Raw genomic sequence first — 288358 nt, 5'->3', positions numbered from 1 at the left:
TGCCCTCTGATTGCTAGTCCAACACACAATGCACACAGCAATCAATATATCATGTGGCACAGTCAAAACTAGGGAGGAAAAAAAAAATTAAATCCAACTTTGCAGTTATTTTCTTAGCTGAAAGCCATCCAGTTCTTTCTGGCATTGTCCTTTTCAGACCTACCGCTGTGGCAGTGGAAATCAAGAACTGCTGTGAGATTTTAACATGGGATGCAGTGCTCCTCTGGCAAAAGCAGTATGAAAGGCACAAATCTGATGGCTGCACAACTTTAAGCAAGTTACTCATCAGGCTGAGCTCTGCTGATTATTTTCCCAGCAGCAGGAAAAATTCAACTATTTGAAAAAAAAAAATTAAAAAATCTGAAGATTCAGTTGTTCCAAGTGCAGTCATTGTCTGGGCTGCAGAATAAATCCTCTTTTCATTTTGTCCCTTAGGAGTTTATTTCAAAACACCCTCTTTTTTGTATTCTACTCACCACCCCTTTAATAAAATGGCATTGATGCTCTGACCCTGCACTTCAGCTTGTGGGCAACCCAAACGCATGCAGCCTTGCCTACAGGCTCACTGTAGGCACCAAAATAGCAACATTGTCATCTGCAGCATGAGCCCACCCCGATGCACAGCTGAGCAAAACTACCAGCCTTGCTCACCAGTAAGCCAGCAAAACCTACCTTTGTAGGGCATCTGAGCACGGGTCTTCAGGTACATTTTGGTGTTTCTCTTTGTTCTCACTCTGTTGACCTTGTAACCCAAGTTGTTGCAGCGGTTCTTGCGGCAGCTGAGGCAGAGCCCCTTCTCAAAGGCCTCCTTCGTGTTGCAGCGGTAGGCCATGCTGGGCTTTTCTTCGTAGAGGAGGGAGTCGATGAAGAGGTGGATGGATCGTTCGTGAGAGCATTTCACCAGCTGATCCACATCTTCAAAGAAAAATATATATGAAATATGTATACACACATACAAAATGGTGTAAAATCCACTAAGCCATGGCTGGGTTTTTGAGGGACAATATTAAAAGAACCTAAAGGACAAATTCCTGTATCCAGATCTCTGCTTTGGATGATGATCTTCCTTTGGATACAACACTTTGTTTTCAGAGCATCCTCACCTGCAAAGCCTTTTTCAGCAATCAGGCGTAGAGCTTCTCCCAAGTTGCAGCCCGGCTGGAAGCCTCCCCCGTTAGGGTAAATATCGATGTGTCCTACGGGCTTCTGAATGCCGATGCTGCGATCCGGAGAGCCGCGGGTGTAGGTGTGTAGGACATCCACGAAGTCAGCGTCATCCGGGGAGAGGCGTGTGAGGGCATCAGCATACTCAAAGGTGGGACCAGCAGGATCCAGCCCTTTATGGTGCAAACCACAAAGAATAACTGAGATGGTTGTCTGCCGAAACACTGACAGCGATGCAAGTGCCAAGCTCTGGTGCCACACTGGGCTGGAGTATTGCCTATGGCATCACTACAGACATTAAAGTGGGATCATTTAAGTAACATTCATGTATGCAGGAGAATCAAATACACTACTTTGACGTGCTGACACTATCTGACAAATAAGGTGTATGTAAATGTATGTAAAGAAGCACAGATAACTTCCCCACAGCTGTAGTGTTTCCAGTGGATGGGAGAAACAAGTTGTAAATATTTTCTCAATGTTTCCCCTCTTGTCAAGGAACAGAAGAATTGTAAAATTTCTATTTGAAGTGTTTGAAGTGTGGAAAATGTCTTGCTGCTAACTCTTTACTAGGGAAACAAGTGGAAAACATAAATAAGAGCATTGCAGCCTGCATGCCTAAGGGGAGAGGGGTTATTACAGTAAACTGTCAAGCTGCAGCAACATTGACACCACAAACAGCCAGAACCATTCTGCCAGTGAGCAGGAACTCCTGTTCATAAGGCATGCACAAACAGCTCCAGGAGGAAGGGAGCCAGGCTACAGGTTGAATGAGGCTCCCAGGCTCTCTCAGCACCGAAGATGCCACAGATGAGTGATTTTCTTAGCCTTGTTTGCTGATGTTGGCATTTCCTTTGTCATTGAGATCAGTGCTGGGGCAAAGCAGAGCTCAGCTGTCCAGGTGCTGGGCTGTAAACCAGACCAAATGGCCGTGCTACAGTGCACCACCTTATCCAGCACACTCTTCAACCTCCCAAAAAATATCACCCTAAGCAGACACCTAAGTATGCATAGGTACAGGGCAAACAAATGTGTATTTCTTTCCTCTTCCCATAACTGTTTAGTTTTACTTTTTTACTTTTACTTTACTTTACTTTTTGTTTAGTATTACTTTCAGCCTAGAAAATTACTGGAGCCTGTTATGATTTAATTTTTAGTAACCCACAGTGGATTTCTTCAGATTACTTGTCCAATCTCCCCTTGAACCTGTACAGACTTCTTGCATCCAAAGCATACCATGGCAAAGAGCTCTCTCTGCAGGTACTACACCCATGGCAGGAGGATCCACATCCCACTCCTCTTGGAAATGCTCCCAGCAGCTGCAAGGGATGTCCACCCAGATGGAGACAACTCCCTGCAGCTGTTGTGCTGCAAGAGACACAGAGACCTTCCCCAGGCCATAGATTTGGCCATTTACAATCCCATTCCCCCAAACCAATCTCTTCATGGCTGATAAATCCCTGCCTATTTACTCATCTCTTGTGCAGAAAAATACTGAGGCTTCTCACTCACCACCTTGATTGATCTTTTCTGAACCTTTTCCAGTTCTACTATATAAATACCAGAACCACTGATTTAATGTAGAATGAACACAGCCTAAATACAGCCAACAAGCAACAATTATTCTGGTGATTCTCCAGAGGACAGTAATATTTCAGTATGGAGGAGACAGAACTCTCCACTCTCTACAACTACAGGTTTCCTTACCAGTAATTCTGTTCACCTTCTTCTTGGTCAGGCTCCCAGCAATCCCAGCAGCGTGAGCACCCAGACTGTACCCCAGCAAGTGGACATTGTTGAGAGGGTAGTTGAACTGCTCCTGGAGAAGAGAGCTTCATTTAAAATCTGACATTAAGTGGGACGACATCAGATGACACAGGGGAAGTTATTTTATAAAAAGCAGAATTTCTGCTTGAGCCATGAGTAACAGCAAAAAAATAAATAAATAAATATAATCAGTATAACCTTGCTCCATACAAGCTTGCTTGAGTTAACTTGAGTTTTTTGCTTAACGCAAAAACCAAAGTAGAGGGAAATAAAGAATTAGGGACAAAACACACTCCTGTGTACCATAGATTTTCAGCCATCTTCTGCCCCAGTTTCTGGATCCCCTAAATAAATTCCAAAGGCAAGGCAGACTTCCAACCATTTGCGCCAAAGTGCGACTGCTATATAATATATAGGAACCTGTCTTTCATATCTATCTTTCACAGAACCTTCAGAAATACTCTGTGGACACAGGAGATTAAATATGTGAGAAATGTGACTTACCTCCATCCAGTCAATAAATGTAGCGACATCCTTTCCCACCAGCTTAGTGTACGCAGCAGACACTGGGTAGTGCTGCTGAGCTCGAACTAGCCAGTCCACCACGATGACGTTTGAATCAGGTTCCCTCTTGTACAGAGCATCCACCAGCTTTGGGACCCAACTTTCATACATGCCTGTCACCTGTTTTGTTGTGGTTTAAAAACAAACAAAACAAACAAACAAAGAGATCAAAGATCTTAATATCATCTGTGGCACAGATCCATGAGCCGAAGCATCTAGCACTATCCACAAGGAGCGCAACCAAAGGGGACATGCCACCCTTCTCATCTTACCGTCCATCCATGGATGACCACAAAGGTTTTACTGGTGTGGTTGAAGTTGCACTGTGCCAGGCTGTCCACCTGCCCGGGAACCAGGTAGCAGACATCCTCATCGGGCTCTGCAGGCGTCCGTAAGGAAAACTTGCTCTCGATTCCCTCAAAATTCATCTCAGCTTCTGCTATACAAGATCACAGAAAACAAAGCTGCCTTTTAGAAGTATTAGAGCAAACAGTTCAGAAGTCACTGGTTATGATGTTGGAGAGAGGTCAAGAACAGTCAAGAAATGGAGAACACTTTTCATTTCCCCCAGTGAGCATGTGGGAGGGAAACCAAAGGTTCATGAAAACTGCTCCCTGTCCATGATACTGCTGAAACAGTGAGAATCTGACCAGCTGTCAGGCAGGTATGAGACACTTTTAGGAGTCATGGTGCATGCAGGAAAGCGGCAAATTCCTATCATAGTACTACATATTTTGGAGGTGCATCTTCCACTTCATCACAAACACGTTACTTGTTTATCAAGGCTCTTCTTAGGATACAGTAACCACAGCCCATTAAAAATATGAGCCATAAAGTCCAAGTTTTATAAGAATGTGGGTATTTTACTTTTTACCAGCAGAGAAAAGCAGTAGGTGAGAATATCAGATACCCACTAAGGAAACCAAGCCAGCAAAGTAGCAGCCTGCATTTTGAAGACAGTATTTTTTTCCACATCATCTAATAAACAACATTTGAGGAAAAAAAAGAAGTCTTCCTCTGCCTGAAGTTATTTTGAAGCTATTTGAAGGAAGAAAAATAAATAGATAAATCATGTACTGGTAGTCAGACAGCATGTGATGGCCCGGAAGGATCACATCTCAGAACTCCCTCCAGCTTCTAGGTTCAAAACATAAGTTTTCTTTTTGTTCCTGTCAAAGCAGAGAAGCTACTTTAATCTTCAAGTCCACTTCTTTTGTCTAGGAGGAAGCTTGCCTCATCCTCCTAGGTCTGATTCAACACGTAAACACCTCTATATCCAAAAGATCCTGTAATTAACCATGGACATAAACGCCAATGCTTTCCTGAAACCAGGTCGTATTTTGTCAACTTGCTTTTAGCAAATATTGACTGCCTGTTTTCCAAGTGCAGCTGAACTCAGGCCAACTCCATCCTGCTCAGCGCTGTGTTTCCTGGCATCGCGAGCACCAAGCTTTCACAGACTCCTACACACGCATTAATGAATAGCTCCAAGCCACCACAGGGAACGCACAGGGCTGCGGTCAGGTCCTCATGCTAGGCACAACAGCTTTCCAGCACCCTTCTTTTCCCCTTTGCATGAGTCTTCTATACCTGGCATATATATGTCTCCACAAAGTTGTGCTGCATTATACAGAGGCAAGAATCATTCACTGTTTCTAAAACTTATTTTTCTGGTCTCCCCATTCAAGCCGCATCCTTAGCTGTATTTGACCTTGGTTGCACTTGCCTGGCTAGCTAATCCAGGCTAATTATACTGCGAGCCCCCTTCCTGCCCCCTTCCCCGTCAAGAACAGGTGTTTTTCCTGTGCATCCTTCCCCAAACAAGCAGAAGGATTCACATAACACTGAATATAGAACTTTACCTACTGAAAATGAACAAAATCTACCAAACTAACCACATGCAAGTTTTCTCAGAAGTTTCCCCCCTCTAGTATTTTTTGCACATTCAAAACTTAATTTTCTCACAACCAAGGGAGTGCAAAACCCCTCTCTGAAACAAACCTTTAATCTTATTCTTTTTATTTTTTAGCCAGAAAAAGAAGATACCCAAAGTCTGATTGGTTAAATATCAACTATAACTTCTCATTCAGCAGTGAATCAGTAAAACTTGGAAAGAACCAAGAACAGTTTTCAAGTCTAAGGCACACAGTGCAAAGACTTTCAATTATGTGTATTCTTGTTCCACACAGGAAGGCGAACAAGAATAGTCCACCTGCTCACTAGTTAATAGTGCTTCCTTTCATATTTAGAAATCATTTCCCTTCTGAATCAAACCTATCTGATAATCAACCAAAATGTAAATTAAATTGAAATCCTGCCTTCTGGTGTGTTCTGAATTACAAACACATGCTAGAATTTGCACTTACTGTGACTCTTTTGGAAACAAGCTTTTCAGAAACCAAATTTGCAGTCCCACGTGTAACTCACTCATGAAGAGAGTTTAGAGTACAGGGGCATCTGCCACTGGAGAGGTGGAAAAAGCTTGACAAATATTAGTGTTTCAGCCTCAAAATCTTTGGGTGGTATTTAGGGTATAAGGGCTGTGTCACCCCCAGGAAAGCACCGGCTGCAAAGCCCATGGGTTAGGGAAATAGCTTAATGAGCAGAGTGGCCTTCTGCTATGTTGTGTGAGGAATTAGAGAGTCAGAAATTATCATTAGCATCCTTCATGCTCAAAAAAAAAAAAAGCATCTTGGTGTCTAATGTCCACACATGTTCATTTCCCAGGAGCAAGACACCCTCTGCGTGAGGGAAATGTGTGTGGTGGCATTTGTTGCTGACTGCTTAATGACATGCTAATCAGAAGCTATCCTCAAGAGCTGCCTGAGTTTGGCTTTGCAAATGCTGTCTGGGTCACAGCACAAGATCAATTTGTACCTCGTGTTGTGCTCCACACATGTTGCAGCACCACCTACTCTCCCACCTTCTGCATATTAAATTTCAGGAAAAAATACAGGGGTATATAACAGCATACATACAAACTCATTTCACATACTGATCTCAATACATACCATGTTTTAGAACTGCAGCTACCGAGCAGCTTGCTTCAGAAAGCAAGTATTTGCCACTTTGACTTTTGTATGTCAAAGTATCTTGGTCTCATTAAAAAAAAAAAAAAGGTGACTGAGAACTAAACCTTGTCATACATAGACTTTTGTCACGGACCTTTTCCTCATAGATGTAAAGTAAGAAGTCTCCTTGAATCATGTCCGATCTGAGCTGGTCAGACTTTGTGACAGTGGGTTTCATTCCTATAGCCTGACACGATGCCAGAGAAATGCAAAGAAGGTCAATGCACACACACTACCAGTTAGCTAATGATGTGTTTCAACTCGGGTTAGTCAAACCAGGGCAAACCCAGAAATGGGGAGCCTTCAGCATGTTTCTGGAAGGTGGATAGGAATTTAACTGAAGTTGCCATAAGCTTTACATAACGTAGATGGATAGAAATCAGATAAAGAAGTTTATGTGCACCCTGAGACATTGAAATAGTTTTTGGGATAAGACTGCAATTCTATTTCTAAACAAGGCCTTGAAGAAAAACAGACCTGAAGGTTTAAATTTGTAGACAAAACAAATCCATGCTTCTGCTAAAAAAAAATCACACTTTCCCAGGCTTAGTAAAGCAGAGGTATAAAGGCACGTTCTCTGTGTTGCAAGAACTTCCAGGTGCACCATGGCAAATATAAGTCCCCATTACAAAATAAAGCTGCATAGGTCACCTCACTAAACTGTAAGCACACAGCAGTGCCCAGAAAGGGATATTTACCTATTTAGAGAACTGGAAAAGGGAGCAGAATTAAGCCATCAATTTCAGACTGGAGCTGTCTCTTCTCACAGCCTACAGGCTGCACTGCCAAACTCCATTTTATCATGCTCCACAAAATTTCTGCCGCCTTTCTGAAACTTTCACTAACATAGTCTCAGTTTTCATCTTCTAAAAAAGCTGTCGTGTACATCACGGTAGAGGGAATATCCTAGAACTTGGACAAGGTGCAGAAAAGTATCTAGTAACTAGGAAAAGTCAGTAATTTCATTTTCCTGTTTAAACCTCGTTACACTGACTTTGACTTGCAGTTTGTGAAATTCCATTCAGTCCATTACTGCTAACAATTTTGAAAGCATCGCACTGACTTTAAGCATTCTGACTCAATATAAATGCACGGTTACACACTAATCAAGAGAATTCATCCTCAAATTTCCTCCGTGAGAAGCCTACAGCAACCTGTCAACTGTTTTGGATGAAGGAAAGTACCATTGGTAAGCTGGGTTGAAAATGTGAGTTTGAAGATATATCAGCATCTGGAATGTGAATCATAAAATAAACTGCCAGCATCAGATGCAGGATGCAAAATATGGTAACAATACACGTGCAAGAATCAGTGCATCTGAACTACATTTTGAACAGGAATCTTTGGTAAACAACAATTTCCTGGTGTTATGTACACAGAAGTGGGACTACTAGCTGGGTGCAAAGATCACTAGAAGGGGTACTGCCAGCCTGAGTAAACTTAAGTCCACGCACACATACAGAGGCAAACATCTGCACACAACAAACATTTACACAACCTGCTGGAGTTAACTGGAACTCATCCTCCACCTGATAACCAGCATCGGGATAGGGCATCCATCAGTCACACCGAGTCCCTAAAAGCGCTCTGAAGCACACTGATGGTCAGCTGTGCTACATCATCAAGTATGATTGTTTAATTGCAGCTACACTATAAACTGAAAGCAGACTACTGCATGTTGCAATCTGACAAAGCCTACCCCGTAAGTCAGGTTACTGTTTAACTTTGCTGTGAAAGAAATTCCATCTCCCATTCTGCAAGTTTCCTCATGGCAGAGCCCTGAGGTTAAGTCCTCCCTCACTTCTCAATGGAAAGAGTGACACCTCTGAAGCCCATCTTGGCCAGAGAGCAGATGCTGAGCATGGCCCTGGCCTGCTCAAGCCCTGCAGCTGGCGGGGTGAGGGCACACTGAGGCTCCCACACTGTGCACACGGGTGCTCACCCCTCTCCGAGGCGCTCCCTGTCAAAGAGGTGCTTACTCAGCTGCAGCTGGCAGGCCTGTAACTCAATCCAGCAGCAGAGATCTTGCCATCCATTAGTCCCTCTGCAACATCTGCAATTAGCCCAAGACAATAAAATGCAATCACCGCCAAGCTTTACAGTAATACAGAGGAAAAGGTGCATAAGAAAGCCACACCATGCAAGTGCTTCCTGCACAGAAGAGGTCCCAGCAGACTTTCTTAGGAGTGCCAGTGCCCATGCTATTCTACAGCACACTTGTGATGTCCAGCAGCCTCCTCCCCAGAAAGGCATTGTTTCTGGAAAGGCCATACCACAGCTGCCCTGGCAGGTCTGTCCAAACACAGCCACAGCAAACACCAGCAGGTCACATCACACAGTGGTGTAAATCTGGTGTAACCCCTGACTCTGGATTTACACTGGTAAAAATAGAGATCAGCATGCATTCCTAGTAGTGTATTATCTTTTCCTGGAACACCAATGTTATCTCCACCTACAATATCTTTTTCTATGTTGTTTATTAAATACTCTGGATTCCTGGAGGGATGGATCATGTATTTTCCATGGCTCCAAAACATCTTTTTACTGTGGTGTGGAAGAAATAGTGCAAGGCTCAAGACTTGGATAATTTTAGGATGATCACACAACCTGTTTACATATAACCTGTTCCTATGGAGAAATAATGCAATCAGTAAGTCTAAGGCAAATCAATTCCTAGAGGGATGAAAGCTCTCTCTGGGAAGATAGTTATTTTACTGTATGAAATTTGGGTACTGTGATGGAAACTGCTTTTGATTGCCTCTGATGGCACAAGATTGGATTCAAAATGAGAATACATTCCTCTGGCTATGCTCTAGCACCCCATGCTCTTAGTTTCGAATACTTCCCTCCAGCTTCCTTACACACAAAGGAAATAACAAACGCATCTGCAGTGGAAGAAAAAAAAAAAAGATGTAGCATTATACATTTTAGCTTCACCTAGCAGCTGTAGGAGATTCATCTACATTTTCTTCTAAGGATATAGACTTTTAAACAATACGCTAAACTCTCACACAATGTCTGAAAAGTAATGCCATGACAGGGCACCACTAAAAAGTTTAAAGAGTAGTGGTCTATTAAAACCAGTCTCTTTGCTTGTCAAAGCTGCGATCATGTTGTGGCTTAAACAGGAGCACTAGGGAACATCGAGTAGTCAACACACACACGTGTCCTACTTTCCCTACCCTGGAGAGTGCCCACGCACAAATGTAAGTACAATAGGTGTGGTGTAAGTACAATTGTATGTGTATATATAGACACTGTGGGGGTACACTCCTCTGTTAATATTTTTCCTAACAGATTCTGTTACATTAACTGCAGCCCAAATGCATTATTATGACAGTGATGAAATTCCGCCTTGCCTTGGACGAAAGGGACCAAGAACCACATCCAGCTGGGATGCGGGACTCCCACGGGACAGGTGAATGCCCTCAGAAAAGAGGGTCCTCGTCCTGCACGGAGCTGAGGACCCTACCATGATGCTACGGCAGTGCCAACCTGCCTCCAGAAAGGGACTCTTAAGAGACACCTTGCTCCTGGGGGGAAAAAACCCAAGCACATCCCAAGCCTCCGCAGGGCATGCCACCCCTGAGCTGAGACCCTGCCTGAGCTCCGAGCAAGGGAACCGTGCCCGGATCTGTCCTGGCAGGACGCAGGTCCTCCAGCAGCCCTCTCCAGCCCCCATTTCCCCCCGTGCAGCAGCAGTGCCCCCCGCAGCCCCCTCCCCACCGCAGCGGGCATGCCCCGGGGCTCTCCCAGCCCGCCCCGTCCACGCTCCGGGCTCGGTCTAAGGCTCTCCCGCCCCGTGCCCCGCCCAGAGCCCCCTCCCCATGTCGGGACCGGTCGGGACTTACCGGGGTCATCGCCGACAGCGGCGGCCCATGGCAGGCAGAGGCAGAGCGCGGCCAGCAGCGCCTTCCTCCCCATCTCCCCTCCTCTCTGCGTGCGCGCTGCCGCGGCGGAAAAGTTTCTTTCGGCGAGGGAGCAAAACAAAAACAACCGGACGAATAGGAAAAAGAGTTAAGTTTTGCTTTTTTTTTTTTTTTAAAAAAAAAGGGGGGGGAAGAAAGAAAAAAAGCTAAAAGCACGAAGTGTTGATGGGTCACTTGGGGAGAAGCCCGCCGCAGGCACAGCTGCCCCCCTCTGCCGGCGCCGCTCCCTCCCGGCCCCTTATGTCCCCGCCAATATGCAAATATGCAAATGAGGCCCCACGCCCATTGGCGCACGCCGCGGGGCGGGGCCGATGCTGCCGGCCGGGGACGGGCGGCGGGGGGGGGGTGCAGAGCCGCTCCCGCGGGGCCCCGCGACCCCCGCTGCCCCGGTACGGCCCGGTACGGCACGGCATGGCACGGTACAGCTCGGTACAGCACGGCACGGCACGGCACGGCCCCCCCGCCCCAGCTCCGTCCCCTCCCCGAGGTCCCGCTCCGCTGTGCCGGCACGCCGGGATGCCCTCGGTTTTCCCTGCCTCCCCCGTCCCTGCTCCCCGTTCCAAAGGGGATGAGGTCTTCCTTCTTACCCGTGCTCCTGCACCGAGAGCCGACTCAACTGCTAATTGTGTTTTCGGTTCGGTGCCTGCAAGGCACCTTTCGCAGTTCCCTTGAAAGACCTCTGCCAAAACCTTGTTTTGCCAGCGCTCAAGGGGATGCAAGCTTGGAGCGTAAATTAATTTGCTGGAGATTGCACCCGTACTCTGGAGAAATGCAAAGTTGCCTTTTCGAGCTTTTCAAGTCTCTCTGCCCTTCTCTCAGCAATGGGGTTTGCAAGCAGTTAGGTTGTCGTCGCCGGCCAAAGATCAGTTATGTGAGGACATTTAACAGAAATATTAAATTAATAACAAGACCTGTTTTTATTTCGCAGCATGTTGTCAAAGGCCCAGCTTCATAAAGGGCTTCTGACGCTTACAGGGAATGAGGACTCCCTGTTTTTTGCGATGTGAAGCAAATGTCATTCTCTTTGAGGGCAGCAGCTTCTTCTCAGACCAGGCACTTTAGGAGACTAAAATATACCTGGTTCATATTAGCGAGGCTATTCAGTAAGCGGTCGCTCAAGTGTAGCAGAACTGGGTCGCCTTTGCAGACGTAGATTTCATATAAAGTCCAGTGAGATCTAAATGTGAGAGCACATCTTCCCCGGGGCACAACTTGAAGTTCCTTCGCTCCCAGCCCCTATTTATACCCAAAAGGCATCTCAGAAGAATCTAACGAGGGTGCAACTGATTGTGCTGGGACTTTCTTTCCAGTTGAGACAACTGAGGCGGTGGGGTCAGGGGGGTGAAGCAGTATGTAAGCCGGTGGGAGTCAGAGGCATGGCACAGGAGGTAGGGAGGCTGAGGGTAAGGAGAGAGACAGGAGAGACACTGGAGGACGGAAGTGGTGTGAGCAGGGAAAAACATGGCTTGCACTCACTGCAGCTTGCTCTTGATAAGTATCAAGCATATCCTCTGTGTCCCTCTCATCAAAACAATAGCAAGAATTTTCTCATGTCTTTTTTTTTCTTTTTTTTTTTTTCAAGTGTGGACTAAACAATACGTTTTCTCTGGATCTAATTTAGTTGAACCTCAATAGTGTAATTTCCCCCCTACAAACTAACCTGACTCTGTCTAGGTGCAGACATCCTTCCTAGAAAATTCCAGTCCCTGTAGCCAACATATGGCAAACTAAAAGAACAAACAATTTAAAGCAAGCTGCCGTAACAGGGACTGTCAGGCTACCTTACTCACAGGTGATGCTACTGACCCAGTCAGAGCAAAAGAGGGCATGAAGGGTGTCTCTCTCCTGTTTTGCACAGCTACATCCATGGCTACTGCACCAAAAACTTATGTTAGAATATGACTGTTGGAAGACGACTAATGTAATTTTAGCATCTGGTGGATCAAGTACAAAAGAGCAGTCGCAATGCCTGGCAGGCTAGCCCTGGGCAGACTGCTGGCCCCACTAACCTCTGCTAATCCACAGGCTGTAATCAGAATTTCAGTTCATTCCCAGTACAGATCGTGGAACCTGTGAACAGCAAGGGCTGGCAGCGGATTTGAAGTCTATTTGGAATAAGATCTACTTTGCTACACTGAAAATGCTCGTTTGCATAATTTTTGGTGCCTTCTCATGCCCATGCAGCACTTGAAGACATAATCTGAGAGAGTTGTGCAAAGTTTCCACCTAAAAAAAAAAAAAAAAAAAAAAAGGAAAAATTGCAAACAAAGCACTAAAAGAAAACTTTCATGTGATCAAAGAGAAGTTGTGGGGCAAGGGGAGGGGGGGAAGGCAAGTAATTCTGTTTTCTCAGATCTTGAACAAGTTGCCTCAGTCTGTGATCTGTGTATACCCAGCTGCAAAATAGTCTGAAATACATGGCCCTTCCTGAAGGCAGAACGTGTCCCTGACCACTAAGCAATGTGCAGTTCCACTACCCTGACACAGAACATCTTCTAGCACTTAAAATTGCTCTTCCCCTTGCAGGTAATCATGATCAGGCTGCGAAGAAGCTTCACGGCATCAACTCAACATGCTTCAGCGCAGTCATTAACCAGATTTAAGTTTCGCTTCCTCCGTAAAATACATAATCCTATAGGGGAAAGCAAAACTCCATCTGCAAAATGGAGCCTGATTTAATGTAGTCAGGGGTTCCAAACTGGGTGGAAGGTAACAGAGTGAGAGCTAAAACTCATTATTTCCAACAGGGAAGGGTGGGGAGTCTGGAGGAACGGAGACAGGGGTTGCGTAACTGGGCTGGTACTTGCACCCACAGACCATGTGCAAGGTTAAAGTCAAAGCAAGCCCACGAGTGTCCCCAGCACAACGTGGGCAGTGCTGGTCTGTGTGGTGCAGCTGTGTTAAACCCCGAGCAGATTCATTGGCCTCACACAACGGCAGGCAAGAGGAAGTCAACCCCAACATTTTATTTCCACTGCAATACTCCAAAGGGAGCTTGAAACACAGCACAGAAATGTGTTTGTGTGTGTGCGTAAGAGAGAAAGAGCTAACCCTGTAACTTTGAAAATTCCTGTGCTGCTTTCATTCTCCTCATACAGGACGTTAGATAGCTGAAGACAAGAGGGCTTCCACCAAAAAAAAATGTATATATTCTTAGATACAAGAAAAAAAAAACTGTTCTGCTTTCCTCCTGGCTAGAAGATGCAAATAAGCAAGAAGTCTTTGTTTTTGCCCTATGGATATTTAAATTTTTGTTGGAAGAGAAAAGGGGAAATTAAATTTAAAAAGTCAGAGTGAGCTTCCACGTGATTTCTCCTCTATTAAATCCAAACAAACAAACAAATAGAATACTTTTCTCCTGCGTTAAGTTTGTTCAAAGGTTGCAAAAGAGGTATTTTTGAAAACTGGCTGGCAGCAGGGACAGCCCGGTGACAGGCAGGCACGTGCTGCAGGTGGGAGCAAGGGGGAAGCCTGAACGTTGTGGCTCTCCCAAACCCCCTAAGTGTGCAGCAGTGGGAAAGGTGATGGCAGGAACTACGGGAGTGTCTGTTTGGCGACGCAGTCCTGGTGGCTGGAAGAGCTCATCTGTAGGCACAGAGCTACAGGGAGCTGTGCAGTGTTTGCAGCTCTGGCTGCAACAGACAGGGCACCTGTTCTTCCTGCGACTCTCTGTCCTGCAGGGAGGTTCCTTCAGTCCCCAGCACCGCACATGCGACAGGAGATGGGAGTCCTCCCTGTGCGAGACACCCTTTAGTAGCCTTCACTTGCTTACCCTCTCTGCTACTGTGGTACAACTTGCTGCTCCATTCCCAGGTTGCCTTATCTTGCAGACGAGGTCCTTGCTCACTGATTAGTGCAAGGATCCGTTCCTCTCCATCCCGCTCTCTTATTTTCGGAGCAAAATGCAGGCTGCCCACCCCCTCACACGAAGAGGTGTGGGCCCCAGCAAGATGCCACGCTCTGCCACAGAGCTGCGGGCCTGGCTGCGGGGTAAGCTTGCGCTGCGATTTTCTCAACTGTGCTTTAATTAATTACCACGCTGCCGGCGGTGCCTGCCAAAGTCAGCTTGCTGTCTCGCCAGACACATCTTTCAAAATGCAATGCCAGGGGAGAGACATTCCTGCAGCCCTTTCGGGGTGGCGGGCAGGGGAGTGTAGGCCAGCTCCCCACTCATTGGCCGTGGGGCTGGTGTGCTGACCACGTGCAGCCCCCCTCGCTGCCCCTCACGTGGCTCCCGAGCCCTGCCTGCAGTAGGTTAAAGATGACGTTGTCTGAAACTTTTGCAAGGTTACGAAAATGTGCAAGGGCAGGGGGGAGAAGGAGAGGGAAGAGATCTTGTCTGGGGGTAGTGCTCAGTCCCAGTGGTGCTTGGGTGCCCGTAGGGACATGAGCAAGCCCACAGGTCTTGCCAGCAAGGTGCCTGTTGTTCCTCTCACGCTATTTCCTAAACCAGTCTCTTTAACCATGAGAACAGAGCCCTCTTGCTCAGGTGCCAGCACAGCAGTCTGCATCCCTGGCTCGCCACAGGGAGAGTGAGTAGGATGAAAGGGAATGCACGGCGTGGCTAGTGGGGGTAAATGCGTGTGTCATGTCTGTCTCAAGAAGTGTAGCAGGGAAGAGAAGCCACTTCTCTGGCCTCTGGGCTCCCCAGCAAGGGAGAGGATAATTGCACACTTTCTGCTCTTCCTTTAGTTTGCTCTGCAACGCTGACAGATGGTGTGTGGTGCAGCCAAGGCTGGATTCCAGCTTGTATCTCCTTCGGTCGCTTGCAACTTACTCAGAACATATTCCTCCTTGGGCTGACATTTCCATCTCATCCCAAAGGGGATTTGTTTTAAATTTTCATTTCAAGTTTAGGCTGAGCTAGCATTGCTGCTCTGGGATTTCGCAAGCGGTAAGTAAAAACTCCCTCCTGGCCCAACACCCCTGATGTGGACATCCAGCCCAAGCGCTTGTGGAGAGACGGGTGTGCTCCCACGGGACAGGTCAGCCTGCCTGTGGTCACAGCACACTTGTGCAGTGCCTCTGGGGACTACAGAGGGATCTTTCAGTGTTTTTCTGCTCCCAGGTTTTATTTGCCTCAGTTCCAAGCCCAAAGTTACAGGGTTTTATTCCTCCTTGCGTGCACGTGTGGACACTTATGTTCATGCATGTGCTCTCCCCATTTTTCTGTGCCTGCAGGGTTTGCATATAACTAGCTCTAACTTGGTGTGGGCTTAGGGCTCTGATGTTGGCTCCCAGTTCCTCTGCTCAGTATCAGACTGTCAACAACAATATGCCAAATGAAGAGGGGGAGTTAAACATGAAAACTTTTGAAAATCTCCTCGGGATTGTAGTGCAAAGCAGAGGAGAAAAGTGGCTGAGCACGTAGTTCTCCAGCTCCCCTCCAATTAGGTGAAATCAGGATTTAGCTCAGGGAAGCTTGGAGCTAAAACAGATACTGAGACAAATTTTTAGGCCTTATGGAAATTTAAATGATTGCAAGCAAAGCTTAAACTCGGTGGGCTGTCTTCAAACTATTAGCAGGAAGCAAGCCAAGTTTGTATACGCAAAATTCCCTTGTCAGGTCTATTCTGTTTGTCACATGTAAGTAGCCAATAAATAGTATTTATTGCCACCCACTTCTTTATTCGCATTACTTCACTGTCGCAAGCATGCTGACACTCTGTAGGAACGCATACCAATCCCCGTACCAGAGGTATTCCTGCCAAAAGCCAGACATGGGAACAAAGAGGAGATACAAACAAGCCAGGGAAGGGGAGAGGAAGGGCAGGGGCTGCGATATCAAGATCCCACCACACTTCAGGTGACCCCAGACTCCACGCAGACTATGGGAGGAACATGAGAAACAGCAAACCTGGTTCCATTATCATGGAGGGTTTCAGACCCTGCAGACAGGTTCTCCAAGCTGGAAAGGGATATTTTCCCTAGGGACACTTCATTACGCGAGAACCTGTGAGAGAAGTATATCATCGTTGCCTTCAGGGCACCAGATGATGCCAGCATTACCGTGTGCTGAAGGCAGCCACTAATCCAGGGGACCTCTGTCTGTTTTTAAAGCCCCAAGGGGCTCAGTCTGTCACTTTTTATGTGGAAGTCCTGTGCGTGTCACTGAAGGCACTGCCAGCTGGCACGCCAGAGAGGAGGCATGTTCCAGCTCCTGCTAGGGCCTGGGTCCTGAGGGCAGCCCCCAGAGCGGAAAACACAGCCAGGCCTCATCAAGGTGCTCTTCACCAGCCAGGTGAAGGACTCCTCACCAGCCAGCCACACAAAGCAGATGGAAATTTGGCTCTTTGAGGGTCTCCAACACTGTCTCCCTCCTGACTCAATCCTTTTGCATCCCAGTGCTGAGGCTTGTAGGAGACACCAGTGAGACCCAGTTGCTGCTGCAGTGGAAACCACTGTCAGTGACCCCACCATCTGGGCAACCCTTGTCCTCTGCAGCTCCTGAGGCCATGTGTGGCCTCACATCTCCCAGGGCATCCGTGAGGTCTGTGGGGGGATTTCTGTTTTCAAGATCCAGTGTTAAAGAAAGTAGCCTTGTGTGTGTGTTTATACACAAGTTTGCAGTTGGGAGGCTGGAAGGATGCCAAAAAAAAATGGCTATTCTTACAAACCTTCCTGTTTACTTAGTATGGCAGCTACCTCAGTAAATGTCCCTGTGTTTAAAGCTATAAAGAGGCCATTCAAAGAACCACTAAAAGGCTTGGAAATCTCTGAGGATCAGTCTCCAGGCATGAATGAGGTAATAGTGGTATTAGCATAGCCTGTTTCTCCAGGCAGCTGATAACATTGTAACTAACCAAACTATGACATAAATTTGCCCCAGGAAACAGGCAAAATAGCTTTGTGGGTTGTTTCAAATTACTTATCCTGCAGGAATCTTAAGAATTCCTGTTAAATAATTAGGGACATGTGAATTTGATTTCCAATAGTCCTGATGCTATGAGAACTCTGGGGGAAGGTGGCTTTTTTAAGGAATATCGGCTTCTTTGTTGTTAGGTGAACTTCTTCCTCAAATTTTCTGGGGTTGTGATGTTTAAACTCATTTACATCCTTAAGGATTATTTTGTGTTACAGTAAGAACTAAGGGCTACAGGCCTTCCTGTGTAGGAACATAACTAGAAGGCTTTTGACCAAAAATCTTGGGAAAATAAAATCAGCCAGAGAAGTTCCTAGCACATAAACCGTTCTCAACTCACACAGACAAGGCAGGGATACGGATACAGTGAAAATTCCTTCTGGCAAGAGTAAAGGTCCCAGGAAGGTGTTTCCCTGGCTGGCAGCAGTGGGTCCCCATGCCAGCCAGCCATCCGACTGTCCCCTGGCCATGGGACAGGCTGAGCTTCCTCTGGGCAGAGCTCACCATCAGCACGTCCATGCTGCACCAGGGCTCCAGGGAAAACAAATTATTAACGCTCCACAGCTGTTCTATATTTTCCTCAAGCACTGAGACTTTCCACAGGCCATTTTGATGACAAAAGCTGTTTTGGACAGCTGTTTTTTCCCACGCAGCACGGAAGGGCCTCAGTCTTGCCACCCAGCTCCTCCTGGCTGCACTGCCTGCCTCCAGCTCAGGACCAAACAGCACTTTTCCACCAAGCAGCTGTAGCACAGGCATGCAAAAGGCAGTTTCCATCTCTTCTGCATGCTCAGACTACTGGCAGAGATGCCTTTTCCCAAGGACATCTGCATTTACCAGTCATGGGCTGCTTCTGGACATGCTTGGCTGCATGGTGCTTAGGCACTCTGGAGGACAAAATGCAGGACTGTCTGTGGCAGCAGCCTTGAGCTTGGTGTGATCTTGGATTTAGATCTTAGAAAAGGCACCTAAACCTGTTGTAAGTGCCACTGTAGAAAGTATGAGGAGATGCTGTTGCTGCAGAGCCCGGTCATCCAATTGCATAGATATTTTTTAACCTTGTGGTTTTCTACAAACGATGTGGTTGAGGTACAGGGCTGAGGAGACAGCAGAAGCTGAGAAAGTACATGCAGCAGAAAAATGAACGCTGCTCAGCCTAGCTTAAAAAAATGCTCGGCTTTCTTTGTTTTGTTTCAAAAGACAAATGGTGAGGTATTTTTTATTTGCCTTCTGGTTTTTGAGGTTTAACATTCTCGTCCTCAAACTCTTCTCCGTGGCCATGAAGGCTAAACATTTACTCTTCTGTAATGCAAGCTGTGAGTCCTAGGCAATTGCAGGACTGGAGGGGGATCTTACATAAACTACCTGCTTCCACAAGGCTTGCCATCACTCCTGAGAGCTTCCAACCCTTTTGGGATTAGTTAACAAACTGTCCCTGGTTTTCTCTTGCTTGTTAATCTATAATCAGATTTACTGAATAATTCTTTTATCATTATTTATTTATCTTTGTCAACAAACTGATGAAAAGGCACTCTCCCATCTCCTTCAACAGCTCATATCTGAATGTTGAGGTTTGTCATCTCAGCCAAGCAAGGGTTTTGTTGTTGTTGTTTTGGCCTGTGTATTTCTTTTCCTTAATATCCTGAAGAGAAGAAAACTTTGTAAAGGAGAGAATCAGGCTCAAAGGAAGTTCTACCTGTGGACATGGAAAAAACAGCTCCTACTTAAAAATTTCCCTCACAGAGGGGAGAGCTAAACAGATTTTTCCCTTGTGTTTTCAGGACTCTGATCAGAGGGGAGAACCACCCTGTGAGCTGCTTTGCAGGCAATCGAAGAGGACAGTCTCTGCCCTGTTTGGTGCTAGGCTGTCACCTTTACTCTCTCCCAAGATAAAGCAGAGACAGACAACAGAGCAAACAAAGCTAATGGGATAAGGCAAATTTGGGGCTGATTAGGCATGCTAAAGGAAGGAGTCAGTGCTCCATGGATAATTCACTAGGAAACAGCTGCAGGCTTCTCTTTCGAGGCAGAAGTAGAGCTCAGCAAAGTATTTCCAACCTAAGTAATTCTTGGCTTTGAAAACTTATGTTATGACTCAGTCACAATATTTTGCAGCTTTGTGCTGAATTAAACAAATTGCTGAAGATTAAAAAATAATGTCACCCAAACTTTCTGTTTTGACATTTTTAAAGCAAAACACTGCCTTTTAAAACTTTTGGGGTTGACACCTTTCAAATTTGTTTTAAAAATTAAAAAAGGAAAACAACCACCCATCTCTTGAAAACAAATTTGAATATTGATCCTGGTTTCAGTGAGCAGTTGTGTTTGCCTCGGACAGGTATTTCATCTGCAAGTTTTTTGGTTTCTCTGTCTCCTCCTGCATGCCGCTACTTTCCTTCCAAATATCCCATGTAAATCCGCAAGGACAGACTCAGCTGTTTTGTACCCACTTGAGTGCCAGTTTCAGAGGTGCTAAGCAGCTATAAACTGTCCAGCTGGCAGGGCCAGAAATATAACATCTCTTTTGCTTCTGCTGGAACTACACTAGCCAGAGGAGTACACTACACACATGCCAGCTCGACTGACCCTGGCAGAAAAGTATAACTCAGTGACAACCCACTTCCATATTTCTTGGTCTGTGTTTTGGGGATCTCTGCAAAAGCTCAGTTGTGCTTGTGCAGGGAAGCTCAGAATCACAACCATCATAAATCAGACATGATACCTGGGACCTGCTGCAGGCAGGACATGGCAGAGCTGCTGCTGTTGGACTTGCCCCCACTGGCAGGTCTGGGTACAGATCTGTGCGTGTAGGTGTGTGATTCGTACTCTGAACAAACGCAGGACCAACCCTCCTGATTTGTCTTGCAATACACTAGAACAAAAAGTAGTCAGTTGTCCACTTTCCTATCAAGTGAGGCTAGAATGGATCTGTAAGAATATGATATATTTAGTCTTAAATTTACCCAGACATATTAAATATCTGCTTCTGAGCTTACAATTTCCTTTCCATTTCCAATTTCAATTTTTTTTCTGGAGGAAAAAGACTTAACATTTTAAAATGATATTTTTTGTTCTAAATGAAACAATTCCACCCCCCAAAAAAAAGTAATTTTCAAAGCTTTGTAATTACAGCATAAATCTAAAAATCTGGAAACCGAATCTGAAAACATATGAAAAATACAGATGACTTTTTTGTAATTTGACATCTGTATAATTGTTGGATTTGCTCTGGCTGGAAAGGTATTTTCTTCTGGAATAGCAGACTAGATGCTGTAAATAATCTCAAAGCAGCTACTAGAAACTTTGCAATAGCTGGCTGTCAAGTGTAAGGTTTCCTTATAGTGAAACAAGACCTATTAGATGGCCAGATGACCCTCCTGTGATGCAGGGTTTATGTATGTGGGAACAAAACCTGGTACCTCTTCAAGGAGCAGAGCCACTGTGTATCCCAGCGGGGTTTGGGAAGGAACTGGCTCATTCTTGCCAGCACAACCCTGCTGGCAGATCTCGGTCCCATTGAGGCACAGGGCTGGGAGCACTGATTGACTTGAGCAGGGGACAGTATTATTTTCCTTCCAGGGAGCAGCTGAAGTATGTCGGCGTGTGTATCTGTGCTTAGTTACTCCTGCTGCTGTGCTCCCTGTCGCTCGGTGAGAAATCCCCTTCCCCAAGCTTTTTGCCATGGTTGGACGCCAGCATGGAGAGAGAGCTTTACAGCGAATATATATTACCTTGCCACCTGTCATCTGATGATTGCGGTGTGCATTGCAAAAGAGTTTCCAAACCCTCTGCAGGCTGGCTCACCCCAGGCAGGGGGGCAAGGGAACAAGTTAGTAGGTTGGAGGAAGAGGAGTCTTGTAACCCAAAACTGCATATGAAGTTTGCATGGACAGACCTTGAGGAAGCCAAAGCATCAGGGAACAGTGTGCAGTGCCTAGCAGCTGATGAGTGCAGTAGGCAATGGCTGGATGCAGGTATTTCTCAGTGTCAGCTGGCTAACTGGCTTTAGTCATATGGACTGGTGTATCTGTCAGCCTTCCCTTAAGCACCTATTGCTGAGGCAAAATCTGGAGCCAGAAGGACAGTGGTCTGGCCTGGTGCAGCCACTGGTGCACAATGCCTGTAGCACGGCTGTAAGATCCAACAAAAATTTCATCTAAAGGATGAAAGCCCTTATGAAAAGAGCTCTGAAAAGAGACTCTGAAGTTCCAGTAACTCTAGAGCCCCAGCAACTCAGCAAAAATGCTCCAGGTTCATACACAAGTTTGCTATTTTCCATGTCAGGTAATACTTGCAGCTTCTGGATAGCATGAAGGAGGCCTCCCATTTACCTGATGTTAATTCAAGCAAAATCAGTCGACTAGCTTCTTGTGTGACTGCTTCTGGCCTTTCAAAACATTTAAGATCCATGGTAAAGCAACAAGATGGAGTGTTTTCATGAAAATAAACTCTTTCTTACTGAAATCCAAAATCCTGCTGAGAATAAAAGCCTGTAAAATGCAATTTTCAGCTATTAATTTCTTTTTCTGACCAGTTCTTATTTTTATTCCTGCTCTTTGTTCTCGCACCACTACCCACCTACCAAACACATTGGCAAACTGTAGAGCTGAAGTAGATTCAGCTAGTGCTTTTCTACTGGTAAGGTTTCATGTGACAATTCCCTTCTTTCAGCTCCCCTCATACAGCTCTGCATTGCATGAATACACCCTTTTTCTAAATATTTTTCCTGTGTTGATCAGTTGTCTGTCTTGTTCTCACTTGAGGACGTAGCTTTCTCTTTCACTGCACCAAAATCGAACCTGAGCCCAAGGGTCCTTCTTGCACTTGGGTAAACCATCTCAATAAATCAATACCTAACAACCCAAGAGGAGAACCAGGCCTATTCCCCTCTAGCCTCAAACTTGCTTAAACCCCAGCCTGATGTTTTGTTCCAAGACCTTACACCATCCTTTCTCTCTCTACACCCACACGAACCCATTGGAAAATTAACCTCTTCCCCAAGGATAGAGAAGGGCAATCTAAGTCCCATGAGAGTCCAGCCATGACCTTTTTAAAACTTAGAGGCCCTTCCTGTCTGACACAATCCCCTGGAGGGAGTACACAGCTGAAATTGCATGAACTGAGCTTGCTTTCAAACTGCCCTAGCCAAGTGATTGCTAAATGCAACTCAACATCCACGGCTGATGGCTATCTACAACCTGCAAACACCATCTCTTTGCAGTGAATCTAGGGGTTCGTGCAGCTTTAGGGATAGTGCTTGATGCAAGGCTGCTGTGCACTGAGAACTGGAAACCCTCCTTGAATGCCAAATGTGTGGTGTCTTCACCTTCTAGACTTCACATTCATTACTTGGGTTTGTGTGTTTTGGTTTGCATCAGGTCCACATATCTCGCTACCCATATGAAAATATAAATGAAAGAGGGTGTTATGGTGAAAACTAATTTGATTGAGGGCGATGAAGATGGTGAAGGGCCTAGAGGGGAAGACGTATGAGGAGCGGCTGAGGTCACTGGGCCTGTTCGGCCTGGAAAAGAGGAGGCTGAGGGGGGACCTCATCACAGTCTACAACTTCCTCACGAGGGGTAGTGGAAAGGCAGGTGACCTATTCTCCGTAATCACCAGTGATAGGACCCATGGGAATGGTGTCAAGCTGAGGCAGGGGAGGTTTAGGCTGGACATCAGGAAGAGGTTCTTCACTGAGAGGGTGGTCACACACTGGAACGGGCTCCCCAGGGAAGTAGTCACTGCACCAAGCCTGTCTGAATTTAAGAAGCGATTGGACTGTGCACTTAGTCACATGGTCTAAACTTTTGGGTAGACCTGTGTGGTGCCAGGGGTTGGACTTGATGATCCTTATGGGTCCCTTCCAACTCGGAATATTCTATGATTCTATGATTCCATGGTTATCTGATACCTTCACTGTGAAACCTTATCATGGATTTCAAGCAGGGCCTCCAAGGTGCATTAAGCTCTTACATGGAAATGCCCTGATGCAGCATACAGTTCTCACAGTGAAGCATTTAGCTGCATGCCAACTGCAAACTCGTCACACTTGTAAGTAAGACTTCAGTTGACTAAAAACCCAGCACATAGTGAGGTCTGAGAGAAACAAGAAGGAAAAGAGAGTCTGAGGATCGCATCTTGTGTGGTTGCATGGTTCATTGTCCCCCTGGTAAAGGAGCAGTACTCACCACTTTAATTCCCCTCAGGCCCCAGAGAGTGCCATGGCAGACAGCCAGCTTTCCAGCCCTTCCCACTCACATGTTTAGCACTGTAAACCCCAAGGGAGTCAAATGGAACAACTCTCTGGGACAAAGATGATACTGTTGCTATTCCTCCACCCACTCAAGTCCATACCACCAACTTGTGGCCATCACTTATTACATTTCCCTTGCTCCTTATCCCTTGAGAATACAATTCAGCCTCCAGAAAGACAAACACAGGCTCTAAGAACTGTTCAGTTAATTCTGTCAGAGGAAAGTTCCAGTTATTTCTCTTGGATGACACATGACATTCAATGAACAAGAAAACAAAGCAATTTCAGGGCCCAATCCAACTCAGAGAGTGCTCCTGCTGCATGAACAAGGGTGTCAAGACACAGATCTCATGCCATGGCCAAGAGATTTCAATTTTTCTTAGAGAGTCTGAACACTTAACATCCATTTATTGCAAAACTGTCCACCTAAATATGGTAACCATTCTGGAAGAACTCAGCGTTAGTAGACAATATCAGAAGCAGGCAACTACTCATTAAAGAAGGGAACTGTCAGCAGAAAAAGTATTCGAGTCCCTTCACGTTTCAGGTTGGGTCTAAAGACATATGAGTTAAAAATACACACAGCTCTGGGGGATCTATTACTGATTTTCCACGCCCTCAACAAAGAGCCCAAGGATATTTCTGGTACATCAGGTGAAGTTGGGGGAAATGCTTAAAAAGGAAAAAGAATCTGCAGCTCCAACACACATAACATTTGATATGAAAGATAAAGGAGCAAGCCTCTTGGTTGCTACTGACAGGAAAGAGAAAGTCAAAATTAAGGAACTGGTGTTATTCCTGTAAGTCCCTATCGCAAGCAGTGATGTGCAAAAAAGGAAGAAAAATCTCCAAGCAGAAGACCATCATTGTTCTGCAGAAGTCTCCAAACTCATGAAAAATCAGGAAAGAACAGCATGAATTGGTTAATTATGCAATAGAACATAAATTTCTACCATTCATCCCTAGTGTACAGTTAGGAAAAAGACAATATTACGCAAATTATGAAACATATTGCTATTCCTGAGCTATTTTAAATTTTCTTCATTATTTGCTGAAATTAATGCAAGCTAAGAAGTTCTGAAATATTTCTTAATATGCTTTTGCCTCAGAAAAGGTCACTTGCTGCAGGAGAGTTTATTCCAATGGGGACAATCAATACTTTTAACCTGTACCTCTCCCTCAGCCACCAAGATCTCATCATCAGCAAACTAACTACAGACAGCTTATTACACTGGAGACAAAACACAGCTTAAGTCTTAAAAATACCTGAAGAAAGAAATCCCTGTCTTAAAACGAGTAACCCCCATTCCTACCTTTAGCTCAGACACCACATTCAATATTGAGATTGCAAACCTATCTGGAATAACTTTGTTTTATTTCTTTTCTCGGACACTTGCCATGCAGGCCTCAGGAATGGGCACATCAGGTCTGCAGGTCTGTGAGTTAATAGCTATTTGTGGTGAGCTGTTAAAGAAATGGTCACCCCCAAATCTGAAATACAATTATGCAGTCCTAAATCGGTGCTATAAGGGTTATACGATGTGACCCCTGGAAGAAGAAAGGAAAGCAGGGGACAGACCCCAATTTCAAACTTCATCCAGAAGACGTCAGTCACTCAAAACTCTGGTGCACTGAGGTCAGCTAGTATTTGTTATGGACAAAATATCGTGTAAGAGTTTCTCCTGTTCTGGTACTCTAAACACCCTTTTAAAAGCCTAAACAATTTGCTATGCTTCAGTTTCATCCCTTGGGTCTTTCATCTGCCAAACACTGTAGAAGACACATTTTGGTCTGCAGCACTGCACAGCTGAGGCTCTTGGACAATTGTTTTTTCTAGGAGAGCTATCTCAGGGATATAATATGTGCACTCTCACACACCCCTGAAAGCACTCAGCTCCTTGAAAAAGAGTGATGGCTACCCCTAACCAGTAACTAACATGGTCTTGGAAAGACTCGCTCCTGAATTGAAGGAGAAAGCCCTGAAGCCCAATTTAAACTCATTCAAGGAATGGTTTGATAGGAAGCTGGGTGGCTGGTTTTGTGCCCAGGGAACACTGGGCTTCGTGCAGGCTGCAGAAGCCCTTCACTACGTGCTGGGAACGTACCTAGAAAGCAGGACCCCAGCCTCAGACGGCGCCTCCAGGTTCCAGCCCCACACAGCGAGCAGCATCCGGCACACCTCAGGCTGACGCCAGTGCTCGCTCACAAGATATAAATAGGAGAGCTCTGGGATTCATTGACTAGACCTGCAAGGAAACACACGGCCACTCTCTCTGTGGCGTGTTCCGACCAGCTTATTACTCTGTCTCCTCGTTAATGAAGAGATATCCGCTGGCTGCTAATCCAATTGTCGCACAGCGTTTCAGGGATGTGTGCAGAACATCTCAGAACAATTTGTCATTTTATGCCCTCTTGTGCTCCTGGGTTGATTTTTTTTTTTTTTTCACTGTCAGGTACCAAGCACAGTCCTAAGGTCCTGTATATCCTCAGTTCTTCCTCCTGCTCCTGGTGGTGCTTTGCAGGCAGCACAGACAGTTGGAAACAAATAAAGAGCCTGAAACTTGCTTACACGCCTTCTCTCTCCTCATGGCAGGAAAGATGCTCAAGCCACAGCAAAGCACCAACAAGCCTCTCCAGCACTGCCATCCTTCAGAGGCTTTGCATTGCCAGTTCTTCCTCTGTGGCCTTCTTTTTCATGAAAGTAACATGCTACAACCACATCTGAGACACAATCCAAAATCTCCCAAAGCTTGTGGACAGGTGACTGGGTTCTCCGCATGCAGCAGCAGCTCAGCACTACGGCACCTGAACTCTTCTCAGCTCCTCACTACTTCAGGGCTAATATTGTCCCAGCAAGTGTACATCACACCAGCAAAGACATACCCTGCAAGACTAAAAGCTGAGTTGAGAAAGGGCTGCCAACAGCAGAGCAGGGCCCTAGACATGTCCAAGAAGGAGGCGCCATGTGTTTTGTGCCTCCACAGCTGGTCTGTGCTCCCTGGAGGATGCTCTCAGTCAGAGGAACTGGCCAGCCAGGGTCAGTCTGACCTGTGAAATTTGCAGCCAAAGCCATCATGGCCACAGGTGGAGGAGTGGAATTTCTTAATTGCAGGGGAGGGAGGGAGAAGGGGGGGAGGAAGGGATGGAGGGGAGAAAGGAGAGGCAGAAAAGGAGAGAGGGAAGAATGCAGAGGTATCTTTTGGAAAAAAAAAAAAAAAAGTTCTGCTGAAGCATGGTCTGCCATTTACTTGGCTGTCAGCTCCTTGATTGCACAAGTGAAACAGAGGTTTATGTTATTTCTTATTGTCAAAGCAGGCAACATGTACATTCATTGATTTATTTAAACCTTTTTTTTTTTTTTTTTTTTTTTACCATACAAGCCTTTCTTGTTCTCCGTTCTTCTTCTTATGCAAGTCCATCCTGGCTGAGATGCTGTTGGCATGACATTGAGTAAGCAAGTGATGAGCTGACAATTAGCCCAAGGGACTAATTTCCACTAAGCTCTTCCAGTATTAGAGAACAACCCTGACACATGAATATGCAAGAAATAATCTGTATTGCATTGCAGAGGAGCCAGCTACTAAAGCCATGCCTTGCAGTCAATAACTCATGAACCCTGTGGACCTACAGGTGCCGTACTAGACTTACCTGTTCTGGATAGAGGGTTTGAACACCCCAGACTATCTAAAATGGTGTTTAAGAACCTGAATCATCCTCAAATTTTCCATAAGATACTGCAACCAAAAATGGTAAAGCCGCTACGTGAGAAGACAACCTGACGCCCTCTGTGAGAACATCTCACATCTAGTCATACGTCACTTTCCAAGAAGAATAGGTTCCAGGGCTTTGCAGCAATTTAAAAATAAATCATGAAAGAGTAATCCAAGTAGGCTCTATAGAATTAATATACAATGGAATTGAAAGTCTTTTAATTCACACTGAGCATTGTCTGATGCTAATTATATTCTTCATTCAGGAGTCTTCTGTCTGGGACAAAGGGATATTATGATACAAACTGAAAGGTATTTTAGCAGAGGTCATCTGATCAGGAAATGTATTCTCCAGGCCTTGCTCTTGTTGCATAGCTGGTGTTCAGAGGCCAACATCTCCAGCTCCAGTCAGCAGCATGAGGGATGAGGTAGAACAGAAGACCTTTCAGATGTGGGTATTGAGAGAAGTGGCCTAGAGTCACTGTCTGTGCCCTACGGTTTTGGCGATGGGGTGCTTTCCATGTGGCTCAGCCTCCTGCACCAGACAAACTCCACTCCTATGCCATCAAGGCCTAGGGTGGCCTCTCTTTGCTCCACCTATACAGGAGGGACCATACAGGCTTTGGTCCATTACGTCTGTTCCAACTCCTGAAACAGTAGACCCTCCAACTAGTCTCTTCTAATCAGAAGATGGCTACAACACATGGTGGGAGAGGGAGATCACTACAGAACCAAGAGCAGCCTGTTTGCTTTGCCATGGCTAGCTTGTATGAGGCATCAAATGCATCCCATATTTGTGTCAGATGCCATGCATAGCTGAGAAAATAGTGGTCTGCCTGCCATGCAAAGAAAGGCAGAGTCATCTTGGTTACTGGAGCCAGATCAATGGTACGTGCAGTACATCATCCTGACAGCAAGAAGCAGAGAGCATTAACAGATAGCAAAACGTTGGGCTTTGACCAGCTTGTCAAACTTTTCCCATGCCCCATGATTGTGCTGTTCTCCAGGGCTGACTTGAGCTTGGTTCCCCTTCTGCTACAGGCTGTTCTCTGCCCAGAGAGTCCCCTCAGAGCAAGCCAGTGAACTGCACAATCTCTCATCAGCACATTCAAGGTACACACCAGATGTTGCAATGGGACACCTTATCCTGTTCATCTGGGTGATGATACAGACACAGTTGGTTAAAAAGTTGTGCTTTGACCTTCGCTTCTCTGCGTCAGGATGAGAGACACAACAGTTAGCCCCTTGTTTCAGAGATGGGTGTCCAGGGCAATCTCAGGCATTACATTTAATGTATTCAGTCAACTTCAGTAGGCCCCTCATGGGTAGGCTGAGGATACATCTTCTACTCATAAATCTAATCCAATGGTGCTGGCTGCCAGTAAAGTCCTCCGGGATACTCCCTGCCAGCAAAGAGTCAGGAGACCCTGAAGCTTTCCCTGGAATAATGTATATGTCTGAGTGTTTTTTTCCTGGATGTGGGACAATAGTTGGAAATTTCACCACTCCGACTTCCAATTGCCTTTGTGCTGCTTGCCTTTCTCCTCATATGCCCCTTCTCTCCCAACAGCCTGTACACACTCGTCTCCTGCGATGGCACCATCGCCATCCCTGCCCTGCCAAGTTCCCTTTCCTGGAGTGCTGATTCTCAGCAAAGTTGCGTTCGCGGTGTCAAAACCAGGAACTTTCAACATCCACTTGGAAACCTCCCCCTAGTCTATTTATGATAGAGAAATGGTGTCCCATGTACTTTATTTCCAGGACAGGAAATGGCTGTCCATTGGGAAGAGAGATGGCACAGTCACATCTTTGGCAGTCTGTGCCATGGAGTAACACAGGACAGGATTGCAACCACAATTGCAGCCCAGCACAGGACAGCGCTGTAATTGCTGGCACCCAGCTCCATTGAGCAGACTGCCTTCATTCTTAGTGAGCCACCGTAGAAGTGACAAGGTCGTGGACTGCAGCTCTTTAACAACACAAGTAACCACACCATGCCACCCAAGTTCATAAGTTTACCTACGGCATAAAACTACCTAGTTTTTCTGCCCCTGTAATTCCAGCAGGAAGGTGCTCACGGGACTTCTTTCCTGGTGGCTAGAAACCAACCTGACATCCAGCTTGACTTCAGACATAGGGTTCCGATGCTGTTGCAGTGTTGGGAACGGCTGTATGACTTCCCAGCAAGGTACCTGCGAAGGGGAGGCCGAAAGTTTGCTAAACTTTTAGGCGTTTAAGAGAGTAAGCAATGCCACCTACTGGCACGGAAATGGAAGGCGTATCTGCTCCACTGGATTGGCGCGTTGGAAAGGTCATAAAGGAGATATCATAAGCGAGACACTGTCAGTGTTCTTCAGATGGACTTTTGTGGCTTCAGAAGAAAGTGAGATAGAGACAAACAGGCGCTTTTGTCCTCACAGGTGTTACTTGGCTGAGCTCTGTAGGAAACCCTGAGCAGCTAACTCACCACTGGAGAGTGAACAGCAAGGAAAGCAGCAGCTAGACCTGGTGTTGATGTGCTATGTGCCAGGGTAGCACCTGAACTTCCCAGAAGGTGAATGTGCAGTGATGAGGTGAAACTAACACCCTTGCCCAGAAATATTTGTGGGTGCAAACTGCCTCTGAGAAAGGGAAGAGGATCAGACCTTCATTTCAGAACGAGCAGTCACCAACGGGGCTTACGGCTATGCCTCCAACACTGAACGGCTTGGTGGATGGGCAGCTTGGGTGATTCCGCCTTCGTAATAACACATGGATGTGGAAACATTTGCAAATAATAGGCTTAAAGCACATAAAAGGAAATAACAAAGCCTGTAACCAAACTAAGGAAGTCCCTAGAACAGGATATTCTTGAGGCGACCGCCACTGTTTGTTTGGGTTCCCTTATCCCGTTTCCAAAGGTGGAGCGCACGCTGAGGTAAGTGCTTACACAAAAGGTAATGCATCAGCCGAGAGCTTTTCCAGGGTGTTGGTCATTTATTTCCCAGCCCTGCTCCCTCAGCCGGTGAGTTTGCTCACCAGCCATTTCCAGCAGAGGGAATGCAGGGTGCTGCCCTTCAGCGCTGTCAGAGGGTGAGGCTTTCACGAGGTGGATTGAAAGAAGGGATATTTGTGCTTTCCAGCAATAACCCTGACTGTGCCCCGTGCTCCAGCAGTGGCAGGCAGCAGTCTGCAGCTTCCAAACACTTAAAACAGACAGAAAGAGAGATGGAGACCCCCAGAGCCACGACCCTGCTGTAGTGGAGGTGGCCACAGACACTGAGCAGCACCCTCCAGCTCCCAGCAAGACCAGCCTGCCGGATGCATTTGTGAGCCTTCTCCTTCCCAACAGTGGTCACCATCTTCCAGCCCCTTCTATTACCATCACCAGGAGGGTACCAGAGCCATGGGAACCCAAGGCAGCTGCTGAGAGGCAATGCAGTGTTATATCCCTGGTAGTTTTCACTCAGGACTCACAGACTTACCAAGATTTCCTCCACTTTTGGTCCCCACTGTTCCTATGCTCATGATGGAGGCTTTTTCTAAGGCAATGTGGCAATAACTCTGGGAAAGGTCTTAGGTGACAAGACTCCCTTGCAGCTGTGAGCACCTTTCTCATGTGCTTTCCATCAGTATCTACAAGTAGCAATCAGATGGGAGAGAAGATAAAAGTCCTGTGCCCTTTTACAGTCAGCACTTCTAGAGGGTGGACAAAAGTTCTTCATATACGTTAAACACTGCTTCTTCTGCTTTGAGCCCAGGACAAAGAAGGTGGTGGAAAGGACCACAAAGGTTAATATACGTCAGCAAAGTGCATTGGCAGTGAGAAATCTGTGTCCCAGTAAACATCATCAGGGATGTCTAAAACGAGTGGACTAAGGCAGCAACCAACAACGGTGTACTACCACCAAGAGTGGGGTCTCACTCCCTAAACATTTTCCACATGGTGAGCACTGAAAGCCCACGGACTGAATGCCAGGGCTGGTGAAACATATGAATCACGTATCTTTCAGGTCTGCTCCATCTTTTAGATTACCTCCCCCACATACCCTCCTTGCCCCATTTTCATGGGTACTCAATAGTGCAGATAAAAAAATCAATAAAGGTGCTGCTAGGTCCTTGGAAAATTCTTCCCGTTACATTTAGGACATCTGTATAGAAGCACCAGCCCAGCAGCACCTTGAATGGTTGCTGGCATCCATATGTAGCAGGAAAAAAACAGAGTTAATTGCAAGAAGAAAGACCAGAAATGCCCAAAGAAAGGTGCTGAGCAGTGGTGAAGAGGTAGTACCATGCAGGCAGAGCAGAGCAGAGCAGCACGTGGCGCATGAGACCTTACCAGGTGCTGTTAGTCCTTGTATCCAGTGCGTACATCTGACTGCCTGTGTCTCTTCTGAGCCCTGTCCTGCAAACCTAAGGACAGAATTAGACCCTGCTGGTTCACAGTTACATGTCTTCCTCCTCCAGGGCCCTGACTGGATCCTGCCCTGTGCTTCTCCACGTTTTTCTGCATGCCACTAGCACAAGAAATCAATACCTCAAACCTGCGCTGTGAAGTGAAAATGGTCCCAAAGAACAAAAGGGAAGTACAGAGAGTCCCCAGTGACAATAAAGCCAGAGTAAAATAGGTGAGGTCACATCAGTTTACATAGCAGAGTGTGTTCAAATTGTACTACCACTACAATCTAATAAGATGAATCAGCTGGGAGAGAAGTTCAATTAAAAGCATACAGATAGACTGTTGCCAATGAATTCCCTGTCCAGCTCTTATTAATATTTTGTGATACCAGACCCTGTACAAGTTAATAAATTAGGAGAGATTACAACTAATTGCTGCTTAAATGACTGAGATAGAACATGTCTCTACAGATGTATTCACCCTCTCACCTACCACCTGTTCTTGGAATAATTAGCTGGACGGGAAGAAAAAAAAATAACAAAAAAACAAAACCATAACATCTGAAAGAGTAAAAGTCAGAGCTTTGCTAAGATTTTTATATTTTATACTGGTCTCAGAATACATCCAGGCATAGGCTCCATAACTGTTTTTGCTTTGGCCAGTGCTAAAATTGCTTTGGAGCCAACGAAACTGAAATCACTCAAAATCAGTGCAGCTGACGCACTGTAATGAAATATTTTCTCTAAGATAGAAAGTGGATCTAGGCAGTGATTTGGAAGAGACCGGTTCATTTTCCTTCTCTGCCAAGTACTTCCTGCATGATCTAACACTCCAGGACGTAATAAGGTGTGTACCTCATAGCCTGGTTGATTTAATGCAGCTTCAGGTGCATCAGTGGTGCAAGCTGAACTGTGAATGCTCCGGTGAAATACGGATGTGCTGCGTCATTTCAAGTGTGGCAACCCCTCATCAAGAGACAGGACAGGCAGCTGACTTCAGTGGTATCTTAAGTCAGCTAAACAAACCACATCGTATCATACAGAGATCACGGGATAGCAAGGTGTTTGCATACTGCCACAATGAGGACTGAGCTAGTACTGTACAGTAAGATCCTCAGACCGAGACCTCAGTGAGCGATAGAGACAGCACTGCACCTGAGAGGGAGCAGAAGCTCTTCCTGGACACAGGTGGGAGAGGAGCAGGATGACCCCCATTTTCACTCCTCACATTGCAGCCTAGAGGGGCTGCTGCTCACCTAAGCTACACCAAAGCCCTCCCAGCCACCAGCCAGCACCCAGCATGATTTACACGTGGTGCACCTGTCCCAGCACAGGGACTGAATCTTACCTGCATTTAGACACAAGCTGCAGACATGTGTGTGCTGTCTGCTTCATTAGAGCACCACGTGGATGAAAACCCAGGGTATTACCTCTGCGCAGCTGTCGCACTCAACAGCTTACTGCTCCCTGCTCACCGGTGAGACTTTCCAATAGATCACCTTGTTATGGGTACGTTGTGCTGCTGCACTCTGAGCACAACGCCTACGGTGATCGCCCACGGTCCTGCCCAGCTTAGGATCTTGCTGTAGATGTGTCAACCCCTAATTACTTCCAGGAGGGCGGTGGCGTTAACTGCAAACTATCAAGGGTACACTGCCCACAGAGAGACTAAAAACCATGCATGTAGAGAACTCTCCAGGCACAGCTGGCAAGGTGTGCTCCAGCGTGGCAGTGTTGTGGCTGGATGCGAGCAGCCTGTAGTGGTGCCGAGGGCAGTCAAAACTGATCATTTGATCACCAACTTGTTGAACTCGCTGCTCCTTTCTGGGCTTTCTCCTGTCTGTTTTGTCTTGTTTTCCAAAACAGCACGCATCTCCCACAATACAATACAGTGTGGATGCTGGGAGCCCTGATTTTGGCCAGGGTCATTATGCTCTGCTATTAGGCAGATAATAAATGACACAGAGCCACTCATCCAGCTTTTACAAACAGCCAAGTGTAGGCTCATACTGATTGTTTCACCACCGTGTATTTTTCATGGGTTTGGGAGAAGGTTTTGGCTATGATGCAAGAACCAGGTCTTCCTACAAGAACCAGACCTTCCACAGTGCTCGGGTGGCCAGCAGTGAACAACTTATTTCAACTTGGTGCCAGCAGAAATAACACAACCCCTTATCTTCATAGCCTGTGGTGAAAAGAAGCTCAGGGAACTCAAAGTCCATCAGGCCATCCGTCCTTGGGGGTGTGGAGCCCACAAGAAGTGCAATCCTCTGTTCTGGCTGTGAAGGAAACCAAAGGTGTAATACTGCATCTGAGCTCACAGTCCTGTAAAGGTGATTGCAATGTCCCTGAGCAGGGACACTGAGAGAACTAGAAGGGACTTTTGATGCCAGGATCAGAGCAGACGCCCAGCACTGAGAGAAGTGGAGAGCTCAATCTGTGTAGCTGTTCAAGAAGGAACTAAAGAGGCCATGACTGCTGTGTAAAGCTGCCTCTCAGGGAGAGAAAACTCTGGATCCTGAAGGGCTGCTTAATCAAGCAGAGGAAGGTACAATGGGAACCAACGGCTATAAATTGAAGTCAGACATTTACACCGAGATTAGAAAGATTTGTAAAATTAAAGGAGAATTAGCCATTTGGTTGGAGGTTCAACAGCAGCATCTTGAGATTCCTTCTGGGAGGGCAAAGCCTGGCTCTATCCACTGTGCTGACATGAACACTCCTGGGGCAGCACTGGGGAGCTTCCAGACGTAATGCAAAGCTAAATGGTATAACAGCACCTCCTGACACTGTGGATGGAGGTGAGTGAGACTGTTCAGTACCACCGCTACCAGCAAGCCTTTGTCGGGCCACTCAGCCTGGTAGAAGACTTTTCAGTTATACCATGTTGTCTCCTGGGGGAAATTTTTGTTTCTACTTTCTCTCCTTTTTTCTTTTTTTTTTAAACAAACAAAAAACAAACCAAACCAAACCAAAACCAAACCAACCAAACAAACAAAAAAAACAACACATCCTGAAAGCACCGGAATCTTAGACTTCTTTTTTCCTCACGGCTCTTACTATGCTCTCCACACTTCTGCCCTTTGGAGATCAAACTTTCATTCCCAATTCAGCCCTGCAACATGAGAGAAGGACACCTTCAGCTAATTTACATCTAAGTGAGCATTTGTCAGAGTAAAGAATAAAGGTCTTACTGTGCAAAATGGCTCCCGTGGCAGTACTAATCAATACTTGTTTGATGGATTGCCTGCCAGGAGTCTTTCAGGCACATCATTTCAGCTGCTAGACTTTCTGCTTGCTCACTGCTTAACAAAATAAATAGAGATGAATCACGGTATTTAACATAAAACTCCAGCTCAGAATCAAAGCTGTTTAAAATGCACAGTGGTTTGCCCTGCTCCATCATTCCTCTCCCTTTGCTCAGAATGCATGCTAAGTCCTGGCTCTTCTGGAGCAGGCACAAGGCTTGAATGATAACCACTCCACCAAGGACTGCCCTTTCCTCTGCAATCAGTGATTGCAGTCCCGGCACAGGGCTTCATTCCTCATAGCCCCCTGAAGCGGGAGCTGGCTTGGAAAGAAAGAATCGAGATGTATTCCCGCGTGGCTGACGGGAGGGTGATATTTCACAGATGCCTTTCTTAGTTGCTGTGATGCAATGCACAAACTGTTCCCTCTGCTCCTGCGCCTATTGTGCTACTAATCCATGTGAAAGCTCCCACCACTGAACTGTCCCCACCTGCAACTGCATCAGACTCAGAACTACAAGCAGTAACAAAGAGGCAGGTTTTCAGAAGTACTTGGTTTCTCAGTAATAATAAATACATGTTTAGCTCTCCAAAAATTTACATTTCTATTCAGAAGCGTAGCTAGTTCCTGATTTCTTTATCTGGCTTGAAAACGGATGATGCTTTCCTTGAAGCCCTATATGCCTACAAGCCACTAATAGCCTGGGAAAGGGTGAATAATCCTAGCCACAACTTTTTTGGCCGAAGAGGAACACCAAGCTTCATCTAGCAGGTTCTGTGCCCTCTCATATTTTGCCAATGCCATCACCACACTGCAGCAAAACTCAGTCAACCACGTGAGGAGCCTGAAGGGGTGGATGCAGGAGCTCTGCTACGGTGTGTTTTGCCACTGCTCCCTCGTGGCTGCTGTGCCAGACGGGTGGTGCAGACGCCCAGATGGGACCTTAGCTGCCCCCTGCCTCTGGGTCATAACCTGGAGACTGGTATCTGGAGAAACAAGGAGGATGCACCCCAGTAATCCGGGCTCAGATGGGAGCAGGCAACCTCTTGTCAAGGGAGCATTGCAGAGATACACCATCAGAGAGTCCCAGCAGCCAGGAAAGCCAGGAGGCAAATGGCGAGGAGTGTGCCAGCAAGGAGAAGCTGCACTTTGTGCTCTCAGAGCAGTTAGAGGACTGGGGTGCCATGGGATAGGAGGAGCACACAGGGCCTGGGGCTTCTTGGGGGCAAGGGTGCACAAAGCCAGGGCCAGGGGCATTTGGGGAGGAGTCAGAGAGGGTGCTTGACTTGGAGCAGCTGGTGGGTTTCAGATTTAGTGTAGCTGCAATGAGGAGCAAGGGGAGCTTCGAGCTTGAAGGCTCTTCCTTTGCAGCCCCATCCCATTGTCCTCTTCATCCTATGTGAGCTCTGGTACTCTTTGTGACAACGGTACAATGGCACACTTTTTCCAAGCAAAAAGCAGTTTATTGAGGCACGAAGTGGAACCCTTCAGATCTTTCCATTGGGGCTTTCCTACCTCGAAGGTGTGGGAACCACAGGGTGACATTTTTGGGATCACCCTTGTATGAAGGCTGGGACGCACTGCATTAAAGCACAGGGAGGTCAGGCAGCTCACCTGGTGCAAGGACAGCCTCGTGCCAGTAATAACAACCCCACCCAGGGCTTTGCAGACTGTCTCTAGCAAATTATCAACAAGGTCCTTTCTGGCCTTAAAGTCAGGGACTAGTTCTTGTTTTCATTATCCAAGGAAAAATCTTCACTCAAAATATTTTGTTACAGTTTTGGTAACTTCTTCAGTTTTCAGTATGCTTCTCCCTCCTCCCTAGCTTTCTCATAATCTGACATATCCATAGTTAATAATTTCTGCAGTAGTGAATTATTTGAATTATACATAAAGGATTCAAAAACAATCAGAGAAGAACTTGAATATTTCATACTAAAACTAAATGTTTTATGATTGCTTACAGAGTGAAATTAATAAGGAGACTTGGCCAATGCTGTATAATTTATGCTGTGCTTCAGCAGGAAAGCTACAGAATTGGAATCACAGAATAGTTAAAATTGGAGAGGATCTCTGGAGATCACCTAGTCCAAGCCCTGCCCAAGCAGGGACACCCAGAGCAGGCTGCCCAGGACTGTTTCCAGGTGGCTTCTGGAGATATCCAGGGAGGGAGACCCCACAGCCTCTCTGGGCAGCCTGTGCCAGTGCTCCATCACCCACACAGCACAGACATGCTGCCTGGTGTTCAGAGGGAGCCTCCTGTGTTTCAGCTTGTGCCCATCATCCCTCATCCTGTCACCTGACGGTGCTGAAAAGAGCCTGGCTCCATCCTCTTTGCACTCCCCCTGCTCGTGTATTTGTACACATCGATGAGACCCTCTGAGCCTTCTCTTCTCCAGGATACACTGTCCCAGCTCTCTCAGCCTTTCCTCACAGGAGAGGTGCTCAAGTCCCTTCATCTACTTGAAGGACCTTTGCTGGACTCTCTCCAGTAGCTCCATGTCTCCCCTGTAGTGGAAAGCCCAGCACTGGCCCCAGCACACCAAGTGTGAACTACCACAAGCTTACAAAAAATCTTTGATGTTCTTTAATGCTGGGCAGATGGATGTTTCTGTTAAGTGAGGGATGTCCTGCATCTCGATTTGTAATTAAAACTTTCTTCCAAGCTCACTGAAAAAACAGAATTTGGATTCTTTTTTTTTTGTGTCTGTTTGTGTGTGAAATTGTGTTTTACTTCTCTCACCTGGAAGGTGAAAGTCACTGACAGGGCAGCACCAACCTCTACCCTCGACCCAAACTACTGCTATTTATGTTTATTGTCCATAACAAGAGCTTTAAGAACAGTTATCAACAACAATGTCTGACCATGGGCAAAACGATCGCAGTGTGCCTGTTTCTTTGTCTCTGTTATCTGTCTTTTCTAACTATTTTGTCTGCTAATCTTTATGCTCTGCAGCCAGCCAGTGCATCCTGACCCTATTAGCATTAACAACAAAAAGTCCAGTAAACCACTTACCTCTGAATTTCAGCTTGGATATAAATCTTTTGAGAGCTAACGGATCAAAGCCATAGTGTGGAGCCATGGGGGGGCTTACACATTGCTTAACATAAGAGTACTCTGAACACGGGTGACGACTGCAGTACAAGCGACCACGAATAAATCTGTACGGCGCTACTGCTTGATCTTTAGCTGGCACTTTGCCCTGAGATAAGAGAGGTGCAGATATGCTGGAGGTGTTAGTTGTAATGGCAGTGATTTTATGAGGTTTTCTCTACTGGGAATTCGGAACTAAACAAGCCAAGAGCAGCGATGAAGGGTAAGGCCAGGATGGGATGGTCTTTGTAAAGGAGGTGAAGTTGTCAAAGTACTCGAGGCAGCTGAAAAGGAAGAGTGACCCAGAAGTGGGAGATGGGAATTCACCTTTCATATAAGCTCACAAATTCCCAGGTGAGCAAATTGCTTGGGCTTTTTGTGTTTCATTTTCCACCTAGAGGCAATTGCATGATTGCATGAAGATTAAAAATACAGTGCAGTCAGTTAGCACAACAATAAAAGCATTGAGGGGGAAATATAAGCAAGGGATGAAAAACTCCAGCAAGGAAATGCCACAGGTAACACAAGCAGCCAGAAAAATGCAGTGTTTCCTCATACCCATCACAGCCAAAACAGAAACAGCAATGGGCATGGTAGCCTTTCATCGTTCAACGTGGGACAGTCCAAGGGCTGCAGAAACCCACTGGGACTCAAAGCATACCTGCTGAGGAAATGCGGAATAAAAACTGCACTGCAACAGGAAGGATCTGAATGAATAAATAGGGACATTTTTCCCTTTCTCCTTCACCACTGTAAAGTTCTTTGGCAAAATCAGAACTCCCAGGAGTGGAACGGTAAACCTGAAAAGCCCATTGCAGAGGGTTTGCTGGTGTTTGGTTTGCTTGTTTGGCTGTTTGTGTTTGGTTTTGTTCGGTTTTGTTTGCTTGCTTTTGAAAGCCATTTTGATGAAAGATCAGAGGAAATTTACAGAGTGAGTTTTACATGTTTGGCACCCCAGCAAATTTTCATGGCCCACAAAGCTCAGTTCTTAGTGGAGGAAAGCCAAGGACATGTCCTCTACCTTTAGCACCTGAGTCATCTTTATTTGACCTTGCCAGAGCTAGGGTCAGTTACTGCAGCTGTGGCTTCATTATCCAGAATTTTTCAAACTCCTTAAAGCTTGAGTCGAGTCAAGTGGATATTTAAACCCCTCAAATTCACGGAATCAGCCTCGGTGAGTCACAGGGAAAGGACTGCTCCTTTGATTGATTGCATCTGTGACTCAAATCCAAGCATGCATTCGAATGAGTTAAACCATCCCCAGGGCTCACAAAACACTGTGCCAGGCCTTCTGTGTTTTGCATTAAAGTCATACCAGCATCCAAAAGCCTCGCAGTTTGCAAATCACGGGGATTAATATTTATTACTATTGAACGTATGTGGTTGAGGCCCCTGCCCTGGAGGGTTTGCAGTTTAAATAGTACAGGAAGAACAGGCACACGCACTCAGCTCTGGCCTTCGTCTGCTCCCAGGGAAGCTGGTGGTGAAACTTGCCTTGCTGCTGGGCACAGAGATCAGGGCTGGAGATCAGGGAGATCAGGGTGGGCTGGAGCCTGAGCTCATAGGAGCAAAGAGCTCTTGCCTGGGGGAGAGGACTGTGCTCTGAAATGAGGCGAGGCTGAGCCCCAGACCTCACGGTGGGTCAGCATATGTGAGCCCCCGAAGGACTTCTGCAGCTCCTGATGCTTGGCAAGGAGGCCCTGTCAGTCAGGCTGCGCAATGAGCTAAACATCAAGAGACATCTGATGAATCACAAGCACAGCAACAGCCCAGAGGGCTGCAAAATACCTCTAGGGACTTGTTTGTGCCAGATCTCTTAGAAAGTTCAAGAGGAATTAGCTGAAGATGTGAATCAAATCACTGAGGGGAACATGTTCAGGTTTAAAGGAGGCCCTCATGGGACTCCTATTGCCACGCTCCAGAAGCTTGGCAGCGCCGAGGCCACCCTGCCTCTGAATCAGGATGCCCACACAGGTGTTTAATGCAGTGCAACCCACGCATTTTGAAGCAGAGTTACCTCACTTCAGATGTAGCTATCCAGTTAAGCCCTTTGTGGTGGCATCAGCTCCCATGCAGTGAGTGTTACAGTGGAGCTTAGCCATTGTGTTCCTGAAAAGAGCATCCACACCACACGTGCTACGGTCACAAAGGCTTCCTCATCTCATCTTACCTTTCTGACAGAGTGCAGACAAGCCCTAAGAGAAATGATGAGAGAACACACAAAAGGTTAGTGAACGAGCAAGCCTCTCTAAAACAGGGGATCCCACCTTGACAGACAGATAGATGTCCTGGGAACGGTGCAAAGGCTTCACACGCAAGGGTGTGGAAATGCCATGGCTATGAGATGTACGTGGCAGAGAGACTACATAGCTGATTTCCGAAATTCCCCAGACCTAATGCTTCCAGGGCAGCTGCCTGTGGTGGCAGGGAGCCCAGGGCCCTGGGCTGGAGAGGGGCAGCGTAGCTCACCCAAGCACTACCACACTCCCACGCCAAGCCGCGGCCACGATCCTCAGAGGAGTCCTCGTGGACAGAGCTCCCCAGCAAGCTGAAGCTGGATCAGGAGCACAAGCACATGCCTTGCTGTCCAGATGGGCCATTTGCAGAAGGGAGTTCCCCATCCACCTGTAAAAATGTCCTTTATATTGCTGCAGTCTGGTATTTTGGGTCTCTCCAGCAGCTTCACTTCACTCGGAGGTTTACCTGCTCACCTGCAGGTGGACAAACAGGCAGGGGTTATTAGCCACGAGCAGCTGCTGCTCTAGGTCCACAGTCCTCAACTCCCAAAGTCAGAGGTTCAAGACCCAAAGCAGAGCCAATGAGGGATGGTCAGAAAACTAGCCTGGAAGGAATGTAGAGAGAAGAAGAAAGCAGCAAGGAAAACAAAGCTCTCCAAGGTTTCACTGTACCAGGTCCCCATCATCTGCCTACATTTTGCCCACACACAGTTTAATCAGCGTGCCAGGGAGCCTGGCTCCCTGCCAACGGGAATGTGGATTCTGACAATTTGTCTAAAGTGTAGTCAGAAATTGCAGCTAAACAGAAAGAGCACTTCTTTTTTCGTGTCTTTTCTTTTTTCTTTTTTTTTTTTCCTCTAGAAACAATTACAACCTCTAACTGCCGCCCACACCTCAGTTGCCTGAGAAACGCAGCGTGGGTATGGTGGTGGTAATAGAGATTTGGGTTTTACACCATGCTTGCTATCACTGGCTAGCTGCAAGGCCCCCACAGAAGTGTCCCAGCAGGATGCTTTAGCCCATACAGAGAGAGCATTCCCACCCCAGGCACAGCCCACTGCAAGCACCTGCCATAGCAAGCACCACTCAGGGAGAAGCCAGGGGTGCAGTAACTGGTGTCTACGTTACTCTGGTAATTATTCTGGTAATGACCCTGGCTCCGTCCATCCCGGTTCAGTACTTCATGTACCAGCACAGTTCAGTTCTGGATGGGATGGAGGGCAGCGTGCACCAAGAGCTGGGTGTCACACGTGCACCTCTGCTTGACAGGAATGCTATCCGCACCCATCCTCAGTCATGCCCCAGTCATTATCCATAGAACCATAAAATGGTTTGGGTTGGAAGGGACCTCATAGATCACCCAGTTCCAGCCCCCTGCCATGGGCAGGGACACCTCCCACCAGGCCAGGTTGGCCAAGGCCCCATCCAGCCTGGCCTTGAACACCTCCTGGGATGGGGCATCCACAGCTTCTCTGGGCAACCTGTTCCAGTGCCTCACCACCCTTTGAGTGAAGAATTTCCTCCTAACCTCTAATCTAAATCTCCCCTCTTTTAGTTTAAAGCCATGCCCCCTTGTCCAGGCAAAGCACTTCTTAAGTGACAGGGCACATCACGTACCTATACTGCAGGCTGCACCTACTACAAGTTTTCAGAGACATGCATCCTTGCTAACAAGCCCTGATTGGAATTCACCTGAAAATTGAAAAGTTTTTTTTTTGTTGTTGTTGTTTTGTTTGTTTGGTTGTTTTTTTTTGTTTGTTTGTTTGTTTACTCTAGACACCTGAGCAGAGGGAAGAAGCTTGTTCAAGCCAACTAAAAATATTCACCTTCCCAAAAAGATGACAGAGCATCTCTACTGAGCACTTCTGAGCTTAGAGTCATAAGGTGAGGAGATCAGAAAGATGATTTATTCCTGAACAAAGACAGTTCCTTCAGGGAGAAAAACAAGCAAAAACCCCATACATTTTTAGTTTGAACAATCTCTGTATGTGATGGAGGGGGAAGGGGCTTCAGCTTGGCAGTGGTGTTTTTGTTGGTTTTTTTTTTTTTCCTTTTCTTTCTTGCAAAGCCATTCCCAGTCCAGCAGACAGTGCACAGACACAAGGATGCTGCTGTCTTCCAGGCTACAAAGCATAGACAGAAGTACTTATCTTGGCTAACTGAGCAGTTTTCTCTGAAGGTCAGCACACAGCACCCTCTTCTGACCTCATGGCAGCCCTGACAGTGTTAAAATCTCCTCTGTAAACAACGGGGGAACATGAACTTTTCATCAAAAGACAAAGGAAGGTGTCAGGCAACCTTCACAGGTGGCAGATCCTTTCTTCTTAATTGATTTCTTTTTCCAAGTGATAGCTGAGTCTGTATGCATTTCAGTTGCCTCCCATGCTTTTTCTTTACAGTTTTGCTCAGTTTTCTCCTTGCCTCCGGCTTTCAAACAGCTCGTTGTTGCTCTCCCCTCAGGCAAACTCTCCTTGTCATCTTCTTTTCCCCAGAGATTTCAGTCCCTGGTGCTATATTCTGCATTCTTCTGCAGTCTTCCAGCCATCTGTACAATGCACTTCACCTACATTTCAATACTGCACAGATAATGGCCCACCAGTGCCTTTACATGTGCAGACAAGTAGTGTTTGTTCTTGCAGAAAACACGATGCTTCCGCACTATAGATGTCTGTCCCTGAAATTTTAACTCACAGACCCTGCTTTCCTAAAATGTCCTTTTTTACTGTTATTTTTGCATTCTCCAGACTCACCCTTCTTAGCTTGTGGTCACTGGCAGAGCTCCTGCATAATTCAATATTTTCAAATATTCTTACAAACATCCTTGCAGTTGTCTACGTCATTAAACTTGTTGTGACTGAACCAAGTTTAAATGAGGTAGGAACTGTCCTGAAGCCTTTCTTCGATGAAACTGTTATTTCAGGAACCAACTCTCTCCATTCAGACTGCAAGATCGAGATGCCACTGATTTAGGAAACTACAGTGTCTAGTGATTAAGCAAGCCATTACTAAGAAAATGGTCCATCTATTAAAGAATCAATATACTGAATACCCAGTAAATACACCCTCTTACTAATCTGCAATTATACCACTTTCCACATTATCACACAATTATAAAGCTGTTAATCAGCTCTTTTACAAATCATGAATCACACAGCCATTATTTAGTTACTGATCCTCCACCTTTTCCTCTCCACACGACCTGTTACAAGCATGCAAATCTGTCCCTCTGCAGCCTACCCTCTCACACCAAGTTTTTCAGACAGAGCTGACGAAGTCCACCGGGTTGTCCCACAGAACTCCCCCTGGTTTGGGTTTGTCAGTCAGTATCGCTATTATCTGCAGGCACCTGCACTCCTCCCTTCAGAATATGCCCCCATCCTTTGCTCTTCACCTGATTTTCTACCTTATTCATTATTGTTTCTATTTCTGGAACAACTTTTTTTGCCACCCTTTTGCCTCCCTTTCTCTACCCTAAATGATCTCTAAGACATGCCCCTTGTTAATTCTTCCTGGCTGGCCCAGTTCTGCTACCTCTATACCCAAGTCTGCTGTTTCCAAAGTTGTTGCTAGGGCACTGTCAGCTTTATACAGTACCACTGATACACCTGTCTGGGCACAGGGCAACAAAACTCCCCTACAATTTTCCAGTTCATATTGTTGTATCTTCTCTATGACAAATCAGTGTGCTTTGGCCTTGATTCCTCCACCTCAAGCAAGTTAAGCTCCTTGTTTTTGTATTTTACCGTAAGACCAACAAAACAAAGACACACACCATCTCTGTACCTGATCCACCCAAAAATTAGCTGTGTAATGGTGACTAGAAGAGATATCCTAGAACAAACATGACCAAATAATCCTGGAGTGGTGGCAAGCTGCTGTGCAGTAGTTCATCTTCTCTAGGATGGCCCATTTTTTAGGGAAAGTGGTTATAATAGTGGGTGGCATAATTTTTTTCTGAAAAACATCTATTTAGCACCAAACAGACAGAGCTGGACACTGTGATGGCCGGACGAATGAAAACCTGGGCCATCAATCATATCATTCCTCTTCATGACGTACCAGGCTCCATGTTAAAAGCCACAAGGTATTTTTGCCTTTGCCTTGCCATTTAGGAGGCCACTGCAATACATCAATGTTCTGCTGGGTAAGAACTCTTCCAATTTCTAATCTAGAGATATCCATGACAACTTCAGACCAATTTGTGCTTTACTTTTGGGCTAAGTCACTCTGTTGTGCTAGATTATTCGTAAATAGCCAGAGATGTGTAGTTTCTGTGCACTGTGGATATTTCACCTTTATATTCAAGCTAGCCCTTTCGGGCTCCCTTGGTAATTATATTCCTTACTTGGAAATGTAAACTGAAAATGGACAATGAAGAATGCAGAGAATATAAATGCATCTGTCTTTCACTTTGTGGCTGTCCTGTCATTTTGTTCTAGTTTAGTGCATTGTGAGCAACGTGACGCGACTTACGATTCCAGGCAGAAAGGGATCACCAGAAGATGCTCGGAGTTGACTTTGTCAGCTCGGAAGACAAAATAGGAAAAGATGCGGCAAGCAGCACTGACATTAACATTCACACATAGTTAAAGCATTCATCTGGGCATTAGAGGAGGCATTCAATATTTTTTCCTAAGTACAACTCCCACTCCTCCTCACCTTCACTTTGTTTAGTCCTTTCATAAAAGAAATACTAATCCAGGAGCATGTACTGGAAACAAAAACTTCCAGTGCTTTGAAGTAACCAGGATGGCAAATCCACAGGAACAGCAAAGAAGAAGCTTGACATCCCATAGCATAATGTGGAAAAGAAAGCAATCTCAAGTGCCAGAGGTCTTGCTAATCATCTAAAAGTAACACGCTGAGTTTCTAGGAAGAAGAAAAATACAAAGAAACAATCATCTCAAGATGGTCAAACATTCAGAGATCTTGGAAGAAAAAACATCTTCCCTACTATTGTTTCCAAATACAAGCTCCCAGCCCTGTTGTGTAGCTTCCCGGTGCCCTACCTGCTCTTGGAGACATCCTGTTAGTTTGCCCTGTAACCCATTCGGCAGACAGCCTCCTACATTCCCACGCTGAGCCACGTCCAGTGCAAGAACAGCAAACACAAAGTTGTTTGCTTTCTGTGTATTGTGCAGTCTGTTTCCCTTCACTTAGCCATTGTTGTTTCTTACCCACTCCCACCTCTTCTTTCTTTGCTTCCCCTTTTCTTTAGTGTCCCGCTTTTCTGTCTGTCATGGATCCTTGCTTCCTCCCATTTCACTACACCAGCAGCAATTCCCAACCTTGACAGTGGTCCCAAACGAACTGTCTTGTAAAAATGCTGAGGTCAACTCCCAGTCGTTTCTGAATAGCTGATCGCTGCAGCCTCCCTCTACCAACCCATCTGCTGGCAAAACCATTTTTAATCAGTTAATTCTCTTCTTGGCGTCTCTTCACAGCTAAGCGGTGGTAACTTCGCAGTCCTGTAACAGCCCGTAGGTAAGGCCACCTCTTGCAGAGCTGCAAGGAGAGAGATGCTCCAGCTGTCCTCACATTGGACGAGTGTGCATGCCCAAACCATGCGCCTCCTCAAGGTTTCTGTGATAAATAAGGAGTGTTTACTGTACGTTTGTGTTGGGCCACACTCGTTTCTGCTCTGGCAGAGGTACGCTGGTCCAGGCTGTGTTTCTGTAAGGTACACAGTACCTGCACTCTCCAGCTCAGGAAACTTTGAAGCCACTGACTGCCAGAGGTCAGCAACGTGCACTGGGGAAAGCGTTGTGCCAGCTAGTGGGTGCATATCTTCCCTGAGCAGGGCTGCAGACCCACCAGAGGCTGCTGTGAGCTGGTAGTGCCACCTTCATGTTCTTATGCATGAGAAGTAACAGTAAGGGCTCCAATAAAAAACATTCAACTGCAGAAGATGAAATACATTTGGTTTATTTCTTTCTAAAGTTTGTACATATACATATATCATTATACATATGTGAGATCCTTCACTAGGGTTGCTTGAGTTCAATTACATAAAAATTATTGGGAAGCTTGCAGGCTCTCTGTTGCCCGTAAGCAACATTTATTCCAACTTATAAAAACACAGAGGAACAGAGTAATAGTCAGGAACATGGACACAAGAGAGAAGTCTACTTTATATCTCACAGTTTCAATACATCAAAGGCAAATTATTTGTCTGTATACCGTAGGCTTACTTTATCAGCAATGATAAAATAGAGGAAAATATTTATATACAGTCACCTCAAGTGAAAAATAAAGCAATGTAAACTTAAATTCCAAAATATTATTTTAAATGATATAACAATATCCCCAAAAGTCCTTCTTCCAAGGGGAAGAGGACTGATTAAGTGCCTTCATTTATCAGGAAATGATCATTCTAGTACCAGTTACATGAAGCAGAATAAGGGAGGGCATCCTGTGGTACCTGTAGAAAAGAGTGACAACTCTGCTTCAGGAAAGCATCTCTGTGTACGCAAGTATTTGTTTGAGTCCTTATGGACATCAGCAGCACGTGAAAACACCTCCCATGAACCAGGGTTTGATTTAAGTCGGCACAGCTCTGACTCTGACCACCGAGAAGCAATATGCTTTTCTGACCATGCATGCACCCAGGGACAGGAAGGAGCGCCCTGGTGGTAGGACAGCCTCAGACATGAGGCAATTACCACACCAAGAGTCAGAGCAGCAAATTTCATGCTGCTGGAAAAGGTTTAGTGATTACCTCAATGCTGCTTCAGAGCAGACCAAGAAGTTACCACAAAGCAGTGAGACCGGGACCGCGTCTCTAGTGTGTTGCATGAAAAACACTCCAGTGAGTCAGTGATGAGAATAAACTGAGTTCAAGGTTATTAGGAAGAAGGTTCCTACACTTGGCAAAAGGGACAGGAGGCTGCCCAGAGGAAAAGTCTTGCAAGGACTGCTGTTGGGCCCAGTAAGGTTAAGTCTGCACAGAAGAGACTCACAGGGTGTGTGTACACGCATGTGCAAAATGGTTTTTGCACTGCTGCTGCCAGGGGCTACTATTCCCATAGGGGTACCACACAACAGTAACTGAAAATTCAGTGCTCTTTCTCAACCTAAGGGAAAACAACACTGCATCATCTCAGGCGGAGGGCAAGTGCCAGTTCCTAACTGCAACTCTCAACACAACAGTGCTGACCCTCATCTTCCCACTTTAACACCAAGGGAGGCAGGTAACCCAAGGGAGAAGCTCAGAGCCTGAAAAAGGATTACCAGACCACAACCAACCCAAAGCAAGGTGATGGGGATGTCCCTCTTCATCTCACCCTGAGCTAAAGTCCACTTACGTCTCAGTCTTCCAAGATGTGATCACTCTGGCCAGGGTCCAGTGAAGCGCACAGCCTTGACTTCACTGAGGTTGCTCAAGTGCTTCAAGTTACCTGCACCTTAAGCATTTTATGACTCCAGGTAAGAATGCCATCCTTAGGCTTTGCTCCCCCTGTCCTGGGATAATGCAGATAGTGCTAGTGTTGCACTAACTAGATAGAGCATAATAGGAAAACCCACTGGGCTTCCTCATCCCTTTACTAAACACACCAACTTGTTAAAAGGTCGTTTAAACGTCACAAGGCAAACCTTCGGGAGGCAAACGAGATGCCCTATAAAGATATTCGTCCTGCTGCTCTTCTTTTCCACTCTGATGAGCCAAACATTCTTCTGGAAATCTGTGCAGTTGCAGAAAGAAACCCTCACTACTGCTGTACGGCTGTATCTGCAGGAGACATCACAGGCACCTGTCCCGCTTGGACACTTTTGGACATGATGTCCCCTTGCTGAATTTTCACAGAGTGAGGTCAACATTTTCAGAAGTAAAGCTGTATATTAGATCCCCAGAGTGCGATTTTCAGAAGAATCAGGCATGGATGCTCGTGGTGCAGGCACCAGCTGACACCACCAGGGAGACAGCCCAGTGTCGAGCTAGCAGAAAATACCACCCAGTGATCCTCGCTTAGACTCTCAGACACGTGCCTTTGCTTTCAACACGCAGAACAACAGGCAGCCCCTGGTGGACAACACACGGAGATCAAGGCAGCTCAAGGGATACCCTAAATCTGCAAAAGCTCTGATGACTGTTTAACCTAATTTGAGAACAACTAGAACAACAAGCATCCTAACAAAGTTTGCAGCTGTTTAAGTGCTTCGACAAAAATAAGCTTCAGAAAAGAATAGCAGGCTTTGGAGTGCTGAGCCACAGAAGCCATACTATACCTATGAAACACATACACATATCTATAGGCATCACTTAAACACGTTCACCAAGTACTGTAAGCCTCAGATTGTACCTCACGCAGAGAGTATTGATTTTAAAGTTTTCAAACTGCCAAAAAACTCTGTTCTTTTAGCCAAGGTTTTATCCTAGCCTCAAATAAGAGGACATAGTCGTCATGAATATGTACACACAAAACAAGAAACAAAAAAAAAAGACCCATCCCTGTTCTCATCCTACAGTTTTTCAGAACTCAACAGCACTGAGCACGAGGCTTTCACAAGCGTGTAAGTGACTTCAGACTTTCACCATCGATAGCATTTGCCTGGTGAAGTGACAGACCGGGTACCGCAGATTGCCCTATTCCCAGCAAGAGGCTCCGGGGAGTCAGAGGACTTTACGTCAAACACATCTCCATAGCAGTTGGCTAGCTGCTACACAGGATATTCATTCGGCACAAGGCAAAGCTGAAACCTTCCTTGCTTGCTTGAACAAAAGCTATCTTGTTGTGTTGGTTTAGTTTAGGTGAATTACACACAGGACCGTCGCTGCAGAGCGACTGCTAATTGCAAAGGTTTATGTCAGAGAAAAGTCGTGCCCTTGTAATTTGTAGCACTTTCAGCACATGCGCTGCTAAGTGATGTACTTCTCCCCAGTCCAAATAAACCTCAGGCCTGTACCCGAGCTGATTCCTGGCACAAACATAACAGCAGATGCCATGGTAGGTCCCTCATTGTTTAAAAATTTATAACTTTTACGGAATACTTCACTGCTCAAAGGGGGATGACAGAAGCTCTGCGGGCTGACCTATATTTGCTCCTTTTGACCACGGCAGCAAAGTCAGGTCAACTGTGCAGCCTTTGGGAAAGCTGTTGCTTGCGCTTGTTAAGGAAGTGCTCTCATAAATAATTAACCTAAAGCCTCAGTGCAGCTCACAAAACAAATGAGCAAGGTACCTCCAACTCAGGCAGGGTTGAGCTGGCCTCCTTTCACTGCTCAGCTGGATGTTGCCAACGGGAGAGCCGACCCTCACAGAAGGCCTCCAGACACAGCTCCCCAGGACAACCTCTCCTCCTTGCTTTAATTTACATGAGCCTCTTCACACTGAGGCCGTGACACCCCTGGATGAGGGTGCTGCAGTCGCAAGGGAGAGAAGCAGCTGGCGACACAGACCAGGGCCAGTTCCCTAAGCAGCAGAGCGTACGTGGAAAAGGAAGCTGGCATTTCTAATTTCCCCCAGCACTGAGGGCAATGATGGAAAACGCTATTGCCCAGGTCCCAAAAGGTGACCAGACATGGGGGGTGGCACTGGCTTTCCGAGTGTCTTCTTGTGGTATCACTGGCCGTATGGGAGATGGCCCCATGCACTGGTGCTCAGCTTGGGGAATGTAGCTTCTCTGGAGGCTGGCAAAGCCTCTTCTTGCCGGAGCAAATGCTCAGAAACTCCAAGTAAAGCAGTTCACTGTACTACACTTATGCTGCTGGGAGAGATCAGAGAGAGAGGAGAGGAGAGGCCAGGCATACTGCGTGAGCATGCACTAAAAATACCCTCCCATAAAGCACAAGCTGGCAACCAGCTCTTTCAAAGAAATTTCTGAGACAGCTTCTCTGGCTTGCCCCCCTCGGCAGCCTAGGCGGCTGACACCAGGACACAAGCTGAGGAGCTTCAGTCATGCTCTGGGGAGACTGGTGAAACGTGGACTGCCAGAATTGCCCTCAGAGCAGACACGACACCCCAGAGCTCGGGGAGAGCCACACTGGGTAAAGTTCAAACAAGCAGCAACCTGTGAGACTGCTGCAGATAAGGTGTTTACACTGCCTATGCCTCTGCAAGAGCAGATGGTATTTCTGGATACCATCTCTTTGTGCTTGGGGGGCACTGATTGAAAATGGCATCTTTTTTTTTCTTTTTTCTCCTTTTTTTACACAGCTCCCTGAAAGGTTGCAAAACGTATGACCTGATTTGGAAAGTACCCAAATCCTTGCAAAACAGCGTGTCAAAGTTTCCCCACAGCACAGCACAGGCTGCCTCTGCCTCTGAGATTTTTGGAAAGGAGACTAGGAATGTCACAAGTGTCTGGTCTGAGTGTGGGAGGAGGACCTTGCATCCATGCAGCATAACACACAAGGATCACAGAAGTCTGAAACTCTGTCTCTCACTTCCCAGCTATAACTGTGGCTGGAAATACAAGCTACAAACGAGCAGAATGAAAAAGCTGTTCAAAAGGTTATCCATTCAACACAGTACTGCCTCGGAGCAGGTTTTCTCAAGGCAAGATGGGACAGTCAAATTTTCTGGATTTCTGCAAGCATGGAAGGAAAGAGACCTGTTACACAGAAGCAGCTGAGGTGCTAAGATGACAGACAGGAGCAGCTTGACAGAAAAGGAGGAGGAGCTGTCAGACTAACTGTGATAAGGCCAAAATTGATTTAGGGATGGAGAATGCAGACATGGGTAAGCTGTAAGCTGTCTGCAGAGAAAAGCCTTCCCCGCTTTCAAGAAGAACACTGCAGTGCAATCCCTCCAGACATGCAGTGATAATCCTGCCACCTCTGACTTTCTCCACTGCCGCAACAACCTCCTCACCAAAGAGATGCTCTAACCAAGTGGGAACCCAGCCCCACTCAGGTGAGACAAAAAAGCCTGATGGTTTCTAGGCAGAAGAACAACCGGCCTGTTATGGGAAGGCACTGGAGCTGTGAAAAGTCACCCATCAATCCAGGTCACAAGGGGCCTCTGGAGGTCAGCTAGCTCAAACTGCTGCTTAGAGCAGGGCTCTGCTGCACACCGTGCTCCAGAAGAGCCCCTGAACTTGGGCAGGCTGCACCCTGGGAGCAGGCAGGATCAAAGAGAAAGCACTTAAGGGATGAGCTGTTACAGCCCTTAGAAAGCTTCTGGTAACCATTTACAAGTGGCTGGCTATAGATGAAAAAGTGTCTGAGTCGGAGTCGCAGATGAACAGCGTTCCCCCACAGCTCCGCTACGTTAATCACCCCGCTGGCTGACTTATCTCTCTACATCAATTAAAGACACAACATAAATACTGGATTAAAAAGCTGCAGTCATGTTCACTGGTCCGTGCGTGATTTATCTGCAAGATGCATACAAACACACAGCCAGCCCAGAGATTTTCTTTCACGATGCTGCTGAACAAAAATCCCAGCATCCTACCGGCTGACGAAGGAGAGCGCAGTTTTGGCGTTGGGAGAGTATCTCACCTGCTTTGGTTGCTGAGTGGAGGGAGGGAAGGCATCTTTGTGCTTCTCCCCCCCCTCTCTGCTGTCATGTCCAGACCCTCCTGCCGCTCCTCCTTCAGCTGGGAGAGGAGTCCGCACAGAAGGTGAGCAATCAGCAGCGCTTCGGAGCAGGACGGGGTCTCTCCTGGCCCAGCCCTGCTCCCCTCCTCGCATCCCCCCCTCTCAAGACATGGGGGCAGAGCTTCTGCCTGAGCGGTGGCTTCCAGGTGGCAGGCTGCAGCAGGGAGGATGACAAGGAAGGGCGATACCTCCCCGGCAGCACCAACGCAAAGGCTGGCTTGGGGGCTGCATGCTCGCACGCACGCTTGCAGTGGCCTGCCAGCTGCAGCTGAGGGAGCAGGCACTGCAAGATCTTATCACTGAGCATCCAGACACAGCTCTGCCTGGGCTGAAGGTGTCCCAAAACAAGCCTCAGGTAACTCCAGCTCACGTTTAGCATCCCCAGAAAGCCACAGGCTGCTCAGATGATACCAAGATCGGGTGCACGGTGGGGACGGCCAGGCATGCAGGGGTCCAGGGGAGGGCTGGAAATCAGCAGAGTATCCTTACATGCTGCAACGGAGCTCCTGAGTCACTGAGGTCAAACACTGATCTCTAATAAAGGCAAACATCCAGCAAAAGAAAGGCAGAGCACTGGGTACCATGCAAAGCCATCTGGCCAGACTCTCCGTGGTGCCACCCAACAAGATGCACCGCTGACACCCCTGGAGAATCTGCACCCACCCTTTACAATAGCATCGGGGGTGAAAGAAAAAAAAAAAGCAAATGACAGTACTGCTCAGCAGATGATCCTGTTCCTAAGGGAGTCCAGGAGGCTTAGGCATTCACGACAGGATCTCCTTTTTCTCTTGGCCTCTGAAATGTGCATATTCACATGGGTGCCTGGGATGCCTAGAATTTGTAAAGCAATGGAGCAAAATGACATTAATTAAAACTTGAGCAAAACCTGACAAATTCTCAGTAAACTAATCTGCATGCCTCAACAGTCTCACCGAGAGTGCTCCAAGTTCAACAAATGTTTAATTGCTAAAAAATGCAGTGAAAAATTGCATTTGCTAAGCACAGATGAGACTTAAAAATCATACCCCAATCCACTTGCAAGTACACCTGGTAATGGAGAATAAATAACAAAAACTGAAAAAAAATCATTTTTCGCAGCTTACTTTTTGACTTTTCCTGTTATTTCAAATCATCTCCTCTGCAGTGACTTTGAAAAGGAATTAACCAGTTTCTGTGTCAAAGCTGGGAAATGCATTTCACAGGATTTTTTTTTTTTTTTTTGAGTTCAGCAATTTAACTCCAGTCTACAGCAGCAGAGCATTTTAAAAGCTGAGAAAAAAAGTTAAATGTCACCTCTTCGCCTTTTAAAGCATTGCACTCGGTATCACAAGAGGTTTGCTGGGTGTGTTCCAGGATGCCTCTGAAAAGCTCATCCAGACTACCCCACCCTGACATCCAAGCAAGGCCCATTTACACATCTGCACCTTTTTTTTTTTTTTCTCCTGTTTCTGCTGCATGCTTTCTGTGAAATGCCGTTATCTAAGACTGGACAAGTTTTCTTCTCAAATATGCACTCAGCATTCCCCATACGTCTTTTTCCCTCCCAGTATAACCTCTCTCTCTTCTGATTGTTTGTTTAAAACCACCAGAGCACGATGAACAGCTGCAGGGATCTCCTGGCTCTGTTTCCCCTCCACGAGCTGTTTATCTACCACGCATGATTAATTCAAACAATCCCCTCCGATAAGCACTGCCATGCACCTGTCTGCACGGAGTCTCCCAGTGCAGCATGCCCCAGTAAAAGAAGGCGTCTCTCTCCTTCAGCAAGAGGACTGAAGGCTTGCTCCACCATAACCACACAACTTCTAGAGCCGCAGCACTTGGTAAGCGCTGAGTTTCTGTTCAGATCTCTGCAGTTTTTAGGGTTAGGTGCTGGCCTCCTGACTTCTAGCGTGGAGCAGCCACTCCAAGTGGCAGATGCCAAACGCATGTGCGTGTGTCCCATCATCACGCACGGAATCAGTCCCACCCGATTTTGTTGCCGGGCTGCAACTGCAAGTATCGATTCGCTTCAACACCTCCTGGCATCTGAGTGCACGACATCTTTGTGGCAGCCCGTGGTGAGCATAACATCGGGAGAGACGTTGCGTGGTGGTCCTCAGCGGGGGAGGCAAGTCACGCGGTGCCTGTTCGGGTCCCTCTCTCTTTGATTGCTCCCTTTTCTGCCCACTGAGCTGGCAGTTCAATAAGCTAGACTAATTGACTTGGACCCTTTGGGAAGTCTGGCAGAGCACAAATCCCATCAGATAGTAATTTTTTTGGATGTGTGGCCCTATACTGTTCAGGCTGGAAATACCAGCACATTTCTAAACAGTCCTTGCATTGATCTGGACATTTCTCTATACATTAAGAATTACTTCTATCAGGACGGCTACCCTGCGCCAGGCCCAACAAAAATAATAGCAACAAACATTTTTCAGTTGGCCCTGAACATTACCTCTCAAGCTGCTTTGTGAGAAAAGCCAGAATGCTTATACTATGCTGCAAAGGGGATGGGTGATGCAAAGAGGGAGAGACCTGTCCGAGCTCACACAGCAGGCCAGTATCAAATCAGAGATTAAAACTGAGCGTGGAAAGTACCAGGTGAGCCAGTGTTCTCTGCAGTGCCAAGCTGCCCCAAGTCCAGAAGGGCTGGGAAACAGAAAAACGATCTCTGCGTCATCTTTGTACCCCTGCTGACCCCTGTGACTCAAGACTGCCAAACACCCCAAGGATTTGCGGACCAAGCACGGCTTTGAGGTATGGAAAGCTCTGCCTGTGGTGGCCTCTCCCTGGCCTCTGCCTCCCTCTGAAAGCCTGAAGTGGGACATGCTGGAGCTGCAGGGCAGGCTGGCTCCCCGCAGGTGGAGGGTAGGATCTGCCAAAGCGGAGGCAGCCTTGTGCTGGCCTCCAGGCATGGAGGAGCCAGGATGGCATCAAACCCTGGCCCAGAGCAACGACACGTCTATACCATTCTGCAGTCTGCACCAGCCTCTTCCACCTCTATACGAACTAAAGCAGAAAAACAAGTAGCTGAGGAGAATCCCTTTCTGAAGAGAAAAGGCGAAGTGCACTGTCACTATCAGAGAAATTGCATACATCTGCACATACCAACAAGGGAACTCCTGGAAAGGGGAGCATTGGGGGACAACGTATCATAAGGCTCTATATAGCAGCTAAGCGAAGAGTGTATAGTTAAAAACTACACAGAGGCCCTTTGTCTTTAAAACACAATGCCAGTGGCTGACATCCGCAGCAGCCACCTCTGCAACCCAGGTTCATCCCAACCGGGTAACTCCTCATCTCCCTGACCACAGAGACACGACAGGTTTGGATACCCCCCAGCCTGCTAACTCGGGAGAAGACTTTTTGCTTGGAAAGAAGCAAACAAACAGTTCCAATGCTGTCATCCCAGCATTGCCAGAGATTTCCAGGTTGTATTCCTTTGCCTTTGTGGGTCCAGGGTCAACGTAGTAACAATAAGCAACAGCGACTATTTACCGTAGCACCCACTGCTAATTGCCTGTACCAACACGCTCTGCATTGTCAGGAAACCAATGTTCCCAGCACCCTAGATTCTACCCAGCCTTCTGCAGCTGCCCGTTTGCACAAATTTCTCACAGCTACAGCTCACATTCACAACACTGCAGCATTTGTCCAGTTACTTTTCCCACCCACCACGTAAATAAAGTGACAAGTGACTTGAGAGATGAAAGCCACGTGCCGATGGGAGGAGATAAATGGGGAAGAGACAGAATATACGTCACAGCGCTCTACCCCTCCCCCAGCTCCTTTAAAAACAGAACACAAAAAAGTCCCGATGCTTCAATTGCTAAATGATAAATTAACAAAGCAAAGCAAAGCAGGAGCAAAGACATCTCCCACAATCTGCACAGAAACAGCAAAATATACAATAGAAAATGTCACTAACACCCCATTCAGGCAGATGCACTTAATTTTGTGAATGACAGGTTATTAAATGGAAAAATTTTGACCACCGGTACTTTGCTGCATGGCTGTTCCCCTAGCTATCACTTCCACCCTAAGTGACCTTCTGCTTAATGCTGGGTGTTTCTGGCCTGTAGTCCTTCCTCTCCGAGACATTGCGTTTCACCTTGGCAGTAACTGGAGACTCCTGATTGAGCGACGGACTCGAGTGGGATTTCTTCAATCCTGGTGCGTCATTCTCGCCTCCGCTCAGCAGCTCCTTCACCCCTTCTTTCAGGAGGCCAACGTAAATCTCATAGCGATTTTTCTGGGAAATGAAAAGAAAGGCCCGAATCAGTCTGGGAGAAATTCTGCACAAGCATTTGAGAGACCGTCTAGGTAACATAATGGTTTCAACGGGCCTTGAAAGCTAGGAGTCTAATATGGATGTGAACAATGGTGACTAATGTAAATTACACTGTGCAAAAAGGATTTCAGTCAGGCTGTGCCTAGGGATGCTGTGCAATTTAAGGCACTCAGTTCTGCAGCATACAAATCCCAGTGCTCTGCTGAACGGTGGCTCTCGCCTAGCGGGAGTGCATGGTGATGTCTGAGTAACAACACCAAGCAAGAGCTTGCTGACCTTAGTCATGCTGAGTCACCTCCTATGCTCACATATATTGAGACGTTACGTGCCTGAAGAAAGCATGGAGTTAACGTGCAGCAAAATGGACTACGGGACAACAAGGATCATGCTCTGGATGGCTACATCTCCCCCCTGCAACCCTCCATTCCCATCAGCGGGTCCTGCTTTTCTGAATTCAGCCCAAGGGGTAGAAACCAAAGCAGGGTCCTTTTAATCTCAAACTGTTCCAGCTCGGCCACCGCTGAGCCCTTGAGAAGATGCCACGCTTTGAGAAGGAGAAGCAGATGAGAGGGATGTGAAAGCAGCAGGGAATATTCATTCCCCTGACAGGACAGCTAATGATGAATAATAAAGGGTGCTCTCTGTCCAGACATTTTCATTTTCTTCACTTTACCATGCCCCATTCCTGCTTGCTCCAGTTCCTTCTCTGGAGTGGAGCTTTCCTGTTCCAATGGGAAGACTTTGCTCTATCGTGTCACGGTAACACCTTTCTGCACAGAACATCTCAGCAAACAACAAATTGAAAGTAGATTAACAAAAGAGCACCACGGGGCCTCAAAACCATTACCTGGAGCAGGAGTTGTTGGGAACAGAGCAACCCACCCCTTGGCATTTGTTCAATAACCTGACCGTGACATAACCACTAAAGACATAATGCAGGCATTGTAATGAAGGTGATCTCAGTAGGATAAGGGCCGGCGAAATGAAGTATAAATATTTCCACGGAAAACAGCTGCCAAACTGTTATGTTCCTGACTAAGCAAAAAATGCTTAGTGAAAATTCTTCCAATTTGTAACAAAATAAAAAATACCAGGTAATAATACTTATTTACAGGCAAAAAAAAACCAACAAAAAAAATAAAATCTTTGTAACTACTTTGAAAAGTAGAATATAAAGGAAAAAAAGAGAAAAAGAGAGAATGTGACCGTGTTTCCAAAGAGTCCTTTGAATAAACAAAACCACACAGAGGAGGATCATAAAAGAATACAACTAAAAAAATAAATAAAAAAGCATTCTTATCAATTCCGTATTTGGAGCTCCAGAGACAAAGACAGTAAGCAGGTAAGATGCATCATTCAATATGAAAGGAAATGGAGAAACAGCAAGCAGAAATCTGACAATGCACTGGGCTGATGAATGATTCATCACACAACGAATGGGACACCACTGCAAAAAAAAAAAGAAGCCGAGACAGTGCTCTAACCCCGGTATCAGCATAATATTCATCAAGGGAGAGGAGAACATTACTGCCATATGGAATTTTACTTGTTGTTGGTCCAGTAAACACCACTGGGGTCACAAGACCTGGCAATAAGAACAGAAATCCAGGACCAGTTTCTTCCCTGCACTTCTGTCAGTGGCCATTTTACCATGGACTCTGTGGGCTCATGATTTCTTTCTTAAATAAGCAATGCACTAAGTTTCTCAATTGATTTCAGCTGCAAACTTGCTCTTTTAATGATCTGACATTTGAAGCTATGTATTCAATTTGGTGGAAATTTTTCCTTAAAAGAAAGCAATCTGAAAAATTCTGTCAAGAAAATAAGACACAGATTAAAAATGTTCTAAAGCTTTTGCAGTTTGAAGACAATGTATGTACTGTACATATTTCTGAAGACTGAATGTATGTAACGAAGATGAGATGAGACAGCCATCCATCAGATTTCTGACTTCACCTCTCACTGACAGTGCTTGAAACATCCCTCGCTCATAAATTTGCCATTCTGAGCGATCATAACCTGGAGTAACACTTTTTCAGACAACAAATAAAGAGGAAACGTTCTTTGCTTGGTTTTTACAAGCAAAAGCACCAGCAAGGAAAAATGATCAAGGACACATCCCTGAGCAAGGACCAGGCAACTCGTTGTTCACCTCCCCTCACAAGGAAATGCCATCACTTGTATTACATCAGGAATAAGAATGGAGGGAACTCAGGTGGTCGAATGAAAAGAAATTACAAGAGCCTACTGAAAAGGAATCTTGCTTCTTCCTCCCTGATGGGACTACGCTGCTTCCTTTGGAACTAACAGGTCCTTTTTGCTGTGCTTGGGGATGTATCAGTCTGGACCTTTGTACACTGATGAAAGGTCTGGCCTGCAGGCTCTGCCTGAAAGAGACAAGTACAAAATACTGCCTCACCTGCCTCTTGTCCTTTTGCTGTAACCTCATGCAGCAAAGTCCATCACCAGTTCCTGACTGACCCTGACAGCACTTTGTTCTGAAGGAAAGGTGTGGAAATTCCAAAACTGGTGGAAAGTTTCCATTCAGGATTTTTGTATAGCTTTTTTTTTTTCCTCCCCAAACTGCTGAACTGATACTTGAACATGGTCTGTGAAATCTGTGCCAAGTGTGAAGGTAATTCAGCACTGCGCAGCTGCACCTTGAATCACTGTCTCACACCCAGCTGAAGTTGGTACCACTGTTTACCTGCTTAGACAGGCATTCTTGCAGTGCTGGTCACAGATTTGAACCATGCGATTCGACTGCTGTTCGAGAGTCTCACTAGGGGAGAAGATACCTTTTGTTTCCTGTGCTATACTGGTTCTGCTTTGTACTGAGGAATCCGAGACATAATTCTCTAAATAAAATTGACAGAAAACAGAAAACAAACACACACACACAACAACCTCTTTCTCTATCGGTCCTTCCAAACCATCAGACACTATAGCCCATGTTTCATCCTAACTCATCATGCTTCCAGGAGTGATAGAAAATAAACTTTGAGTCAACGGCCCAAACCCAAGAAACTCTTTTGCTCTCCCAAATTGCACAACACCCCTATGGAGGGTAAGTGTGTGGCTTAAATGTGCACATCTGAGTGCTGTGTTCAAAACTGACTATGCCATTGATCACAACCCTTTGATGACTGCTGTTCAACCAGCTATCACATTGGTCAGGCACAATTTCGCCTTCATAAATCCATACTGATTATTGGTAGTCACCTTCTTGTCTGTAATGCTTTTGGAAAAGATTTCCAGGAGAATTTGCTCTACCACCTATTACCTGGATGGGGAAGAATCTAGCCACCCTGTAGTTCCCTGTACCTCGCCCTTGCTGAAGATAGGAATTTATTTTCCTCCACTCCTCAGGAATCTCCCCTGATCACCAGGACCTTTCAAAGGCAAACAAGAATGGCCTCCCAATGACATTATCCAACTCCCTCAGAGCTCCACTCATGGGCGCAACCCATCAGATCCCATGGATGTGTGCGTATCCAGCTTAAACTATTGCCTGACTTTATCCTTACTCCCCAAGGGTAAGTCTTCCTTGCTCCAGATTTTCCCATTGGGCTCATGGTCTTGCAATTGCTGAAGGCTAGTCTTACCAGTAGAGACCTAGACAAAGATGACATTGACTGCCTTGGCCTTTCCCTGTCCTTTGTGACCAGGTCCCCTGCTTCATCACAGGCTCCAGCTAGGACACATTTTCCCTGTTTGTTCTGCTGCTAATGTACCCGTAGAAACCTTTCTTCGTGACCTTCATGCCTTCTGACAAATTCAACTTCACTTGGGCTTTGACTTCCTTAAACTCAACCTCACATGCTTGGACAGTATCTCCATATTCCTCCTACGTCATTTGCCACTGCTTCAACTTCTGTACATTTTTATGGTTGATTTTTTTTTTCAGGAGCTCCCTGTTGATCCGTGAAGGCTTTCTGCCACTTCTGCTTGGTTTCTGGCTCATCAGGGTAGAGCATTCCTGAGCTTGAAGGAGATGATACTTGAAAACTGACCAGCCCTCCTAGAGCCCTCTTTCCCCCAAAGCTATATCCCATAGGATTCTTCCAAGCCATGCCAAGTCAGCTCTCCTGAAGTTCACGGCTGTGACCCTACTCTTTAATCTGACAACTCCTTACAGGACCCTGAAGTCCACATCTCATAGTCACTTGCTGCCATGGTTGTCCCTGACTTTCATATGCCCAACCACTGCTTCCTTATTCACAAGTAAGAGGTCCGGCGAAGTGCCTTTCCTTGTCTGCTCCTCGACCACCTGTGTTAAGAGGTTGTTGTTGCTCTCCAGAAACCTCCTGGATTGCTAGCACTCTGCTGCGTTGTCTCTCCAGCAGATATCATGGTGGTTGAAATTGCCCAGGAGACCAGGGCCTGCAAACACAAGGCTTCTTCCAGAAATTTGAAATGGCCTATCAGACAACCAACACAATGTCACCAGTCTTGGTGTGCACACTAATCTTGACCCACATGATCTCAGCTGGCTCGTTACCCTTCCCTAGGCAAAGCTTCGTGTGATCCTGCTGCTCACCCACATAAAGAGTGACTCCCCCTCCACTCCATCCATGTCTGTCCTTCCTAAAAAGCCTGTATCCATTCATGGCAGCACTCATGTTGTGTGAACTATCCAATCAAATATCTGTGGTCCCAATGAGATTGTAGCCTGCAACTGCACACAGATCTCTAATTTATTCTGTTCACTTCCCATTCTGTATGCATTAGTGCACAGGCACTTCAGAGGCATCTAGCTGTACTGATTTCTCAAAAAGGGTATGGGAGCTTTCCCTATAATGTTGTCCTGTGGGCACCTCCTTAATTATGTACTATGTGTGAGATGAACCTGCTTTAGCCCTGTTTTGTTGATTATGAAGTTTTTCTTCTTCACATCATTGTGTACTCTTCGCTTACCAGTCCTTTCTACCACCTCCTCATTTGATTGTTTATCAGATCATTTCAGACACGTGGGATGTGGAAAATCAAACTGGCCAACTGTGCTCCCTTTACAAAACAGCAGGAACACATCTCAAGCTCACCATATGCAACAACAGCAGCCCAGAGCTACAGCAAAATAAAACTCACAAAAAGGGGCTACAACCTTCCTCTGCAACAGCAAAAGTACACAGCCAGTCAGCCCAGGAGCAAAAAGAGGCCCTCCGAAACAATAATAATACATATAATACATGGCGAGAGGCTTACTTCAGCTCTGAAGGCTCGTGTTACCTCCACCATCACCTTTGGTGGTCCCCCTGACTTCTTACCTGAATGGAGTTTCACTAAGCCACAGCCTTAGTCTGAACTGTTTGTATGCCTGGGGAATACAGGAGAGAGCTCTGAGCTCTTCAGCCCACTAAAATACACACCCTTTGCCTGAGATAGAGAAGAGAATATCAGTTACAGCCTGAATGAAAACCAGGAGCCACAGAAGTCCCCGCTCCAGGACTCCTCTACTCCACTGTCAAATTGGTATGCTCATTCCCATGAAGAATTCTCTCCTTCCAGGCAGAAGGCAGCTGTCTCTGTCACCAGTTGATTAAGGGACCTTTCTCTCTGCAAACACAGCCAATAAACTTTAATCTCTTGGAACCTCTATGGATCATAACAGAAAATACCTTTGCTCTTTCTTCAGTATGTGGATATTCCTTGTAAGGCAGTGCCTGCCTTAAGATCCTTTCAGATCCAAGGCAACAATGACTTGCAGTTCTGTGGGAAAACGCTCAAAGGTGCAGCCATGAAAAACACCAGCCATCTGCTGGGTTGCTCAACCCTTCCCACATAGCCCTACGATGTGGCAGACGCAGTAAAAGATAAAAGCTGCTGTCAGAATCTCAGAACAATGTCCCCGTACAGCTGCCTAAATTGCATGTCACTCCTGTGATCTTTAATTCTACCCTTCACCTGCTCATCCTGATGTCTAGCTCACTGGTAGACAACACAAATAGCTCTCAAGAGGCACGCCTATGACATAAGTTTTAGAAGAGCTATTCCTTCAGAACATACAAGATATGCAAGATAATCATTCTGATCTGCATTACTCCACAATGCAGTAATTCCAGGTGAAGACTGTAGTCCCACCACAGTGCACAACACGTAGTCTTACAACATGCGACAAGCTTTTCAGGCAGGAACTATCTCGTCTTCAAAGAGATAAAACAGGCAAGGACAGAGGGTCATGTTTTTCCATTTTTTAGATAAGGAGTTAAGCCCACAGCCAAATTCACAGGAAGTCTTTATCAAAAGAAAGAACCACATCCCAACTTCTGGGATTGCTGTGACATATCTGTCAAAAAAGAATATCCTCCTCGGTGGGTAAAGGTGAAAAATGAAGAACTCCTGGATTGTATCACAAATATGAGACCAGCTCCATCCACACCTAAAAAGTAAAAGTAATAATGTTTCCCATACATACCTCAAACTCCAGATAGTGGTCTTTCAGTTTGTAATCATCTACTTCCTTTCCTTTCAGCTTCTTGTCAGGAGGATAAGAGCGATGTTCAGCAAGCTCAGTGGAGATCTGCTTCAGCTTAGCTTCATGGGATTTCAGCTGTTCATCCTTCAGAAACACATGAGGCACATAAATTACAGAATATAAACTATTCTATAAGCAAAGGGAAGTAAAGAGAGATCCTTGTACAATAACAAGTAATTTCTTTCTTTCTCTCTTTCCCTTAACTGATTTTAATTAGATTGATCAGGCCTGTTTTCCCAATCCCCTGTCCCCAATAGCTCTCTCAAAGGCATCCAAGCAAAGTGGCCAACTTTGCAGAAAAACTCAGCAGTGAGCAGATGCCACTGGGAAGGATAGCAAACCTGTCATCCCTTGCCTTGCTGAGAGCAACGGAAGCAGCTTGCTGTAGAGCATTACTGACAACATGACACTTCTGCTCTAATACATTTTTGGCAAATTAATTAAGGCTGTTAATACAGAGTCAGACCGAGGGCAGAATGAGACTCGCAGAGACCCTGCCTCAGGTCTTTGCAATATAAAAGTAGCTCCTTCCAGGACAGAGAGGACAGGGTCCTTACTTCCATTTCTATACTACCAAATGCTCTCCAGTCTGTGTTTTCCATTTGTTCAGAACAATGCAATGAATCCAGGAAAGGAAGGGTTGTCCTCTCCTAAAAAGGTATCTCATTTTGCTAAGCTGCTACCAGCTTTTTTCCCACTGTGCAGTTGGAGAGAGTGAGGAGCTGCTACTCCCTCTTTCTAGGCAATTTCCTTTATCATAATCCTAGGCCCACTCACTTCCTCCAGTCCATCTGTCAGCTAACCTTCCCTCAGCTCAGAAGGTTTCCAGCTCCTGCTGCATGGCCTTCTGGACATCTCTAGGCTTGGATCTAAAATTATGTTTGATTTAGGTAAGTCCAAAATATAGACACAATCATGCAAACCTCAACGACTTAGGCAGAGTCATAACAGCAGGTAGCACCCAGCTCAGCTAACAAATATTTATCTAGCCTCAGAAGAGGGGACTGCTGCCAGTAGTTGTCCCCCAGTGGTGTGGATGTGCAGCTTGCAGCTTCAAGCCTCTATCAGGCATGTCTGCAGCGCACTGAGTCACACCAAGGACTAAGCCTTTTAGCTCACTGACTTGGAGCTGCAGAAAAGAGCAGAAAGGGGAAAGCTTCTACAGAGGACAACAGCTGATTCCCAGCTAATCTTGTGTTTCACCTTTCTTTTTGCAAGAGGACCGTAGAAGGAAATATGTGGGATAATTTGCCTCCGCCTATACATGGGTGGGCTCGAACTGATCTCTATTGACTGCCAAAAATCCTTGTTGCTGTTAGTAACTACCCTGGATCTGCTGCTTTTTCTCTAAGTATCCAATCACTTCTTACTTCGTGCTAAATTGCTGGTCTCAGTGACATCCTGTTGCAGTGAGTTCTCCAGTATGATGACAGGAGGTCTTTGAGAAGCCATTAATTTGGCACTTGTAATTTCCAGGGCAGCAGCCCTTTGGTGTTTTTGTGTGTGCATGCACACCCTCAGAAAGAAGGCAAACAAAGCTACGAGATCCTTTCTACGCTGGTTGTTCCTTTACATATGGTTTTGTCACATCCCTCTGGACTAACCAAGATCAGAGACTGAAAGCAAACTTGCTACAATGATCTTGTGCAACCTGTCATGTCCACCCTCTCTCCCTTGCCCATGTTATGTTCTCAAGGCATCCTGACTTCTGTCTGACCGGCAAAAAGCCCCCTGAAGAAGTACTGTGCATCATGATTCAGTCCACGAAATCCTAAGCAGCAACCAGAGGGATTTGACAATTCATATTTTTTGGTCTGCCAAATGAGAAGCAGCCTGCTGGCAGCTTTTCCACACTGACAGATAAAAGCAGACATGTTTCTGCTTGTCTTTGAATCTATCTGCTTTGAACACTTAACATTCTTCTGCCTTTAGCTAAAACAGCTTATCTTATTTCACTTTTTCTGTTTCCCCTTCTTCAAGATGCAAACCACAGGGCTATATTCTATTTTTTCCCTTTCCAGATTAAACAGAAACAGTGAGACTAGGAAACAATGTGCTAAATGGAACAATCACACAGAACAATGATGAGTAAAAAGGCTTTTTTTGGTGACTGGGGGTAAATTATTGAAACCCCATATCAGTATATAAGAAGTATATATGAGTAAAAGGACAAGTTATTATTATCCTGTATGAGACATGTTTTAAACTTTAACCCAGAATAGAAGATACAAAGTCGGTCACCACATCACAAGGAAAACGGCTATTGCCACAGAGAGGGAAAAAGCAGGGGCGACATACAAACACCCTCTTAGAGAAATGCAGATTATGAGATAATGGTTTCTAAGGAGTGTTGCTAAGCTATGAAGATGGCAAAGATGCATTTAAGAAGCAATCCAGCATAAGGAGATGACTAAAAGTTACAGGATTTTTTTTGTAAAATTATATACCTAGGACTGGAATCTATCCCCTCTGACACTCTGTCAATCTGATTGACACAATCAATAGTGGGTTCCTGTCAGTGCAGGAGGAACAGCAGGCATTCATCACATCAGAGTACACAGAGCTATAGGTGCAAGCACCAGGCACAGCCAGTTTGAAAACAGCAGAAGCAGGTGTTTGTTCATGCAAGAAGTAATAGATGTGTGAAACTTCCTGCCACAGGTTGTTGCGGAAAATAAAAGGTTATATGATCACAAGGGAAGACCATGCTCATGTAAGAGACAGTTGATAAACAGACATAAAAGAAGAAATCCCTCAGCTGATAAGGATTGGAGTCCGGAAAAGTATTATGGGAAAAACATAATTCATGTTTAACTGATGAAATCAGCTTTCGCCCTTTATCACCCCAATAACCCAAACACCCAGGAATATATCCATTTCTTCTGAAACAAGTGGCAATAAACTCTCAAATTCATACAATCACCAGTCTGACGGTATTTGAAATGTACTCTGCAGAGCTATACCCATGGGATGAAAATCCTATATCTAGTACTAGGTATACTAGTGATTGTTTATTTCCTTTGGAAATATAAAAGAATTATACTCAAGTCTTCTCCTTCTCTCCCCCTACTTAAAATCTTGGCTGAGGAAATGAGCAGAGATTTACCCTGCTAGCAGACGTCCATGCAAGCCTATTTATCCTACAAATACCAGCACTGACAGGAACAAAACAAAGTTAAGAACCACCTTCCAGGCCCCAGCCAGTCAGAGAAATCTCCATCACCTACCCTCCATATAAAAACAGCTCACCTGAGATAGTTTCGTTGTGGTAGCTGGCAGGAGTGGGCGACTGAACTTCTTCTGAGAGCCAATTGCCGCTGGAAACGGTGGTGCAGAGAAGACAGCAGCCACACAGTTAATCTTGTTGATCCAGGTCTGCATTTCTTCTTGGCTCCTGGGGAAGAAACACACACTGAGAACCTGTTGACTCAGCCTCCTCTCCATCTCCCCTACCCCTTCAATGGCACTTTTAAAGTGAGAACATGAACAAGTTTTAGTCTGATGAGTCTTTTGGCTCTTGTGAGCAGTTAGTGTCCGTAACTCACCCTAACATGCATCTTTTCCTAATCCAAACCAAGTGACACAGGAAACAGAGGCAGAGAATGCCCTGATTCAGATGTGTGTCCTAAGGTCTCAACTGTTCTGTACCCAGCAGATCTCTAGGAGGTTTCATGTGGGTCTCAGTAGAAATAGGCTAATGTAGAAAACTGATGCACAGGTTTTTAATGCCAGAAGCAAAAGGCAGGTCATCTGTTCTGTCTGGATATCACAGCCTCAAGAACTTAATCAAATTACTCTTGTATTAAGTAGTAACTTTGTTTCTGACCAAAGTGTATCTTCTAGAAAGACATCCGGCTGGGTCCTGATGACATCAGGAGCCAGAATCCAAGACTGCCTTCGGTCATTTGTTAAAATGATTAATCACCCTGACTGTTAAAAGTTTGTGCCTTGTTTCCAAATTGAATTTCCTGCAGCTTCAGCTTCCAGCTGCTGCATCTTGTTATTCCTTTCTCAGCTAGATTAAAAAGGTTCTTAAAACCTGATCTTTCTTTCTCATGAACTACTTGTGCACTTTAATCAAATCACTACTTAATCTTATTTCTGATCAAATAAACAGATTGAACCTCTTAAGCCTCTGCTTTAACTTGTCCAGGCATGAACTTACCCCTCCTAAAGAACCGCTTTCTTTCCTGAACTATTGGCACAAATCAAAAGAGAGCACTTACTGGGCTTGGAAAAGCAGGACCCTCCAATCTGCTGTTTTAAGCTTGAGGACATTGGGTTTCTTCTCATAGTCTGTTGCCTTGGATGCCAGCGCATGATGCACGCTAACTGCATTCTTCAGATCTTCCTCCGACAAAGCCTTTTCTGGCTTGTACTCATCCTACAGGAATTAACAAGATAAAAAATGGCATCTTATTTCTCCATGTGCTACTCCTCTTTCCTTAACCTAAGAAAAAACCTTGTTGCATAGTCATGAGAAGTACTGAAGCATGTGAACTGAATGCAGTATGACTAGAGCACTTGCTGTTCCCACTACTTTTTAAATCTTCTTTTTTGTTTTTCGGTGGTTTTTTTTTTTTTTTTTATTTTTTTGGCCTCTTTGCAAGGGAGAGAAGTAGTTCTACTACTTGCCCGACAGAAAAGAGGTGAACAAGGAATATTTGATTATCACAGTAGCTATGGACTATTTGTCTTCACTTCAGGAATCCTTCATGGACAGCTCTCCAACTCCACTACTCAGCTGCTAGTTCCTGCTTGAGTTCTCAGCTCCCACTACTCAACTTTTATTTTTCTCAATTATCTTTGTACTTCCTTCTAGATAGGCCCTCAACAGCAGAGGAGCCTTCCTATCAGTCTCCACAAAATAAATATAGAAACATCATTTAAATCTTGCTTTTGCTATGATACCAAGGAGGCATGATGCTAGCAGTGACTGGTCTGCCAATGCACTGACAGTCTTACGACCCAGCACCATCACATCTTCTTTGCAAATCTTCTTCGATCTGTACCCATGTGCAGCCTTTATTGCAGAAAGGAAAAGGAACCATCCTGGGTGACCAGGTCAGCTCCCAGTTACATCACGTTACACAGTCTCTTTGGAAGCACAGAGCTGTATGTCCTGCAGGAGGGGATAGCTTCTCTGGGCAGGGTCTGCAAACGACAACCACAGTACGGTCCTGACACGACAACGGTACCACTCCTAATAGCAAATAGCGAAAACAGGGACACAAACTCCTCTACGTTGCCGTTATCAGCCTGGAAGCAGTCTTTGATCTCCTGAGTAACAGAAGCTGGGTGAGTGCACAATCACGGTGTAGCCACAAGTTCGGTTTAAGGCCCACCTGACTATAAATGGTTTTCTGAATATAAGGAAAGCCAGAAGCTTTTTTAAGGAAAAAAATCACTTATCGGCAATGCTGCACCTGTAAAAATAATCACGAAATTTCTCAGGGAGAGGCCAAAGCAGCCTGCAACTGACTCTACTGCTCTCCTTTGATGTATCACAGAAATCAGTCTCATCTGAAATACCCACCAAGGGAGTGGGTATGATGGCTGCAACACTCAACAGTAATTCCCTGCAGGTGTCATAATTATTGATCCCTTCACTTGAACACAAGAGTGATGAGGCCAGGTTTAGCAGACAACAGACTGCAGAACACAAAACATGTGCAGGGCCAAAATTAACACCCAGAGAGGTACTCATCCTGGAGAAGAGCTGTTTAACATGCATGAATTGATTCAGAGGGCTTATCTGGTGGTACACAGACAGAGGCTGCAACTAGGCCACTGCTAAGGGCATCTGTGCTCTCACCAGTGAGAAACTGCATTTGCCAAGGCCTCTCCAGGACGTGTTTCAGGGGATGGGGGTCACCAGCTGTGGTGACCACCACTTCCCAGAATGGAGGGCAAAGTATCCTGCTGCTCTGTCATCTTCTCATCCTCCCCTGCAGAGGTCCAGCTAGTGCCAGACCACAACACGATGCTTGGACATTTCGCCAACACGCCAAGGAAAAGGCAGCTTATCAGCAATATCATCACAACAACCACTCCACTGGGGGCCAGACAAGGGCACCACCCACCACAGATCTGTGGCAGGACTAATGGGAAGGCACCGTTCTACTGATGGCCAAAGCACAGCCTTCAATCTTATCACCTGTGACAAATGAGGTTTTCAAGGTATGGTGGAGAGCTAAGCCAAATACCTCTCCTCTCTCATAGATGGGTCCCAGCAAGTTGTGGAGGGATCTTCAGATCATGATGTACTTTGCCTGCTTCCATTCAGGGCACTCCCTAAACCTTCTTCATGGAAAATCTGGGGAAGTCCCTAGCCAAAAGGCAAGAACTGCAGGAAGCTGTCCAACACCTGGCCCAGCCCTATCTTGAAGATGAAGGAAGCTAACCCTGAGGTCAAGCCCCCTACATCATGGGTACAAAAGCGGATTTATTTGGTAGTAGCTTTGGGGTAAATGACTAGCTTCCCTATCCAGGGGCACTGAGAAAATTCAAGGCCAGGAAATGAACTTAGATCCCAAAAGCATCATATTCTGGCTTTCCTCAAATTACTGCCGTGAGACATTGACAGCTATTGCCTTGCTTGGTGCCTCCCAGCCTTCTCTGTGAGATGAATTCAATGATCACAACTTGCTCTGGTGCCTAAACCTGTTCCAGAACAACTCCACATTTGGGCAGCCCCAGAAGCAGTCCTGACTCAAACCCCTCCTTATCAAGGGAAAGAGTTCATGATAATCCCTGCTAATCCTCCTGGATCAGCTGGCTGCCGTCTACCTTGACAGCTGGGACTCTGCCAGGTTCTCCAAAAGCACTGATCAGCATACCGGAAATGTCTCCAAGTAGTTGGCCAGCCTCAGAGAAAGTTGGAGGGATGTGAATGCGCTGTCAAAATTCCTCCTCTAAGGCCTTCAACTCTTCTTAACTGGCAGGGAATGCTAGGGGCGCAGGAACATCCATATCTCATATGCCATCAAGGACAGCACATGCTCTGAAGTGCTGGTGTCAGCACGGAGGTGGAGCTGAAATGAGAGGCAGCTCACTAAAGTTAGACCACGACAGCGGCAAGAAATATATGAGGAGCCAGAAAGGAAATGCGACCTCTGCATCGACTGAGGGCTCCTACGAATGCTGCACACAACTACAGGCTAAATTCATCTGTCTCAGACTCCTAACGAATGACTTTCCCGTATTCTGCTGACCCAGAGTCAATGTGTTTCTATATCCATTTTTGGTAGACCAAAGAACGGCAATGGGCTTTTTAATCAGCCAATGTACCCGTGGGTGGATATCTCTGCTCAGTTGCATGTGACAGATGCAAAATTCTTTCTTTCAGAAAGTCTTGTCACTGATCACTTTACATCATTATGGTTTTTTTTTTCCTCTCTCTCTCTCTTTAATTTAATGGAGGAAACATGTTTGAGGAAAGTTACATAAAAATACCTGAAATCCCACATTATAAAGTGCCACATCAAAGAGCCAAGATGTTACAAACCCCAGAGCGGAGTCGAAACATGAAGACCCATGTCATGCCCTGCCTGCCCATAAGCAATTTCAAGCAAGGAAGTGAGGTTAGCCTCCTGTCCTCTCCGTACAAACCTCTTTTCTGTATGCACATCACATCCCATGTCAGTCTAGTGAACAGACATTCTGTCAAGCTCCTACTTTCCAATTTCCTCTTGCTATAAACAAGGGGCAGGAAATTAACCTTGGCCTGAGGATGTCCAGAATCAGGGCCAACATCCCGAACATGTCAAACTTCTCATTTTATATAATATTGTGCAGGCATGTTTAGTTGGCTAATTGTGATAGCTTCCACTGAGCCCCTCCGGTGGCTTCTGTGCTCACTAATTCAGAAACCATCTCTCTCAAATCACTCATTAAAAAAGAGAAACAATATGCAGCACAGTAATTAGCACTGGAGCACTTCCAACTGAGAAAAAAAAAAAAGAGTGAGCACAGAGACCAGACTGCCCAGATAAACTCACCTGTAAATCTCAAATGACCACCATTTAAGGAACCATTCTTGTCTATGGACTTTGACAGCAAAACAAGGAGATGTAGACAGGGATGCAAACAGAATGAAAAGAGAATCAGGCCCACACTACCCAAGGGGGAAATCACAGCTGTTAATATTTATATTAGAGCAGTGTCTTGAGGAAACAGCTGAGCTACAGATGAATACAGAAAGCAATAGTGCAGAGGCTTGTATGTTTGTGTGCGTACAGCACCTAGAACAGTGAGATTTCTCCCTCCTCTGCTTGAATAGCACTCAGTGCAATGAAACTATCATCACACCTGTTTCCTCCACAGATGTATAGATAATGAGAGAAAGAGGGAAAACTTGTGTGTGCACGCACCATACCCAGTAGCAGCACATAATCAGGAGAGAAAGGAAACAGAGCCATGGAAATCCCTTGCCCATGACAACCACCAGAGTTCGGGATTTCTACAAAGAAAACAAGCTGTTCTAAAATGCTTCTGAACTTTATGAAATTAGGAAAATTTCTGTCTCCTGGTATATGTTTACTCCAGGAGTAAACAACAGTTCAGCGACTTTTACTATAACTAGGGTTAGTCTAGCTGTATGTTTTAAAACCCTGTCATTCTCAACTTCTGTGACAGCACGTCACAGCTTAACAGAGCAAAGATTGTTTCAGGGTTGAAGCAAAGTCCTGCTGGACCTTCTGGAGCTGAAGAGAAACCAGATTATGTTTCACTGCTGTAGTACAAGGCACTGCTGCTGAGCAGGGGTTACAGGCACCTCGGGGAGGCCCACAGCTGCCCCACCACTCTTGGAGTGAGCCATTTACCATCAGACCCCTCTGTCAACATTTTTGGCACTAAACTGTAAGTCTTCCTCGTCACTGTGGTGCAGCTTCAGAGAAAGTGGTTTCAGAGTTAGGTGGTAAAGCGCAGCTTTGCAGAGTAACTACCCTGTAATCACTGAATTCAAGTGCTGTGACAAGTGCAGGATACACAAATAACAAACAAACGAGAACAAGAACTCCACCAATGCATTTTGTTCTGCAAATGTGCAGTCAGATGTGAAACTACTCTCTTGTTTTCCAAGGGATGGAGGGTGACAGTGGCGAGAACAAACTTCTGAAGAAAATTTGCATGGTACATCAGCATCTGTACATGTTGTCAAAGGAAGAGTGTTTTTAACTAGTATTCCAGTGATACATGCAGAAGTTTTTAATTACGACTCTAAAATAGATAGCATCTCCAGTTTTTTCCCTTGAATAATTACTACGCAACCCTCAAGGATCAAGTAAGAAATTAATTCATGCGCTGTGGACAAGGAACCTTCTTACTTCTTAGGGAGCCATGTAGCCTTTTCAGGCAACTGCTAAATATGACTTCTTTCAGAAACCAAAGCAGCTGATTCGAATTTACACAGGAAAGGGCAAACACCAGCCTGCCACACAGGTCCCTTTACTAAAATCTGAACGTACTGCCACCAACAGGACCAGAGAGAGGGAAGGGTCATCTGCAATTTGGGAAACTTCGTTCAAGTCTCTTGCACTGGCTTTGAGCATGTCACGCCCAACTTTCAGCCCAAACCTTTTCCTCCTGCCTGCAGATTGTTTTGTCTGCTTCAGCATTTCAGCCCTCTCAAACAGGCACCGAGTGCAGACCATCCACCTCATAAACCACATGCTGTAAGAATTTGATCCAAACTATTCTAATTTCTCTTGAAGATCATACACCATACTGCCTCCAAAGAAACCAACATCTTCAGAAAACCAGAGCAGGGGAGGAAGAAACAACAGTATGCAGTTGAACTTGCACTCCTGACAGTTGCAAAACACATAGGAAATGTAAAAATGCTTTCAATGGAGCAAAATTCTACAATGCAAGGCAATGTGGATGGACACCACCTATTTCAAGAAAATTTCACTTACACTGGGGGTCCAAAAGCCTTAAAAATCTACCTAGCTGCTACCATGTATTTGATTTTGTCAGTTCTCACTCATATAATACATCTCACTTCCCAGAAGAAGTTACAGTTTAAGAATTTTATAGTTAAAACGGTATTATAATACATTTAAGCTTGCACCAAAAGACTCGAAGGGTTTGAGCTGACTTTTTTTTTTTTTAGACTTCTTGCTGGCAGGGAATCAAATTTTTTAGAAATAAGTGTTTCTATCTTGATTTAGAAAAAAAAAATGGTATCCTCCAGTTTTGCTATGGAGCAGATTCCTACCAAGACAGAGCTGCTGTTAAACTGATTTGCAGCTGCTCTTGCAGGCATTGCAGAAAAGTATACTGAGAAAAGACTGGAAAGGAGGACAGCCTTACAGGAGGGTGAAGTCATACATATCAACTGCAGTGTTAAAAAGCAGCTCAGAGGAATGTATGCAAGACACAGAGAGATGATACCGTCTTTGCTGGTGAAGCTGGCTGTTTTGTCAGTCATGAGTGACAGCAATAGTATAAATTAAAACTGACAGGGTGCACATGTGGATGGGGACAATGGGACTGAACTTGGAACTGTGAAATAAGGGAGGGTGTCAATGAGAGGAATCACATCTGAATGTGTGTGTAAACAGGACAGGAGATGGAGAGAAGAGCTATACTGTGTGTCAGAGAGAAAGGAACCTGGAGGTGGGCTGTGAGAGTGAAGATGCCTGCTGCTTTATCCCTCTTTAATTACTTTCCAAAAGACAGTGATTTCTCCTACCTTCTGCAAGTACAGGACCGTTCCCTTCAGCACAGCATAAAAGGTTTTCCAGCCTCGCTTTCCTCGGGGAGCTGCAAAGAAAACAAATGAAAACCCATTTAACTCAGATCCATTTTTACACTTTGTCTAGGCAACAGGAGAGCTACATTAATCCTGTGTTAAACCTCCTTTGTACTCTCCTTTTCAAAGGACAATGCAACCCAGCACAGTGCCTGCACATACCTGCTGTGAGATAAAGTAATAAAACAACCCTGACGACAGCCCTGGACTGGATCAGAAAGGAACAGGAGCAATGCAGAAAACAGGCCAGAGAGATCTGGTCTTTGTGCTCTTGCAGGTGAGTGTACCCTGCCCCAGTACAGCTATGTCAGAGCTCTGCGCAGTGGCGGTGTTTTCAGTAGGAAACACCCTTTCTCCATGCCAAAACAGGCTGGCAGTCACTGCTCAGACACAGCTTGAAAATCAACACCTCCCAAGAGCATCCTTCCCTCCTGCAGCTGCTGCACACCCAAGTGGGCACTGAGTGGTCAGATGGCTGCTTCACCCCTCCTCCTGCAGCCACTGGGGAAGCCAAAGAATTGGATGGAGAGGAGAGCCAAATGAAATCCTAAGGAAAAAAAAAAATCACCCCTCAAGAAACCTGAAGTAGCACTGAAGAGCACAACAGAGACAACATAACCATCCCACAAATTCCCAGGAACAAGCAGTGGAAAAAAAGGTGGGGGAGGGAGCAGGGAGGTGAATTCAGCATGAAAGCTCCAGTCTGAAATTCAGCTCTGGTACAGGGTGAGAAGGCACAGGCTGTACAGTCACAGAGACCAGAAGCATATAAGTTCACTCTCCAAAAAGCACACACCACTGACCAGCATCCACTGACCTCTATACTGAGATTAATACATGACTAAAGCATCACCCTCAAAAAAGCATCTCATTCTGATCTGAAGACACCAAGTGGCAGTGAAGAAATTATTAGTCCCTTGCTCCAGAGGTTAACCGTTCTCATCTTACACAATGAGCATTATTCTTAATTGGCGTTTGTTCATCTCAGCTTCCAACCATTGGCCCCTGTTACGTCCTTCTCCTCTAGACTCGTTAAGTGCTTTAGACCTCAGTAATCCTTTCTTAAGAAAATATGTATAGCATGTAATCACACCACCTCATTAGCAATCCCACACAAGCTGATCTTGGCCCTGCAACAATTACAATAAGAAATGAAATATGAAAAGCCCTGACTTTAGAAATTAGTTTCATTTTACTTGCGACTAGAAAGTCTTAATGTAACTTTTTCAAGAGTTGCATGACAATGAGACAAGCCTCTGATGTATACATGAAATTCTAAAAGCACAACCCTAATTACATTACTCATTAAGGGATTATCCCAAAAATGCCAATATCCAGTGCACTGAATAATGAGCGATTCTGAATATTTATAATTAAGTTAATAATGGTAACCATATACAATTACTTAAGGTTAAGTAAACAGAAGTCTAATAAGGAAGAACCTATTCAGAACATCCAGTCATCACAAAGAATCTCATCGGTTTGATTACGACATCTCTGCTTGGATTAAGTTGTCCAGCTGCCAGTCTTCAGGTTGAAAACAGTGACCTCCAAATGTACCTTCTAAAATATACTAGCACAATATGCAAATGCAAAAGAGCTTAGCCTAACTACAGAGAGTTGCAGTTAGTGGAAACCAATCACAAAGTTCACTTTTGCCTTCAGAATTCAACCCAACAGTATGGACCATTAGTAGGTGATCATCAATAGCAACTGGGAAAAACACAGATGTTCTGAGTAGCCTCTGCTGTTTCCAAGACCATGAACTGAAAACAAACTGAAGATAAAATCACAGAATCATAGAATATCCCGAGTTGGAAGGGACCAAAAGGATCATTGAGTCCTACTCCTAATTGAAGATAACTGAACAACAAAAGACACACCCAGTCAAATCAAAGGCCTTTGATAATTAGTGCACTAGGAATGGAAGTAGGACAAGAAGGAAAGAGGATAATTAAAGTAAATAACAGACACAGCAAGATTATTACAAAGAAGGGGCAGGGATAAATTGCATGGCATAATTCTGGCTGTTACCAAAAGCTGTTGAACTTGTCGGCTATGTGACCCAAGACTGGGAAAGAAGGGAACACTTAAAGGATTATCCAAGCAGAGATCAAAACCAGCCTTTCTTTAAAGACAGACCTAGAGGGGAAGGAAGATTTGAAACAATCTGGTATAACATAAGGAAAAGGAGAATTATCAAACTACTACACAAGAGCTGTAATTCACTAGAAATTGTTTTCTCTTCTGTAAACCATGCGCTTCATTTTCTTTTAGCACAAAAGATTCACACTGCTTTGCTGTATCATATTACTCATTATGCACATGCATTAGAGTAGCTACAAATGGGACCGAACAATGTAAATCCTGGCCTGATAGCGAGAGTGCGATAATCCAATTGCTTTGTTGTTTGTTATTGCTGCAATTTCCCCTAATGAAGCAGTACTATTCACCTTGAGAACCACACAGTCTCATCATAAGTGGCTCTGTGCAGAGATAACGAGGAAGAGAGATGTTAAGTGTGAAAGATACTTACTTTTCTTTCCATCCATATCTGCATGGATTTTCCTAGCCAGAAATCCAGTTTTATACACAGCAGCATTGGGGTCATGAGGGATGTCCAGAAATGGGTTGTTAGAGTTGCCAATTCGACTTACAGCCTTCGTCTGGTTCCCATTATCTTTTTCATCTGTACCTTCCAAATGAGATTTTTTTTTCTCTTCGTCATCCCTTAACAAATAATGAAAAACAAGAATGAGTGAGCAACTGCCCAGCAAGGTTTCATTTCAGTAATTCTTGCACAGTCCTTGTTAAAACATACTTCCCACTCCATACGGGACCCTATGCAGTGAGAAACCTAGACATGCACCAAAACAGAGAGATTATAGCAAAGCTAGAATTCACCTACTTCACCATATCAGGCCATAGGAGCTGGATTTTAAAGAAAGCCGAAGTTTGCCTTTTACATTCCCAAAAGGCAGGCTTTCAAGAGTGTTCTCTGTCCTCCAGCTACGCCTATTTTTATTTCCACTTATCTGAGTGCTAAAATAGGAAGTATTTGCCTGCTGGGCTCTCCTGAAAGATCTCCAATTTCTCCATGAATTCACATGTAGATGAAAAGAATTAGATTACTACAGATTGCTGCAGCTTACTCCTTAACTTAGCATATGAAACACAGACTCTACCTCCTTTTCTTTATTTTCCTCCCTAGACTAGCATAAAAGTAGTAATTTAAAAATAAAAACTACAGTAGGTGAATTATGTTATCTGTATTTTAGAAACAAAATGCTGCTCAAAATGTTACTTATTAGTACAACGTATTCAACACGGCTCTTGGGAACAACAATGCAACCCTTTCAGCAAGTCACAAGCATTGCCTACCTAATGAATGCCTTCGTGCTCGTCACAGCCAAAAGCAAAAAGGATAAGGCAACTTAGAAAATAAAGGGTGTCCATCTCTGAAAACGATAGTTTTCAGAGAAACAACGGGCCACCGAATCTGGCTTCATGGCACATCTGTAGGAATCATAGTTAGTGTCAGACTACAAAGCAGCCTTGTCTCTTTTGAAGTCCCCACACACTCCTCTCCCGGTGACTGCCCAAGGTATGACAGGGAGGCTGAAGGCTGCCATTTGAAGGATATGGTAGAAATGCTTCTCCTAAAACCACCACCTGACAAAAAAAAAATCGTTAACACTTCAGTGCAATGATGGCTACTTGTGGGGAGAAGGTGAAACTTCAAACTGCTGCATTTCACTGGACCCAGATGATCAGCACAGATGGCAAACTTCATCACCCAAAGCAAAACTTCCAAACATGCATACGTTCACAGGTGTTTATCAGACAAGGATTAGCAAAGCATACGTCAATACAAAAGTTCCTCTTACAACATGCTGCAACCACATCTGCTTATGCGAATTACGACCCACAGAAAGATCCTCCAAGGACTGCAGACTATAGGGACAATCAGGTAACATCCCAACCTTTGCTAGCTTCCTGGGGAATTTAGTCTGACGAGATACCAGGGCCACCTGGTACCAGAGATACCACCTGATGTGCCAACAAGGAAACCAAACCCAGAGACACGGAGGCCAAATCAGTGAACACAGCAGTGCCAGGGAACGTTCCCAACTACCTGAATTTGATCACCTCTCATGTTACCTCATGCTTGACACGGTCTAAGCCCAGCAGGCTCCCGAGTAACTTTCAGCCGCGGATTCGGAATCAGTATAGCCAAGGACCACTCCGACGGCACCTTCTTTTGGAGGGTAAAACTTTTTGGCAGTATGGATATGGGTGCTAGGCATTGACAACCGTTCTGAGAGCCACAGAAAGGTGCCAGACACTTGATTGAGTTGTAGAGATGTAGCTACAGTGGTGAAACATATCATCATGGTGTGGTCTGGAAAGGTCTTCTGATTAATAAAGGGGGTCAAACTTTTACTGGAAGATCTGATTCCTGCACGGGAGACCAGTCCTTGCGTCTTCCAGACCACCAGTCTGTGTTTTTCCACTTAAGAACATAGATACATGCAATAAACTTTTTGCTGGTCAAAGCAATAAGGATATCCTTGTGCACAGTTTGGTTGAAGCCCTCTCGGAAGCTAAAAAGGGTAGGAATTACAGACTATTTTGGTTGTTCACCGCCTTTCCAGTGCCTACTGCTCTGACTAGCTGGTGGCCAGGCCAGACCACTGTGTGGCACATACTTCTTAAATGTGTCCGTTCCAGGAGCACATTCTTTCCACCCAATTCTCTGTGTATTTCACAGTGCCTAATCCAGACTAAAATCTTTCTTAGGGCACTAAGCACTCAAGCTGATTTGTCACATTTAAGTGCCTTGTGAATTCTGGGATCTCAGCCAAGGACACAGTGGATTTCTCCTCGTCAGCAGAGACCTATTGCAGTAAATGGCTTAGGATTTTTTGGAGTGTGCTATCTTCTTTGGATCCATGGGAGCAAGTTATCCAATACTGATCCTGTCCTCTGGGAACATCCCCGTGCCCTTATCCAAGCAGTCACGAGAGTTGTGATGAGCAGTTACGGGGATCCTGGACAGCCCCAGTGCTGGGGGTGGTGCTCTCAAATTCAGCATCTCTGGGACAGCTAAATTGTCTTCAAAAGACAATTGCAGACAGGGCAGACAAGTATATAATAGCATCTGCTGTCCTGACAAGTGGTAGCAGAAAACAGGCCTTTAAATAGCCCTTTAAACTGAGAGTGGAAATGGGACATCCTTGAGACTCAGAAGCCTCATGCACTTGTTAGACCTGGACACTGACAGTTTGGATGTCAAGATGCATAAGCATTACAGAGAACATGAAGGAATGGATGAACAGCTGAGGAGCCTCTATCTCCCTCTGACCTTGAATACCTAGCAGTAGCAGAGAGAAAATCAGGGGCTCTGGGACCCACTTCTTAAAATGCTTCATTTTACTTTGGCAGTCAAGAATACAAAGAAAGAAGGAGGATTGGGAGGAGTTTCAAAGCAGCAAAACAGTTCAGGTAATGGTCTTTGGTTGATGAATAATACTGGTCATGAATGGAGTCAAGTGGGGACCGATAAAAAAGTACATAAATGCTTCTTTGCATTTTTTCGAATAGAAAACTTACATGACATGGCAAGAAAAAAGACTGGGTTCATCAGTTTAAAAGAAACAGCATTTAAAAACATTCCTATGTGTAACATATAATTATACAAATCTGTGGGACAGACAGCATTTTTATCAGGAATGTGACTTGAGAAGCCAATGGAAAGAAGTTCCCCTTGGCATCTTTCCCAAAGGAAGGAGAGAAGAAAGGAGAGCTGGGTGACTACCAGCCATCCCCTCTCTAAAACTAATCATTAAGCTGCAAGCAAGAAACATCCTAGAATTTGAGAAAAGAAATGGTAATTATAATGGAGAGAGATTTCTGGATTTGACCTAGAAAAGGGTGAGATTCAGCACAGATGTCATTATAACCAGCTCAGTCTCAGCATCCCAGGTACTACTGGCTCAAATACAGCCATTTAATTTCTGCAATTTTGTAAACAGCAATTTGGGATTTCATATTATTAATTCCAAAATACTATTCAGTTTATTTTAAGATGATTATTTTATTACTCTTATCACCTGCAGCAGGAGGCAGACATAATATTACAAGCAATGGAGAACAATAAAGTTCACCATCACATTTCCATGTAGACATCGTGCAAACAAAACATATTTAGCTCTGGCACCTTTGAAATCGAGCTCATTTTTCTTATTCACTTGAAGGCTGACAAAGACTGATGCAAAAGCCAAAGGAGGAGTAACACCTACAAAACCTGGGATGTAAAATTATAGACAATGAGACTGAAGGGATGTTAAAAAGTCAGCTAACCAATCTCTTAATATTCATAGCTGGATCCATTCTTCGTAATCCATTCTAGACAGATACTTGTAAAAACAGTTCACGAAAACCTCCAGTGAAAGGACTTTCATAGCTTGTCCTGGTAAAGCTACTTCCTGGTTTACAAGAATTATTGCCAGAAAGTTTTTTTTTTTTTTTAACGTTTAACATCAAATTCCCTTGTTTCAAATATAAGCCCATCCACAATGGGTGTGAAGAATAATTCACACCTTTCTCTGCAACAGCCATTATACCCTGAAAAGAATACACCCAGGTCCCTCTCATCAGTGTTATCTTTTCTCAACATTCATATTCACAGGATCTTGAATTCATTTAGTCTTCCAGGTGATGTCAGGGCAGAACAAGACATTCCCATTCAAGTATGAAAAAAAATCTCATGAAAAAATCAAGTCCCTTGGGGGAAGTTTAAGAAGCATGAGAAATTATTACACAATTATCATGGCTAAATGCACCAAACTGGGGTAGTTCCAGTGACCTCAGCACACTGAAAACAAGATGGATTGGACTAACTGGACAAAACAGTGCCTGGCTTCACTGCAGTCAGTAGGAATTTCTGCCAACAACTTCAGTGAGGCCTCATCGCTACTTTGTGCTTGACCAGTGATTCAAGGAACTACAGACCAACAGAGAGGAGAGATCTACAGTGGTATGCAGTGCAGAGGAAACATGGAATGGGATAAGAGACAGAGAAATCATACATATGATGGTCAGTTTTCCCACATTGCTTTACACAAGGCAGACACAAGGCAAGAGGAAACGACCAGTAAATGGCAGAACACTTCCTGGCAGTTCTGTTGTGAAAATTAATCAAAAACCTGGGGGGGGTAGGTGGAAGTTTGCACTCAAGAGCTACATTTACCAATTCTCCATGGATTCTGGGTCAGATTTGTCTATTTTATAGATCATGGCATGCGATTCGCTTTTAACCTTTTAGGGAAATGGAACCTGCAAGTACTGCAGAAGAAGGAATTCTAATGTAAATTCTCTTCTGGAGCTGTACTCACGTTTCCTTGTTCATAAAGCATAAACGAATATTTGTCCTACTGAATGCCTACAGAAATAGATGAGGAGAACATCTGCTGATTAAGGTGCCACTTCTTTTGACTACAAATTTGGAATCAATGGTAGCCTTTCCTCTCATGGGGCTTAGGACTAGACTGTAATTCTACGGGAAGTGGACAGCATCCTACTTAGTATGATGACGTGCTATCTTGTAATTACTGCGATAAGGATCAGGTAGCAATCTTCCCCATCTTGCTCATCACTGTTAGCCGTCCCTGCCTAAGGACTTACAGACAGCCATTAATCCACCAATAATGCATTGCCAGAGAAGCTCTTAAACTGCTTCTTAGCTCATAAAAAACAGCTTTAGATCCTCAAGGGGATTTTAGCTATAAGAAAGGTGTTCCTTCATCTTAACAGCACCATGAGGGAGGTTATGCTGGGTTTTGCAGCCATACTTTCACATTGCCTTACCTCCCAATTCTTCCACAGCCAACTCCATCAGGGGAAGCAAAGGAATACTCTTTGGAAAGGACAGAGAGGACCTTTCTCAGTCTTCTCACGGCAAAACTGACCACAACTCCTTCCCATTCACCTTTCTCCGCAGCAGATCAAGAGACAGTGATTTGCCTTCTCTCTCCAGCTCAGGCAGTCCTGAGGCTGCTTGGGGTTACTTTACACCAACCCACAGCAGTGTAACAGTGAGGAGAAACATCTTCATGCTCCCTCTTCCAGCCATCCCTCTCAGGCCTAAACTAAAGGTACTACCTCTTCAGCTTTGTCCGGAACGAGCTTTGTTTCTCAGCACAGAAAGTAATTTGCACGCAAGTCCCAGCTATCTTCCTGAGCTGCATTACAACCTCATCCCAAAGGCTTATTTAAGATTCTGGTTTCCCCCTCTTCCAGCCTGCTTGCATTTTTTTCCCCCCAAACAATTCATTAGCAATGGATATAGTCTGGACTACGTAAATGCCAAAGAAGTTATTACCTATACAGGACCAGGTCATCTCATAAATCACCTTGACTGAAGCTCATGGGAGCAGAGCCAGGCATGAGCCAGTTCCCACCTGGAGGCTGCCCAAATCGATTAAACACAATATGGTCTCTTGCCAAGAGAAAAATTCTGACATGAAAGTCATAACAGATTCTGCTGGGTCTAAAGTACCTCTGAGAAAGTATCCTGCAAAGCACTCTGATCTTGTGACATGTGAGATTCACACAGCATATTCCAGACCCAACACATGGTTTGGGAGAATGTCTCACCCTGCTTCTTATAAGGCTCATCAGAGGTTGCACTTCCTGGTGATTCTCATTGCCAGCACACCTTCCTCACTACTCTGACATTACCTGACACACTTCCAAACAGGGGCTGAAATCCCAGTTGGGATAACCAGACCCTGTAAGCAGGATTTTATGCCTTGACAAGATATTCACTCGCAGAATGTAAACTTAAGGAAGATCAGAAGCCAGTGGGCCTGCAAGACCTATGGCAGTGGTTAGGACTGCTAGCACAAAAGATGCAGTAGCATGCAGTCTTAGGAAATTGAAGTTTCAGATAGGTAAATCCATGAAGATAAAGACATCATTCTATTTTACACCAAAATCCACTGTTCTGCAAGGGGCAAGATCTAAAGCAGACCCTTCTACTCGTTGCTCGCATACCTTAACCACATTAAACCTAAGCACAGAGAAACGTCAATTTAACATGATTAGAAATGGAAGCTCTCTCTCCTTCATTGTTTCAGTAGTTAACAAGTGTTAGTCTGTCAAAGGCAGCTAAGGATAGGGGGATATCAGACTTTGTCCTATTTATCATCTTTCATATTAGGTTGTTGTCAAGTTATCCATAGTTAATCAGGAGACAAACCTAGACAATAAACCAACAGCAGGAAACTCAATCCAAGATGTGTGTTTCTATTCAGTGGTTCTGACACAATGTACTGAAAGATAAAGGGAGAAGTCAACATCTGTTTTATTTATGCAGTCACAGAACAAGAGAGGATTTAATTTCTCTCTTTTCAGGCTGAAGTTTCCTACGAAATGAAATGTCCTCTTTCCTTACAAATGCAATTGGCTCCTGTCACTAACAACTCCCCTTACTGGATAAACAGATGAGGCAGTATTGCCAGGTCATTCATTAACAGAAAAGCAAACTCATTACACACACTGGCTATCTTCTACAGGCTTTGGAGCCCACTCAGATGGTGACACAGGAATTATAAACAGGTTACTACTCAGGTACTATTTTTAAACTCCTAAATCCCATGCAGTATACTTACACTGCCCATTCAAGCTTCTCATTCTTGATTGAGTTGTAGAGAGCCTGCAAAGGGAAAGAAAAGAGATGTGGTTATTTTTACCCCTGCTACACATACATTAATATGCTAATGAAAATTAGTAAACTACTACAAGCAAGTGAGCTGCCTCTGATCAAGAAAGTACCATATCTGCTTAGGGTAACAAAAAAGTCTTGAGAATAAATCTTATCTAAAAAGAAAATACCAGAATTTTAGAGTAGAGTCATTTTCTGGAATACGATTTTTGCTGTATTTTTAAATAACAGAATCACAGAATCGTCTAGGTTGGAAGAGACCTCTAAGATCATCTCCACAAGTTTGCAAAATGCAGAAGACTACAACGCTACATGTCACTCAAATTCAAGCTCAAATTTCATTGCGGCTACAGTCAGTGAGATTTTTTGCCACTGACTTTAACGGGGCTAAGATTTCATCACACATGCTTACCAATAGAAGTACACCAGGATAGCTATCCAAAGCCTTTGAGCATCACAGACACCTGAATGCCTCCCCCAGTTACACATTCAGACATAAATAAATTCCATTTAAGTGCAAACCAGAAAAATAACTATAAGTAACTTCTGTGTTTGAAGATCAATGTCTTAGACTGCTGTCTGCTAATGTAGTTATTATTTTACTTCACGGGACAAAAGCTAGTAGGCTTGACACCAAGGGTCCCAATTCTGTTGTTGATACCAGCCTGCAATAAAAAGGGTCTGGAGGGTGACTTTAGCCTGGATAGATATCAGACACTTGGGATGAATTTCTTCTGAGAGGAAGCACTTGGATAAGAGCATCCGATTTGTGCTGATATATACAATGGATAAAAGCCTTCTATTACTACAAGCTAATGGAGTTCTTCAAATAGGCCACTTGACTCAAGTGAGGTATTTTGGTATGGAACGTCCCTGATTCTCGCACTTATAGTCCACATTTGTAATTTACCTTATATACATAGCTAGATTTACTCCCTCTGGCACATAACTCCTACACAGCCTTGAAATATGTTAACGTGTAGAAGAACTGTTGATGCACATGATTACCAAAAAGTAGCACATCAAGGATGAACAAATCTGAAAGTCACACACTATAGAAGCTATGACATGCTCAACAGAAACATTAGCATTTAAATAGTCTTAAGTCTGCCCCAAAACAAAAATAATTTGGAAGACTATAGAGTTGAAACTAGTCTTGTGCATATGTCACCATTGAACTTGCAATGGGAATCCCATGAGTATATCCCACTGCTCATCCTGTGATCCACAGACTTCTTTCCGAATCTTGCACAGTCTATTTGAAGATCCGTAATATTTAGCTCTGTGAAAATCTGGTTTCACCAAACCATACACAAGGAGGTCAAACACACTAGTACAACTTGCCTCATGCTGATGCTACACATTCAGCAACTTTTAGGCACCATGTACCATAAAAGTAGGTTTCTCAGAGCAACAGAACAGATATGATCACCAGAAGGAATCATCCCACAGCATACTTTTACCGGCAGAGAGAACTCCCCACCACTAAGAGGGCTTTGCTATGCTACTCACAGAAATATGATGAAATATTTCCAACTCTGGAGTGTTCTCTGTCTATTTGTATTTAATCTATCTTCTCCAAATTTGTATGAGAAGCTCTGATCCAAAGGCAAACAGCCAGACAAAGGTGAAGGAAAGGGCACTGCTGGCAGTTTGTAGGCAATTTGCTTAATTTTCAGATGAGAGCTAGTAAGAGATTTTAAGAATACCCTGCAGGAAGAAAAGAAAACAAAGGGCTAACATTTGTCCTACCACGCAGCCAGCAGTCCTGCAGAATTAGATGTACCTTCATTCTTCTGCACATGCAGAAAAGCAGCACTGATTGCCTTGGGTTGCCTAATACTTCCTATTAGAAGCCACTATATTTCTAATGATTTGGTCAAAGCCCCATTATTATTCTTTGACTTGGCCTCTTCTTCCTACTATTATTAAAATATTCTCCTACAGTTTTAAGCCAAAAATCTACTTCAAAATATAAGGTAAAGGGATAGAATTTTTTTCCCCAGTTGGTTGGAAGAGCTTTTGAAATTTGGCCTGCCCTCAGGCATCAGAAATGCCTCTTGTTCTTCTCTGGCCCAAGCACCAGATTGGGTCGCGATGTCTGAAAGTGAACACCTGCCCTGTGCAGTACTGCTTTTTATGGATCTTGCTGCTGAGGAAATCTCTAAGGATCACTACAGCCAAAGAGCAGGACACATAAAAGCAGAACTCCAGACTGGTGAAGGAACAACAAATGCCACAGGCTTTTGCCTTGTGGAAAGTGACATGTGTTTGTCCCAATCCTTGCGAGTGAGCCAGACCCTTCTTTAGGGAGTAACAGACACCAACCCAGTCATATGGCATAAATCCGACAAAGGACACTGTGTCCCCCATGGAGCACCAAATACAGCCTCTCAGAAAGTCTCTGTTATTTACAAAAGTGGAACAGCAAATCCTAGAGAATATCCGCAGCCCAGGCAGCTGTATACAGAGTACGGTCAGTGTGCCCACCGAGCATGTTCATTGAGACCTCAGCGAGCAGACGGCTTAAGGGATGCTGATGTATCAGCTCCCACCCTTGCCACCCTGCCCACCGCTCGGGCAGAGACTGCTGTGCACTGGCCACTGGACGCACTGGCCTTTTAGAGATGCTTTGCATTCCTTCTCCAACACTGTTTATACTGTAGCATTCTCCCAGTTTCTACTGGGCTCCCCCATGATCGGAAGAAAATTTTTCTCCTCCTTTATTTTACAGCCCAGCACCTGCTCTGTCACTTCATGGCTGTTTCCCAAGGCCCTGATTCAGACAGCAGCTCTTTTCAGCAGACATCTCTCCCGCGTATGATTAAATCAAACTCGAAGACAAACACTTAAATGCTTCGCTAAATTGTAACAAAACTGATCAGAGATTACAGCGGGAACATGACTTTAACTGTACTTGGCTAGCTGCAAGGATGGGTTTTACTAACTCATGCTTTTTGTCTAGCAAATGAAAAAAAGGGCCTGGTTTCAGGCATATTCACAGTTTGACAAAAATCAGAGTTTCTTACCTGTTAGCCTGGGAAGTGCTTGGCCAATTTACTATCTAAGTCAGAAAACCTCAGGCTGGACAATGGCAGGGAATTCCAGAATTAGTATTTCACTGGTCTCATCTTCCAAGCTGGACTGATACCACTTGGAAAGGAGAGACTCTTTCTCTCTCTCTTGTTACCCAAGGCTACTGTAAACAGTATATAAACAGCTACTCGGCAGCGTCCAGTTTCACTATTTTAACTTATAAGCACTATTACCCAGACCCCCAAAACCTACTTCCTGGAGCTTTTCCTTGTCTGGGAACTGCTGATCTCTGGGTCCACTACACATGAGGCCCAGCACTCCTCTGGGCTTCCTGAAGAAAAAAGCATAGTTTTTAAGGGAGAACAAAAGAAAATAACTGGTGTACAAAACAGAATAGAAAGCACCATCCTGAACACCTTTCTTAACTCCAGCGTTGTTTCCTATAGCTCCAGTTTGACCCTTAACAGCCCGCAGTATAAAAAAAAAGAGCAAAGGTATTTGTTTGTATTTGTTCATAAACAGGAAAACAAATGTGTGCTTCCTTTTCTAAAAGGAAGCCTGCAATTCTGTGAGAAGCCACGGAATTCCATCTGTTTTCCCTTTGGTAAGCAGGTAAACTAGAAATCTAGATTTTGACAATCTCTCACCAGTTGGTAATTTTATTGCAGTTGGAAAGAGAAGCAAAACCACGCAGAAAGTGCTTCTGAAAACTCCTGTTTATTTACAAAGCTGCCAAAAAAAAAGAGATCACTTGCCATCCTCACCTCCCTCAAAACCCTGTCACATGCAAAAACCACTGGACCCATTTAGATAGGCTGCTCTCAGCACCTGCCGACTGCCTGCTATGCTGTGAGTCAGCCTCTGCATGCAGAAGCAGCAGACAAAAGAAAGGCACAAGCAGGTGTGAATACAGGGGTAGAGATGCAGGAAAATACCAGGGTACTCATCCAGGTAAATAGTTTAGGTAACGAGAAGGCACAGGCTCCCTAAATCCTGGCCAGCAAAGCACAAGGAGCTGAAGAGCTCCTGGAGCACGGCGTGAGCCCTTCATTTGAAAGGCAACACAGGGCAGGTTCTTGAAGCAGACTTCCCCTTAGTGCCAGTTTACGGTCGCATTTGCACACGTGGGTCCTTCCAGAAAAGCTTGGCCAAGAAGGAAGGAAATGCGCCACAGGTATTTCTCATACCTGCTCTGTGCACAAAAGGGAAGGTGCCAGAAACGCTTGTCATGAACAGGTAAACGGGCAAAACCAAAACCAACTTTGGAGAGCCGTGATCACCCAGCCAGCCTTCGCTGGTATTTGTTTCTCAGGCTCTCTGCCAACACCCAGTTTTGCCCTGATTTCTGAAGTCGCTGTTGGGGGAATGACCATCTGACCACTACAGGAGATGCAGCAGGCGACCTCTGCAGCTCCCACCAGATGCTCCGGCTGGACAGGAAAGGGAGGAGAGGGATGCACTTGTGCTCTCAGAGCCGGGCCCCTGCCAGTCTCCCCCCGCAGTCGCTGTCAGAAGGAGCCCAGCCTCAGGATGTGTCTTCTTCTTCCAGCTGGTTGCGGCACAGTTGAGCTCAGGAAGCCAAGGAAGCCCCAGACACAACCCTGGACAGAGATGCGCTCCTCCTGTCCGCCAGCCCAGAGACAGGGAAGCTTGCAGGTCACGGGAGGAAGCAGGCTGGCGCTGGAAAGAACAGTCTGTGTACATCCTGAAACAAGGCAAAGTCAGGAATGTCTCTGTCACCTGTCTGCTTTGCGGGAACAGAGTGAACCACACGCCCCTCTCCCGACCAGCCTGCGTGCTGATGCAGCTCTGCACTTCAGTCTCCCATTCAGTTCAGCTCCAGACCACCAGCTCTGCCCCCAGGACCGTGGCAGCTAGCCAGGCACCAGCCCAGCTCCCACCATGCAGGATTTACTGGAGGGAGGACGCACAACGTAAGAAGCAGAGCCCTACAGGAATAAAACAGATTACAGAAGCAACAAATACCAGACATCACAGATGCCTGCACACAGGTCTGATAGATGTTGTACTTAGCATGCAGGTCCTTCGAACCAGGATGCCTCTCTCTGTCACAACCTTCTCTCAGGTTGGAACGGAGTGGGATGCATTGCTATAAACCACGCTTGGTTTGCTGCTTAAGCATTTACCCTGAAGGCTGACCCTCCCCTAGAACTGTTACTTGCATAGATCGGTTACATTGCCATCTCCTATTCACCACCCTCCCTCAAAACTCAGATTTTGAAATTTTCTCCTCTCCCCATGCATTAATCTGTAACACCTGGTGAGGCGAGTATACGGGCTCTGAACACCCAGTGCCTGTAGCATCTTGCCAGTCTCAAAATCCGCTCACGCCCAGCGCCTTACCCTTTTTTCTCTTTCTGACAGGGTTGCAGCAAGGATGCCAGAGCAGTACCCCAAGAAGGCCATGGGTTAGTATGTGGCATGGCATGTCTGCTGATACCTCGCTCAATTGCAAATTCCACTGGTTTGTACAACAAACATTCTTCTAACAAGCCGGCATACATTATTCATAAAACAGCACAGAGCTGTTCAGCAGCATATGGAACCGATGAATGTTGTTTTGGTGTGGGTGGAGATAGGGTTGATAGGAATGTTTTAGGGGGAAGGAAAAGAGATCATTTCACCCAGGGAATTTCAAGTGCGTCACCAACTGGAGGAGAACATTTCTAAGAGAAACTCCTCTGTTAAAAAATCTGGTTTGTATGGAGAGAAGGGGGGATGGGGAGGAAGGAAAAAAAAAGGAAGGAAAGATTGTGCCAGATACATCATCGTCACAAAACAGAAAAGGGTGGTTAGCTGGGGCTCCCAAGAGCCAAGAAATTAATGCCACACAAGAAATGCTTCCTCTGTAATCTTGATACATAGGGGTTGCTAGAAAGATTTGTTCTGTACTTGCTGGAGTGTTTCATCAGTGCTATTGGTAAAGGCAGCACACTGAATTATTAAGAGTGAACATAGAAAAAGGCTAGAGAAGTGTTTCTTGATAGTGGAGCACCTGCACAGACTGTTTCAGAAACTGTTTTATTATCCTTGCGCATTTGCAGGCAGGACCTGTACAGGCACTATGCAATTCAGCCCATGGTTGCAGGAAAACAGCATCTGTCGGGAGGAGAGACTGCTGAGCACGGCACATCACACGGAAGATCCTGAGATCCTCCAACTCACCTTGCCTGCAGCCTGGGTTTGAGACTACCCTCCTGAGAATAATGGCATATCAATTCACAACATCCTTTTCACAGGTCCTCCTGCTGCCCTAAGACTGGGATGTCTGCCTATAATACACCCAGGATGTATTACATAGTGGACCCGGTACATATAGAAGCGTATGTGCGTATACAGGTGTCCACAGAAGCATTTCCTGATGTTTTTAAAGGAGATGACGGGTCCCTGGGCTAACTTCTTTGGCACAGGCAGAAGGTATATTGCATATGCAGGCACCATGTTGGTGCCTCATTCATACCAGCTACAGCACAAGAGTATATAATACTCTCCAGGTTAGCAAAATAGGCTGTGATGTAAGTGCAAAACACCCATGGAACATGGTTCTGGGGTACAAATAGGTTAAATCCATCCCCTGCCCTGCAACCACTGAAGCAGTCATAGAAACAGGTCTTGAGCATTGTAGTCCTTCTGTACGGGGAACAGAACTTAAAAAATAAAAAGCCTAGAACTGAAGACATTTTGTGAGAGGTGACGTACAGGCATGCACACATGGACTTCACTGATGAAAAGACATCCTTTGCAATGCTACACAGTGGCAATAACTTCTAGGTTTCCAGGCATCTGCCACCAATACAGCAGTACTGAAGAGCTAAAACTCAAGCATAAACCAGATCTCTAAATCATAAATGGTCAGACAAGGAACAGAAGAGGGAACAGACATGTGGAAAGAATGAGGCTGCCTGAAATCATACGTCTCTGATCAATAGTAGAGCCAAAAATATAAATCTCACCCAAATCCTGTCTACAAGAAAAGTTACAGGCCGCAGCGGGGACAAAAGGGGGAAATAGGCAAGAGGAATACATAACCCATGCAGGCTTGTAGTCTTAGCTGGGCAGGTACCACTGATGGGCACACGTAAGGATCTTCTCAGCCCTCCATAACATACCCTTTACAGGTCCTATGTACTCGACAGATACAAATATCTTGATATGAAACGAGGATACAGCACTATAAACAAAATCGAAGCTGCAGTACACTTCCCAACTGTTTGAGCTAGGCCAGTGAGAAGTGGCTTTCTCCCTCACCACAACCCACTGCGCTCAGCACTCAGGAGGCAGAAATGGGAATCCCACAGAGGAATGAGCACAGAATGATCATCACTGCAGTAGCAGCTACCGGTGTCAGACATCACCCCTGGGAGTCCTGCTCTGAGGACATTATACCGTGTGCACATAGTGGACACAAAGCCTTGGAGGGGGAACAGAGGTACAGAGACTAAGTGTTTCACTCAATGCCAGAAGACCCAAGTTTCTGCCATATGCGGAGACTTCACGTGCATGCATCCTCCCACCAAATACACTGGAATTTTTTACATGCCTAAGGTGAAATTGCTTACAAGAGCAGGGTCCTAAAGCACTTGTAAGACCCATCCCTCACTTTGGCATTTGCCGGAGTAGCAGTATCAAAGTAACAGACACTGCATCAGCAACAGCCCCAAAATAATGGCCATGCTATTTCTCTGCCACAGCCTTACATTATTTCCTAGTTATGGTGAAATTAAGCCCCCAAAATGGAAATTCCTAGAACTAGAGTGAATAAAATATTTCATTTATTTCTGCTTGCAGTACTCTGATGAAAGCTCTGCAGCTGAGACTCTGAAATAGCACACAACTTGTAATCTGGCACAGGGTGATCAGCTAAGAACTACTGTGCAGCATAAGGACGTTTTCACCATACCGAAGGAGGTTTCTCTCAGGACAGATACAGGATTTAGCAAAGGGACAGCACAGGTTGATCCATGCGTGTGCCTGCTTGTTTGCATGCAGGCAGACACAAGACATGGTTGATTAAATGCCTTTGGCTGTTGTTCTGAAATACTTCAGCCTCATTCAGCACACCTCAGCAAACAGTTATATCTTCTAATCCCAAAGCAAAATCAATTTGCAGCAGGAATGAAATTAGAGGAATTAGAGGTCACTGCACAAAGTTCATCTAATCCTTGGAAACACAGAGCAGCTCTGGGAGGGAGACAGGTATTAAAGCTCTTGCCAGAGGTTCCCAGGTGCCTCTCAGGAGAGATGGAATGAAGAAAGATGCGATACTGCATGAAGTGGGGGTTGTTCGCCTAGGAACCGAACAACTGCACTGGGCGAGGAAATGCTGAACGCAGCCACCGTAGCAGCTGGGCATAGCCCGTGGTACTGACTGTTAGACAAACAATAATGTATTCCTGTAAGCGCACAAGTGATGCGTCCCTAATAAATACTTGATTGCAATATTTAATCACGCAAGCGAGATGTTTTTAATCTAGCACCCACCTACTAAAACACTGAGCTGCAGAGAAAGAGCAAAAACTATTTTTTCTCTGGAAAACAATTCCCATTAGAGGGATAATCCCAAGGACATTACTTGCAAACTCAGGCACCTTTCCTGGGAGCAGAGCTCCAAATAGCATTCTCACTAGCAAGTTTTCACTGTTTACTACTGCATCAAGCACAGTGACAGGCATTCCTGTAAAACCTGATCACTATCATACACACCAAACCTTTTCCACCTTCAGCCTCTCCTTAAGCCTAAGGATCTTTTCTGACTTGACAGCAACTCCGTGATTACTGCAGGTTATCCAGAGCCTGCAGAGAATAATCTTTTCAACGTCACCACCTCGATGCTTAGCAGAGAGAAACACTGAATATTTAGCCATTTACCTTGCTTTCTTTAGTAGAGAACTCAGAGGAGTTGGAGATTTTCATAGATTTTGACCGATGGGACTGCCGCCAGAGAGATTCTTCTCGGGAGTATTTCACTGAACCTGTGGCTCTCACCCGGACTTTGCTGGTGCTCTGAACACTGTTAACTCCAATCATTTCCAAAAAGTGACGGTATGGGATGGGGGAGAAGAAAGCTAATGGTACTTCCCAATCCCCTTCAGAGGAATTGGAAAAGGTCAAGTCTGGAGAGCCCAGGCTCAAGCAATCAGTGTTTGCTTAAAACGCACTAGGCTGTTTCCTCCAGCATCTTCAGGCACACTGTTTGGAGCCAGCCTGATTGTTCCAGGCATTGCTCACGTCACTGGATAGGAAAAAAAAAAGAGGAAAAGAAAAAGAAGAGGACGACAGAAACTCCACCCCTGCTCCACTCCCCTCTCTAGCTTAGACGCCCCCTTCATACACACACCGACGGTGAGAGGCAGAGAGGAGGAGAGAAAGATGCTGGAACAAATGCCAGCAGATCAAGCAAGAGATTTATTTTCAGTTCACACGGCCACACTTCCCTGCCTGCAGTGGCCTGCCACTCTCATTACTGTCTGCAGTAACAAAGGGCACTGTAAAGAGAGTCTTCAATCACCTGCCAGCTACAGGCTCCTGGGTGTTAGAAATACTGACGGATTCCCAAAGCACTGGAGAAACAAGTGAAAGCCCACAACATCACAACAAAGTTCTGGGAAGCACTCAAGCCCCACAGAGGTGCCCTCTCAGAGATGCCCGCTGTCCATCCTCAGAGAATTTCAGCAACTCCGAGCGCTCGCAGTGTTTTGCCAGAGCCCTCAGGGTGCCCTCCTGGGGTAAGGGAGCGGACCACCACTCTCGCACCCTCAGAGGGGCCGGAGGAAAAGGGATGGCTTTCACAAGGTGACCAGGGCAGGGCTGCGAGCAAGCAGCTGGTGGCCCAGTTCCCCCTTTGGCATTACGGGCAGCCACGGCCACGCCACTCCGCAAGAAAATCACATCCTCCGGCAGCCAGCCTCGCTGAGGTGCTGCACCCTGCTCCTCCCCAGCAGGAACCCCACACCTCCCCGTGGCCGCAGGGCGGCTGCCAGGGCTTCGAGCCCACACATGCCGGAGGCTGGGCTCGAAGCCCTCCGTGGGTCAGGCGCGCTGCCGGTGCCTGGAGCTGCTCTCCCCCGCGCAGGGGGCGAGGGGAGGCCCGCACCAATCGCAGCCGGCGCTGTCACCAGGGGTGGGTGCACTATGTGAGGGAAAAGAGAGATGTTTACCTCAGTGTTGCAAAAGCACCATCATTTCTGGTTCCTGGAGACCCAGAGCGCAGCAGACTGTGCATCGCCATGGCAACATGCTACGATGAGAGAGATCTACTATGCTCAGCACGGGGTCATGGCAGCTGACAGCACACGCTGGGACAGGTGGAGCAGCTCGTGCCAGCGCCAAGGCAGGAGGACACAATGCGGACGTGGCCCCTGAGCTCAGCAGAGGGAAGCAGGTTGCCCAAGGGAGCACGAGGAGCCGGGGGATTGAACGGCTCAGGGACCTCGGCCTGCCCTGTGCCGCCAGCCCACCGGGCAAGGCAAGGCCAGCAGTAGGGTCACAAGCCATGGGGACCCCATAGCCCCGTGTCCCACTCCTATGTGGCACTTAACAACATATGCCCAGGCCCCTCAGACGAAGGGAAGCCCCTTGAGACTCCCCACCCCTGACAGCCGGCTAGAGGGGCTCCAGCCCCATCCCACACCCGAGTCACATTTGGTGTCAGCAGAGCCACGTCGAGGCAGAGCCAGAGCTTGTTTAGCCTCTGTCATGTGTGCTGCAGCACCCAGGAGTAAACAAGAAGCAGATGAACCGAGTGGGCGTTTTCCCTAGATACACCTGCCAAGCCTCTTGCAATCTGGGATTTACAGCCTCAGGGGACAAGTGACTAGACAGCCACGTTATGCTCCAAGGTGCATTTCTGCTTGTAGAAAACACCGCTCCCCCCCCAGCACCCCTCAGCAGCCACCCTTTGCTTGCATTACCTCCAGGGATACTGCAGACACCAATCCTGCCCACAGACCATGATCATTGCAGGCAATGCTGAAGGACAACACTCAGTGAAGAGGGGAATGAAAACCCTGCTGACTGGGGTTCGTGATTCTGCACAGATCCTGCCTCTGTCCAGCTTGACTACTGACTTCTTCCCACCTGGCAAAGAAGCAAAATGCATTCCTACTTCCATGACAGTCTTACAAGCTCACCCCCACCTCACACATTGGGATCAAATTGCAGGTGTGCTCCAGCCTCTGTACACAAACCTGACATTGTCAGGGCATACCTGAAGGAACAGAAGACCATTCTGCTCTGGCAACAATCAACTGCATGCTCAAAGCTATTTGCACCATTTCCCAGAAACCATTACTTGACCCAACTGAAATTATCCACTGCTAGTGGAAAAGCGTTTCAAAGAAAATATCATCTCAGTGGAAATTTTCATTGCAAGCAGCTCCAGATGAGCTAAGCAGCAGGTCCCGATAGGTGCTACGTAAATGGCCACAAATCACTCCCTAACCTACCAACCCCCTGCCTAGGCAGATTATTCTTGCTCTCAGATTTATAAGGCCACCTCCCCAAGCACCCTCAACACATCCAAAATAATTATATTCCTTAAATACCACACACAGACCTAGGCCGCCGCGCATTATGCAGAGCAACTTCATTATTAAACACAAGCTATACCGAATCACAGCAACATTTCTCTTCCCTTACCCACAACACAGTACCATCAACACTGCCCAAGTGTCGCAGCTCACCATCTATCATCCTCCAAGCCAAGGTTAGCAGATCCTCAGGCAGGATGGGAACCTTAATTCACAAGGGATCAGGTCTGGTTCAGCTGTAACCAAGCAGCAGTCCAAAACATCACGGGTGACAGGTCACATCTGGTTCAATTTTATTTCCCCCCCAACCAGAGGATGAAAAACACCTGTCAGCTCACGCTCTCCAATAGAGAAAACACCCTGGGATCATGCTTTATGAAGCCTTAAATGTCTTCAGTCCAGGGATTCGTCTATTTCTCCATTGTCCCTAATTTTCATCTATGAGTTATAATACAGTCTTGTAGTTCTGACTGAGCAAGTAGATCTGTGTACACAGTGACTGCTCTTTCTCTTCAGAAAGACCACTTTTGAACATTAGAGAGGTTCTACCATTTTAGAAATTAACATGCATAAAGGATTGATTTGTGTCTGTAACTGAGCAACAGAATTTCTGAGGGAGAAGGGAAGTGGGTTGTTGACAGAGAAGGGGACAGAAGGAATTTCTTTAACAAGGGGCTGATATGACTATGCAATACCGGAAAAAAAAAATCAAAGCCATCTGCACCCAGGGGAATCTCCAGTTGTGGCAAGAAGCCACAATCTTCCTCTTGATCAGAGGCCAGCAAAGAGGTAGTAGGAAAGGAGCAAGAAGTAGGAAAGGAGCAAGATGGAGATATTCAGCTGGCATTTAGTTGGAACAGTTCAGTGACACCACTAGGGTGACCTAAAGGATGGTGACCCTATTTATGGACACTTCCTACCAGCACCTCCAAGAGCAAACCATAAATCAGCAGGAGAATTTGAAACTTTAGGCCAAAGAAGATGAAGGGAGGGGGGAGCAGAGTCTCTACTATTCTTTCCATCTCACCCTTGAAAAGCTATCCAAAAGCTTTTCACCTGTCACAGGCACAGTGGCAGGCTACATGACCCATACAGGTACCAGGCAGCCGTTCCAACTTACTATGCAATAAGCTCCTTTCCATCTTTTCCTCCCACCAGGTTTCACTGACTCAGTCAGGGCCAAATGTACTCGGTCCTCGCTTTGTCCTCCTAATGTTATTCAGCAAATAACAACAAAGGAAGAAAACCTGAGGAATTCAAAATGAAATTCAATACTGGCTTTTAGCTACCAAACCCAAGGACCAAGTTATTGTGTCTGAAGAACTTCAGTGTCCTCAGACAAAGCCACAAGAATCCATTAGTATCATTTAAGCCTGATCCCAGTGACAACAATACCACCAACAAAAGCTAACAAAATACATACACACATCAATTACCTAAAATGTAGTCTCAAGAGCCAGTAATAACATATTTGTGCAGCACAGGAAAGCAGCAGTATTTAATACCACTATTAAATACTGTTGTTTGTTAAATAAACAGCATTAAATCTTTCATAAGATTGCTTTCCTTCTTCCTTCATCCCTGTTTTTTTCTTCTCCCCAAAACAGACGTGCAGTTAATTCTGCTGGATAAAATACTAATACATGATGGCTACAAAACTACAGCTCAACAACTGATCAACAGTGACATCATTGAACTGACATTACTGTGATATTAAGATAACGATTTCTGAGGTCTGCTAACCAGGGGGAGCTGAAAACCAAGATTAAATCTTAGTGTCTCCCAACAGCCATCCCTGTAAATAGCAAAAATAGTAGAGCAATCACTTCGTTTCTAAATACATAAGCAATCATGTCAACAAGGAACCCTAACAGGGTAACAGCAAGTTTTGTGTATGGTGGGAGAATGACAGATATTGACAGGAAATTTCAAAATTAATCACCAAATTATCCACCTGGCTTTTCCCAAGAGATGCTCTTGTTTTCCACTGACCACAGTAAATCATTATAATGACATTTATGGAGATGCTGGGTTTTACCCCAATCTCAGTGAATTTACCAGCAAAAAACCACTCACTGATGTCCTCAAGAAAGAATCTTTTACTTTCTTACAACTTATGTAGTAGTGCATACACCTTTGCTATAGATTCTGAAGGAATCCCTGGAGATTACTCTGATTTCTTTTACAATATGGAAAGTAATCCTTACAATGGAAAGCAGTCAAACTACTACAGCCTAGAAAGCTATCCCATTTCAACTAAACTATTCAAACTGCAAGAGCACGTGCTTTTAGACCACCTCAACCACAAAGCAAAGCACATCAACTCACAGTACGAGGAAAATACAAGCCTTGTTCCCAAGAGGGTAACCCAAGAGGGTAAAGTTTTACTCTACATGAGAAGCAGGCTAAAAGCACATCTGTGATCAGCTGACTTGTGGTCACAGACACTAGTCTTTACAACTGACTTTTTACATCAGTAAGTCACTAAAAAGCAAGCTGAGTGACAAAACCACGTCGGCTGGTGGAAGACCAAATCAATCCTGCTATCTCTGTATCTCTCCAGGATCCCTGCTGTATCTTGAGCCAAAAGAAATCAGTCCCAAGATGAAGTGCCCTGCTGAGAATGATGGAGGACTACAAGTTTAGTGAAAACAAGCTTCTGGATAAAAACAGTGGTGCAAAGGAACCACACCTCCTTTATCCTGATCAGCATTACAAGTGAAGAGATCCAGTTACCTAACTTGATTTTCCTTATAGCGTATCCCAAAACAGCTCAGTGTCACAGACTGGGGCCCACTGCATTTCCTGGCTAAGCAGTATAGTCTCCAAATGGAAAAAAAAAAAAAGTCTCCTCTTGCATCCTCCTTTTGGGAGCTATTGTCTATTGTAAATTGGGCTGGCAAAAATAAATGGAGCCATAAAACAAGCATCAACTATCAGAGACCACCAAGTTCCTTAAGTTGAAGCTAACAGATGTAGCTACATAAAAGAGCAACATCCCAAGCAAATCTATAAAACCATGAAAAAACACTACCGTCCTAAGTAGATGTGACAGAAACCTGCAGTGAGGCAAATCAAACATGGTTGCAAAGCCAACAGACTCTCTCTGTCAGCTGCAAACAAACCATGCCTCTGTACCTGCAGCGAGCATGCTTACAGCCAACAACATTTAAATAAACCCTCCACCACCCAGCACTCCCCCAGACATTGCATAAAAAGAAAAGCAACCACCCCTTAATGCTTCCCTCTGATTCAGACAGCAAACACAACAATAGCAAAAAATAAAAAATAAAAAAAATTGAGGCCACTCTGAGAGCCACAAAAGTTTGACGTGGGTGTTGCCAGCACTGCAAGCCTTGCACTGGAAGGAGCAGGCCAAGGGGGTTAAATAGGCACGGCCTCTGGTATCCCTGTCCTCCACGAATGCATGCGGCTACGGAGGGGTGTCTGGCTGCCTTGCCCCAGCCGCAGGAGAAATCCAACGTAGTCCTCATGACGCCTGCCAAACACCATCTGTCAGCAGGCCAGGAAAGAGTCATCTTGGATTTGCCCTGTATTTTTACCAGGATCTTATGAATACTTTGTCACACAAGGAAGCATGACCTCAGAAGGAAACTAAGTGCTCCATTTAACATCAAAAAAATAAATATATATATACACACACATCAAAATTCAAGCAGCAACACAGTGCTCTTGCTTGGAAAGAAACAGTGTAACTGGGTCAGAGAGAGAGTAATCCAATGTCATTTGAAAAGTGAGATGACTAACAGGAGGCAGGAGTACCAGAGATTTATATGGCAATAATTCCAAAACTGGTGGAAGTAATGTTTTCTCCCCTTCTTTTTCTTCCTTTTTTTTTTTTTTAAATATGGTATAAATTATATTCCTACTCCTCCTTCTCTCAAGTTGCAGTACAGAACTAAAATTTCAAGCAGATCAGTGGGTGGAAGATCAAAGAATGTTTTTCAGAATTTGTTTTCTACCTACATGGAGGTGGGAGTAATATGTCATAGGGACCAAAACGTATGTGTGACATTGTATTAGAGATTTCCCAGCTCGAAAAGAGCCTAAAACTCCTTCTTTAAGGTGGCAGAGAGCAGCACTGCTGAAGACTAGCATTCTGTATCCTTCACACTGACAGCACGAGAAATGGGAAGCTCTACACAGAGACATTCATCCTCAGGAGCTGCTGAGCATTTTGGCTAAACCAGAGAATAACTGACAGCCTTGGCCATCTGACAGGATGGAGAAGCTGAACATCATATGATTCACTTGCCTGATCAACTTGGACAAGACACTACTGAGACTTTGCCTCCACAGATGAAAATTAACCCCCCAAATGCTCATTAGGAGCCTGGTATTTAGCCACAAAATTGCAGCTAGTACTAATGGAAATTCTTAGCCGACTCTGCTTGGGTTTCACTTCTTGCTGACACAAAAGCCTGATGGGCTAGGTTAGATCTTTTGAATAACTATCTGAAAGCACAGAAATAAAAGGTTGGAGAAGGAAAAATAATTCAGAGAAATGCAGGCAATGAAAGCAGAAACATGCCCATCCTGAAATGCCTGCTTCCTAGCAAGATACGCAATCCCTTGCACCTCCCCTAGACCACGGAGAGGAATTATTATTCCCAGATCACCATCACACAATCTTGCATTTAAGCTCTTTCAAGAGTTCCACTTTCCCTGTTCAGACACAAAGTTAGTGGAGAGCATTAGACTTTTGCTGTTATATTGCTTTCCTAGACATAATACTTAGGCTTGTTTGACTTCAGAGGGTGCGCAGATTTCAGATTTTTCTCGTTATATGAATTGAGCCAAACTCCTGGAATACAAAAAGAAAATAAATGCGTATGTCACCCAGGCAGAGAGGTGTCAGGACCTCTGTTACTAGCGGATCCCAAAGCGATGGACGCATCACCATAACCTGGCTTAATTCACAGTTCTGCATGGGCATGCTTTAGCTGGTTATTATCCCTACAGAGGATAAGCAACAACATCCAGTATCATAAGCCAAAGAAAACGAAGGTGATCGCAGAAGAAAGGTCCTTGCTGAGGATGGAGGAGACCGAAGGCAATCCGGGTGTTCCCTTCAGTTACTGTTACTGTGGCTCTTTGGTGACTGAAAGGAAAGTATGTTTTCACAAACAACTGTTAAAGACATGGATTAATGGTTTTATCCCGCATTCCCTGACTTTTAGACTGCTGGATTAGACTCAGTTGTTTCCTAGCAGCTGAAAGAGGCCTTCAGCAGCAGATCTTTCATTTCAAACAGATAAGAAATGGCTGCCCCAGAAACATTATCCCAGCAGAAACATTTTAAAAAGGAAAAACTTCATTCTGGAGGCGAACCAAGGAGGTAGGTCCTGATTCCTGCCAAGCAGAATTCTGACTCTCCTAGCAGAGCACAGACATTTTGTCCCCTCCGTCCCCCTGCTTTGCCCACAGCTGCACAGTGCTCCAGCAATAAACGCTATCCTTCTGGGCCCCTTCTGGCACGCTGTTACAAACTCCCTTCTTTGTGAATTCATCAGGCTCGCTTTTCCATTCAGCAATAGCAGGAAGGTGGAAATTCCGTGCTGAAGAGCCTCAGACACAAAAGGAAGAAGTGCAGAGACTACAGATTAGAGCAATTACAGTGTACACAGCAGTCTGGTAAGTGTGACTACTTCTGGGTAAATAAGAGGGGAGAAAAAAAGTTAGCTACCTGATATTCAACCCCCTTCTCTCCACTAGACACCTGAAATGATGGGAACAGATCAAGAATGATACTAGCAATTCTCTTTTAATGGAGTGGTTGCTTTAGAGGGCTTTTTTTTTGAGGGGGGGTGGGGGGGAGATGGGGAGCAGGGAAGAAGGCGAAATAGGAGACAAATACAGTAGCAAAAAAAAAAACAAACAACAATCATTGATTAAAGTGCAAGGAACTGACAGCAAAATGAGATAAACTCCACCTTGCAGCTTCTATAGGAAATTGCATATCCCAGGAGTCTTGATCAAGAATTCAAATAATTTAGGAAATTAAGGGGGACTGTTTCTTCAGAAGAGTTCAGCAGCAGCAAATCCCACTTAATTTGGTCACTTCATTACAGTGCTTCTCCAGGAGATACAGCAGATCTTTCACGCAGGAATGGAGTCTTATCTCCACAGCAGCCCCTCCTGGGACAGCTCTAGCCAAGTCACTGCAGAGCATCCCAGCTCCCTCAGGTTGGTGAGGATGCCTGACACCACTCTGGGTAAGAGCCACCACCTTCCACCAGTAGGCATGTGGCTGGGCAAAGCCCATGTCCAGTGCTCATGCTGGGAGGCTACGCAGCCACCAGTCAGCCAGCAGCTGTTAGGAGGTGGTGCAGAGGCACAGAAATGAAGCTCATTGTGGCTTCTTCCAGCACAACCCTTGCACCCATGCACTTGTGCCACAACACGCATGATTCTCCATCCTTATTTAAGGTACCTTAGACGCTGCAGAAGCCAAGCACATTTAGACATATGCAGGACAACATGGGCAGGTGGAATCTTAGCACATGGCCTAACAACAGAGTACCCTTCCTACCATGGGTAGCATTGCACAATCTGTGTACTGCCTAACATACGTGGGGATCCATCTCTTCAGAGGTGACTCCTGGCACACTCTGTGGGATTGGGCTGACATCTTCCCTCCTTGTGTAAGAAAGGCCTTGTCACTGTCTCCTTGTGGGAACTGAATCTCATACACCTTGCCACAAGGTGACAAGAGAACGACACAGTGGCCACCATTTTACCATCCCAGCATTTAGGAGAACCACACTGCCTGCATGAAAAGAAGCAAGAGAGCACGGACAAAATAAGATTCTTTTAAAGCCAATCTCGTGAAGCCCAACATTGAAGACGACAGTGGCTATGTAACAGACTATCATCAGTGGAGATGGTACGGCTACACCAGATGAAAGCTCACAAGCCTTGGCACTCCTTCCAAGGCTTCAACTCATCAGAGTGAAGGGATCTTTGCAACAGACCAAAGCTGAAAGGAAAACATTGCTAGTAATTCAGGATTCACCTTGCACAGCTTGATACAATAGAAAACTATTTGTACACAGCTTGATACAATAGAAAACTATTTGTATGCTTGGAGTGTGACAGTTCAGAGTCAAAGGGCAGGAGTTCCACAAAGTTTTCTTGCCTTTGAAAAACTTCACTCTCAATAACCTTAATCTGTCTGGATTTAACAGGCCTGAATCACCTTATGCACCAGTCAGCCCCACAGAGATACTATTGATTTACACTGAAGAGAATCACAGCTTGGGATGCTGGTTCTCATTTACAAGGAGTTGTTCCAGTCTGGAGGCATATGGGAACCCCAGAGTAAGTACAAACTACCATTCTCAGGCCTGTATGCACTGACAGTACATAATGGAAATCAAGCCACTGTCTCCACTTCTGGTCTTTACTAGCAGCTGATGGCAAATTAATGGGATGCGTGACAGACAGTCAAACCAGAGCTAAGACGGAATAAAAGGGAAGATGCATATATCTGTCTGCCTGGCAAAGGACTGCATATATGAATACTGCAAGCAGATCCCATGGGGAGAACCATGCTGTTAATCAGCTTGGCATATTTGCCGTTGTGGGTCCCAACTTTAAAAGCAACCTCAGATCTAACAGGAGGAGGGAGGAAGACAGAAAAAAAAAAGATAAACCATTGTATAGATGAATGTACAAAGTGAAACTCTTTTCACTATTAAAGAACAGACAAAAAGACACAGAGCAAGTGATGTTGTATTAGCATTTCTCATTTCCCTTCTAGCCAGAATAAAATCCCTGTTCCCTAAGCACTATCAATGACACACAGAATCAAGGCCTGAACTACAAGGCCTTATGGTGTTTACCAAAGTGCCCTTATTGCTGGGGAAAAAAGATAATAATACAACAAAGGTCTGGTTCCTTCATGGGAGTGGGAGGGGGGGGGAAGCAATCAGATCTCACATCCAAAGTTTTCAGAGGCTGGTTACACAGAATAGGCAACTGTCTCTCCTCACACGTTCATGTCTGCCCACTGAAAGTCTATTTTCCTACCCAAACAAAATAAACACTTGGGGCTGCACTCCGCGCTCAGTGGAACTAAGGGTAATAGGAGTGACTGAAGACATTTGATTTCTGCTTGTGTGTTTACTGTTTTGTACATCTCAAGCATGATTTGCACCTCTGACTCTGTACTGAGCCCATGGCAAGTGTTACAGAGAGCTTCCCAAATCCTGCATGAAGCGCTTGTTTAAGATTTCTCCCCTTTTCTTTCAGCTCCAACACTGCTCAGGTTTGCACTGGGGCTTGGCTATGCACAGTTTCATTCGGTGATGCAATGCCCACCTCAGTGCTACAATGGGAACACAGAAAGACCGAAGAGGCAGAAAAGCATAACTCCTTCCCAACCACGTCTGCGCCACTCACCAGTGGGTGCTGAGCATCTCGCTCCCGCAGGGACACACTGCCACCCTGTGGAAATGGTCCTTCCTCTCCCAAACAACTTCGGAAGGGCTGTGGGGAGTCAGCCTGCAGCCTCACATTAGCTCTCCTGCTAATGCACCAGTGAGCCAAACGCACTTCAGCACTGCGCTGAAGCAGGGCTCTGTGAATTTAATTTATTGACAGTAATGCAAATTTAATTTCTGCTAAATCTTGGTAATCACATATCTAGTGTCAGGCTGGCTGCTGCGGACACAGTAATGTAGCTATTGAAACGCACATTTACTGCCACTCACTCGACTTCCCTCCACTGATAAATTAAAACAATGAGTAGCAGAACATCTGCAAATCTTCAGACAAGCCATATGAAAGACCAGTGTTGGTTGCCACCTCCGTCCCCAGAGCATTAGGGCAGCATGCAGAAAGGGGCAGAATGCCTCAAACGAAGCAGGACACTGGCACCAGGTTTCTTCCATCCCACTGCTTCCAAAACATCCAGAGCCCCAGTCCCTTGCTTTCAGAGGGATGGCGAAGAGCCAGACAGTCTTAGCATTAGACTGAAGGTCAGCAATAAACACCAAGATTCAGCCCCGACTGCGTACTTCTGTCGGCATGAAAATAAACAGCAGGTGAGCACCAGTGGAAATCTCTCCTCGGTACACTCAGAAGGTTATTTAAACACAGCCTGGAGACCTATTTATTCAATAAGGGCTGCAATTAGCCTGCAAATTAATCTCAACACCTCTCTCTATGGCAGACTGAGAAATGAACTTCCTTGGAAAAAAAAAAAAGTGATACTGCTGATAGACGAGCACTCTCACTCTGTACCCACGTTTTAAAAATAAATACATTAAATCTAAAATCAAGGGGTTTGAGTTTACATTCCTAACTAATAAACTGAGGTAGGAGGGACCAACAAAAAGCTCCTGAAAAAGCTGGAGAAACTGAAGAAACTGCCAATAGTAGAAAACAAAGTCTGCCACTTGTAATTGTGCAGGTGCACCTGCATTTCACAATAGGCCTGAAAAAAAAACCAACAACACAGAACAGGAGGAACTCTTTTGATTTACTTCAGTAGGCTTTGGGTCAGATCTCAAATGCAGCAACCTCTCATTTCTATTTCCATTACCAAAAAAATTACGAAGTCTAGTATATGCGCTCCTCTCCTCATTCAAACAGACTGCTGTTTCATGCCAACAATCACACAAAAGAGAAATGAAACAGTCTCATTATTATTGACAATGAAACAAGATTTGTCCTGCTCAGCCTCTTTCACAGTTCTTCAGATTTAACTCCTGCCATAAACTTAATGAACAAAACCTGAAGCAAAGCAGTCTGTACCAGACAGCACACTGTAATCTGAAATTACATCTGCTCTAATGTGAAAACCCCAAAGCACCTTTGATGAAAAAACACACGCCCTCCAGATATGCAGTTCAGGATTAGTCCTCACGTATTCAATAGTCAGAACCAACAGGCTGCCTTCTCTCTGATTTAATCAGGAGACAGAAACCTGGGACTGCCTGACCACCCGACCTTACAGAACGTATGGCTCTGGAGATGGTTCCACTGAAGTTCAGTCCTGCCAGTTCATGATGCATATGGTCTCAGTCACATTCAAGCGAAGGCAGAGGGCAAACAACAGAACGAACACTGTACGTATTGTATATGCTCTGGGAGGAGAAATGTGCCCACAGCCTGTCCTGCTTTACAATTAAGGTTCAGAAAATGCAAGCAAGGCTTGAACCATCTCTCACTGAAACTGAAATACATGTTCTGCAGTTCATTTTCTTACCTTCAACAGCCCTTTTGGGAAGTCTTTACCATTGTTCATCCCCTGGAGGTTAGCAATGAACTCTTGGCAGGTCATCTTTTTCCCAATGTTCTGGAAAGGATGACAGAGAAACAAAGCATCACATTCATGCTGCTTTTGAAAATTACATAAATAAGCAATGTTACAGATGAATTCCATCTCCCTGCTTTCATTCAAGCCCAAGGCAAGCAATACTAAGAAGATATTCCCAAGATCACTCACAGGCAAGCATCCCTGCGTGAACGCAGTTGGAAAAGGCAAAGTGTACTTGGACCCCACATACTCATCTGAAAAAAAAAAAAGCTGAATAATGGAGGATAACGAAGAGGGTGGTGCTGCAGCTCACTGGTATGTGCATGGTGCCTTCCACCCCCTTGTCTCCAAAGGCTCTACCAGCCTCTGAGAGAAAAATCTTTACTTGATCCTCCTGTGGGGCAGAGGGAAACAACCAACGGAGACCCTTTCCAGACCTTTTTGTTATTCCTTCCAATCCTTCCCTCCAGCAGCAACTGCCTTGCAAGAGCAGGATGCTCAGGAGCCACCATCTTCTGATTCACAGATTCTGATTCTGCCTCCACATTTCCAGAGGATTCTTCTTCCTCTCTTCCTGTGTAATTCACTGTCTCAAAGTTGCCCAGCAGAGCCACAGTCAGAAAGAGGATAGCTATATTCATGTAGGACCCAAAGCATTCCATATTTTGAGGTTTGATGCTGCCTTTAAATTGTTCTCAGATCCCAGTGAAGGCTCAGAGAAGGTGTCTGTGTTAGGTCCCCCTGGTGCCCTGGGTGTTAGAAACCCCAAGCCTCACATGCAGGAAGCCTTGTGGCACGTGGGCAGCAATGGTGACACTGAACTGGTGAAAAAAGGAGCCCAGAGAGAACTGAGGAAAGGGAAGCAGCCTGGAAGTAGCCATAAAACATGACAAAAGCAAAGGGAAAACAGGGCTTTCTGATGACCACAGTTATCTTTAGGGATGCCAGACAGGAAAAGGTCTGGTAAGACTATCCCATGGTGAGGGTACACCGTGGCTGCAGGATGACACTGGGCTGTAAACTCCTCTGTTGGGTCAGAGCTAGCCACGGTGAGCAGGCTTACCGCACTGTGAACCTCCACCTGCAGCACGGTGTCCCGACAAGCCGCACAGCACTTGCTCCCTCAGACTAATGAGGGCGTGTTGCAAGGTACCCGCTTTGTTTCTGCGTGCAAAATGGACTGCTTACTCTCCTCCTGGGGAAGCAGCCTTTTAGCTTTAAGCCCTCCTCCCTGCCTTGCCAGTAAAATGTGAAGTATTCGCAACCGACAGTGGAAGAGCTTTGTGTACAGACAGAAGTGAAGTCCCAAGAAAGGGAGAGTCAACAATATTGGTTATTCAACATTACAGCTACATGATGGCTTGGGCTGCACTTCTCCTACTCCCGTTCTGTAACAAAAGACCAGGGAAAGACAGAAAACCACCAAACCCTAACCATCAGCCTCATCTAGCCACAAAGGAAGATGCCACAGCCCTTGGCCACACAGGCCAGCAAAAAGCAGACAGACAGGAACACTCCCCCACAAGAAAGGAGATGGAGGGGCACACAGTACACCGCTTCCCACATCAGGAAGGCTCCTAACAACACAGTCAGGCTGCAGCCCTGGCTCCTCTGGTTGCTAAGCTTGTGGAACAGCAGTTGCAAGTGCAGTCTGAGGGCACGCTGGAGCTGTTCTCATAGACTTGCAAATGCTTTCCTTCTTCCCCGTGACAGACTTCAGCCTGCTTCTGTTTCTTTCCTCGACACAGCAGTTTGCAGTTTCCACGTGTTGACCAAACCCAACAGCAGCGTGGCTCATTTCACTTACTGAGATAATTAGCATTGCAGAGGAATGGCTGTTTTGCTCCAGGACCAAAGCTAACATCACCACACAGGTTGCAGAAGATGCGCCTTTCAGTCTAGAGATACCTTGAACAGAGTTACCTCTCTAGCATGGCATCACAGTCCAAGAAATAACCTGACTGCAGAGAAGTAAGCATGCATCTTCAAGACACAGCTAGCAAAAATGATTTAGTTACAAAGAAAATGAAATGCGGCAGGGCAGGGGCAAATAAAGGGATAAGTACGAGTTTGTCTGCAAGAGTTAAGGGAAAGCATGGACTGAAGGCACAGCAGTTGCCCTACAGCCCTACATGCACGTGAGCTTACCGTGAAATAAAAGCATCCGCACTTATCATTAGCTTGTCAGCAACAAACAGAGCTCAGTGTAGACAAGCCCTATGACTCATTTGTTTCCTGCTCTAGCAGAATCATGCTAAAGGATGGGTTGGAGCATTGTGTCTTTGTTAGGAAACAGGCAATTAGTACGTTTGTGCAAGGGGCTGCATTCCAAGTCAGAAATGCCCAACTTACCACCTATGTGGAAAAAGGCAAAGCAGTAAGAAGAAAACCGAAATTACAGGAAATCCCAGAGAGAAGTGACACACGTGCAGGAGCCTGGCAAACATTACAGCTCCACACACGTAGCAACACATGAGTAATGGCTGCCTGCAGGATAATCCTCCAAAGTTACACAGCGCACCAGTCATTCTAACTTCAGCTGCAAATCAACAGCAGTAGCGAAGGGCCAGAGCCATATCCTTTACTCCAGTACCTAAAATCATTTGGTCTCCCTCCCCAGACAGCGAGGTTAGGCAGGCTGGAGAGCAGGTGTGCTCACGGCTCTGCAGAGAACAGGATACCTGCACAAGCGCCTGCCCGCCACACACAGCCTCACGTGTGCTCAAGAGGAGCAGGCTGAGGGCACACCAGGGCACACTCCCCTACCCCCGCTCACCCTCCTGTACAACTGACACACTCCTCAGTCGGGGAAGGCCCAGCCCACAGAGAAAAAAAAAAGTCTTCACAACTCCCTTCCCCCTCCTGCTCCTACAATTTTCAGACAAAGATCTTCAATTAACGTGAGGTGGGCGTCAAAACCCCTGGGAAAGCAGGCAGAAGCCTTGGCTTCATTACCTGCAACCACTGCAGAGCTGTGCACCCGCAGGGGCTGAGCAACCCCTGGAGACAGAGCCATGGTGCTGCAGCTGGGGCTCTTGGTGCTGTGCCTGCCCCCAGGGGTAAGCCTCCATCCCTTGCTGCCTGGCCCACCGTCCTTGCTGTGCATGGACAGAGAAAGCCCCAGGAATACCGTGCATGGCAGCCTATTGCACCGCAGGTGCTCAAATACATGTCCTAGGGCTGCTGGCACCCTGCTGCACCAATGTGACTAAGAGGACTCGAACTGGAAAATTATTTCCCCCAGGCAGCCACAGGAGAGAGGCACGTACTGGGGGAATGCAGGGCTCCTGCTCAGGACACCCACGCCCCTCCTCTGCTCTCTGTCCTCTGGGCGCACCCACCGTTACCTGGCTGAGCAGAACTCTGGTCCCACCAGATCTTCTCCCTGCAATGGGAAACCTGCAAGTACCACCTTCCCCTTGTGACTTTCCCAGTTTCTCCTCACCTCTCTTCTTTCCTCTGCCTTCCTGAATGTTTCTATGTAATGGAAAGGAGAAGCCAATCCCAACTACAGTTCCCTGGCCAGGGTCACCTGCTATCACTAGGGAAAGGATGAGAAGCCCACCAGAAGGAAAGGGGCCTGAGGACAAGGAGCATCTTCGCACATAATGGCAAAACCATGCGCAACGCCAGGCCTAAACACGCCTGTTCCTGGGCACACTGGACAGCCCTGCCCAGGACAACAGCAATTCCTGGAGTGTGACCTCCTCACGGTCTCCTGCCTGCACAGGAAATGTTCGTGGTGCTCCAGGATCAGGCCATCAGCAGGGGGACTCTGCCACCAGACGACCACCCCCTCTAAGCACAGTGTTGGCAAGAACAATCTACACAAAGCTGTAAAAACTCACGTGTCCATGCAGGTCAGTGTTCAGCAGCATCATGGCACATGTGAGACAGTGAACTCCATCTGCAGAAAGACATAAAACAAGTCACATGCAAACCCAAGTCTGTACCTTTAAGAGCAGCTGAAATGAAGCCTTGTAGCCTAATCGAGTCTGTTCTCTTAATGAGAATCTGTTTATCAAGAAATACACATAATTAAGTAAATGAACAGTGAGGTCATTCCACAGCTGCCAAGACAGAACAGCCTTTCTTTCATCTTTTAATGACTGTCAAAACTATCTTGCAGCACACATGGATGATGCAAACTAGACAGGAAACCATGCTGCCACCCTTTGCCTGCTAATACCAGTACAGCTTGAATCAGCTCCCACTTTTTTATTTGTTTTAGGACAGAAAGGGAAGAATAAAATACACACACTCTCGCACACAGTGCACATACAACACGATAGTATGCTGGTTTTGTCCCCCTCTGGCCCCCTCCTCATTCGGGGCTCAATTAGACTAAATTTTGAAGAATTTCCCTCAGCTCTTTAGACAGCCTATGCTTCATGTTGGCTAGTGAACAATTCATCGATGCCTAAACAGTCCTGCAGCAGACGCCCTCAACATGGAGCCAGAAGAAAATGGCTGCATTGCTTACTCCATCCCTAAAGTCACTGTGGTAGACCTGGGAAAGTCAGTGCAGACCAGTATTTGCAAAAATGGCTATCGCTTTAATACTGTTTATTTTCCAGGCACCCCTTTTAAAGCCCTAAGTGTAGCAGCTGAGCACAATCCAAACACAGGTGACGATGCCCATGGTGCTATTTATCACCTTGGAAAATTCAGTTTCTAAATGCCTTCATCCAGTTTTCAAACTTAAGAAGTGCGCTAAGAAAAATATTTTCTCCATTCTCCTGTTTGTAAACACCTGATGATGTCTCCCCTTCTCTCACAGAGGTGTCATAAAGATACAGAATCATTTATAAGACATGGACACACTGCAGTGAGATGCAAGTAAAAACCTTTGTAGCCGGGTCAGGATTACAACCATGCACTGATCCCCATGTGCTGTAAAAGAGGAGAAATGGGGGACGGGGATACATGTATCTTAAAAGTCAGCATGACTATAACAGGCTTAAATCTGTGAAAAATAAAGCCATTACAAAAAGACATGCTACAAGGTAAATACCATGTTTTCTTACAATGTTTGTACGTGGCCTGGCACCCAAGCAACGTGGCAGAACTCCAGCAGAGCATGGAATAAAAGAAGCACTATTACAATCAGTAACAGCATCAAGTCTGAAGCAGCTTGAATCTGGGACAGTGGTGCTCTAGTTCAGGTCTATACATTTCTCTAGAGCAACCTGCCCTCTCAATCCCAAATCCCAAATACAATCGGAGAACTAAAAAGGGAAATGGGAAAGACAGAAAAGCAAATGCAATCCTAGATTTCCACCAAAAGGAACAAACACCACATTTCTGCAGCGCACCACATGACTACCAACAGTGGGAATCCAGCATCAAAATTATGCAAAATCCTAAGCAAAGGCTACCGGACTCACTTTAATTCAAATGCTTACTCATGCTCTTAAGTGGAAATGTCCCTACTGCAAGCTGGAGTTGAAGTAAGGCAGCCAGATCAACATGGAAATCATTGTTTTAATCTAAAAATGACACACACCCATTCTACTTGGCTGCCTGTGGCGTCTTAAAACAAGAAAGGCGTCAGGAAGAGGACAGAGATGGTGTGGGAGCAGACAACATCGTATTGCTACCTATTCCCTTCCCTGACAGGTCAGCCAGTAAAGCTGAACAGACACAGAGAGGGCAAACGCTACCTCACTCTAACAGGTTAATTACAAAGCAAGGGGCAGAAGTGTGGCGGTTCCTCCAAATGCAGCAGCTCCTCCTTACTTACTCTACAGACCAAAGGCACATCTTAGCCCGTGCATATTTTCTTTCTTCTCCGCCTCCCTTTCTCAGCTTTCCCAGCGTGTGATCAGCCGGCACTAGAATCACAGGGTCACATTCCTCTGCTGGCACGGATGACTGGATGCAGCAGCTATGCCAGGGGACAGTTTGTCCTCTTCCTGAATGCCAACTTTCTTGGGTTTGATCTGTGCGCTTGTTTGTTTCCCCCCATCAATTTCCAAAATGACTGAAAACATTGGCAAGGAGGCAGTACTCTCTGACTGATGTTAAGTCAGTCAAGATGAAACCATGCCAGGGTCTGGATACAGCACCCAAAATTCACCCCCACAACTGGCAAGAACTGGCATGTGTGTTGCCAGTGCATGCGGGGAGACAAGCACTGAACTGAGTATGAGAAGTGAACAGTGTCTTTTCCACATGAGATAGCGACCATTCCCAGCCCTACACATGCAGCTAGAGCACAGGTACCCACACACACTGGAAATCAGCGAGACCAAAAACCACAACTGAGGACATTTAAATCTGGAGATGCTAAAACCAAGGATTTACACAAAGGAGGACTAAAGACCATGCCTGTGTGGGGATAAACACAATTTTTCACTGTCATAACACAAATATGTGTCGACAATGCAAAGGGTTTCCATGCTTGTGACAGGCAATCTCTGAAGTGTGGCACAGCAATTACAGCACGCCACCTTATGTGCCACCATACATACAAGGTGAGGATGAAGGAATAGGGAGACCAAGGACCTTATTATCAGAAGCAAAGTTACCTTGAGAAGAAATGGTGTTTGGGTTACACTGATAATATCTGCTGGAAAAGTGGACTAAAACTCTCTCTCGTTCCTGAGTTTCTCCAATAAGTGAAAAGGCTTTAAAGAAACTCCTAAAAGAAGTGCAGAAAAAAGAAATTAAAATCATAAATCCCTTTTTCCTCTCACACGGTGTGTGTGGAGGGAGCATATACAGCTGTACAGCACAGCACAAATCTTAACAGGAAATACATAAGCACACACCAGACATTTGGTTCCAAGAAGCCTGTCTAGGAAAATGAACCATTATCCCATGGGCAGTTAACCCAAATATTACAGTAAATTAACCAGACGGAGTTAAATTACCACTGGTCTCAACCACAGAATATATGAGCTAATAAGCAGTTTTTCTGTTTGAAATAGCTATTCTTAATTTTCAGTATTTTTCATTTCTTCAGGGAAGGAGCTGGAACAGGTGCTGTCTATGCACAGCATACATTCAAGGTGTTCTCTTCCAACTGTGCACATGCAAGCATACTCGCTGGACGCAGCAAGCGAGCCTGTGCAAAGAGCAGGGACATGCCTTCAACTGCCTCTTAACCACCCCACTATCCTTCCTGCTAGAAAAACTAGCCTTGCAGCCAACTCTCATGAAGAGCTTCTCTACTTCCTGAAATCCCCATATCCTGGAGCCAAGAGATGACCTCAACGGTATCAGCCTACACTCATTTGTCAAGATGCTTCTAAGAAAAGCTTGAAAACACAGACCTTCTGGGTCCCAAAGCAAGAAGGCATAGAAAATGAGTGCCTAATAGACAAATTTTAAATATCCCATGAGACTGAAACAAACACCAGATCTGAGAGGCGTGGAATATGCTGCTGGAACATTCAAGTCTATCTAGCCTGGAAGAATAACTATTAAATCTTTTTCTTTGATGTAAGGTCAGAGACAGACTGTACTTGCAGGGATCTCACACCCATACAGAGTGTGATCTGCCTGGTAATAACTTCATTTCACATGTACCGTATTGCAAATAACCAAACTCACAAGTAGATACAACCGAGTCTTTGCAGGGTTTCTCTTCCCATCTCATTTCATGCCCTAGTGGGAAATTCTGACAGCCAGCCCTCCCTCCTCTTCCAGCTCAGGCTCCCTCCAGCAGCAGCCCCTGCTCCTGCTGGTCACCACAGACCTGCAGCCTCTCCTTGTCGTCAGCACACTGACCCACCTGCAAGTGCCCCTGGAGAGGGAGCCAGACGAACAATGTTTGGTAAATAAACAAGAGAGATGCATGAGTGTAGCACGCCCACGCACAGAGCCAGGGCATGGGAGCAGAGCGGGGCAATGAATGCCTGTCCTCGTGCCCTGACTCTCCACGGACTGCATTACACCCTGCACAACAGCCTCACGCCGTCTGGGGGTAACACAGGTCTGGGCTGCTGCCACAGGCTGTGGTATGCCGAGGCAACAACTACGGCTCGCCAGCAAGCCAGCAGCAGCGGTGCAGATACCTCTCAGCTCTGCAGATGGGGAGCAACGCACCCCGTCGCCACTGAGGTTCAAGACGATGCCTTGTCCTCAGCCTGTGCTGCCGGCAGCCTCTGCAGTTTGGCTGGCAAGCGGGTGCTCACCAAGTCTCTGCAAGTCCCTTGTGTGTCTAAGCCCCGCACCAACCAGAGCATATTTTAGAGAAGGTCACGACTATTAATATTAACAGGAGATCTACAGGGAGAAGAGGCCTCCTAGAAATGTGAGGCGAAGTAATTAGGTGTTGGATTTCACAATTTAAAAGATGGGTATATTTAGAATCGTGCTTCAGGGCTCCTAGCACCCGGAACGAGGAGACAGCATCCCCCACCCTGCGCTGGGCTGGTGCTCTGGCGCTGGAGCATCCAGCATCCCAGCACTCCTTTAACCCTTCAGCAGGTGTCTCCCTGTTGCCTTTGGCAGGCAGGGCTCATTGTCCTTCCTTGTGGACAGGGGCAGGGCTCTGCCACGGTTTCCTGCAGCTGACCCCTTGGAAATGCATTTGCAAAGGGACTGACAAGAGCCCACAGCCGTCCTGGTTTCATATCATCAGGAAAAATAATAACCCTTTACAGTAACCTGAGCCAGGCGATTTAAACTCACATTAAATCCCTCTCCCTTTCTGTCAGCATTTATTGGTCCAGCAACTGTGCCAACAGGCCACTGCTACACAAATTTAGTATTTTGCCTCCTAAAAAAATACTGAAAACAAACATCATTAAGACCTAATTCCATTGTAAAAAGGAACAAAAATTGAAGGGATGGGTTTTCAAACACCCACGCTGGCAGCTACCAAACTCTCAAAGGCGTTTTCCATGTGGAAGTTTTTGCTGTTCTGCACATTTTTAGGTGCCTCAGAGGGACGCAGCGAGGGGAGCTGCCAAGCCACGTGAAATCCTGGCCCCTGCCTTGCACAGTGCAGCCAGGCAGAGAAAGCTTCAGAAGGCATCAGCCAAAAAGACGGTGAGTGCTGTGCGGCTCAACCGTGAGCAACACCTTCGCTCTTCAGCTGCACCTGGCAGACTGCAAGCTCCCCCCTGTTTACTGACTTGTCGTTTTTCTCCCCCTCCCCTGTGTCAAGGATCACATCTGAGCAAGTCCACCCGAAGATCTCTCCCTCCAGGAAATGCCACCACTCCAACAGAGCTAAGTACAGCAGCACGCCAAGCTAAACAGAAGAGAAATGCTCCATCCCAGAACACGTCACTTCCCTCTCTTCACGATCTTAAGCTCCCGCTACTTCAATCAGGCCAACACAGCAAACAGCCCTGCTACTAAAACAAGAGCATCGGGTTTCCAAAGAGGCATGTACCTGAGCGAGTAGTCCAGCGTCATGCCTGTGAAATCAAAAAACTTAAGGTATTCTTCGGCCACAAGCTTGCTGAATTCGTTGCTTTAAAGAAAGAAGAAAAAAAAAAGAAAGAAAAGTTAGTCATTCCAGATTGAACTCTCCTGAACCAGTAGTATGAACAACACAGCACAAGTCCCCACATCAGCACGTACTTTTTGCCCAAATGCTTTGCCACGTCGGAGCGCTTGAATCTGTCCAGATGGTAGAGGCGTTTAGCCAGGCGCCTGGCTGCGTCCAAATTGCTGCTGCTGCCATTGCTGAGATCATAGCCAAGGGCTCCAGTGGCATCTTTCTCCTTTAGCTCATTGCTCCCCATGGCAGCACTGGAGTCTAGCACCACATTCTGCAGTCCAGCGTTGCTACGAGATGTAAGGAACGTGGAAAGAAGAAATAAGAATGACAACATCACAGCTTCGAGAAGGATTTAATTCCTCTTAGAATAGAGGGCAATTAATGGTAGAGGCAACATTACGTGATATAGCAAATTCCACTTAATTGAAGGAGCTGTGTATAACAGGAACATTTATTTAACAGTCATCAGAGAAAAAGAGAATTAAACAGAGACCCAAATATGGGTTTTCCAGCCCAGAAACACACTGTGCTCTGCACTCACCTTTTGAACAAGCTGTGTCCAAAACCCGTGCTCACTGCACAGACAGCTGTTTGCTACAGTCAACCTACAACCGCACCCGACAATAACAACTTCTCATTTAATTTTTGTTCTAGTATTTTTTAACCCAATCATTTGCCAGTAGCATGTACCCAATGTGTTTGACAATAGCTTGAAAGGGTCCCCTGTAGATGCAAGCCGTAAGTCACTTTCCGCAGGGAAACGCAGCCAGCAAGCCAGGGCGATCGGTAGCTCCACGCTGGCTCAGCAGAAGTCCCTTCCTCATTCTTCCCCAGTTGTCCTGGAAACAATGCTACTCCCCAAATCTAAAATAGCCTCCGCAGAATTCAGTAGCATCCATGCTGCCCACATGCAGCGGGCATCCCACCGCGTGGCACCACCAGGAAAAGCAGGACTCGGGGCAAGGAACCTGATCTGGGAGAACCGGAGAGAGGCACAAACCACTGGGCCAGCCTGAAGAACCACTTGCCTTCCTCCAGCTCCCTCGTGGCAGCTATGATTTCCCTCACCGGCTGCTCGAAGTCAGGATGTTCGGCATCACAGTCCCAGGGCACTTTATATAAATCATGCATTTATAGATTCCTCCCACTTCTACTACAGTAGGAAAGTTCTGGCTAAACTCCGTATTTGCTTTCCTTCTCCCTTCAAAGAAGCAAAAGCCTTCCACACCCCCGCGTACACCTCCCTCCACATGGATAAATCTTTAAAAAAAAAAAAAAAACAAGTTTGGAAAAAAGCTTGTCTGACACTTGCATGAAAACCCTTACACAATCTCAGTTCTGTGTGTGACAGCATTTCTATTAAAAAAAAAAAGTACTATGCAGAAATTCTTTCCACTAAGTCTTAGTTTACACAGGGATAATGAGTGATCAGCAGAGGTCATACGCAGGGCAGATATGAGTGGAATGAGTTAAAGATGACTTTAAACACAACACTTCAGCATACCAGAGCTTCATACGCCACCGTAATCTTCAGGCTTGACAAGCCACGATCAGAAAAACTGATCACTCCAACAATTATCTACCGATTTACTGAGATGTCTGTTAGATGTTTATTAACCTTTTTGAGCTGAGATTCTCATGTAATGTGAGCTAAAACCAAAGATCTTTGTTATTCTGCACACCTTCTTTATCACGTATCATCACCTGCATCCTACCCTCTTCTCACGTTTAAGAGGAGGTGTGCTGTGATCGTACAGGTAGGAAACTTACAGAGAACACCTAATGAAAGTATCAAACATCTGTACTTTGGGTATAACTTCTAATTTTTTTAAAAAGTATTTGGGGAAAACATCTGCCTGTTCTTAAAAGTAATGGGGATTTTAGTTTGCATGTAAGTGTAAATATTAAGATGCTATAATAAAAGGGCTTCATTCTCATCTATCATGGGATTACTGAATATAAAGCATTAAGAGCACTGCCCACCAGCCACCCTAGAAAGCAAACAAAAGAAGCTCCTCCTCATAACCGTTGTTGTGGGAAACACCTCCTCAGCACTTTTCAAAAGCACTAGCCAAAGCCTTAGATTCTCTTAGAAATAATAAAAATCACTGAATTTGGTCTGCCCTGAACTTGTGAATAAAGCAGATTCCCAGCTCTTCTGACACACGCCCAAAGCAACAGCTCATCCACTCACATCAGCCATGACCGGCTTCAAACACCCAGCCCCGGCGTTTAACAAGAGCAAAGGATAACCAGGTGAGCTAACACATCTACCCTGCCTTCCACACGCAAATGCTGCTCCGAAAGCCATGCCAACTTGCGGAGCCTTGCTCATAAATCACAGCCCTGTTTCACCACTGCTCTTTATTAAAGGCGATATTTATAGCCCTGAACGATGGCCAACGCTGACAAGGAACATCTGCATTCTGCTAGAACCAGCACACTGCAAGAGTCAACGTTACCACAAACCACCACGAGTTTATAGAGAGAGGAAGTGCCAGCATTTGCCTCTTAGTGAAATAAACAGTGCAGGAGCCCTAGGCTTCTGTTTTGCCTCTCAGGGCTGCCGTTCGGATGTGGAGAAGGAACACACAGCAAGAAGAGAGTGCTAAAACTAGCCAACAGAGCTGCGTAAGAAACCGTAACTTCCAGCTTCCCTGACTCTGGGCTTCATCCTCGTGGGGAGTCCCCGTACACATTATTAGGTCATGGGCTTCCTTCAGTTATTCTGGCAATGAATTAACTTGTTACACAATTAATAAGTGCACAAAGGCGGTCAAATCAATAATACAGGTTGTTTGTAACATAAGCCTCGTGTTCAGGGACAACGCCAGGCTGCTAAAATAAAGCAAGACTCCAATTCTCAAACTTTTTATGTGGTAAGAAGACAGTGCCCGTGTCGCTGAATGCTTATTAAATATAGACACCTGATTACAGCATGACTACTGCAAGCTGCCTTTTTAATGTCCCCTCCTGGACAGGGGTCTGCAGGTCTTATAGGGGGAGGGGTGACATCTCTTCTTACCTCCGACCTCTGTGGGCGTACCATTTTCTATCTGTTCCCACCACCAAACACAGGCATTAATACCTGCTTATTTCTGCAAAGTGCCTGTAATGGACTCAAACCAAAGGCTAGGAGTGACCAAGGCTGCAGACCCCCCCCCCCGTCTTCTGCAGTCTGCAATTTCTACGCATAATCAGTCCACAGCAGCACTGCTAGCTACACGGAGCCAAAAGAGGGCTTTATGATGGAGAGCACGACTGGACGCAGATTTCTCATGCAGCTTTACTCTTTATCACATAAAAATGAGAAACCTTCACTGACAAAAGTAGGCTGAAAATGTCGTAAATTATATCTGCCTAATCCTGGATTCAAGGCCAAAAGCGACTGTAACAATAGCACTGGTAATTGCTTGCACTGCAACGCTACTGTTTTTCATCCAGAGACTCTCATATTAATCTCTGCTATCAGAAAACAGAGAAAAGAGAAGCACAAAAAAAAAAACCACACAGGTCTCTTCAGTCTCACCATGCATGAGCTCCTCAGGTTCTCCGCTGAACATGCACATGCTCTGGGCCACCACATCCAGCAGAAACTACAGCAATTTAATAAACAGCTGCTACAGTAAATTCAATACCTTCCAACAGCAGCAACTACCCCTCCACGCTCATGGATAAAACACATGCAGACTGTAACATCTGTAAAGCTGCTTTCCCATAACACACCTTAACAGCCAGGAAGGGCCTGAAACATTTAATACTGCTTTCTTTATTTATTCCATTATCGACCAGGTCTACAGGAACCTAACTCCCAATGCCAAGGTATCTCAAATGTATCGTGCTCAGCACTTAGTACACTTTGCTCTATTTAAAAGTCTTCCAGATTAAGGTGATTTTTTGGTTGGTGGGTGTTTGTTTTTTTTTCCCCTCAGTGTATGCAAAACTCAAACCATTCGCAGCGATGCTGGAGACGGTCAGTAAATGGCTGCAACTTTCAGGCAACAGCAGAGCAAGACCACTAACCTAGTGGCAAGGATACAGCATGTTGTCTCTCACAGAGGTTAGACCTCCCAGACTATTAAACTGCAAAAGGGAAACTTTAGCATGAGTACCTGCAGTTTCAGGTGCATTAGACCTCGGCACGCTCTTCATTTTGAGCTAATCTGTCAGGAAAGAACTCTTTAAGGCAGACTAAGTCAGGCATTTGCCAGCGAAGTCCATCAGAGCAAAACAGAGCAGTTATTAAAAATAAGGAAGGGTGGAGAAGAGTTCTGGCTCACTGAAACCAGGGCCAGAACAAATGTTGCCTTCAGCAGGAGCACGGCATCCGCCAGGGAACCAAACCAGGTCTGATAACGCTGCAACACAGCACTGTCCCTCTGTTTCAAATGCCTTCACTCCAAGCCTTTTCCTTCTTTCGGTTCCAAAACAGCCCCCCACCAGCGGCTCTCATGTCGCAGCGCGGCGGGGGTGTCAGAAACACAGGAGCAGTGGGATGCCACTGACACCAGCCCGGATTGCAGGGGGAGCTGGCTTTGCCCTGTGAAACATCCCGCCCCGAGGCGAGGAACCCCTGCCCTGCAAACTGCCAGGGCAAGGCTCAGGCTCAGCCAGAAATCTGCTTCCACGTTTCGGAGCCGATCGGAAACAATCTGCGGCACCAGCCGAGTTGTGTTTCAAAGGAGCTGACAAGCAGCGCTTGGATGGGCAGGTTTCTGAAAGGAGTACCCCAGCCCCAGAAGGAAAGAAATCCCGGCAGCACAAGGACACGGTGAGTCAGTTCCTGCTACAAGTGGAGCGATCACGCAGACCGGCTGGGAGCTGCTTCGCTGCAGCTTTGCTACAGCTCTGAACCGGGTTCTTCAGGGCCAGCAGCGAGCACAGAACTACGTCAAGCAACAATTCACCGTGCCAGTTACCTCCACTTCCAGGGCTTTTCCAAAATTCAACCATAGGAAGGGGGGGGGGGGGGGAGGGGTTGTGATAAATATATAAATAAATAAAGCCTTTTCCTGGCAGATGACTCGCTATGCAATTTGACTCCGAATGGTTTAAACAGCTTTGAAGTCCTACGTACGGATTCTCTTCAAAGACACGTTTGAAGTAGATCACTCTTTGAGGACTGACACAGCTGCACTGTGCGGCAGCTGAGTTCAGTGGGTGTCCCACGAGCACAGCATCCGTGAGTTCACATGAAGGGAGGACGGCTTCCACAACCCAGAGCACCCGCTGAGGATCCGTTAAAGAGCACCTAAGCTGTCTCACACTACGAGGAGAGGAGCAAAGAACAAATAAACAAGCAAACAAACCCTGTAATCTGTTATCGGTTATCAATAAATGCGTATGCGAAGCCATTTCCAGGAACTGAAATGAACGCTGCTGCTTAAAAATAACCTCTTGCTCCCTGTAATCATCTGCCTTTTTCTTTGATTGAAAAAATTCCTGCCGATCATAAACAGGGAGCTAACAGCTAATATGCTCAGGAAATGCCATTTCTGGTAGGCTTACACTGCAGCAAGTCCAAACTCTATCTTTACAGGACCGCAGTGCTAGGACACAAAGACCCACCACACACGGGGACAGGATTACAATCCTTCCGAGAGACAGCGTGTCCTTTATTACACAGACTTGCTGGCTCGTTGCCACCTGAAATACAAATGTTTTGCTAAAAATACTTTAGGTTTGATTCTCTTTCAACCTCAGGCTCCTTACATTGCTGTGGCAGGGGCTGCAGATGGCACAGAGGCTGCCACCACGTTAATGCCCCTCTGCATGGAAAGTGAAAACCTGTCCCACTCCACAGAGGGCGGTGTGTGCTCTAACAGCTCCCTCCACCAGAAGCATTTCTGTCAGCTGCATTCACACCTAGGCTGGGTTAAACCCCTCCTGACAGGCACATCAGGACAGCCCCACGCTCAGCCAGGAGATCCAGCCCACCTGACACCACACGCGAGGAAAACCAGACCCGATGCACTAAATACTGGCTGCCTCCATCCGAAAAAGCTCAGCACCAGCGTGACATCTCTCCGTGCTGCTCCTGCAGGTTCCCCCGGCACAGGAGCACACCTGGGAAGCCCGCAAGGTTCTCCCCGCTGCTCTGCCCGGTTGCCTCCAGCAGCCTCCCTCCACCAGACCCGCTTCACGGAGCCGCACGTGAGCCCCGTGTGTTCGGGCTGACTGCTTGGAGATGGGTGCCAGGAGCGCGTGTGTTAACAGGGCAGCTGGCCCGGCCGGTCCCCTGGCAGGGAGGAAAATAGACTTGTAAAAATTCGGGCGCTGTGCCTTCCCCTGCAAGCTGCCGACTGAGCACTTAGGTGCGGGCAGCATCACTCCACAGCAGCTTTGCGTTGCGACCCTGCAGTGAAACAGGCTGCCCTTCTTCAAAAAGAACAGATAATAATAATAATTAAAAAAAAAAAAAAAACAGACTTCAGCAATTAAAGTGGGGGGGGGATAACAAAAAAAAAAAACAACACAACATCCCACAGCTCACCCAGCTGTGCTAATGAGGCGCCCGCACGCTACGTGCCCCGCTCTTCACCGGCGCCGCTGCATCGGCTCCGAAGCCCTGCATGCCTCCTCGCCGCCTCCCTCTCTCCCGGCAGAAACCCAGAGGAAGAGAGGTGACCCGCAGTAATTCGGAGGGGGCCTGACCGGCAGCCATACGTGGCTAATGGATGAGACAACAGGCTGCGCCTCGGCACTGGCTCGGGGCTGGCAGAGGTTTCGGTGAATGGAGGCTTCCTGACCTACATGGCTTTGGCTTTAATGGAGACATGCCAACGCACGCCAGCTGAGAGGCTGAGCCGCCGACAGCCACTTTATACTGAGCGCTTTGTGCCATGAACTTATCGGCTGCCACGCGTTTTTCTTTTCTGTCTCCGTCGGCTCTTGGATTTTTGTTTCGTTTGTTTTATTTCTGGAGGAGGCTGGGACCTGAAGAGGCGAGGAGTCAGCAGCCCTTTTTTTTTCCCTAAAACAACAGTTTATTTAGGAGCTAGAAGCAGTTTTACAAACTTTTGTTTTTTTGAAGTTACTGATCTGTGACACAAATCCTCATCTGCCAAAATGCTGCCACCAGATTCAGAAGAGCTACAGAAATTTACCGCTGCAGATTACGCCTGGACTGTCTTTACCTGGATCTAACATGCCATATCCACGCTTCTGCATTTACCAACGGCAGATGCAGTAGCCCACATGCAGGCAAATGCACTCCAGCACGTGCTTGCCTGCTCTCTGGCTGCAGACACATTTGATGCGTTCAATCTTCTGTGACAACAACCAGCAATACTCCTCAGAACACATTTCCTTACTCTGGACATTTTTCTTTGCATTTTGAAGGAAAAAAGATTGGGTAAGATACAGTTTCTGCAACTTTGAAGAGGCACCTGAGAACACAACAGCCTCGACCCACCGCCAGACAGGTTCAATGGTGATTTCTGCTCCCCTCGCTCACTCTGAGCCTTTCCAGAGTACAGTCCCATTCACCACACTGTTGCATCACTCCTTCTTTACAAAAACGATGAGCTTATTTCCTAATTGCTGAAACTGCAGCTGCTGCTGCTGTCATTGTAGTGATTTGAGAAGTAGATCCCATTTTTCTAAATGGGTATTTTCAGGGGAGAGTTGGCAGAAAAAGACAACTACAGAGAGCTCCTCTTCTGCCACACGCTGCCAGCAGCAGGAGCAGCAAGAAGCGCGACTGACCCATCCATCACAGCAGGGCCAGCTCACCAAAACTCGCAGACCCAGGCAGCCAAAAAAGACACCAGCTTGAGAGGAAGTTGCAACTGCTCCCAACTACGCTGCTTAAGGGCACACCCAGATGAGAGGATGGAAAAACCAAACCCAGCAATGGGCTGTGGTGAACATTGAAGCACCCAGCACTCATCTGAACACCGTTCACCACGTGCTTCTCCATACTTCCAAAGCAGAGGACGATGGATGGCAACACCTCCTGAGAGCCCCAGCTCTCCAGGGTCCCTGAGTTCATTCTGAAGCGAGGCGTTTATGAAGGACAAAAAGCAGCCACTTAGGAACATGCAGACCTTGGGTAGATTTCATGCTAAGTGGAAAAAAAAAAATATCAGCCAAGTCACAAGGGGAGTCTTCAAACAGGAAAAGTGTCCTACCAGGCTGCTGCTAGAGAGACTAATGAAGTTAATGAATAAAGGTTACACATTAAATACGCAAGTAATGAGTCTCACGTTTATACTGAAAATCAAATATAAGCTAACACGGAAAAAAAAAAAAAAACAACAACACAAAAAAAACCAACACGAACACCAAAATGTGAACTGAAAGCCAGCAGTCTAACTGGCATACAGAATACTGATAAAATGGGAGGAAAATTAGGAGAATCAACCAGGAGAGCAGAATCAAAACTGTGTTTTATCTATCAACAAAGTTTACTGTCTCCAAAAAGGAGTATGCAGGGTACAAGTAAAGAAAGTACTGGAAATGACCTACATGCAGAAAAAGGAAAACAGCTGGAAACTACTACAAGAATTTGAGAGGCCCAAACACTCAGTAATCTGACAATCGCTGGGAAGTACAGCCTACATTCATGTGCATTTATTCTGAGAACTACCAGATTGCTTTAAGGAGTTTGTTCCCCACCACCACCCCTTGAACTATGGAAGAACACATATGTGACTAAATTCAAGTTTGCACTGCTAGGAAAAAAAAAAAAAAGAATAAGAAAAAAAACACACAACAGGACTTGCAAAATTTGCTGAGCAACAGCAGTTCTTTGAAGATGATGGCAGGTGGCAAATAGTTAGCATTTTTGAGGATTAGGAGTTGCAATACAGATTTTTTTTCTTTTCTCTCTGCATTTGCAAAAATCCTGGGCTATGTCCTACCAACAGAGACCACACCTTCCAAGACAACTCAGGAAGACAAATGCCAGAAGTTGGATTTTTTTCCTCCTTTCTTGTTCTGATACGATCAGAACATAGAAAGGAAGAGGGAATGCAAAGTCTGCTACAAAGAATGCAGGAAGGTGACTAAAACAAATTCTCTGTTTAAAGTTAGAAAGTATAAAGATTATCATCACAGAGAGAACCCCATGCTTTTAGACACAGATGTTCTGTTGCTCACTGTGTATATAGATAGCAAAGATACCTGAGGAGAAAGTGAGTTTTATCTTACTGCTTTGGAAACACCTTCTTCCCACTGTGATATAGCGTGAATGATTACACCTACTTTGGACCATGCAAATTCGAGCTCAGCAGCACCTTGCAAATACTCATCTTTCCTGCCTCTCTGAGTAAGACTAAAAACCAGATGCTGAGCCTGAGCCCCTCTCTTTCTCAACATGACACACCAAACTGAGACAGGAGGAGTGCCATATCCTGGGATACAGGTGTCTGCAGGGACTTGCACGCCTCTGCGTGGATAGTTTGGAGGTAACAGGACTAAATACAGCCCATACACAACATTGTTATTGCCGCATGCCCTATGAGGACCCCCGTGGTGCTCTAATACACGGAGAGGCTATCAGTCAGGTCCAAAAACTCACGCACACTCCCCCTCCTCCCAGTTCTCCCCCCCCCCCATCTGGGGAAACTCAAGCCCACCTCAGCAGCAAAAATTTGTTTTTCGCCAGAGGTGAGTAATACACAACTACAAAGGAAGTTAAACCCAAAATAATGACAAGAGCTGAAGTTGTTCCTGAAAGAACACAAACACCACGCACAACTACCTCAAGCTTCCCCTTCTCCTTTCCTCTGAGCCAGATGCAAAAGGCAAATAAGCTCTGCTGGGAAAGGACTGCTTTCCAAAGCAAGCCAACCTGTCCTTCTGCAAGGACCTGCACGAAAAACCTGCAGGCCAGCTGGCATCCCACCTGTCCCAAGGAAGCACCACAGGTCCCCGTCAGAGGAGGCATGGTCAGCATCACACGGCTTGCGTGGGGACTTACTGCATTTAACCATGGCTGGCAGCTGATAGGACAGCAGGGACGAAGTATCCGGACACGAAGAAGCCCATAGGAACTTGCAGCCCGCGAGCCTTTAATCATTTTTTTCCCTTTTTTTTTTTTTTCTAGTTCTGAAGGCATGTGACTGGCCTTCACATACCAGAGCTGACCCCTCCCAGAGCCAGTGATTTCCTAAGAGCTGAAAAGGATGTTACCCTCTCGCTTACTCATTAGAAGACTTGGTTATGCGTGTGCTGTGCTTTAAAACCTCACGCCATCTAGGGTCCGTGTGTCATTAATGCTCAGGATCCCTCCACAGAGACCCAAAAGGCCTGTGGTGCTGACTACCTGCTCCCAAGACAACCTCACCACACCTGCTTCTCCTTCTGTGATAGACACACTGCATGCAATTTCCAGGTGTAAGCCATTAACTCTCTTACTTTCACATCCACCCTCTCCTCCTGTGCGGGACCAAGAAGAGCCGTCAGTATTTCACAGTCTGTTCCCCCATAAATGAGCGCTGGTCCCGGGATGTGTACTCCCCCCTACGCACTTTCCCATGCGCTTTTTACATCACCGAGATACCAGCACACAGGGAGATGCACAGTGTTTGGTTTTGCTTTTTGTTTGCTTTCAGCTGGAAGCTGATTTCAGGAAGAAAAAAAAAAAAAAAGGCGGGGGGCAGGCTTATCATCGTGCCTGACCGTGCAGTTTTGCACCGTCCCCCTCGCAAGCACCCTCCCTGCAGGGCTGGCTGCTGCCGCTGCTCCTGTGCCCGAGGAGCCCTCCGGTGGCTCGGGGCTGCGCTGCAGGACAGCAGCTTCATGGAAAGCGTACGATGCTCAGGCAGCAAGAGGCAGGCTCTCCGCTGAGGTTGTAACATCCCCGACGCCGGTACGGTTTTGCAGTGCTGTGGGAAACGCTGTCCTGTAGCAGAAGGAGTGAAGGGTACCTCACGAGTGTCACGCGTGTGGACATGCGGGTGAGAAAAGCAGTTCAGGGTTGCTTCAGGCAACACAATCATGTACTGTTATTCCTCTTAGGAATAGCACCTGCAGTTCAGGCAGGTATTTCTGGTTCAAACCAAGCATCACGGTGACAGTCCGCCTCAATCCCCCCATAAATAAATCCCATGCGACCCCCAGCACACACGCTGCACTCCTCAACAGCACACGACAACGCCATGGCTCTCCTCCGGCTCCCAACAGTACAGCATACATGATCTGCCAGCCATCTGTGCCCTGGTGTAATAAGATATAATACTAGAATATCACCGTGGGGGTGTGGTTAATTGAGTTATTGTCTGGAGGATTATCCATTTGGGCACATCTGTGGCCGGCAGTTCTGCTGCAGCTACGCTCCTTATCCGTACCTGCCGTAAGAGAGCGAGCTCTCAGGGTTTGCTCTTACCAGCACCTTGCAGATTACAACAGTAGGGCTTTGTCACAAAACCACTGTTGTGAACGTTTCTTTCTTCTTTTTATAGTAAGGGAAGGGACTGGAAAGAATTTTTAAAGGCCTCTCTTGGTATTTCACTATGGTTGCAAATTTAAACTCAATCGAACTTCATTCTGCATGAAATTCATACTAAATAGGCAACCAACATGATCACAAGCATTACCTAAGCTCACCTTGTCTTCATTGTAACTTCTGCCTCAATAAGCCAATGTGGACCTTACTTGATGGTACTTTTCACTATGCAGGACACTTGAGGCTACAACTATGGGGTATCAGATCAGGGTTTGTATGTGCTGCTTGTCTTCCACTACTCCAGTCTTACGGCAATCTTAGGTTTTAGCGGAAGCAAGAGCTGCCAAGCATCAGGACTGACCTCAGTTTCTGGCTCTAAACTCCTTGTAGCAGATTAGCAGTCACTTTTTATTAATTGGCACCAAGCAGCTCAAAGTTGCACAAGATTTAAACACCCTTTTTCACCATCTTTCACACTTGCACAAAAGGACTAAAACACATAAAAGATCTCCTGCCACTCATGCTCTGGAAAACTTAGACTAGACTAGTCCCATCTAAGGGAACAGTCTAAGGGCTCTGAGATAACAGCCTGTCCCTGCAGGATGGCAACCTGAGGCATCTTTGTCATTTGTGAGGCCTCTCACCCCTCATTACTGCTGAGTAATAAAAAAAACATTACTGCTTTTGGCTGTATCTCCCCCACTTTGTGTGTTGCTGCCTTTCAATATCCTCATCTCCCTTTGATCGACACATTATGAGGGAAGTTTGCTCATATAGCGAGTTTATATAAATACACAGCATCTTCTGACCACTTAGCCCAGTGCTTATTTCTCACATAACTCTTCTCTTACTAGCTTTCTCTGCCTCTCCCTTTACCTAAACAGAGATCTTCAATATTTTTACAACACTCCTTCCTCTTTCAGTCAGTTGCTACTGCACTAGTAAAACAAATCAGTTAACTAGCGCAACTGCTAGGACGCAGTGGGAGCAAAACCTTGTCCCAGCTGAAGAAACCAGCAAAATTCCTGCTGGTCTCACGAGAGAAAAAGCCATGCCGAAAGACACATCTATAACATCCAGATCATAAGCCGTATTTGGACAACTTGTCCATGTGCACCAGATTTTATTTTTCCTAAAATTGCTGTAAGCGAATTCAGTTGTAACTGGAGATGAAGAGTGTTTATTTATAGCAGGTACCTAACTCCTCCAGGGACAAGTCCCACAAATGCCACAATACAGGCCAGCCTTTTATTGATATAACTATCACAGAGACACCTACAAAAAAATACGTAAATTTGTACTTTCTAACAAACAGCAGGTTTGGATGGCTCTTTTCTCTTCCGCACCTGACTCTGTTACACTGAAAATCATTTGGTGTAGAAAACGTGCAGCGTGCAGAGTCATAACTACACTCTGAGACAGTCTGCTTAAGTACACAGGCATCAGAATAATTAAGCACACACACACAAAGATCATCCACTACTTTTACCTTTCCAAATGGGGAACTTCTGTGACATCTCCTCTGAAGAGTGTCTCGCTTACATCCCTTAAACCGTTGGCGATCCCTTCACAGCAGCTCTTTGCTTCCCCGTCAGGGGGAAGCTGAAAGACATCCGTCTGTCCCGAGGCTGAAGTCCGTTCTAAAAACTGACTGCCCTCCTTCATGCGTTGCTGGATCATCGGAGTGAGTGGCATCTCGAAGCTGAAGTAGCTATCGGGCTCCGAGTATAGCGTCTCCAGTGACTCTGCGCTATAGTATAAAGAGGCATTGTCTAGGATGTTTTCAAACTGCGAGCTGTACAGATCAGTGGAGACGTCAGAGTGCCTCTGTCCAAGGACATCTTCATATCCTCCCATGGCTGCTTCCCCCTCCTCAATGATCCTAGAAATTAAGCACAAACAGCTCTTTTCAGTTTGGCAGCTAGGTTTGGACCTTAGAGCAGACCTCCTTGTTTTCCGCCTTTCTGGACAGAAAGGTCTGTGCTTCGTGCAGAAGACCACACCATGGATGATCCACCAGCACCTCACACCACCTCCGCTCACAACGGGCACCATCTCCCTCTCCACTCTGTTACAGTCCTAGGGACATGAAAGGAAACAATCTGATGAGCAAAAGCACTGGGGGGGGAGGCATGATATTGCCTAACAGTTAACATCAGCTGCTAATGCATTCATGAAATCATGAACTCTCTGCTAGCACCATCCCTGATGGCCAGGCCAGAGCCACAAGCCCAGCCAGAGGCTCTGGGGGGCTGGTGGGGGCCTCCAAAATGAGAGGGAAGCAAGAGCCCGGCCCAGAAGCCCCATGGGCCTGGCCCTCATGTGGCACCAGGAGGGCAGAGCACTGTGTATGGTTACTGGCTATTTTTTTGAGCTTTCCTTCTAGCTGAGGGAAGCCAGCAGCTTTTCACATACATTCGTTTTGTCCAAAAGCTGAGATCTGCGTGCCCTCACCCAGCAGCAGGGCCTGAGGCCTGGCAGCGGCAGATCTCAGATATTCATGGCGTCTGTCCGCCATCAGTGCTGAAACCATCGCGGTACCAGGCAGTAACCAGAGCAAAGTCCTGAGGGGCCCAAAGGGCTGGGTGCTCCCCGATGAGCCCCGCTGGCCTGCCCGCAGCTGTGGGGCACCCCGCACCCCATTACAGACATGGTCAGGAGCAAAGGGCAAGCAAATCGGGACGCTCTCACAAAGAACAGCCTGCAGTTCATAAATATACATAGATGAATAGGTAGACAACACAGAAAGCACATCACTGCATTTACCCACAAGTGACTTTGGCTAAATGTTTTCATTATCCAGCCTCACAGAAGTGCTCACACTGTGCTTGCATGAACTTGGCCCGAAACCAGAACATCTAGCAAGGCACATATGGCCAGGCCTGTGTGTTGCCTATATGTAACTATACGCCATCCTAGCTACACCTGCCAGAGCTGCTTCATCACACAACCATTACTGGGCAGACTGGAAGAGACACTTTCACACTTCCAAACCTGAGTTTGATTTCCAACTCCAGCAGCACAGTGTGGACAGGACTCAGTCCACTGGCCACCACTGCACACTAACCATTACCATTTCCACCATGCTGCAGACAAACATCAGTTGCCACTGATGGCAAACCAGCAGCTCCTAAAGGGGTAGGCAAAAGTCCCGTGCTTGCAGTAAGAGACACTCATCCAGCGCCCCACAACCCCCAGAAGCCATCTCACCTGCTCTGGCCTCTCACTAGCACAGTGGTCTCCTCCTCTCCGCGGTTCTTTTTGTCCTTCACAAAAACTTCATCCTCCCCACTTTCATCAAGCAACGCCAGAGGAGCAGCTCCACAGGCAGCTCCCAGCCTGGGGTCTTCCCAGACCTCGCTCCAAGCACTGTCCGGCAAGGTAACCAAGCCCGGGGAGACCATTGGTGGCACAGGGTGGCTGGATGTTTTGGGGAATGCCTTCCTCTCCACGGATGCGGTCTCCAGCAGCGAATGCTTCTTTCTGTTCTGCTCCTCTGCTTTTTGCAGCCATAAAATCTCCACCCCTTGAAATTCTACATGTTTGCTCACAGCTGCCTCTTTAGAGAGCCTCCTCTCAGGACCGATTTGCATTTTGCCTTGACTGTACGCTGAAAACTCCTCGAAATGCGCCCACCCCTCCACTCTGCTGGCTGCTTCCAGGTTCGTCACAGATGGTCTATGACAGCTTGTCTCCTCTGCTGTGTGGACCTCCTCAGTTTTATTACTGGTGGCTTGCAAGGACTCGGACTGCTTTTCTCCAGTCCATATTGCAGCCAGATCTTTCTCTACGATCAAATGCATTTTTTCCTCAGCTGTTCGCTCAGATGGAAGAGGCATGTCTGAGGTTTTTTCCTGGCCTGCTGGAACTGGTTCTCTGGCTGCCTGCACATTTTGGCTGCCAGGAACGTTCTTTTTTTCCATGTGCGTCTCTGAATCAAGAGAAGTATTTGCTCTCTCTTGCACCTTTGTTGCTTCTAGCCGTCGAGAGATTTTCATAATCTCTGGCACGTTACCCACAGGTTGTAAGTCCTCTTCTGCAGCACGCAGCTGCGCTGCCTTAGCGTGAGCTCTAGACTCGTCCACAGAAGCCGCAGGCTGAGGAGGCCTGCCAGGTACCTGGTGACCGTCCCGTCCTTCTGGGCTGCACGTCACAGGCTCTGCCTGGCCCTCTGATGATGTCCTCAGTGCGTCTCCACTTGGCTCTATAGTGCCGTACTCTGGAAATTCATTGATGATGGTGTGGGGGAGCAATGTATTACTTCCATGGCCACTACCTGCCAAACAAAAAAATTAAAAAAAGAGTGTGGATTTATCTACTGTGTGCACAAGCAAAAAGCCTAACCACCCCATCACAACCTTCTCAGAACAGAGCAATTGTGTTTGTCCCTGCAGGGAAAATACCGTTCTGTTTAACTCATTTCTGCATGCTCTCACACTGCAGTTATCCACAACTGGTCCTCTTGCATACGAGTTTTTGGGCAGCCCTATGTTGGAAGCTTGAACTGCCGAGGAAGGAATGCCAAAAATGTCTGCTACACTTCAGAAAGGTCCCAGTGGCCCATGAATAGTCTGAGGCCACACGCCAAACACAAAGGCTGAAGGAAGCAGATATTCAGAAATTTAACATCCATCCACAGCACGCATCATATTTAGTGGTTTCACTTAAAAAATACTTCTAGGTCATTTTCACTTATAAAGATGAAACACCAGGAAGGTAATCAGCCACACCCCATATATTCCACAAAACCAATTAGTTGAATTATACAGCAATTAATGGGCAATTAAACTTTCTGCCAGTACTACCCTCCTCCTTTAACAACTCAGGTAAGTGAAGGTCACGTTGCAGTAATACACGCATCCTGAGTAGCTCACATTTTCTGCTAAAAAAAGTAAATTCAGTGCTTCACAAAAAGCTCGATACCCCTCCCTCCTCGTGCTGTTTTTCAAACCGATGTAAACAGAGAGGGAGAGAAAACTGATGGTGGCATTTTCAAAGGAGCCGAGCACCCAGTGGCTCCCATTGTTCTCGGGTAACACAGAATCAGCTGTTCTCAGAGGGACCCATGGATAGCACACTGACGCATATCTGGCCACCTGATATTACAGTCCAAGCTGGAGCTGAACTTTTGGAAAAAAGCAGAAGCAGCTGCGTTCACTGCACACTTCTAGAAAGACCTAGCCTGGAGTTTACATTACTTTAAACCAAACAATGAAGGGGCAAGACCCAAACACCTACTCCGAAAAATGTCAAGAGGGACAGCTCTGAAACCACACACCCACTTGCATCTGGACACTTTGCCCTGCTTGGGGGTGCATCACTGGGTGCTGCTCTGCAAACCCATGCCCGTCTCCTCTCTGAGCTGGCCACAAGCCATTGCTGAGGGGGAAGCCATATCGCTGTGGTTAATGATTTTCAAGGTAAAAGGGAGGCTAATTTAACGTGAGTTCAGCACCACACAAACATGGCTATATATCTGCCAGTGGTTTATAAAGACAAGGAGAAGCAGGTCACACCTGGCAGCTAACTAGCCAGTAGTTCTATCTACAGGGTAAATACCACACATAGTGTGTGTGTGCATGGGATCAAAATGACAGACTCGGACTACACCAAACCACAGCCTCTTCCCTAGTACTTTCTCCAGAATCTCCATGCTTTTGATTTAATCACTCCAGAATGAAACTTCAGTGGGTCGGGTTTCACCTACATGACTCAGCTGCTGTTGAGGACAGTGCCTGGGCAAAGCAGGGACCTCTGCTGCAAAAGTCACACAGCCTCTGACCAAAGAGAAAGGTCCCATGAGGCTGTGAGGAGCAAGGATGCCCTGTCCACATCTGCACTGCTAGCCTGCCTCTGTCACAGAGTTTCCAAGCCCACAGGTGTGGGTGTACCAGATGAGTTTGAAGAAGACAGTGGTATCTTTTCTCCGCACAAGCATCTCCAGGCACAGTGTTTTTTCTAAGTGACTGGGAGCCCCAGATAAACAGCCCCCAATGTACATAAATTTGGTTGCACATCCACACGATGCTAGGGTGCTGCAGCATTAATGCCAGTTGCTGCCCCACCACTGTAGATGTCAGTAAACCCCTCTTGGAGGGCTCAGCTCTACCTACAGCATCTCTTAGCTTGCAGACCCACCAGAGGGGGTGCCCCCCATGGCAGATGCCCCTCCAGCCCCAAAACCCCAGCACCTGGGGGCAGCACATGGCCATGCCCCCACCTCGGCACATCCCGAAGGAAGGCAATGGGAAGTGCCCACACAAGTTGGAGCCCCACGCCTCTCTCTGACCCACACACCTCTCCAGGCCCCTTGGAAGGAAGCCCAGAGCATCGGTGTCCCCCCGGCCCCCCACAGGGCTGGGATGCAGCCAACATGCACTGGAGGCCAAGCCCCAACAAGGCACCGCACACAGCTCCTGCCAAGGGGCCAGGCTCGTCTCTGCTAATTGCTATCTTAGCTTCTGAACTGACAGGAGGGAAAACAGAGGAGGCCTTATTTCTGGCAGTGAATGCCGCACACACTCCTGCACGCCCCATCCATCACCGATGGCCGCCGCTTGCAGCAGTGAACAGTCCCAAACAAGTTTCTGCTTTGCTTCTCCTCCTGAACGTCTTTCACAACCTACTCCGAAGCAAACACAACCCTCTGGCGAGCCTGGTACACTCAGGAAAAGCCATGAGTACAGAACACACAGGCACATAGAGACGTACAGGAGCTTGCCACACGTGCAAGCTGCAAGTGTTTCACCTGGGCACCTTCACAGTACAAACTTAAGGCCTTTTCTACCCTGAGGTCACAGCAGCTATGCTCTGGGAGGACTTCTGCTGCTGCAATATGTGACCGCAAGCAAATGGGATTCTCGCCTTCCCAGCATCCTGGAGAAACATTGCCTAATTCGGTGCCTGATGAAAAAAAAAATCAAATGAGGCACCAAAGCGACAGCCTGTTCCCCCTGCGTCAGGTAGCACCACACACCGCGCTGCTGAGGCGCTGCTGAGGCCTCTGCTCCTTGCAGCACACCACCACCGCCACCTGCTCCTGGAAGGGGCAAAGCCTTCCCCGTGGCTCCGTGCACCGCTTCAGGTGCCCGAGTCTGGAGGAGCTTGAGCTCTTTAAGGGAAACTCCTCCCTTATTCCCATCCACCACCACAGCATCATGTCTTGCTGCAGCTACTGGCATATCCTGTGCAACCCCATCCCCCAATATGACTGCATTACAAACAAGGCTAGAAAGGCAACAACAAAATTTAAGGACCGCACTGAAGATGAGCAGGGAAAAAAATACCCACCACCAAACAAACAATGAAAGGACACACACTCTCAGGTAACACCAATTTCTACTTTGAATTGAAGGTGGCTTCTTTCAACAAAGCAAAAAAATGAAAAGGAGAGAGAAAGAGCTAAAACAGCACGGGGGCGAGTGGCGAGAAAACGGGCAAATATAACCTAACAGCAGCTGTCAGCCTTTCTTATGACTAGAGGTTGAAAGAATTCATGACTTAAATCAGGCATAGATATATTTCATAGGTAAATAGCCACTCCATTTCAATCAAGCTTGTCTACAGCATAATAAAAGGAAATTCTAGGAAGCAAAACACAAGTTACAAGCATAGACAGACATTTTGTTTACAGGTACATTTTACAAAAGAATGGTGTGTGTCTCTCTCTCTATACAGTATATAGATAGATAGATAGACAGATTAGCTAGCTAGAGAAATCAGATATATTTGCTTGAACAGTCTCCTTACTCACAGAGGTTACTGTAGCTCCAGCAGTTACCCATTGGTCAAAGAAATAAAATGCACAGATCATCAGTTTATCTATAGCGATACCAGCTAATTCAATTGCTGCTGTTCTAGTCAACTGGAATCAAAATAGTTTCAAATTTCCTGGCAGCTGCTGCCCTGCACTGCACACAATGATGTAAATGGAAGCTTTCTGAGTATTATGAAACTGATGGGGGAACTGCAGTCTCATTCAGTCTATCGCCGGAGCTAAGGAGTCCACCTTGGCAGCTTGCAGGGGGAAAAAAAAATCTCCTCCAGCACAGGCTGCCTGATGATATGCCAGGGAGATGTTTGTGCTTAACTGCCGGTTATTATAACCGCGTTCGTAGAGGAATAAAGGGGCAGAATGGTGATCCTGAGAGTGGCGTGCTGGCTTCAGAGCAGAAGGCGCCTGACGGCATTTCAGTGTTACCGAGCTGGAAGGTTTCACACAACAGTGCAGGCATCTTGCATTTTATCTCTCCACAGCTCCTTGCGCTGATCACTAGCAGCACATAGGTGAGACTGCATGTGGAATCATACCATTTATCTTCTCCTGTTGCGGGCATGTATTGCCTTTATTTGTAAATGGCAAATTAGGGCCGTAAAAACAATGGGTGCACTGCAAGGAAATGATCTCTGGGTGACAAAGTTTAATGAACAGATCACAGCAGTTACGGCACGGTATCATTCCTGCACCTTTCTGGAGAGGGGGAGCCACAGGCATCGTGCACTCCCTCGGGCAGCAACTTCAGTGGTAACTAAAACTATTTGGATTTATAAAGCTGTGCCTGCGCAGGCTGAGCTGGAGCGGCCCCTGCCTGTGGGAGAGCAGGGATGCTGCCACACCACCGTCAGCAGCCCTTTTGCCAAATGATGTCATTCTTCGTGCCGTTGATAGTCCTGTGTTAGCCAAAGCTGAGTGATTTACACGATGCAAGCACTGAGGATTTCTAACCAGACTGCAAATGACCATATCTTGCTGCACGCACTGGGCGCACATGTTTCTGCAGCTTGCAGCCGCTCTGGGCTTTTGGGCAGCTTGCTCACCTGGGGAAGCTGGAGCCAGGCCTCCACCAGCCCATCAGCATTACGCAAAAAACAGCTTGGTGGAAATACAGGAGCTGACAGAAGTAGGGAGAGCAGGGCGAAGGGGTAAGGGAGAGGTGCCTATAAAGTAAGCACAGGTTAAATGCCACTGCCACTTCCCCGCTTGCCTTAGCAAACACACAGACAGTGGAGGTGAGGGGAGCCAAGGATACAGATGAGCCTATGCATAAGAAATGACTACGCAGTCTGGGATCCCTCACCCCAAAAAGAGAGGACCAGAGAGGGTCACTGGTGAGCCCCAAGGGCGCAGACCCAGTGGTGGCTGACAGCTCAGAAGTTAAACTGACCGGCACAGGACAGGACACCGTCCATCCAGCACTAGCAAGGACCAAGTCATCCCGTGCTGCTCAGGAAACCTCTGACCTGCAGGTTGCTGGAAGAAGTTACCAGAGAAGTACGGCTCTGTGTAGTTCTTACTTAGTTCCCTAAATTCTGATTTTTGGCCACAAGAGGCTGCATTAGGTGAACCTTCAGTCTGCCACAGGACAGCCACTCCAATACCAGGTACATTTACCAAGAGCATCTCCACCAGCTCCTTCAGCTCCGGCTCCTGCAGTCGGTGATGATGTGACAGGCAGGTTGTCACTGCTTGAGAAAGGAAGACGGAGGAGATATGAGTGTAAAGCCTGTCCACAAAGAAAGCAATGACGAGAGCAGCATGTAAAATATATGTGCGTGTGCATGTGTGGTTTTTTACAATTGCAAGTCTTCTAGCTCTATTCCACATCACGTGCCTTCTGATGGAAAGCCTTAGGTAAATAACATTGTGTCTCAGTTACATATGTCTTCTACAGATTTTAGCCATTTCCCAGTGGTAAATGGGGTTTGGAAGCCTCCGGTGTAACTCAAACCACACTGAACTAAAAGCCCTCCACTGGGCACCTCATCGCTCCCCAAGCTGCAGGAAAGAGGGCACGCTGCCGCGGCAGCTCGCGGGCCCACAGTGAGCTCAGAAGAGGACCCAGTCCAAAACTAACATACAGCACGTGCTGGGAGAGCTTAGTGTGAGGGATTATCCACTACAAATTGCTGCATGGGCCACAGATGGTCAGTGAGATAGCTTGGTCCCCAGAGTCATTACCCTGGAAAGCGAAAGGGTAGACTGAAACAGCTGCTAGCACAAGGGGGAACGGGAGGGAATACAAAGGGAAAAACTGGGCTCACTACCCTGACGTCAGTGGGTCTTGCTATATGCAAAGCACTTCATTTCTTTAAAGGCACACCGCCTGCAGTGACAGAAAGAACCTTAAGTTTTGGTTTAAAAAAGTTGGAAAATATAAGCATTAAGCTCAAAATTCAAATGGCAAATCCGAAAAGAATCCTAAATTTATAATTTTTCCATTGCTGTGATTTAGAAAGGAAGCTCCTAACAGGTGATTTTCCAAGTGCAGATAGATACAGTGATATCAAGAAACATTTAAAAAGCTCCCTAAGAACCTCAGGCTGAAAGCACAAACTTTTGGAGCAGTGACAACCCACAGCTCCTTTGACACTCACTCACAGCGCCTATAAAGTGAAGACTTTGTAGCTCCCTGAATCCACCTGCATTTATGTATTTAAAATATTGTATTTTTAAAGAATCTTTTTAAAATCCTCAAAAAGCACTTTAAGTGGAAAGATATTCTCAAATAAAGAAACCACTCCAGACTTCAAGGTAGAAATGACGGCTTAAAAACAAAAAAAGCGAAAACAAAAAACACAATTGCTTACCAATCTGAGAAACCCTGCGTCTTTGCAGCAGCTACTGAGGAAACTAGACACACTCCTGTGAGAGGATGTCATTTATTGCATTTTGAGATTCGGGATCAATTAGCTGGGCTAAGAGAAAGCTGGGTAAGCAGTCTTCAAAGCACCCCAGGAGCTGGATATTGAGTTATGCACACAGCTAAAATAAAAGTAGGGCATAGAGGGACGTGCATTTCCCAGGTTCAGAGTCTTTGCTGCTAAAGGTGCAGCTGGACGTTGCACGGGTACTCTTCAGCAAGCTAGCATGGTGAATGAGACTCCCTTCCTCAGTAAGCTGAATGGTGGTCAATAAACAACGCGGGGGTCCAGAGCAGAAGGCGCTCGTTAAAGTGTTGAACTGTGAATAGGAAAGATATTTGCTGTACCATGTTACATTTTACAGTGTGGCAACAAGCCAGAATTTCATCTACCCATGTAATTTTAATTAGATGTCTTCTACATGTTCATTATCATGTCACCTTTAGCAGCAGGATAGTACACTGTTTCTCCAAAAGCCTTTAGAGATAAACCAAGGCTACAACACGATGGAGGGCTTCCGTCTGTGTGCTGCCTACCTCCTTTGTCTCAAAAGATGACAGGGCTGTAGCAAAGGAGAGAAGCGGAGCTGATGGCGAGGATAAGTGACGATGCAGCTGTGCCCCACCGCATCCACATACGGCCGGTCGATCAAGTCAGCCAGCTGAGCCCCTCCTTTTGTGCCTCGTGGACTTGGCTTTGTTGTTCTGGGAAAGCGTTTCTGCTCAGCCGCTGCTGAGCTCGGCCTGCACCCCATATGCTCCGGGTGTCTGAAGAAGGCCAGCCACCACCAAGGGGCTGACAGCACCACCAGGCCCCCAAATATTTGTGCATTTGGCGTCAGGGCGTTCCGCTGCTCCAGCCGGCAGCCCACAAATGGGGAGGTAATTACTGCCTCAACTCTGGCATTTCCTAGCTGCTGAGTGTTTAATTCTGCACCTTAAAAAAAACAATAAACAAACAGCCCATGTTTTAACTATTATTTGTGCTAAACCCTTGGCCTTCAAACAATTTTGTTGTTTACTGAGTCAAGGATGTGGTAATCTCCTCCCTGCAGCTGTAGGTTATGATAACTTGAACTACCCAGCTTTCAAGTGCAGGTCACAAGACATGCAATTTCCTCCTGCAGAGCCATGGACCTCGCGTAATGCCTCACTGCCAGCCAAAGAAGACAGCAAACATCAGGGACAATTAGGATAAAATGTAGTGATACCACACCACCACTTAAAAACTCCTGCTGGTCTTCATTGTGTCAGAAATGGCAGTAGAGCCCCAGAAAGAACAAAAACTAAGCTTACAGATTCAAGAAGGCTCATCAGAACGATGGAATTTCAATTAAGAGCGTGTGGGCACCACTGGTTTTAGCTGTGCAGGAATCCAGTCTCGCATGTACCCCTGTTAAATGTTGCAGGACATACCTAAAACGAATATTTGACATACACATCTTCACAGGCTCTGGTCACTGCAACGTAGACTTGCAATCAGCAGCCCTTCAACCCTCAGAAAACACTGTTTTGTACCTTTACAGGGAAGCAGAACTGCAGAGGAAAACAGCAGCCCAGGGTGCCTAGACTTTCAAGACTGCCTGGAAATGCGAAGGAGCAAGAAAGGAAAACATGACAAAGGGTGGTGTTATCGAAATGGACAGAGATGTGGTTAAAGTGCTGGGGAAGACTGCAGTTAGCAATCCATGCTAATATAAGAATGATGCAGTATGTGAGCAAATTTGATGTAAGGGAAGTTTTAGAGTGGGAAGGTGTCACATTATGCAGTGCTAGGAGGATGCAGCAGAGCTGGACATGCATGACTGGAAGTGATGCAGAGAAAGTAAGCAAAGCAGAAGAGCAAAGGTCAACCTAGGAAGTCAGCAATACAGAAAGGTAACGGGGTAGCTTTCTCAAGGCTGCTTAAATCAGCAATATAGGGCCACCGTCTGGGTAATGTTCTCAACGGGACCCTGCCTGAGCTGGGAGGTTGGACTAGATGATCTCCTGAGATCCCTTCCAACCTCAATTATTCTGTGATTTTGTGAAAAAGGGTGTACAAAAAAAACAGCCACTATGTGCTTCCTTAGCTCCTGAAAGAAGCCAAAGAAATCCTAGAGCAAATGCACTCATTTCCATGATTTAGGTTCAGGAATGGGTATGTGGCATGGGTTAAGGTACATATTTCATCTTCTTCTGCGTGTCAGCTCTGGCACTGTTTGACCATTGGAAAGGTGATTCAGCATGCACTGCCAAGAGAAACTAAACCTTTTTTTTAGACCTTTTTTTTTTTTTTTTACTCCATTTTTGCTGGCTTACACTTGCTAAGAAAACAGATGAGCACAAGAGCTAGCATGAGACAATCCGTGTTAGCATGTGGCTGGGACCATCTCTTTTGGCAGAAGCAAGCTGTTAAATGAGCTCAGTTGCCTCATGACACCTCACTGTACACAAAACAGCAAGTGACAGGCTTTCCAAAAAGCTATTTGTTTCACCAGGAATTCAAAAACAAGCTCCTTCCAGCAGCTGTTGGGAAAGACCAGATTTGCATAGCAACCCGGGAACTACTTGTACAGGGTTTTTTTTGTGAAGAATGAGATTATACACTTAGTTACAGAGGAGGGGTGAAAGCTTTCCCCTCCTAGAAGTATCAGAGAAAAGACTGTTCATGAATCTTAAGAAGATATTTGCTTCTTAACAACTCCCTTGGATTTCTTTCGTCAAATAACAGGGATTAGGGAGGTCTTGGATTTCGTGTTTCTTTAAGTAATTATTTTGTAGGGTGTCCCCCCCCTATTTTTCTTTCCCTGAGGAAGCACTTTTTAGAACTCATTTTGTCAAAACTCTTTTTTTTTTGTATTTAAATGTATGAACTGCAAAGTCATAACAATCAGTACCCTGCAGCCTGCCAAAGCCTAAGAGATAGAGCTGCTCAATAGAGACCACTGTTTGCATGGCCAGTTCCAGAGGAGGATATGTTTCCAGACCCATACAAGCGCCCTTTATGTTAACACGGCTGAGGAGACGTCCGCTCCGGCTGCGTTCAGATTTTAGAAAATATTTTCTTTTGCTGGAGGCAGAGGGCTGGGGTTCCACCGAGGAGCAGGGCCGCGAGGCTGTGGAGGCGGCAGGGTGCAGCCCCACGAGCAGGCTTCTGCAGGAAAATGTGTGTCCCCTCATCCTCCCTGCACACAATGAGGGTGCGGGGGCCTGCTTCTGTGCCGATACATCTACCCCCCTGCCTTGAGGAGGATGACCAGGGACAGAGGAGAACCAGGGACAGAGGAGAAAGGAAAGCCAGACAGGAGAGTCACACACTGAAGACCAAGAGGCGAGTACAGAGACGATCTGGGATTGCAAATCTCCCAAATAAAAACAGACCGAGGGCAGTGAAGGAGAAAAAAGAGGAATTGTTTGCAATGTGGTAGCTTTATTAGCACGTACATTTGAATATAGCAATGAAACACCTCTTCTACACACATTTAAACAGTTTTTTTTTTCTCCTCTCACCTGTGAAAATGACCGCTAGCTTAAACCTGGAAGGCAAAAATCAGCACAGCAGCTCATTAACAGCCTGCTGTCTCCAGAGAGAGACCTAGGCAAACAGAAATGTTTGCTACACCATCCCCCAGTCATTGTCCCTCTCTGTGAAGTGTCTTCTCCAATGCAAGTATTTCACTACCCAATTAAAAAAATCATACTCTCAACAGCATCCAGCAGGGCTTCGGCAATATGGCTGTGTCTGAGAGAAAGGATAAACTGGGAGGCAGAACTAATTAAGCCATTCGGCAGCTTATGTATTATGTTCTCATTTTCTGAGGCCAGCCAAGGCACGAGTGAAACCTCTTTAGGTCAGATAAATGAAAGTTCAGCTTTACTGCCCACAGCGACAAGCTGTTCTCCTGATTAAGTTTAAACACCAGTGCTGCTCCTGGGCCCTATTGCTGTCACTCATTTGTTTGAAACCTTACATACTTTGACCCATGAAAACCATGTCATCTTTATTTTAAAAGCAACTTTAGAAAGTAGCAGGTTGGTTTGGATTTTCGGTGGTGTTTTTTTCCCTTCCCCATCTAACACAGAGAAGGACAGAAGGACTTTCAGGCATAGCTGCTTCCTCCGAAACAGTCTTCATCCCCTGCAGATATGCCATGACATCTTCAACACAGGTTAAATCAAAGGAAACTATGACTATGTGCACAGGGTCCTGGGTTTGATCTACTGTGATCTGAGCCAGCCCAGTCGTCATTCACCTCCAGTAAATAAGCAACTGAAACCTTGAAGAAAACAAGTAGAAGGGGCAGCACCATTCTCGTGCATCCATTTTGGCCAGGCATCTTCCAGGAGGAGGAGACTTCCTTTGCCTGTGATAGCAAGAAACCAGACTGGGTAGGCACAATGCTGTGCAGCAGGGAACCTGAGTTTTGGGCGGGGGGAACAGGGGCTTTGAGGAGAGCACATATTCTCATCCTGGCTGGGGAAAACACACAGCAGAAGCAGTACAGTTTGGCAGACCTTTATCACAGCTAAAGGGACAAAGGGGGCTGCAAATCCCAGGCTGGCCAAGTACAGGTCTAGCTGGCCAGGAGACAGGGCGAGAAGACTCTTCTGGGTCCCATCTGGATTTCAACTTCTATGAATCTGCTAAAAGGAGAAGGACCAATCTGCCATAAGGGAAGGGGCCCTTTCTGAGACTCTGCTTGGTCTTTATCACAGTCATTAATTCTGTGGGCGTAATGGTATAGAAAAAGCACCTTTACAACACAGTTTTGGGGTACAATTCACAAATGTGAGATGTTAACCACTTAAATATTTGGAAACTCTCCCTGGAATTCACCCTTTTCACTGACTGTTAGCCCCTACTGTTAGTTTCTGATTAATAAAGGTACAGAAGGAGATTCAGAAACAAGGCAAGAAGCAACACAGGAAAAATGTGGCAAAGTACACACTTAAGCCAATAAAGCCGCCCTTTATTTTAATTCTAAGTACCCATGCAGCACAGAATGCTCATCACATTTGATAATTGTTTTGGTTAGTAATGACAATAGATTCACTTGGATTTATTAGACACAGTATGCTTTATTTAATGCCAATCTCCGGAAATGTACTAATGTCTGCTGACAGTGCTCTCACATTGTCTCTCCCCAAACAAGAAACGAGGTCATTGTGATTCATGTAATAATGTGATATACATTTTTGTGGCAATTTGTAAGTTTTCAAAATTCCTAAACAGGAGCATCTGTGTGGTTTTGTTTTTCCCCCTGCTCTGCAACTACGATTTCCCAAGTGGAAGACATAACTTTAGAAAATCCAGGAGAAACTGTCACTTTCCAGAGCTCACTTCTGCTTTTTCTTTTTTTCTCTTTATTTTTTTTTCCTCTTGACTGAAGTGGAAGACCATACACAGCTTGTTTCTGTACAGAGTGCTGCCCTTCTCTGGCAGGAAGGGAATCTTCTTTAATTAAAAGTGACATTCCAGAAAGTTTGCAATTTAGAAAGGATCAAGGTGCAAAGAGAACAGCCTGAGGAAATGCTTTTGCAAAGAGGGCAGGGATTGGTGGTAATTAAAATGAAGCAAAAGAAATAGGTATAGTAACTACTATTTTTTTTTTCTCTTCTAAGCTTGGACTGGGAAAAGGTAGAAAACGCTCTCTGTTTACAAGAAAAACATAGAAACAAGACTGATCCTTAGGCATAAAATTAGATACTACGTCTGGATAACATGAATTACTAAATACAGAGGAGGGAGCAGTTCAGGTACCACCTCGAATATCTAAATTAAAATCTTATCTACCTCTAGCTGTAGGAACAGCAGCGTGCGGCTCACGAAGGGCATTCCTGGAAGGACTGCCAGGCAGAGCCATGTTTTGGCATGCAGAGTGCAGACGCGTGGCTAAGATGGCTCCACTGCGGAGAAGGGCTGAAGTTTCCTCCGCCAGCCCCTTAGCCGAGTGTGACCGGCACCCAAGTCCCCACCGTCACATCGAGGTGGCCCAGGTGAGCCAAAGAGACGGGTGGGGGCATAAGACAAGGAACTGCTGCCATTTGCTGTGGCCAAACCATCAGGGTCCTTTGGTCTGGTACTTGCACTGCGTGCCAGCGAAGAGCAGCGTAGCACAGCGAGCAAGCCCTTGCGGGGTCATTCAGCAGCAGCTTCGGCAATTCCTTCCTGAGGGCCTTGAGAGGATGTTTTTGCACACATTAGTGATAAATAGCACTTACCCATTTCTGAAGGCTTCTCTTCTTCCAAGCCAAATAAAAATTCATATTTGGCCTTGGCAACAGTCTGGGCGTGAGCTGATACATCATTATCCCACACAAGTGCTTCTGCCTGCAGAGTCAAAATAAACAAAGCTTATTTATCTTTTAGCAAAAAAAAATGGCAGCAGGAACACGAAATCCATTCAGGTGGGCTGTCAGGAAGGATTTTCAAAGCGCTAATTGTTCATTTATCTCTATTAGCATCACACCATTACCACCGCTAAGATCAAGAACGGCAGACCTGAGCGAACTCACACTGCCTTTGAAGGGCTCATCTCTGAGTCTCTGAACCCAAACATTTCAGTATCAAGCAATGATCATTAGAGCAGCCAACACCACGCCCCTTTAGCAGTCTTAGCCACTGCAAGGCCAGCAGCATTGGCTAACCATATCAGTTACACCAGGTAAGGCTGAAAGTGCCTAGGCCATAGCACAGAATCACAGAATATTCGGAACTGGAAAGGATCCACAAGGATCATCAAGGCCAACACCTGGATCTGCACAGGACCATCAAAAAATCACGTATGTCTGACAGCATTGTCCAAACATTTCTTGAATCCGAATATCAGTATCAGAAACAGTAAATTCAAGTAAGGATGTCACAAAACTGGGACCTATGGGGAAAAAAAAATTGGAAAGGATGTTTTTTTTTGAGAAGAGACTGGGGTGAAGAAAGGGAGTAGATAGGACTAGAACAGGGAGGGCCAGAAATGTGAAAAAGGATAATAAGGCAAGCAAATACATGGCCAGTGATGTTTTACAATCCCTGTCCTCCCTGTCCTCAGGATCCCAGGCCTGTGCCTGACCACCACCACCTAAATCAGGATGACAACCCATCCTGTTTTTATGATCCCACCACACAAGTCAAACCTGCTTGTGCAGTCATGAGGAGGCTCAGGGTGGTCCTCCTGGCTAGCAGGGAGCAGCTGGCAGGATGGATGGACAGGCAGATAAAGCATCTTGGTGTCACGCAGGCCTGGTGCCACCAGCACATACCCACTGCTTCCTACCCATACGAAGCAATTTGAAAGAGAAAGGTCCAGTTTCTCAGAGGAAAGAGAGGCTGCACGACTAACATTAAAATTACTTTTCTGCACAGGTGAGGACAAATCAAATCTCCACAACGAAGTATACACCAGCAATAAAGTGTAGTGCAAACACTGTCTGCAGTCAGCTTTAAGTTGCTATCCAGCTGGGCAAGACAAAGCCTGTAATTCTTCTGTCTGAAGTGACAGATGAAATAAATCATTAACTCTATAAATTCTTCAGTGACCTTTGTATTCACATCTTATGTCTTAGGCAGCCAGTTCTTACAGCTTATCAAGCCATTTCATGGTTCACGCTGGCAAAAGCCCTAGCTTACAAAAATACTTGAAAAAAAAAAAAAGTCAGATGGAACATTCTGCCCCCCAGGACAATAATAACTTTCATGCACTTCCAACAAATACCTTAGGGTAAGCGTCAGCTACAAACAGAAATTCAAAGTACAGGAGACACATAATTCACAGCAACACACGGTCAAGGCTCTTTAATCAGAGATGGATGGAATCACAAATCTATATGTTCCCCCAAGGCCAGCTCTACAACAATTACATTTTCTTCTAAGACCACACTGACAAATAACCATCTTGCCCTGTGCCCTAGAACTGCTCCAGGCTTTCCTGGACTTTTTTCCCTATTACTTCTCCCACACCTCTGTGTTGACCCAGTTCTGCAGAACGGAGTCCAGCTCACACGTGTAATAACTGAGCAGTCATACATGAGGTTCTTGGATGTATTTATCATTCACTGGCCTAACTATCCATTACTAGGGCTCCAATAGCTACTTTGATGGACCTCCTAACTCTAGTTGGCCAAATACTTCAGGAAAAGCATGGAGAAATAGAGCAAAGACTTTCTAGCACAAAGACGAATTATATCATGACCATGATGATGTGTTCATTCACAGGATTTGGGGCAGGAAGAACTGGGAAAGGAACGGGTACACACAGAGCACGCAGAAGAAGATTCAGTCTGAGATAACCTGGTCAAAAGCAGCTTATGGAGCCAGATGAAAATTCAGCCTACACAGTTGATGCAATGGGATGCGATGGGTAAACTTCTGGCTGGTGCCAAATCCCACCTACACATGAATGAAATAGTAAATAAAATGCACAGAGCAGTCCAGTTCCTCAACAATCAGAAATTTCTGATCTACACACCTCTGAGATACAGCATCTCGATCCCTCAGCGCTGCTCTTCAAGACTTAACAGACATCTGCTGCACTAAGCTTCCTTGTCAGCAAACACATTTTCCAAATGCCTGTATTTGCCTATACCTTACCATGAAGCATTGAAAAAGATTTCAGTTCACAACACCCTCTGCACCACCCAGTAATAGGATGAAATGAACGATCTTTCAGTTTACAGGGCAGCATTTATCAGTTCGGTGCCTAGGCAAGGACTGCAAGACCTTCATCTTGGCACCTGAAAGAGAGAACTTAATTTTCAGAAGTGCTCAGCGCTGCTGATGAGAATTCCATATAGTGGCTGGTGTATGGAAACAACTGAGCCTGACATTTATCTAGGCAGTCAGAGCAATATAAGGATGTATAAAGGTAAAGCAGTTCACAGCCTCCAGATCCAGGCTTGAGGATAAGGTCATGGTATTTCATCCAAACAAAAAATATTAAAAACAAAAAGAGAGAGGGAGGGAGAGAATGTGAATGCTGTGAGGCATGAACTGATTTTAAGACCATTGCTTTACTGTGGTCCTTCCTTACAGACAGGGGGAAGAAGAGTTAGAAAACAAAGAGAAAAAATTTGCTCTCCTTTTCTTATCTCAATCTGCCACTCACCCAAATCTTGCTGAAGTCGTAATGCCCCTGAAACTGGGAGCTCAGAGGAGGGCTGGGCAAACATTCCCGGAGCTTTCCAGGCTGCATTAGCAAGGATTAAAAGAAAGCAAGATTGGAAAGGATAACGAAAAAACTTCCTGCTTAAGCCTTCTCCCTCAGCTCAAGAGCAAAGAAATCTGCATCCGGGCCATCTCATTTCATAATTGCTTCCCTCAGAGGGCTTTAACCACCACTTTTGATGCGTCTGGTGTTTGTCACCACCAGAGAGGGTGACGCTCACTCAGAGCATCAATCCCCTTAAATCAGCCCAGCTGTACATTTCTCATGAGCCACGTACACACCGTTTTTCAGCCCGATTAAGCTCTGGGCAGCTTGGCAGCAAGCTCCTGCCCATTTGTTCACCCCTCTTGCAGCCCTTTCTGCCTCCTGGATCACGTTTGACCAAGCCTGCTCCTCTGGGTCACGGATCTTGGTTGGGAGTTGGGGAGCCTGCATTTGCCTCTTGGGAGAATTTTGTTTAATGCTCGTGAGTCTGCGTTTGCTTGCATGTGCCAGTCCTCCCCCCTCAGACCTCCTAGCACCACACTGGACCTTGCTGTTGATCCTGCACAAGGCGTTGGCGTGAGCCAGCAGAGGTCCCACCGTGCTGGTGTTTCATCCTTTCCCTGAGGCAAAGGAGATGATTGCTTAGGAAGTGCCCACAGCACTTGTGTTTTAAGGCTATCACGGGAAGCAAAGCCACTGAATGCATGTTTCAGCATCAAAGCGAGCAGCAGTAGGATGTTCAGACCTCAGGGGTCCTGCTCCTTTGGCGTGAGCTGCCACATCCAGATAAGTCAGGCAGCTGTGAATCACACACAGCATCTCTGCCCAGCTCTGCTGCCTGAATGCTAACCGGGGCAGCAGGTCAGTAGCTGCAAGGGAAAACCATTGCCACAGTCTGTCCCTGAAAGGTGGCTTGATCCAGACCCAAAGCAAGAGTTGTTTGCCAGCTTTCCTGAAGCGCAACGTCTCTTGCTGGGTGAATTTGATTTCAGTTCCAGTTATGAGCTCCCCTCAAACTGCCCCAGATATTTAGATGGTATGGCTGAGTCATTAAAACCTGAAGGAAATGCTTCTCCTTTCTCCACGGAAAGAAAGCACCAAAGCATCAACTGTTGAATTTAACTGAGGTTCTGGCCAGGACCTTTTGGGGACAGACTGTTTTCTTCTTGGGGACTTTTTTTTTTTTTTTTCCCATTAAATACCTACATTCCACACAGCATTAGCTGAGGAACACCAAAGTCTGGTTCTCTCCCTGCCTTTTGGAGCTGAACTGATAGGAGAGTTGGGCTCCATCTCCGTGGCTCTCAGCAGCAGGAAACAACATTGTCCACAGCTGCTGACACCAGAAACGGGCCAGCCTGAGCAAAAAGAGATGGTGTGAACCCATGACACTTGAAGCATTCACACTTACGGTTGTGTTCTGTCTGAAAATGTCTAACAAGGGGGAAGTGTTCAAAGGAGGCGATAATTGACTGAAAAAAAGTCAGCCTGAAGTCCCTTGGACCTTCTGACAGGACAGATGTTGTGAGACAGACCACGGTGACTCCACGTAGGAGACTTGATAACACGGTGCTTGGGAAAGAGCAGAAAGGGATGGATGCTCAAGCCTGAGCCTTCAGGAGCAGTCAAAATGCTGGACAGCAGGAACCCCGTCATGCCTAAAACACATCAGCAGGAAGGTGTCTAAGGACCTGAGGGAACGGCATGGAGCTGGGACAGGGGAGGGTCAAGCTGGGTGTTAGGGAAAGGTTCTGCACCCAGAGGGTGGTCGGGCACTGGGACAGGCTCCCCGGGGCAGTGGTCACGGCACCGAGCCTGCTGGAGTTCAAGGAGCATTTGAACAACGCTCTGAGGCATATGGCCTGATTTTTTGGGTGGTGCTTCGTAGAGCCAGGAGTTCAAACCGATGATTCTTGAGGGTCCCTTCCAATTCAGGATATGCTGTGTTTCTGTGACCTCTCATGAAGGGCTGTGAGCCAGGACAGGGGATTGAAATTGCCCTCGGGGGGACCACTGCAACCTTTCTTAATAAAACACTGCCACCCTACCCCCAGAAAAAAAAAATTGTTAATCTAATTCTTCTAGGCTTACAGGAGGACCCGGAAGGAACTGGGTAGTTGGCGCAGGGGTTTCCACAGCTAAGTCACACCACGAGGGAGCCTTGGGGGAGCCCTGTTTTTGCCCTCTCATAGCTTCATATCTCCTCCTTCCAGAGCTGACCACCTTCCCCTCGGCTGCACAGCTGGTGGGAACTAAGTATATTAGAAGTCAGCTGTGGAAGACTTCACAGACACACTCAGACCACTTCTAACTCCAGGACTGTCCCACCCTCACTTCTTCATCAGCATCCCTTGCAGCAAGAAGCCAAATGCCTCTCAGCAGCCTATCGTACTCCCCGATCTGGTGAGTTTTAGCTCTCAGGAGGAGCTTAGGTATCTACCTTGATGTTCTCTTCCACAGCCCAGAAGCTTCCTCAGAGACTAGCTGAAACACAGTAACTGGTAAAGGAGCTAGCTTCAAAAATTATATGAAAAAACACATAAGGGAGAGGCAAGAATGATGGATGGAAGGTTTCCAGAGATCTGCAGCCTTCTCCAGCAAGTTGCCAGAAGAGCAGAAGGGAGAACATCTGAGCCAGGCTGCCATGCCATGGTCAGTTCTTCATGGATACATGCAGCGAGAGCTTTGCCTCTGCTGTCGTGGACGGACAAGCCTCCCAGGGGCCTGGTACCATTAATGGTCAGCCCTTGTTTTTAAGCACGGTTATCGTTCCTGTGTGGGCGTGAACTTAGCAAGTCTTGGTGCTTCTGACAGGTTGTGCTAATTGTTCTGAAAAGACTATTTCTGTTGAGCTTTTCTTAAGTCCCTTTCCTAAGTAACAGGATGAAATGGGGAAAGATGGAGTTAAAATAAACTTGCTAGCTGGTGAAAGCCAATGCAATGACAGCAGAGAGAGCTGAGAGAGTGCTGGTGCTCACAAAAAGACCGCTAAGAAGGTTTGTAGTTTTTACTTTTGTATGACCTCAAACACCATGTTCGTGTTTTCCTCACACACCCTCCCACATGCTAATATACATGTTCGCAATTTTTAAATTAAAGCATTAGTAAATAGATTAAGACTGAAAAGAACAGGAGTTTTGCATGGCTAAACCTCACCTGGGGCTGCCGAAGCCAATGCTAGCAAAGGTTCTGGAAGAAAAGAAAACTCATCTTATGGTTTAAACTAATTTCTAACTATCAGGAGTTACAGGGAGATATCTGCAAAGAGACAGGAGGTAGGGGAGGAAGGAAAGGACTGGTGTGAGGGCACTCCCTATAACCATTCTCCAGCAGAAAAGCTTAAATTATAAGAAGGGATAACAGATGCAGCTTTCCAACTAAAGGAAAGAGATGGCTGAGAGATATATAGCAGAGATGCATGCAGGCACAAGGGGTCTGGAAAAGCCTGTGAGAAGTGACCAACTACCTCTTTTAATACAACAGCCAGAGGACATCAGAAGAAGGTATTAGGAGTCAGCATCAAACCAAGCAGAAGGAGATGGTTCCCCACACAGTCTGTAGTCAAACCAGAGAGCTCCCTGCAAAGCAATGTCATGGAAACCAGAAGCCTACAGGAGCTGAAAAGGAAGGCAAACGATCTCAAGGGGTACAAATCCTCCACGCAGGTAGAAAACACGTCCACCTCACGATACTCCAAGCTGAGCTTCTCCCAGGCACCTGCGGACATCCATGACCACCTACGGGCTGCTGGGCTGACCTGACCGTGGGTCTAACCCAGAAGAGCCATCTGCTCTTACCTGCTTACCAGGCTTTGGCATCTCCCTGCACGAGGCAGCCCTTGGGCTCTGCAGCCGGGCAGGCGGCTCCACTCCTCCGTCCCCACCGCAGGGCTCCCCGCGGCACACACCCTGCACCCTCACTCGCCCCAGGAATTTGCCAAAAGGAACTGGGGCTCTGCAGGCTTTTCATCGCGCTCGGGACGCTGACGAATTTGTTTACCAGGAACAGCCTCCTGGGAAGCGTTCAGGACGAAGAGAGCAGAACTAACAGGGCGCAGATACTATCGAGGCTATTCTCCGTCCTCAAAGGCACACTTCACAAAAGTTCAGTGTCTGATGAGAGGCTCAATTCAGAAACTAGGCACAAGAGTCTCCTCTCAGGAAAAGCCTCGGGAAATGTGACTGAAAATGCACTCCTTACCAGCAGAATCAAACAGCTGCAGGTAAACTTTGTTTTCAGTCTGTTAGTCTTGTTCTACACCTGTACTTCAGTTTTTCTCCCCTTAAAGAAATGTTTGCTTTGTTGCTTCGTCAAAGCTGTCAGGAAGCAGTCAGCTGCTATACTGAATTAAATGCTTTTTATTATGCAAAGGCTGACACTGTCTGAGCTGTAACTGCGTGAATGTGTACAGCATTTTAATTCAAAGTCTTTATGATTACACTTTACCTTTAAAGGTCACTCAGCATTTTCTATTTGCTGAGTCAGTGATTTTTGATGTGTGCTGTATAGACCTCTGGATGTCTATGCATTATTTCTAAGGCAAGCACACAGCTCAAGTCAAAGCAAGCCCATCGAGAGGTAGGCTGCAGCTCACTGCATGAAGAACCACCTTCTTAAATATAAAGCACAGATAGACTAAAAAGATCCAAAACATTAAAAGTCACAATACAAGTATTTTTCCTTAGTTATCTCAGGGAGCATTGGGATGGAGTCCTGACCTATGAAAAATAGCACAAAGCCTGCATTTTTTTACTCAGAGAATTCAGCAGTGCATGTACTAGACATCTTGCATTTACTTTTTTTTGTCCAATCTGTTCCAAGTATATTTAGCAAACTGACAGACTGCTTCTGTACAGCAGGTATTGCACTTCCATGATATTTAGGTATCTCAGAAGGCAGAACAATGTTTAGACAGCTACAGTTGCCCCACATGGATTTCAGCTCCACAGAAGCTAAAATCTGGTGCCTCAGGAGGCTACCAGAAGTTACATCTGCATCTTTAAGCAACTTACTTTTTTTTCAAAACACAAGCCAACATCTGCTGAGACTTGAGAACTTGCAAAGCTCATCCCTTCCCACATGCTGTACATTCCCTACGTCCAGCTAAAAAGACTGTTTTTATGGATGGATGTAAAGAAAGAGAAGAGTTATCAGGAGAGTTCATCTGCCTTTTCCAAATCAGCGTTACAAACATGGTTGGTCTAAGACAGTAGCTCAAAGTGACTGTAGTATTCTTTGCACCTCAAGTTCAGGGAACGGAACAGTGTGTGTGTGGGGGGAAAGCACTCTGCACAAGAGCAACTGGAAGAACTTACATTTGCAAAGGTGTAAAAACCTGCATTTCCTCTGAGGCAAAGACAAGCTGTAGAGCTACATCACAGCAAAAGAGCATGCAAAGATGTGTATGTTTCTGCCTCTAACTTAGAAACAGCTCTTTGACCCTGCATGATTATTTCATATCACGTATTTAAATTAATTTTACAATGTTCACCTCCATTGTTCTTTCTAAACCTTACCTAGATTTAACAGAAGTTATTCAGATCAGCAACCTGACTGAAGTTTGAGCTGATCTGTCCTCCCCTGGCAGAACTGAGGCAGAAGCTAGGAGTCACACCAACTAAATTTATGTAAGCCTCCTGCTGTGCAGATACTGGAGGACTGAAAAGATGTTTTTGCAAGAGCAGACTGTTTGCCTGCTAAGAAAGCGTGAGTTGGGGAGTGCCAGCACTGGCACTCTCAGGCAGCCGTGGCCCCGTAGATGGCCAGGAGCCACCAGGCAGTTCCAACCACGGCAGGAAGGCAGAAAAGAAGACACCAGAAGTTATATATTCCCTGCAAGCAGCACAAAGTAGGCCAGCTGGCACACGTGTCCCACTGGTGGAGAAGCTAATACACGCTTCTTCCTTTTTTTCTGTTGTTTTGTTTTCATTAGGCCACAGAGACTCCACACACAACCAAGCTGATGAAAACCAGAACTCACTGGTGCTAGAATTTGTCGTCTTCTGAAGGAAGTTCCTTCCTGGCACCAGTTCTTCTATTAGGGACGAAATGCAGCCATATCCCAGGCTAAGTGCATCTTGCCATTGCATTTGGCACTTGTTCAGCCTGGGAGATGTGGTTATTAGCCCAGTGACACTTCCTGTTTGAAAACTGTTGTGAAATAATAATGAGTACAATTTGGAGATAAACCACCTCTTCCACTGTGGCATTTCACGCTAAGAAAGGAAAGGATGCCGCATTTATCACTTCCGCAAAAAGGGAGGTCTCGGCTGTTTAATCTTTGCCATTTGAGTTGTTTCTTTAGTCCTCCCAAACTACTGTGTCACAGACTCAAGACAATGCCTTCTTGTTCAGCCCTTTTACCTGGCGTCAAAAAAAATTGCTGTGGTCACGACATGAAGCCCTTGGTAAGCATGACAGCTACCGCTGTGCCTTGGCAGCCCAGCCTCAAAAGCCCACCCCAGCCTGGTCTCCTCAGGCTAATGACACCGGTTGTGGCACTGACAATCTTTTTGTACAGTGCACAGTTAGGAAAGCAAGCCATGGCAAACACTATGCGTTTCCAGCAGCTGGAGCTGATGGCTGGGGCACTTGCTGGAGGTGCAGAGCTCCTGCTCTGACAGACAGCTTGATCCTGTGCCCCGGCAGGTTTGTTTGCTTACAGCACCCAGGAAGTACAGTCAATTCAGGAGCAATTCAAGCTTCAAGGGCTAGATAATACCTGAGCTATTCTCACTCCTCATTCAATCCCATGGCAACCTAGCCTCACCCGGAATCAGCTTCACTCCACCCTGCTTTTACGCCCCATCCACGACCCACCGTGCTTGCCTGAGACACAGAGCAGGAATACCCAGATGCATTAGCATCCCAGTGGCCTGTGGTCTCCGGCAGCAGCCGGCGTGACAGCAAGAGAAGTCCCAGAGCAAGGAGGGGGCGTGCTCACAAAAAGCATCTGGAAACACACTGCAAGAGCATACATCAAATGGTGCAATTCCTGAGAGGAACAGGACACTTAGGGCTGGTCTGAAAGTGTCGGGCAGGCACTTACCACTGGGCTGAAATAGCTTTTTCATCCCACAGAAACGTGTTATTTCAACGCCCCCGCCCAGCTTCATCTCAGCGCAAACAGGAAAAAAGGACTGGAAATAACCTCTGCTACCACGGGTGCCGGAGCATAGAAATCCCCTCAGAAGGAGATTCAGACTCTGAAGACACAAATTGCTCAAGACCTGCCTCGGTCCATCTGTGTCCCTGCTGCTCCGCATGGTGACGGCCTGGAGGAGCTCTCTGATCACAGATACCCCTCTCAGCTGAACCTCCAGAGGAAGGACCCCCGGCTGTACGTCCCCCTGGGACACGGCGGCCACCCAGGCCACCAAGCAGGTCTGTGCAGGACAGCAAGACAGAGAAATCTCCCCTCTGCCAGGATTCAGGCGCAGCTTTCCACCAAGGTGACAAAGCAGCCCTTCATGGCAAAAGGAGGATGCATGTCACTGAGTCCCAAGACTTCTCCCACCTCTTCAGGCCAGGCCTGCCGGCCAAGGCCTCCAGATGCTGCAGCCCGGAGATCCCAGCAGCCACACGCGTTTCATCAGCCGCAGAGCCGACATGGGGTGGGATGCTCTGGCTGCCTCAAACTTTGAGCCTTGGCAACAGCTCGTTGGTTTTGCACAACCTTGCCCTCAGAAGCATGACAAGATTGCTACCAGGTACCCCAGAAACCCATCTACTTGCACTCAGCAGACACTGTCTCCTTCATCCCTACTTTTTGCTTCCTCCCCAGACCACTACACTGTGCTACCACTAAACAACCTTCGAACCACCAGTGCAGGGCACAGCTTCCAGAAGAACCCAAGGCACTAGCTCGCTCAAGACCCTTATAACTAAACAGAGGTACTCCATAAAGCAGCAAGTTGAGCAACTCAAAAAAACATACCCTGGCTCCCGGGCCTGTCAGCCCATGTCCCCACCGAGCAGACATCCTTTCCAGTCACCATCAGTGCCTCGTGCACAAGGACTGTTCACCAGCTGTGGCCAAAGGATCCTTCCCACATGCCGATAGCCACGTGTGGAGCATGGCTTATGCCACCATGGCCACCAGCCCCAACATCAAAGCTCTCAGCAGTTGGGACGTTCGTCACAAGCATAGCATGTTCATCATGACAGCTGCTTGTCTGCATAGATGCTCTGTGGCACCAGTCCACAATCCTCATGCAGACCGGCTGCCTCTTCATCCCACAGGAAACAAACTCCAACCTGCCTCTTAAACCCAGGCTTGAAAACAAAAGGCCAAACTCTCCTGGTAACATGGGCAAGAACAGAAAGGATGAGGTGGGGAGGGGAAATGCTCTGAACTGCATTCAGGTCTTTTAGCCACCCAGTTTGACAACAGCAAAGAAATTCTTGCTCCCCCAGTTTCAGCAGCCTTCCTGGGAGGAGGAGGAAGAAAAAATATCTGTTGTGTTCACTAGGATCCTCACTGCTCTTCTTTTCAATATGATGGCATTAGAAATGGCAAGAGTAATCCGCTCAAGCACCAGCAGCACAAGAGGACCTCCTTCATACAGGTACGTTGTGCAAGAATTTTATCTATCAAGAAGCCCTATTTTTTTTGTGTATCAAGTTTAGAGGAGAGCAATGCATAACATTCTTGAAATTGTTTTTAACATCACCACTACCACAAAGGAATTTCTTACACTCTTTTCTACAGTGAACCAAGGCTATAACTGAATGGGAGCATTTGCACAGGGATTCCTACATGGTTTAACCTCACCTTCTCTCCCACCAAAGGCATACTCCGAAAACCAACGACTGTACAGCCAAATTCTCAGCGCGTGCAAATCAACAGCGCTAGGTCAGACTTAGAGCTAGTGTTAAACTGGTAACATCTGCTAAAGCACATCAACTAAGGATGTGACCGAGGAAAGTGCATTTTGAGTAGAAAGAGATTCCTTTCTGCTAGCTAAACCAGAAGGGCCTGGATGATTATCAGCAGCCTATTACAACTGCTTCAAAAACTGTGTATGCAACCAGCAGTTTCATTAGAAATATTGCATTTGATTTTCACTCTCTGTTTTAATGGCCCTACGCATAGACAGAATTAAAGTGTGACTGAAGCTGCAAAAGCAGAAGTAATTGCAGTTACGTATTACACACCCAAATCACTTCAATAACACATAGATGTGCTCTGCCTGACAATATACTAACTGGCACCCTGTGGGAGCCACGTAATTGTTGTTTATGGCACGGAAATACTGCGTCTCTGTGAGAAGTTAGCATCTTCTGTGAGTTTGTGTGAAGTTCAAGCTCATTACAACTTTATGTTTATGTTCGCATTGAGAAGCTTGGCTTCTGAGCACGGCAGCAGGGCTTACGATAACACTCTAATAGTGCAGGAGTGTCCCTGTGTTCAGTGTTGTAAAACTTTACACCTTTGGTGAATTCATCTCAACCCTACTCCTCCTCAGAAAGCACAACGCTATTAACTCAGCCAAAGATGCTGATTTTTGCACTACATCTCATTTAATTCAAGAATTTGGCATGATTAAGAGAGCCTGTCAGTGCAGCAACAGTGCTGATTTGTTACATTAACACAGAGACAGAAGCAAAACCAACCATACAAGATGCAGGTTGGGGGTCCCAGCCCTGGGATGGGGGCTCCCAGCGCTGCCTCTCTGGTGATGTTGGTGCTTCTGGGGAGCTGCCAGTAGTGAGTGCCTTAGTGGGCTCTGAGTTTTTGCCCCTTAGGGGTATGCACAAAGAGAGAGAGAGAGAGAAAATGAAAAAAGGTAACATTAAAAAGGAGAGGGGGAAAAGAAGAGGAGAGGGAGAAAAGAGGGGGAAAAGGGAAAAGAGGAGGAAAAGAGGGGGAAAAGAGGGGGAAAAGAAAAAAATGAAAAGGAAAAAGAAAAAAGAAGGAAAAGAGAAAAGGAGAAGCTAAAAGAAAAAGGAGAAGCTAAAAGAAAAGGAAAAGCTAAGAAAAGGGAAAAAAAAGGAAAATACAGAAAAAAAGCTACAAGAAAAAAAAAGCTAGAAGAAAGGAAAAGGTTAAAAAGGGAAAAGAGAAAGGTTAAAAAAAAAAAAAAAGGAAAACGAAGAGGAGATACGGGAGAAGACCAGAAAAAAAAAAAAGTGTTAAGAAAGAAAAAGGGAAAGTAAAGGCAGGCGAGGAGGTGCCCCCGGCTGGGCGCGCCGCCCGCCCGGCTCCCGCTCGGCTCCCGCACGCCGGCACCCGCCGCCCTTACCGCACCGCCGCCTCCCTCCATCTTCCATCGCCGGCCGCGGCGGATCGCAGCCGCCCTCCCGCGAGGCCGTGCCGTGCCGTGCCGCGCCGTACCGTGCCGTGCCGTACCGTGCCGGGCCGGGCCGGGCCGTGGCGCCCTGCCGGCCCCGCAGCGCCGGCGGCGGAGCCGGGCAGCGCGGCCGCGGGCGGCCCCAGCTTGGTGGGCGCGGCGGGAGCGGGCCGGGCCGGGCCGGGCCGGGCGAGGCGGGGCGGGGTGTGGGCGGGCCGGGCCGGGCCGGGCCGGGCCGGGAAGGGAAGGGAAAAGGGAAGGGGGGTGGAAGGGGAAGCGAGGGGTGGGGGTGGACGTAAGGAAGGGGAAGAGGAACGGAACGCACCACGTGCTCGTCAAAAAAAAGATTGAATTAAAAAAAAATGAAGAAAGAGGGGGGATTTCGGGATTACCGAAGAACAGGGCACAAAACAGGCTGCGTACCCATAACGACGGCGCTTGTGAGCGGCGCTCCCCAAAGCCCGCAGGCGTCAGGACGTGCTGTGCTCTGCTGCACTCCTAAATCCCTTAAGTGCTTCTCGCAGTCGCTGGAAAAAAAAAAAAACAATAAAAATAATAATAAAAAAAAATAATGCCCTTTTTCAGCCCAGGGGCTTCTCCCCGCAGCCTGGCTCCAGAAAGCGAAAGAGCGCAGATGTCTCCAGAGCAGCCCCGTCTGCGCCTTCAGAGCCGATTTATGTTTCACAGTTCACTGGAAGTTCTCCCCAATCTTCAGGTTTCCGAGCACGCCGTCACGCGCCGGGGTTTCTCTAACCAGAAACTACAACCTGTCCCTTCTAGCAAGAGACGGGTTTCCCCGTCAGAAGCTGCAGTTAGAAAATACCCCAGGGTCTCACAGCCCCCCTCGCAGCAGCTACGCCAAGTAGCTGACAGGCTGGCGGGAGGAGGATGTTAGCTGCCTCCTCGCTTGCTGCGAATTTGTGCTTTGCTCAGTAGCCGTCAAACGCTTTAATTTCTTCAGCTGCAGCGAGGCTTTCTGCCGGGCACCCAGGTTTGATCGGGGTGTTATCACACTGGAAACCCAATGGGAAGTCATTGCCATTTCAGAGTTGGCCACGAGCAGTTTTGCCAGAGCTCCTCCACAGCCAGTGGCACTTTATCACCTGAGGACAAGGCACAGGCTGTGGACAGGAGAGCAGTGAAGGGGCCCTCCACTCCTGGGGACACGCAGCCAGGAGAAACCTCCCGCACACAGCAAGGGGTGCAGTGTGATCCCACCACCCGTCAGAGCCTGCCCCCACAGCCTTGGTGCAGTCACCCCCGGGGGAGTTATCCCCTGCAGATGGGCCACAGGTCTGCATTTGAGCTGAGGATATTCGGGCGTTCAGAAAGTCCTCTTCCGTAGCCACAGTTTGGTGGCAAGGAACAGGTTCCTGCCAAAGGCCTTTTGACCAGCAAACTGACTCTCACAGGTTGCAATCATGAGTCTTAGGACTCTCTGAACCCTTTAATTCTGCTCCTGCCCTTGCACTGGAAAACAGAGCTGTCAGGTGGAAGGCAGCGTTGCTCCAGTCGCTTTGCTGTGAGGAAGGGATTTGGGCAGTCCTGGCACTGGAGGTGCACCACCTCAAAGCCACTGAGACAAGCGTAGCGTGCCTGGCCCCCATGCTCTGGACAACGCATCTCTGTGGCCGAGGGGAAAGCGCAGCGTTGCCTCATTCCCCATTGCTCCCTGCCAGCACCAGGGCGATCTCAGCCTTTCAGTTTTCCAGCACCAGAAACAACAAAGCAAGACAAATCCTGTCCTCACAGCGGAAAGGTAAGTCCAGGCATAAAGCATGATGCGTCCTGGCCTGGAGCTTTCTCCGTCTGGCTGCCCTGATGGCAGTAAAGCAGGGGTGGCAGCACCAGCCAGCCTGGAGCCTCCATCCAGCAGCATCACCCCGTGCTCCTCCCAGCAGGGCCGTGTCACGCGAAGCTCACAGCACTCTTCCTAGCCCAAACACCTCCTTTCTCACCACTTTCAGCTCCACATTCACCCAACCACTGCCACACTTGCTTTCCACCCGTGCCACCTGGCAGGAGAACGAGGCCCTGCCGGTGCCTCCACCGCCTGGTCCCTGAGGCCGGGCTGAGCCCTGGCCCATCCGTCTGTGGATGCGCACCACGAAGCGTGGCAGCCCCGGCAGGGCAGGGAGGAGAGCTGGGGGGCTTCACCTTCTCCCAGCCTCGCTTGAGGAGCCAGGCGCTTGTCTGCCCCCATGCTGTTTTGTCCCATCTGCTTCGTGTGCCTCTGAGGCCCCAGGAGCCAGCGCAGGGGCACGGTCTGCGGATTCCCCATCTGTGCCACATCTGAGCTGACTAACGCAGAGGAAAAAAAACACCCAGTGTCTGGGTCTCCGAGGAGGTGATTTGCTCCGTCTGCCTCCTCCCAGGCAAGGCTGAGGTAATGTTGGTGCTGGCCAGGAGGCAGCTGAAGGCAACAACACTTTTTTGGGGGTGTGTGGGGGCTGGTACCACTCTGTTCCATGCAAGTGCTTGCCGCACAGACCTGGGCGCATAGGTGGCAGCTGCGGCCGCTGCACTTCGATTTGCCTTTTTTTCCTATTTGTGTTCAGTTGAGAAGAATTTGACATTTTCTGGCCGGAGTCACCCAGACGTTTGGGCTGCCGGGAATACGCTCTGTGCCATAAGGCTGGGAGAGAAGAGTGTTTGCTGGCTTTGGGGAGGATGATCCACAAGCCTCCGCCACGCTGGCATCTAAGTGAGTTTGCTTCGCTGCTAGGGAGGATGATGGGATTTGGCACCACCCGCCCCGAGGTTTGCACAAGGGAAGGCGATATTTCTTACACCATCAATCATCACTTCTTGCACCGGGGCCATATTAAATCCCAAAACATTACTATGAACAGGCACTCATCAGAGAAATGGGACATTTACAGTGTTTTTATGAAGGAAATCTATGGTTTTTGTCCAAAAACTTGATAGAAGTTTTCAGTTAGCTACATCAAAAAATGATTGCAGCAAAAGCTGGCACAAAAAAAAGCAGTTACGAGTGCTGTCATATCTACAGAGTGCTCTGAATTGCTTAAGGATTTAAGTTCGACCAAATGGCATGTATTTTAACACAGACCAATCTATGGGGAAAAACAAGAGAGAGAGGCGGAAACCCAGCAGCCAACCTTTGTGGAGGTGTCAAACAGTCAACTCAGCATGAATTTGCAGCCTGGTTTAGTGGGTAAGCTGCTGCAAATCCCACAGCAAAGGGCACTGACACCACCCCCAGGTCCCCGTGCCGCCAGCTACCAGTGGCAGCAGGAGCAGCGCGGATGAGCTGGAGACGTGCAAAATGTGAGGGCAGGCAACCCAGCTGCCAGATGGGTGACCAGGACACAGGAAGCTGGAGTTGAGGCCAGGAGCTGCGGGACACGAGGGATGGCAGCGTGAGAAGCTGATGAAAACACCAGGAGGGACGGGATTGCACAGGGGAAGTCGTGCCAAACTGCACAAGGAGGTGCTGGGGGTGACTGTGGGTCTGGCATTGCTGTGACAGTGCCTGTTCTGGGCCTGCTGGCACCGTACTCTTCCCATGACTTCCCAACACAAACATTGATCTTCTGGGTCAAAAATTCACTGCTGAAAAAACCTTCTCTCACCACCCTACCCCCTCAGAAATAAAAAAAAAAAAAAGAGTATTTCACAATAAGTGGTCTGTAAAGAATAACCAATGCATAACCTCTGTAATCTTTTGGCTATAAAGGTGCTCTCTTGCTCATTATTCCCCTCTCACGGGGAGATGAGAGGAGTACAGGAAACTCACTTCCAATTTATTCCTCCTCATTCAAAGGGGAAAAAACACATGTAAGCCATCATCCAGGTGCTCGCCAGAAAACAGCTCAGGACATTGCATTTCAAATCAAACAGAGATTGCCTCTTTCCATGGGGGATAGAGAAGGCTACCAATAAAATAATAATAATAATACAAAAAATAATAATAAAAAAAGAAAACACCACCAGAAACACCATTACCCACAGATGGAAATACTGAGTTAATCATTTATTGGATTTTCTCTTGTGTGTCTGGACTTCTCTGGAAACAGCTGCAAAAACATTTTTTTTCTTCTTTTACTCAGAAGAACAGAGTCACAACCCTTTCTTTCTGACTTAAGCCTGGAAAAGTAGCTGTAACGGCACAAGGGGAACAGCAGATACGGAGGTAAGGTCCACACTAGGAAAGAGCTGGGCATGTGTAAAGAGAGTAACCTTTCTATTATTTTTAAGAAAAGACAGACAGTGGTAATAAGTCATTACAGTAAAGCCCTGGGTGGCAGCCATGGCAGGGAAAGGGCTGGTGCAGACACGGCAGGTTAGCTGGTGTTATTGTGGGGAGTGGTACTAAGATCTGTGCCAGCATCATCACACTTCACCCAGTTCTTTCCTTGCAGATGCTCCAACTGAGCTGGCTTTTCACTCAAAACGCCTGGAAATTTCTCTTTCAGGGGTTAACTGATTCTTGCCTTGCTTCTTCCCCCCTTGACAATTCCCTAGAGTCTTGCCATGCCCAGGACTCTGGGAAATGTGATTTTTCCAGATCCTCCATCTCTTCTCTCCAGAGATTTCACTTCCCTCCCTCCTCCATCTGACATGTTCCTTGGGAGGAAAGGAAATGACAGACATTCCCTGCCTGCGCAGCCAGATAGTGATATTTGCCCTTTAACTGGCCAAAATTTGATGGGAAATCTCATCCATCCTCTTTGGAGATCTCCAATCTGACATTTCTCTCTTAAAAATCATAGCACAGGTACCTTCTCCTGATGTGCCTGTCTCTGTCCTTCAGAAATGTCCTTACTAGCCCCAGTAAAACTGGACGACGACACAGAAAATCCTGATGAATGCCCTGCTTTGTAAGGCTCACGGTTACGTCCTGGGACTCTTCTGTTACTTCCTCTCTTAATCTCTTCCCTCCCTCACCTCTATCAAATCTCTCTTTCTGGCCTTCTCTTCAGTAAAAAGGGCTGCATGGTCCCCCAATCAGCCTGTCAGCACTGGGTCTGTACTTCCTGAGCAGGCCACCAGTGACAGCCGAGAGCACCCTCCATTTCCTGGGCAGGCTGCAGAGCTGGTCGATGAGGAACCTCATGAAGTTCAACAAGGGCAAGTGCAGGGTCCTGCACCTAGGGAGGAATAACCCCAAGCACCAGTACAGGCTGGGGGCTGACCTGCTGGAGAGCAGCTCTGCAGGGAGGGACCGGGGAGTCCTGGGGGAAAACAAGGTGGCCATGAGCCGGCAGTGTGCCCTTGTGGCCAAGAAGGCCAGTGGGGTCCTGGGGTGCATTAGGGATAGCGTAGCCAGCAGGGAGATGATCCTGCCCCTCTGCTCAGCCCCGTGAGGCCACACCTGGAGCACTGTGTCCAGCTCTGGGCTCCCCAGTACAAGAGGGACATGGAGCTACTGGAGTGAGTCCAGAGGAGGGCTACAGAGATGATTAGAGGAATGGAGCACCTGTCGTACGAGGACAGGCTGAGAGAGTTGGGCCTGGTTAGCCTGGAGAGGAGTGAGAAGAAATCTTATCAATGTGTATAAACATCTGAAGGGAGTGTGTTAAGAGGATGGGGCCAGACTCTTTTCAGTGGTGCCCGGTGGTAGGATGAGAAGCAACGGGCACAAAATGAAACACAGAAATTCCCATCTGAATATGAGGAAAAGCTTCTTTACTGCGAGGGTAACAGAGCACTGGCACAGGTTGCACAGAGAAGTTGTGAAGTCTCCTTCTCTGGAGACACTCAAAACCCACCTGGACACGATCCTGTGCGATGTGCCCAGCTTGGCAGAGGGGTTGGACGAGATGATCTCCAGAGGTCCCTTCCAACCTCAGCCATCCTGTGATTCTGTGATTCTAGCACTGATAATGCATCACAGCAACCCCACAAGTCAATCTGACACACTCAGCTGGACTAACAACCAAGAGAAGAAAGAGTGTTTTCCATGAACATCAACATCATCTTGAAAAGACCTTTGGTGCTAAGGGAAGTCAAAAGGGAAGTGTTCAAAAGTGCACTCAATCCTACATGCAGGGGAGGGGACCACACTGCATTTGAGCAGAACAGAAATGCTGCAAGTGGTCTCTTCCCTTCCAGAACAACATATAGGATTCTACAGAATGATATCCTTTCTAGGGAATCCTAAGCTAGTCTCACATAAATCATTTTGGTCTTGACCTCCAAAAGGAGATGCCAAAAACTGAAACTGTATGGTATGTTATGATCAAGGGAAACTTACATTTCAAGCCAAGGTACTGTGGCTTTGTGTTTTTGGTTTCCTGAGACACTGGGATCCTCCTGTAAAATCCCCCTGTATGGTTTTCCCCAGCTCATGTATGCCTTCTTTCTTCTGCCACAGATTATTCAGACTGGACTGGGACTGCACATCAGATGCCAAGCCACGGAAAGTGGAGGGGAAGAGAGGGACGTGCTCAATGGCCTTTTTTTTTTTTTTTTTGGAGGGTAAGTATCACCTTTTAACAGTGCTAACAGTGTGTGGAAAAACAGAGTCAGAGGAGGATTGCTGCAGCTACGGCTATGACTTCAGTGGCATGCTACAAGCGGCTTTCAGAGTCAGGCAAGCATAAGACACATCACCCCACAGTCCTCCCAAAAATGGGATCATTATGTCCCACAACTCTGGGACAGTGATGCAGCAGCCACTACCTGAAATGCTACAGCTGCAGAGTGAATTAATACCATTGAGAATGAAACTATTAAAACCAACCAAATAAAGCGGCCTCACCGTGTTGGAAAGGTGACAAGGAGAGATGGGTTGGCCATCTATGTTTCTTCTCACTGTCTTTACCGCAAGCAGCAGGACTCTGCTTCTAATTGGACATGAGAAATTCCTCCTCATGCAGGTATTGCCTCTCATTTTACTTCTTCAGTCCAACAAGCAGAATGGAGCCCTTTAGGCAAGTGAGATGTCAAACAGTCATGTTCAGCTTTCCAGTGAGGGACATGATATTTCCTTGTCTCAGCCTGCATGCTTAGGAGAAAGGGCCAACTATTGACTTAGGTTTCAACAGTGTGTATGAAAAAGACCACTTTTACAGTGTTTTAAGTCCCCTGCACAGTTCTCATCCACTCTCCAGTTCCTAAATCTCTCTCCTCCTCCCATGTGATATTGCAATACATTTTCAGGAGTGCCATTTCCATACTGGAATGAAGCATGCAGTCACACTAACAAGATCTGTTTCCTCTCCTTAGACAAAACAGCCATGGATGTGGGTAACAAACAGCTAGAAATGACCCTGTTCATCCACATCCCTCCTCGGATCTCGCCATACAGTGAACACACATGAGTCACAAATGACGGATGCAAGGTTACAAATAGACAATTAAGCAAATTTCACTTGGACAGAGCAAGCCCAGCAAGTGTGGACAAATTGATACTGATTTTGGTTGGACGGGAAAGGTTTCTGCAGATGATTATCTTGACAGATTTTCTAAACAAAGAAAGACACAGTTCCCACAGCAGAGAACAGAAGCCAAAGCCAAAGAAGACCTGAGCCGAAGGTATTATGTGTTTCCGGTGGGAGAGTGACACCAGAGACAGATCATGGTACCAGGTACAACACCATGACAACAGCCTCCAGTTTGCAGCTCACAGGGCTCTGTTGTCAGCTGGGGGGTATAGCATTTTCTCCTATCCATAGCCCTTTTCCTGGAGGCAGTCTGCAAAACAAGGGGGCTGCACAGCCTCTTGAGTTAACATCATCTTTATAGGGTCATATAAAGAGATTAAAAGCCCTAGGGGAACAAGAGCCAATAAGTCCATTCCTGGGAGGATGTATTAAGAAGAGAGGCATAGCTTTGCGTCAAATGATGGGAGTATATGCATAAATCACACACTGAAACTGTATGTAGAAAAGTAGCTAGCAGGGGAAGACCCTGTCCTCTCTTCTCATGCAAATCCCCTACAGTGTTTACTGGTCCTCTCCAAAGTAAGACCTGAGACCTCCTTTCAAACCCTTTTATGCTCTTTCTTCCCTCCCCAAATGTCAAGCTCAGCATGTATCCACTAAATTTCTACCCTCTCATGTACCGCCCCATTTCCTCACAACACCAGCCACCTCTTGCTCCTCACAGCCCTGGCCTTCTACAGCACTCAAACCCAGACCCCAGCACAGGAGCTCTCAACTCCTCTGTCCTCTTGCGTTGTACCACTGCTGCCTCCTCAAGGAAGGGTCCCAGCCCTACTGCCGTACATTTCCAGTTTCCCAATCCCTTTCTCTCATGCAATCAATTATCTGCTTAATATTGCTCTTCCCCTAGCTAGTTGTTCATTCCCACCCTACCCCTGGCCAGAGGTCAAAACTCCGTCAGTGAGATGGGTACACAGACTTGACATTCAACATCCCTTTCTGCATAAGCAGCAGAAAAGCTGTAGGAAGCTCCCACCCACCCCACTTTTAGTCCTGCCTGCCATCTGGAAGCTGTGCCAAATGCCAGATCTATCCAGGCCCACTCTGTGCAAACAGAATGCTCTACCCAAGAAGCATTACTTTCCATTTCAGCTTTTCTTTCTACAATTTCCCCCCAAATGAATAGCTGCCATCACCTTTAGTCCTACCCCATCCCCACCCTCCTGTAACTCAGCCTTTATTTTCCATCTGCAGCTGGATGAAACAGCTCCTGCCTGTTCCTGGGCTAGCACTCAGGATTAGTTTTCACAATTTCCATACATCTTCCTCCACACCCTAGGTGGCTGTACTGAAAGCCAGGCTAGCAGGCTATATAGCATCTACTTCTTTTTGTCTCCTTACTTTCAGGAAATTCTCACCTGGACTGCAGAAGGCATGAAGTGGACTGACTATACAGTACTCTAGCGTAGAGATCCAATCTCCTGTAAAATGGGTTTTATCTCAACAACTGAGGGTGTTGGTGGACATTGTCTGTCATTTTCCATTCCATATCGCTCACTATCTCCATGTGGATCCAGATTAAACTGATGTGCTGCTCCTGACTCCTTTGAATCCAAAAATCCTTCTTTACTCCATTTCTGGGAGTTTGAATTTTTCTCCTTTAACATCATACTGAGTCTTTACAGCTCCATAAAACCAACTTTACTACTCCTTAACTATCCCAAGTTCAAATCCAAGTCCAAATTCAGCACAAGGGAAAAAGCCACTCACTCCCACAAGCAAGTGTTCCTATCCTTCGAAAATGTTTTTCCATTTATATTTCAAATTAGGATACTAGATTTTTGATAGCTGGTGCAGAAGTAACATGCTGTTTTCCCCCTTTTCTTGGATTTCAGAAGGACTTGACTCCTTGCCTGAAGAACACATTAGATTCCTGTTTTCTGAGAGAAATAGAAATGAAGAGTTATGCATGGTGATGAAATGATAAGTATCTGAGACAGTTGCAGGAGATACAAACTTGGGTTGAAAGTCTGTTGGAGTCAGGGAAAGCTATCACTTACTGCATTGGCCTTTGGAGCCTCCTGTGGTTCAAAAAATGTTGGGTTCTTCCCAAATGTTAGATTTCTACTGGCTATCTTAAATTTAAATTTTTAGTCTGTTTCTGATCCTGCTGAGCACATTTAACCTTCACTGCTTAGGGCAGCAGTGACAAACAGTCAGCACTGCTCAGGATCAGGCTGTTGTGCAAGTGTTTTCAAGTGCAAGACAAACAATTGTTAATTATAGTTCTTCATACTGGCAGACTTCTCTGAAATCCAGGGCGCACACTCATGAATTAATCCTCCTACATCACCTGGTAAAAAGGCAAACCTTAGCATTCTCACTTCTCAGATGAAACAACTGAGGTAAAGAAGTTAAATGATGTGAATGACATGATCAAACCACAGATGCAAGCAAGTGTTAGAGTCAATATGAAAGGTCTGCTCTCTGCGTAGCAATAAACCAGATGTCTTTCAGCGTGGTGCCTCACAGTCAGTCCCTACTAACCACATGCTTCAGTCCCGCTGCAGATAGTTACTTACCTACATCAAGTTAACCAAGGCACACAAGTGCTTTATAAAACTGGAACCGAAATATCCCAGATCCATACTCACATTTTCAGACGTTGGTCAAGCACAATGCTGAGGCAAGAGCTCCAGCACATTTACCACATCCATAGACCCACGAAATTGTCAAACAGCACAACTGTCTCAGGAGCCCACCTTGCTCATCTGAGCCCTCAAGGAAGGCCTCATTTTCCCTGTGTTGCCTGGGTCTGAGCTGTTGGAACTGGAAAAAGAAGAGAATGATCTACTGCAGCACTCAGATTTGTCTCTACTCCCTCCCTGCTTGAGTAAGTAATACTTTTCAATCAGTAAGCCCAAATAAATAAACCTAACTCACAACTTGGGTTTGAGTTTGAAGGGATTAGCTGAGTTGGATGAGAGCTCTTTACCTCTTTTAGTAGGTCAGTATTTGTTGATGAGTTAGCAACCCCCTTGTAACAAATAAAAGATTGGTTTCCTATATGAAAAATAAAAAGCTCCACCTTTTCCAAAGAATTGCTCGTGCAGCAGTTCTTTAGACACACCTGTGAAATGCAGCCATATTTACACTGGAGGTTAGCAACAGCCAAGAGAACAATGGAAAACCCTTCTCCTTCTCATAATGGGAAAGTGATTATTGCCAAAATAACTTGCTTAAATAATGGACTAGCTTAATTAATAGCTTTGATCTCAAACAAACAAATGAAAACAAATACTGCAGGCTTATGATGATCCAAAATGTCCATATCATATGCTGGCATGACAGGAATCCTTCTACCTGCAAGAAATGCAGGGAATCTGTTTTTGAAATGCAACATGAACATTTCAACAGGCAGTCTTTGTATAAAAGCTATGGGCCTCAAGCTATACAGCAGAACTTGATGCAGCCTGAGGATTTGCAGGTTCCTCACCAAGGATGTCTTCTGCATATAAAACATTCAAAGACATTAAAAAGACAAATTGTGCTATGTGCAGTAGGGTCATCTGTCAAAAAGAGACACCCAATGATCCTTGCTTTTTTACATTTAGAAAGACATGGTTGAATTTAATAAAGGCTGGAAGTTCTCTGGGATCCAAATGATATTTTATAAGAGTAGGGAGTGCTTGGCATAGACTCCAAAAGTCTCCTTTGGCCAACGTGTGTTCATGGAGATCTGGTAGAAGACATTGGTGGAAGTGAATTGACTGACGTCTTCTGTCATAACAGCCACTGCCAGTGTGAGTTTTCCTATGTATCAGACCCTGTAAAAGGTGTGGGTGATGGTAATATGGCAATATACATACCACGCGCCCTTTTGCTTATGACTAATGCATCTGTAGCCACCAAGATCTTCTCTAAAGTTGACAAGGCAATCCACTGGTCAAAAACTCCCTGCATGGAGTGGAATCGTTCTCAGGGGATGGGACCACGTAATTCAAAAAATTTTGCTGTGACTGGCTGAACAAATATGGGGATAACTCACACTCTTGGGATGGATTGAAGAATGAAAGCCACCCTGAAGAGGAACACAGTGGAATGCTTTCAAATATCAAAGCATATTGCAGTAAATAAGGTACACTAACAACACCCAAAACGGTTCATACAGCTACAGTTCACCCTGTGGTACAGGGAAGAAAAAAAGAAAAAAAAAAGAAAAAAAAAAAGGAAAAATAAAGAAAAAAAAAGAAAAAACAAGAAAAAAAAAGTAAAGAATGCTTTCTAACCATTGCTTCTTAGCCAAAAAGGTCATAATTAGATGGGAATTACATTTTCAAGAGCTGTTGTTTTGCTATGAATCATACAAAAAGGAGACATTAGCTGTCGTGGAAGGCAGCACTTTTTACTGTGATTCTCCTGTTCTCCCCTTGCCATATCCTTCAACCCATTGCCTTAAATTCTCCTACTCCTACTCCCAAAAGAAGGCACTGTCACAGGCAGGAACCAAACCCAGTCCTTCTGAAATCAGTCCTGTCTTTCAGCCACAAGGCTGCTTTCAGCTCCTGCGCTCACAGACTGCTTCTGCAGTAGCAGCACCGAACATAGGACCAGAGAGGATTCAGCCAGACCAGCCTGGGACAGAGTTTCATATTCACTGTGTGTCCCTGGGGAGTGTGCTGGGTTTGGTCCCTTGGTTTTTGAGGTGAAGACTTTCTCTTGAGTGCCAGACTTGACCAACTCACAGGCAGCTGCAGCCTGATTAAACAGTGCTCTTTTTAGCCCAGTTTTCTAAGAAAACAGAGCTTATGGGGTTATGCTACCTGTTATCTGTTTGTTCATCTGCCCCGCCTCCTGTAGTATCTTTTGAACCAGTTAGCTAATTTCAAACAGAAGTAGGACAGAGGTCTCGGGGAAAATAGGTTAATGGAAATCAGCACTTGATCAATGCTTGTTCTGCAGAAAAGACACAGAGAAGCACATCCCTTCTGGCAGCAGTCAGCATTGACTAGTGGTATACACATTTAGGCAATTGTCTTGCCTGCTATAGGTGACCATGAAGACACAAATGGAAGATGGGAAACACTGATAGAATTGCATGAAGCAGGGCTATAAGAGCGAGTCCATGGGAATGGGACTTCACATGTCACACTCGTTATTACTGTTGGTTGAAGTTCCTCATGATTTGCATGCACCGCTGTCACAGGTAATTATTGGTGATGCAACATCAGCAACACAGCAGGTCCCATTGAAATGCTACTGGCTCTAACTAGAGGACTTCTAAGAAAAAGAAGTGGCTACCTGGCTACCTTCCCTGGTTACCAAAGTGCAACTTATTAGTAAATACCCAGGTTGCTGCCCCAGAGTCTTGATGGTTCTTAGAGGTTTGGCCATGAGTAAATACATTACTCAGCACTTGGTCGAAGTGTTACCATTTTACAGAATGCTGTGTTTACTGTTATTGCCCCAACATTTGGAGTAATTGATCAGAGCAGAGAAAAGAGATTTGCCACTTCCCTGCTGGCTGCAGAGTTTCTTAGACTGTATTTCCATTGCCCGGGAAGAATGGACCCTGCATGCCTCGTGTACTACTACTCTTGTGTCCACGGTCCAGTTCAAAAAAGGTAATCTAGCTCATACTTGCTATGTGAATACACGACCACCATTTCAGCCATTCCTAGTAATTCCAGGCCTGGATATCATACTTTTTCCCAGCAATCTTTTCAAATGTTTCACTATCTTAACAAGTGGAAAACATCTAATCAAAATTTCCCTTCCTGTAATTTCAGCCTGTGGCTTTTATTTTATCCACCATGGACAAAGAGAACAGATTACACCTTTCTGTCCTGAAGCACTCTTGTAATTACCTGAATAGGGATCACATAACCATCAGTACTATCTTCTCTAAATTAAAACAACATTGTTTTTTGTTCAGTCTTTCCTGTACATCCTGCTGCCTGTGTTGAGACAGACCTACCTGCTGGATAAAGCAAAAATGCAGAAGTCTACGTTCTCATTAGAGGTGAGCAGTGATTACTGGAGCTGCCTGTCACCAAGTATGAGGAAAATGTTCCATGCTTACAGACCACACATTCTGGAGACCCGGAGCTAGAAATACCTGGTTTCAAAGCCAAGTTCTGCTTTTGCCAGTCTGTCTGGTCCTAGGCAAATTGGATCCCAGTTCACAACTCTTTCACTTGACAGACAGGTATAGAAATAACAATTTGCTTAACTTAGCATATCATGACCAAGGTAATATAAAGTTGGAGGCTGTGCAGATGTTGTAAAGTGTGGTGGAAGAGCTGATTGTTATGACAGACTTCCATGTGGATATGTGTTCTCTCTTACAAGTTATTTTAAAAATTTTGTTCTGAAATACTACAGGTGTCTAAAAAAGATAGTTCTTCAAGACTGACTACATCAAACTGCTGGGATATCAATAGCTTCCAAGTAAACACAGAGACGTGCAGGACCTCAGAGTACCAGGATCCTATTGGTAAGTATTGATATTTGAAGCCCTTTACATGAATGACTAAACTAATTTGCCTATCATTGCTATGACTCATGGGTTTCCTAGTAGAAAGCCGATTCTGCTGGGAGGATTCTCTAAAATGGGTATATTCCTGCACCCTAAGGTGCTTATAACATAAGGTGCTTATGAGTATCAGAATGCTTTCTAGTTCAGGCTATTCTTTATTTTATTTTATTTTATTTTATTTTATTTTATTTTATTTTATTTTATTTTATTTTGTTTTATTTTGTTTTATTTTGTTTTATTTTATTTATCACTGCAGTAGAAATCTACCTGGAATCACTCAAATGTTTACTGCCATTCAAGACTTTCCCTCCAGATTGGAACTTCCCATACAATCATTTTCCTTTAGCAGTATTGGTCAACAGATTCTTTATCAAAGCTTCCTGTGCAATTGTATTGACTTCCTAACAAAATAAAAAACAAAACAAAACAAAACAAAATGTATTTGGTTTGTTCTGTTTTTAATACACTAAAATGTAAGAGAGATCAAGAGATCTATCTGCAATAACAATCATCTTCTGAAATATAGGCGATGGCATATTAGAACACATGGGTGTTTCTTGTTTTTACTGTTTATTGAAATAATTTGTTCCACATGGCTTGATGTAAGCAGGTAAAAAGAAGTCTGTATTTTTTTATTTTTCTTTTTTTTAAGGAAGTGGGCACTGATGTATGTCACAGTGTCCAGGTGATCCAAGCCCACCTGCAAATGTTTCTCACATTGCATGCCCATTCAGTTTGTACCTGCCTACCTGCAGTTTGTTTGGGTGCTCTATTCACTTCTGCATGGTACCAGGAGTGCTGAGGTATCTCACAACTCTTGCTGCCTAATACCACTTTAGGGATTGCTTTGAGGAGCCTGGTGGCAGAACTTGTCCTGCTCCCAGTTTCCATCTCCTTAGCCTATCAGTTTATTTAGCCAAGTTATATCCTGCTCAGCATGTTCAACCTGTGCTCACCACAGCTCTCTCTCAGTTAGATGAAGTAGTCCAGCCTTCAGCTGTGCTCTCATTACACCAAGATACAGGTGGGAAGGAGAGATGTGATGAACAGACCATGCTGGCCAAATGCAAAGGTAGCTGACGAGTTCTGCAACAGCTGCAAATTTCCCTTGTGTGATTAACAGACCTGCAGCTCATTACCATAAACAGTAACAGCACCTCTTGAATTTTGGCAAAAAAAATCAGGGGAACTTCTCATCGAGTGGTACCAAGAAAAGCAGTTTTCCAGGGTGTCAGGGAAGAACAACTAAGGCAGGAAGAGAAGCCTATTATCAGTACTCATTTCAATCTAACTACAGGGAAAGGAAGCTACAAAAGAGGCTATTTACTGCAGACTGGAAGAGGGAGACAACTTTTCTAAGCATGTGGGACAAGACTGTGTTTCTACTGGAAAGAGATCTTTATCTATGCAAGGCATCAAAAAATAGAAGAGAGAGGTGAATTATTGGAGTTGATAATTTAGCCTTTCCCAAAAATATAACCCATTATTTTGGGCTTTTTTGTTCAAAGACTCTCCAGGCCTCACTCCCAAACTCAGGAGATGAATTAGGGCAGAGGAGCTTGCTCACAATAAAATGACTGGCTGCCTCTAACCCCAAGGTGGACAAACACAGGCATCACAGAGTTCCTTTCATTGACTGGGACTTGTGCTGCAGGCTGCATGGGGAATGCCATTAAGTACTATTACTGGTGTTAGAGAGAGACTGAGATAAAGAACAAAATACCTATAAACTGCGTGTTTGCTGTGTGTCACCGTGGATGGTTCTCCACCCAGGTTAACCAGGCCTGCGGTAAATCAGCAACCCTCTGGTGCTGCACTGGTGTCTGCTGGGGCCAGGCTGTGCTGGGCAACGTGAGGAGAAGCGGCCAGCTGCTGAGCCAAGGTGCCTCAGCAGCACAGACAGCGGCAAGACTGAGGGGATGCACTCGTCTGAGAGCAGCCTGCTTGCATTCATCTTGGATCCTTGTTGGGAGAGGCCAAAAGAAATCATCCAAGCAAGGAAAACAGGCCATATTCGCCTCCCACACCCTCTTAGGCCTGCCTAGGACCATGCCTGTTCTCGTCATCTGGGCCAGGTATGGGATTGCAAGAATACCTGAAAGGTGCTTTCCACAGCAAGCCTTCTTGTGTTGGAATCTATCTTCCTTTATCAAATCTGACGGAATGAGTGCTTTTGTCTATCTCCTCCATCACATAAAGCCTGCTGTCAGGACTCAGGTTAGGAGGCACAATGTTGTTTCACCCTCAGCTGAAAGAATCCTCGATTTCTTCAGGTTAAACGTGTCCAGCTTGCTTTCCTTGGCAAGCAAACATAACTTTAGATCACGTGTGCAACCTGTGTTTGGCCAAATCCTAGAGAAAAAAATCATTTTGCACCTCCAGAAATGAGCTTATTGTATGCAGCAAATAACAGAAGGCAATAGAGAAGTGTAGCTTAGGAAAGAGAAACTGGGTATTTCATTTGCATCTTTTGTAGGCTTTAATTTTACTGGGGAAAATGTTAATTGAGCTAATACCTGTGAAGTAAAAAGTCAACCCAGCTGGCTATTCCCCATGTAAACATTCATCTGCATACTCATGTCAACTCCTTTCCGGCACAGACCTTACAGTTCTCAGCTGCATTATGCTTGAAATACCCACAGTGGCAGAAGCCACCGTATGTCACCCCATCTGTGAAAATGTGCAGGCACAGCATTGGTTTTTGCCTAATCAACTGAAAAGGGATTAACTAAAAGGAGTATTTAATTCTCAGATTTTAAAAATATCACTCATAAAATGCAAGGAGATATTCTGAGGCGAACAACTGCAATTACAGTGGTCAAGTAATAAGCACAACACATTAATAAAGTCCTTGAACTTAATACTTATGGGCTATTGATAGGGAAGACTTTTTTTTTTTTCTTTTAATTTAAATCAGAGGTCTGGAATAAAACTATTCTACTGTACAAAAAAATTGAAATGATCAGAGGATTTCAACATGTGTGTTATCTTTAATATGTCCCTTCTTCTAGAATCATTATAGATTTCCCAGGGGTTAAAAAAAAAAAAAAATCAAGCTTTTAAGAAGCATGCCTTCTATAAAAGAACCAGGAATATATCTGAGTGTTTTCTTCTGTACTTAATTCAAAGAAACAGAGTGGCCCATTACATAGTTTGTGCTATAGGTACTTGCAAGATGAGTAGAGAACATCTGATACAGTAAAATTTGTCTCCTCCTGGTGCTGATACAAACAATGACAAAAGGCTCTGTGACATCCAACATAAGGCCCAAATGTCTATAAAAATCTAGCAGCATAAAGCAGCTCTCTAATTCCTTTCGAGACAGCTGTACAGCCCTGCTCTGCCCTTTATCTTCTTCCCGAAGATCTAAGAAGCCAAGACCGTGGTCAGGGGCTGTGTCAAATGTCAGCCCATATTCAGGGAGTGGAGTGGACAAACGCAGAGTGTGGACAGCAGGGACCTGCTTCGTTGCCTTCTCCAGCAAAGGGAAAACACGACATCACTGACCAGAAACCTGAAGATGATTCTGGTTTGAGCATGTCCTCAGGCCCTGGCCACAAGGAGCAGCACAGTGACTCTCACCAGTGGTAAGACAGGGACGGCACTGGTTTGGGTAGGTATTCCCGTTGTTGCCACACAGCAATTAATTATATATGATGTAGATTGTTTTGATAGGATGAGGATTGCAAAGCGGCTGGGAAAACCACGGAGGAAAATACTGAGTTTGGTAAGCTGTTACTCAGATTTTCATATGGAACAGCTGAGAAGATGGAAATGAGAAACTATTTACATGTTCTGGCCTACTGGTAAGACACCAAGAGGCTACATTATATTCAGGAATGCTGTCTTGTGCACAAACCAGGAAATCGTTCACTGCTTGCTCATCCAGGATCAGAACCACCCAGACGATGGGCAGCACGTAGGAGAGATTTGTAAAAATGTAACAGGGAAAGCCTGTGTGTTACACTCAGGCTAAATAAGCACATTGCACACCCTTCTCAAGTTCGACCAATGGCATGGAACTGTGTAACCAGCTGCAGTTGTAAAGGAGCCACAAGAAGACCTACTGCCTGAGCACTTGAAAACAGCCTTTCTGTGGAAAGAACTTAAGCAGAAGGTTTCATGGAGAAAGAGAAGGAAAGCTCCTTGCTTTATCCTTTACGCAAAAGGAAGACGAAAGCTGTGATTCACAAATTGGAACATCCCGCCTAGTGTAATAAGGACAGGTATCGTGCTTTCTCAGTTTCCAGAAGAGCTTAGCACTGATTTGCTTTCTCTGCGTTTGTTTAAGCAAACATCACAAATGAAGTTAAAGCTGCTCCTGCAAGTGTTAAGGCCTTTGGTACAGATGGTTACCTTTATCTGTTATCACCACCTCCAATTAGAGTATGAGAGAGATAAAAGATATTACCCAGTGCTTGCCCACACTCACAGGTCATTTACATACAGATCAGACTAAAAATGTTTCCCTGCGCCATGGGAAAATGATAATCGATTAAAATGTTGCATGGAGGGAATACAACACATAAATGCAGTATAGCAACAAATCACTTTCTTGCGTTTTTCCTCCATGGAGCTTTGGCTTCCACTGGTAACAAACATTTTAATAAACCATTTCTGCCTGGGGATCACTGGCAGTCACAGCGGCATGAATAGAAAACAGTATTTGATTCATCAACTCTACCAAAATTAAACATTCTGAACAGGGATTATGCAGCACTATTTCTTTCACAAGATCAACACTGTCATTCCCATATGTCCAATACTATCTGTGAGCTGCGTTATGTCTGCAAAACACAGCTCCTATTCACCATTTTGTGGAATGGTAAACAGCCCCATAAGTAGCAAACCAGTTGGATATACAGTTCTCTCACTCTGCCACTGTGGCTCAGCATCGTCTTTTTTGAAAGAAGAATATTCCCCTGGACTTCTAGAAGAACATAAATGAGAAAATATCAGGGAATGTGGCAAACTCATGTTTGAGGCAAAAATGTAGAGCTGAAAGAACAGCTTTCTTAACAAGTTTTTACTAAGCCACTTCATTAGCTGAATTCATAAGCAGTTTTCTCAAAGTTACGTCTGTATAAAATCATTTGTCAGATAGTTTCAGGGAATCATTTTGGGCCTACAGTGAGTTCCACTGCTGTTTGTTGTACATTTTTCCTCTGCACTACATTGAACTGTTTTGCTCAAATACAAAAATCACATTCTTCTTTCTATTCCCTGACTACACCAAAGAGGTTTAAAATCAAAGCGTCTGTTTGACTGCTCAGGTTAACAAGAACAAAACCTGCTTTTTATGACTACTCGATTCAAATCCTGGTTTCATTCCTGACAAAGAAGCAAACACAGGCAAAGTTGAATTGATAAAACTTTTACAAATGTAAAGGAATCTCCCAGCACAACATGGCTATGAACAACATTTATGCATCCATATAGTACGAAAAACAAAGGAAGACCTTAAGTATTTTGGAATTTGCCACTCATTCCCTGCCCTCAGCTGAAATACAATTTGTAAGTGGAAAAGAAAATCTGAAACAGGCAATTACTGCATCAGCAATCATGCTTCATATGTGCTTCTGCTATAGAAACTATCACAATGATTCATGCCATGCTGCAAAAATGCTTTATTGTGTATCAAGCTCAGTGCTTTTAACATAAAAAATGTAACCATGGGTAACACTTGCACGTGTACTTACAACGTATAAACACACTGCAGATTCTTCATTCTTTCCACACCACTCTCTTAATGTGTCTGCTAAAACAAGTTTTTCCTTTCTCATTTTAATTTAGACCATCTTTTTTTCCTGGGGTTGTCGTTAACAAAAATTGTCTGTAATCAAGAGAAAAATCATGAAAGCTCCACAGAGAATGGCATAAACTAGGCACAGAGCCATCGTTTCCCTCTTCACCTTAATACCGTGCAGAGGCTAACAAGGTCAGTTACCTGGAGGGGGCGGGGGGGGGGATGGCAGAAGGAATGTTGTAATTCTGTTAAGAGGAATCCCAAGAAGGTATTGCCTTGTTATGTTAGTTTATATTGTTATTATTATTGTTGTTGATGTTATTGTTGTTGATGTTGTTTTCGTTGCTGAAGTTGTTGTCATTGTTATTATTGGCTTCCACAGGCCACCCTTCACTACGAAGTGGGATGTATCTTTATTATTTATTATTTATAATTTATATTTATTATCAGCTGCACTGACACCCCCTTTGGGCCAGCGTTTAACCCTACAGAGGCAGACCGAGTTGGTCATCTGCTGGAGGGTAGGAAGGCCTTGCAGAGGGACCTGGACAGGTTGGGTCGATGGGCTGAGGCCAATGGGATGAGGTTCAACATGGCTAAGTGCTGGGTCCTGCACTTTGGCCACAACAACCCCATGCAGCGCTACAGGCTTGGGGCAGAGCAGCTGGAAAGCCATGCAGAGGAAGAGGATCTGGGGGTGCTGATTGATGCTCAGCTGAACACGAGCCGGCAGTGTGCCCAGGTGGCCAAGAAGGCCAACGGCATCCTGGCTTGTATCAGAAATAGTGTAGCCAGCAGGAGCAGGGAGGTGATCGTCCCCCTGTACTCTGCTCTGGTGAGGCCGCACCTCGAGTGCTGTGTTCAGTTTTGGGCCCCTCACTACAAGAAGAACATTGAGGCCCTGGAGCGTGCCCAGAGCAGGGCTACAGAGCTGGTGAAGGGCCTGGAGCGCAAGTCCTGTGAGGAGCGGCTGAGGGAACTGGGGGTGTTTAGTCTGGAGAAGAGGAGGCTCAGGGGAGACCTCATTGCTCTCTACAACTGTCTGAAAGGAAGGTGTGGGGAGCTGGGGGTCGGCCTCTTCTCACAGATAACTAGCGATAGGACCAGAGGCAATGGCCTCAAGTTGTGCCAGGGGAGGTTCAGGTTGGAAATGAGGAGACATTTCTTCTCAGAAAGAGCAGTCAGGCACTGGGATGGGTTGCCCAGGGAGGTGGTGGAGTCACTGTCCCTGGGGGCGTTCAAGGACAGGCTGGACGTGGTGCTTAGGGACACGGTTTAGTGGGTGACATTGGTGGTAAAGGGATGGAGCAGAAGATCTGGGAGCTCTCCTCCAACCTTTATGACTCCGCGACTCTACGATTGTCTCTACGGTCCCACCCCCGCTCAACGGCCGCCCCGCTCCGGCCCAGGGGCCGCCCAGGGTCCCGCCCGCCGCCACCGCCCCGCCGCCCGCCATGCTGCCCCCGGGGCTGCTCCGCCGACCCCTCGCCGCCGCCGCCGCCCGCCTGTGCGGGGCGCGGTGCCGCCCGCAGGTGAGGGCCGGGACGGGGCAGAGAAGGGCAGGGAAGAGAAGGGGAGGCCGTGGCGCTGTTTTGGCCGTGGTTTTCCCGGGTGGGGGGGCGAGAGCCCGGTTCCTGGCTATTCAGTCAGCCGAAAAACCGAGCCTGTTGCGGGGCTGGGGAATATTTATCTGGCATGGACGGGAAAACTCTTCTCCAGCAGCACTTGGGAGGCTGCCAGCAAAAGGCAAGGAGGCAGGGTTTAGCAGCGTCTTGCTAGAAGGAAGCAATCTCTCCCCAGGCGTTTGCTTCTTTCCGTTTCTTATGCCAGCAATCTATAAGTTGTCAATACCGATCTAAGGCTGTAATTAGGAGGCGTATTGCAATAGAAGGTCGTGTTTCCTTAGCGTTGGTAAAAATGCAATGTAGTCTGGTGAAGTATTGGGCTAAACAGTGCCAAGGGAAGCAGTGTTTTAATGCAGAATTGTAAATTAGTAGTAGCTTTTTTTAATTGTTATTATTTTATGCAGTTGCACACTGTAAGTTTCCTTAGCAAAATTAGTAATGGTTTCTGGTTTAGTCAGTACTCTGCATTAAACTGTTAAATGATATGAAGCGTTAGCCACCTTTTTAATTTTTTTTTCTTTTTTTTTTTTTTAGAATCATAAACTCTAAATTTACATATTGAAAGCATATTAAGAAGCGTATTGCAGGGGGTAATCATCAAGATGTCTGGTTCGCTTTTGTGTTCACAAGCAGCCAAGGCAAGAGCACGCCCTGCAGAGGGTAATGAATGAGTAACCTGGCAGGCAGCACTTCCCCTGTGCCCATTTCCATCGAACTGACCCTTGGCTCACGTGCCGTGGCATCTTTTCCATGGCAGAGGACCGGGTCATGCAGGCATACCCTGGTGCCAGTGGTTCTGGGAAGACCCCCATGAGACCCCGGTGAGGAAAGGCAACCCCTTCTTTTTTAATGGGTAATAATTAAACAGTTTATTTTGACAAACGAAGCGTGACGGTCTGTTGCACTGCCAAAAGGAATTCCAGCAAATTGTGCACGTGGGAAGTATTTCCAAAGGAAGAAGTCACAAGGTACTCTTGCAGTGGAGGTCATGAAGCATTCCCTCTCCCAGTCCCCAGTAAAAACAAAACAAAAAAAACAAAACAACAACAACAACAAAACACCTGTGCCTCACCGTAAAACAGAATGTCTAGAAATGAGACAGAAGATGGTTTTCTGGCTTGAGAATTAGTTTGTTACTTTTCTTAACATTTTCTCTTAGGTACTCGCATCCCTTGCTACAGGCCCCAGACAAAATAATGGCATTTTCTATGAAATTCGCACATACGATATTAAGCCATCGAGGATGAAGGAGTTTGTGGAACTGGTCAATAAGTACTTCCACCTTCGCACAGCTCACTCAGAGCTGGTGGGACTCTGGACTGTGGAGCTGGGAGCGATGAATAAGGCTGTCCATGTGTGGAAGTATGGTACGCTCGGCATCCCTCTGCGTGCTCCGTGTGCCAGCGAGGGGACTGCTTACGTGGCTTTTGTTTGTTGCCCTTACGATAAGTAACCAAGCATCAGAAAAAAAAAGATGTTACCATACTGATTACTGAAAAAAAAAACAAAACAAAACACTGTAGGACAATTTTGACATGTTGGGATGAAAGGATTACAGCTGTTCCTACAGGGTGGTCTTTGTGCCTCGCAGGTGTATGAGATGAACTGCAGCTTTTGTCTGTGGTAGGTGTCTTGCTTAGGGCCAGCTCCTGAACCACAGATGTCTTCACAATCTCAAAATGGATGGAAAAAAGACTGAGACCTCCTCAGTAGGATAATGCGGATAACTGCAGACAATACATATGCAAGTGTCTGTATGTGTTTATACAGAATCATGCACGTATAATTGTTCCCAAATTTTAGATGAGCATAGTTCAAGTTTAGCTCAGTCACTCCCCTAAAACAGAGCACACAGTTTGTGTGGTTAGGCTCCTGAAGCTACGCTGTGCTGAGCTGGAAAGCTGCTCCACCAGCTCTGTCATCCTACGTGTGTGAAGTGCTCTGTTGCTGCAGCGATGGTTGCAACAGGCTGCTGGTGCTGTCATCAGCTTTTTACGTTGTTGGAGTCAGTGCTGTCTGCCACATGCATCTGTGGTTAAGAAATGTCCTGCTTCTTACAATTTTCTGCCCTATTCTGTTGTTCCTTTTTCTAAAAAAAAAAAAATCTGAATAGTTTCTGAGAAACTTTTTAAATGGAAAACTAAGGAAAAATAAAATTATTTTTATTTCATAATTATGTTTATGTGTGTACGGTTCAACATCCTTTCTCCTTGTCTCATCATCCCCCTTCTTAAATGTTGTTAAGTAATTAAGGAAAACTGTTACTTTTTTCTCTCAATACCAAAATACTGATACTCCTCAAGGTTCTTTCCAGTCTCTCATGCTGCGTCTTTCTCATACTGGCTGATGTAGCAGTAAGTACGTTTTTTCATATTTTTTTTCGCTTTCTTACAGATAATTTTGCCCACAGAACAGCAGTCCGGAAGGCGCTAGCCAATGACAAGGACTGGCAGGGAAAATTCATCTCTCCAGCCCTTACCTGTATAGAGAAGCAGCACAATGAAGTTGCTTATCTGGTACCCTGGTGTCAGCTTGGGAAACCTTCAAAAGAAGGGGGTGAGCTTACCTTCTCTTTTACTGATTAAAGTTACTGGTGCTGACTGACCGACTAACAAAAAACACCTTAAAGTTTAAACCAGGTATTACATGATTTTATAACCCTTTATGTAACAAGTGAAAGAGGTGACATAATACAGATGAGGTAGAAAGTTTTTAAGAATGGCTTTGTAATTACCTATGTCAAAAGCTACAGATCCAGTTGTAAGGCTGTAAAAAAGTTGTGTGAGTCACATAAACAAACATGCGGGATGACAACTCCACACTGATGTTCTGAGCAGTCATCCTGGGCTTGCTTTGTCCATCTGTCAGTGAGGGGATGTTTCCTGGAAACATTTTAAAAAAAAATGATTGTTCTGTTTCACAGGAGTTTTTCTCGTTTGTCAATTTTTATATTACTGCTTCTTTTGCATAATTGTTTTTAAAACAACAAAGACGCCCAAACCTACTTTTTAAAGGTACACATAAGTCAAGCATACTTTGTAGATCATAGATTAGGTTTAGATGTCCTGTCTCTGTATATTTTCTTTCTTTCTGTCGTGAAGACTATACGCTTACTGAAGAAAATTCACAGACTTTAGTCTGTCAGTGGAGTGATGTCAAATAGGCCCTGCTTTACCCCTCAGAATGTGTATGCATACAGTAACCTTTGTTGCTTATTTCTGAGAGATGGTGAATTTTATGCTGTGTTACAATTGAATTTAAAAGCAGTCCAGTTTTCTGTTAAAATTGGATAATTCTGGCAATTCTAACACTCAATTCCCATTTTCATGTTTGTACTTTTTAAATCTCCAGCCCGTATTTGGAGAACAATACTAGACAATACATTGCCATACGACAGTTGTCCAGATTTCTATTAAAGTGTTAGCAAGTGTGATTTAGAGTAACTATGTGAATGGAAAGGAGGCAGGTAACGTGTCTTTTAGCAGGACTAGAGTTTTTTGGGATATCGTGCTGTTTGTCTGCAAGCAAGGCAGATTGTTTGGGAGAGCAGAGACAGTAATCTAGTCGTGGTCTGTTGTTTATGACTTCAAATCCTGATGCGACCAGCTGCCAAGATTCAAAGGGGTTTATAATGTCATAAACCAGCTCCAGAAGACATCACTAGTCTTAGAAGAGGCCAACTTGCATAGTTCAATCAGCCATCGCAAACTTACCAAGTATAAGTATTTGTGATTTCTGCAAAGTACACTGAACTGCTGTGAATGTTCATGCGACCGTTTCCCTTTAAGCTGGGCTTTGTGGTAATCCTTCTGTACCTCTGGGTCCCAGAGCTTTTATGTAGACTTCAAACAGTTCCAGCTGAAGAGCCACTTCCCTGTGCTCCTCTGGAAGCTGTGAGATGATGTGTGGGCTGGGAGGAAGAGGGCAGTTTTGTGGGCTGCCCACCCCTAATGGCAGGGAATTGCAGTACTGCTTTCACAATGACTATATTGTGGCTGTGAAAGACTGAGAAACAGCAAATTAAGTTTTATTTCCTTCCTCGAGGTCGTCTTTGTCTTTTCCTCCAGGTGTATACGAGTGGGTTACTTTCCAGATGAAACCTGGTGGGCCAGCTCTGTGGGGTGAATCGTTCCAGGCTGCAATCAATGCTCACATCAATACAGGCTACACTAAGCTGATTGGTGTTTTCCACACAGAGTATGGGTTACTTAACACAGGTACAAATACTACTCACTTTCTGATAAAGACTTGGGAATGGTGACTGGGGGAGAAGGGGTGGGAAAAGTGGGAGAAACCCTTGTCCTGGCTCACGATTGGATGGCTTGATAAAAAAAAATGTTGGTATGGATCACAGAAGTCCTGTAAACAGTCCTTGAACCCAACTTTGTGTATTGGGTTATATGCTTAAGCCAGGTGGTGCTCTTTTAAAAGGTTCTCAGATCTGATGTTCAAGAGTCAAACCTTTTAAAAGCTCAGCAACCGATTGTCTCTCCACATACTCGCCTGGTGAATTGTTTCTGCTAGATGCAAGGCATCCAACGTGAGAGGGTGGAAAACTAGGACGTGCATATTGTATTACAACAGTAACAATATTTAGCTGCCTTTATTTGTACTTTTCAGTCCATGTGATCTGGTGGAATGAGAGCCCGGATCACCGGGCAGCAGGAAGGCACAGTGCCCATGAAGATGCCAGAGTGGTAGCAGCTGGTAAGAGATGTTGGCTCTCACTGCTGTTACTTGTATGCATGCTGAGAAAAGTATTACTCCTCATTGGATTTCTTTCTTAATTAAATTCGCGTTTCATTGCAGTACGGGACAGCGTCAGGTTCTTGGAGTCCCAGCACAACATGCTGATGATTCCTCTGGCATGCTCACCCCTGAAGTAACCTTCCCCTAAACGACGTGACTGATGGCAGAAAAGACAAGATGGAAGCACCGTCAGCAAGTACCATCACATAGATTGTCATACCCTCATGAACTGTGTGGTTTGTTCTTCAGTTTACAGTGAATGATGCAAAATGCTGATACACCAAAGAAAATCAGTAAAATCCTGCACGATAGTTTATGGTGATGTTTCTACATCTCCAGAAATAGAACATGAAAATTGGCTTTGCAGATCTTTTATTTTAACATCTCACTTCTTAAAACTTTTCTGTGTTTACTAATAGGCCCCTGTAAGTAAAGTGTTGTTTTCCAAGGCTGCAATTCAGGGTGGTATCATTTTCATAATGCACATTGGCGACTCTTCTAATCATTGCATCACGGGTATTACATAGTGTCTTGAGAATGAATGCCCCTATGTCCTTGTAACATGGTTATGTTTCATCAGACATCTCATTGGGATGCTTTATATTAATTCTTTGTAATGTAAAATTTCAGTGTGGCTACAATTGTGCCAAGGAGGTGCTGCAGTGAAGCTGGTTAGGTGGCGTTCTGATGGAGTCTGCCCTGACTTCAGTCCTTTCATTTTGTATTCTGTACGCTAGCTTTGAGGAAGTATTTTAATACTTATTTAGGGTGCTAAAATTTACAATCTTGTATCTCAAATTCAGCGCATCTATACATGCTTACATTCTTTGAAATACTGTCTGCCAGATTGTTAAAAGCCAAATAAATTTGCATAAAGAATGAAATTTTAGTGTTTGCATCTCCAGCTCTTTATGGGTTTGACCTGTGATAAACCCCATTCTCCCAAGTACAGCCTTCTGCAGGTTTTGCATTTTGGTTATCACCAGGCCTGGTAATAGCTGCTCTGGAGTCACTAAGCTGCTTTGTGATTTGCTAGAGCAGCAGCAGGGCAGAGAGCACACGGGGTGAGGTGTCACTTAGGTTTTGTGTACAGTGAAAAGCACCCTCTGCTGAAATCTGAAGGTCGGTAATTGGCAGTGCACACAGGAGGCCTTTCCACAGTTTATTCACTGACCTGCGATAAGCAACTGATTTCACTTTACCAAATTATCTTTGTGCAATCTGCCTAATGATGATTATTGCTTCTGTCAAGTGCATTAAGGTCTCATGGAAAGCACTAGAGAGGAAAAAAAAAAAAAACGGCTGCAGGTAGTTGTGCTGGTGTCCAAGCTGAGTGGATGGGATCCAGCTGCTGTGTAATGGAGTGTTAACAGGTCACAGATTTTACTCCAGTCTTCATCCTGTCGCCCCGTGACAGAGGGACCTCTAGCGTTCTCAGGGTGGACAGCGGACTAGTTCAGAGACCCCTGAGTTATATTTTACAAATAAACTTTTAAAGGTATAAATGACTGATAAACCATCACTAGCACCTTGATTTAGAATGTGGTCTTGTAGCAGTTAAAAGGGGGCTGTTCATTTTTCTTGAACAAAAACATGGACTAAAATGGTACAAGGAAGCAATAAGACTTTTTGCACACAAATGCAACAAATTACTTATATTTATTAACTGACATGAAAAACAGCAAAGTATTACAAAAAGACTAAAATTTTGTAATAAAACTATTCTATCACAAACACTTAAAGTGATGAATACTCAGAATGTTGGAGATGTACTTTACTCCGAAGTTTGTATTTTTTGTGGCACAAAAAGTTGATGAATAAAGCACACTACCCAAATTGCAGGCTGAACACTGTATTAAGGCAGAAGAAACAGGTCATTTTAATTGGCTTCTTGAGAAGAATTTTTGTGAGGAGTCTAACTCAATGAATTCGTTGGATTCTGGAACTTTGACAGTGGGAGAAGAGGCAGTAAAAGCCAGCATTTTTAAATCACTTTTCCTTTCAGCAATCGGATCATTGTTCTGCTTTCATTTCTAAATTGCTGTTCAAAATCAATACATTATTAACTTGAGGGATTGTCCTTTAATTTGATGTTAGCTAAGGTATTTCAGAGCCCTTATACACAAACACAACATTTTGCTTTGTCAGTGAAAACAGGTATAGAATAGAAAAGAGAACGAGCACTTATCAATATAGTTGCACCTTGCTGCGCCTCTGTGATGGAAATATTCTGGGGTGGGTGCCTGACAGATGATTTGAACATCCAGATGGGTCTGTGGTTCTTAGAAGCTCTGTAGCTGGATTTGACAGTTATACCAATTACTTTTTTTTTCAGGATTTGCTGGAAACCTTTTTACTTAATAATTTTAGAAGCTTAAAGTAGCTCTTGTGTTTCAAATCTTGGACCACCTCACTCACTTACCTGAAAATAGCAGGTGCCTCACACTAGTATGTAGGAATACTTGAACTTGCTCATCAATTATGCATGAAAGTAAGACCAGACCAAAACAGGGCACAATGAGCTTCTAAGTAGCACTTTTCAACAGTATATGCATAAATGACACTTTATAGACCAAAGGTGCCAGAACAGCTTTATTTTTTTTTACTTAATACAAGGCAATTAGAGTGCCTTTTAATACTTCACATAACAGTTATTAGCAAATACAAATATATATACTTTTTTTTTTTTCGCTTTTAATGAAAACGTCCATTTAAGGATTTAACTCAGAAATTTCAGTTGTGAAATCTCACTAGATTTTTGCAAAGTTAATAGATATTCCAGTGCAAAAATAGATCCCATTACAGATAGCATAAAGTGCTTGGAATGAAGGACCAACTATAATTCAGGAGGCAAGGATAAGCACGAAGTGGCGGTTTAACCATGGGGGAGAAGTATAACAACTCTTACTGAAATACAAGTGTACTACAAAGAGGGATGCAACATTTCAACAGTAATACAGTTTAAAATAAGTTAACACCTCAGTGCAGCTTCATTATAATGAGTGGTTCATAATCATACTGTATGTGACTAGAGTGATTTTTTCCCTATAAACTGTTAATAAGGGTAGACAAATTGTCGTCTGGAATTACGCCACGACAAATCTGCATGAGCGTTGTATTAAGCTGTCTGTTCAGTATGATTACAAACAAAATGGACTAGAGTTGTGAAACAGTTCAGTTAATATCCATGTTTACTGTAAGGTTTTCATCACAGATACCAGACTACCTGTGGCAGGTTATAAGCACGACAGTCACAGGGCACAGGAACCAATAATGTCTTTTTGGCCAGCTAAGGGAAAAATAAACTGTTGTTTCCTGCTAAATTAATCATTTATATGAACAGTTACAGAGAGCAGACCACAGCTCTTTTTTGACCAAATCTGAATCCTCCTAGAACTTGTAGTTTTCTACGTGCACTAGATCTGTGCAGTGCAAAACGTAAGCCCTTCACTTCAGTCTCTATGCTGAGATTTTGACTTAATTCTGATTTGTAATCACAATTTCTAGCAGTGGTAAGTCTTCAATACATGCTATTTGTTTAGCTGATAAAATAACCTACCAGCAGCCTGCTATAGAAAGGTCATGGCTGTAGCTCAGCTGCTTAGTAGTTGTTCTGCACCTAGAAGTTTGGTGCAGACTCATCCTCATGGGGGCAAGGATGCCATCAAGGTAATAACAAAGCATGTTTTAAGTGAGGTATAACAATCCCCATTACTCTCCTTTCTATCCCCTTAGCAATGTAATATACAGATAAAAAATAATTAGTATGAAAAAGGCACTTGAGCAGAACATGTAGTAAGCTATTAACTTTATCCCAAGGTAGAACACAGCAGGGACTGGGGACTTGTGCTAAATGTTTAGCTGTCTATGTAAGAAAAATGCTGAATTGGTCAATGTTACCACGTATGCCTGGAAATACGTAATCAGCCTTAAGGCTCATTCCAGCCTCCTCACTGCTTGTTGGGCTGCTATGAGCATTCACAGAAGAAAGTGGTCCGTGGCTCGTTCATGGCAGAGTAGCGTTAAAAACTAGTTCAGAACTTGTACAGGTATTTAAGGCAGAGGCACGACATACAGGAATAGCCCAGGAACTACTACGCTTGGGTTCAAACCACATACTGAACCTATTTCTGAACTTTGTAAAAGCAAGACGGAACGGCCTGTAAGTTTATTAACAAAAACATACTCTCCCACAACTGTTGTACAGGATGAACAAGAATTGCTTGTTCTCACCACATAATCTCCCTTCTATTATTAATCCGTCTTTGTAAAACTTTAAAAATTGACTGATACAATTTGTAGCACTACTACTTTGAACTATCTTGTTCAAGATGAATTTTTAATGAAGCAGTTTCTTGCATGAACAAGGGTGTGTTCTCCAGTTAGGGATCACCTAATGACTGAAACTATACTGCACAACAGAAGTACAAACTTGCACATTAATCTAACATTATATTAGCTTCCAACAGGGAAAACTTCAGGTGAACAACTTGCATTAATTCCAGATAAAGGTTGATTGCAAGAACGTGGAACTCGCCAAGATCATGAACATAGCTATCGCTGAATGGAGAACGAGAGCACAGCGTTGCAGGCATAATGTAAAGAAATACTGTGGCTACAAAGATCAAGTGAAAGCACTTTCAATCCCTAATTATGCTACCTACTTATTTAAAGTCATATAAATAATACTGTTAAAAAAAAAAAAAAAAGACCTACATTTCTAGTTTTATCTGGCAAAGCCAGAAATGGCAACACTTGTGCTAAGCAATAACTTTAGTTGATGGGTACCTTTCTGGTGCAAAGCAGGGGTTAAAGAGCAGACGTTACGTATCTGAGTGACGTATCACGATTTAGAATTTGCTCTCGGTATTAGCAGCTTGTACAACTACTGAGTTTGCTGCTGTGGTCAGAACCCTGCTTCTCACCCACTCCCTTCTGCTAGGTGTTCATGCAGCTGCTGCAGTACCTCGAAGGAGCAGGAGAGTACTCAGCTACACAAAAACCTAGTCGGAGTAGGTTACTGGTTGTGATGCTGGTGGGACAATCCTGTGCATTTGTAGGGTTCACAGTTCTACATATCCCCACCCTCTAAAATAGATGTATGGATATGATGGCCCATCTCTTGCCATCCCATCTGCACAGCACTGCTTTGTGGCCCCAGATTTGTCACTGACAGACCTACAGCAGTCTAGAAAAAGAAGCTGGTCAGTTAAGTTTTTACAAACTCAGGCCACAAGGCTGGTGACTTTTCTTGCCACTGACTGTCCCGGTGCATTCATTGCCAGCAATGGATGTAGCACCAGGGAATTCCCACTCCTGACATGCATGTTTTCAAGAGTGAAACATGCACGTCTTTAGAATATCAATAAATAACCACTGGCCGTGATTCCTCAATGAACTGTTTTTTGCAACCCTAGTATAACATACTGTACAGGACAAGATACAGTATGGATGAAAGCCCGCAGCATCTGGTGGGTGCTTTACCACAGCTTCACAGAGTTGTACTGTAAATGAGCTAAATTCAAGTCTTTCACTTAAGAACAGTACAAGACGACTCCACGAGGCACTGCCCCTAAAATGGAATTTTGTTTTCATTGCATTGAATTGCATTGCATTGAATGGTTATCAGTAGAGTGTCCAGTTTCTCTCCCTCTAGCTTCTTCTTTGGGAGTAACCTATCCCCAGGCAAATGAAGTTTGCATTCTGCTCATCACTTCTTGGCTGAAATTGGCTCACACGCAACTTTCTTTTACCTTCTCATCTTGCAGAAAGGAATTAAGGATTGCAATGTCTACCACAGTTTGGTTTTTGTGCAATGACAGGTCCTTAGTGTGGTCGTCGTCACTTTGGTCCTTAGCAAAATTTACAAATACCTGCAAGGAAAAAGGCCATGTGTAACATCAGTCTAGATTTTCATTAGTTCAGGGCACTTCATGCACTGGGCTTTCTGGACTAAACCTGGGATTCAGTGCTCCAGCTTGCTGAAATGCCCTTACAAGACACGACTGGAAGATTGTTGGATTTATTCCTACCTCTGCTAGTTTTGGCGCACCGGCTATTAGAAACTTACTTGGTCAAGTGTGGTCTGAGAAACGGAGTAGTCTTCTATGTGGAGTCTCTTTTTGTTCTGGGAGAGAATACTGAATATTCTGGCCAGGGATGATGGTGAGGAGGGAAGCTGGTACTGCAGCATATTCCGATGCTTTTCCTTTAGGACACTTCCAGGGAAGGCATGCCCAAAGAATTCCTCAACAGGCTTCAGGTCTGGGTTTGCCCCTGCAATTCGCACCACGATAGTGTAACCGTCTCCAAACCTGTAAACAAGAGGGCCAGCAGAGGAATTCACGTCAGGGGCTTTGAAACAGATGTGCAGCTTAAAATTCAGCAGCTGTTCCCACAGCCAGAAAAGCAATGGGAATGCTGCATGAGGGATTAAATCTAACTGTATCTCCCTAAAAATTCCTACTGTGGTGGCAGTGAAAAGAAAATAGCTACCTGTTCTTTAGATGCTGGACGCTGCCCAGGCACCTGAATCGCCCATTGACCATTATCGCCATTCGAGTGCACAAGGCTTCACATTCTTCCATGCTGCAGAAAGAATTAACTTTCTTAGCACTGCGAGAAGTGCTGCAGGGCAGAGCAGCCGAGCGCAGCTTTGCATCCAGCCCCAGCAGATGCAGTAGCAGTGGTATGGTACAATTGCGTTGCTACTTGCCTGTGAGACGTAAGCACCACTGATCTCCCCTCTTTGATTACACTCAGAGCACAGTTCCACAGGAAACGACGTGCTTTGGGATCCATCCCTGTTGTTGGCTCATCCTGCAAAATACATAAAAAAGTAGGCTATGCTGTTCCATTCCACCAACAAACGCCTCATGTCTGACATGACCTGGCCATTCCGATTATGCTTATTGGAAAAGCTGAAAATAACCAAGTTTGACTCATTTTTTAAAATGAGAAAACAATTTATACTCAAAAAGATGGTTGCTAACTTAAAATCTGAAGAACTAAGTGCTGTTTATTTTGCAATTATAATATGTTGAAATAGCCAGTTCTAAACAAGTTAAACTCAACAAGTCCAAATTTAAATAGAGCAGTAGACTACTTCTTTCTATACTATGAACTTTACTAATCCTGAGGTTTATTCTTCATTTTAATCTAAAGAATCCTAAAACATTTATTTCCCACTTTCATTGAATTATTAAAAACACAGGACTGATTCTCCCAGACAGAAAGATTTGCCTGTGCCCAAAAACTAGAAAGTGCTGGAAAGCACTCATAATTTTTTGTAGGTATAGAAATCTCTGTAGCAGTGGTGAAGATGCTCTAGCAGTCAGTAGTCTGGCATCATATTTGAGACCCACATTTCCGCAGTGATTTTTCAGAAACAGAAGCCAGGAGGCACATTATAGTTTGAGCCTACATTCAAATAGGGAAATAAAGTTTCCTTGTGTTCTTTGCTTACATTTAAGTGACTGATGACATACTCAGACATTAGGTGGTCATGAAATATCCAGCCTTCATCTAAGCCCGATTTCTCTGTTTTCAAAGGAAAATGTTAACAAGCAAAGTTCGCAAACTCACCAGGAATACCACAGGTGGCCCTCCAATGAGTGCAATTGCTGTGGAGAGCTTGCGCCTGTTCCCTCCACTGTAATTGCCTGCATATTTTTCTCCATATTTCACAAGGCCCAGTTTTCGAATTGCCCATTCACCAACCTAAAAGAGACAGCACAACACCCTCTTGAACTGAGCACAGCTACATTTACACAGTGGGAGTTTCTTTACAAGCTTTAGTTTTAGAGTGATTTTTCAGAAGGACCCCTTATCTGATGCTCCAGTCTGGCACAGATCTAGGTTTTGGAACACTGGGTTCACCTTCAGATCAGAGCATACAAAACCCTGCCCCTGGAGGCCCAGAAAATCCAACAGCTGCATCTTAGTTATCACAGAATCATGGAATATTCTGAGTTGGAAGGGACCCTCAAAGATCATTGCGTCCAACTCCTGGCTCCACACAGGACAACTGAAAACCAAACCATATGTCTGAGAGCATTGTCCAAATGCTTTTTGAACTCCAGCAGACTCAGTGCCCTGGGGAGCCTGTCCGAGTGCATGAAGTAAGCATGCACTTCAGCATCAGCTGAGCATCGGCACAGCATCAGGTGATGCTGCCCAAACCATCAGGTACAGATGTCCTGCAGCAGTCCCTATTCTGCAGAACCCAGGACACAAATGGTGAAAGCTGCTGATAACCCAATGAGGCAGTATTAAACAGGGTTCTGTACAGTACTGGCAGCTGTCATTATTTGCCTAAAGACTGTTAGCATAAGCCTATGTGTGAACGCTGAAACAGGAGCAGCGTAACGATATGGTGTGATGACTCAAAAAGATGCAGACCACCACAATACTGTGTGCGTTGTGGGGAGTGTGCATGCAGCAAGCAGGAACAGTTAGTCACGGGGGTGGTCCTATGGTGTTTCGTTTACCTTGCAGACTTCTTTCTCTGGAACACCTCTGAGGAGCGCAAAGAACTCCAAGTGCTCTCGCCCTGTCAGCAGCTCATTAATAGCATCAAACTGCGGGCAGTATCCCATGTTCTGATGGACTTCTTGGATGTTGGACAGAATACTGTAAAAGAAGAACTCCCTCTGTTAGGATTTTACAAATACACACCATTTAGACAATAAAAAGAGGAAGGTGCATCAGTGGGTTTGGAATCATTGGACTAACAAAAATACAGGATCCTAAAAGTCTGTCTTTGCCCAATTCTTTTTCTTTTCTTTTTATAGATGTGACATTTAACCATGGTAGGACAGGTATTTAGAAGTGACTAGCAGATTAAATACACCTTCATAAGTCACTGAAGTACTTTAGGAAACTCAATAAAGGGCTGAAGCAGATACCAAGAGCTCAAAATTGAAAAGCGTGGCAGCATTTAGACTTGATGGAAGTGAAACAAAGACTGTGAAAGTTGAAGGAGGAAGCAGCAAAGGATTTTCTTTAACACAGAGCAGTGAAAAGATGCACGGTCTTTCACCTGTTCCCTTTGAGGAAAGCTTCTCCTCCTGTCACATCTGTATCACCAGTTAGCATCTTGAAAGTGGATGATTTGCCTGCACCATTTACTCCCAGGAGCCCAAAGCACTGGGGATATAAAAAGAGCAAATGAGCACAGAATCTGAGAAGAGGGTTCAGTCACATAATTTTCACCACTGACAAGATTGGAGGTGACAAACTTGATTCTCAAGACAACCTGAAGGGAGACTTCAGTGCTTTTTCTGAATAAACTTCTAGACTTTCATTTCAAGCATAAATCTTCAGGCTGGGAAAAGGAATGAACTGTGGTGTCACCTTGGTGCAGTGCCACCACAGCGTATCTGTGCTAAACCTTGGAGGGTGCCATAGTTTGGCCTCTGGTTCTAGAGGTAGCAGAGTTCACTATTATGTTGAAAGGCAGGGAAAGCCTGAGTCATGAACTGCTTCAACTTCCAGGCAATCGCACCCTTTGGTGCAATTTGAACATCACCTGCTTCTAATATCACCCTACTCTGTGCTGTGCTTTCAAATACTCCAGTAATACCAAAGCAATGAGTTTGACAAGCTTACCTCTCCAGGGGGGATTCCAACACAGATTCTGTCAACTGCTGGCTTTCGCTTCATCCTGTAAATCTGAAAACAGAAAAAAAAAAAAAGGAACAACAATGTAAAAGAGAACTATAACTACAGCCATACATATTCAACACTTCAATATTCTCTGGTTCTGATTCCATTAACCTCTGAGTGAGGATGCTGGTGAACTGCACAGCTTTGCTCCAACATGTCTCAGAAACACAAAACTTTTGTTACCTTGGTCAGCTCCTTGATTTCTAGGATGTCACTCTGTCCTCCTCCACTAATTATTCTCTGTCTCTCTCTGTTTACATCTTCATCTTCATCATTCACAGGAGGCAGCTTGGCATAGACAGGCCTGGAGAGAGCAACATGGTAAAGCCTCAACAGCATGTGACAGAGCCTCCATAGTTCACCTTCTCCCCAGTTCACAGCAGACACCATGAAAAACTTCACCTGCCTGCTGTGGTGAAGTGGAGCAGACAACCTACCTGGGTTTGATGAAGAACCTGTATTGGATGAGCACGGTGATGAGGAAGAACACTACACCCTCCACGGCCATGGCAAAGAGGTTTCTTCCCACCAAGTCCCACGACAGAGGGGACACAAAGCGATTCTCACCTGTGAAGGTAAGAAGAGCACAGTCACTTCTCCAGAGCATTGGGAGCAGGCTATCATTTCTTCCTGCAGAGCTCACCAGGTCAGGAGTAGAGGAACTGGAGAGCAACCAGTGAGAGGAGGGAGGCGACAAAAATTCTGGCTACAAATTCTACACAAATTCTGGCTGCACGCATGTTTCTTGCTGCAGCAAAGTTGGGAGTGGGCAATTGCTCTTAGTTGAAGGTGACGTGAGCCCTGAGAATCCAGCCTGATGAAGAATTTCTGGCCCACCTTCTGATGAAGCACAAGACAACTGACTCAGGCCTGGCGTTTGCATCCCAGAAAAAAATACAATAAAATCCAGCTCTCCAGAATCTCTGCGACTCCTTTCACTTGGCCTAATGATCTTCTCCATGCATACTGACCTCATGTATTTTCAATTAAGGCTCCCAGTAACTCAAAGTACTGGGGATCTATCTGCCAGACCTCCTCAATGCTCAAAGCCTGAACAGAACAGCTGAGGAGACCTACCAGCTTTGCTCAGCCCTGCACTGCAAACTGTACACTTTCAGTTCCTGAAAACTCAGAAGAGCAAAGGGTGCTCGTTTGCAGCAGACTCAAGCGTTCCCTCTCCAGTTCATGCCACTGTGCCTCCATACACAATTTCACTTACCAAACCTCTCCAGAGCATCAGCCATGGCCTGGTTTTTCACCATGTCGATAAGTCCCCGCCCCAGGCAGAAGTGGGGGAAGATGAGGAAGACGGACTTCAGGATGTCATTGATGTTGTTCAGCTTCTGTTAAGACAAAAATGAAGTGCCAGTGAGCCATCTGAGTAGAGAGCAGCCACCACCTGCTGAGTGTGACACCATATTGTGAGTGACCATCCACAGCCCACTAGCAGCACTGCAAGCCCACAAAAAAACAAGGATTAGAAACATTCTGCCAAGAGCCAGTCCCATGGCTCCTCTGGACAGTCAATGTTGTGCTCTCTTTGCTCAAGATGCTATTAATACTAGCAAACTATACCAAAGGACAGATTCCTTCAAATGCTCACAGTCTAAAAGGCAGTGCCTGCAAATAGCAACATACAGAAAGGCTACAGGTCATGGAGACAGGACTCGTGGTGGCACAGCCTGGTTATCTCAAGTGGCTGTGGGTAGCCACTCCCCAGTCAATATTGGATGCTGTAATCCTTTGCCTTTGCTGTTTTCCATTTGGCTTAACCCACAGGTCAGACTGACAGCAGCCTCAAGAGAGGTTTCTATTCTGCCAGGCACTTATCTTCAAGCAAGTGCATGTCTTTACTGAGCTAAAATAGGCCTTGTAACAAAAGGGATCATCATCAAGGACTGCTGCCTTGTACCTACAGGCAGTGCAAAAGTACCACAGGCAGTGGTACAATCAACAGGTTAATCCCACAGGGTCCCTTCCCTCAAGGAGTACTTCCCACCAATATGTGCCACAGGGCCTGCTAAGATGTCTGGTGTTGTATAATGGCATGAGGGAAAATTGCACCTCCCCCGGTAGGCATCTGGCTGTGCAAAAACTTAAGTGAGGTGCACAACTTCCCAATATAGTCAGAGAATTTACCACTGGAGGAAAAACCAAGGACAACCAAACTGGGTGCTTGAAATGGCCTCTAGTAGACAGTAACTGCCCCTTAGGAGGAACATGCAGGGAACTCCATTTAAACATTAGAAATGCCCATGTTTAAACCCCTGCTGTAACTAAGGAGATTCTGCAGGGACTTACATTGTTGGTGAAGAGCTCCAGGACAAAGGTGGCCACGCTACCATTGATGCCAATGAAGAGGTTCACACTAGTCAGCACAACGTATGCTGTGCTGGGGATTTTGAACACAAAGGAGGCTGGATACATGAGAGGGGTGATAGACCACCTGCAAGAGGAAAGACAGCAACATCAGATAAGGATCTTCCAAATCTACGTTCCTTCCTGGTCCTTATTCTGAGGAGAAATCCCTTACCCATAGAGAAGCAGAAGAAGAGCCAGCACAGGCAAGTTGGAGGAGGATACATATGATTTCTGCTGGAAGCAGATGAAGATGATGATGACTAGCGTGGCTGGAACAATGTAGTTGCACTGGAAGGTGAAAAAAAAAACAGCTTTAGATTTGTTTCTAGATGACAAAAAATGAAGGTGTCTTTCTGCTCTGACACTATGACTTTCAACATCCTGTGGTGTTCCCAAGGCTACTTGAGATGGGAGACTCTTAGAAGTGTCACATATGTAAGCTGCAGTGTAGTACATATGAATTTAGATTTCTGGATCCCCTATGAAGTAGTTGATAGACTCTCAGGGGTTCTGGACACCACGGGTTAAAAAGCCTGCTTTGAATAAGCAGAACAAGTGGCAAACAAACATTCTGGGGCAAGTATTCTAAAGTGACGTTAAAAATGCCAATGCTGGAGCTTATGGTTGTCCTCCTATCTTCTGTTCAGTGTTCTTTGTCCCACCATAGTCCCAAGAGCATAAAGACAGAAGTCACAGTTGTTATTCACTGAACTAATGTTGTGCCCACTGGCCCCAGCTACATTTTACATTTCAGCGGACACCCTGCAAACACAGGACTGAGGACAGATTAAGCACAGTCACAAAGCACAGTTCGGCCCTTACCATATCCCAGACAAAGTTGGCCAGCCAGTAGATCACAGGCTTCACACCACTGATGAACTGCAAGTGCTTAGCCTTGCTGACGCGTTCCTGGATAAGGAAGACCACAAAGCTGGCAGGAACAAAGGACATGGCAAAGATCACACAGATGGAGACTAGGACATCCACAGAGGTGGTCATCCTGGACAAAAAAAAAAGAACGAAAGCAAAGTGTTTGTATGTCGGTACTGGCTTCCCTGAGATGAGGTTAGGCAGCTCATGCAGGGCAGTACAGAAACTGGTTTTCCTTCTGCTGTCCTCGTTTTGCAGGGTAAAGGATTACCACACCAGGACATGTTAACTACAGGGTTATATGATCAAAGGAATACATACGGCTTGTGAACACCTCAAAGACAGCACCAAAACCTGGAGACAGGTTGGTAACTTCACCACGATAGCCTACTTTCTGCTTTCCTCATCATCACCCTGCGTAACTTTGTTTCTCACTTAATGCACTTACTGGGGTTGGGATTTTTTCACTTTCGTTTTTTAAGTTCAAAGGTATCTCTGACGGTCACCTGCCATTGCTGTGCTGTAAGATTTGACGGATGTATCTGCATACAGCTTAGGAGTCCTGATTCAGCTTGTGAACTCATCAATGCCTCAGTGATACTGAGTAAGCCCTGTGCATTACTGCATGCCCCCCAGGCTGAGATAGCGGGCAAAACTGAACAGGACCTATCAATATGTCAAGTGGTGGCACTTTGGGACAAACGAATGGTATGGCAAGTCACCTTTCTGGCTGAGAAAGGAAAGGGGGAGTTATACTGTTGAAATTCCCCAAGCAGCAGTGGATCAGAGGATTTAATTAGTTCTTGGAAGTTACAGCTTCAAGGAACCATACACAGAAAGCTTGCCCAGCACTGAGAAACAGGGAACTACATTCACACAACAAAGAGGTTCCCTTTCATTTCGTGACATCTACATATGCAGCTGCCTGGGGAGGATCTACCATATTTTGGAGATAAACCACTGAAGCTTTGAGAACATAACAGTGTGAAAACAGTGGTGACAGGTTGTTTGACTATTTACACCAGCTACAGAAAAACAGTAAGTGACTTACAGAATCCTTACAAAACCTCTGCTGTCTCTTGTGTTTCGGCTATTCATCTTCCTTGAGAGACGAGGGGTTAAACTAGCCTGCCCAGACCACAGAAAATTAGGGCAAGCATGGCAGAACCTCATTGCCACAAGCCACTGACTGCCCATCAATGATGCTACAGCATTGCACATGTTGCCCGCTTCCAGTAATCATCAGCTGATGATCCCAAACCCATCTGTATTCACATTAGGACTTACAGAGCCACTTCAGAGAGCTGCTGCTTGGTGAGGTTGAGTGGGTGATTGAAGGCAGTGATCCCATAAGCACTAGGGTTTTTGCCCTGCTGCAGGTTGGCCCGAAGGATGGCATTGTTGATCACATTTAGGAAGGAGGCAATGGCATGCCAGCCCTTGTTGTTGAACCACACCTGCAAGAGACCACATCAGCATCAGAAAGGCACCAGGTACATCAGCCACCGAACAGACTCCTGAGCCCTGCAGAATGTCCCTTCCTCTGTTGAGGGTATGCAATTTCTTTCTGTCTTTTTCCAGACAGCTTGCTCAGGGACCAGACATACAGTTTGACCAGTAACCATTAGAGGCTGCTGGAAGCAAGAGCATGTGCCTTGAAACCAAGCCACTGATTGAGCACAGAACTCATTCTGAGCCTTAGGTCTGGACAGGGGCTAACAAATTTCAGTGAAAACTATAAGAATATAATCTGCATCTTCTCCACTAGAAAATGATTTAAATGCAGAGAGCTCTAGTCTGCACAGTTGTCCATGGCAAACTGCTGAGGCTTTGCCAACTGAAAATAACCCCGGGTTACCAAAGTTTCAAACAGCAGGCACAGTTGTGAGGATGCTTGACTTACCTTCACGTTGTTCTTTGTATCCAGGCCTTTCATGAAACTTGCCAAGCTGTTGAGAAATCGATCTCCAGAACTCCCCTGCAAACAGCAAAAAGAAAGTTACTTCTCCTCTGAGAGTTCCTTTTCTCACATCCTGGACTCTGGGGGTCACCCTAGGTTTTTCATGGCTCTGACCGTTTTCCTTCTGGTCTGCAGACTGTATCCTCCAAGACAGAGGTGGTAAGAAGGTTAAGGAAGTGCAGCTTTCCCCTCCCCCTTTTCCTTTCTGCAGTCCTACCAATAGGAGAGATCAGCCTTAGGCCTGTTTTAATATCTTTTTTTCCCAGTGACAAGTATTAAACCAGGGTTGCAGAAAATCTTCGGTGACACCACAGCCCAGGGGCAGTCTCAGAAGAAAGCAGTGGACCAGGTTCTTTTCTGAGCCAGGACAGACTCGGCACAGAAGAACTTAAGCGAGGTTTTACAGGAGCTGGCAACAGCTTGTTAATTCCCTGAGACAGCGGGCTCAGCCCTGCCACAAAACTCTCAGAGGTGGCTGTAATCCCCATTGACTTGCAGATTGTGTTGGGCAGAACCTGCATCAGCAATGAGGGCTGTGCACGTGTCAGCTGAGTGCATCCCCAAGCCTTCTGCTGCTGCCCAACACCAGCCTGGAAAACCCCAGCTCAGAGGTGATGGGAAGAAGCCACTGGAAAGCTAACATACACACTCTTCTCACTTTACAGTTTCCAAGTCATCTCCCAGATAACAGAACTCTGTTACACGAACACTATCTGGGTTTATGGGAGACAGCTACTCACCTGCGCTAGCTCCAAGATTTTCTTCACCTGCTTAATGGCATCAGTGACTTCATGGCTTGGAGGAAGCATGAGGGAACTGCTGGCTCCCAGAGAAAAGCCACCATATCTGGGCATACAGATGGAGAGTGAAGCACACATATGACTACACACCTTCAGAAAACACCAGTTCTTATTTCCCAGATGTTTCCTTTTCTCGCACTACAACCAAGGCACGTGTCCCCTCTCTTATATAAAGGGCAAACTTTGACCCTTCCACACTGCTACTTAGCCCCGCTGTCTCCCACCCCTTATTTCTGGGGTTAAATAACCAGCTTATGACTACAGTGTGCTGTTTGCAAAGACACAGACTGTGTTTAATGAATGCAGCTGTCCCCTGCGGCCTGTGCGGGCAGAGCAGGACCCATCTCTGCTTCCCCTGCTTGGAAAAACTGCACCTCCCGTGAGACAGTATTGCTGGCTGCGCCTGTGAACTTTTTCAAGCCAGTACTGCTCTCCATATAAGCCAGGCAGGTTTTCCAGCAGCGTGCTCTAGGGTTGTCCCAAGTGTATCCTTTGAAGTGTTCCCTGGACACTTGGCAGTTAAGAGCCACATACAATAAACTATGAAACTGGGTGGATCTGTCCTGAGAACCTTGGTCAACACAGTGCACAGGGGGCAGTGGAAACAAACAAACTAGAGAAAAGGTACAAACTCACCTGAACTCATTCACCCAGATCTTATTCTTTAAGCTGCAAAGACAGAAAAGAAAGCAGATGTGTTATGGAAAAAGCGGAGACAACCCCTACCAGTGCTTCAGGCACCCAGCCAGGGAAAAGGGTGCAATACCCCCTCACATCTGGCATATGATCTTTAAGGTCGCTTCCAACCCAAACCATTCAACGATTCCATGTCCCACAACTCCTCTCTAGTAAAACGCCTGGGGTTTGCACCCCATCTTTCCCATTATTTCACCCACAAGGCTCAGAACATGCCTGCCTCCCCTCCCCAGAACTGCCATGGCATCACTATAAAGCAGAAACACCTGAACTGTGGATCAGGACAGTCAGAGGAGCTAAGAGTTCGGGTTGCCAAGACCAATTTGTCTGAGCTATGCAGCATCTCATTGACAGCACATTGTGTTTGGTGGGGAGGTAAGGGACAGGGCATGTTAACAGGTACCTTTTTCCAATGATCTGCGCGTAGGTCTTCACTAGATAGTCTGATATATTGCGGCCTGTCAGATTCTGGAGGATATCAGCAGTGTCTTGTTCTCGCTGGTGTCACCGGGGAAACACAGACGAATATCCATTAGAAAACGCAAGTGCCGAGTCAGATAAACTGTGCTCAGTACTGCATACAGTAATCACACCCAGCCACTCCCCTCTCTAGGACCACCCCTCACTGCAGGACCCCTCAAATCCCTCCTACCTGTGGGGGTGGCAGCCCGCCTGCACCAGGGGGACACACAGGCAGCATCTTCTTGATCTTCTCATTGCTGCACTCGCATGACGGTGAAGGGTTCTCCATGCTCCAGTTGCCTTTCAAGATGTCCAGGACTGACTCTGGGACTGAAGCAGTGGTCCATTCCGTCTGCCCCACGGTGCAAGGAGTGTCTCTGTGTCAGGACAGAGGCAAGGCAACCGTCACCCCCTTTCCCATCATCCAGTGAAGATGAGCTGCAGTTCTTCCAGCCTAGGCACAAACCAGCCTGGACTCTGTATACCCCTTCTGCACAAGTGGCCTGGAGTCTTCAGTGATTTGCCCAAGGCCATGCAGCAAGACAGTGGCAGAGCTAGGAAATACCACCAATGCTGCCTGGCTCTCCATCCTGTCTGCTGGTGTTTGTGGGGGTGCTAACCAGGATTTTTTTAGTGCAGCTGGAAACAGAGGATGGTGTGAACAGGTACAGTCAAGAGTAGAAGGCATTCCTGCCCGTGGCAGGGGTGCTGAAATTAGATGAACTTTAAGGTCACTTCCAAGCCAAAACATTCTATGATTCTATGACTAAGTCCTTTTTTTTTTTTCCTTTTTTCTTTTGTTTTTGGTTCAGAACTGAACAGTAATTTGAGGGAGACTACAGTCTCCCTTCCAGCTTCATCAGTAAGGACTTGCATTCAGACCCTGCTCTCTTACTATGCCAGGTGCTGGCATTTTCTAGAAGGCCCTGAGCGTAAAAAAAGTTAATGTAATTACAACCCTGTTGGTTTAAATACTGCCCTGGCCATGTGTACGTATCATTCCCCGAAGCTGACTAAACTCTGCTGAGTGACCAGAAGCCAGGGCTGGGCTTCCCCTTCCCAGCACTGAGTTCTACTTACGGGATGGAGTGTCCTTGCATACAGCGTGTCCCAAAGCCAGGCTTATTGAGAAGGGCATCCAAAAGCCTCTGAGTGCCTGCGTCTTCTGGAGCATCATTGCTATGGATACAGAAGACAAACACCACTGGGTCAGTGGGATAACACACATACAGCAAAAACAGCAGCAGAGTAAGGCTGAGAACACAGTGAAAAAGCTCAGGAAAAGGATATGGGTGGAGGTTTCCCTTTGAAAAACACTTGGCCTAGGAGCACAAACACACTTCTGGTTTTCATTTATTTCTCTGCACAGCATTACTAGTCATAACACCATTCAGAAATGGATATGGCCTTGCTAGTAGTTAAGGATGGCAGTTAAAGGTTTAAAAAGAAAACACCAGCATTCCCTTCAAATGTACCCCTGAGCTAACCACAGAAAACAAATTTAAACAATCCGGTAAGGAATTCAGTACTCAGTAACTTAAGTTAGCAGAGAAGAAAACAATTTTAGGATTTAGCACTATTTCTGTGCCACAAAGAACATACCTAATAAAAGTATACTGCTCATCGTACATCCAGGGCTGCAATTCTAGGCTGGGATACTTCCCAAAGGGAGGAACGATCAGGCTGAACATGAGAGCAATACACACAAAGACAGCTGGCAGCACAATCTGAAATTGCAACAAAAGAGTGAGCATTTTTGAGGTGAATGTTCCAGTGGCATCATCAGCTCCAGGTGAGTCAACGGATCAAGACTTTTTCCAAGTTTCCCAGGAAGGTCTTTGTTAATTACCAAGGCACCTCTAGACACCAAGACAAGGCCTATCCTGACATGCAATCATGTCACTCACGAGGCATGCAGAGGACTCAGCCCCCACTTGCTTCTCTCAAGGCAGAATTTGGATTTGAATCTCATTTGCACCCTTCCTGTGCAAGAATACGTGGTAAGCACTCGGTTATCATCTACCTCCTTTCACTCGCACAAGCCCCCTTTTGCTCAGATCTGCAGAGCAGACTAGTTTGGGTGATCTGGATTCTCCTGAAGGTTCCTCTCTGCCTTCAACCCTAGACGCATCATGTGGACCAGACTTTCCCTTGATGAGGGACCTTGCACATGCTGGATGCTCTCACCTGAGCGAAGAAGCCTTTCCGGCTTCGCTTGGCAATAAGCAGCCTCTTCCACAACAGAGCCACGAACTGCTGCTGGGAGAGCTTCCAGCCCTTCATCTGGTAGGAGCCTTTCCCATCCATGCCACTGAGAAGGTCTGTCTCTCTGGATTCTGCTGGCAAGAAGCAAGAAACAATTAATTACAAGCTCACAAAGATATTCCCTGGACAATTCTGTACTGGAGAAACAAGGTGATGGCTGGATCAGTTACTCTCACGCATCAAAAAAAAAGAGAGCAACAGGTTGAGAAAGCAAGAGAAATTCACATGAACGCATTTACAACTTTATCTCTTTGAGCCTTGACAGAAGGTTGGAATAGGGTATGGATATTGCACTGCCTACTAAAGGCAAATAAGCCACTAATCCTTTGGCACTCTCAGCCTTGTAGTCTGCACAATTTATAATGTGAAAGAGTGTCCACAAGAAGAAAACAGGCTTGGGAATCTGCAATACCTGGATCTATGTCTGAATCATTAGGGTCAAATGCATCATCTTCTGTAAATGGACGAAGGCAGCTCTGTCTGTCTCCAAACGCACGCCTGTTTCTTCTGGCTGGCAGCGTCCCATCTGAAAATAATGCAGTTATGGTTAGCTGAACTGCTTCCATTGATCTCCAGCTAGCACCAGAGAAAGCAAAGCAATATCATTTTCATTTTACATGACGCCCATCGGTAAACTGAGCAGCTGAGTTGGAGTGATTCCAGTGCAGAAAAACCTAAAACCATGACTGTCACTCTGCAAGGTCATACGGTTTATGCACTATTCTGCACGTGCTGTCCTAGAAGCTTCTTCCAGTGCACTGGACATTTAATTTTAATTTTTATTTTTAATTTTTCACTTAGCCATAGAAACTGCAGGCTTCTCTCACTGAAGAAAATTCTCATTTAATGTGCACATGACACCAAGCACAATTTGCTAGCATTAGTTTATCAGGAAACACTGACAGAAGCACTTAGTGCAGTGAGCTGCTCTCAGGAAAAGAGAAAGTCAGAGGGTACTGTGGTCTGACCCTGTCAAAAGTTCTTCCTACTCCTCAGAGTAGACAGCAGTGTCACTCAACGTCACAATACACTCAGAAACTTGAAACTCTGCACTTTTCCAAAACGAGGGTGCTGTTACTGAGTAGATAGAAAGTAACAGTAAACAAGCATGCTTTAAGCATACTACGAACAGCTACTTTAGGTTATAAAAGCTCTCACCATAGAAGAGCTTGGCTTCAGCCTGAAATAGGGACAATCACACCTGGGCATATGTCACTGTGTATCTGGACACATCGCCATACACAAAGGTCACCCACCTGTCCAAGGCTAACAACTGAGAACAGGAACACTCTTCATTTGATATATCCACTACATCCTTTCTTCCCCTGGAAGCTAAGCCCTGCACTGAAACGTTACTCCTGAAACATCGAGGCTCCGTCAGCCATGTTCTTAAATAACACAAATAGGGTAACCCTCCCTGAAGTCTCCTTCGACACTTTAGGAGACAACTACACTCACCTGAGGTTTCTGCGTCCACACCACAATCATCAGCCACTTTGAGGAAGATCTGAAAGGCAATGGTAAGTGTCAGTGAAAATTAGAAGGGATGCAATATTGTGGGGACTCCTTCAGGAAATGCCACGACAGAGCCTAAGAGTGACATTTGTATCATGAGAACAGAGGATATAGGCTCTTGTCCACCGGGTGATCGGAGCATGGACTTTCTCTTAGCTTCCCCAGAAGCATAGGCTGTAATCACATAGTAGTTGTTCCCCCTTTCCAACATCAGTTCTCAGTATGTCTTAAATGAAAGTTTTTTCCTATGTCTGAGAGAAACACCTTGGTACTAAATGTATCAGAACACAATCACAAGGATCAGCCCCAAAACCCTGACAAGGACATATGGCCATAGGGTTTCTGTAAACAACAATCTCCAGTATTGAAAATGCATGTTTTCAGTTAAATGCAGCACAAAGCATCCCTAAAAACACCTCAAAGGTGTTTACACAGTCATTAGAAGCCAATCTGGGGCCATACTTCACATGACAGACATCTCAGTGAAGTGCAACTGAGTACAAAGGACCTAGCTTGCCTGTATTACATTTCCATTTTTAACACAAACACTATAATGGTATGGAAGAGAATCAATTTTGGAGAGGAGAATAGAGCTACTTGCTCCACAAGAAATAGACAAATATTTACAGGAAGAAGAGACAAGACTGCCTTGCTCTTATTTCTGACATAATTCATTTTCCCTAGTTTAAACCAAAAAAGAAGTTTTAGCTCACTCACCTCCTCCAGGGTAGTTTCAGAAATACCATAGCTGGAAATGCCAAGGTCGGAGAGACGGTCATCAATCTCATGGAACAGCTCCACAAAAGCTCCCTCTTTAGCAGCTTTGTATGGCAAGACATAGGTTAACTCATGGCCAATGTCCTCCACCAGCCTGGCCTCAGGAACATGTTTTGTAATGAGATTTGAAATTGCAGACACATCTAGATAAACCAAAGAAAAAGGTAGTATTCATCTTTTGACTTTGTTCATCATGCAGAAAAAACAGCTCAGTCTAAAATAATCCTGTTAGAAGCAAAGGAAGGAATATGGGACATCTCTGGAAAGCAGCTCATTTCCAAGGAAAATCTGACTTCCATTTATTTTTAGCAAAGACTTGGACCTAAGTCTGGTTATTCCTTTTATTTGTAGAATGTGGGAGATCTATTACATGCTACCAGCAGCTCTGCAAGTTGTATTGCTAACAGGCCTAGCAACTATATCACCTTTGGCTATTAAATCTCAAGACAACATGAACTCCAAGTGGCTCACAGGAGAAAAATGTTCCTGTATTTATGAATTTAAAAATGCTGTGTCTGTGAACTTGATAACTGTCCCAAGACTGTAGCTACACAGGGACACAAAGTTAAGGCAGTTGTTCAAGGTCAAAGTATGAGCAATGTTAGCACTGGAACTGAATGTTATATACTCTTTTTTCAAGTCTCACCTATTGTCAAGGTGTCACTTTCATGGTCACTGCCAAGGCCAGCATCAGAGCTGCTCTGGGAGACACTGTCATCCTAGTCACAAAAGAGAAGACAACCATTAAACAATGTTTAGTTAGAAAAGGGGCCTGCCCAGACGCTACACTCTTTATAACTCCAAACAGATGCTGCACCATGCTGGATACTCCACAGAGGAGTCAAAATAAAGGTGACATACCACTGCAAAGGGCTAAAATACAAGCAAGAAGTATGCAAGTATCACAGAAGGGTGCATTTAATCTATCCTGTCTCTCTCCAACCAGCTTTGGAAACAGTGGCATTGAAAGAAACTATAATAGAGGCATATATCCCATGCAACAATTTAACTAGGTGTAGTCTGCAATAGCTCCTACACAAAAGCAAGCAACCCTTCTTTTAAAGAATAAGGGATTTCTCTTCAATATATTCTGTCATGTAAAATTTTAAGTGCTGTAAGCCTAAAATGTCATGCAGGAAGAAAGAATATAAGCAGGAAGGGTCAGTTGTACCTTTTTCAGATAGGACACTGTGCTGCTGCTGTTTCGACAGGAGCTCAGAGAGGAATCCACATCCTTCTTGACCAGAGTCAAGTAATAGCCTGTTCCCAGCTGGTTCTTCAGGAAGAGAGAAGAACCAACACAGCAGAGCTTGCCATGAGAAATGATGGCAATCCGGTCCCCCAGAATGTCTGCCTCATCCATGTGGTGTGTGGAGAGAATGATAGTACGGCCTGGAAGAAAGCAAAGGAAGACACTGCATAAAACAACCACACCCAAGCTCCCAAAACAAGAAAGGCCATGATCACCTGGGTTTTTCCATGAAGTTGAATGGGAGGTTTGGACCCAGGTTGAAGCTCGTTTGAACAAGGATAGCAGTACGGAAAAGGTTAACAATTGCTGTCACAGTTATGTTCTCCCCATTCTCTGCACACCATTGCCCTGCTTAGCTGAAGTGGGTTAATTTCACGTCAGCAAGCATGGCTGCACTATGACAGGACACTGCTGCAAGAAAACGGTGAATTTTTGCCTTTACTATTCTCACAATACATCAAGGAGCTTTGTTCATGAGCTCTGATATGAATGGGATGAGAAATGAGGACAGGTGAAAGATCAGAACACGCTTGTCCCACATGCTCTTTGTTCCTTCCTCAGTGCAGGCAACAATAGAGTTGCAAAGACGCATTGCTATTTTGGGAACAGTCACGAATCAGAGATTGATTTTCTTTTGCTTTCCATGACACATTTCATCGGGAGTACAGAAAAAGACCACCTACCTTGCCGATATTTCAGAAGCAGTTCCCATATCCCTCTGCGGGAATAAGGATCCACCCCAGCTGTGGGTTCATCCAGAATGACAACCTTGGAGCCACCCACAAAGGCTAAGGCAACTGAGAGCTTCCTCTGCATGCCACCTGACAGGTACAAGAAAGAGGAATTCAGGCTGACACAGAGAGCATGAGAACAACAACAAACCAACACAGCAGAAACTGAGCTCTCCAAGAGAAAGCAGAATTGAATACTGAGAAGACAGTGCTGCTACTGTTTCAGGCTTTCTGGGTCCCATAAACTGCAGGACAGGGGATAATTCATAGGGATGGTTTTCCCCCAGCGCTGCCCAATTCTTCTTCTACAGCAAACCACATCTTGCAACCCCCTCTATAAGTGAATTACATGTATCTTTGCTACATCAGCAGTAGCAAATTTCCTGCTTGGAGGCTTAACCGTGTTTGAGGATACGCAGCACAGGTCTTTAGAAGCCTGAGCTACAGCAGTAGGTCCCCAAGAGACTCCTCTCCTGTGTAAGTGCATCAGAGGCAGCAGTGAGGAATTACTATATACCCTTCAACCTCTCTTATGTTACACTCCTCTCAGTGAAGCCAACCTGAGGCCATCTACACTCCCTTTCCGAGGACAAATGTGCAGTCTGTGAACATGTTGACTCCGAGACAAAGCAGTCTCAGTCCTCAAGTATCTGGTACAGAATGATACAGGAATCCTGGCATCCTGGAACAAAGGGGAAGGACGCTCCAGGATGTCAACTGAAGAACTGTAAGTTGATATAAAAAGGGCACGTGCTGTTCACAAACAGCACATGACTTGGAGGTTAGGTTATGGTCCGAGCCACCCTCACCTAACCCCATAAAACCCAAACATACTAGTTAAGCACTTGGAGAACAAATATCACATGTAGCTTTATCACAGGTACGCAAATTCCATGGCTAGAGTGGATGCCTGTGTCGTGATGGAAACAAGTACAAAATACTCATAGAAAGTGATTGACTTTTTATGGTATCAGCATGAAATACTGTAAGATTGTTATGTTTCCTAATATAGATGATAATTAGGTACTTAGTAAATAACTAATATTTTAAGTTTCAAGTTGTGTGGTAGCCTGTGAAGGATCCAGCCTTAACTGGAAGATCCAGACGAGATCTGCGATGCATCCTCTGCCAAGCTCTGCTGAGAGGGAGGGCTGAGGGAGCTACTCAGAAATGTAAAAGCTGCTGAACCTACCAGAGAGTTTGCTTGTCCTGGCTTTCAGTTTGTGAGGCAAACCAACATCCATTGCCATCTGCTCCATTTCCTCTTTCACCTGCTTTTCCGGCAGCCCTTTGAGCCGAGCATAGAACCAGATGTGCTCCTCCACAGTGAGCCTAGGGAACAAGAACAAACTCAGGGCACAGCTGAGAGCACCATGCTGGGATACATCCCTTGCATTAGTGTTACAGCAAGCGCATGTGTTTGCTTGGGAAAACATCTCTTAAGGCCGACGTTTTAGACAGCAGCTACAGATTGAGTGTGCTCAGCTCGGGCCTGATTTCAGAGTGTGGCTGATCAGCACCGACGCAAATAATCCTCCTTTAGAGGAGCTTGACAATGCTTAACCATAACACCCCAAACCAGTAGGCACTGTGGAAACATTTAGCCTCAGCAAGTTTAGTGTAACAGATTTCCTCAGAGAGGACAAAGATGAAAGTGTAGGCTCTTGCTGATAACACATAAGCATGCATGAACACACTAATAACCAGAATGTCCTTGTACCACTCTCACACCATCCGGCTGTCTGTCACCATCCACACAGCTGAAGATACATCCATCCTAGCTGAAAGCACAACAGTGTTTCAAAAGGAACCCGAACACCAGATGGATAACAATAGCCCTGCATCTCAGGGATGCTACTCACAAGTCAAACAGCACATTGTGCTGTGGACAGACACCCAGGTTTTGCCTGATGGTGCTGAGCTCGGAGCGGATGTCTTTGCCCAGGATGAAAGCAGTGCCCGAGGTTGGAGGGAACAAGCCAGTCAAGATGGACCTGAAGAACAAACGAAACAGATATGCAGGTTCTACCACTAATGAGTGGCTGCTGTACATGCTAGGATGGATCAATGAAGAGCGGGTGAAAGCCCTTGGGAGCTCCCACATTAGGGAAGTAGTCTGACAAACATCTCACTAATGGATGAAGAATTGGCTCCAGTGGTTTTAACACAGTGATCAAAGCACACCCACATGACATTGCTTGAAGGAAATATCTTCTCCTCTAAAAGCTTCCCATCCTTTCAAGCTCAACTCACTTCCTTATAAGTCAGAATCACAAATGGGATTACTAAAAATATGCTGCCAGTAGATGCATTCAGTCACAGTCTGAACTCCCTCCATTTTCAGTCCCCTTTATCTGTGCATCTTCTGAGGTAGATGGAGTAAATGAACAAAGCTGCACTGAAATCAGTGGAGCACCACCAGCAGAGCCCCATTGCAGTTGTACAGCCACCTGCACCATATTGATAGGTACAGCAGTATTCAGAGCCACTTCCCCCACTTCCCAAAAGTATTATGTTGACCTTACATGGTAGTGGTTTTTCCTGCTCCATTGTGTCCCAGAAAGGATGTGATCTGCCCTTCATAGAAGTTCAGTGTGAGACCATCTACAGCAACTTTCTTGCCATCACGATAAACCTTTACCAGGTTCTGGATGGAAACACCAAGGCTCAGATGCACAGGCTCTTCCTCCTTGCAGACTGGAAGGAAAGCAGAGCAAAGTAGAGGCAGATTATTTAACTGTGTGAGAACTCTAACAACACATTCCTCCAAATTTGTGGAGATCCATGGATAAATGAGCTATACAAATAACTGGCCACATTTCTTTCCTAGTGACAGGAACCTTCCATAGAGATTGCCCTTTAGCTCTCTTCACTCTCGTGGCTTCATCTGGAGGTTAGAAATCTACAGTGTCACCAGGCTCAGCAAAAATGAGAGAAATTCTCAACTCACGGCTGATGTACCCTTCTGGATAAGTACCTTGGGTTTACCTAGACACACACAGCTGATCAGTCTACCCAAACTGAGAACAAATGGAAGACCAATTTCACCTCACCCATGCAGTCCTGCTGCCTGTGAACTCCGCTTTCAAAGAGGGAGACCCCAACACTGCACTGCAGAAGGGCTCCTTTATTTCCAACACTTACCTTCTGAAGGCCCCTTCTGGTCAGGATGAAGGGGCTGCCTGTCCTGTTGTTCTTCACCAAACCAATAGGACTTTGTGAAAGGAAAGTACCAGGGTCTGGGAATTCCATACTGGCCTAAAGAGAAAAAAATAAAAATAAAAAAAATAAACAAACAAACAAAAAAAATTACGTGAGCCCAACTGCAGCAGACCATTTTCCCAAGGTAGCTTTCATAACACAAAGGGAAGTATTTTACCCCTGTAGTAAGCCTCTAGGATAGGCAGGACTAAGAAGATCTTTACTGATGAAGACACTGCCAGTCTTCAGGGTAAGAACAATCTCTTTTCTAAAATTCCATTTTAGGGTTAGAGTTCCTATGCCGAAAGGCATTAAGCATCCACATGTGGTACTGATATTCTCAATGCCTCCCATTCAGTACGGTCTGTGGAATTAGCAGTCCAGAGAAGGGAACAGCTGAAGTGCACCAAAGCTTCTGGGGCTACCTTAGCCACCACCACAATGGGGCACTGCCCTTGTGCTGGGAAACATTCACTGCTAATAGCCACAACAGCCTCCCTGTAATGCTGGTATGGAGTATTCCTCCATGACTTTTCTGCAGCTCTTCTTAAAAATGGGCCCATTTTGCACTGTGTGAAAGGAGTAAGGCAAGAGGATCCATGTGAAAGTGTGAAGGTATGACCCTCATACAGAAGCAGACCTCACCTGGGAAGACAGACTCGATGTACCAGGTCATGACTCCATACAGGAACGTGTCAAACAACATCATGACGGCAGATGTGGTGATGCTAAAGCCATCTTCTTCCAGTGGGCTCTCAAAGAAGTTGTCCCATTGAACACCGACTCCCTGCTCTTCAAACAGTGCAAAGTACTCGCAGCCAAAGCCAAAAGCTACTGGAGACAACAGGCTCTGCAAACCGGAGGCATGAACACATATCAAGTTTTTCACAACTACTCAGCTCTGGGCAGCTCGGCTTTAATGCAAGGCTAAGGCAACCTAGTTCAGAGACCTTGCAGGAAAAGTTAAAGGTCCAAGGAGCATGACCAGATCTGCAGAGAGGGAGTGGCACACACCATTTTAGTTACATTCAAACAAGTAAAGCCTGCAATCTCTGCTGGCCCACCACCCAGAAATCAGTTTACTTCCCTATTCCTTCCATTATTCTTTGGACTTTTATGTGAGGGAAGACACCACTAGGACACCTTTTCCAGGCATATGAGAAGTCCTATGGAGGAGAAAGTCAAATGGTTCCTACAGCCCTGCACATCTGGTGGTACAGCACCACAGCATACAAAGATGAAAAGAGCTTCATGTAGCTGAATTACTCCTCCTACCAAAGCCAACAAAAGCTCAGCCCTAGTAGCTTCTTACGCTGGAAATTTATCCTCTCATTGTCCCCTCCCTGCTAATTATCAGTGTCCAGCTAGAGTGCTGTTGGGTTTCATAGCAGTGGAGGCCCGGTTCCCCAGACAGTATCCTTGAGACTTACCGCAAAGATCTTGAGTGAGAAGCTGACATAGTCCTGCCAGGCAACACACAGCACATAGGGTAGGTACAGTGTGAAATACACAATACCCCCACAGGCAGCTGCCAGGTTGGCCCTGGAGAACACGGTACTGATGAGGAAGCACTGGAGGATGGTCACAACGGCGAAGATCGAGAGGAAAACAAACACCACACTCGGGTCGCTATAAGGTAGCAGATTCCCCATCTAGAAAGTGAACAACAGGCACATCAAGCTTTGAAGGGGCTCTCTAAAATGGCTCTAGTAGAAGCAGATTCTCAGCGATGCTGCTGAGGGGACACTGGGCTGGCTGCGATTTGCACAGCAGCATTCCCAGAAGTGAGGTGGTACCAGAGGTACATTTTGAAGGGCACTGAACCTATCACAGCACCTCCTGCTGTTTTCAGCAATTCATCTCTGTTTTGTTTCCAAAACCCTGCTCCCAAAGAGCTTCTGATCAGCCAACAACCACTACCTCCTTCCCAGCGTGCCAGTGCAGGCCACTACACATCAAACCTCTGGATTCTGCTGCCACAGACCAAACCAGTAAGCTCACCTTGAGGATCAGCACCAGCAGACCTGCACTCATCAGGAGAGGAATGAGGCTGCTAATGAACCAGCTTAGCCAAAGGATGCCATTGTCAAGGCCCATAATCCTCATTGTCTCCTTCAGCCGGGCTTCCTTCTCATACACGATGCCCTTAATTATCACAGCCACTGAGTAGATCCAGGCTAGAGTCATGAAGAGAGGCATGGAGCGACTCATGACGCGCAGAAATCTGAGAGCAGGAAGAAAAGGGACAGAAGAACAAAGTGAGAAACATTAGTGTGACTTTGGCTACCGCTCAACGGCTAGCAGAGCATGGTGGCGGCTAAGGCTTCGCTGCACAAAGCAGCCCAAGTGCAAACCATGACACAGCATCAGTGTCTCACCACAGGGTGAGGCTGATGGGTCTAAAGCACATCACCAGCCCTGAGAGGGAGCTGGAGTTCTTGCTCAACTGAAGAGTAGGTGCAAAGAGCTGTTTTTCCTGGGGACTGCTCTCAGCTGTTCTCCTTCCTCTCTCTTGTGCTAAGGTCTCTGCTTTTTTTCCCAGTGCTAGTTTTGCCTGTATCAGGTTTGGGGATATTGGCACTTCTCAGGAATGCACTCCTGCTACCATCTACTCTGCATGTGGAAGTCCTGTACAGATTTGGGAAGGGTTCCACAAGTCATTACATATCCTAAATTACATACATGAGCCCTAATTCAGAGAATAGGGAGGCTAACGAGATCTGCTCCCACACTGACAATAGGGACACAGTAAGCCAATGCCTGAGGAGCTAGAAAAGCCCATGCCTCCTAAAACAGAATGCTCCTGGTAGCTTTTGAAGCAGCCTGTATACGTACATGTCATCCACATAACACGGGTAGGGCATCTGCTGCACATAAACTCCCGTCTTCTTCTCTGTGCCTGTTTGCACCCTGATGATGGCCTGTTCTACAACATCCTGCAGGTAGGCAAAGCCACCCCAAACATAGCGCATGTCCTCAAAGGGGTCAGCACGGGGACCAGGATCCCAGTACCTGCCAAGGGAACAAGACGTTTCTGTTAGAAATCCTCAGTCAGCTCAACCCCAGTAAGAAATTGTTCATAAGGCAGTACGTCAGGCCTCACCCATCCTTGATCTTGTTGGTCCTTTCCACGTTGTCAATGTCCATCCGTATCTTGTATTTCACATGTTGAGGGAGCTCTGTGCTGTTAGGAGCTATTTCAGTGAAGACAATACCAGCCCAGAACCTCCTTTCATCCAGAAGCTCCAAGGACTTGTTTATAAGACGGACTTCTGTGGACACAGGCTCCAGTTTGTCCAAGTTGACACACTAGACAGGGACAGATTTGGAAGTGTTTATGGGATCAGATCAAACCAGAACACACTTTAAGTTCAGGAGGGACAAAAAAGGATAACTCTACAATACTAATGTCAGGCCCATGAAAAGGCTGTAGCACTCGGATACTTTGCAATGGCTCACAGTAGCCCAGCAAGTTGCTAGAGATGTCTTTTTTTTTTTTTCCAGCTTACTGGTTATCTGCAAGACAAACAGGTGTCCCTGAGAAATAACCCAAAGGTATTTTCTGTACAAGAGGTTAGGAAGCATTGCAGTGGTAGTTATAGGATTCCATCCAAGCATCGATTTTTATAGATGACGTTTTATTTTTGCTGTTACCAACAAGCTAGGTCTGACTGAAAGCCTCCAAAAGGCCAAGACCTGCTTTTGTTTGCACTCATCTGCCAAGATAAGTGAGTAACACGTAGAACAAGTTTCATTATTTGCTTCATCTTTCTCAGCTTAAAGAAGCTGCTAGCTTCACTGCTATCCTCAGCTAAAACCCCAAACAGAAATATGAGCTGCGACATGGCTGCAGTGAGCAGCCACTTTCAGTCGCCCAGTAACAACAGGGTGAGAAACCACATGCAATGGCCAAAGCAAGAGCTTCAAGAACAAGGCCTACAGTTAGGTTCCCACATCTATATTTAGATTCCCGAATAAATAGCATTTTCTAACATACTTTGCACTCAACCCCACCAAAGCGTGGTAATTCACAGAACAGGGACTGAAGAACATTGACCTTCCCTTCCCAGGAACCATGTGAGTGGAGTCCAAGTTGCTGCTGTCCCCCAGCTCCCTGCCCACACTATAGCATGATCTCACCTCCATGAAGCGGGAGATGGTCTGAATAGCCCTGTCTGTCTCATTGAAGGCATCCATCCAGGTGTACACCGACCCGTTATCTGTCTCAAACTCCTCCGGATGCTTTGAGAGGAAGCGGGCAATGTCCTCCACCGTCCAGTTGGAAGCTGGCAAGTGCAGGTCCCAGAGAGTTTTGCCTTTCAGCAGCGTCTGTGGATATTTTAATCAAAGAGGAAATAGTTACATTGAGAATTGCTGTTGGATCACCCCCTTGTCATGAAAATTAGCATTACTGGGGAAAACATCTTTAAAATGCACTGATGGAAGCACTGATGTTAAACCAGAGCTCCCTTCGAGACCCTCAACCACCTGCACACAAGGCAGCTGCAGGATGGGTATGATGCCCGTGTTTCAGGTGGCAGCGAGCAGCGGCCCTCCATAAATGTTCACCTCCAGCACCAGCCACCTCCAAGCCCCAGCCACTTCGCCTGGCTGTCAGGAGGTCTCATCTCTGTCGTCTGCTGCCGAGTGCCAAGCAAGTCGCTTTGTCTCCCTGCGCCGATGCTCCCTCTGCCACTCACACCCTCTTTTAACTGTGCGAGTCGTATTTCCCCAGGGAGAAGCACTCTGCCCTACTGAGAAGCTCAGCCTGGGGGTGCTCCTGACAGCTCTGGGCACCTCTCCTACCGAAATGACGCACGTCTCCCAGCGCAGCAGCTGTGCTATCGGGCACACTTCGCAGGCGGGCTTGCTGTCTCCTTGTCCTGCCACATCTTTTCCGTGGAGAGGGCAGCAGAGAGCCACGCACAGCCCTGCACCTTGGGAAAACTCAGCAAGTGCTGCCCAGCCCCGGCTCAGCCCTAGATGGCAGCCACGAACCGGACTCCTCGGGCAGGAGAGAGCTGAAGAAGACAACAAAACCCATCCGCGCCTTCCCTCCTTCCCCACAAACCAAGGGGTTTTACACCAGCAAGACACGGAGCAGGAAGAAACGTGCTCAGAAGAAATGCATCTGGCTCGGAACAAGTCTCTGCTCCCCGCTGGGATGGAGAGGGGGTAAGGCGCAGCCAGAGGCTGAGTTCTCCAGGTAATAAACAGAAATACCAGCACCAAAAGCCGGGTGGCTTTGTTATGTGCTTTTTTGTTGTGTCACTGGGGCTGGCTGAAACAGCCTTGTACAGCAATGATGTCCTGCCTCTCTGCTCTCCCACCGGAGACAGTGCTGTTTTCACGCGGCTTAGCTCCAAGCTGTTGGAGGGTGGGCTGTGGACCCACTAGGTATATCTGCAACACTCTGCACAAGGGCAGTCCGGGTAGGAGCACCTGGACCAATACACATGTTGACTGAGCAGAACTGAGATCTGTGGGCAGTAATGTAAGGGCAGGTAGGAAGGCAGCATTAATTGTAAGAGATACAGCTAACCTGAAGGGGAGGAAAAAACAGCCAGCACAAGAGAGAAAACTAAAAATCATAACCAATAAAAACAGGAAATGGAATTTCTGCCAGAACAAAGAATGAAGCTGAGAGGTGCAGAGAGGAGCGTCCCCATGTGCAGCTGTTAGCAACAAACCCGAAAGCAACGGGTCACATGAGTTACAAAAACAGAATCACAAACTGGGAGAACAGAACAAGACAAGCTGACAAAGGAGAACGTGCAAAAGGGAAATCCGAACAAACAGGGATCGGCTGCACGATGCTGCCTTTGCGCGCTCGGTCTCCCAAGGCTGGCCACCCCACCCTCGCTTGCAGGAAGGGCACCACGCCTGCAGGCACGGGGCTCAGCCTCATCACGTCCAGCAGCAGCATTAACAGACAGTGACTCGTGGGGGCACGTCTCGTCCTCCCCGGAGTTAGGAGCTGCGTTAGCATCAGGCTGCAAGTGCCAGCAGTGAGTGAGAAAAGCAGTTTTCCTCTACCGCAGAAGGAAATACACCAAACATGTTCCACACCAAAGGATGCTGGGAGGTGACAACCTGTCTCCCGACAGCACAGCAGTCTCAGGGACTTGAAAACAGCAGAGTAGAACAGCCCCAAACAGGCAGCTGTATGTTTTAGCCTACCGCTGTGAGCTGCGCGGCATTGCTAAGCCCAACAGGATGCTGCCTGAGAGCTGCCCAGGTGTTCACAATGCAGTACTGCTGCGAGCATGAACCGCTGCAGGTGACCGCAAAGGAACTTCTGCTACTGCACCAGTACGGGGGAAGAGACCACACTGTTGGGAAGATCAAGAAGTAAACACCAGAGCCAGCAGAGTTAACAGGATGCATAAAATAAAGAATCAGTAAAGCCTAGGGCTCATTTAAGAACAAAAGCAAACAAAACAAGCCAGCAACATTCACCTTTCAAAAGACACAACTGCAAACCAAACCAATAGCCAAATCCTGGCTTTGTCAGCACTCCCTGCAGCAAACAGTTCAATTTACAATTGGTGGGCCTGATTCTCATCTCTCTGCTGCCAGTATCTGCAGAAGTAATTTTAATAAAGCCAACAGAGGCACAGGAGTAATAAAAATGATGTCTTCATCCTCTCTGGTATGTCGTGTTCTTGGGAAGTGCAACAGGATAGGTCAGGGACTGTTCTGCACATCATTGCATTTGGATCAACAAGGAATGAACTTCAAGGCTTAACAAACCCAGGGAGATCTCTGTGTAACACCCGTGCTATGACACCGACCCAGCTGCCAGCAGGAAAAGCTCCTCTGCAACTGATTTTCTGTTGTGCTGTTACAATTTTACATCACTGTGTTTCCAAAGACATCAGTGCAGAGGTGCAAGACCCACCCCTGAACTACACCTGAGGGAAGCAAAGTGAACTAAACCTCTTGTACTTTTAATAAGCAGATAATGCCTGAGTAATGCAGGTCTTACACTGGGCACAATGCTCTGGGGAGCCAACAGAATAGCACAGTGTGTCAAATCCAAACAAGGCTCCCAACCCTTTCTTCATGGTCTCGTACGCATAACGTGTTATGAAGTGATCAGCTGCAGGGTGATGTTCCCTCTTCCCCCAAAAATACTCAACTATTACTAAATTACGCATACCATACAAGCCAAAATTAAGTTTTTACAAGGTTTGTGCCAGGTGACCACCAGGCATCTAGGTTTAGCTCTAACACAATAACCATTTAAATCTTACTGTACTCAATGGGGCCTGAGGCCACCTGGCACGTTCCAGGATCTGGTCTAGGTATATGGTGGCTCACGAAAGCGGCTGCTCCAGAGAGCACTTTCACAGAGCAGTGCACAGCACAGGCAGCTGAATATGTCACCAACGCCACAAAAATACCACCAGCCAGGTATTTGTACAGAATTAGGGCAACGGCGTGGAAGAAGTGGCACACTTTCCCGCAGAGGTAGATTAGAAGCAGCTGACAAACACGGTCTGCTCCTGTTCATGGCAGGATGTTACATGAAGGAGCGTCCAGCACAATGCAAGACTGGTACAACCACAACATGTTTCAAAAAGGGGGTCACATCCATACTATTTATCTGCCCAGACTAGCCCTGAAGCACTATCTAAAACAAGTCTTTCATGACTTATCGCAGAAGACGATGGTAGTGGTTCTGGCAAGAACAGCATACTGACCCGAATCAGATCCATTTCCTGACTGCTTTCCATAAACGTCCAGATCTTCGGGCTTATCTCCTCCCACATCCCCCCAAGGTCACGAAACACACCCAGCTCCTGGAATGTCCTGTTCACCTGTCGGCAAAGAGAGGAGGAAGGTTATTCCCAAAACCTGGCTCAGATCCACTGTGGGCTGAGAGGGTGCATTGACCTGTCAAGTGAAGTACTGAGCATTGCTTATATTCAAACAGCAACAGCTTCCGCAAGGACAGGAGTAAGGAAAGGCATGTGCATATGGAAGGAAAATTAGAAGAGGGAGTGAGGATGGCTGTGGCTGAGTGGGGCCTACTCAGAGAACTGCCCTTAAGGCTTGGTGGAATTTGGAGATGAAGGGCACGCAGAGGCAGCCCCTCCCCATGTGTTAGAAGAGTCTACTGAGGGGAACTAGAGAGCACATTAGGTAAGCTGCTATCAGAAATGGTTAAGGATCAGCTGACCAGCCTGCAGTGGGGGAGAGGAAAGACACCTGAAGGCATATCAAGGTCTTTCCCAGTCCCATATCCCACATCAGAGCTGCAAATACTGTGGGTAATCATAAAGCACCACCACAAATGTCTCCAGCAAGGTGTAGAAATGGAGTTCAGACTGGCCTTTTCTCTTTGAGCCTTTGGCATGGGAAGTGAGCGACTATGGAGGCTGTGCTTTGTGGACAATCATTTCTAGGCTTGCATTTGGACCCAATTTAACACAGAGAAGCTTAGCTGTAAAGCCAGAGCACATACCTCACACTGCATATCAGAGGATAGGGTTAGAGTTACCTCAGTCATGACCTTCCTTATGGCTGGTGTGTCTGGAGTGTACAAGACCTTCCCAATCAGCAAGGGTTTCAAAGCCCTCCAAATAATTCTGGAAAGCGGGCTGGATTCCAGGTTCTTCATCAGCTCATTGCAGTAGGGTGCTGAGGAGGAGAGGACAGGGTGAGTGGCTGAATAGCAGTGTGACAACTGCAAAGGCACATGACCCATTCGCATGCACTTTAAGGACGGTCACAGCTGAAAGCAGAGCAGCTGTCACAAAACAAAAACCCTCCTCTGCTGCAAAGCTCCACAAAATGCCCTTTTCAGCCTGAGCCTTCACCGTCTGCCCAGCAAGCATGGAATACCTGCACAGCTTCCAGCATTAATGGGATATTCTATGATTAACAGTCACACTTATCTGCACAGCCCATGCAACCCACTGCATGCCAAAATTTGCACGGAAAAGGCCAGATTTCCAAGGACTGCACATGACGGTGCTCTCCATGCCCTTCAAGGATGTCCACATAGCCTTCAGTGGACCTTCTGCATGAGGCCCATGGGAATCCCTTGCATCTTGACACCCTCGCTGGCCCTAAAGGCACATGCAGGAGGCAGCAGATGGCTGTTCAGACAGCATGTGTGTGCTTTTCTGAAACAGTAGTAGGTATGCTGATCCTCAGGACCACTTTCATCCGTGGAATACAGCAGCCATTACAGCCATGCAGTGGATGGGACCTTAGACCACGACAGGGTTACACTTACTTGTGGAGTTATCATAGAAGTTGGTTACATCATCTTCAGTGTTGTTGCCTCCGAACAGTGCTTTGTAATTGTTGTCCTCATACCAGTTGAGGGATTTGATTTTGAGCCCTCCACCTTCGGGATGGCCACACACAATACGTGACACAGCCTGGTAGATCTGTGTAGAGGAGTTTGATGCATTCACATTGGTCAAGAACATCACCTCTTGCCTCATGTCGCTCCAGCTCTTCATGCTCAGCAACTGGAGGGGAGTGGGAGAAGAATGGAGACAAGGGTAGGAACCAGATTAGTGAAGGGAAAAGATCCTGCCATTCTCCTTCAAACCACACATCTGTTTTCAGACAGATGAGAATCCCACTGGATGCACAACTAACAGGAGAGACCAGGGGAAGTGTGTTTCCCCACACCACTGTGGGAAAACGTAGAGACCACGTACTTATCGTGCTCTTATTCTAAGTTTTCTCCTTCAGTGTTGTGGTGGTTCCTGCCTTTCCTGCCCTCTCACATGGAAACCACTTCTCTGGTTGCACAATAGCTCACATTCCAGCAGTCCCCTCACTCCGGGGTGGAGCGACTCAGAAGAGGGAATAAGGAAACAACACGGAGTGGGGGAGCAGCTAATCAGACCCAGCCTTACAGAGCTGCAGGCCCCAGCACTCTGGCAGTGTCACCCGGCACAGCTCCATCAGGGTCAGCAAGCCTCCTCAGATTTACACCAGGCAGAAATTTTGACCTCCTAGACCAGCAACACTGTGCCTGCCCTAGCACCTCCCTGCTCCTTTGTCAACAGCATTGTTGAAAGCCCGTGAAAACAAGCCCAGCTGCAGCCTCAGGCCTGACCACAATGTGTGCCTTCACTCCACAGAACATGAAGCCAGCCACGGTGAGAAGCCTTCTCCTTCCCTGCTTGCTTGACACCAGGCACAGAGATGCAATGCTCACAGCTGGAGGGGAGGTTCTGTGCAGCAAGACACATTCACTTGTTGTGGCAGCTACCTGCAGGATCTGTCACGAACAAAAGCAGCAGGTGCTCAGCCTAAGACACTGCATCAACGTCTCCACACTCAGAGACATGGCCAGGCTCACCACAAGGAGAAAAACGATGCACATCCATGAGCACTGCTTTCGTGCTACACTGGACCACTACTCTCAGGCTCTCTGGCTGGAGACGCGAGAAAACAGAGGTGTGTCCGTACACACTAAAAGCCTGTTTAGCTCAGTAACCTCTGTGATGGTGAAAGTAAGTGGATGTTAGGAAACAAAAAAGCAAGGCCAAGAACAGACTTCCCCCAAGTAACCTTCCAGATTCCAATTATTTTCAGCTCAGGGAACTTCTGTCTATTTGCTAACTCACAATGAATGTCTTCCATGGTATTTGAACATCTGCAAATATTTAGCATACAACATATCACTGGAAAGAACCTCCTCTCCCTCTCCTAAATTTGGCTACTGTTAGCTTCACTTGGTGCCACACTTTTTGCACAGTGAACATTCAGTCCCTATCTCTTTTTCTCTAGGCCATTCAACAGACCTCTGTCATATCCCCAGCTCATCTCCTTACCAGGCTGACAGGTCCCAGACTGCTCTCTTGTTCCTTATGCGAAAGTCACTCCACTTCTAAATGTCCCCGCTGCCCTTCCCTGAACTTTTTCCAGTTCTGCTACTGCTTTTTGGAGACAAAGTGCCTAGATCTGTACTCCCTATCAAACAGGAGGGCAAACCACAGATTTACAGAGTGTCATGCTAACATCTTCCACAGTTGGTCCCACATCCTTTTCTAAATCTTTTCTAGCATTTGATCTGATTTCTTGTCTGCTACTGAATATCAGGTGACATGAACTGTGATGCTCTTGTTCTGCTGCCCAGAATAGCGACATGCACTAATAAGGGCAAGCAGAGCTGCTGAGACACCTATTTGTAATTGCTCATCAGATGCATCTCAGAAATAACATTAGGTGGCCCCAATTACTCTGTTTTCAGAGTCAGTCGAAGCCTTGCTGCCAGTTCTGCTGTGTCTTAGTTCTGTCACCTTTTTTTAAATAAAATGGCAGGTACTCAAAGTCTAGGACAGTTGGCAAAGACAGCCAACAACAACCCCAGAAAGCAATGGTGTCCCATAAAAACTCAATGCCAATTCAACCAAGGCAGGCACACCCAGGGTCTCTGGCCCTACACTGTAGGTAAACCTGGCCCTTTGTGTTCATTTGTAGTTCTGTGCATGCTCTAGAAGTGCCAACATCTGGACAAAAAAAATCTTGATGCTAAACAAGAGCTATTTTGTGTCACATACACAAGGAGCCTCTATTTTTAGCTGCCTGAAAACACATGACACATTGATATGATGGAAGACAGCTGTGAGAACAGCTAAAACCTGGGGATTCGGTACTTGTATCCAGACTTGCTTCAAGAGTACTTTCATTTCCTCACTACTCACTGGTGCCTTTGTCTGCACCCTGGTGCCAATCAATCAGGCTCCACAGATTCAGGGTGACTGACTGGACGCTAACATCGTAGGACGTGAATGAAAAAAAGAATGTAAGACAACAACTGTAGTTGATTAAATATACTCATGTGGATTTTGGATTTCATGTCTCCTAACCCAAAAGGCCAAGGCTGCACTTCAGGCGTGACAGTGTGAGTCTCCAATTCAAAGGGATGCCTTTGGGAGGTTTTGGTACTTTAGGTAAGACTGTTGAATTTTCTTTGGTAAATGTCAACTGCTTTAGCTAACGTACCATCAGCTCCTTAGGATAAGCAAAGGTACAGAAACAGAAAGGGTAGCTAATTGCCACAAACTAACTTGCAGAGGGATTGCATTAACAAAAGTATTTTTACTTGTTATTTTAAACACCAAGTTTAAGCAAGCAGCTTTGTTTCATCTTTGGCACCAGCAGTTTTACAATAGATGTGCAGAGCTGCTCTGTTCACGCCACTGGAAGCAAATATCTCACATGTCTGAAGTGTTACTGAACTACTTCTCCCAGACATCAGACCCAGCTCCGTGTTTCTTAATAGTTGCCCTCACTCTCAGAGTTTAATCTGCCCTCCTGGGTTGATTTAAAGAGCACAGGGACAGAGACCCAATCAATCCCCACACTAAGAGACAAATATTTTGTTCAGACTATTCTCTAATTAAAATTCCTTGCTAGAAAGGCTTCTAGACGTGGCACAAACAATAGCTCTCTCCACCCCCTCAAGCTGCTGCCCTGTGAAACAAGGGAACAAGTCCCTCCTTTTCACACAGAAATCAGCCTGCCAGACAATAAGAAGTAACTTTCGGTCAAGCCATCTGGAGCAGCTCACGCTGTACGCAAAGGAAAATGCTGCCTTTGTTTGCACAGTAATAAGGCAGCATAAAAGGTAGTCCTACCCAAAACAGCTGCCAAGCAAAAGGCACGCTACCCTGGGACATTTTCAGCCACATCAGCAAACTGAACGTCACATGGTTTCAATTATTTTTATCCCAGACAAAAAAGAAGGAAAAAAAAAAGAAGAAAAAAAAAAAGAAAAAAGAAGAAAAAAAAAAAGAAAAAAAAAAGGCAAGCTTAAGTGACGTAACGGGAAACAGCTGTAACCAAACTCTTAAGGGCAGCCTCCCTGCTAGCAGCGAGAGCTCTGCCACCGTCTTAACTGCAGCTGATCCGGGAATCATCTTAATTTCCCTGTAAAAGGGAGCCAGCGGCAGGTTCTGGGGCTCCGCGAGGGACGCGTGCCAGGGGCTGCTGGCTGGCACGGCGCTGGCTCCCGGCGGGGTGGCCGCCCCGGGCTCGGTGGGAGGGGAGCGCACGCTGCTAACCCCGAGTGACCCGCTCCTCCGCGCGCTCCCCGGGGTTACTGCCGTTCACCGCTCTGCTCTGCGGCTGCCTCCTTGCTGGCTGCACGGATGGACGGATGGACGGACGGAAGGCTCGAGGAGGGGAGGAGGAGGAGGTATTGTTTAGTTTAGATGGTTGTGATTTCTGCTAGAGGGAGAGAGTTTTTGCCTGGTAGCAGCACTTCAAAGTCGGAGCCGGGCAGAAAGCGGCTAAGATGTTTCTGGCTCCAAAAATTAAAAAAATAAAATAAAATAAATGGGGTTTGGGTTTCTGACTCATGCTAGGCATGCAAGGCTTTTTTCTTAATCCACTGTCTCACCTGCAAAAACAAATGCTCACGGTCTTTACAATGTCACTTTGCCTCTGCAAATCACCACGTTTTGCCAGAGCCTTTCTCAGCTGCCACTGTGATGCCACTGCATTGGGTGCCCCACAAAGGTCAGAAAACAATAGCTGCCCCAAAAAGCTGTTTATCCAAACACGAAGAGCAAACAGTACCCTATAGTTCCTCAGTTGTAACACACACCTCTTCCACATGCCATGCCCTCAACAAACATAAGGGCCAGTACCTACAACACAGAAACACACCTGGCACGGCTGGCAACTGATTGAAAAAGCTAAAAAGGAGGCAAACCTCCACAGGCAGTTTGCGAGCTGCTGCTAGTCAGCAGATATATTGCAAAGGTAACTACTGTGCCACTGCTGAGAAAGTAAACCCCACAGAAGATTTAACTCTTGCACCTCCCAGAGGTACCCAATCTTTAGCCACATGCCTAAAGAACTCCTATGGTGTCCATGATCTGAAGTTTTGTGCACCAAGGGGCTGCATTGCAGGTGCTGCCTGTCGACATAGGGATGATGGTGGTAGGATGGTGGAGAAATTTCAAAAACAGCAAGGGGTTTGACTTTGAGTTGCACCAAGGAAACTTGTGCTCCTTGTACTCGACCACAGGCTCGGGCAGCCACCACCACACCAACGTATTCTTCTGACACAAAGGACATACTTACCTCTTTAACGAGCTTTCCCAGGCTCTCTTTCAAAGCCTCCACAGTTTCTGACAGATCCCACAAGGAAGAATTAAAAGAAATGTGTCTCTGCAAGAGATAAAAAGAAACAGGGAGTCACTACCAGGCACCAACCAATGTGGAAATTAAACCATTTTAGACATCCTTGTAAAGAAGGGTAGATAGGACTGTTTACAAGGCGAAGTGATTGATGGGGAAGATAGGCTCTCTGTGCAACCTTGAGCTCAAGCTACCCCAGGCTTCAGCACCCCATAATGCAATGGAGACTCCACAGCTTCCAGCTCAGAAATCCTGCTGCACAGTACATCTCACCTTCAGGTGATCTTCATCACCTGAGTCCTCCCATCAGACCTTTACATTTTCAGACTAAACCAATGGTGCATATTAAAAGAACCAGGTTCCATAAAGCAACAGCACCACAAGATAAATAGTTACAGGTTTCTAGAAGCGGAAGGCACAGCTTCTTTCTGGAAATCCCATTTGCTCTAGCAATTGCTTGACCTGGGAGTCCCACTGAAGACAACTCCTTGTTTATAGTTGCCCTCCGTGTAACTGGTGGGGGGCCTGGATTTTTCTTTTGTTTCTTCTGTTTTATTTCTGGATAGTTAAAGCACTACCTTGCATGGGAAACATTTCTTGCAAGAGAAGCATCAAGACTCTTTAGCCTAATGCTTTGGACACAATCCTTCTTTCAGAGGAATGAGGATTAAAATCATTTCCTAAGATTTCACATTCATAGCTACATGTTACAGCATTGTGACACAAAGAGGAACAGTCAAGACCCTCGATTTTAGTACAAATCTTTTGGGCTGAAGCCTTTCATTTTTACATCTTTCCCAAGGCAATTGCTGGAAGCAAAGTCTGGAGTCTTTCACATGCTCTAGCTGACTTGCTGAAGGCTAGTAAGAGTTCGTCGGTGTCAGCTGGTGTAACTGGGCACCGTTCCACTGATCTGCTGCTGGGATATTTACACCTAGCTAACTTTGCTGAGTGCTCAGTTCATGCCTGCTCCAAAGCCAGCTGTAAATTCATGGAGGCTTTCTGGCGTCTATGAATTTCTACTGAACACTGACCTTAAGGTTCAGATAAACCAAATCACATCAGAGCTAGAAGAAAAGCAATTAAAACTCCCCACAGGCTAAGACCTTCAAGCCATTTTAAAGGAATACAGTTAGCAAATATCAAAGCTACATAGCTGCACTACCACTTCAGCAAGGAGATGAAGTAGAAAGTCTTAGATTCGTGCATACTGTAAGACAAGCCCGGTCAGCTCGATTATACCTCATCAAGCTCTACGCAGATTTGCGTTGTTCGGTGTATTCAGAAGTGATTCAGGGACAGGGTGAATGAGGAAGAGTTTTCTGATGATACTAATTGGTTCAGAATAGTGAAAGTTGAAAGCCAATTGCAAAGGATTAGTGAAAGACCTCATGCTGACACACTGTTATAAAGCGCCAGATGAAATTCAGTGCTGCAAAGTAAAGTACACAGGGAGAAGACAGTTCTACCTTAAGATACCCCTGGATGGTTCTGAACTACCTAACACCACACAGAGAAGAGATCACAGAATTACAATGATAAGACAGGTCAACATCAGTACACATCCATGGTGCGTTCTTGTTTCTCAAGTACTATGTGCAATTTTGGATCCTCCATCTACGAAAGAACGCAAGTACAGAAGAAGGCCACAAGTATGATTTTAAGATACAAATGGCTTCTGAAGGAAGAACAACAGACCGCAGTTCTTCAACAGAAATCTTACTGACAAGCAGAGGATATGACAGGGGACTGTGGAATTAATAGTGGGATAGAAAACATGAATAGGCGATGATTGTTCACTGCACCTCATCATAGAAGAACAGAGAGCTTCCATTGTAAAGACTGGTTTAATACAAACCAAAGGAGCTATTCCACATACAACCCAGTCAAAATGGAGAAATTTTGTACATACTATGCAATGCTGAAGGTAAAAGTTAACATGGGCTTGAAAAAGGCTAAGAAGTCATGAAAGAAAAAAAACTACCAAGATTCCAGGCTTAGCTGAAGAAGTAGTGCTGCTGGAGTAGCACTCAAGGGACGCTGAGCTGAATAGGACTTTGGTCTGAACAAGTATGTAAGCCTTATGAGATTCAAGTTTTCAAATCTGACCCTGAAATGTCTTCGGTTTCCCTGGAAAAGAACTTTTTGCAGTGTCTCTGTGCAGCTCTTTACATTCAGAAGTGTCCTCTATATTCAGCACTTCTCAAGTAGGATTGGTCCCACTGTGACAGTGTATTTTGCAGGTGTCTGCACTAGAACCAGGTGGGGATAATGGCTCATTTGCTGGTGAAATACTGGAAGACATCACCTGTCTTTTCCTGGCACATGGTGGAAAGAGAAAGTTCTAGCAGGTTTTGAACAGAGCTGCCCTGTACAATTACTGTGCTCGTGGCTGGTAAGTTATGCCTTCATCTAGTCTTGGGCATTTAGGGCATGTAAATGTCCTAATATTCTGCAGTTACACACTGCACTAAGCACACGCTGTGTGCTTGCATGTGCGCGCTTACAGGACACAAAATAGAGAAATACTTGAGCTAACTAGAGTTGACTGCCCAGTCAAGACAAGCCTTAAATAAACCCACCTGTCAGCTCCTGCTAGAAGGGATGGAAAACTCTTTAACATACATGAGAACACATCTGTATTTGAAGTGCTGGGAGGTCATAACAAAATTGTCACTTGCTGCAACGTAACAGCTAATTGCTTCTGCTTAAGAGACCACTCTGCCATGTTTGCTTTGAAACAGTTATTACAATTTTACATGGATCTTAGTGGAAACTGAGCACTGAACTTTGCAGAAAAATCACATGCTTTGTGTTTCTGCTTTTGTTTCCTGGGAGTGGAAGTCCCAAAGTACAGCTGTTTGAAATCACGATATCATTGTGCTTGACCGAAAACACTCAAAAGAGCAAGGAAAGCCACAAGTTTAGTTGCAGCATGTATTTACATTAAGAGACCTTTTCTAAAGCCATTTTTTTCAACTGGAATGCATTCAACATTCAATGCTTAGTTCATGCTAACCATATGACAAAATACCAGCTGCATTATGAAGGGAAAAGAACAATTGGATTTTCATGTGCTCACCCACACTCCTTCAAGCACTACTACAGTACAGAAGCCACAACATATTTATGGCTTATTATAGACCCACACCACTGGAAGTGAATGTGGCAAAGCCCTTCTTAAGCAGCACTGCAGAGATGAAATCCCACAAGGCCAATTTGAATCGTCTCTGTCACTGAACAGTCTCCCCCAAGTTGTTTTCAAAACTGGGGAGATTTGCAGAGGTAAAAGTTGTTGCACAGACATGTAATTTTATGCTATAAGACAGTCCCTACCGATCAACACCAGTCTGTTGGGACATCTCTGACTTAATGCCATTGCTCTTGATAACCTTCCCCAGCCTGTACAGTTCTTCCAAGGGACAACTCCTGACCTAGCACAGAGAGAAAGCTGAAATGAAAACTTGTCTGCATGGAATTAGAGGTTCTGTTTCTCTATTTTTCTCCAACCAGCTTCTCCTGCTTCTCTTTAGTTTCACTGAATACACCCAGTAGAAGGCAAACCTTCCACTGAAGACAAGCTGTGCCTGCAACTGGCTTGAACAAAATGTACTACAGCCCATTGTTCTTATTGCTGGCCAAAAAGGCTTCAGGGAATGGATGAAGATTGAGATGTGGGACCTAGAAAAAAGAATCTGACTTTTATAGACATTTGGTGCTTCTAGGGGAGTGAATACTCCCTTCAAGAAGGAAAGCTGATCCTCTGCCATGGCACCCTGTGATCGCTCCCAGATTTTCTTCTGCGTTTCCATCTAAACAGCGCCCCCACAAATAGGTTCTTATGAAGGAGGGAACAAGGAGGCCTACCTGAACTTCCCCACCATGCCTCTACCATCTTGGCTCTGTTTTCTCACCCTACAGGAGCAGGGTAAATGAAAGTCACACAAAGGATCAGTGGCAGAGCTAGAAAGGCGTATGTAAAATTTTAATTGGAAATCCTTTATCTTAACTGTACTAATCCACTTTGTGCAACATCCAGTGTCTGTTTGGGATAGAACAGATGAGCGGATATGCAAAGACAAGTACTGAGTTTTTGCCTTCTTTTTCAAACTTCCTTTACAGTGCTGTGACATTCAGAGCTCACAAATTTCACTGTGCACCTGTTTTAATTTCCTTTTTAGAACTCTGCTCTCTTCATAATTCACAAAAAACTACTGTTTTGTTGTGAGTTACCTGAAACACTTATTGTTTCCCTCAGGCTGCAAAGGCACAAAACACTTTAAGCCGATAGAAGCAGGTGTTGACACAGGGGTCTCAAGCCCCCTCCCCATACACCCTGACCACTCGGTTCCCAGTCTTGTAACAACCCCCCTCCATCCTTCTGCACAAATGTTTGTGTAACCATACAATTACATTAGTCCATTCTAATCCAGATCAATTCCCTAACACAATTTGCTTATGGTCTTGCAGAGGGAACAACAAACAGGGATGTACAAGGGCAAGAGCAAGCAGGTGGATGCTGGCCGGAATCTTCCATATGCAGCACACCAGAAATTACAGCCACTTGAATGGCAAAAACTTCCATTTTGCTGTTCAAGACTTTAGTGTTGAACTTACACAGTTCTTGCACATTGTTTCAAGTCCTTTTCATTCCAGTTATATCTACCTAATTATATTAAGATGTTTTTTCTCTGCCTCCCCAAAAACCAGCAGAGCTTAGGTCTCATCATGTGAGTCAAATACCTGCCTCTAAATTTCTGTTGTACCTGCATCTGACTTGACCCTTACTTTTACTTACTGACATCAAGGGGATTAAGCCAAAAATTAAAAATAAATCTCTGGGACAGTCAACTTGTTGGCATTGGTTTGCAGGCTCTGTAGTGGATAGGGTGCACGCTAGCTTCAGCATGCTTGTCCAAGATTTGACCCCCAGTGCCTTTAATGATAAGCTACTTGTCAAAAGCCTGCTTTGTTTAAGAACAGAAAGTTCTCTCTTTGTTCCAAGATGTTACTACAGGTCATGGCATTTTTTTTTTAGCCTTTAAAGCCACTAAGTTTCAAATGTATTGGTCATGATCCTGGTGTTATTTTAATCATTTTGCCTGGGCATACTGAAGCAACTTGGTTTTATTTCACTCACCAAAGCATTACAGCAGCTTTTACTAGTGGGTAGCGTGCAACATTTTTCTGAAGAAACCCATGGACCTTTACAGGGTGGTGTACAACATATAGCCAATTTAGAACTTCTGGCTTCAGGGCTCGGGCTTCTCTGAAGCCAGGATCATAAGCAAACTTCTCAGAAGTCACCCAAAATTGCTCTTAATGTCTCTATCTACTTTGCTGTTGCCAAGTAGCACTATCAGAGTGGCTTATGACTGCTTTCTTTCTCCAGTAAACAATACAGATGTAACAACAGAGGCATACTATCTGCTTCTGTCAGCTAAATTGCAGAGACTTTCAAACATAAGAAAAAACAACGTGGAGTCTCCAGAGGGCCCAGAAGGCCGATGCTAAGTGGTGTTAGCTGGTTAGTTTCATCCTACTCAGTCCAAAAATACTAGAGACGCTGAATGAGATAAAGTGAATGCATGCATACACATCTAACTGCACAAAAGAAATTGCTTATAGCCATTCATTTTCAAAATAGCTCATTTTTGTTATGGGGATGATTTCAGTACTGTTACCTCATTTCTTAGTGCTTATGATTAGCTTGCTCTTACAGCAAGAAAGAAAAAATGCAGATGGAGGACACATGGAAAACAGAAAATGATCTGCAGAGAGAACTGTCCACTGTGCACTGCACTGAAGAGTAACATGATTCCAGTACTTGTTAATGACCCTCTTTGACTGGGGACAAAGCCAAGCAAGTGGTACATGACTTTCTGTCCTGAAAGGCTCATCAAATCTGGAAACACACACAGCTGAAGTGTTTATTTCTTCCAGTGCACACAAGAGAGTGTTTGTTTTACTGGGTAACAGAGCGGGTTCTGTGGTCCCTTCTCTCTGGTATTTCCAGCACTAACTTCCTCAAACTTTTGCTCTTTATCCAGATATTGTGGGCATATAACAACAAAGCATCACTGGTGTTTCTTAGAATAAACAGCTAAGTCTGCCCCAGACTGCAATCACCCCCTAACTGACACATTTCCCTTACGTTCAATGAGTTTTGGAGCACTTGCTCCAAAATCTATTGAGTTGGTCAGCCTTTCAAACAGGGTCTTTAACAGTTGACTCCTCTACATATGAATTAAACCTGCTACTGGCTAGGAACTTCCGCACTCTACAGCCCCTTGCTAAGTGCAGAGGATGACGGTTTTAGCACCCAGCATGGGCCAGTCTAACATCTGGGCTCATTTCAGCTGCGATACAGCTGACCAAAGCATAGGGACAACCCATCATCTGTTTGTTACTACACAGCATAAATATTTTCCTCTTGACAAACTAAATCACAGCCCACACACATCTACACTATGCAAGCAACACTGCAATGGAAAGGGTAGGAATGACAGGAAGAAGCAACTTTGTTCAAGCTTCAATGATAAAGACCATCTTCTTTCTTAATAACAATAAACAATTCACTCTAGAAATACAGAGATGAATTTCCAGATTGAAACCCCTTGAAAACATCACAATGTCAATGATAGCTTCTCACAGCTGCAACCATTAGACTCACCTGAAGAGGCTTCAAAGGATTCAGGTTAGCACGGAAGGCTTGTTCGGCTGCAAGGAGTTTTTCCTTTGGTAAGGCGCAAATGAAGGCCTCAGAGTCCATGGCCACTGACTGATTTTGGATTGTAAGAAATTCAGACAGCATTGAGCTATTGCAGAGATCTCGCAGCCGCATTCGGTAACCAGACACTATGACCTAGAAAAGTGAGAAAAGCATATAAATCTCCTTACGTTTAAGAGTCATAGAACAAAACTGGTTATCACCTAGACAGAACTAACCATTCACAACATTTCCAGATAGAGGGAAGAGGGCATTTTTCTTTACAAGTTGCATGGTCACAACCCATACGCAACTCTGAATTCCAAGAAAAACATGTTTCCCTGCAGAGTACGTGGGGGAAAAGTTCTGGGGGACACGGGTCTCTCTCCACTTCCCTGCACACGTGCTCAGAGCTTCGGTAATCTTGTCCTCCATAGCAGCCATTTTCTCCAACCAAGGGTACACACATTGCCCAATATTCAGTCTTCTGGGAACTGTGCCATAGAGACAAAACAAGGCTTGTGACCAGACACAAGTCTGGCAAATATATGTGAAGGGCAAAAGAACTATGTCCCAAACTCCTTAGTTATATCTGCCAGCTACGTTCTCTGTATGGTTCTGGATCAGGATCACCTTCTCCTGTAGCTCTTGATGCATCTCTTTACCAGCAGCCAAGATAAACATTTTGCAATGTTTCGGGGGCAGATAATGTACCAGTGAAATAAAGAATAATTTTACTTACTGCAACAAACAAGAGATAGGATCCTTGAGTCTTCTTTTACACGCATATTTTTACTTAAGGTGATGGTTTGCTTGTGGATGAGGTTTACTCATCCACAAACAATCACTTTGTTTGTGAAGGAAATGCGTAAAATTGCTCTGATTGATCACGAACACCTTTCAGCCCTGGTAGGCAAGTTTATTTCTTTAATGAAGTCAATAAAGCATCTAAGTTTGTTCAACAAGAAACAGGTGCACAGCAAACAGGTACACACTTCATGAAAGTGAAAAACACAAGGAAAATTTGGAATCCTTTTGGAAAGGATTTTTTTGTTTGCCTTGGGGCTAGAGAGAGTGAACAATTTTATTGTGAACACACAGTGAACAAGAGCTTTACAGTTCATGCTTTCTGTTCTTTTGTAATACCCAATATGCATTGCCCAACTTCCAGCAAAAAATAGAGGATTGATCTACATCCCAGAAGAGTTAACAGTTTCTGCATAATGCTGGTAAGCCTGAGAATATCCTTGTCTTTCAAAACCAAAAGGGCATCAACAATCCAGGGGGAAAAAAGCGCACTATGTTCAGAAAACAAGCAGATGGAAATGATATGAGAGGGAAGTGATTTATAATGCAACACTTATGCAAACCTTTAACTTTAGTCTGCATCCATATGCCAAAAATAGGATGTTTCTATGCTGCACACTCGGCTGAATACACAGAATAGCTCCTGCATCAAGAAGTCAAGACTTTTGAGAAAGATTTTTTTTTGCCAGCAGCATTACTACCACATCATAGCCATGCTGTAAAAGGGATATTCTTGTGACACTGGAATAACACTCAGGAGTCGTGGGCTCAGTCAAAAATAGTTTCCCTGGGTGGATATACAGAAAACCAGTGTCTCTCAGTGCTCACTTAAAAAATAAGGATGAACAAATCTCTAGTGCCTGACAATCTATTTTACTCAGATTTCAAGCTCCTTTGGAAAAAAGATGCTCCTATCAAACACAGCCCATCCAAGGCACATGACCCTCACACAAAGGCCCTACCTACCCCTCCAACCTGAACACCCAGTCACACCTAGCCAATTCTCTTCAACAGTTTTGAGCCACCTGAAGCCACGGTGTCTTCAATAAGCAAATAAATGGCAGGTTAGTTCCCTAAGACTCCCAAAATGCCAAGCTCATTTCCAAGAAAGCAGTCACAGGTGACTGTTTTAGGTTCACGGGTCACACTGTCCTCTCCTGGGACTGTCCCTGTTGTATGAAACAGGGAGATTTGTGCCAGGCAGCATACACCCTGGCCACTGTTATTTACTCCTCACTGCCATTGAATGGGTCATGCTGCAGCCCAGACCAGGACCTCAGCCGTTTTCGCACGGATATGGCCCTACTCCTGCCATCCAAGCCATGATCCAGCATGTGATCACACAGCTGCCTGCCCACTGGTGGTCTGGGCTCCTTCCAAACCCCACAACCCCCTCAGCATGCCTACTACTGTCAGAGAAACACGAGGTCGAGCTTCTCTGCCCCAGGAAGCAACGTCCACACCTGGACAAGGCTTTGGCCATTTTTATGCATCTGTACCGTACGTGGTGCACTGGATACATGACCCTGCTTAGGACACTGGAGTACATTACAGTAACATCAGTGAACTTTCTCCTCAGAAATTCCAGTTCCCTACTTGCTTACAAACTGTAATTCTGGGCTTATTACGCAACTATAGGACACCAACAGACTGCAGGAGAAGTCTGCATTTGTAGACTGCATTTGCTGTGAGAGGTTTGCATTCTCTGAATAGGCCTTTCTGTACAACCTTATATGAGTGAAGCTGTCACCCATTTATAGATATGTCACCTATTTTTTCCACCTTTTTTTTTAGTACAACTTAACTTGTATGAATAATTATCAAACTGCACTGAAAAAGATGGCTTGAGAGAATTCACTGAAGAATGAGACACTATGTGGAAGAGGGGCAGCAGCTGTAACTAGAATCATAGAATGGCTTGGGTTGGAAGGGGCCTTCAAGATCATCTAACTCCAATCTCCCTGGCATAGGCGGGGATGCCACCCACTAGATCAGGCAGGGCAAGGTCCCATCCAGCCTGGCCTTAAATGCCTTCAGGGATGGGGCATCCACAACTTCTCTGGGCAACCTGTGCTGGTGCCTCACAACCCTTACAGTGAAGAATTTCCTCTTAGTGTCTAATCTAAACCTATCCTCTTTTAGTTTAAGACCATTCCCCCTTGTCCTTTCATTATCTACCCAAGTAAAGAGCCCTTTATAAGACCCCTTTAAGTATTGAAAGGCCGCAATGAGGTCTCCCGGAGCCTTCTCTTCTCCAGGCTGAACATCCCCAGCTCTCTCAGCCTTTCTTCATAGCAGAGGTGCTCCAGCCCTCTGATCATCTTTGTAGCCCTCCTCTGGACTCACTCTTACAGGTCCACATCTTTCTTGTGCTGGGGACCTCAAACCTGGATGCAGTACACCAGGTGGAGCCTCATGAGGGCATAATCCTCTCCCTCCATCTGCTGACCACCCCTCTGTTGATGCAGCCCAGGACACAGTTGGCCTCCTGGGCTGCAAGCGCGCACTGCTGCCCCATGTCGAGCCTTTTGTCCACCAGAACCACCAAGTCTCTCTCCGCAGGGCGGCTCTGAACAAGTTCTTCTCCCAGTCTGTACTCCTGTCTGGGATTGCCCAGACCCAGGTGCAGCACTAGCAACCTAATTAATGTTTCACTGAGTGGAAAAAAAAAAAAAAGATGGGAAATAGGAGATTCCATTTAGCCTGAAGGATACAAAGGCTAGTTTCTTATGCTAATCAAAGCATTTCCATGTGGGTCTTAGTGTCTTTTTACAGCTTACAACCAAATAAGACAGTAAGTTGAGGGTAAGGAGGAAGAGAGAAGCAGGGATTACATTTTCCTCTCTGTTTGTACAACACCTAGCATAGAGGGATCCTGCACTGTGGATCTTGGCACTATAGTTAAACAAACAATAGACTGACCATTATATTAGTGGTTGAAAGCGCTCTTTACCTGCTGGAGCTTGACCTCTGCGTTCAGTAGCTCCTCTACTGCAGATGATGGCATGGACACATTATGATAGAGGAAGTCTGAGAATGTCTCGTTGTCAACCAGGAAATCCCGAAGTTTCAAGTCTGAAAAGTGACAAAACCAGCAACATTTTGGTCAGGGCAAAGCCAAAAGGAAATTCATGTGAGAGCTCTGAACAGGAAAAGCAACAGCTGACAAATAGGGGAGAGGGGATTACACAAACAATAGCATAAAGAAAGCAGGAGATGCTAGCAAAATGCTCTGAAGCATGGCAGCTTTGAGAGATGTCAAACTATGATGTCTCGATCTCAAAAAAAGGGGGGAGAAGGGTGTTAAAAACAACTTAATTTAATACTTAAACTCAATTTGCACACACTGTCCATTAGTCAGACACAGAAGCAGCAAGGGAGACCAAGCTATTCCCCTGCTCTGGGGTGAAATCTGCTCCAGCATTAGCCTTGCACAAAGATTCAGCTTCTCTTAATGCCTGTGCTCTTACTGAACGCAGGACTCATTTGGTACATGGACCATGCAGGGATTTAGTAGTCCATATTTAATTATGCTAATAGTAACTACAAGATGTACTCTACAAAACTACTATATTTACTCTACCACAAAGTATTTCAAAGTCTGATGTGCGCAGACAAAAAGAGATCAGGTCATACAGAACTGCATGAAAACATAGGAAGCAATCTTAACCACTCTGGCAAAATTTCTGCAAACACTTTTATTCCATTTTCTTCTCCCAAAGCTTCACCTTCACCTTCAACTCCCCGCTTTAAACAAATGTGTATCTCCCTCACAGCACACGCGAGCCATCTGGAAATTATAACCCATGTACAATATTAAAGTTCACAAGCCCAGAGCTTAAGCAACTGACTGACCCTCATGCTGTTTCTTTCTTTCGAGAGGCCAACTCGCATTTCACTACGCTTAAATAAGTGGGGATGAGGAAAGCAGCTATGCCAGGGAGAGCTGAGAGAGGAGGCCTGGCGGGATTTACTGGGGTGAAGGTTTCCAGGTGACACTGAGCCCACCAGCAGGGCATCATGCTGCTTTGTCTGCTCGAGGAAGAAGAGGACATGAGTGCCCGCAGCAAAGATCGAGCCCTGACAGGAAAGTCCCGCAGGCAGCCCTAGGAGTAACAGGCGGAGCAACGGCAGCTGCTGCTACCCCCAACCTTTTGGTTTTTCGCTTCACCAGGCTGGTGATCCCTCCTAGAAAACCCACCCTGGGGAAGAAAAAAAGAGCCTGGCTCCCATCAGGAGCCGGCTGCTGCCCACGGTGCCGGGTCCGGCCCGGGCAGGCTGCGGGCGCCCAGGCAGCAGGCCACAGGCGCTGCTCCTGCGGCACGAAGCGCGCCGGGTTACTGTCGGTCGTCGCTCCCTCGTCCACATATCCAGTTACAAACGCCCTGTCGCCTTCTGGTTCCGCACGAGCAGCCGCCGCCGCCACCACCACCACCACCACCACCCTCGGCCGAGGCGATGCGGAGGTTACTTCGGGACAAAGGCTGCTCCCTCGCCCTCTGCGCTCTGCTGCTCGTGGCAGGAAACCTCGCAAGGAAACCACCCGCCGCTGCTGCCATAACGTGCGGCCGCCTCATGCTGTCCTCCTCCCCAGCAGAGGCTAAAGCAGCCTGCCTCAATGCTGCTGAAGGAAAACCTCCCCAGCCCCGTTCCTTGGCTGCTCCTGAAAGGCGCGAGCTCCCTGAACGCTCCTGTGCAGCTTGTTTGCTTTTTTTTTGGTGAGATCATCAATGGTTCAGAAACTCTGATGGACAAAAGGGTAGCTGGCTGAAGGTGCCCTAGCATGCAAAGTTCAGATGTTTGCAAGCTTTTTCATGTAGTCTGTCCCTGTTCGGAGGATTTTTCAAGCTCCTCTTAAAGGGGCCATACACCTTTTTTTAATAATATAAAAAAAAGTAACCATGCAATAATTCTCCTACTTTTCTGAATCCTCATTGTTGTTTGTTTGAGGGGGGAAGAGGAGATGCACTGGGGCTGCCATGCGAAAGTAGGATTCTCTTGGTCAGGAGAAGACTCTGTACGTAGTTGCAGGAAAGCAACCTGAACAACGCTTGGACTCCTCCTGGCCTCTCTGTAATCATCATGCGGAGGAACAGCCTGCCGTCCTTCACAACTGTAATTAACCAGTCCAGGGTTAACAGGGTATTTCTCCCCTTCCTTTTTATCATGCTGAGTATTTTCAGACTTGCTCAGCACCAGAATTTGCTGAAAATCAAAGCTGACTTCTAAGGCAACTCCTACAAATGCCTGAAGGGGTTTTTATCATCATTTGGAAGAAAACATGATGGGAACAGAACATAAAGTTACCAGCACGTGAAGTTACCAGAACTGCTTGTGGGATAATACTTAGCTTCCAACTGGCTGGGCATGAACCTATGCTTACTTGGCCATATCCTTTTTGTGTCTGAGACCACATGTGGAAGCTCTGCGAGACCAAGGGGCCAAATCCAAACATCATGGTCCCACTGCAACACCCTAAGCAAACAGCCAGCCTCTCTCACTGTGCGTTTTCTCCCCCACCCTGTCTGGTCCTACTTCTAGCACTCACAGCTCAGTGTCTCATGTCACACCCCCAGTCACGGAGGCACACATAACAATTTGCACATGAAGCCACAGAAAAGCACTGCACACTGCAGTCAGTCTAAATTCCTGCCCTGGGTATTTCAAGAAGATGAAAGTTAATAGATCTTTCCTCTTGAAAACAGCCATTCTGCTCCAAGGTTGCTTGCCCGCAAGGGTATATGAAATACAAGGGCATTAGTTGAAAGAACCACCCCAAAAATAGAAAACAAAAGAAACAGACAGGTCTTTTGAAGGCTAGTATCAAGCTTACCTAATAATGCAAACATTTGGAGTAGAACACATTTTACAACCAGAGGCCAACTACTGTAATATTTTTCTGCCATAAAAGCTCAGACACACTATCAAGTTACTCAAAAAACGTGAGGCAAAATGTCAGCTCAAATGTTATTTAACTCGTGCGTCTTCTCTCACATTTGAGAATGACGAAAAGCACTGGTACGGTCAGCTATTGCAACCCAGCTGACACTGAGCAATGCAGCTGCAGCATCCACAGAGCACGTCAGGAAGATGTCCCTCTGTGTTTTGCTGATGTGGACGGACAGACTCTCTTCCCCTCTCCCTTTGCCTCCAACAGAAAGCCAGGACTGCAGGCTCCCCTCACCACTACCACAGCAGGGAACAGCTTCCCAGTCAGAAACTCAGGTACCATGAGTCGAGATGAGCCCCAGGCACAAACGTGAGGTCAGACTGAGCCACCACACTGGAAGATGATTAGATCTGACGTCAGCCTCTGCCATGATTTGGAGGTGAGATGGACATCTGAAGTTACTGTCTCACAGCAGAAGAAATACTAAGGTAGATGGTGTTCATGGTAGCCTACCTTTGTAATTTCAGTCATGACCCCAAAGGAACAAAAGCAGAGCAACAACAAACACAAATGGGGGCTGTGCTTATAAACCATGCAAGTAGCACCCTCACCTCAGCAGGCCCAACAGGACTGATGTGTTGAGCCTTGTTCTGCTGAGCTCCAGCTTGGGCACTGTATAGCAACAGAGCAGGAGACAGTCCCCATCCGTACGAAGCAAGCAGAAGTCCACTTCCCCTGTGGGGCAGGGAGAAATGTCCTCCCTTACAGTCACGCAAGGAAGTCTCCAGCAGAACCAAGAGCTCCCAGAACTGGCCGTCTTGTGCCTTAACCACAAAACCACCCTTCCTCTCTGAAATCACAGGTCAGGATTGAACAATCACACATGGTAGCATTTCACGGACACTGACTTCATGAAAGACATGGCTTTCCTGTTGCTTCAAACTGACGCAGGGGGCTGAGCTCTGGGCAGGGAAAATAGAATTTCGGGATTTTCACATTGAAGACATTGAGGACTGTTTTAAATCTGTTCAAGATTCAGAGTTTCCTGACAGCTCAGCCCTTCCAGCACCTTCGCCCCTGAGCACAGAGCCAGACTGGTCACTTCTGGCTTGAGAATCAAATCATTGTGACAATAATAGCAAAAAAGTCTACTCAAGGGGCTCAAGACATCCATATGAATTAGCAAGAAAAACAGAAACCCCATGCTTGCTACGTTATTGGTTAAGTCGAAGTGCAGAACAAAATATGTCCACTATAAATAATGGCAAGTCATTGCTATGTGGGGTCATGAGAAACACTGCAGATAAACTAGTCTACTTTCCCTCTAGATCTGGACTGAAACACTGATTGTGCAGTGAAGAAAGTGTCCGTGGTTCATATGTTCTCCACAGCTAGAGTTTTTTACTGTCATCACTCTGGAAACACATCACCGGTTACTTTCACAGGCTCTAAAGGCAGCTCAATGCAGGAAAGAGCTAGAGAACCCACAGTGAGGAACCTGTTTTAATTTGCTGCTCTTACTATTAGTATGACCATGAGTGCTCCCAGAGCAAGCAGTGACTATTTCCAGCAAAACTGAGAGGATCCACAGACAAGTGCGAAGATAAAAATTGTGCAGGTTAGAGAGCAGGACTGTTCTCCTAAACATCCCTCCCATTCTTTCTTGCTTCACTTGGAAGCACAATGGGCTCATACCTTCCTTTCAAAATTTAATTATGCGGCTTCTTTTAAAAATGAAACAATAGGGTAGAAAAACAAAACCCCACGGAAATTGTGGCTACAGTTTTCATATCCTGAGCACTGCCTTCTAAAAATAAAAGGCATGCAAATGTTAGTTCAACATATCTCAGTGTACCATAGAATACAAAGCTCACCAGGTCTGACTTCAATTTGCGGGGTTTGTGCTCAAAGGGTTTGTTCTCCATAAACTATAGTAAACCAGACTTTCAACCAGTTTAAAACTAACTTAGGCTGACTGAAAACAATCTGACAGGCTGATGTACTGTTTATTTCCCAGCCTCACATGCCGTAAGTCCCTACAAGGAACTCGGCGAAGGAAGGGGGAGAAGGCGATTCATGCCATGCTAATTTAGAAGCTAGGAGGAAAACAGGGCAGTGTGTCCCATCGATAAGTGTGACTATTTATCTTCAGGGAATTTCAGTCCCTACTTACGGAACGTTCAGGGCAGAAAACAATTATGTTATTTTCTGGATATCCATTGCGGTTAGCAGATTTGCTACCCTTTGGCTAAGCCTGTGTTCCTCACAGCCAAGCATCAAGACAACAGAGAAGCTGTTGTTAAATTATGACCCTTTATTTCTCATCACAGACTGCTAATAAGGCAACCCAATCATTTTCATAGCAGCTACATAAAAGCATCACTGCAAGATGAACCAGTGAGACAAGACTGGGCATACGAAGCTGTAGCTTTGTTAGAATGAGCAGGATTCCATAAATGCCCAAAGGAGATACCAGTGAGGGAACTGGGATTCACTGTACCTGGCTCCCTGCTGGGACAAAACTGCACTTCTGCAGAACGGGAGGTAGGTGCACAGTGCCTCCTCAGAGCTTTCATGTGAAGGCAGTAATTCACATCCACCCACACCAGCCTGATAATACACCTGCCTGTCATGCCTGTGCAACCCTGCTCCACAGTGCCTTTGAATGACCAGAAGACAAGATGAGAAGGCTCCCTGGCCACAGAGCCCTGCTTCACCCAGGGCATTGCTTCTTTACCAGCCATACCCCCAGCAACAGGACGTTTTGCAAGATACCAAGTGCACGAATGGGCTACCAGCAGACCAAGAGCTAGTCTCAGCTCCTGCAGCTGAAAGCATTTACAAGTGGCACGTGTTACCACCAAGAGGACTCTGGCTGGAGACTTACCTTAACAATTAGCAACTCCTCACATAGGAAAAGGACCAGGGCAGACAAACCAAATGTGCTTGCAGGATTAACACTTACGCTGGAATTTTGTGCTAATTTTTCAGTGGAGATTATGGGAAGTGTTCCTCAAAAATACATGACAGGTGCACTTAAATGACTCAACTGATTTTCACACTCAATACCCGTCATTGATTTATAGATGAAAGGAGCCTGAGGCTACTTCCCATAAAAAGAGGCTTTCAAACAAAGTAACAGTGGAATTGAAGGACTCAGGAATTGACACTTACCCTGAGGAAATAGAGGCCTCCTAATGTTGGAGTCTGTTACAGTGTTGTACCACTCTGAGCCAACAGCCCACATCTACAGCGTGAAAAGCAAACCTTCCAGATGACCCACTGCTCGGCTTTGGCAAGGGGGCAAATTTTCATTTGCCCTCATTATAACCCTAACTTCAAGCAACACATCTGGAGAGCATGATCAAGTGACGTATGACACATACATACAAATATTTATTAAAAAAAAAGGGCAGTTACTAAGGTTTAATATTCCTTTTCCTGTAGGCACCCTTGCCCCTGTATGGTGGGAATAGCTCTCGGAGCTGCCTGTATCCCTGTTGATACTAACAAGTGCAAAACTGTTCTCTGAACAAGTTAGACGGCTGTGCCCTGATTTGTTGACAAGAAATCAAGCAGCTCAGCAGGCCTGTTGTGCAGGACTTGCTCATGTGAAAACACAGGCCTAATTTGCTTGCAATCGAAGTGCTGTTCCTTCTACAGCCGTAGCTTGATGTGTTTTCATGGCAGGCTATAGGTCTATGATGAGTCCATCAGTGCTGTCTGTGGAGACATTAGATGACACCCAAGTTAGCACCATTTAACTAGAGCCCGTAATCTTGACATATTTGCTATGTCAAATTTCCCTGGTGAAGTGTGTAGTGAGGAGGCAGCCTCCTGCCCTTCTCCAGCAGCTAGGATTTCTCCTGGATAAAGGTACGTATTGTGCAACAGGTCCTCTCTTTCCACCGTGGAGAACTCACTTCTCTTGTCCTTCCCACTTGTTGTGCTCGGAGCTACGAGTTAGGAGGTGAGTCTGAGGTACCAAGCAGTGCTTGGATAGCCACAACAAACAGGCACATCAGAGAGATCCCCCTTGCCCGAGGTCATTTTACTGTCATCACCATGGTCTCAAGAGACGAGCCCAAATGCTCCAGAACCAGGAGAGAATGTCTGGCACAGAAAAGTGACTTCAAACTCATCTGCATGGTGTGGTATGGTACAACACTCACAATGTTTAGAACATGAAAAGCAGGAGGAACAGTGATAAAAAGAACAGCTCCTCAGGAGGTGTAAGACATGGGCAGGAGGACCTCTTGGTCCGCTGAACTTCCCTGCCCAGGAGTTCCCAAAACATTACTCTGTCAGGCACTTGCACCTTAACCATAATGTCATTGCTTTGGTTGCTTTGGTTTGTGAGCCAGCAAAGATTAACGCTGGACAAAACACTGCGCTGCATCTTAAGAGAAGTGCTAGGATATAAGCCTGCAATTTGGGTTTGCAGGCTTTGGGACCTCCATTCCTCTCTTAAGTCAGCACTTTTGCTTAGAAGGGCTTTAAAAGCACCAGACAGCACAATCACTCTGGTTGAAGGCACAGCTGACATTGCTGGTTGCACAGAGAAGAGAGCAGTCCTCAGCTTTTACTGGGGGCGTGTTGGCTTCAAGAATGTAGAGCCAATTTAAGCCAGCTGAGATCCCACCTCCAACCTGCATGGAAAGTCAGCAAGGAACACAAGGCTTATACCTCTGTTTGGGTACTACCTGAAGTCTCAAATGTCATCAGGTCCCCTCCTGTGTGACAAACATGCCAACAGATAGCCTCTGCATCAAAAAGCATAGGTACGGGACACAAAAGTGAAAGCCGCATGGCGGTCAGCAGCAGTTCTACGAACAAACACGGCCTCCAGCGCTTCCGTCTGCGAAGGAACACATCCATCCACACCCACACCCCCTGGTCTTGTATAACACCATAAAAAAGATATTCTCGTCTTTTCCCCTGCTGCAAACCAAATACTGTTATCAGCACAGACAACTGTGAAATACAGTTGGCGAGTTTAAAAAAAAAAAAAAATGTTACTTGTATTCAGGCTTTGTACAGTACAATAAATGAAGCAGGCCTTCAGAAAAAAAATCGAATACCTCCACTGTATTGTTTTAAGAAGCAAATTCTGAGCAGGGTTCCAGAGTTCACAAGGCAGTTATAACTGGTTGAGAATTCTCCTACTACTTTTCACAAAATAAGGATAAACTGCCACACTGCACATCTTCCAACCCATGAATTGGCTTGTCAGCTATACCGATGACAGACCTCAGATCTGACCAGATAATGATACTTCATTATTACAACAAAATGATTTTCAGGAGTGGTATGTAGAAAGTTTTTGAGGCTAGTACAGACTATGGAAGATCTCTGTTTGTCAAATCCAGCTCAGAAGAAAAAAATAGATACTTGGCAATACCTGAGAAGTGTTTCTAAAGAGCCTGAAGGTAAGGGTTGGTTGCTAAAAATAAGGTTTGGATTTTAACTGCACTAAGAACATTATGCCCTAGGTAACATGCAGATTTTGGATACGCCAAAACATCAACTCAGAGATACAGTAAAATATATTAAAAATCAATAGACAGACTGGAAAACAAACTGCGTGGTCACGTCCAGCCACAAACCACTATTCCAATGGCAAAGACTGCTGTGAGAGTACACGGTGTGACACTATGCTATCAAAAAGTATGGACCTAAGCAGAAGTTGATGGGAGGAGCTGTGGCCAACGAAGACCCAGGCCAGCGTTGCTTGCGCTTGGACAAGTGACTTTATATTCAGTGGAAATTCAAGTCACAGGAAAAGGCAGGACTGGTCATTTTAATCAAATGACCATTACTAATAGCGGAAGGGCTTTCATGAGCTGGAGATGTGAGCAAGCATCTGGGAGACTGCCGGTTCAAATGCAGAGAGAAAATACCTGTATCAGAATAGCTTCAGAGGCCTGAAACAAGCAGGCAGAACCACCCCAGCAACACCAGGCTTCTTCTGACTTACAGCTGCAGCCCAGCACCAGGTATCCCATTAGAAAGGCTTCCCCCACAACACCAGTAGGGGTAATGATGAACTGTAAGCAAAACAACAGGCAGAGCTGCCCAGAATCAAAGGAGCCTGACTGTCCTGCACTTGCATTGTTTAGCTTTGCACAGAAAGATGAAAAAAGAAATAGCCACACCTTCCTTGGGTGTGAAGCCTCACTCTGCCTTGGCTGCCTTCCTCTCACTCGACAAGGATTCGTAGAACTCAGCTCACATCTGGCTCAACACGATACCGGGTCTGCAGTCAGCAGATCACCGTGCATCTTGCTTCCCCGCCTGTCAGGAAGAAGTGTCACTTCTGGATTTAGTGCCAAGTCCTAACGCTCCCTCATCTAGTGCACAACAGCAAAAGCCAGCTCCGGAACAAGGAGCTTCCCAGGGTCAAACCAATCCAAAAGGTAGCAAAACTGCTAAGGATTCACAAGAATCAGACAATCACTATAGTCCAACTAGCTTAAACGGGAGCTCTGCCTACTTATTCTGAACATATACCTATATCTAAATGATTTCAAATCCTCGTGTTTCTTATGTTTGAATTTGGTTGGATGTTGGAAAGTTATTAATAATGTACTTCAGTTTTGCTTCTGAGCTTCAAGTCCAAAGGAAAGAAAAAATCAAGCTTCAGCACTGCAACAACAGAATGTGCTCTGTCTTGCTCAGGGAAACCTTTGCAACCATTCGGCCCCGTTACTACCATTAATCAGGCTGTTGAGCAACAGCACTTCAAAATAGTTAAAGAACTTTCTCAATCTTTGAGAAACATGGTTTGAAAAGCAGATACTGAGTGAATACGTCTTGCCCAAATTCACGTAACAAAAGTTTTGGGTACAGATCACGTCTCTTGCTTCCTAAGTACTACGCTGTGCTGCTGTTTACACCAGGAAGCTCCCAAAAGACCTTGCCTTGGTAGTCTGAAGAGCTCATCCTTCTGTTTGGCGTCACTCTGGACTGGCAATATACTAACCCTTCCTTCCCTTCAGTACTGGCAGAGCTTGCCAGCTGAAAATACACCTTGGAGTACTTGTGGCAGCATTAGTGCCTCCTATTTCACACAGAGGTCAGGAGCACTACTAGTAGACGCAGCAAAGAGCAGTGCCACTTGCTGCTTGAGGAACAGGGTCCTGAGTACTTCAGAGCCCCAGACCAGTGCAGTTTAATGGAAGAAAAAGTGTGTACTGCTGAAGGAGGCTTGTGCATTACTTATATGGACACCCTGGTACCACTCTTTTGACTTTCTTCAAGTAGCACTACCATACAACTTGAAAAGGAAGTAAATGAACTGCATGGCTAAAGGTAATTGTGGGCTTAAAGAACTGTTTTGTCTTGAGTTCTGTTCTCTGGCTTTACAGCACTACAGTTATTGCTTTCCCTGCCTGCTGGGCAGTGGATAAGCGTGTGAGTAGAGCAGGAAGGAGCACAGGTGAGCAGAGAGATCTGATGGACATTGATTATGTCACAGATCTGTGGCATTATTGTAAGGACAACTGTTGGGACAACGTGCTTCCATCTTGACTCAAGTGATTTTTTTTTCACTTTTTATTTTTTTTAACATTCTGAAGTGCCATTTTGTTGGGTAGATGACAGCTGGTTCTTTCCTAAGGCTCAGATATGGTCCAACTAGGTTCTAGCAGCACTTGCTAAAATATGTAGAGAACTGCACAGAAAGGCCTCCTGAGATGGAACAGGTTATGGCTGTAGTCTGCCTGGCTGTAGTCATGCAAGCCTTCCACCAGCATCGACAGAAAATGCACCTAACTCAGAAGTAGTATTAACTCCAGAAAGTTACCTTTTTAGAAGAACAGTAAGGCTAAGAAACGAACAGGAAAGGATCTGTACTAAAAATCCCTTAAAATGCAGTCTTCTATTGCACCACCCTTAAAATTAAAACTAAATAGGGGATGAACCTTGAGCTGTTTATAGAGATGTATGTCACATATCAGCTTCAATCTCCCTCATGTATACCTCAGTGTGGACAGGTCAGCATAAAAATGCCTGAGCAAGATCTTCAGCTGAGCTATGTTCCACAAGCTTTTCAGAGCTATACCAATTTTTCATCAGCCAAGAATCTCATTAGAAGCATAATCAATATTAAGTTCTAACAAGCTGGGTTAATTATTACAACTTGGTTAATACATAAAAATGTGCAACACTTTTGTATTCTGGAGCATTTTCATTTATCTCAAAAGGATTTTTCCATAACTTTGCATGTTTCTTGTTTACAAAGTCTGATTCAAGCCCAAAACCTATAATCTGAAATAAAAATTCATCTCTTAAACAAGACATAACCACTACTTGATAATACACAGCAACACTAAAAAAACAGGACTGCAAGTAAAGAATGTTGCAGTCTGTTGAAGGAGCAAAGAAATTTAGCAACAGGAGGTAGAAAATGTTGTTTGATTTTAGCCAGGATCCTGACATTGACAGTCACTTATTTTATGACCAAAAATACTTAAATAGAACAGCATGTGTTCCCTGTGAAAATGGCAGCCTACAAAAATTGAATTTTTATGGTTTTCAAAGAAATTGGTCAGGCAGTGTTCTTGCCTGGATAAAAATGAACTTTGATTCAACATCAACAATATTTCAAAGCCATCATCTTTTATTGCATCCTGACTACATTTAAAACTATGTCACATCCTACTGTGTTGTAGAAGGAGGACTCCAGTTCCTTGGCAGCTGTTTATTTAGCTCACAGGGATGCTGTAAAATTCGGGAATAAATAAATGTTTGTAACGATGAAAAAAAAAAAAAGATGAAATGTATTATTACTAGAGAAGGCTCCAAAGCTCAATATTAACTTTGGAGATATGGTAGGTCGGATCAAAATTATGTACTCCAGCCTCAGTACCAAGTCAGAAACAGAGGTGGACAGGGCTTTTTCCAGCTGTGGCCATTTCCTAATAGCCACTCTCATGAGAGCACAAACAAAAGGAAATCCCCTGGGAACAGCTGCACTCTTCACCAGAGGACAGTGGTACAAGTTTTCTAGGAGACTGTTTTCACATCGAGATTGGTGCTAGCAGCCTGTGACTCTCCCCTCTCATCCAATCTCAGCCTGTACCTTAGATAAACCAAACGTGATCTTCCACAAATCAGGCAATTTATTGAGATTCTGAGATTAGAAGTCATTGAGAACAAACCCAGAAATTGTGTCAGAATGAGGAATGGAGAAAATAAATGCAAATTGAAGTTAACACTGAGAATATGTTTTCAGCAACATAATGCTGGTATTAGCAAGCTCTGCTGATAAGGTTGCATAAAAAAAAGAGTGAGATAATAGGACAGTGTGAAAGGTGTAACTGTTCATTTAATGCTTGGTTTTACTTGGTGATTCAGAACAAAAGTCGGTGTTGACAGACCAGACTGAAGAGAGTTTTAGGAGACTAAAGGAAGAACTCTCCCACAGCGTCCTGTTTTGGCAGCTGATATTATTCATGCTGCAACAAGCACAATAAGCAATTCTTGTTTTCTTTATCTTTGTGTCTTTCTCTAGACAAATTAACATCAAGATAAAGCCAGTGCCTCTAAGGTGCAGTGATTTTCTAAAATTTGTTGTAGTAGCTGTGTTGCATATTTTAACTATGGGCACTGTTGGTTGCCCTGCAAGTGGTCAAATTGTTTGGTGGCATCATCAGGTAAGGTGGTCTTAAAGTAACCAAACTGTCAGCACTGCTCTTCACCAATACAGACCAATGGTGACATCCTCGTGATTCCCCTTACATTTTTTAACATGGTACACACAGTCCTTTATCATGGGAATCCTAGATGTCTTTCTCAAGCTCTCATCACTTACAGTGCAAACACTAAAGCAAGGCCAGATGTAACGTGATGCTGAATGGATGTTCTGAACTCCGCTTTCAAAGGGACTTCAGTCTTTCCCTCCTATATCCACATGCATGCATATTCTACCTAGAGTGCAAGCTAGAATCAATGTAAACCTCCCACTTCAAAAGCAGAAGGGAAGTTCAGCTACAAACACACAGGCACTGAAGCCCAGTTCTGCAGAATCACAAGACAGTGATGCACATTATGCTGCTTCTGTTTACCCATCCCAGCCTCTAAGTACAGTCATGTAATAACAATGCTGTTACCAACAAAAAATCTCTGAAAGTTCACGGACACCCCCACGGGAAGCAAGGATGATTTTCCTGGTAAAAGATTTAATAGTGCAGTAGACCTTGGTGCCTAAACCTCTAACAGAATTATTTTATTACTTTAATCTTACTTTCAGCTTCAAAATAGCAAGGAAAGCGCAAGCAGACTCCAATGGAAGTGGTAAGTGTACAAGTGTGTAGTTTAGCAAATACTGTGCCATGTCACTAAAAGTGTTATAGCTAACTGCACAACACATAATTTGGGCTGAATGCCACCATACGAAGTCTTCTTAATATTGGTACCCCTCTTGACTGTCAGTCTACCTGCTGGAGTTTATGACAAAAGCATAATGAACCCTCCGGATTCACACAGAGACGCTGCTCACCACCTGTAGTAAGGGGCTTGAACTTCCAAGAACGTACTGGAAATGTTTTCTACCTGTGCCTGCTCAGAGACTCAGTGCTTTCAAGAAAATTAGGCAAATGTGGGAAAACTGTGCATACCCGAGTCTCCTGTCTGACTGACACAGCTCACAACAAAGTAAATCCCTTTCTGCAATCTGACTGCCCAGTGTGGCAGCTTCTTCCACATGCTCCATCCTGACAGACCGTATCTGACCAAAGCAGAATTACGGCTGTTCACACACAGTCCTGGGTTCCCCTTCTTGGCTGGATGCTTTGGGCTGGGAGGGGACAGCAGCCTGGAGACCTCCAAGAACCCCACGCGGAGTTCTGCTGAACGTTAACGCAACAAAATACATGAATCACGCTCAGCAACTGGCCTTCCTAGATGACCCCAAGAGTAAAGATCTCACCCCTGTTACCACAGAGCGGTGGTTTTGGCGCCATTTTTCCCAGACTGAAGGAAAGGCAAGGCCTTGTGCGTCTCTATGGAGCACAGTATCAGAGGACCCAGACGTGTATTTACTTGCTACCATGAGATGCCAGGAATGCCACCCTGCAACCACTGGTGTATGCAGGTGTTTCCGGGGATGAAGGCCACCTGGACATATGGTTTGTTAGTCCTCGTTCTAGCCTGGCTGGTTTTTGCTAGGATCCTTCCCAAGGTAAGTCAGGGAGGAAACCAGCTTAATTAGGGAGATGTAGGCAGGTATAAGAACCGATTCAAATGTTTAGCTTGAGGGTGTGGGGCCATTTTTATTAGGGAGAAGACACCGAGGAGGGAGCTATCTATCACCTCAAAGTCATCTAGTAGATAATGCAGAACATCCTGTTTCCCTGAGCACCCTAATAATCATCCAGCAGGTCACATACCGCCACAAAGCCTCTCCCAAGGCCACTGTTCAGCCCTAGCCCTCCACCATTCTTGAAATAAAAAAGTAGCCCTACTATCTCTGACTGGACAGGATGCAAACTCCTTCAGCCCCAACACCTGTCTGTGCAGGACCTAGAGCCACCAAGGTGCAACACTGGCAGAGGATGCCATCCAGCTGATGTTTCTCCTACACCATGGGTAATACTAATCTAGCAAACAAGCAGGAAAGGGAGGGCATGTATAGAACAACAGCCTGAGATATGATGCAACTTCTTAGGCGATGTTTGTTTCCCTCTGCCTATTTCATTGCTCCCTTTTTGTTTAGTTGGGTTGGTTTCAAGGAAAATAAAAACATGCCCTTTGGGATCACTGAAAACTAAGAGCAATGAAGTAAATACCAGCTAGACTGGCTTACATGTGCAACTGTTAGCAACAACAGAGAAGGTGGCTTTAGTTTTACTTGTTGATTTTTATTACCCCATGGCACTGCAAAGCAAAACATTTGGGATCCTTTTAGAGAGAAGAAGGAAACAAAGAACGGATGCCTCAGAGCAAAAAGGAAGGTGTACCTCCACCTTCCAAAACAGAAGAAAAGCTTATTTCTTGTAAACACTTTATCCTCAGCACTGAGGCCAGTTGCAAAGCCAACACCTATAACCAATGAGCCAAGCCTATGGTAGGGAGCAGTCCCAGCAGCCATGTCTTGCTCTTGGAAGTGCTGTCACCAAGGTCTTTGACTCTGTTCTGATTTGTACTCTGCCTTATCATATGAATGTTGAAGACCTTGGTGACATCACTGGACAGAGATGTAACAAGTGCTGGGAAGGAGAGGGCACCTGGCACCTGCCTGCAAAATCGATTGGGTTGCAGTATGTGTGTGCATGCACGTAGATTTCACTGCTCAGGGCTTGCTGGAAGCTGCCATAAACAGCAGCTCCCATACAGTATGACAGCCACTGGTGTTGATCTCCCCCTCTCCACCAGCCAGAGCTTCATCCTGGCTAGAATGGAAAGAATGTGGGCTGCTCCCTAACGGCCACATCCTCCCATTCAGCTGGACAGCAGTTCTGGAGCTAGAAGCAGCAGAGAACAGGAGACACTTCTCTAGCTCCTGGAAAACCATCCCTGTTCTTCATAAGACATGATCCCTCAGAAGTGATGGAGGCACAAAGCCTGTTGTCATGAGTTTAAAGTACTCCCTGAGCAAAATCTCAGGGTCCTGCCTTGTGTCTTTAACCAAGACTCCTGACTTAGTGGCACCTGCGTAAGTACCCTGACATCTTAGGCACGCATCCCTTCCCCAAGGTTCAGAATGTGCTTAATTTCAGATCAGATAACACCAGCAATCCCACCTTGGACATTAGTTTGTCAAGGCTCTTTTTAAAAACAAGTTTGAAGTCAGAGGACTTTGGCAAATGATCTCTTAACTGATTCAAACATCTGGAGTCAAACACAGACATGCATACTCTGCATAATATTAGAACAAACCATACCGTAGCTCTAGCTTTTACACTAGTAACAGAAGGTCATCCTGAAGCCTGTTTTAAAGCCATCAGACAGCAGTGGGAAGTGTGTATGGAAGAGGGACATCACACCAACTGGAGAGAGGAAGAAGGAGCTGCAGAGACCCCAGCTGAGTCCATAATACAAAGTAAGGAGCATACAGTTACTCCCAGTGGGGAAATGTCAGCTGCAAAACTGTATTTGTCTGCATCACTGATTGAAGAGGCGTCAGATCCAGGCCAGAACTGGAATGGATGAGGTATTACTTTTTTTTTTAATTATTAACTCATCAGGTAATTAGCCCTCCTGCTAATTGCGGGAAATGCCTGTACTAAGGCAGGCAAAGGAGCTTTCTTCCTGTAGACCACAGGGGCTGTATTTACTCAGAACATCCTTTCAGTTTGGGAGGCTCTCACATCTGACCTCTCTCTCTTACGGTCTGCTTAGGTTCCCAGAGTCACTGAAATAACCCAGAGACAGAGGGATTTAAGCTACTCCTCACACCTCTGTCAACAGCAGCTGAAGGGTTCATCTGTAGTTCCCTTCATTGTACAGGAATCTAAGCATTGCTAAGGATAAATACGTAAATACTTGTAAGATTAGAGGATGCAGTTTTATGCATGCTGTCAAAGAATGAATCAGGCAGCCAAAGAGTGGGCAGCAGGGACCCCCAAGTTGGTGGCTTTGTAAATTAGCATATCATAGGAAGGACAAACAAGCACAAGCTTTGTTCCCTACAAGCCATATCAACAATGGACAGTCTGTCATTCTAATGACATGGAGGCTTGATTATTTTTTTTCACTACACATTTGAAATACTTTATTACAGAAATACAATCTTTGATGACTTGTCTGATGCTTATTCTTTGCAATCAGCCCAGTAGTCTTTGTAGTGTAGAGAAACACGAGACTTCTGACTAGACTCGCACAATACTCCCTATGCAAAATGTTTCTTGGAATCACTCCTCCCCCTCAAACCTTCCCAACAATGATGCTTCAGCTTATGGCTTCAGTCATATTCTTGTAAATGTTCACATTTGATGCTCTCTTTATGTTTCAATACAAAACACAAGTATCTACTCTCTTTGGTACAGTTAACTTGCCGATAGTACTGCAGAAATTAGATGTAAAACCTGGTGACAACTTATGCTGTTCCCACAGGAAAGGCTTGTTCCCACAACACTGAGTTAAAACAAGGTGTTTAATGAGTTCCCTTCAATGTGTTTTTAATCTCTCCTTGAGGAATATAGTCATCTTAGCTCATTTTGGCTGTGTTCATTATCTGTCCATCTCTGCACAAAGGGTTCACCATATACCCACTCCCCCTTAGCTATTGCAGATTTCAGTAAAAGGATGGTGGTGCCACTTACCAGCTGTCAAGAGTAAAAAGAAGGGAGCCTGGCAATATGGGTGGACATTGAGCCTAGGAATGAAGGGTGTCCCCTATACATAAGGATACATGTCAACTAACGTAAGAAGAAGGGCAGCAGGCTGCACTAACACCTGCAGATCTGATCACATTGGGATTCTGGACAGCCCTTAAGGGGAGAGAGGAAGGTTATATTTATCCAAGACAAACCCCTTTGCATCTACCAACCCGCCAGTAACAACATAGATTATTTCAAAGAGACCTGCAGTGTACTGAGCAACACAAGAAAGAATATTAAAATGTTACCTCTGCCTTAGAAGTATGCTCAGGCCACATCAGACTTGTGAAACTATTCACATCCCACCAGGTCAGGTATTATTCTTCCTGGAGCCTACCTGAACCATACTCGTATGAAAAGAGCTGGGAACACTACAACTGTGAAACCAGGGACAACTTTCACAAAACACTAAAATACTGTCAAGTGCTTGTTGGTGAAGGCACTCAACAGCTGCATTCCCAGCTCTGCAAATATTTCTTCCTAAACTGTTACTTTCCAATAATATCCAACTATTGTTTCCAATAGAAGCATGCAGTACCAACAAAGCAGTCAAGAGAAATAATCTTTCAGAGAAGTGTACCCCAAAAAACTCTAACAAGCTGCCATGTCAGAGAGGCTTGGCAATATATCCCCCAAGACTGGACAAAGATGTTGCAAGTCCCAGCTCTGCAGCGAGCTTCCTATGTGATCTCACACTAGTTAGTTATTCATTTCCATGGAACAAGAAGCCATGCCAGGCATTCCCACATCAGCTAAAAATGGCAGGATCCTCAGTTGTTGGTGTTTTTGTTTGTTTGTTTGTTTTCCACTAACAGGGCAGTAAGAGCCCGTAAGACAAAACATTTTCTTCTGGAGCTTGTCACTGAAAATCCTACTGGACAATAGCAGAGAATACAGTACCCTACACCAAACAGTCACAGGGAAACTAAAAACCAAGAAGGGAAATGAAGACTTCATTGTCATCAATAATCAGCTCTGAGTTTGTAAACTCGAGGCCAACATCAGCTTTTCCTTATCTGTTTTCCTTCAGCTCACTTCCTTTTGCAGCTTGTAGGGTAGAGAGGTAAATTCAAGCTGTAATGGGTTCATTGCTTCATTGGCAAAATAACTAGTGTTTTCCAAACACACACTACCTAAACTCCTTTGAGAAAGTCAGCATTTTAAATCACTTCAGTGGGCTGAGGATTGTAATTTCACATCCAAAACAGCTGCTATTCTTGGCATTCAGACCTCCCCTTTCTCTTCCACAGAAGAATCTGAAGAGCACACAAAGCTTTGACATGAAGAGGCTTAAGTTACTTCTGTAGGACTGGAAAAGGTCTGATGAGCAGCAAGTGGTAACCATGCAGCTTCCTTTTATCATATATGTCAGAAGTTCACACATGCAGAATTAACCAAATGTAGGTGGCTCTTTCCGCCATGCCATTACCTGACCCAGAGGAGTTTCCCAACTTCCGCAGTTTTCCCAAGACCTTCTGGACATCCTTTATGCTCGTGTCCTGTTGGCTGTACAAGAGTAACCTCTTGGCATCTGAGAACAGGCGGGAAACACTGGTGGAAGAGACGGGAAAAACAAACAAAAAAGCAGTCATCAGCTCTGTGAGCCAGCATCCACAGACACAGTTTTACATCCCAATTTCAAACTTCGGTCCTTCCAGTTATCCCACTGCCCTCTTCCGTACAATGAGCCCTTTCTTTGGTGGCCACCCTCGGGACAATTAAGGAGCCTAATAAAAGTTGTCTGCTAAAGCAGGGTCAAACAAAGTTACACTGGTAGCCTCCAAGCGTTTCAAAGCAGTTCAGACTTGGATGGAGAGGGCCTCCTGCTGCTTGTAAACTGCTCCCTCTTAGAACTCAATAATTTAAGTGTGCCCTTGCTCCTTTTCAAATGCTTTTCCAGGTTGCAGACACCTTTTATTCTGCTTTAAGCCTAGCTAGCCTGACAGTACAAATGCAGCAAGCAAGGTAGGGTACAAGGATGCTGGCCACAAATGGAGCTTCCTGCAACACATTAGCCAGTAATAACTGACAAGGAGAATCACCCAGACCCTGCTCTTAAGCTGCTCTTAGTCTCTCACTCTACTTTGTCCATCTTGGAGGTACATTAGCCAGGTAATGGGGGTTCCCTGGGGAACAGAGTTTACACCTCACCTTTTTATGGGCTGAATCCTGAGCACTCAGTGAGAGAACAGACCCAGCCCTTGCCCCAGCAAAGCTCTATTCAACGAGAGCTTCAACTGCTTGGACGCAGGGATACACCACAGGCCCTCTGAACTGGGAGCTGGAGAGCTTGGTCCTTGAGGTGGCAGCAGAATTAACTGGTGACTTCAAAATATCCCTTTTCCATATGTTCCCCCAAGAACAGAGATTAGGAAAAAGCAGTCAGACTAGACTCACATGGAGGCATTGAAGTTTCCAACAATACCAGGGGATTCCCCAGGAGTTGGGTAGCGGAAACAAGGGTTGTTGGCGTTGCAAATGATCCCCTGTATCCAAGGCAAGGTTCCAGCTGAAGGCATAGCTTTGTTTGGGAAGTGACCTAAAACCGAAACACAAGAGTTAGGAGACAGACACAAGACAAGCCAGATGTAATGCCATGTAGCAGTAGAGGGCAACGGCAATCCTGTCCTGGTTATTGCCTCAAATTGTTTACAACAGAGCAGAAAGGCCAACACCAAGAGGGTTGAGTAGATGTTAACTTGTCCATGCAGCTCTGGCCTCCTCCACTTAAAAACTACACCTTGTTAAGCCTGTAAAAGCTTGCACTATTGTTTTTGGCCATGCTGAAGGGGACATACTACTTGAGGAACATGCAAAAATAGGCAGCTCCAAAGCCTGGCAATATTGACCACACGCACACATATTACTTTCTAGCCAGCCAGGTTGCTCTGGATTAACATGGTTGTCCAACACAAGGGACTGTCCACAGCGACAGCCCAGGTCAGCATCTTGGTTCTGGAGACCCTTAATACTCAGACCTTTCGGTTTTCGAAATCCCACTTACAAGCACTGTAAGCTCCAAGCAAAAGGTCAGCACGTGTGGGGTGCCTACACTGGTTTACCTAAGATAAATGTGTCATTGTTCTCCCATAATAGCTGATTTCCAGACAATTTTAAGATTTCGGAATTCCTGAAACACTAAGACATCTGTCTGCCAATTTCAGGTCTTTCCAATAAAATTCAACTCTTTCACTTAAAGAGCTACTTAAGGCATACCTTAACATTAGCATCCTATTTATGTTATGAATTCTGGTTGAGTGTTAAAGCAGAAAAAAACTGCCCATGGTGGAGCTCCACCAGTATGCCACCCGGGTACTTGAGAATCCCTCAGCCTTCAAAGAAAGGCTTCCCTCATACAATCCCGTAACTGAGAAGGCTTGTCACTCTGCTTTCTGCACATGAATTCACTTCCTTACCCCAACCCTAGGGAGGTAACCAACCCTCCCTTGCATAAGGTTTTGACAATGAGACCCACAATATGCCTTGCACTGCTCTCCAAATCTCACGTCTTGGTGCCTGCCTCATCTGGCCTGGCTACCTCCACAGCCACAACAGGGGTACCAAGCCCCTAGAAGTCAAAACTGCTCAGATCCAACAAGTCCAGTTGGTACAGGTGGTGGAAAGAAGACAGGGTGCTTACCAGTCCTCCCTGCAGAAAGCCAAGGACTCTGTCCAGGAGAAAGGTGAGGGAAGCAAAGGTTCATTGTTTCCAGTACCCAGGGGACTACTTGTTCCTAGTGTTCTTTTTAAAATAGAAAAGCTATTTACCTGAGCTCTCTGGCTTTTGTTTCATTTCTGGTTTTTGTTCTTCTTGGCAGAGGGGTATGGGGAGAATAAAAGAAGAAAAGCGCTAAGATGTTCAGATTATTTTCCTAAAATTTCTAAAAGAAACACCTTCTCCTCCATGCCTTTTATTTTACATGGATAAAAAGTAAAATAAAAAAATAAAGAGCAGTATGAAAACAGAAAGAGTGCACAGGAATTCACAGTAATTTTCTACATACAGTGAAGCATGTAATGGCAGCTTCTCAAAGAGTAAAGTGGAATCATCCAGTTTTAAGACAGCAGAGTTACTCAGAAAACACAATATATCAGCACTCCCTTTTCAATGGTATTGCTGCAAACATCTAGCTTTTCAATAGATTTTTTTTTCTGTTGGGCCTTTTTCTTACAAATGAAGCCCATTTTGAATACCTCAGAAGACCACAGGAATGGAAAAAAAAAAGTCAAGCTCTACAAGACAAAGTCAGCAATTTTGCTCAATGCTTCTTCTGGATAAAGATATTTAATTACATTAAAATAAAATGCTGATGATATGAAAGAAATACCAGAGAGCTCTCATAGTCTGAGATGCCTTCTCTGGCTGATCTGGTGAAAGCCATGCAGCTATCATTGAAGAGTTAGCAAAATTTTCCCGTGTTTTCAGAAAAAGGTTCCCCACACCAGACCAAGCTGCTGGAAATAAAAGTCCTGTCTGGAAAAAGTCTGATCACACAAACAGTCCAATCCTGGTTCTTCTCCTTTGCCTCAAACAGAAAAAGAGCTGAAAATCTTATTTGTTAATTAAAAACATTATGCCATCAAAATAACGAGGGTATTTGGAGGTTGCAAAGCATCTGCACGCAGCTCTGTTACTGCTATCGTCAGGCATTACCTGCGAGTCATTTCATAACAGCAGACAGTGCTGCCATTACAGATAACAATCCTGTTTCCCTAAGGCATCCACAGGTTGCCACAGAGTTCACCACGAACTCAAGGTTTCCTTCCAGTATCTCTGCTCACAGTTCAGCAAAAAATGTTCCACTACAGAACGCACCAGTATTTGTCAGCATACGAGTGAACAGGCAGTGAAACCAATCCAGACTTCAATTAAAGGACTTAGCTTTCATTTTGCTGAAAGCTTCTCAAAACAGGAGAGGAATTAACCATAGTGTGAATTTAAAATTTACCAGATGCTCTACACGCTGTGAATCCTGATGCCAAGAGTGGGAGAAGGCAGACAAAACAACATTAGTCAACAAAAATGGGGAGGAAAAAGGGCTGCAGGTGAAAGACTGAATTAAAATTCTGCTTCTGACACCAGGGTGCCAGACCAAAGGACACACAAGGAGGCTAATGAATAACAAAACCAATATGAGCAGCTATGCAAAAGCAGCTCTTTCTGGGTTTGAGTCTATACACAGCACTGCTACAGCTGGGAAGAATTACCATTGAGGCTGCTGCAGTTATTTATACCAGCTGAGTAGACTGCCTATTGCTTCTCTTGCTTCTCTCTAGTTCCATGTCCATATTGCAGGTATTTCTCCTAATGCCACTGTAATACTTGGTTAGGAAATGCAACTCAAATGTCATGCAGCAAAGTACGAGATGGCATTTAGAGAAGCTTCAATTATCCTGCCAGCCACAGTAGAAAGTGACTTAGGCAGTGCATGAGAGCAGCAGTGTCCGATGCATATAGGGAAACTGCAGACATTAGCACTTCAACCTTGAAAGGCTCCTTGCTAGCTTGAAAGCCTAGCAAGCAGCATAAAATGCCCCAGCCGCTGCAAAGAACCACAGGGTAAGTGCTGTAAGAGCTAGTTCTTCACCTATTTTAAGAACAAAATACTTCAGTTTGCCCTCCAGAAACATGTTGTGCTGACCCTTCACCCTTACCTTGTAGTAATCAGGCAAAGGAAAGATAAACAAAGAGCTCTTCCATCGTCAGCTGATTGCAGCATGAGGTCGCCACCAATCATGGTAAGATGAAGCATAATGCTAATAAACAAGATATGCTTCCTAAATCAAACGGCAACCAACACAGAGGCCTAATGACAGCCATCCGCAGGGCAAGAATAAGCTTCCTCTGAAGGAAAAGCTGACGTGTGCCCATTTATGATGTGAAGAGAAAAATACAACAGTTTTCTTCGCAAGTGTATGGCTGCCGAACCTACTGAATACGGAGCTGATGGTGTGCAGTTAGAAGGAATGGAATTGCACCTCTGTTGTTTTATGTAATACATTAGCCCACATTACTGCCTGAAAATGAGATTGCTTTCCTACAGATCTGAACACCGCTTTCTTTCTATGCTAAGTCACATACGGATCAAGGATGAGAAATAAGGCTTAGGTTCTGTGTGGGTTTTACAGACTTGTCACGCTCCCACAGCATATTCTCAGCTAACAGAACTGCAGAAACTAAGGAACATCAAGAAAAGCAGGAGCAATGTACGGTAATGAAGCAACATTAACGTGTCAGAACAGGCTGCAGACCCCAAGATGGAAGGAAAGCAGCCACTAAAGCTTCCCTGAAGATTACTGAGAGGTATGCAACCACTACCCCTGTTCTTTGTCTCTCGCCAGTTGGCATTGCTGCCTCCTAGCTATGGAACAACCGCTCTGGGTGCAGCTGCTGCATTCGGTACTTACATTCATGCTGTTCGTAGGGCGGATATGAAAGTCTTACAGAGATCAGGATGAAGAAGATAAACAGAGGCCAAGCAACTTCGATCAGCAGCTGGAACTGGAAACAATAAAGACAAAGTATTAAGACGTCATACGCAAAATACAGGAGAGAACAGTTTCCAGTACAATCCACTTGTAAGTCAGGACAGCTTTCCAAGCACAGTCTCGTGTCCTTTTGGTTATGCATTCCAGGACCAAAAAGTTTGTTCCTTCTACTTCAGAAGACACTCTGTGAAGAATTAGTCTTTTCTTGTTGATATGTGACAGTTACAGGCCTAAACTGGATGTGCTTAAGAAGGGTTATTTTTGGCTTTTTTATAGCTCTTTTCGTCTCTTGCCTGCAAGAAACTGCCCAATTAATCTTCCCAGCAATTAGCTGAATTTTTGGCCTCATATTTTAGAGTTAGTGGGAAGTACTTACATCTCATCCTCACAATAAACCACTCAGCTTCTACCCTAACATCAGGGATGAAAATTGTGCCAGTGCATAGCTGTGCCAAATCTTTCAGTTTCTCTGTTAGAGATGCATATTGTTATCACGAGAGCAAAGCTACTAAGCTTATACCTAGTTACTATTTTGTTCTGGTGTATTTACGTTCCCAAAGGCAGGCAAACACTGGTCTGGGGTACTTACATATACACAGTGAGTGTCAGGTAAAGATAAAAGAACTCAGTTATTTAGAGGAATGAGGTGAGGAAAGAAGAAAAGGGTACAATTAAATGCAAAGCATTTTTTAAGGAATTGAAGCACAGCAAAATTCACTGGTATGTGCTACATCCCCCACAGAGGCACATAGAGAAAGCAACACTTCAACACAGAGCTCCTGGAACACAAGCAAAAGAGTTCCAGGCTTGAGCTTCACCAGCTATTCCCTCCTCTCCCCTTCCAGAAAGGCTGCCTAAACATGCATCTTGGGTAAACCACGAGACAAGGAAAACTGAAAGCTTTTTATACTGCTACTTCTATGCTTTGGGGAATGGAAACGAGAGTACTTTCTTGGTCAAGAGAAATCTTTTCTCCTTTGCAGGAATAAAACATCTTATTAGAAAAGATATCTACGTCACTCTTACAGGCCAGACGGAATAAGACCTGCAATCCAGTGGAGGAGATATTCCCTACACAAATGTGTTTTCCTGTATTACACCATTAACAGCTAAAATTAGGCTCTTGACATTCAACACAGAGCACTCCAATCAAACTTGGAGGTGAGATTTCTTCACTACTGTACCTTGAAAAAAATATCACGCTGTAAAATCAGTATGTTAAAACAAATGCCATGATCCAGCAGAGGAACCATCTAGGATGCCTCTTCACAGATACCACTAATGGCTGACATCCATCCACATGGTAACTGTACCCAGAAGTGAAAACGGAGCATCAGAGTCTCCCAGGCATTTCTGGTAATGATGCCCGGCTCTGCAGGATGAGTTTTGAATACTGTTTCCCACCCGTTATTCACATGCACATATTATATAGCCATCGGATAAGGAAATGCACTGAAACTACGCTAACAAAGGTGCCACAAAAATGCCTTAGTAGTCTAATTGCACAATCCAGAAGGTAACCACATGCAGGCTGCATGCAAGGTGCTGTATGCTTCTGCATATGTATGTGCACGCATGTTTCTGGCTTTCCAGATTCACAACCCAGGGAAGGACAAAGAGAAAAGAGGAAGGCCATTTGGACCGACTGAACTATATGTTAGCAGCTGAAGGCTGCTACATCACAGCTGCAAATGAAATGCTACTCCATGAGATGCGGCTGGCAATTGAGGCTTGCCTGGGGTCAAACAATGCATCTGCAGATTTTCAGTAGAGAGTTTGGACTCCCTGGGCAGCCTCTTATGCTATTCGACAAAAAACAAATTATTTTCCTTTTGCTCCTAGAGTTCAATAGGTTCCTTCCCATGCTGCTTCCTGACCTTCACATGACAGCAATTATACCAGAGCTTTTCATCTTCTGGGGCTTTTGCAGAAGAGGACACACGCATACTGAAAGGGATGTGCCTCTCCCAGGTTCCTGCTAAGAAGACACTGAAGAACCAAGTCTCCTCTCCCACTGTTTCATGCTGCAGCGACCAGACCAGCCTGGTGAACAGTAAAACGAAACTCCAAGCTCCCGACCCCGGCTGCCACCCCTGCCCCATCTGGAACTGAGGAAGGAACATCCCGTTTGCACACAGAAGGTGAGTTCAGAGGCAGCACAAACTGTTCATAGTTTTACTAGGCTAGTTCCCAAAGCATGCCCAATTTATACCAGTTGGCTGACAATGCTGGCTACTATTAAATATTGAAATCAACACTGTGTCAACAGGAAATCTGTTGAGCAACAACTAACCAAACTACCACCCCATCTCACTGTCAACCACCCTCCCCATCTTCATGGTCCAGTTTCCATGGGGGGAGCTTCTAGTGCTGACCAGTCTCTCCATGCCAGTTTGAGACGACTCCTGATTTGCAAGACTGCAGGGAGAGATAGCGCTTTTACACAACAGTGACCCCTGAACATGATTTTTTTTTTCCCCCTGCTCTCCCCCTGTGCGCTCCTTCCCCCCACTCCAATGCTGTTGGAAGCTATCCAGTACAAAGTAACGCTTGAATTGCACACGTCAGGCTGAGCTTTGAACCCAGCTTTCGCAATGCAGCCCAAACTCACAGCACCAGAGGAGAGAGTTCAGTGGGAAGAAAAGGCTAGCCCACGCTTCTTGCAGGAAAAAAAATATTTCTGGGCTACATCTTCAGCAGGTACAAACGGTTGAGCACCACTGCCAGCAAACGTAGGTGAAGGACAGCAGTCTTCTAACAGTAGAGCAAACAGATGAATGACTGTGCAGACGTGACAGCACCATGGTGAGAAAAGAGGTTCTGCCATTTCCTTTCCATTTTTTCAAGTGGCCTTCCCCTCAATATCTGCAGTTAAAGCCTGAACTGAAACCATTAATGAGCAAAACCATGGAGATATATGCAGAATGTGTGAGGAAGGAATGACTGGGGATTTCACTGGGTATTGACTAATAATATTGGTATGGAATAGACTATAAAGCAGTAGTCTTTGGGCTACGCAATGGGAAATTGATACAGAAGCTGGTGAAAGGTACCAAGAAATAGCTGAACAGATCCAAGATTGCGACAAAATTACAAGCAGGAAAGTCTTTTTCCACCAACATGCAGACATCTTCTGCGTTTTTGTGGCATTGCCAAAAGACCTGTATGAACTTGTGCTGCCTGGCACTCTAGCCTACAGTTACTTGATAGGACATGCCATGCTAGACTCAGACATCTTCAAGTAACCTTCAGACCCAATGCATTAATTTCAGAAAGTCCAGCCAAAACAGCCATCATTCTCAGCATAAAACTCAGCTCCTCTGAAGTCTCCTCCTAGTTGAACCAGTTTAAGCATTGCTCCAGAGGATACAATCTCCTACAGTTCCCCCAGGCTCATAAAGCCATTCTGGGAGAGAACGGGAGTAAGATTTCTAGTAGCAAGGGAGGAAGAGACTATTTTCAGTTCTGAGAGCCTAGGTTACTTTGGTGGTAGTTGAGAACAGCCTGCTCTTTTAGGAGCTGCAGCTACTACTGAGACTACTTTCCCCAGCTCCATTGCAACATTTTTCTAAATTATGAGGCAGTTCAGAAGGTTAGGATGCTGACCCATACGTACTTCCAGAGAGCAGGCAATGTCATTCCTTAGGGCTGGCACAGCCCACAGCTTATCAGCTGGGCTGTCTTGTCATGGAAGATCAAGGCTCTTGGGTAAGTACAAAAACATGCAACTTGCACGGAAATTCCTGCCACCTTGATAGCACTGCAACCGTGGAGCTTACAGGAAAAGTCTAATCTGGCAGGAGTCCCCTTTGTCTGATTTTATTTAAGCACTGTAAGAATAGGATAAATTCAGCTCTGAATTCACTGGACACCAGTCCTATGACAAGACCCAGACATTTGAGCAAAGACCTCATAGACTGTTTCTGTCTCCCCTAGTGAAAATGATAGCTGTCTGTCTCTCCCGTGTGACTCTGAGTTTCTAAAACGACCCAGCCCCAGCCAGCTGGCAAACACCCTGACATTTGCAGGGTTCAGAAAGCTTATCAGAGAGACCACTTTCCACTCACCACCTCGGTAACTCGTGTTCCCTTTGCATACCCTACTCATACCTCCTCAAGGTCAGTCCTAATGGGACAGTTCCTCAGCACAGCCCTGTTCTACAGAACATGCCCCAGTCCAACACAGCTACCTCCAAAATTCCTGGAGGAGAAACAACATGCTTTCTGTGGCTTTTAGCTGTCTGCAGGAGTTACAGCATGCTGTGAGGTCTCATTGATGTTAAGACAAAAAGCCTTGAGAAGAATATGCTGAATTCACGCTCTTGTGCCCCTGTCGCCACAAAGAGAAACTCCTCTTGCATACAAGTAGATTTAGTTGCATGGTTTAGTGGTGGACTTTAGTGCTAGGTTAAAGGTTGGACTAGATGATTGTAGAGGTCTTTTCCAACCTGAATGACTCTATGATACTGTCTACCCAAGCAGGTATGATTCCACACTGCTAACAGATGGTGGGGCCAGCACTGAAACTGACCAGAACATGCCTTGGTAGAAAAGCATCAGTTGCCTGGATTCCTCTCCACAAGAATCTCAGAACACGTATCTTGTCAGCCACGTAAACTACAACACCTGTCGGAAAGGTACACAGAACGTTTGTGTTTCTCTCCTTGATTACAGATTGAAAATGCCCGCTACTGCCTCTAACAGAGGTCCCAACATTGCTGGTGTTGGGAAGTGGCTGAATTTCTCTGCTGTTGCTGCAGCTTACAGAAGTCAAAAGCTTTTAGACCCCAGGGGATGTTTACGTCCCTCCCTGCTGCACGCAGCAGACATGCACCCTCTCTGTCTGGTCTGATGAGTGTTTCAGTCTCCATATTCTCCTGCTGGGATTCAGGACCTCCAAGCCCCCACAGTTGCGTGCACCCACACTTTTGGGATTTGAATCAGCCCTCTGCAAAGGAAGACCAGTTGTTCTTCCAGAATCCACTAAGATTTGAGACACATAGATACAGGAATTTTTCTCTGTGTTGCGTTACAAGTAAGCTAAAGGCTACAACTTAAGACCAAAAAACCCTTTGGCTAATACTTACAGTCTGTCTTCTCCTATAGGTGAAGTTCTTCCATAGCAGCAATCCCAGCTGCGTCCAAAAAGCCATCGCTCTTCAGCAACGCCTTGCTCCTCTTGTGCAGCAGCAGCAGTACACAGCAAGGAGGTTGTGGCTGGGCATTAACTAGAAAACAAGAGCTGAAAGGGAAAACCTGTGTTAATACAGGAAACACAACAAGACACAGAAAGGCAGAGACTGTGCCCTGCAAACCCACATAACCTTGCAGCACCCCGGTGCATTCCCTGTCTCTTCCTTCTTACCCCGTGCACTCCACCCGAGCCTCGTGGGCCCAAGTAAACTCAGATTTAGAATCACTGCCTATTACTTCAGAGCTCCAAGATACAGAAGAATGAAACACCTGCAAGAAAGCAATTTCCCTGCTTCCTTCCTCCTCCAAAAAAAATGAAAGCAAAAACAGCCCTGAAGGGGGAAGAAACCATAGGCTTTGAAAGCTGATTTAGAGACTCTCTGAATGAGGTTGAACCATACAATTCTGACAACTGTTGGTTTTTTTTTTTTCCCTTAAGCGTCTTTCCATAGTTATTTTTATAATGGTGAAAAATGTAACACCAAATCAGGAATCCCTTTGTTTGGAAGTCCAATCAGCACCACAGCTTGTAGGACAAAATGCTATGCAATTAACAGGCAAGGGAGAAACATTCATCTCCTTGAAATGAAGAGACTTAAGAATGACCCTACCACCATTTACATTTGGATAAAGTGAATGGAAAATCGCTGTTGAGTCAGTGTCAGGTCTTGCAGCCACCTGGCCTCCACATCTGTTGTGAATACTGTGCATTCATTATGCACCTTGTAAGACTATGAGAAAGTATAAAGGATTTAAAAAACACATTTGTTTCTTTGGTGGCTTTTAATAATTACATGATATAGGCTTGGGTACACAGAGACTTCCAGGAAGGCTCAGATGGAAAGGTGAGCTTATAGCTTATAGCAGATTGAATGTCATTAAACTTTTTTTTTTTAAGAATTAATTTAGCATAGCTTAATTTACTTCTGAGTTTAAGCCACTTCAGAGTAAGAGCATTTTCATTCCAAATAAGTGTCCATGCAGGAATTTGGCTAAATCCACATCAAATTAACTCTGATTTATGTTCCTGAATACACTCTGTTGACAGACTTAGTGTTAACAGGACAACTAGCAACTGATCCAAACACACTACGAGATAACCATCCCCTCTAACATCTGTTAGAGTGGGAACACACATGCTTTTGATTCTAACATCCCACATACCAGTATCCGAGCCTTATGATTCAGAGTTGCATGCTTGATTGCAAACTGCATTGAAAACATTTTGAAAATCTTTAAATGTACTAGGAAGATAAGACTTCAAGGAATGCTCTGACTAGTCCTGTACTGGACCAAGACTGGATTAGAAATGGTAGTTCAGGATGTGAGCTTTGAGTTAATGAATATCTGCAGCCTTTAAGACTTGCCCACAACTAAATCCATTATTACAATGACTTGCAGATTAAAAAGTTGTTTTACAGTATAGGTCTGTGCTACAAAAAAGTTTCCCTATCATGGCTAATGAAACAAAGTCATGCTAGTGCTACAGACAATTACACTGTAGAATCACAACAGGACAACAGTGCTTCTTTATGCCAGTTTAGGGAAGCAAGAATGATAACAGACGCCTACAAAAACCTACAAATTGAACCTCATGTCAGTACCCAGGCAGATGAGTGTACAGCCAGCATGGGTTCGTTAACCACTGCTATAACTCACTGAAATGACCTGTGCCCACAGATGCTCCTCTTCACAGGTAGATGCCCAGTGGATCTGGCAGGACAGCCTTCCTCCCCCAGCACTGTGATTTCCTCTATTCAGAGCACCCAGACACTAACACGTTGCAGATGCGTGCACATCTGGCTGGTAGGTAGTGAATTCCCAGACATGCTCAGAGCGAGGCACTACAACACCTAATAGCACATACAAAGCATTAAAAAAATCCCACTGTACCATCCTATCTACACTCTGCAACAAACTACTTCCCAGTGTTTTCCAACAACTACAAAACCCCACAAGTGTAAGTGCCACAGGAAGGATCAAGAGAGCAGGAAGGATCCTGAGGAAAGCCAGAGAGACCTGTCATTCTGAATGGAAATGCACACAGTTCATGAAATCATAGAATGTCTTTAATAACCAGCATAAAGGTAGAGTAAAATTTGAAGCCATCCAGAGGATGTTTGAGTTAGTCACTGTATATCTGGTTTAGTCCATGCCAGTGAAAATCGAGATGTTGTTGCCTTGCAATTGCAGGCAGCCCCCAGGATTCAAAATACAGAACTACTGCTTAATAGAGGTTGGAGGGTTCACATTGCATTAGCACTCTGTAGTGAGATAAGGGCATATATGTGCTCACTTAACACACATCTCTGCTGATCAGCAGAAGCCTGTGCAACTAGACTCTGCTATGCCTGCTTGGATTGCAGCTCTCCAGAGTTTAGATAAACTTTATGGGGAACAGAGAAAATGCGAAGGCTTTCATATCAGGCTAGTTAGTCTGGATACAAGTTTCAAGTTAGGAAAAATATATTGGTTTGTTACAACTGTACTGGAAGATTGGAAAACTTGTTCCAGATGTTGACACTACTAGCTAAGTCTCCACATTAAGCCAAGGGGCAGGTCCTAACACTGGATACCTGTCAACTGCACAAAACCTGAAGCTGAAGTGTCCCCACTTGTACCTCTTCCAGCCATGTTGAGATGACAGCTTCAGAGACATATTTTTGCCCCAATATCTCTCACAGAGTGGGCAACCCAGGTTTTGTTGGTGACTAGAGCTGTCTCTGATTTTGATCCACAGAGGCTGACATATTTGGTTCACTGCTGATACAGGTTAACTAGGTCCACCTGAATTACTAATGCATCAAAATGCTCTGCAAGCTAAGAAACTCAGATGAAAATGGGTTACCTCTCTTTCAGATGTTCTAGCTGTCAGAAGGCAAGAACTATAAAGCAGCAACACAGAAAACTGTGACAGACCCAACACTCCCAGCTCAAGGAGCTGAAGTCCACCTGTATTTCCACTTCAGACTAGCCTGGGAAGTTCAACACAGCTGGGAAACCCAACTTGCCATTTAGTACTGCAGTGCCAAATGCACAAACACCAGCCAGTTTCCCTTTTGTGTCGCACCTAAGGAAAACTTTGTGAGTCAACTGTATGCATCAGTGATCACTCCTGACACTTACCCAGAACCCTCTAAAAAAGCAACACCATTTCTGTCTAGAACAGCAGGGATTTAAGACTGCCAAGACTGGGCCTATCCTTTTAAAATGCAATCTCTTGCTTCTGTAAACCTCTGCTCCGTGACAGCAGGAACAATTTCCCCAACTGTAACAAGCAGCACGACCTGGTTGTGTAGAGGTCTTTGCTGTAGACGTACACCTTGCACATTCAATCTTCTCATTGTGTGAACACTGCAAGTTTTCCAGCAGAGGTAGGTATCCATACACAGCAGTTTTAAGCCTAAGGGCAATAAATAGGCTTACTTCTCTTAATCACCCAGCAATCTGTTTTTGTCTAGCTCTGCTTCAGCATTTCTCCACCTCTTCACCAACACATGCAACACCACTGCATAGCTTAGACAACATGGAGCACACCAAGGGAGGCTCAAATTGCCTATAGCTTTGGGATACACCTGGCAGCTGTCTGGTACCTCAGGTGCAAACTCTATCCACCACCTTACTACAAATAAACAGATACCATCAGAAAGGGCTGTCTGATAACTGAAACAAGCAAATGGTGTTTGGAGTAACGTCCCAAATCCCACCATATGCCCTATGCAACACAGATAGAGCAATGAGCATTCAGATAACCATACAGCCAGGCAAAAGGATCAAAGGTTCACCCTACATTTAACCAGCAAATAAATTCTGGGTATCCAGTATACAGACCTCCTCGAATGCCTTACCAATGTGCCACTCAGACTTGCATACACTTAACATGCTACTTACTAAGCATTCCAAATTTTTGCAATTCATGACAAAAAAAACACACAGGAGGGATGAAGCAAAGGCATCTAGATATTCCCCCCATCTTTTGATAGTCTTCTGCATAGTCTCTTCCCTGAGAGAAGCTTACCCTTCCAATTACAAAACAGCTGTTCAACCCACAGAAATCTGTGGGCATCAGAGACAGAGGCAGGGCAGATCAGCCTGCGTGTACCTTCTGATCCAGTCCGGGGTTCCTGCTTATACTGGGTCGGGACCCTCTCTACCAGCTCAGACCAAGCAGCCACAACAGCTACCTGCACAATTAAAGCATGAGGGTCCACACACTTGTCCCAGGGGCTGCCTTTGTATATAGCACTTCTCCCCACTGCAGAAACCCTGCAGAGGTTCCAGACCTGCAAGGCTGCAATTCCATCTCAGTGTGCAATTCAGAAAATTACTCCTAAGAAATAATTACACTATGGGGCAAGCTCTGAAAATGCTGACAACAAAATACACACTTTGACCAACCCTTTCTTTCTAGATCGGTGCTACCCCACTCTTTGGAAGTAGAATGGCTGTTGAAAAGTCCATTAGCTGGTATGCCAAGAGTTTCCAGGTCCAATCAGTCTTAAACACAAAGCTATGTATTTTTCAGCTGTAGATTTTAAGAGGGGAAAAAAACTCAAGTGGCAGAGAACCAATTCCCTACCCCCATGCCTGGTGTCTGTACTAAATAAACATAAAACAGCCTTCAAAAGCAGCTTTCTGCAAACAATGCAGCTGTTTGCTTTCTTTTGGGGGCGAAAAAACCTTTTCCCTAGAGAAGAAATCACTATTTAGACAGTGAACAAAGCAAACTTATCAAACCTTATGAGACTGGAACATTTCAGGATTCCGGCAGCAGGCTACCTTCAAGCCTTCAGCAACGACTTAAACCCAGCCCTGGTCAGCAGAGCTAAAAGCTTTTTTACCAGTTGATGAAGGTTCAGAGGCCTCCATGAAAGCAGTCAGTGGCTTCTGTCCCACCCTCTTGGTCAGATCTCCACATCATAAAAGCTACCATCATTGGCAGCACTCCACAGACCAACCAGCCAGGGAGAATATCAATCTAATATCTAGAGCTGATGCCCTCTGAGAGAAAAGAAAATATTAGCTGCTGTACTACTACAGCCAGTACTGTTCCTCTACTATGAGCAAACATGGTCTAGCACATTACACAGTCCATCTCAGATTAAAAGCTGTACATCTGCTTAACACCATTAGCTTTTTTATAAGTATCTATCAAATCAAACAGCCGCTCTTTGAAAGAAATGGGGCAAGGGAAGAAAAAACGGCAGTTTTGAGCTGAAACAGTCATTTTGGGGAATGCCGAGAAATGACTTAACATTTCATTTCCTTTAGGTAGGTCAAGCTGCATTTCGTGGAGTAAACAGTATCATGAGCCACGTCAACCCTGCAAAGCCCAGACCCAAGAGCAAAGTCCCCCAGTACTCCATATGCCACTAAGTGTGAGCAGGTCCCCATGACGGCCATGAACAACGATGGCAAGAGAGAAGTGCATGCCTCAAGAATTGACATTTTGATTTAAACAGGACAAGCCATCAGAGAACTAGTAGCCCTTCTGTTCATTTGGGGAGTAGAGGTGCAGATTAAGTCAAGAGACTAGAACGAAGTCCACGACTCCCAGATCAGGGTCTAACATCCTGGCCATTTCTCTGCAGGACATCTAGACCTAAGCTTGTGGTTTCTTCCAGCACAGTAGCTACAGCCAAGAGACTTACACAACCACATCCACCTCATACAACCTGTGAAAGTGCGAGGCAATAAGCAACTCTCAAGACACAAGTATTAAGTACCCCTTCACCATAACTTCCATGATTTCCAGAAAGGGATAAGCATTTTGCCTCTACACAACTTCAACAAGACTAAAGGAATTGGAAAAGCAGCATTAGTTACAATGCTGTTGAGATTAGGCTCAACAAAGAGCAGCTGAGGACAAATGCAAGCAATTACTTATCCCACTGTTAGGGATCTAACTGGAGATAATCTCCACAGCAGAAACAGACAGTGCATGAAGAATCAGGAGTAAATGTCCATTCTAAAACCAAAGCAACCCATGCAAAGTTTGCAAGACTAATAGGAGCAAATCTGACATTCACATCTCTAAAACCTTCAAGAAGTCAAAAAAACTCATTAACTCTTGACTATGAAGTCAAAAAACTCAAGACTATGAGTTAAAAAACACATAGGCAAGAAGGGAAACTGCACCCAAACAATAACACTCTTCTAGGAATAACACCATTGCTCTTTTAAAGTCACCCTTTAACTCAAACAGCCTGAACTACGTTACAAAAAGATGCCTTCAAAAATGTTAGCAGCATGGTCAGTTCCAGCAACTCACCCTGGGCCACAACCAAAGCATAAGCAGAGATGAGAATACAACTACCAGATGCCACACGTCTGTCTCCCAGTTTAAGCACTGTTAAACTCTGTAGCAATAACGAGCAATGCAGGGTCAGCAGAGGAGGTATGAGCTTTGAACCTGCAGCCTGCTCTCTGGGACACAGGATCATTATCAGTGGAGCCACACAGACACTAAAAAGCAAGTCTTTCGTAACATCCCCACAGAGGACTTCCATTTCTTTCCCATTTGCCAGAGGAATATTGGACAAAATTTCCTATTCCATCAAAAAATTCATTCAATGAGAAGTGCTTTCCTTCTCAAAATGACCCAGATCACATTGCAGGGTTTAATCTGACTGCTTATTGTTAACAATGTGATTGGAGAGCTTCTGGGTCAGCAGGCAAGGACTTAATTAGGACCACAAACAACATTTGGGTGGTGATTCTTGGCAAGATCCTCCACTAGTTTACATCACTTTACACATACTGACTACCTGGCTTTATGTTTGCCAATAAACAGGTGCTGGCCTTGTTCTCCAGCACTTACTAACCCTGTAAGCAACTAGAACATTGTTTTCAACTTGGCCATCTGTCTGCCATCTGAATAACAATGATGCATATGACTGAAGCACTTTAAGATCTAGCTTCATGGTAATAATCCACAACCAGTTTGACTCATTTCCCCCTGAGGAGCATGTCGAGTTTCCTAAAACCCTCTAAGAATAGTGTCAAGGTATCAGTAGGCTGACTAAACATTCTCATGGAATCCGACCAGTGTCCAAACAAAACCAAGACACTGCATTTCACTTATCCACAGGGTCCTTACAGCAGCATACACACAGCTACAAAAGACCAAGTAAATGACTACCCTTTGTTTAAGAGGGCTGAACCTCACCGAAGAGAAAAGACAGCTGGTAGAAAAGAACTGCTCCTTTTAAAAACAGCAGGACAAGAAAATAGCTACTCTCAACCTGCTTTAACTGCTGCTATTAAAACAATTAGTCCTGTAAAAGAGACTGGTACTGGGTTCTGCCTGTCACAGTATGAATTACAGGAGGATAGGAACCCTAGACCTTGCTCTGGCAGGAACTGTAACAAATACAGTGTGATGTTAGGGGCAGAAATCCAGCACCCCAAATATTTAGGCAAAATTGAAAGGGACTTCTAAAAGGTACCTAGCCTTGACACTAGGAATAAACAGTTGGATTTTTCCAAAGCCAGCATATTAAGTGCTGAGTAGCTCGAAAAGACCAGCTATGAATCGCTGAGCAGAGATCATTATGAAAGCCTGAGACCAAAATGAATATTACAAGCACAGAAACTGCTGGCCATGAACTCTTCAGATGGTCTTGCTTCCTCTTTCTGGCAAAGCTGAAGTCCCAAGAAGTATTTTTAGGGCACAGGTGGGTCCATGCCTACCAAGGAGAAATAAACCATAAGAGATAGTCTGAGAAAGACCTGAGCACTAGCTTACAAAGTATTCCATAATATAAATTGGACTAGATTTTCCAAATGTTGTAGTGCCTCCTTAGGCATTTATATGAAGCCATGTTTTTAGACAGGGCTGGTGTTTAGAAGCCTCCTTTGTGACAGAGCATACCCAGTTCCTTTGAAAACCTGTCCCAGGTCACATAGGAGCAATGTTCTCCTACCAGAATGACCACAACGACTGGTTCTCCTTACTGCTAGCACATTCAGGAGGCTCACTGGTGAAAACAAGTGTGTTTCCAATGCAATGGAAGAAGTCAGGCTTGCACGTGCCACAGCTGGACTGGCCCAGAGAAAGGCACGTGCAAGAGATTGTGTCACACAATTCAGCAAGAGCAATTGCTTAAGTGTCAAGTATAACACTCAAACACAGTTGTCTGTTTTACCAAAAAAAACTTCCACTGGAACATTGTGAAACACATGAAATATTTTAACTTTCCTATTACACTGGACATCCGAACTCTCCCCATACAAAAAAAAGAAAGAGGCCGAAATATAGTCCATTCTCTGGTGAAAACAAACAAAAAAACGATTTGCTTTATCACGGCCAATGTCCAAAAATCCATAGTCCATATTAGCTGATTTTTTTTTCTTTGGCTCTCAAAGAATGAGCTCCTCTCTGTAGTGGGATCTAGAAATAATTGAACATCCTGCTAAAATAATAATTGCGACATTTGAGCTCAATTCATGCCATTAAGCTTTGATCTCTGAGCAACTATAGCATTGTCAGTACACAGTCTGCAAAAAGCTGTGTAACACAGCCTCAGTCACTTTTTCCAGCTGATGACGCATCCTGTTTAAGGACGTTATCTCCTCAAATGGGAAAAAGGAGGAAGCATTTCACATTGCAAAAGGTACCGTTTTCTGCATCACAGACACCTTCAGGGTGAGAGGAAAGACAAGGCACCCCCCAAGAAAGTCATCAGCCTTCTCAACTTTTTGGAACAGAAATCTGTGAGCTCAAGGGGTCTTAGGCAAGAAAACCTCTTCAGCACCACTCCCTGCTCACTGAATCACTTCATCCATACAAAGCAGCTAGAGATCTGTCTTAAAAGTGTACACTGGATAAGTGCTCCACATTCCTACCCTGGAATGGCTGGAGCACCACTGGGGTATTTATATCTTCTCTTGAGCAAAGTCACCACACCTTGCAGTGTTGCCATCACCTTCATAAGGACTTTTTTTGGAAGGCGATGTCTTCAAAGTCTTGTTTCTGTAGCTTGCTCTTGATCTTGGGAGAAGACAAGGTTACAAACAGCCCAGCACAAGATTAAACTGCAGTTTGAGATGTTTGTCTGCCCTGTAACATCCGAATAAACTTTACAGTTCTTTTCTTCTTGATCTTTGCCATCTGGGAGCAGCATGTCATGAACCAGCATAAGTCCGGTAACAAAGCAGAATGCAACGTGGCTCATACTGTGGGAAACATCCCAGAGGTGTCTTTGGGATTCACTGGCGCAAGGAATAAGCTGTCTGTGAAGCCTGGTACCTACACAACTGCACTGATATCTGTCACACAGGTATAAGTTACAGCAGAAGAAACAAAAAAAAAATTCTCTGAACTATGCAGAAAAGAATCAGCCAAGAAAAAGCCTCTAGCACAATGCAAGGAAGTGACATAGTCAAAAAAAACACAAAAAAACAGGTGGCAAAGGCAGTATTTTGCAACAGATGTCAGTTTGAACTGTTTGACCCTTGAAACCCTACAACAAACTGTCCCACAACACGACTTCAGCTCCCACATCACGAGCCACCCAACAATATGTACGTAGAAACTAGTAATTCACTAGAGATAATAAAAGTGTCCAAATGCTTTCGAAAGTAATGAGCGTCAGCTATGAAGAGGAATGAATTTCTGCTCTATCTTTGCAACTGATACGGCTTTCAATAACCACTTATCTCTAAGGTTATTCATAGAGGAATAAAAAATAATTGGCATAGATGATAAGAATGGAGGCAGCATGCCTTTTGCAGCAGGTGTGGCACTGGGCACCTTGCCGGGAGTGCTGCCAGAAAGTTGTGTGCAAAGCTTCCCCTTTTTGCCTGGTTCACAGAAACAAGTCGTTCCGCACATTTATGTTCTGTAGCTCCAGCTGTACAACTCACACTCCTGCAGCTAAAGCTCCAATCCTTAGGTTCAACAAGACAGTTAGCAGGCATGTAAAATACACAAAAGTATGTTTATTTTAATATAATGCACATACTGATGTAACAGAGACAAGGATGACCGAATTTGTTCATATCCTAAGTTACACCTCTTCAAGCAAGATTTGGGACAAAGATCCATTAGTTTACTCGCACAATTTCAAGGGACTAAATCCAGCAGTGAAGAGCTGTGGTCTATTCAATTTGAAGCAAAGGACTAACAATTCAAGAAACTTCAGGTAGGTGCAGAAGTGACATTAAATGCTGAAAGGGAGAGAGTGAGCTCGTAAAAGAAATGTAAACAAAATAGTTTGGCAAGTTGCTAATGGAAATGGGATCCAAGCCATACATTTTCTGTTGAGCTTAGGATATTCTTAATGATGCTGAGAAATTTCCACTGGAGTCAAAGCATACTCCCACAGACAATCCAATTGACTGCAATTATGTCTGGATTTATATGTGAATGCAACTGGGAAGAAAAGATACGGCTTTCTTTAGGATGAATATTTCAATATTGGTTTGTTAAAGCTGATAAACAAGGTGGTAAGAATTGCTACTCTCATTTAATAGGGTAAAAAACATCAAGAATACTTTAAAACAAGTAATTTTGATAAAAAGCACATTGTCCAGTGATAGCATAAAGAATGAAATGCAAGATTAATTTAGTTTCATAAACAGAAAATGCTTTAAGAAAGGACTAGATTTTGAACTTGGGCTCCACTGCTGCTACTAGAAAGAAATGTATATGCTTCTGCACATACAAAAGGTTGCTGCCATTTCATTGTTTGAGTGAGGGGAGGTTTTTGGTTTTGTTTTGTTTCACTTTTTAATACATTCAAATTTGGTCCTAACTCTGCTTAAACCAGCAGCCACAACAAAATTCCTGTTATGGGAGCATAATCACAACATGGGTAAGAGGAGAAAAAGACATCAACACATCCTAAGAATATAAACTTATCCCCCATGAATACATCTCAGACAAAACACGCGTTTGATAATTTCTGCTCGTTTCTTTTGAAGGCACAAGAACTCACTTGCAAAAGCACAAGCTATGTCTGAAAACATGGGCTTTACAATTTGGTTGCTGACACAAGCAACACAGCCAACAGTCTTTAAAAACAGATGCATTACAGTGCTGCAGCTGAGCAAAAATACACTTTTGCTTTTACCTTGCAGAATATAAGGTTTTGTGATCTCATATTTATAGTGACAATAAAATCAGTTAAGGGGAAACGGAACATGTCATCACAAGACAGGCACTGTTGCTGGAAACCAGGTTATCCTGGGCCTGCTGTTGTCACCTAGTCCGCCACCACTGTTGCCCTGAGACCTTACACATGGCTTAATTTTGGCTTTTACTTACAGCCAAGAATGCTAATGAACATTAATTGCATAGCTTGCGTCCCAGCTCCCAGTGACAGCCTTTCACTGGGACATGGGCTAGTCAAACTGCAGAATGTTTAAGGGAGCCAAGCAAGCAGGCTGGTAGCTGTTCTTGGCCACTTCTTTACCTTCCATGCAGCCCTGCCTGCTAGAAAGGAAGCCAGACCTCCAAAACGATCTCTGAACCATGTGGTCAGAGGCTCTGACTTTGTTTGCTCTTTCCCAAAGAACGACCTTGCTATCTAGCCCAAGCCAGAGCAGTCTTGGAAAGGCTCTTCTGCTCTCCTCCTTTTGCCTAACGCCAATTGTTCCCTAACAAAGTTAACACAACACAAACGGATCTCTTATTGGATTAGATGGAGCTCTGCTAAGCAACACTCCTCCAGAAAATAACAGAAGAGGAAAAAGGTCAGCTTGTATATGGATATTTACGCCTTTCAGACCGATGTATATTCTTCTTATAATCCGTGATCAAGCCTTTTCACTAATAACCCAATAAATCTTAAGATCTGAATGCTCCTATTTTTCCTACAGTGTTAGCTTGTTGTGTCAGGAAAGCTGCATCAACAGTTTTCCATCCTACTCTGTCTCTCCCTCAGTCCTTGAGGCAAGCTCACATGTTTTCTGCCCTATGACAAGTGCTAAAAAAGACAGGTCTTGCTTTGCTGTTTTTTGTTCATTTGTTTGTTTTATTAGAAAAACAGATCTAAAAATAGATAAGAGGGTACTCTGCTCAGTAGTTCAAATCATAGTAACTCTTATGAGTTGCTCTGTATGACTTTCCTACAGCCAGTAGAAATAGAGGAGTATCTCCTACATAACAGGAAATATTTTATTTTTTTTAATAATAGCAATCATCTTCTACAAGTAAGAATTCTACCATAGTATTTATGATCTTTATTCTTAATATCAGTAATCGTAACTGTGCTGGATAACTACACAGTAAGCTTTCAAGAATTAAGGATTCAAATCTTCACAGCAGACATAAAAACTTCTACCATGTCAGCCCCTAGCTGCCTCAGATGAACTAGGAAAATATGGCATATATATGTGTGTGTGTGTGTGTTTTATTAAACAGCAAATCCTGACTCTGGCCAGTCACAGCAGGAGTCATCAAGAATAAGCAGCCTAATAGAAACATGCTGGTGTTTGGTCAGCCATGGCCTCCGGACTTATTTCAGGATTTGGTGTGTTGCCCAGCCTAAGAGACCTATATAAACACCGAGGGTGCTTGCTCCAAGGTTACTTAAACAAAGGGGTAGTCTGGTTCCCCTTCTGCCCTGCTCCTGTCATTATCTCTGTGCTGGCACCAGCGTGCACAAACCCACACTAAAACCCTGAAGACAGGATGCTAAAGCTAAAAAAAGTTTTCATCCCTTCCATCCCTCGGTGAAAGCACCCCCAGACCCGAAAGCTCGGAGAAAAAAGTTAATTTCAACTTTGTTCACTCTGGGTTGGTCAACTCCCAACACCAGCCCAGAGGGCAAAACAGATGGGGAGAGACGAGAGAACGGGCACTTGGGGGGAAGTGAACTGGGTCCATTACTAGCGCAGCTGCAACCTTCAATTACTTTGGATTAAAGTTCTAAAGAAACCACACCCTAGGAAATGTTGTGCCTGCGTGGTGCAACACACGTGATAAACACTAGCAGCACTGATCCCATTCTGCCATGGAGGGATGGGTTTGGGACCGATCCTCCTCCTGTTCTGGTTTTGTGGGCACAATTCTGCCAGGTGAACTACTAGCGAGAAAACAGACTTGCAGAGAGGAAGGCAAGGGAGGACTCACTTCCTGAGTTGAGTACACTAGATTAATCTTTGAGAATTTGCATTTTTAATACTCATGCCTTTTCAGCTTCTGTAGTTCAGCACTTCACCAGGCACCACTCTCACCTGCACTGCAATGGCAGGTGCTGAACTTGGTGCTAGACCAGGTCTCTGCTCATGTCAATAGAGCCAAGCCACACAGGTTTTTGAAAACAAATTTGGCATGACAAAACAGGTTAGCTAGCAGCTGCCTGTGGCAAACCCATTTATAAACATGCCTCAGTCTCGCTGGGTGAAAGGGACATTAAGAGATTTTCAATATACCTGCTTACACTACAGCCCAGCTGAATTTGGAAATCTGGAATTTATATCCAAAGATTGCTGTAACTCCTGCAAGCACCAAAACCTCACACATAGCTGCACCCAAGGTGTTTGTTTCACACAAATATCATATGGCTAATTGAACTTCAACAGTAATTTCTCAAGGTAAAGTTACTCTGATGGCTGCAATGCTTGACCACTACACTGTAACAGCAGACAAGAGCCACTGCCATCTCTGGCAGCCCAGAGCCAGCACATACCCACCCATCTCCGCAGAACAACCGTGGTGAGCATACTCTTGCTCTCTCCTAAAGTAAGATATTCTCAACTTCAAAAGTTCAATTTAAGCTCTACCACACAGCTCCTGTTTTCCAGGCTGCAAACCTTTTATCCACAGTTTGGAAAGAGCCGACTTCCAATTCTTACCATGCAGCCCTACTGCACTATGACAACACGATCAACACGGCACATGTTGCGAGTGAAGGCATCAGACTCCTGCCCGTAGCTGCCCAGACCACACCAGATATATATAACTCCTGCCCAGACCACACCAGGTACAGACTGGGGAACCACTTTTACACACGTGAAGGTTCAGATGGGTGCGATGAAGGGTGATGACCCAGGAGCAGCAATTACAGCTGACACATCAGTAACGCCGCAGCCCCAGGCAGCTCCCTGCATGATGCTATGGGAGAGCCTGGGCACATGCTGCCGCCCATCCCTGCTCATGAGGAAGGAAACCTGTGCCAACCAGGAGCAGACCAAAAACATACTCACACCGTGTGTTTATTACCCTAACCCCTTTCAAAACCAAGCGAGACTGCAGTTAGGAAAGCCTCAAGGCAGCAAGCCGGACCATCTGTTGTTAATGGAACATCCCCAAGACGTGGCTGTTCCCTGCTGTACCAGCATCAACCTATTTCCAAAGGCCACCTCCTAACGGGTTTGTAATGCATTAATCTACACCAGTAATCTTCAAGATGGGCACCAATTCAGCTAAAAGTGTGAGCATGTGTTTATATCCCCCTGGCTTTAGTAAGGTCTACTCCAACACATTGGAGATCAACTTTGACCCTCCAAGTAAGTTGATTGCCCTTAAAATCTCCAAGCACAACAGCTGGGGGTGGCGGGACAAATAGCTTATGTTCAAAACAGACAAAAATACTGTTTACTATAAACTTTCAATTTACAGTCAGAGTACCTTCCTCTGATAGACTTTATGCATCTGAGCAGTCACACACGTCCCGAACTAAGCAGCAGTGTTTTGTAGGAGGCTGATGGCAGCCTGTAACATAGCAGAGCACAGACTTCACAACAGCCTGGCACACAGAAGCGGGATATGCTGCCTGCAAGCGAACCTCCTGCCCATCACAAAAGCTGCGGGATCGATTTTTTTTTATTTTTACACTCCCGCTCATCCCAAGGCCCTCCCCGCCCCCGGCGTTTTATGGATTTCCCGTAGGTGTGAAGGGGATGGAAACCCTTCCCGTTATCTTCTAGCAGCCCACCGGGGCTGGAAGGGGCGGCGAGGCGAGCCCCCCTCCGAGAGCGCAGCCAACCCAGAGTCGCTTCGCTCAGGACGAGCTATAATAAAGCGATTACAAAAAAAAAAAAAAAGTAATAATAATAAACAAACACACAGGGAGGGAAAAAGCATGCAGCACTATCCCCTTCCCAGTCCCTTGCCGTCCCGCAAGCCATCCTCCGCGCCTCACTCTAGACACGCTGCGCGCAGCGAGAAACAAAAAGACCAAAAAAAAAAGGAAAAAAAAAAAGAAAAAAAAAAAAAAAAAGGACACATTCGCTTTTTCCCCCCTCGCTCTGTGCCGGGGCCGCCTCCCCCGACAGCAGCCCGCATCACGGCTCGGCACGGCACGGCGCGGCGCATCCCCCTGGCCGCCCTCCTCGCCTACCTCCCGGGCCGGGGGGCCCTGGGCAGCCGCCGTCGGTCCCGCCGGGAGCCGAGCCGAGCCGAGCCGAGCCGCCTTGCCCCTCCGCTCCGCCTCGCTCCGCTCCAGCCCCGACGCCGGCCCTGCTCCCGGGCGGCTGTGGCCCCGCAGCGCCTCTTATAGGGCGGCGGCGACCGCCCCTTCCAAGGCCGGGCAGCGCCGGGGCGTCTTGCTCCCTTCCCCTTTTCTCTTTTTTTTTTTTTATTCCCCTTTCATTAGTTTTTTTTTTTTTGTTTGTTTGTTTTCCTTGCATTTTTTTATTTTGCTTCTCTTCTCTTTTTTTTTTTTTTTAATTTTATTTTTCCCCACTTTTTCCCTCCCCGGAGGGGGGTGAAGGGGAGGCGGGGACGCGGCGATTTGCATGAGGGCGTGCACGTTGCAGCCAAAAACAAACCTCGAGGCTCCGCCCGCACCACACGGGCCCGCACAGCGCGTGGTGGGCCGGGTCGGGAGGCCAACTGGGGGACACGGGTGGTGTGGGACCCCTAGGCGACAAGGGTGGAGGGTGGCCCAGGGACCGCCGAGGAGCGTTGTCGCCGGCGGTGCCAGCTTCAAGAGCACCGGGACACCCCCCACACCGTGTTGCTTCGTGGTGAGGAAGTGGGTGAGGAGCTGTGAAAGTTAGTGCGCTGCTACCTACCCAGAGACAACGATAAATTTGGCCGAAATGGTTTGTGGTGAGACTGGGAACCACTCCCAAAACCTTAAAAAAGCCCCTTCTTCACAGTGCCCAACTTCACCTGGTTGGGACAAGCACAAAGGGCAGCATGTTGGAGACACCTGAGGAATGGCCTGTGCTCGTCATCCTCCCCAGTGGGCTCCTCTCCCAGAAACACCAACCTGCGCATCACCCTTTCCAAAATTTTTGTCAGGAGCACCCAGAAGCACTGCAGTTCAGTCTACGGAAGTGTAGCACTGCATTTCCAATGTGCATGAAAACATGTAACGTGCGAAAGACAGGCAACTCTAAATTATGGTTCCCACTACGGACATAATGCACTGCCATTGCTCATCTGCAGTGAAGTCATTGATGTTATTGTGCGTGCTGTTAAAACTTTGCCTTATTATGAGCAACCTGGATGATACATGGTTACTGAGGGAACTGTACGTTCTAGTTTCTTCGGTTGTGTTTCGATTCTCAGCCTACAACCATTGTATTTTTTCGAGGCGCGCAGAAATACAAGGACCTGAAAGCAAAACTCCAGAGAGCTTGGACTGACTGTGATCTGAAATAATATTATCCACCGGAGTGTCATATATAGTAGTAAATATTCAGATTAATGGTGCAGACCCTTCTGCACTGAATAAACGCAGACACATTTGTTTCGGCAATGACCCAAGCTCCTTTGGTCAGTCACCATCCCACAGAGCAGCTCAGGGATGAACAAAATAAAAACAGACTCGGCTTCTGATCCCAGGCTCCCCCATGCCACTGCTACATATCTCCACTGACTCACATGGACTCAGTCTGTACATTAATCTGGTCACAAAACTGAAATAAAAATTAGGTCCTTGATGTAAAAAATAGAGCCATGTGTTCTTCACTATATACTACACCTTTCAATTTTTACACATTTCCAAACATTTACTAGATCACAATTTTAAATTGTTGTATAAATAACTTCAGTATGCTAGCTCAAATACAGTGAGAAAGAGTACATTTAATTTATTATCAGCAGGGTGTAAGGACTCATCCCATGCAATAAAGTCTGAATAGAGTGGGATGTACTGGGCAGGGTTTTTAAAATAATTAGTGACCTGCCATCAGTAGAAATGGTGCTATGTGAGTACTGAAAAGGGGCTGGAAATTGCCCTGCTGCTGGTGTCTCCTTAAATCAGATTTCTCTGAGGAAAGAGGCTTGTTTTTCAAAACATCATCAGAAAACTAGACTTTTTTAATTTTGGAAATCAGCATCTGTGTCAACTGTTAAAGCATTTGGATATCATCTTCCAGTAAAGCACTTAATACACAGCTGTTCATCAGAAGCAAATGGAGTATTTGATTTAGTTTGCTAAATACCTGTAGGATGGTGAGAAATATCTTTGTGCACTAGCATTTGACAGCATTTTCCACATTTACAATTTCTTGTTTGCATGACAGCACAGTCAGGTTACTGAGAGGCAAGCTGTGGTGAACCGTCCAAGAAGATGAACAAGGAAAGGGAGCATTGATAGAGCCCATGGCTAGCCTGTACACACGCCAAGCCCACAGCTAAACCAGGAATAGATTTTAATAAAAACTCAGTCTCCTGGACTGACAGTATTTATATTTGGTTGGCTTGAGTTTTCAGAGTGGATGAGCACGTGCAGCTCCTATAGATTCCTCAGAGAAATTTGTACCTCCCAAGTCTCACACCCACAGCAAGCATTATGTTGGCTTTTGTGTCCCATGGAAGGTGGGATAGGTTAGTTGCAGGCAAAAGAGTTTCAGTCAGGGAATTGTGCTCAGTTTTGTTTATTGCCAATTAACACAAACTTCCAGGTACTGATTCTGAATATTGAGGGGAAAAAAAAAGAGATAAACAACTGAACGCCTAGGGAAACACCTTTTGGATATTGAGAGGGAAAAAAAAAGACATAGACAGTCAAGCCCTTGGGGAAACACCTTTCTGTCCCTTCCCCAACCTCTCTTCCAGTTAAACACCTCTTCTACCTCTTTCCTAGTCTCAACATCCTTTGTTTTCAGTGGTGTTATGCCCAGTCCTTCCCAATTCCTTCTGTGAGGCACTGGGTGATGAGGGAGGTTGGAGGCAGAGTGTAGTGGTTTCTTGCTGCTGTTCCTCGCTTCTTATTCAATATCCTCCACTGCTCCTCACCTCTCACTGCTACTCTGTGGGTCTTCCATGGGCCACAGTCCCCTCGGGGAAATCTCTGCTCTGGCACAATGTCTCCTTTCAATATTATGTCTCCAGCCATGTCCCCGACCAAACCGCCTTCCATACGTCCCCTCCACTTACTCCTCCAGTGTCTCCTGCTCCCAGTCTCCTGCCCTTCCTCAGATACACATGAGCAGAGGTGCCATGTGCTGTTCCCATTGGTTGAGGTTTGGATATGCAGTGGGTCGTTTTCATCCATTTCAGAGCTGGCTGGAAGAAGCTGCCTGTGGCTGTCACAGCACCTCCTGGTCTCCTCCCTTGCAGCCCCCTGCTATTGAAAGCCTCCAGGAACAGCCAATGCACAGCTCCTGTGACATGCACTTCCAGACTAGACTCAACCTGTTCTGCTTTTCCAAAGGATAACCCTCTTCCTCAGCCTACACCCACACCACAACCTCATTTTTGCAAGTGTGGCAGATGCAGCCCACACTGGGGTCCAAGGCTGGGTGCAAGGGAAGACTTGCAAGGGAGAGCTGCCAAAGGGACCACAACTACTCCAGACAGTTACAGTGAGAGGTCCCAGAAGGTGTGAATTGCTGTTCATGGAAAAGACTTTATATAGTGGAATAAAGGGGCTGGGTTCTTGTTGAGGAGGAAGTTGTTTCTCCATGCTTGTAACTTGTACAAGGCATGGCACGCCACTGTTGAGCCTCCAAGATCAATGGCTCCTGAAATCAGGATGCTAGAGAAGACATTGGGCTTAGTCAGTCACACCGAAAAATGCCTTGATGTAAACAGAAGAGCTCTAAGACAGACTTCAGCTATAAAGAATGCCACAGTTTGCAGTCAGCTGTTGAGATGAAATATTTCATCTGGAAATCCAAACTCTTTTTAACCCTAAGTGAGCTAGTTTGGACTTAGTTCAGGAAGCAGGAAAGATAACAGATTAGTAATACTGCTGTTTAGAAATTACTTTTCAAAGAGTTTTGATCAACTCTTCTTTGATTACTTGACAGTTTTGCAGCATTTTGGGACTCTTTTCTATTGCATTGTGGGGTACACAGTGAAGGTTAATCAGCATTTCAAGCATCTGCTCAGTATTGTTTTACTTTCTCCCCTGATTTGCAATATCTGAGTCAGCTGAGGTGACAACTTTCATAAGGCCTTCCTGGAAGGAACTTCCAAACTTTTAGTAAGAAATAATTGCATCGTTATTATTTTATAGCAACCTAAACTCTCACTGAGCATCCCGTCTTCAATTTGTATTTCCTAACATGGGAGTTAGTCACTCCAGCCCGGTTTACAACACACTGAGTACAAATGACAGCACCATGCTGTTTACTGCAGCTTGCCACACTCACTTTCTTTTTTTTTTTCTCCCTATCCTATTCACAGAAAAACAGGTAACACTCATTTGCTCTTTAAAAGATGGCGTTCCAGTTGGAGAGAAAGAGAAGTGGTTGAGGCTTAACAACCCCTAGGTCTTCCACTGTGCCCTGCAGTGGGGGAAGCTTCAAGGTGCCTGTCTGTGCCATGTCAAGTACTGAACCTAGGAATTTGCTGCCCTTGGGACCAAGAACATTGCTGGCCTGTCCCAGCACCTAATGAAGGCAAAGAAGCTTGCTTAGTTCTCTGCATCCTTCAGTATAAGCATCAAACTGCCTCTAGTCATCAAAAAGATACTTCTAAATCTTTTTAATAAAACAATATATTGAAGCTCAGACATGAGCAAGTAACAATTCAAACAGTATGGGTAATGTTTCTTAAAGTAACATATATTTTGTTTAAAAAGGATGATTTAAAAACTTCATCTCTTGTGAAGCTGCCAAATTACTGCTGTTATTTTAAGAAGAGGGCCCATTACCACAAGCATAGCCTTGTCATTTCTCACAAATGCTTAGCATTAAATGTAAGCGCAAATGCCAAATTACATCTGCAGTTATTATAGATAAGGTGGTGTGAGGCTCCCTGTTAACAAAATTACTACATTTTGGATGTAAAATATACATGCAGCCAAATACTTAGCTGGTAAAAATCCTTCAGCTTGCCAGAAATAAGCTGATTTTCCCAACCATGAGTCTAACCTATAGTTTAAAGAGCAAAGAGCATATGTAGAGTTGCCAACTAAAATACACCTAAGGTAGCAATTCTAATTTTACACCAAGTTTATGCCTTCCCCAGATTCCCCAGAGCTATACCTTATAATGGCATGCAGCATGTATAAATTTTTGTGATAACATTTCAATCTTCCTCTGTGCAATTGTCTACTGTTCAAAAATTATCCCACACCAGGGCTCCTTTAGAAATGTTTCAGTGCACATTACGTGTACTCTGCCATTCAACTTTTACAGGGACAGCTTGGCCTGCACAAACTAGGGTTTTTGTGCCATTAATGTGATTGAATGGTTAGCAGTGGAAAGAGTAAAATGTCAGTGTGAACAAAGCCCATGCTTTAAAAAATTGGCACTTCTTCCCCAGTGAAAAATGATTATTCTAATAACATCCCCAGTGGGTGGAACAAGGAAGAAAGGCTTCATCACAAAGCAGAAGTGGTCTGGTAGACACAGGATCTAATCAAATGCAAATAAAGCCAAATAAAAGGTTGCAATTTGGCTTTATCTAACCTCAATTTAGGTACTGATGGACAAATCTTTGCTTGTGTAAAATGGACTGACCAGGAGGTAAACTTCACCAACTTAACCCTTGAGGTGTGAGCTAGAATGGCTAGCATTCCCTCATGGCCAGCCAAATGCCATTTCATATTAGTTGTAGTTGCCCGTTTTCTTAAACAATTATTTAAGAGAGATCAAAAATCGGCTGATCAAAGATCCTTATTCAATCAATTCCTTGTGAAACTCAGTGCGATGTTTACCTGAATAAGGACTCCTGCACTGGAGCTGTTACTACAAAAGATTCAGCCTTTTATGTGTGGAGGCCGTGTTAGAGCAGCTCCTTAAGTCGGTGGAGACACGCACTTGAGAATCAGGCCACATATACTGGCAGTGAAACTGCAGACCCAGTCAGCCCCTGATCAGCAAATCTTCCTTCACCCACAGCTCTGGAGCTGTAGACTACAGCACTCAGTGCAAATCTTAGTGACGAGGGAGCTTGTTTTAGGAGGAAATGTTCTTCCTTTAGTAGATAACGACATTCAGGAAGGGAAGGAAGTGCACTCAAGTGTACAAAACCAGCTTCTGAAGCAGCAGGAAAGGGAGGTGGGGACGGCTCCCAAACCGTACAGCCTGTTTCAGCGCCAGTACGACCAGAGGCCACGGGGGAAAGCACTCCGTGCCTTACCTCTGAACTTAACACAGGAGTCACACTCGGGTAACCAGGGCCATCCTCCGGCCCTGGAAGGTTTTGCTTACTTAGCCGCACTGCAGTGCAGAGGCCAGCCAGCCCCCTGGCCTCCACCCCAGCAAAGGTGTGCTTTTGGGCTCTTCAGCTTCCTCTGCACTCATCAAACCTGCAGTGTGGAGCTGGGAAAGTGCCTCTGTCCTTCTGACAGCATCTCCATGTCTATGAGAAGGGAAAAAATAGGACTCGTCTGCCATTAAGTATAGTGCCCTAAAAGAAAAAGTCATACTTTTTTTTTTTTTTTTGGTCAGAACACTTTCCTCCTCTTTTCCCACCTCTGCCTTTACTGAGCATCCATGCCATCCAACAGGGACTTGCTTTCCAGGAGGCAAGAGAGACCTCTTCTACCCCTCCTTTTCCAGGCATGACTGTTTACAGAGATAGGTCTGAGGCTACATTTTGCTGCTCTTTTCATCCACCTGGAGAAGCACCTTCTGCAGTCGAGTTTTAAAGGTGTCTCTTCAAATCAGGAGATTCCCTGGACACCAAGATGAACTCACACTGGAAAAGAAAGGATCTCTTATTCAAGCCCAAATCTTTCCAGAGCTGCTTGGAATTGCCAGCTGACTTCCACGCTTATTTACACTGCAGTCTGCTCTGTAGAGCCTAACATTTTTTCCTCACGATAGGTTAAATGCTTGCTCAGTTTGGGGTCTGCTGTGCACTGTGCTTCTACACAAACACACACACACACACACACACACACAAAAAGCAGATTTTGAGTTCTGATATTCCTCCCTTTGGAAATAGCTTCACTTTCTGAATGTTCCCAGCTCTTTTATCAAGGCAGCAGGCTTGACCTCTACATTCTGTAGCTACTTGCGGGCATCCGGGGCCGGATCTAGGGTGTAGCCAACTTGTGCTGCAGACACACTCTGCTTCTTGGCTCCGAGATGGGCCAGTTCCTGCTTCTGCTCATTTTGTCTTGATCTAAAGAACAGGTTATCTCCTCGCGCCTGTTAATTCTCTCCCTAGCAGCTATAGCAAGGGGAGGTAATTGAGCTTAACCTTGTCTTGTGCACCCCCATCCATTTCTGTGTGGTTGGGTAGCTGCTACAAATGCTGCCTTTAACTTGCCTTCAGCGTTGGTGCCAGAGACTGTGCAGTCACTGGTCAGGATATTAACAACCTCTCTGGAGGTTCAGTGGGCTCACAATCTATTGTATGTTTCCAAGGAGAATCCAGTACCTTAGCCATGTCCTTTCTTATCATTCCCAGCCTGTTTTCCTCTTTATCCTCATGTGGCATGCCCAAGGGTGAAACGCTGTCTCTTTATTGCCCAGCATCAATGCTGTCTGACTTCTGTATCCCAGATCCTTCTTTTCCTTCAGGAGAGGTTCTCTCTCTTTTCCCTTCAGCTTAGAGGATCTCCTTCTCACTTTGATGCTCCTCAGTCAGCACATTCCCACCTGCCCCTGTAACAAGATTAACCCAACATTTTGGACACACTCTGCTTTTATAGAAGAAAAAGACCATCAACCTCTTTCTCTCTCTGTCCTCGAGTCTATACACACTCATTCATCTTTACACACTCATTCATTCTGTCCAGCTTCACTTGGTTCCTGGCCATTTTAGCCAGATTTTCCATAAAAACTAATAACTCTGGGGCTTCTTCCTTCTGCTGTTAGCTGTCTCCTTCATTCTAGAGCCTCGGAGTATTCCACAGAATTCTTTTCCTTCAGAAAAGCAGTGTCGCCATCAGCAGCCCCATCAGAATTACAGAGCAATATGATATCTGCTTGTGTTGTTTTTCTTGGTATATGTAAAAACTTGTTCTCTTTCTTCTTCAGCATGCAGGAAAGAATCTTCTTATGATTGCTGTAACCCGTGATCTTTGTCCAGGCTTCCTCCCTAAGCTGCTCAGCAGTGTTGACTTTTATATCTTTCTAAGCGAAGTTATGACTGGGGATAATTTTTTTTTTGACTGAGATTTCCGCAACTCTTCTTTGGCCATCTGTGGAATAGTGAATGATTGTAAACTATCAGAAAGAAATCTTCAGAGCAAATGATTCCTAGCAATCAGCCTAAAAGTATTAGTTGCCAGAAGGGCTGTATAAAAAAATGAAAGACCAAGAAAACTGATATGTATCATCAAAGAAAAGGAGAGGATACAGGTAGATGCAAGACAAGTTTGATACATATGCTATCATTTAAAGCTCTCTCAATGTTTCTCACAAGATCAACAGGCATTTTAAGTTTTGGCAGGTTGTATTTTCTTTATTAAAATACATGAAGTATAGTCTTGCCAAATTCTTGCAGTCATAAGGTGTTAGGAGCTAACACAGCTTTGTAGATCTGCTTCAGTGTTCACATGCCATTATGTAAGCCTTCTGGTTGTGATCACTTTCAGAGATTAATTAGATGGGCTGTAGGTCTCAACCATTCATGCTGGATTGTATTCCCTGTAAGCGCAATGGGCTGATTAACTGGGTATAACGTCAGTATCTCACCTTCAAATCCACAGTCTCTCTGCAGAGTATTTTTCACTGTGAACCAGGCTTATTTGATCATTATTGTTTTCCTTTCCCCATCCTCTTTACATTTTTTGGTCTTGAAAGGCCAAGAAGCTATATGGATGCCTACTAATATACAGAAGAGACCTTGTCTGGAATAAATGCTTATCATCAACATATTCCTTCCACTGCGGGAATTTGTATTCCTGACACTGAAGTTCAGTCTCCTTCAGATTCAACCCTCCATTGATCAGGCTGTGTGTTTATCTCTGGCACAGAGATTCTGTGCACTCCATCTGCATATTCTGCAGTCCCTTTGCTACACTGAGCTAAAGCTGCTCTCTGACTCTGAAATGTAATTTAAGGCTGGATTTTAAAAGCTGCCCAGTGACTTTAGTTCTCAATTAAATGGGAAGTGGTTGTCCCAAATTCTGAAGCAACTTTAAAGAACCCATTCGAAATGATAGGTTCAAAATTCCACTTTTACTCTCCAGGACTGCTTTTGAAATGTTTGGGTTTATTCATTCAGGTTTACTTTTTCTAGTTTGTTTTCATTTTTAATGAACGACCAGGTCAGCCTCCCACAGATGAGTACCTTCAAAGCCGTCAGCTATCTCTAGAATTTCTGTGGGACACAATGGAGTGTCAGCTCTGCAGTCACAATGCCTTACCTGTTTTCCTTGCCTACTTCTAAAGGTTGCACATGATAGTTAGGGTACTGTCTAAAGGTAATATTAATGGTCTGTTTATACATGCTTCAGTATTCATGATAAATAAATCTCTGTTGGCAGGAAGCTTATGCAAAACTCCTCCCTGTGCAATTACTGTTCAGGCATATGAGCAGTGGGTAGGGTACTGAGATACATGCAAGTAACATTGCGTAAATAAGGTAACACTGTGCCCGGGATGGATTCCTGCATACGAGTCCATATGTAGCAACGTGAGCTGAAGGGCATTGCAGCTGGGAAATCTCAGACTGCATGGTTGGAAACAAGGTTGGAGAGCTAACTGGGAAATTCATTGGAGCTTCTCTGTCTCCAGAACTGGCCTCTAAAATGGGAGATGGGTTTCCTATTGAACTAAGAATGAAAAATATCTGCTGTCTACAGAATAAAAAGTATTTCTTATCCTAAACTCAGACATAAAGGGACTCCACCTCTGTTCTTTCCTTCCCTTGTCCTTGCTGCCACCCTTTCCATGGAAGTTAAAAAAAAAAAAAAAGGAAGAAAATTCAGGAGGAGCTAGGAAAAAAAAGTATAAGACAGCAAACAAACAGGAGGTGCCCCTGAAAAGTACAAACTTTTTGGTTTGTACCAACCACAGATAAGAGCTGTCAGAGAATAATTATCAATGTTTTCGTCAGTTCTGCCTGACCATAAAGCTCATTGCACGTGGACAAATAAAAACAGCAGTAATATGTGGATGCATTCCAACCCTGCCTACACAAGAACAAACTCCTTCCAGAGGGAAGAAAAAAAAAAAAAAAGAAAAAAAAAAAAAAAGCTCTTTCAGAGGTTTCTTTGGGTCATTTTTTAAGGAGAGTTCAGAGTCCTCTCTGCATTAAGAAGCTTAGCTGCTCTTGCCCCAGTGCAGGTGTGTCCCTGAAGGCTACAGCTGGAACACAGCCTCTCTTACACACAGCCTCTCTGAAAAACTGACTGCAACCTACCAGTCAGTGGCAGCAAGAAGCAGGAATGCATCCTGATTTGCACGATATCTTTACACTGAGATGTGGCCAACTATTTTCTTATGAAAAGTTTACATTTAGTCAACCCTACCTTGGGAAAAGAAGGCAGAAAAAAATGACTTCTTAAGGGATCTTCCCACCTATTATTTTTTTTTTCCACGTTGGTCTCCCAGCAAAGGAAGGAGCCCAACTAGAAAATACACCTGCCTGCACGCGCTGCAGTGCTCTGCCGCTGGGGAGCTGGAGCAGGGGTCTGACCGCTACAGAGCCACGTCTGGCAGCCCCGTTCTCACAGGAAAACAAACAGTAAAAATCCTTTTATGCTGTAGCTGCTTAGAGGAAGACCGACCAGTGCTGAGGAATTTTGGAGCACTTCCTCCTTTTATATGATTTAAGCCACCTTGCTTAAATGCAAGCCTCTGTGTTTCAGGATTTGAAACTTCCCAGCAGCACAGGAGATATTGGCTCCCCTACCAACTGGAGCAGACTCTGGGGACTTGAATGACTCAGTGCTGTCCACAGACGTGCTTCCTCCTTCAGAGGTTATCTGCCACGTGCAAAAAATTGTTTCGAGTACGGAATTTATCTGCTTGGAACCGGCAACTCATACAAGTGAAACAGACACAGTTAACACACCCTTTTGCCACTTAAATTGTGTTTTTTTAGAGGAGAACATCCTTACCAACCACTTTTCTGGCATGTATCTAAGATCTGAGAATGCGTGGGCCTGCACACCTAAACCATTTGCTGAGGAAAAACAGTGAAGACATAGTTAACCGAAGG

General features: G+C 45.5%; 4 protein-coding genes across 19 annotated transcripts in view; 1 reads left to right on the top strand and 3 right to left on the bottom strand.

The window, feature by feature from the left end:
- Positions 1-10712, bottom strand: part of LPL (lipoprotein lipase) — a 16804-nt gene extending 6092 nt beyond the window's left edge. Inside the window, exons 1-6 of one of the 2 annotated variants that reach the window (XM_080573565.1) lie at positions 10418-10712; positions 3768-3934; positions 3436-3615; positions 2872-2983; positions 1104-1337; positions 673-915 (exon numbers count right to left, since the gene is read on the bottom strand). In XM_080573565.1, the coding sequence (XP_080429691.1) occupies positions 673-915; positions 1104-1337; positions 2872-2983; positions 3436-3615; positions 3768-3934; positions 10418-10490 (1009 nt within the window). In that variant the 5' untranslated portion in view covers positions 10491-10712. The remainder of the gene's footprint in view (positions 1-672; positions 916-1103; positions 1338-2871; positions 2984-3435; positions 3616-3767; positions 3935-10417) is intronic. The other variant, XM_080573566.1, reaches the window with a different exon arrangement.
- A 35477-nt stretch (positions 10713-46189) lies between these two features.
- Positions 46190-156391, bottom strand: PSD3 (pleckstrin and Sec7 domain containing 3). Of its 13 annotated transcripts, none has more exons than XM_080572927.1 (18): positions 156259-156391; positions 142623-142731; positions 136956-137355; positions 135170-135243; positions 128989-130054; positions 127268-127660; positions 114467-114673; positions 114276-114356; positions 111457-111569; positions 108775-108833; positions 104876-104965; positions 83004-83047; positions 75866-76059; positions 73270-73340; positions 66797-66954; positions 65820-65964; positions 62511-62654; positions 46190-56056 (listed from the first exon to the last, which is right to left on the bottom strand). In XM_080572927.1, exons 2-18 carry the CDS (start codon positions 142624-142626, stop codon positions 55844-55846), a joined length of 3456 nt encoding a protein of 1151 aa, XP_080429053.1. In that variant the 5' UTR covers positions 142627-142731; positions 156259-156391; the 3' UTR covers positions 46190-55843. The 13 variants fall into 13 exon arrangements, with proteins under 13 accessions (XP_080429053.1, XP_080429047.1, XP_080429052.1 ...); XM_080572921.1 differs by lacking the exon at positions 156259-156391 and adding an exon at positions 155788-155999; XM_080572926.1 differs by lacking the exon at positions 156259-156391 and adding an exon at positions 149341-150109.
- A 20404-nt stretch (positions 156392-176795) lies between these two features.
- NIPSNAP3A (nipsnap homolog 3A) lies at positions 176796-182724 on the top strand. Of its 2 annotated transcripts, XM_080573563.1 has the most exons (6): positions 176864-177003; positions 178256-178463; positions 179491-179652; positions 181164-181313; positions 181717-181803; positions 181906-182724. In XM_080573563.1, exons 1-6 carry the CDS (start codon positions 176926-176928, stop codon positions 181980-181982), a joined length of 762 nt encoding a protein of 253 aa, XP_080429689.1. In that variant the 5' UTR covers positions 176864-176925; the 3' UTR covers positions 181983-182724. The 2 variants fall into 2 exon arrangements, with proteins under 2 accessions (XP_080429690.1, XP_080429689.1); XM_080573564.1 differs by lacking the exon at positions 178256-178463 and having other exon boundaries at positions 176796-177003.
- A 1700-nt stretch (positions 182725-184424) lies between these two features.
- ABCA1 (ATP binding cassette subfamily A member 1) lies at positions 184425-277369 on the bottom strand. 2 transcript variants are annotated; one of them, XM_080573561.1, is made up of 50 exons: positions 277227-277369; positions 261831-261985; positions 256664-256757; positions 252653-252794; positions 251685-251806; positions 232998-233119; positions 229202-229393; positions 222472-222558; positions 217649-217889; positions 216908-217047; positions 216108-216224; positions 212542-212730; positions 211505-211710; positions 211237-211413; positions 210403-210625; positions 209832-210053; positions 209047-209251; positions 208345-208458; positions 207726-207897; positions 207063-207194; positions 206393-206532; positions 205153-205290; positions 204389-204609; positions 203864-203936; positions 203158-203360; positions 202384-202432; positions 201338-201451; positions 200848-200999; positions 200263-200387; positions 199741-199839; positions 198851-199037; positions 198602-198696; positions 198139-198171; positions 197443-197548; positions 196646-196720; positions 196030-196199; positions 194695-194872; positions 194045-194160; positions 193813-193957; positions 192731-192854; positions 191949-192078; positions 191695-191815; positions 191455-191517; positions 190886-190992; positions 190335-190476; positions 189430-189564; positions 188561-188664; positions 188341-188433; positions 187916-188159; positions 184425-187718 (listed from the first exon to the last, which is right to left on the bottom strand). In XM_080573561.1, the coding sequence occupies exons 2-50, from the start codon at positions 261894-261896 to the stop codon at positions 187578-187580; spliced, it is 6786 nt and encodes a 2261-aa protein (XP_080429687.1). In that variant the 5' UTR covers positions 261897-261985; positions 277227-277369; the 3' UTR covers positions 184425-187577. The 2 variants fall into 2 exon arrangements, with proteins under 2 accessions (XP_080429687.1, XP_080429688.1); XM_080573562.1 differs by having other exon boundaries at positions 200848-200996.
- Between the last annotated feature and the right edge of the window lie 10989 nt (positions 277370-288358).

Source organism: Anser brachyrhynchus (assembly GCF_964034855.1).
Source record: "Anser brachyrhynchus genome assembly, chromosome: Z".
Taxonomy (NCBI): domain Eukaryota; kingdom Metazoa; phylum Chordata; class Aves; order Anseriformes; family Anatidae; genus Anser; species Anser brachyrhynchus.
Note: the sequence above shows the minus strand (reverse complement) of the source record. Positions and strands in the feature narration are given on the sequence as shown.

What these genes read in the sequence shown, in the direction of transcription:
- ABCA1 (XM_080573561.1), bottom strand. Translation starts at nt 261,896, where the DNA reads ATGGCTTTTTGGACGCAGCTGGGATTGCTGCTATGGAAGAACTTCACC. An exon ending in GCCCTACGAACAGCATGAAT is followed by an intron (nt 252,795 to 256,663) that starts GTAAGTACCGAA and finishes TTTCGGTTTTAG; the next exon opens with GTCACTTCCCAAACAAAGCT. An exon ending in GAGCAGTATACTTTTATTAG is followed by an intron (nt 199,840 to 200,262) that starts GTATGTTCTTTG and finishes CTGTATCCATAG; the next exon opens with CAATGATGCTCCAGAAGACG.
- NIPSNAP3A (XM_080573563.1), top strand. Translation starts at nt 176,926, where the DNA reads ATGCTGCCCCCGGGGCTGCTCCGCCGACCCCTCGCCGCCGCCGCCGCC. An exon ending in TGTCCATGTGTGGAAGTATG is followed by an intron (nt 178,464 to 179,490) that starts GTACGCTCGGCA and finishes GCTTTCTTACAG; the next exon opens with ATAATTTTGCCCACAGAACA. An exon ending in GTATGGGTTACTTAACACAG is followed by an intron (nt 181,314 to 181,716) that starts GTACAAATACTA and finishes TGTACTTTTCAG; the next exon opens with TCCATGTGATCTGGTGGAAT.
- PSD3 (XM_080572921.1), bottom strand. Translation starts at nt 155,808, where the DNA reads ATGGAGGGAGGCGGCGGTGCG. An exon ending in ACGCTGGACTACTCGCTCAG is followed by an intron (nt 111,570 to 114,275) that starts GTACATGCCTCT and finishes CACTTCTTTTAG; the next exon opens with GAGTTTCTTTAAAGCCTTTT. An exon ending in AAACACCATTTCTTCTCAAG is followed by an intron (nt 108,834 to 111,456) that starts GTAACTTTGCTT and finishes GTCTTTCTGCAG; the next exon opens with ATGGAGTTCACTGTCTCACA.